The sequence below is a fragment of the Poecile atricapillus genome, chromosome 17, assembly GCF_030490865.1.
Source record: "Poecile atricapillus isolate bPoeAtr1 chromosome 17, bPoeAtr1.hap1, whole genome shotgun sequence".
NCBI classification, from domain to species: Eukaryota; Metazoa; Chordata; class Aves; order Passeriformes; family Paridae; genus Poecile; species Poecile atricapillus.
The window spans coordinates 444,117-715,216 of record NC_081265.1 but is presented as its reverse complement, the minus strand read 5'-3'; the positions used below and the strand labels follow the sequence as shown (position 1 = coordinate 715,216).

The 271,100-nt window shown below is 60.7% G+C and overlaps 12 protein-coding genes across 26 annotated transcripts; 8 read left to right on the top strand and 4 right to left on the bottom strand.

Moving 5' to 3' along the window:
• Positions 1–890: 890 nt before the first annotated feature.
• On the top strand, positions 891–5,491 carry CBX4 (chromobox 4). Its single transcript, XM_058852529.1, has 5 exons — positions 891–1,101; positions 1,197–1,240; positions 1,919–1,984; positions 2,664–2,730; positions 3,258–5,491. Exons 1-5 carry the CDS (start codon positions 1,033–1,035, stop codon positions 4,590–4,592), a joined length of 1,581 nt encoding a protein of 526 aa, XP_058708512.1. The 5' UTR covers positions 891–1,032; the 3' UTR covers positions 4,593–5,491.
• A 17,741-nt stretch (positions 5,492–23,232) lies between these two features.
• On the top strand, positions 23,233–27,417 carry CBX8 (chromobox 8). 2 transcript variants are annotated; one of them, XM_058852532.1, is made up of 5 exons: positions 23,233–23,385; positions 23,740–23,783; positions 23,958–24,023; positions 24,122–24,188; positions 24,352–27,417. In XM_058852532.1, exons 1-5 carry the CDS (start codon positions 23,317–23,319, stop codon positions 25,174–25,176), a joined length of 1,071 nt encoding a protein of 356 aa, XP_058708515.1. In that variant the 5' UTR covers positions 23,233–23,316; the 3' UTR covers positions 25,177–27,417. The 2 variants fall into 2 exon arrangements, with proteins under 2 accessions (XP_058708515.1, XP_058708513.1); XM_058852530.1 differs by having other exon boundaries at positions 24,098–24,188.
• A 4,491-nt stretch (positions 27,418–31,908) lies between these two features.
• CBX2 (chromobox 2) lies at positions 31,909–35,749 on the bottom strand. The gene is made up of 5 exons (XM_058852588.1): positions 35,678–35,749; positions 35,549–35,592; positions 34,974–35,039; positions 33,455–33,524; positions 31,909–33,231 (listed from the first exon to the last, which is right to left on the bottom strand). The coding sequence occupies exons 1-5, from the start codon at positions 35,747–35,749 to the stop codon at positions 31,909–31,911; spliced, it is 1,575 nt and encodes a 524-aa protein (XP_058708571.1).
• Positions 35,750–148,714: 112,965 nt separating this feature from the next.
• Positions 148,715–167,395, top strand: RBFOX3 (RNA binding fox-1 homolog 3). The gene is made up of 12 exons (XM_058852609.1): positions 148,715–148,793; positions 160,889–161,140; positions 161,695–161,832; positions 162,233–162,286; positions 162,790–162,882; positions 163,832–163,892; positions 164,141–164,194; positions 164,618–164,750; positions 165,191–165,230; positions 165,780–165,841; positions 166,099–166,177; positions 167,025–167,395. The coding sequence occupies exons 1-12, from the start codon at positions 148,722–148,724 to the stop codon at positions 167,067–167,069; spliced, it is 1,083 nt and encodes a 360-aa protein (XP_058708592.1). The 5' UTR covers positions 148,715–148,721; the 3' UTR covers positions 167,070–167,395.
• Positions 167,396–169,441: 2,046 nt separating this feature from the next.
• On the bottom strand, positions 169,442–174,510 carry ENGASE (endo-beta-N-acetylglucosaminidase). The gene is made up of 14 exons (XM_058852607.1): positions 174,345–174,510; positions 174,096–174,166; positions 173,787–173,988; positions 173,358–173,506; positions 173,112–173,269; positions 172,863–173,011; positions 172,566–172,731; positions 172,128–172,231; positions 171,798–171,906; positions 171,534–171,706; positions 171,162–171,316; positions 170,961–171,063; positions 170,768–170,882; positions 169,442–170,657 (listed from the first exon to the last, which is right to left on the bottom strand). The coding sequence occupies exons 1-14, from the start codon at positions 174,449–174,451 to the stop codon at positions 170,253–170,255; spliced, it is 2,166 nt and encodes a 721-aa protein (XP_058708590.1). The 5' UTR covers positions 174,452–174,510; the 3' UTR covers positions 169,442–170,252.
• Positions 174,511–175,791: 1,281 nt separating this feature from the next.
• Positions 175,792–181,141, bottom strand: C1QTNF1 (C1q and TNF related 1). 4 transcript variants are annotated; one of them, XM_058852610.1, is made up of 5 exons: positions 180,485–181,133; positions 178,070–178,205; positions 177,672–177,822; positions 177,413–177,555; positions 175,792–177,100 (listed from the first exon to the last, which is right to left on the bottom strand). In XM_058852610.1, exons 3-5 carry the CDS (start codon positions 177,806–177,808, stop codon positions 176,550–176,552), a joined length of 831 nt encoding a protein of 276 aa, XP_058708593.1. In that variant the 5' UTR covers positions 177,809–177,822; positions 178,070–178,205; positions 180,485–181,133; the 3' UTR covers positions 175,792–176,549. The 4 variants fall into 4 exon arrangements, with proteins under 4 accessions (XP_058708593.1, XP_058708595.1, XP_058708594.1 ...); XM_058852612.1 differs by lacking the exon at positions 178,070–178,205 and having other exon boundaries at positions 177,672–177,842; positions 180,485–181,141; XM_058852611.1 differs by lacking the exon at positions 178,070–178,205 and having other exon boundaries at positions 180,485–181,126.
• Positions 181,142–181,271: 130 nt separating this feature from the next.
• CANT1 (calcium activated nucleotidase 1) lies at positions 181,272–185,265 on the top strand. Its single transcript, XM_058852608.1, has 4 exons — positions 181,272–181,335; positions 182,826–183,465; positions 183,705–183,908; positions 184,337–185,265. The coding sequence occupies exons 2-4, from the start codon at positions 182,847–182,849 to the stop codon at positions 184,705–184,707; spliced, it is 1,194 nt and encodes a 397-aa protein (XP_058708591.1). The 5' UTR covers positions 181,272–181,335; positions 182,826–182,846; the 3' UTR covers positions 184,708–185,265.
• Positions 185,266–188,177: 2,912 nt separating this feature from the next.
• TIMP2 (TIMP metallopeptidase inhibitor 2) lies at positions 188,178–196,580 on the top strand. Its single transcript, XM_058852606.1, has 5 exons — positions 188,178–188,523; positions 193,937–194,037; positions 194,120–194,228; positions 194,566–194,690; positions 195,057–196,580. Exons 1-5 carry the CDS (start codon positions 188,397–188,399, stop codon positions 195,255–195,257), a joined length of 663 nt encoding a protein of 220 aa, XP_058708589.1. The 5' UTR covers positions 188,178–188,396; the 3' UTR covers positions 195,258–196,580.
• A 553-nt stretch (positions 196,581–197,133) lies between these two features.
• Positions 197,134–207,211, top strand: USP36 (ubiquitin specific peptidase 36). Of its 2 annotated transcripts, none has more exons than XM_058852605.1 (20): positions 197,134–197,251; positions 197,657–197,945; positions 198,015–198,239; positions 198,931–199,041; positions 199,297–199,399; positions 199,998–200,065; positions 200,447–200,517; positions 200,872–200,954; positions 201,275–201,395; positions 201,666–201,806; positions 202,117–202,217; positions 202,451–202,583; positions 202,784–203,434; positions 204,029–204,132; positions 204,700–205,206; positions 205,335–205,477; positions 205,837–206,001; positions 206,274–206,389; positions 206,469–206,601; positions 206,686–207,211. In XM_058852605.1, exons 1-20 carry the CDS (start codon positions 197,249–197,251, stop codon positions 206,688–206,690), a joined length of 3,273 nt encoding a protein of 1,090 aa, XP_058708588.1. In that variant the 5' UTR covers positions 197,134–197,248; the 3' UTR covers positions 206,691–207,211. The 2 variants fall into 2 exon arrangements, with proteins under 2 accessions (XP_058708588.1, XP_058708586.1); XM_058852603.1 differs by having other exon boundaries at positions 198,015–198,332.
• A 174-nt stretch (positions 207,212–207,385) lies between these two features.
• CYTH1 (cytohesin 1) lies at positions 207,386–223,033 on the top strand. Of its 9 annotated transcripts, none has more exons than XM_058852250.1 (13): positions 207,386–207,490; positions 215,792–215,874; positions 216,585–216,649; positions 217,314–217,380; positions 217,507–217,625; positions 217,909–217,989; positions 218,076–218,188; positions 218,259–218,407; positions 218,503–218,615; positions 220,939–221,017; positions 221,116–221,187; positions 221,519–221,673; positions 221,895–223,033. In XM_058852250.1, exons 1-13 carry the CDS (start codon positions 207,463–207,465, stop codon positions 221,971–221,973), a joined length of 1,203 nt encoding a protein of 400 aa, XP_058708233.1. In that variant the 5' UTR covers positions 207,386–207,462; the 3' UTR covers positions 221,974–223,033. The 9 variants fall into 9 exon arrangements, with proteins under 9 accessions (XP_058708233.1, XP_058708237.1, XP_058708236.1 ...); XM_058852254.1 differs by lacking the exon at positions 207,386–207,490 and adding an exon at positions 207,677–207,680 and having other exon boundaries at positions 221,895–223,032; XM_058852253.1 differs by lacking the exon at positions 207,386–207,490 and adding an exon at positions 208,748–209,032 and having other exon boundaries at positions 221,895–223,032.
• Positions 223,034–223,502: 469 nt separating this feature from the next.
• Positions 223,503–255,720, top strand: DNAH17 (dynein axonemal heavy chain 17). The gene is made up of 80 exons (XM_058852279.1): positions 223,503–223,924; positions 224,624–224,817; positions 225,094–225,286; positions 225,378–225,477; positions 225,555–225,640; positions 225,778–225,903; positions 226,112–226,267; positions 226,344–226,427; positions 226,779–226,946; positions 227,202–227,318; positions 227,436–227,704; positions 227,819–228,014; positions 228,112–228,258; positions 228,471–228,579; positions 228,727–228,830; positions 228,934–229,074; positions 229,200–229,343; positions 229,507–229,689; positions 229,764–230,021; positions 230,129–230,298; positions 230,533–230,755; positions 230,839–230,955; positions 231,074–231,160; positions 231,334–231,486; positions 231,865–232,113; positions 232,349–232,471; positions 232,670–233,017; positions 233,097–233,188; positions 233,326–233,452; positions 233,646–233,798; positions 234,178–234,303; positions 234,423–234,530; positions 234,641–234,772; positions 235,066–235,226; positions 235,314–235,470; positions 235,727–235,831; positions 236,276–236,433; positions 236,946–237,084; positions 237,600–237,827; positions 237,959–238,096; positions 238,620–238,752; positions 238,936–239,063; positions 239,151–239,299; positions 239,572–239,854; positions 239,944–240,117; positions 240,710–240,917; positions 240,997–241,162; positions 241,246–241,348; positions 241,502–241,649; positions 241,765–241,856; positions 242,028–242,189; positions 242,272–242,436; positions 242,582–242,773; positions 243,201–243,467; positions 243,956–244,117; positions 244,603–244,836; positions 245,029–245,193; positions 245,288–245,383; positions 245,479–245,696; positions 245,924–246,131; positions 246,305–246,420; positions 246,682–246,874; positions 246,964–247,199; positions 247,494–247,610; positions 248,114–248,318; positions 248,625–248,789; positions 248,926–249,066; positions 249,200–249,370; positions 249,538–249,660; positions 249,791–249,984; positions 250,094–250,242; positions 250,368–250,495; positions 250,710–250,937; positions 251,458–251,649; positions 252,214–252,393; positions 252,707–252,889; positions 253,543–253,725; positions 253,894–254,037; positions 254,497–254,722; positions 255,473–255,720. Exons 1-80 carry the CDS (start codon positions 223,580–223,582, stop codon positions 255,718–255,720), a joined length of 13,389 nt encoding a protein of 4,462 aa, XP_058708262.1. The 5' UTR covers positions 223,503–223,579.
• On the bottom strand, positions 255,261–270,745 carry PGS1 (phosphatidylglycerophosphate synthase 1). Of its 2 annotated transcripts, none has more exons than XM_058852281.1 (10): positions 270,512–270,744; positions 266,791–266,980; positions 266,343–266,420; positions 265,380–265,479; positions 264,565–264,754; positions 264,077–264,255; positions 262,652–263,185; positions 259,226–259,374; positions 257,075–257,217; positions 255,261–255,654 (listed from the first exon to the last, which is right to left on the bottom strand). In XM_058852281.1, the coding sequence occupies exons 1-9, from the start codon at positions 270,670–270,672 to the stop codon at positions 257,098–257,100; spliced, it is 1,701 nt and encodes a 566-aa protein (XP_058708264.1). In that variant the 5' UTR covers positions 270,673–270,744; the 3' UTR covers positions 255,261–255,654; positions 257,075–257,097. The 2 variants fall into 2 exon arrangements, with proteins under 2 accessions (XP_058708264.1, XP_058708265.1); XM_058852282.1 differs by having other exon boundaries at positions 255,602–255,721; positions 270,512–270,745.
• Between the last annotated feature and the right edge of the window lie 355 nt (positions 270,746–271,100).

Sequence of the window (271,100 nt, the reverse complement as noted above, 5' to 3'; positions counted from 1 at the left end):
TCCTCCGGGCCGGGAACGCACCCGGGCACCTGCGAGGGCCGAGCCCAGGAGCCGCGCCCCCGGGAGGGGCCGAGGGCTCCTCTCGCCTCCCGGGTCTCACCCCACGCGTGCCCGCGGCCCCGCCGTCCTGCCCCGGGCTGCGGTGCCCGGGCGGGAGGCCCGGAGCTGCCGGCTCGGAGCTGCCGGCCCGCTCGGGGCTCACAACGGGACGGTGCCCGGCCCCGCTCCACCTGTCCGGGGGAAGGAGCCTCCCGCTCCGGCACCGCCACGTTTCCCGGAGCGGCTCGGGGAGCGGCCGGGTGGTCCCGCCGGCAGCCGCGGACACGCGTGTGCTTCAGGCTGCTCCCGGTGACCCGCTCCACAGGGACGGAGTGTGCGGAGCCGCCCGCACCGGGCTCCCCGAGCGCGGCTTCCGGCACCGGGCGGGGAAAGCGCCGCCACCTGCCCCGGGCCGGGCCCGCTGCCGCCGCCGCTGGCTGGCCCCGGGCCGGGCGCCCCACGGCCGCAGGGACCCGCCGGGCAGCGGGGCCTGGGCTTCCCAGGCAGGATCGGGCCGTGCCGGGGATGGGCACCGCCGCCCCCCGGGCCCGGGGCACAGCGCGACGTGGCGCGGAGCCCTCCCGAGCGCTCGTCCTCCCGCGCATCCTCCCGGACCCCCCGGCCGCTCGGCGTCCCCTCGGGGCGCGCACCTGCCCCGCGGGCCGTGCCGCCCCCCGCCAGCCCCGCGGGGCCGTGCTGAGTCACGCGTGGGGCGGGAGCCGAGCTGCCCGCGCCCCCCTCCCCGCGCCGCCGTGCCCGGCCCCCGCCCGCCCCCTCCCCGCCTCGCTCCCCGGCAGGGCTGCGCCAATCCCCCGGCCCCGCCGCTGACGGGCAGCCGGGCCCGGGAGGCGCCGCCTCCCTGACGTCTCGCTCCGGGATTTGCACGGTTGCGGTGCCGCCGCTCAGTGTCTGTCGGGCCGGCGGCGGGAGCTGCCGGAGCCCGAGCCCAGCTCGGCTGCAGCGCGGCCCGGCCCGGCCCCTCCCGGCTGCGGGATGGAGCTGCCGGCGGTGGGCGAGCACGTCTTCGCCGTGGAGAGCATCGAGAAGAAGCGGATCCGAAAGGTGCGGGGGGCGGCGGCGGGGGGCGGCGGGGGCCGGGGGGCGCCGGGGGTGGCGGTTCCCGCTGACGCCGTGTCTTTGCCTCCCGCGCCGCTCAGGGCAGAGTCGAGTACCTGGTGAAATGGAGGGGATGGTCGCCCAAGTGAGTACCGGCACCGGGCGGGGATGGGGCCGGGGATGGCGCTCTGGGAAGGGCCCCGGCCGGGGCGGCGAGCGGGCGGCGAGAGGCGGCGGCGGGGCCCGGCGGTGACGGCGGCGGGAGCCGAGCAGGCGGCGGCTGATGTGCACCAGAAAATGGCTCCTTCCCCCTTTCCCTCCTCGGGAGTCGGGCTCCATATTGCAGAACCGAGCGGGGAGGGGGGGGCAGGAAGGGGGGAAAAAGGGGAATAACCGCAAAAATCGTCCGCGTCGCCCCGCAGCCCCGAGAGCCGCTGCCGAGACGGGGGCAGCACCGGCACCGGAGCGAGCGCGGCTGCTGCGGAGTGTCCGGGGTTTGCATGACAGTGCGGGCGGGGGGGCGCGGGGGGGTCCGGGACGCGGCGGCCGGGTCCCTCCTCCGCCCCGCGGCCGCTTTCCTGGGTCCGGGAAAGGGGATTTGGAAAATTTCATCATGACATGCCTGGAATTCCTCCGGAATAATAACTGCGCTAAATAAACAGTACCGTCCCCGCGGCCCCCCCCTGCCGCCCATCCCCCTCCCCGGGACCCCAGCCCCACACCGTGCTCCCATCGGGCCCGGTGCCGCGGGGCGGCTCTGCCCGGGACCCCGGCCCCGCCGGCAGGGCCCCGCGGTGACGGCCGCTCTCCTCCCCTCTCCAAGATATAACACGTGGGAGCCGGAGGAGAACATCCTGGACCCCCGGCTGCTCATCGCCTTCCAGAACAGGTGAGCGGCGAAGGTTGGGGATGCGGGAGGGGCGGCGGGACCCCCGCTCCGCACCGATCCCGCAATTGCAGATGCGTCACGGAGCCGGGGGCCGCGGCGGGGGCGGGGGCGGCTGCGGACCGGCCCGGGGGGCGCGGCCCCGGCGGGGCGGGCGCTGCGGGGCCACCGGGCGACCCCTCCGGGTCAAGGTCCCCCACGCCGCGCTCCCCCCGCGCCGTGCCCCCCCCACGCCGCGCCTGGAGCTCCTTCTTCCCGGGATTCGATGCCGCGAGTCGAGGAGGCGGCGCTGCTGCTGCTGCTGCTGCGCTTGGACGGGCTTCGGCTTTTTTTTTTTTTTTAACCTTTTTTTTTTTTTAAAGCCTTTTTTTTTTTTTTTTCTCTTTCCGCGCATTTATTTCCTGGAGTGTTTTGGCGCAAACTGTGAACTTCAGCCCCTCTCCGCAGCGGGGAGGCAACAGCGGGGAAGGCGCCTGCTGCTTCCACAGGATGCCCGTGCCCCCGGCCCGCTGCTACCTGCGGGGCTCCCGCCCGCAGCTCCGCACCTGCGGGCCCCGGTCCCCTCCCGCTGCCCCTCCCCGCGCCCGTGGAGGGTCGCTGCCACCGCGGGAGCCGCCGTGCGTGGGGGTCTCGGGGGTCCGAGCGGCGCCCCCGGGCTCACGGTGACACTGTGTTCCCGCAGGGAGCGGCAGGAGCAGCTGATGGGATACCGCAAGCGGGGGCCCAAGCCAAAGCCGCTGGTCGTGCAGGTAACCGCGGGCGCCCGGCCCCACACCCCCGCGCTCTCTGCCGCGGGCCGTCCCCGGGGAGCTGCTTGCAGCGGGTTTCATCATGCCGAGGAGCCTGCGCGCAGCCCGGGCGCCTCGCAAAGCCCCGGGGACCCCCAGCGCTGAGCTCAGCGGGTGCCCCGGCCCCCCTTCCCCTCCCTCCGCCCCGGGCCGTGCGGCAGAGCCGCCGTGCCCGTGCCCGGCTGGCATTAGCAGGCTGCTCGCGGGCTCGGCAGCGGCGGTCCCGCTCGGCCCCCGTTCCCAGACAGCTGATTGAAGGGGGCTTTTCTTCTTTTCATTGCTTCATTAATCTGGAGCAATGCACAGCCTCTAAGTTGGAGTGGGCTGGGGCCGCCTGCTCGAGGACGCGGTGCCCCAGGATGCAGCAGCATCCTGTAAGGAGAGCTGCCGGAGGGGCGGGGGTTCCGCCGGAGCCTCGGCACCTGCCGGAGCTCCGGCACCGGCTCCTCCGGCCCCGCCTGACCGCAGCTTCTGGTTCTGCCTTGCAGCTTCCCTCCTTCGCCCGCCGCTCCAACATCCTCACGGGGCTGCAGGACCCGGCCGTGGACACCAGGCCCAAGCTGGACCTCGGCTCCTCTGGCAAGAGCCAGCAGCACCAGTATGAACTCAACAGCAAGAAGCACCACCAGTACCAGCCCAACGGCAAGGAGAGCAGCATGAAGCACCAGTCGCACAGCAAAGGGAAATATTACTACCAGCTGAACAGCAAGAAGCACCACCACTACCAGCCGGACCCCAAGATGTACGAGCCCCATTACCAGCCCAGCAGCAAAGAGCCGCAGGGCCAGGCCTGCTTGGACAATAACAAGACCCCCCTGGTCGCCCACCCAGACAAGTGGGCTCACGGCCCGGCCAAAAACTTGCTGGGCCCAGTCAAGAACCTCACAGCAGAGAGCAAAAATGGAGCTGAGAAAAACCTGTCCAGTGGTACCGGGCCGCCCCCCCGGGACAGGGTGACCAGCAATGGCCTTGGGGGAAAGATGAAGATCGTCAAGAACAAAAACAAGAACGGGCGCATTGTGATTGTGATGAGCAAGTACATGGAGAACGGCATGCAGGCGGTGAAGATCAAGTCTGGGGAGCCTCCCCGGAAGCGGGCTGCGGAGGAGAGGACTCCTAAGAAGGGTGGGGAGGAGAAGGTGGAGGCTTGGAGGAAGCCAGGGGAGGAGAGGGTGGTGGGCAGCAATGCCCCGAGTAAAGCAGAGGGCGAGAGCCGGCAGCCCCCTGCGGAGCTGGAGGAAGGACCCCAAAAGACTCCCTTGGCCAAGGAGCTGCCCCTTCCTCCAGCGGAGCAGCCCTTGCAGCTCACTACCAAGCCGGACCTCGTGCCCTGGTCGCTGAGTCCCGTGTGCGAGCACAGCCCTTCCTCCATGGGACTGAACCTGTCCAGCGCCGGCTCTCGCAAGCGCTGCCTGTCGGAGCCGCAGGCGGAGCGGGAGCCGGGCAAGAAGCGCCTGACCTCCCGCAGCATCAGTGCCCCCACCTGCCTCAGCCCCCCGGGCCCCGAGCGGCCGGAGCCGCCCGCACAGCCGGAGGTCATCCTGCTGGACTCGGACCTGGACGAGCCCATAGACTTGCGCTGCGTGAAGCCGCGGCCGGAGGGTGAGCTGGCCCTGGCGCAGGTGAAGCCGGAGCTGCCGCCACCTCCACCGGCCGAGAAAGCGGCCCCGGAGCCTCCGCAGCCCCAGCAGGCCGCAGAGGAGGAGGAAGAGGAGGAGGCTGAGTCCCTGCAGGAATTCAAGCCCTTCTTTGGGAATATAATTATCACAGATGTGACCGCAAACTGCCTGACTGTGACCTTCAAGGAGTACGTGACGGTGTGAGGGGGCACGGCAGCCGCTCCCCGTGGGAGCTGCCCGCCCGTCCCGGGGCCGCCGGCCCCACCGCCTCCCTCCACGGTACCGCTGGCCCTTCCCCGGAGCCCACGAGCCCCTGCGGCGGCCGAACCGGCTCCACCGAGGGGACGCCGGGCCAGGGCCAGGGCCAGGCACGGTGGCCATCCCTGCCACGTGGGGTGACCTCGCCGCTGCTCCCGCCCCGCGGCTGGGGGCTGCTCCAGGACCTGCAGGCAATGGGACACGCAAGGATGGGACCCGCCAGTTACTCAGAGTTATAGTATTATATTTTAACAGTGCTAACTTGTCAAGTGATTCTTGCTCCCGTTTGTACGTGGTGTTATTGAAATGTATTGTTTGAGCTGAAAGCTGGTCGCTCCCTGGCCACGCTAATATATTTATTTGTAGGTATTTATATAATGAAATATAAAGCCTAGATTTATGGAGTCCCTAGATCACCTTATAAACTATATCAAACGACTATTTTCTGTTCTCCTTTTTAACCATTGAGCATTTGTTAGTCTTGGTCCCTTGCCCTCCCCACGACCCGCAGGACCATCCCGTATATATTTTTTGATACTGTACACATGTGGTGTTTCTATGTGCAAAAAAAAAAAAATCGTTATCTAAAGCTAAACGAGCTATTATAGAAATTGCTGCTATTAGAAATGTCTAAACTATAAGCTTCCAATTATTAATTGCTTGAATGTAAATATTAAATGGAGATGTTGAAAGTGCATTTGATGTTCTGCAGCTAGTGTAGATCGGAGTGCAAAGCCCAGCTGCTGCGAGCTGCCAGCGGCGCATCCTGGTCTGAGGGCTGTGTCACAGGGGAAGAAATGTATCATGCAATCATGGCAAAGGACTATAAACCTTTACAAAAACTACCGGCATTTGGAGTGCGTTTGTTCCGGATGGCAGGTGGCTGTGTGGGCAGGCTGCAGCTGGGCTGTCCCACAGCCCCTACCTGCGGGTTAATACATTTCCTCCGAGGTGCAGAGTTTTGAATGTAATTCAGTTTTCACCCCGAGAGTGTTGTGCCCATGGTGCTGAGGGTGGGCAGCGAGGCCGCAGGGCCGGCCTCCTCACAAGGGGACTGTGCTGGGAACCTGAGAGCGCTGTGCAAGCACAGGCTGGGAGGGTGGCACAGTGATGGGTGATGGTGGCTGTCCCAGCAGTCTCATCCCAGTGTTGGGAGGGTCACAGGAAGATAATAAGTCGAATGTCTCCAGAAAGGAAGATGGTCCAAATTCCACCAAGAAATCTGCAGCTATCTCTGAACAAGATTAATAATTGCTGGAGTCTACTGGAAATGCAGTACAGGACTAATTCTTTGCAAGAGGGCTTACAGCATGGTGGCCAAGACACGGTGCTCAGTCTCTGTCCCCCACAGTGACCCCCTGGCACTCCCCAGACAGAGCTGAGGGCCTGGCCAGTACCACCCTCCAAACCTGGTGCTGGCAAAACTGCCTCTGCTGCCAGCCTGTCTCCCCTTGGGCTTTTGGTCAAAGTCGATGTCTCCTGCAGCAAAGATCTTGGTTGAAATATTATTGATGGCACGTTGATGTGTGTGGACCAGAGCCATGAGCTTGTGAGAAGCAAACTGAGTTGGTTTGGGTAAGGTGGACCCTGCAGTGAGAGCTGAGCCATGGGGTGAGGGGCACCCGGTGTCCTGCTGTCCCCACAGCACAAATAACCCCTCCCCGTCTCGTGTTGTCCACTCCTGGGCCACCCAGGTGTGGTTTCATTTACAGAAATTCCAAACCCATCTTGGTAATTGTTCTTTGATAAAGCTGAGGCTCGTGTGGTGTCTGTGGGAAGGTTGGACAGCACCCAGCCAGGTGTGGGGCACAGCAGGAACCCCTGCGTGTTCAACCCAGGTCTTGCTACAGCAGCTATGCCAGAGCTGGAGCACTTTTCCAATGCAGTTTGGGTTACATTGGCAGGAAAGTAAGCACTGGGTGTGTGGGGGCCATTTCCCAGCTGGAACAGGGGCTTGTGCCCCCCTGGGACGATGGCCTGTGGAAAATTGCAGAAATGGGTTTTGCTGTGGTGGGGATGGCTGCAGGGAGGCGGCTCCATGGGCAGGGGCAGTGCTGACAGCTCGGTTCTGCCCCTGTTTTGGTTGATGTTCCAAAGCCAGAGGACACTTGGGCCACCTTCAGTGCCGGGGTGTTCACCTGCCTGCCCGAGGCCCCAAAGCTGGTGGTTTGTAGCACCCAAGGTATTTCCACCCAAGTGGAAATGGTGAACTCCGATTAAAATCAACATTTGCCTGGTAGCTGTGCGGAATGTTAAGAGGGTTTTAATCAACGCTTCGCTCACCAGAGCTCTGTGGGTGACGTGCTGAGGGTGCTGGAGAAGCGGTGTCGGGGTGGGTGCTGGTGAACCCCATTCTGCAGCAGGGGGTGCCCAGGGATGGGTTGGTGGGAAGTGTTTCCCTGCCATCCCAGGCTCCACTATCAGAACACGCAATCAGAAATGATGCATTTCCCTTGATTAATTAAGCTAATGGTTATCTGAAAACAAAAATGGCATGGAAGAGGAGACGCATGCTCAGAATGCAAAATGTGATTTATGAAAGGGGAAATGCGGCTCAGCAGACAGCCACGGGAGCCAGCGCAGGAGCGGGGCCGGGCCACGGCTCCGGGGCAGGGCGGCTGCCAGGGCACAACTCGCTCTTTGGCCAGACAAAGGTGGGTGAAGCCAAGGGGGTTTCTCACAAATAGCAGGTTGTGCCTTTGAACGTGGGCTCGCAGGCTCCGGGCCAGAGCCTGGGCATCGCTGCCACCGCGAGCCGGCTGGGCAGCTCCCTTCCCTGGGCTGGAGGTGTGCGAGGCTCCGGGCAATTAATAACTGCTGCAGGTTTGCAGTTAGCTCATTAGCATTTCTGAAAATGGAGGGTGTTGTGCTGCCAGTTTTGAAGGAAACACTGTCCCTCTGAGCGTGTGTTTGGGAGTTCCCTCCCTGCAGCCACCACCCCCGGGGCTGCAGAAGCCCCTGAAGCACCGTCTGTGCCGGCAGCGGCCGTGGCTGCTTTGAGGCACCATTTCCCGGAAACCACACGGCCAGATATTTCTTACTTTAATAGTTTGATCATGTTTATCACAACTCCAGCAGCTTCCTGTGCTGTGAAAGGTGTGATAAGTAGTTACTGGTTTAAAAGCTGCGCCCTTCCCTTGCTGGGCTGGTTGGCTGGAAGAGATGAAGTGTTTGAATATGAATTACTTATTCCTGCCACTCTCTTTCCCTAGTAAATGCATCAAACCTAAATGCCTGTTACTGAGCAAATTAATGTGGAGTCCACGGTGAGTTCCAGTGGCTCTCAGAGTGATCCAGGGCGAGATGGAGCGTCACCACGCTCCATTAGGGACACTGGTGCGTGCTGCATTTAATGTATTTCCCAGGAATGTGTTAACCTCCGCTTGGTTTGGATTTATTCCAGACAAACATTTGCTGATGTAAAAGGAGAATTTGTGTTCGTCTTTGAGCCCTTCTGAAAGGGCCTGGTGGATCCCTGGCCTTGCTGAGAGGAGGGGCTGCAGCTCTGTGCTGATCCCTCGCTCCCCGTGGTGGTACCAGTGTCAGCAGCCGGGATCAGCTCCATCACCAGCAGCTGCCGTGGCCCTGTGCGGTTTCAGGAGGTGTCAGTGAGATCCCTGCTCCACAGAAAGTGATGGAAACACCATCCCCAGGCAACGACCGTGGCACAGCAGTGATGTGGGCCCCAGGGCTGGGTGGAAGGGCTCCCTCCGTGCCGTGAGGATGCTGTAATGCAGAAGGATGTTCAATAAGCACAAAACATAGAGCTGATGTGTTTTAATCAGAGTAAGAAACAGTCTTGTGGGACCTGGGAGGTCCAGTCTGAGAATGGGTCCAGACATCGGGTCCAGACTGGGAAGGGGAGAGGAGCTTCTCCCCGAGAAGGGCAGAAGGTGGAGCTGGGTGTGTGCAGTGAGAAGTGGAAGGTTTCCCTGGCAGTTGGGGCACTCAGTGCTTTTGCTCATACATGAATGGGGGCAGCTCCTCCAGGCACCCATTGTGTGCATTTTGTGAGATTTTTTCCTTTATTTTCCCATTCTTCTCTTGTTTTCTCTGCGGTGTCAGGAGGTGACGTTGTGACTTCGCTGAGTGTGGTGATCTCGGCAGCCCCTGGAGAAGTCAGCAACAAGGTAAAGCATTCTTGGCCACATTTTGGGAGGGAAGGCCACTGCTTGGGTTATGTTTTTCTAGGCCTGTCCCCTTGAGCACAGCCATACACGTCTCAGCTGCTATAAACCATTTCACCTAAAGCTGGACCTGTGGGGCTGATCCAGCAGCCACTGAGGGGCTTTACTGGGCTCTGGTGGGGTTGGTGTCTCTCTGTGTGGGAGGTGCAGCCCTCTCACTGAACTGGGACAACTGGCAAGGGGATGGCAAGGAGATGGAGAGGGGAAGGACAGGGGGCTTCCCCACTTGAGCCCCAGCCCTGAACACCCTCATCTCCCCCATCCCACAGGGCTGCCTCTGGTTGGAGCAGTCAGAAAAGCCTGGTGGTAGGAAATCCTCAGTCTCTCCACAGATAAGATCATTTGGACTTGGACCAGATTCATGTGAGATCTGTCAGAGACAGCCACAAGGACACAGCTCTGTTTACGTTTACAGCAGAAGAGGAAGGCAGCTGCACAGGGCCAGCACATCCCAGACCATCTCCAGGTGCTTCCAGAGCCTTGTGGAGTGGCTCGTGACGATCCCCTGCGCCTGGGAAAGCTCCTGCCTGCACCCTGAGCTGGGGAGGATCCCATGACAGGCAATTGAAGCATCTCACACAATCAGGATGTGGCCGGGGCAGCAGTGTCTGACCCTGCCATGGTCTGTGGCATGGCCCAGCCTCAGGCAGCAGCAAGGGAGAGCTGTGGTGTGACAGTGTCGAGTGTCATTGGATGGAGACGAGGGCTGGGTTCCCAGGGCTCCCTGCTCCTCTCCCGAGCAGGGACCCCTCGGTTACTGCACCGAGTGACAGGAGAGGGGGACAGGAGGGGGGACTTGAGAGAGGGGCTGAGGTGGCTGTGGTCAGGTGTGTGCAGCCTGCCAGGGAAGGGAAAGAGGCTGCTGGAGGGCTGGAATTGAGATGGGGAAGGGAAGAGGGCCGGGTGGTGCAGCTGCTCCTGGAGCCATCCCTGGATCTGTGCCAGCGTGAGGAGTCTCCAGGAGACTGAAGGGGTGTCACTGCACCACAGACCTTTGGGTGCAAACGGGAGAGAAATGAGGGTCCCTGTAATGACTCTGGCAGGGCTGAGGGTGGCCGGGGTCTCCTCCCTGCGGGCTGGGAGCCGCTGGTGCCTCCCGTAGCAGGGCGAGCTCCCCGGCTCACCCGAGAGCCATTTGCCAGCACCTCCTGGGTCGTTTCTCAGAGGAGCCGTCAGTTCAGCTGACACCTTGATGTAGTTTAAAGCAAACTGCACACATGAAGATTTATTTTTATCGAAGGAGCAGGCATATAAAACATGCTGTGACACAGCAGGAAGCACCCTGGATCCCGGAGCTGGGTCTGGGGCACGCCGGGCTGGGCCGTCCCTGGGCGACCCTGCTGGCAGCGGGCCCTGGGCTTCCAGCGTGGGGAGAGAAGGAAATTTGATCACCGACTGCCTCTGGGATTTCCAAACCCTCCAGGGTCCCCAAACCCTGCAGGAGCCCTGTCAAACACCAGCACCCTTGCACAAGAACTGGTGCTGGCACCAGGTGAGGGGACAGGAGCTGCCCCAGCCAAGTCACCCAGGCTGAGCTTGCCAGTGCTGCAGGCTCTGTCCTGAGGAGCGGGGCATGGCCACACGCCCGTTTTCCAGGGACTCTGTGCACTGCCATGGCCTGAATGTGGACACAGCTTCCCTAGCACAGAAATGCTTCAGTCAGAAGGTGTCAGGTGGAGGTGGGAAAGGGGATTACCTAAACCTTTCAGAGGTGTTGCTGTTGTGCTGTAGCAGCCAGGGCAAACACTTGGATATTATTAGAAAATGCATGAACAGAAGGCTGGGCAGAGGGTCTGAGCTGACGGAAGCTTCAATAAACATGTATTTAATTTTGATATGAAGAGTATGCTGAGCAAAGAATTCTGGTTGGGAATTTTTCGTGTTCTGGTTTGACAATTGGGAAGCCAGCCCCTGGGTGCTTCGTCTTTGTCCTCGGCAGGGATGAGTCTGGGATGTACAGGACAAGGGCTGGTGGTGTTTGGTCGTGGCTGTGAAATGAGCCACGGAGGGAATAACCTGTCCCGGGAAAGGGCCCGGGGATTCCGGGTTTGTCCCCATTCCCTGATGCCCAGCAGGGGAAGGTGTCACGTCGTTTCATGGAACACAAGAAGAGGAAAATCAGGATGACTCAAATGTCACACGTTATCCCTCGGCTTCAGCAGTCCAGGGGCAGCTCCCAGAGCCCAGAGCAGCAATTCGGGGCTCAGCGTTTCCCTCCCGCCCGCCCGGTGCCGCCGGTGGCGGGGGGAGAGCGCTCAGCCCGGGGGCGGCCGGCGGTACCGGGCCGCTCCTGGGGGAGCTCCGGCTCTCTCCTCCGGGACATCGCCACGCCAGCCCCGGGGCGGGACCCGGCCGCAGCCGCTGGAGACAGCGAGGAAGCGGCGGGGGGCGGCGAGCGGGGCTGCGGCAGCGGCGAGGGCTAAAATGGCCACGGCGGGCTGCGGGCGTGGGCTGAGCCGTGCGGGAATGGCTCGTCCCTGGAAAACGCTGGGAAACGGGAGGCAAACCGCACCGGGGAACGCGGGGAGAGCCAGAGGAGAGCCAGCCCTCGGCCCCCGAGCTGGGGAGAGCGCTCCCGACCCCCTGAAAATGCCCTTTGTGATAGACTGGGCACGGTCTCTCAGAGGATGAGGGTTAGGGGAGGTCCGCCTCTGAATTTCTGGGTCCCTGACCTGGTGCCGCCCCATCTCCTGCACCCCGAGAGCGGATGTCCCTTCCCACTGCCGCTGCCGCTGAGGGGAACGGGCTCCTCAAGTTCGGGGAGCTGCTTGGGAAGAAATACTTTATATTTTGTCTGAAAGAAAAAAACAATGGAGCGTCAGGTTCTTATTAATACCGAACACAAGGTTAGGGGAGGGGAAGTTTGTTCGGTATCAAAGAGCCACCGACACATTTCAAAACACAAAATAAATGGTAATATTCGCATACGCTTGGAAACGTTAATTTTCACGCGTTAGTATTTCCACACGGCTGGAAAATGAAGGCTGGAGCGTTGTCCCCGCTGCAGCCACCCATCCGCTGTGCGGTGCGAGCCAGGCTGGCATTTTAGCATCAGGAATGTGCACTGGATCCAGCCGTGACACTGTCCTTCCTCCGCCTGTGTTCTTTTGGCACATGAAGCCACCAGCAGCACACAAACCAGGGAATCATGGTGGCTTGTGCAGAGAAGAGCCTGCGGTGGTCAGACATCAGCGGCTGCCTGCTGGAACGATGCCTTATCTCGAGTTTAAGGGCTCAACCTGACCCTGAGCCATTTTTAACCCGACGTAGGAAGAGCCCTCCCTGGGTGTCTCTCTCTGCTTTGAAAAATCTTTCACTGGCTCCACGGTAGTCGATTTCCTGATGTTTTTCCTTTTTGTAGCTCCGCCACCTGAAGCAGACCCACTTTCTCAGGGTTTGATGCTCTGCTGCTTGAAGACGCTTCAGCTCTCCGGACTTAGAAATAACTCCTAGAGCAGAGCCCCAACAAGAAGCCGTCTAATCTAATATATTCCATTTCCATATTTTGTGCTGCAAGCAGCAATTTGTGGTTCAGCAGCAGCGGCTGAGCAGGGACGAGCATTATCACAGGAATTCCTTCCATCTCATGCCTGAGTATGTGACAAATAAGTCTCGGTCGTGGCATTGTCTCTCTGCTCTCGGGCTGTCAAATTTAACTTGGCTTTCTTTCCTCCTGCCTTTGCCCCGTGCGTCTCCCCCCTCGCCGCCCACGGTCCCCGTGACTGAGAGCGGCCGCCGGTGCCACGTCCCGAGTGCCGGGAGATCGGGACGCAGATTTGGGGGGCGGCACGGGGGCCGTGAACAGCAGCACCCCCGTGGCCGTGGGCTACGAGCGGCCAGCCGGGGGCTCAGCACAGCCCGCTGGAGTTCCACGGGACGGGGAACCCGCGTGGGGGTGCCTGGGGCCGCGTCCTGCGAGGGGCTCAGCCACAGAAGGGGCTGCGATGAGCCGGGGGTTGGTGCAGAGAACAGCCCGGGAGCCGCTCGGAGCGGGGCTGAGGGGCTCGGCCGTCCCTGGGGGTCCCGGGACCCTCCCCCGCCGGGGCAGGATGAGCTCTCGGAGGGCTCCCGAGGTGTCTCCTGATCCCGGGGAGGAGCCATGGCAGGAGGAGCCGAGGAGCCAAAGCTGAACCTGCCCGGGGGATGGGGGCCCCCTCCAGCACCCGGTTTGCGGTCAGGGATGGCTCTGTCCTCGTACGCGTTCAGCACCGCCCGAGGAGCCGAACAGCAAACCCCGCTCAAAACGCGTACCGAGCTCTCTCGGTGCCAGCCGGGCTGTGTCACTCGGCGGGCGGGGGACAGGGACGGGAGCAGGGACAGGGACAGGGTTCCCCGTGTGTGCAGGGGACCAAAGGCAGAGTGGGGCGGCGGTACTGCTCGGTGTGTGGCACTGGCGAGCCCGCTTGCGCGTGGAACAGCCGCCGGCAGCTGAGAAGAGACATTGAAATATTGGAGAGGAGTCGGGGAGAGACGGAGGGATGGCGGGGGGCGCGGGGAGCCCCAGAGCGAGCCGCGGGGGTGCCCGGCCTCCCGAAGGGAAGGTTAAGGACATCGTGATCAGCCCGTAAAGTTCTCCCAGGGAAGAAATTGAGGGGCTCGGCTGAGCTTTAATCCAGTAAATGCAGACATGGCAGGATCCAGCGGCTGAGTCCGCACCAGCAGGAGCTGGAGCTGGAATGCGGTGCCATTTTCACCGCGTCAGAAAAAAAACATCCAGGTGGGAGGGCAGAACCCGGTTTGCCTGGCATGGCTGGGAGAGAATTCCTAGATCCAGCCTTAGGTTGCTGCGGCAAAAGTCGAACAGAGAGGGGGTGATCCAGAGCCTGTGGGATAGGGGCGGCCAGTGGGGGGCTATAGTGGCCCCCCCGGTCTTAAGCCCCGATATTTATGCACCTCATGATCCGCCGTGCCCTGCCGGGTTTGTGCCTTTATCAGTGGCTTTTACAAGCTGAATGATCCCTTCTCCAGGGCGCTGCTCGCACATCATCGCACACGGGCACCTCGGGGGCGGGGGGGAGAGACGGCTGCGGCGCGGGGCTCCCCGTTACCGGGTGCTCCCACGAGCGGCCGCGGAGCTGCGATCCCGAGTGTCTGACGGCAGCCGCGGGGAAGCGAAGCCGAGCGGGGACCCCCACCCCGCCTGGGGCCCCGCAGCGCTGTTTGATGCTGGACTGCGCAGAGGGGTCAGCGGGTACAAGGGAGAAGGAGATGGGGAAACAGAGAAGGAGGATAGGTAGGGAGGAGGAGGGAGATTCTCCCGGGAGAAGCTGGAACGGAGCAGGGCAGAGACCCGGGATCCGCCCCGAGTCGGCGCAGCACCGGGGGCTTTGCAAGCCCCGGCGTCGAGGGGAGCCGCAGAGAGAAACCGGGGTGCTGGAAGGGGCCACCCGAGTGGCTGCTGGCGGCGTCCGCCGGCGCTCAGCGCCGGAGGCAGAATGAGGGCCCCTGCCAGCCCCCAAACACAAGGCGAGAGAGAGATCCCGGGGACACAAGCCGGCTGCGTCCCGCCGCGGGAGGAAGCGTCCCGCGGTCCCGACAGGGGCAGGAGGAAAACGAAACCGGGCCGAGGAAGCGGGGGAGAGCGGCAGCCCGGCGCGACTGGGGCAGGGTGCGGCCCCACCAGGCAGGGGATGCCCGGACCGGTTCGGCCCAGCCCGGGCGGGGCTTCCATCCGCATTGCCGCAGTGACGGGCGGCGGAGCGCGGCCGGGCCGGCGGGCTTGGCGCGGCGCTGCATTGCAGCACTGCAGGAGCCCCCTCCTTCCCCGCTCCCTTCTCCGCCCTCCGCCGCCGCTCGGCTCCGGAGGCCCAGCCCGGGCACGGACCGGCCCCGCCGCGCTCCGCTCCCACTCGCACGGGGCAGCCGCGGCGCCGGGGTCTCCCGCGTAGTTCCACATCCGACCGCCTCCCCCGGCCCGGGAGTGCAGCCGTGGGAGAGGGACGCGCACCCACCGTGCGCGGGGTTCTGTGCTTGGTGGCAACCCGGCGCTCATCAGCCCCCCTCGGGCGGAGGGACCGGCCGCCCCCGTCGGGGCATTCGCTGTCCTGCCCGCCCGTCCCCGCACCTTCAGTTCGTCCCGGCCGCCTCCCTCCGTTCCCCTGCCGCCCTCCCCGGCGGTCTGGCCGTGCCGTCAGCCTCGACGGGGCGCCCGGCCTCGCGTGGGCCAACCGCTGTCCCCACGGGTTTCCCGCAAGGGCGCTCGGGTTGGTCCCGCGGGAAGCCGGTACCGAGACCGGGCAGTGCTGAAAGGTTCTGTGCCGGGCGGCACGGCCCCGCCACGGACCCTCCCCGACGGGACTGTCCCCCCGGCCGTCAGGGCACTTGCGCTGCCCACGGGGTGTGCAGAAGGCGGTGAGCAGCCCCGCGTCTCCGCTCCATCGGGAAGGGAAGCCGGGGACCGCGCACCGGCATCCTCCTCTCGGGACAGCGGCACGGGACTCGGTGCCAGCCCGGCGTGACAGGGTCCTGCAGGGACTCGGGCAGTCACGACCCTCGGGTGCTGCGTGCGCGGGGCTCCAAGGGGAGCGAGGCGATCCCGGTGGGAAGGTGCCGGCGGTGGCCGCGCGTCCCGGGACCAGCCCCGCTGCCAGGTGCGGCGCGGCGGGGGCGGGAGGGAACGGGGACACGGGTCGCGGGGGGCATCCGCCCCGGCACAACGGGGGCCCGTTCCCAAGGCTCCCGCTCTGTCTCTGCTTTGGGAAAACGCCAGCACGGTAACAAAATGGCGGGGAAAGGGTGGGATTGTCACGGCGAGCCCTGCGGCGTAGCCCGGCCACCCCCGGCCCCGCCCGCCCGGGCTCGGGGCGCCCGTCCCGGCGGAGGACAGCGGGCCGGGGGGTTCCCTGGGCTGTGCCGCCGCCCGGTCCCGCCGCCCGGCTGAGCTCTGGTGGAGAAGCAGCTGCAGAAAATGGCTGCTCGGCGGAGCCCGCTGAATCCTGCCATGGGGGGGGGGGGGACGGCGGGGAAGCGGTGCAGCACTCCCCATCGCCCCCGGCCCCCCCGGGGAGCCCCGGGACAGGCGATGCGGGGAACGGTGGGAGGTTCCGCAGGGCGGCGGGACCGGAGCACAGCCCGCGGTGCCCGGTGTGTGGCCTCACCTGCGGCGCAGGGGGGGCTCGGGGAAGCCCGCCCCGATCGCGCCCGGCCCGTAGCGCCGTGCACGTGCCCGCAGCCCCCGCCCGGTGCCCGCCGAGGCACCGGCGACTCCGAACCCAGGGGGGCGCGGCGGAGGGGCAGCCGGCCATCCCCCGCAGCCCGACTCGCCAGAGGAGCACCAGCCTCTCAGCCGCTCCCGCAGCGCCCGGCTTTGCTTTCGGTTTAAAATAAAATGAAAATGAAATAAAAATAAAATAGAGAAAAATAATCGGGCCGTGGGCAGGCGTCACCGTGCGGCCATGACTCGGCCACGCACCGGCTCCGCGGCGAAGCCGCAACGAAAACTCGACCCCGTGTCGCCGCACCGTGTCGCCGCCCCCCGCCCGTCACGGCGGCGGGCACCGGAGCTCGCCCGCAGGGCAGGAGCGGACACGCGTGGGTGCGCGGCTGTCGCCTGCGCTGCCGGAGGCTCCCGCCCCGCCGCTGGTTTTCACGGGTGTCTGTGGGGTGAGGGGTTGTCCCGATAACGGGGCTGCGGGGGCCGAGATGGGGCGGTCCTTTCCCCACCGGAGAGCGGGAGAACCTTCCCCCGCGGCCGGTCCGCTCCGTGGCGCTGGGCACGGGAAGGCTTTGCCGCTTTGCCGCTTTGCCGTGGGTGCGCGAATCACGGGCGGCGCCCGCGTGCGCGGAATCCGCCAACTGCGCGGCGCACGGTGCGAGGGGCGCCGCTGCCTCTGTGAACACCTCGCCCGGCGCTGCCCCTCCGGCCGCCCTCCTCCGCAAAGCGCCCCGGTCTTCGTGCCTCAGATCGGGGTCACCCCGGTCCGCGCAGCGCCGCGCCCGCCCGGTCCCCCCCTTGCCCAAGCAAGGTCCCGCTCCGCGGAGCGACGGGACCGCCCCGTCCCGCCGGCTCTCGGCCCGCGGTCCCGCCGGCTTCTCCGCCGCAAGCGGGGCAGGCACGGTCGGCTTTGCGGAGACAGCGGACCGGTGGGCTGCCGAGTGCCGTGGGCTCCCGAGTGCCGTCGGTGTCCACGGGGAAGACCCGCGGCGAGATGGCGAGTCGGGAGCCGCGGGACGGGAAGGGGCAGAGAAGCAGCAGCGGGGTGGGGGGCGCACGGTAGGTGGGGTCCCATCGGGAGTGTCCCGGGGGTGTCCCCGCTCGGTGCCCGCGGGGGTCCCGGCCGGGCCCGGGGGGGGGCGCGGGGCCGCTCCCCCCGCGCGAGCCGTTGCTGCGATACGGGCGGGCCAATCAGCGCTCACCAGCTCACCCGGGCCCCGGCACCGCTTCCTTATATGGTGCGCGCCGTCCGCGGGGCGCCGCGCGCATCACCATATAAGGGCATGAACCTAAATACAGCGCCTACCTTGGCCCGGGGGGCGGGGCCTGGGGGCGGGGCCTCCCCGGGGGCGGGGCCGGGCCGCGCCCCCCGCCCCACCGGGCCCGGGCCCGCCGCTGCCGCCGGACCCCGCCCGCCCCGGGGAAGCCGCCACCGGTCATTAAGCGGAATGCAAATGAGCAGCGCTTCACCTCTAATTGCTTTTGTTAAAAGCGGAGTCGCGGGACTGCGGGTGGCGACGGTGGGAACGGGCGGGGACGGGCAGGGCGGGAGCCGGGACAGAGCTGGACTGGGTGAAAGACGGGAGAGCGGCAGCCCCGGGCGGCTCGATTCGCGTTTCGTGTCATTTGTCACATCCCAGCTCAGTTCCCCCCGCGGCGGGGCCGTGGCCACCGGGGCCGCCGGGCTGCGCTCTGTCCCGCCCTGGCGGGGCCCTCCCGTGGCCGCTGCCCACTCGTGACAGTCCCTCGGCCGCTGCCGGGACAGACTTGTCCTTCTGCTGTCCTTGCGCGGTCAGCAGCCGGCGGGACGGGGACGCGCCGACTGGATGGGGTGCAGGAACACCCCGGGAACATTCCCATTTCCTCGCCCCACGCCGCATTCGAGCCGGTTCCTCCCTCTCCCCATCCGCAAACAGTTCGTGTTTATGTTCCTACAAATAATGAGCAAATTCAGAGCCCCCGGGAACAAAAGATCTTTTGTGCGGAGCGCTCGGAGCCTGAAGCAGGCGATAAACGACCCCCCCCGTCCCCCGCCCCCGGGAGCGGCACTTTCCCTGCCCGGGCGGTTCGAGGCGACCCGCGGAAGTGCCGCGCCGGGGGTGACGAGAGGCTCCCGGGATGTGGCGGCCCGCCCGGAGAACGGAGAGCGGGCGCTTTGCCGTCGGGGCGCTCCGTGGGCGCTCCCCGCAGGGAACCGCGCGGGGATTCCGCCCTTCGGTCTCGCCGGAGCGGGGGCTCAGGGCACGCCGCCCACAAGAACCGATGGCTGCAGGACACGCGTGGGCCTCTCCCGCGGGAGACTCCCCAGCGTTCGTGGGTCTGTGCTCCGGGAAAGAACGGCGGCTTCTCTCCACCGAGGGGACCGCAGAGGGAAAAAGCCCCGCGCTTCGCCCCGGAGCTTGGCACAGCTCCCGGGGGCTCCTGCGGGCCCTCCGCCCGGCGGAACCGGCGGTGCGGGGGGGCTGCGCGGGGCCGAGGGGGCGGCAGTGCCCCCCTGGGGTGGCGGGAGCGCCGCCGGTTGCGCAGAGGCCGCAGCCGCCATTTCCAGGAGGACGGTGCCACCTATGGAAAGCACCTGGAATTCACCGGGCCGGCGGGGACGCACCGGGAAGTGCAGCGTTTCCGTGAGGCACCGTCGGGACGAGGCCGGGCTGCGCCCGCCGCTTCCCGGGCGGGGCCGTGGAGCATCAGGAGGGTTTGGCCGCCGCTGTCCTCGGTACCGACTGCCCCGGGGGGGATGCGCGGCTCGGTCCCGGGGCGGCGGCCACACCCGACCGGGACGGGCGCTGAGCTGCACCTCACCGGGGCTGTCGTTTCGCTGACTAGCCAAAGCCTCAGTAACCGGGCAATAACGATCGAAGGGGCGGAGAGAAGTTCCTCTGCCCAGGTGCTCGGTAGAGTCCCCGAAGATGGGTTCCTCTCGCTCCCTCTGTGCCCGTCCACACCGAGATCCCTCCGCGGCTCCGCCAGCCCCCTTCGGTCCCCGGAGAAACGGCAGCAACCTTACCCGGTGCCCTCCCAGGCGTCGGCCGGACCTGAGCCGTGTCCACGGGGGCACGGTGCCTCCCATTTCCACGTCGCCTCCGGAGCCGCCGGGGAAGCCCTGCCCCGTCATGAATTCGATGTCAAACACCTCGACATGAAAACTTACTCTCACGGGAATTTCTGGGGTCTTGTGAACCGTCGGCGTCGCCGCTGCATGGGCACACCCGAGATCTCCCCGCACCGGACCGGATACCCCCGCGTCACCCTGCAGCAGCCCCGGCGGCACTGTGCGGTACCGGTGCCGCAGGTCGGAGCCGGTCGCTGTCGCCCCAGTTGTCCCCGAGCTGCTCGGAAACGAAACGGCAGCGTCTCGGGGGCCGGGCTGTGCCCCCAGGCTGGGACAGAAGTGTGAGCCGGCGGTGTCGAGGGGTCCCGGGTCCTCGCCCCGCCGGCGGCACAGCCCGGTACGGGTCCGCGGGGCAGTGAAATGCCGATGCTGCTCCCGGCTCCATTCAGCTACCGGGGGAAAGAAGAGTTTTCCTGCACGGCTCGGGAGCGGAACCGAACCGGGAGAAACCCGCAGCCGAATCGGGCGGCTGGGCTGACCGGGAATCCGGGGTTGAGCTCCCTGAGAGTTCAGGGAAGTGTCCACGCAAGCAGCGAGCTCGCGTGGAAAGCGGCTCCGGGGCATGCTCTGCCCTGTGCGCCGGTACCCGGGCTGCAGGATGCCTCTCCGGGGACCCCAGGGCCAGCCAGGTCGGGAGCGGGCAAGCTTTTTCTGCCGAGGGCCACTTGCTCTGCTCCTACTCCCCTCCGCAGTCCCAGAGTGGGGGTCGTGCTCGGATAGTCCAGGAAATGGGGACTGGACTGGCGCTGGGGCGCGACCGTGGTATAAAGGGGTCTCTGAGGGGCTCCAGCATCCTCGGCCACCCGGGGAACCGCGCCGGCTCGGGCTGGGAGCTGTGGTGGATCCTGTCGTCCTCGACGCGGGTGGCCGTGGGACGCAGCGGCTTCTGAAGCACGGCCACCGGAGCCCCGGGAGTGACGGGGAACCGTCCCGCTGCGATGCGGGGATCGATGGCGCCGGCGGTTGGGTTGGAGCCAGGTCCGCCCCGCCGCCCCGTTCTCCCGGCTCAGCCGCGCTCGGACACGCGCGCTCTCCCCGCCGCCGCCACGCGTGACCCTGCGAGGGGCTCCAGCCCCTTGGTTTCGTTGCAAAACTCGATGCCGTGGTAGCCCCCGCACAGCGAGAACCGAGGGGAGGGCCGGGAACTCTGCTCCCCAGCAGCCCTGGGAGCCCCGAAGAGCTCATCGCACAAGTGCGGGCTGGAGGAGCGGAGACCCCGCAGCCGAGAGGATGGTTTGGGGTCAAATGGGCGGAAACGGCGTTCGCCGCGGCAGCACACGCTCTTGCCGGTGCGGAGATGTCCTCTTGTCGGGTCCGAGTCCCGGGACCCCAGAACCGGGTCCCGGGCCGGTGTGGGTGACGGGAGGCACAGGGATGAGCGGCCCCGCCCGGCCAAGAGCCCGTGGGGCGCCCAGGAAGTTCCTGCCGTTGACCCTGGGAGCGTGGAAAGCTGCTGGTGCCCGCTCAGCTCCTGCTCCCGGTGGATTGGTTGTGTGGGAGGGGCCCCGCGGTGCCACCGGCTCCAGGCGCGGAGGTCTCCGATCACCCTTCGGCAGCGGTAAGAACTGCCCCGGTACGCTCCTGCCCGCCGCTGCCTCGTCCCGCACGGCTGGAGCAGCTCTGTCCCACTTCTCCTTCCTTCCCCAGGAGCGGCCGCAGCCGCGGTCCCGGCTCACCCACGCGCGGGGGCTTCGGGCGGTTCCCCGAGGCGGCGGTGGCTCCGTGCTGCTTTCCCCGCTCCGTTCTCGTTTTCATCTCGCCTTCTCCCTGCCCCCCCTGCACCTCAACCGGGGCGCAGCTCCGGCCCCGCGAGGGTTCCGCGTGGGTTCCGGGGGGAGGCTGAAGCTGTTTCTCCGTTGATGTCCTCGTGGGAAGCAGGCGGAACCTCAGCTTCTCCCCTCTGTACCCCTACGCGTGGCGGCGGGGCAAAGGCAGCTGCTCAGTCGGGAGCTACGCGGCCCCTCAGGGCTCCCTTGTGGCGCCGGTACCGGGCGGCACGGCCTCGGAACCGCGGTTCCAATGCGCACTGAGGACACCGACAGCCAAAGTGCCGGGCAGACGCCAACTTGCTCGGGGCTGCGGCAGCCCCACGGCCAGGGGAGTGGGAGCCGCTGTGCCAGCACCCGTCGTGCCAGGGGGACACGATCAGGATCCGAGCCAGAGCCTCGCGCTCCGCGCCGGGTCTGTCTTTACGAAGCACTTTCCCAGGAGCGGGGTCCAGTGAGCCGCGTCCACGCCAATTCACGAGTCGCCCCGCGACCGGCCTTAATTAAAAACGATTAATTCGACATTAACGAAAAACTTCCCGGGACGCAGCTCGCCGGGGGCCGGGAGACCGCGAAGGTTGCGCTTCCTCCCGGCACGGCCCCGCCACGCAGAACTCGCGTGTCGCCGCGGCTCCCGTGGCCGCGGGGTCTCAAGCGTGGTGTGGGAGTACACGGGAGCCGCGGAGTGGGAATCTTCCGCCTCCTCCCGGGAGAACGGTTTCACTTCAGCCGGGGGCGGTGGGAGGAGGCATCTGCCCACGGAGAGCCGACACACGACCCCCGAGTCCCGCGTGGAGCCGTGGGGGTCCAGCTGTCGGCGCTCCCCGCGGGGTCCCGAAGCCCCACCCGTGTCTGCCGTTGAAGGTCCCGGTCCGCCCGGGTGACGCGGCGGCAGCCCGGATCCCCGGGAAACAACGCTCCTCGGGATGGGAAGAACGCCGGTGCCCTCCGGTCCCGGGGAAAGAGAAGAGCCTCGTAGCCCCAGCCCCGGGCCGACGCGGCTGTGGTCTCATTCCCCGGGGACACTCCCGCCGTGGGCTTCCCACGCGTGAACGTGGCGGCCGCCGAGCCCCGCTGCTCGTCGGCTTCGAGCTCCTTAGCGGAGAGGAGAGCGAGGTGGGGACAGGAGGGAAAGATCCACGAGAGGCTTCGTCTGGTCTGGTCCGTCGTGAAAGGGGCCGCAGGAGCCCACTCAGCATCGCACTGCGGTGCTGCGCTTCCCACTCTCGGGGAGTGCCCACGGACACGGGAACCGCTTCCCTCCGCGGGACCGGGCTGAAGGGCTGCCCGGTCCTCCCGGAGCCTCCCACTGACGGGGCGGTTGGGTCCCTGCCCACTTGCGAGAACCGGTCGCGTGGGACCTTCTGTCTCCAGAGGCTGCACCGGTTTCCCGCGACTCGCGCGAGTCTCGTTCTTCCGTGGCCGCCTCGGGGAGAAGGTGATGTGTCCCGACGCCGTGCCGCGGGGCGAGAGGCAGACCTGGAATGGGGAGCCGGTGGGTACCGGCTGGCAGCCTCCCCGGTACCGGCTGTCAGCCTCCCCGGTACCGGCTGGCAGCCCCCCCGGTACCGGCTGGCAGCCCCCCCGGTACTGGCTGGCAGCCCCCCCGGTACCGGCTGGCAGCCTCGCAATGCAACCGCGTTCCTAGGTCAGTTTGCTGACAGATAATGCGGGAGATGGACCAAATCCCGCCTTGGGCCGCCCCGCTGCCCCCGGGTCACCTCTCCTCCCCCCAGCACCGGGGCCACCGGTACAGCCAAACCGGCGGTCGCGGTGCCCCGTTCTGCCGCTCGTGTCCGCGTCGCCGGGGAGGATTCGCGTTTCCCTCAGCGGCGGCGGCGCCGAGCGGCACGCGCGACCGCGTCTGTCCGTGGACGGCTCCGCGGCACCGCGGGCTCCGCCGCTACCGAGACGGGCGGTCCGTGCGGGAGATCTCCCACCCCTGACTCCGCTCTCTTTGTCCGAGCACCGGTAGGCGGCCCGGCCCTCGGAGCCCCCCATTCCGCACGGTGCGGGTGCCGCGGAGCCACCCGGCCCGTCCGCGGGGCCGCGGAGCCCCAGCCGCCCCTCGCCGGTGCCGCGGGTCCCCTTTGTGCCCCGCGCCCCCTCCCGCGCTCCCGGGGCCGTCCCCGCGAGCGGGGCGTGTCCCGGTGGGCGTGTCCCGGTGGGCGTGTCCCGGGTGGGCGTGTCCCGGGTGGGCGGGGCAGTGGGCGCGCCCCGAGGCCCCGCCCCGGCCCATCGGGACGCGGCGCGCGCAGGGGGGCGGCGCGCGCAGGGGGGCGGGGCACGCAGGGGGGCGGGGCTCGGCGGGGCCAATGGGACGCGGGCGGAATGTTCCACCCGGCTCCGGCGCGGCGCGCGCGGGGGGGGGGCCGCGGTGACGTCAGCGGGCGGAGTATTATGGTCTGGGCTGCGCCGGGGCCGCCCCTGCGCTGCGAGCGGCCGCGTAAACATGGAGCTCTCGGCCGTCGGGGAGCGCGTCTTCGCGGCCGAGGCCCTGCTCAAGCGCCGCATCCGCAAAGTAGGTGCCCCCCGCCGCCGCCCCGCCGCGCCCCCGGCACCCCGCAGCCCGGCCGCGGCCCGCTGGGGGCGGCTCTGCCTCCCCCCGCCGCGGGGCGGGCTCCGCTCCGCCGCTCCCGCCCTCCGCGCCCCGCGCCCGGGGGGGGGGCGGCGTTAAACCCGCGCCCGGGGGGGTGTGTGCGGTAAATCCGCGTTATTTTCCATTGTTGCATCCCCCCCGCTGCCCCCCCGGGCCGTGTTCCGCTCCCTGCTCGGGGCGTTGCGGGGGGACCTTTGTTGCGGGGCGCTTGGTTCGTCGCGGTTCGTCGCGGTTTTCGCTCCACGCATATTTATTTTCCTCGCTTCCCATCCGCAGGGCCGCATGGAATATCTGGTCAAATGGAAGGGCTGGTCGCAGAAGTAAGTCGCCCGTGGGGCTGCGGGGGGCTGCAGCGGGGGCCGGGGGGATGCTGGCTGCACACGCTGCTCCCCCTTTGTGCCTTCTCCTTTATGCCCCTGGTTTTTATTTTATTTATCTTATTCCCTCTCCCGGCTTCTTATTCTGTTCCCTCTCTCCGTCCCGCCTCCCCCCAGGTACAGCACTTGGGAACCCGAGGAGAACATCCTGGATGCCCGGCTGCTCGCAGCCTTCGAGGAGAGGTACAAGGCCTTTACTAGCTGTAGCAGTTGCACTTGTAAATATGTTGCTGTCTTGTAGCTATGCTGAATTGAAGCTTTGGTTCTTTTAACACCTCTAGGGAGCGAGAAATGGAGCTTTACGGGCCCAAAAAGCGAGGCCCCAAGCCCAAAACCTTCCTGCTAAAGGTAAGGAGGCCGGAGCCCGCGCGCGAGGGCTGCGTGCTGGAGCAGGGGTCTCTCTCTGGCCCCCTCGGAGGATGCTCCCCTCAGAGGTGGCCTCTCGTAAGTTGCAATTACACAGCCGGATGGCAGGATAATAAAGTCACTGGGTGATTTATCTTCTTTGCAGGCCCAGGCAAAAGCCAAAGCCAAAACCTATGAATTCCGCAGTGACTCTTCCCGGGGGATCCGGGTGCCGTATCCTGGCAGGTCCCCCCAGGAGCTGGGCTCCACGTCCCGGGCTAGGGAAGGACTGAGAAACATAGCCCTGGCCCCCCAGGGCAGCTCCAGCAGCAGCACCCCCAAGGCTGACGGCATCCGGGACCGGGTGATCCGCGTGGAAGAGAAGCCCGGAGAGACCCCCAAAAAGAGGGGCCCGAAGCCCAGGAAGGAGCTTTACAAGGACCTTGCGGAGACTCTGGATGCCTCCAAGAGGAAACTGGGGGACCCGGGGGACAAGGTGGGGGACTACCTGAAGGCCAGGAAGATGGAGGAGGCGGCGGCGGGGGCAGCCAAGTTTGGCTCGGGACACAGCGTGATCCAGCTGGCCCGGCGGCAGGAGCCCGACCTGCCCGGCGCCCTGCCCGGCCCCAACCGCGCCGAGCCGGGGGCCGACGCCTTCCCCCCGCGCCTGGCCAAGCACCGTGCGGACTTTCTGGACCCCAAGGGGCAGGGGGGGCTGGACCCCGGCGGGCCCAAGCTCCTGCACGGCGCCGTGAGCCCGGGGGCCGTGGGCAGCCTGTACCGCGACGGCGTGGGGGGCCCGGCGGGGAGACCCTCCCTCATTGCCAGGATCCCCGTCTCCAGGATCCTGGGGGACCCCGAGGAGGAGTCCTGGAGCCCCTCTCTCAACAACCTGGAGAAGGTGGTGGTAACTGATGTGACCTCTAACTTTTTGACCGTCACCATCAAGGAGAGCAGCACGGACCAAGGATTCTTTAAGGAGAAGCGATGAGTTTGGTGGAGGTGGTGCTGGGGTTTTTCTTCAGTCAGATCCAAACAAAAGCTTGGTAGAGCTTGGTGGGCCTCTCTTTTTTTCTTTTTTTTTAATTTTATTTTTTTATGCTTTTTTTTTTTGTTTTTTTTAAGCTTTTAAATTTTTTTTCTTTTGTTTTTGGTCCTGGAGAGAATTTAGAAACTGTCCTAAATTCATTAACTCATTCTTTTGTTTTGTTTTTTTTTTCACGTCTTACGTTTCGTTGGAAAGATTATCTCTAGAGTTATATTTTCTATTAGATGTAAATATGTTATTTAAGAAAAAATGCTTATATATATATCTATATATATATTTCAACTCTGAGTTGTTTTATTTAAATGGAGACAACAGTGACTGCTCAGTTGCTCCTAGAAAGGACAATAAAACTGAGAACTAACGAGTTCACGCATCTGCCGCAGGAGCCGGTGTACATAACGGTGTTCATAGCTAAGTATGTGCTGGGTTTTTTTAACTATTATTTTTCATATGATGCTATGGATGGTGGAGAGGGACGTGTTGCTCCCTCGGAGGGCGAAGTGCCCGGATTTCTTGATTGTGATTTAAGGTGTTGCTTGTACAATCAAGTGTGCTGTGTCCAGAACTGTTGCCCTTGACAGTTGACGTGAGCACTTGAATTCACAGTGTTGTTGGGGATGGGGTGTTTCCAGTCTAACAAAAAAAGTCATGTTGCAACAAAGTCGGGGCGGGAAAAAGCAGAAATCCATAAAAAGGCTAAAAGTGTTGGAGTATTAACTTGAATTCCCTTTTCTTGCGGAGGAGAGGAGTTTGTGTGTGTAAGGTTCCTGAGGGGTGATACTGAAATGCACTTTAATAGAGTTGTCGTAGCAGTTGTGGGAGATGGGACTGAGCTGAGTATATCTGTTTTCATTTTGTCTGGTCGCTTGATTCTGTTCCCCCACCCACCAAAAACAAAAAAACCCCAACAAAACCCCCTCTGTTTACATTCCTGAAATGCCAGAGAGGTTGGGGAGGGAGCATCTCACTGCCCATATTTAGTTACTTTATTCTGCTACAGAAGGTGGGTTATTATTATTTTTATTCCCAATCACAGTTTACTTCAGACTGTTGGAAGACTCCCGATAAAGTGTTTTGTAATATCCACATCCCTGACAAATCCCAGGGTCACCTTTATGCATTCAGAGACAATAAATATTTCCCTTTCCTTACGCTGGTTAAACAATAGCCAAGAGGCAAAATATTCCTGTGCGGAGCAGCGCCGCCGCCTCGGGTGGATTTTGTGCTGGATTTGCCTGTGCGATTCCTCCCAGGGCTGGGATCCGGAGCTGAGATTCCTCCCTGGCAGGGGTAGGGAGGGTCTCGGGGCTCTGGACGAGGTGCAGCGGGTTCCCAGGGTCTGGGGGTGCCCCCGCCCGCCAGGGAGGGCCCCGGGCCCGGCTGTGGCTCGGCTGAGGTGGAGCAGGTGCCCCTGTCCTCACGCCTTGCTCTGCCCATCGGGCACATGGCAAGCACAAGCCCGGCAGTGCCTGAGGGCTGGGACTGAGCCAGAGCCCCCTCAAGATCCCTGAGATCCTCAAGGCCCCTGAGAGCTGCCAGGGGCTGAGGGAAGGGGCTGGGCAAGGGGCATCTCTGCTTTGGCATCCTCACCTTGCCCGGTTCCCTTCCCCATCCTCCTTTTGGGACCTGTGAGGTGCCTGGCAGGATGCTGGATAGGCTGTGCAAAGGGAGCCATCGTGTCTGACAGTTCCCAGTTCGTTTTGGTTTTGTTTTTAGGACATATTTTGTATAATTGAGATTTTTAACTTGGTTTGTACGAAGAGCTGGTGTGTCGGTTCCGGTGCTGACGCGGGGACCGGGAGTTGTTGGAGGATGAGGAGGGGGTTGAGCTGTTTGTGCTCCTGTAGCCACCGAGGCCGGAGGATCCTTCCCTTTGCAAAGAGCCCGGAGCCGCTCCCGCCCCGCTGGGGCTTCGCTCGGGCCCCGTGTCCGTGTGTCCGACACGCACCTGGAGCAAACCGTACCTGTGGGTGTATCTGTGTGTCTGTACATAGCCACGTGTACCCTGCGTGTGTGTGTGTGTGCGGGCGTGTGCGTGTGAATTATTTAAATCTAAGACTTGTACAGAAGCGATTTGGCTAAATCTCAGTCTCAGAAGTGAAGCTTAACTACGTGTCTTCTGCCAGCCGTGAATGTCCATATGAGACCTGCTTTTTATGTCAGTTTAAATATATACTTTGTAAATAGAAACGTGTCTGGCTTCCCTTTGTGGCCCTGGGGTGCCGGGAGCACCGGGGGCTGTGCGGGGTGGGTGGTCCTGCCGCCCCTTCCCCCGCCAGCCGCGGCCGTGCGGGGCTGGGGCCGGGTCCCGACGGGCCCGGGGGAAGGCGGAGGCTCCCCGGCCGCAGATGCCGCCGGTCTGGGCGTCCCCCCGGGGGTCCCGCGGTGCCCTGAGGGGGCGGTGGCGGCCGCCGTGAGCGGCTCCGCTCCGGGGATCGGCGCTTCCCCCGGTACCGGGCCGGGCCCGGCGCTCCGCCCTTCCGACGGGGCGGCTCGGGGCGCGGCGGCCCCCGCCGGTCCAGCGCGGCCTTTGTGTGCAGGCGGCCGGGCGGGGCTGGGGGGCTCCACGGGTTTTTTTTAAGCCGTGTCCTCATTAACCTCCTTTTTCTGCTCGGGCGGGTGGGGCGCGGACCCCGCGCCGCGGGAGCTGCCAGCGCCGGGAGGAGCGGCGGGAGCGGCCGCACAAAGGCTCCTTTCTCCGCCGGCCCGGCGGGGGGGCCCCGTTCACACGGGGGCTGGGGCCGGCCCGGGGGCGCTCGGCTGCCGGGGCTCGACGGCAGCACCGACGGCAGCGCCCGGGGCCGCCTCCCGCAGCTCCCGCGGCCCCGCAGCGCCTCCGCAGGACCGGGACCGGCCCGGGGCCGCCGGTGCGGGCAGAGACACCTGAGCTCCGGCCGCCGTGCACCGGCAGCTCCAGCCCCGGCGGAGCACGGAGGGGACCCTCGGGGGAAAGCGCCGGGGGTCTCCCCGCTCCGCTGCCCCGGCTCCGCTTCCCCGGCTCCGCTTCCAGCCTCGCACATCCCGGGACCCCCCGCGGCCCCCGCCCGGAACACGGAGAGCGGGGCGGCGGCTCCGGGCGGTGCCGGGGGCAGGGAGGGGGGACCGGAGCTCTCCCGGAGCAGTGACCACATGAGGCTGAAAAGTTTAAAAAAATATTTATTGATATGCTAAAAAAAGAAGAGTGGAAAAGTCGTACAAAACCCCCTACCCGACGTAGCCGTCTCCTAGTGTTTTCCTGCAAATAAATTAAAAGCAGCCTAGAGCTGGGGGGCTACACTAGCGTGAGTGTCCAGGAACACAGGAAAACTGCACAAGGAACGCGAGCGAGGGGCCGGGAGGGACCGGGGTGCTGGTGGGGAGCTGCTCCTGCTCCCATAGCACTCGTGCTTTCCCAGGGCAATAACATCCCCGACTTTTGTTCTCAGAAAATAAAAGCAAACAAACAGCTGCAGTTTAAAGCAATTATAAGTGTCATACAGGAGCGATTTGGCTCTCTCTTTAATTAAAACGTACAAATCAGAGCAGTGACTGGCACAAGCTACAAGAACAATTGTTTGTTTTCACCTGTCTCAAATTTCTGTCAGCAAAACCTTTCTCCTGGCGCTGGAGCCCTGCACACGCAGCTCAGAATCTCAACAAAAACCAAACCCCTAAACTAATCTCCATCCCTCCGTGTACTCCTGGGCTTTTTTGGTACAAAATATATATATAAAAATAGACTCACTTTCTCGGGATGATGGCTGAATCGGCCACCTCTTCCAGTCCAATGGAAAACAACAAGGATGCTTAACCAGATTATGCCTGGGGAAAATATCCATTCACTATACAAATACCGCAGGACTTTCCACATCGGAAACCCCTTAGAAAATGACGAGTGACAAACCTTTAATTGCCTGTCTGACGCCCGGCTGAACATGCCAACCCATAGCAGCAAACTCAAAAAAAAAAATAAAAATAAAAGGTTGAATCCTAATGGCACATAACCAGGGTCTGCACCAACCAGGGGTCTTCCAACCCCTGTCCAAAAAAGATTCCAGTAAATTCCTCACAGGATGTGTCTTTGGGAGGCAAACCCCAGTGGGAACCGTGCACTCAACCCCACCCAGCACTGCTGGGAGAGCCAAGATCCCAGAATGTCAAATGAGAAAGGGGCTGGGGAAGAAATGTAGGGTGAGATGGCCAGACAAAAAACCCTGGATTATCATTTTCACCATCGTCAGACCTTTGGAATTGAACCAGCTGGTGAGCAAAAGGCACAATAGCAAGTGGTGAGAGTCCTGTGCTGCCAGAGGGGACATGCCTGGGAAGGGAGGGTGATGGAGGGACTGCCTGGGATACCTGTCCCCTTTGCCCAAGCAGGAGACAGGAGCCAGGCCCCGCATGGAGAAACCCGTGGGAGCTGAGAGAGCGGCTCTGGAGGGAGCAGCTTCACCTGCTGCCACAGCTCATCTCCTGCCCTGCCCTGTGGGCCTGGCCCCTCCTCGGAGCCTCTTCAGAAAGAAGATTGGAGAAACCAACCCACACATCCTATCGCTGCAGAGCATCCCTGCCAGGCCAGCTTCCCCTCTGGGGACATTGCTCAGCAGGGCTCTGCTGCGTGTCCCACTGGGACCAGGACACCTCTCCCCATCGGTGTCCCCAAGACCCTGTGACCACCCTGCTTTGCATAGGCACAAACCTGTCGTGGGACCGGTGCCACAGACAAGGCTGAGATAAGGACGGTCCGAAAGGCACATGGTTGATCAGTTTGGATTTGCAAAGGCCAAACAGCAAACATTTGGTGTGTGGGTGAGAGCCTCACCCCCGTGCTCCCAGATTCCTTATTCTTCCCCCAAAGCCCTCGCACCCCCAGCACAGGAGCACAACACAGACCGTGCCTGGGGCACTGCTGCCTGCTGACACAGGCCAGGGCTTCCTTGGAGCTCGTTTGGCAAAGTTACAGTAGAAGGTAAAACCGCACAGGCCGTGGCATTTTGGCATCACCTGAGAATGACCCCGCTGGCAGCAGCCGTGACCGTGGGGGGCTGCTGCATCAGGGGGTCCCAAATTCCTGTACCCCCAGTTTGGTCCATGCATCCACACTCCTGTGAATGAAGAGGCTGTGAGTGGCCCTGCCTGGGGCCAAGGGAAATGCGTTCCCTGCTGCCAGGTCAGTCACCTGGTGACCCCAAAGCTGTGACCGGCCGGTCAGCTGGAGGGACATCTGACCCACACAGGGCAGGAGGCGGCCGCCGGCTGTTCATCACCTCCAACACAAGCACTCAGCGTCAACAGAACTAAAATGACCTCAAACGCTACTAAACTCTGCCTGAACTGCTGCTAATTTTGGCTTGTAGGAGAAATCTGCAGTAGGGAAAACACTGCAGTGGAAAAGCCATTATTGGGTGCAATTAGAAGCCAAAAGGAGCACCCCAGCTGCTGGGACGGCCAGGGAAAGGTGAGCGGCTGCTCAGGTGCTCTGGTTCCTTGGGGAACAGCAGCTTGAGGAACCCACTGGCCTTAGCCCTTCTCCCTCTCCACTTCTTTCCTTTCCCACCACTCCTGACCACCTGTGCAGGTGGCCTTGGCCAGCCTCTGAGCATTCTGGAGAGAACCATGAGTCTAACCCAGGGAGCAGCAGTCCTGGCAGTCCCAGCACCAACCTACCTGCTGCTGGAAGGGTTCCCATGTTCTGCAAGGCTTAAAAAATATTCCCCAGCTCGGTCTCTATGGGTGCCTGGAACCTGCTGAGCAGGAGGTGGAGGTGCTGGCAATGCCAGGATGAGGCAGAGGAGTGGTGTGGGGGCTCCCTGGGCTGCCCAGAAATTCACGTTCCTCTGGAAGTCAAGTCACTGCAGAGAAGCTGGTGGATCTTGCTGGCTCTCAAGGCAGGACTTTCCTCCAGCAGAAAGGAGACACCCTCCAAAAAAAGCACCTCTGCCACCTGTTCTGTTGGTGGCACCCAGGACTTAACCTGTCATAGACTGGGGTTATTTCCCTCCCTCATGAAAGAAAAAAAAAATTCCTTAAGAAAAAATGTAAACAATATTTCCCTATCAGCTGGAAACCCCAACAGAAACGTTGTGGGTTTCCCATCATTGGAAATGACCTCGCCCAGGGGGGTGGCTGGGCTGAGCATACCCTGAAAAACCCCCAAAAACAACTGCACCCCCACAGCCTCGAGGGCTGGGAGCAGCAGCTGCCTCATTTGGATTGACTTGCAGTTCCCCATGGCTCATAGACAGATCCACAGGAAGCCCAGAAGAGAATCTCCCAGTCCTCTCCCAGGTGTGAGACTGTCCCCTGGCAGCTCCACATCTCCCCATGGCCAGTGAGCTGCAGACCGTGGCATCTCAGAGCAAACAGAGCTGCGGGCAGTGAAGCCTGGCTCCAAACTGGCCAGCCTGACACCCCCGGCAGCACCGGTGCCCCCGTGCCCCGAGAACGGCATCGACCACCCCCACATGGGGCACGGCTCCACAAGAGGATGGAGAGAAGCCCTGGAGGAAATCCAGGAGCCGCTGGCAGTTTGGAGCGGGTTTCACTGCGCTATTTGTCCAGCCTTTCCACACACGAGTTCCAGCAGGTCTCACGAGGGCTCCACGTTCACTTGAAGACAAAAAAACCCGATGGAAGAACTGGGCAAAGGTGAGGGTGAGGCTGGAGGACCCTCTCCCTCCTCTCACGCTCCTGGGCTCAGTATTGCCGCAGGTTGAAAAACCCGACGCTGGTGGGGGACTCCTTGACCGTCACTGTGATCAGGTTAGCGGTGACATCGGTGACAAAGACGTGCTCAATCAGGCTGCGGGTGGGTTTCCAGTCCTGGCTGGTCTGGATGGACACAGACATGTTCTGAGCCGCACCCGGGAGGGAAGCTGAATCCCGGTCCGAATCCGAGCTGGTGTCGTCGCCCGTGCTCGCTTCGGACAGGGCGGAGGCTTTGCGGCTCTCTGCGTGTCCCTCTTGAGCGCCAGCTGAGCCACCTTTGGCCGAGTCCCTGTCACCTGCCCGGTGTGTCTGCTTCTTGCTCTTGCCACCGTCCCCCCCTGGGAGCGTGGCAGCGTTCAGCCCGGGCCCTGCGGCACCGCCCTTGGCACCGGCGCTGGCCGTGCCGCCGGCGGGGCCCTTGGCCAGGGAACCGCAGAGGTGCCGGGGGACGCTGCTCCCGCTGGCCGTGCTCGGCCCGTTTTTGACACTCTGCAGGTTCAGAGCCTGCAGGTTCAGCTCCTGGCTGGAGGCTGGCTGGATGCCGGCCCCAGACGAGCTCGACGGCGTCTTGCTGCCGTTGGGCAGCATCTGGCCTCCGGCAGCAAACCCCGATTTCTGGTCCCCTCCGGCGCTGCTGCCGGAAGCCTTTGCAGTTTTGGGTCCCTGCACGTTCAGCCCCAGCTCCCCAGAGCCCTTCTGGCTCCTCATTTTCAAGTCCAGCCCCAAGCTGCCCTTACTGGCCGCCTGTGCCTTCAGTGCCAGCCTGCCCAGGGCCGAGCTCTCGGCCGCACTCTGGCTTTGGGACATCCTGTTCATGTAGTGCACGATGGAGCTCTGCCAGCTGATGGCCTGGCTGGGGCTCGCCGAGCCGCTCTTCATCATGTTGGGCAGGTTTTCCACTGCCGACGCCCCTGAGCTGAGCCCAGCCAAGGTGCCCGGGGGATCCTTCAGCATAGCCATGCCCGAGCCCTGCGTGCTGTGCTGGGGCTGCAGCTTCCCCAGCAGCTTGGCACTGCCCCCCACCTCCTTCCGGGATGTTTTCAGCACCTTCGTCAGGTTCACGGTCCTTCGAGCCGCTTTCTGCTCCGGGGGAAGAGGTTTCCGCCCACGCTTCTTCCTGGAAGCGTCTTTCATGTCGGGCTTGGCCACCAGGATCTGAGCTTTCTTCTGCGGCACCGGGTGCGTCTCTCTGCTGCGGGGACCTCTCTTCGCTTCCAGATCACTTTCATCCTCTTCCTCAGAGGAGGAGGAAGAGGAGGATGTGGAGGAAGAGGAGCTACTTGACTTAGTTTTCGCAGGCATCTCTGGTTCCTGCAAAGCAGCAGAGACAGCGAGAGTTAACGGCAGTGACCGAGGAACGCTCATGGGCATTACAAACCCTGCAGGGTGGCCTGGCCAGGGCCCTCAGGCTCTCTCTCCGTGTAGCTGATCCTCAGGGATCCATCAGCTGATGGGATGAGTTGTGTGCTCGGGGCCACCCCCAGCCCCGGAGCCCCCCAGAGCTGTCACAGCTCCCAGCACTGCTGGGACTCACCACGTTCTTCCTGGGCCTGCCCCGGGGCCTCTTGCCCCTCTTCCGATTCTGCACTTCTTTTTCTTGTTCCCTGGAGAAAACAAGGGTTCAGGACAATGTTTAAAGGGAAATAAAAAACACTTGGGGGAACTGAGGCAGCCAGGTAGTGACAGGAGAGCATCTCTGTGTGCATCAGCAACATCCCTGCAGCTTCCAGCAGTCAGTGATGGACCACACCGTGTTACCCATCCTAAACCTGTGCCTTTTCCAATTCTTGGTGAGATTTGCCATTTTTCTGGCACAAGGGGATCAGGCAAAGGGAAGGATCTGCCCCCAGCCCTGCTAAGCCTTGCTTTGGTTATGCCCCAGCTGTGCTGAGCTTCCACGCTGAGTGGGAAAAGCAAACGCATTCCCTGGGAGCTCAGTGAGTCCCCTCCTCTGCTGGACTCCTTCCAGCTCTCCTGCACTCCTGGTCCAGCCATGGTGGCCCAGGCTGGAGTTCAGGGATGTCTCAGGTCACTGTACGTGTTTCCTGGGATGGTGTTTAGATGGAACACAGCTGATTAAACACCATCCTGCCTGCACTCAACACCAGATCTTATTCTTGAGAAAAATGGATCCAGAAACCACTTATAATTGTATCCTATCATAAACTTTAATGCTTTTCTTATTATGAAGTCAAAATACTTGGCAGCACAATGTCTGCCACAGCCAGCTGGCCATCCCTGTGCTCCGTGAGTGATTCCTGTGTGCAGTGGCTGTGGAACAATTGCTGTTCTCAGCCCAGCTCCGGGCAGGAGCCATGGACCTGACAGAGGACAGAGACCATTTTGTTCTGCCATCCAGGTTGTTCAGCCTGAAGAAGGCTCTAGGGAGACTTCAGAGCATCTTCCAGGACTTAAAGAGGCTCTGAGAGGGACTTTGGACAAGAGCCTGGAGCAACAGGACACAGGAAATGGCTTCCAACTGCCTGAGGGCAAGGTTAGATGGGGTATTAAGAAGAAAATCTTCCCTGTGAGGGTGGTGAGGCCCTGGCACAGGCTGGACAGGACTTGCAGCAACCTGGGATAGTGGAAATGATGGGGTGGATCGGGAAGAGCATTAAGATCCCTCCTGATCCAAACCATTCTCTACGATTCTCTCCCAGATATTATTTCCCTCACCCTCCCAGAGCTTCACCCTCCACAAGTTTGCTTTAATGCCCCCCAAGCCCAGGCACCATCTCCCTCCAGGGCTCTGTGGCCAAGCACAGCCGAGGTCCCTGAGCCCTGGAGGGGGAGCGGGAGCCCCAGGTCTGTGCCGGGCGTTCCCCGGGGGCTCCCGGAGCGCCGCTGGCCCGTAAAGCCTCGCGTTGGGCTGGCCAGGGCAGAGCAGCTCCAGGTACACCTGGACCGTGACTCCGGGGACAAACAAAAGGGCCCGGCCACAAAGGGCCCCGCCGGCTCCAGGCTGTCGTTTCCAACAACTTCCACCACGCGAGCAGCCAATTAGAAGTTAATTGACTTTACAGTTTGCTTAGAAATATTTAGAGTTTGCTCACTTCTTTTGGAAGGCCAGGAGCAGCCGGGGGTCCAGGATGTTCTCCTCAGGCTCCCAGCTGTTGTGCCTGCAACAGAGGACGCGGAGCGGGTGAGAGCAGGGCTCGGGCTCCCCGCGCCGCTCCGGCCCCGGGGGCTTCACCCGAGCGCAGCCGGGCCTGGCACGGAGCGGGGCATGCCCGGACCGGGGGCCGGCGCAGCCGGGGGGCGGGCAGGGGAGAGGGGCCGGGGGAGGGAGATCGGGAAGGGGGCGGCCGCGCCGCCGCGGGGCGAGGCGAGCCCCGCGCATCCCGGGGGAGCTCCGGTTTCAGCAGAGCGGGCGCGGGGCCGGCACAGCCGGGGGGGAGCGGCGGCTCCAGGGGGGGTTGGACCGAGCCGGGGAGGGGGAGCGGAGCCCCACGCGGTGGCGGGGAGGGCCCGACCGCGGCCGCGCTTATTTGTAAACAAAAGGAGCGGCACGACCCAAACAAAAGCGGCCGGGCGGGCGGTACCCGCGCCCCGCTCCGCACCGCTCCGCACCGCATGGTTCCGCGATCCGCACCGCGCCCCGCACCGCCCCGCACCGCGCCCCGCTCACTTGGAGGACCAGCCTCGCCACTTGACCAGGTACTCCAGCTTGCCCTGCGGAGAGAGACGGGGAGAGGCGCGTTAGCGGCGGCCGGGGGCGCGGAGGGGCGCGGAGGGGCGCGGGGCCGGCGGGTCCCACCTTGCGGAGCCGCTTGCTGAGGATGCACTCGGCGGCGAAGACCTGCTCTCCCACGCTGCTCAGCTCCTCCATGGCCCCGGCCCCGCGCACACCCCCGCGCACTCACACACAAGGGGAGCCCCCGGGCGCGCCCCCGACGGCGGCCGCGCGCGCTCCGACCCCCCCAGATCCACGCGCGCCCCCCGGCACAATACGGCGGAGGGGCGGGAGGGGGTCCCCAAATTCCCCGCCGGCCAATGGGGAGCAGGGGGCGGGGCGATCCGGCGTGGGGGGTGGGGGGAGGCATTGTCTGTGTGCGACCCCTCCTCTTCCTCCCGCGCGGGGGCGGCCGCTGCCCGGCCGGAGCGGGGACAATGGGGTGGCCCGGCCCGGGGCTTTGTTTCCCCGGGCAGCGCAGGGGGCTTCCCCGGCCGGCCCCGCGGGGGATCCCCCCCGCTCCGACCCCGCGAGGGTTTCCTGCTGCGAGGACCCGGGCTCCGAGTCCCCCGCCCGGGGTCCCTCCTGGGGACAAAGCGCCCTGGGGCTGGGGCAGCCAGCTCCGGTCCCCGCCGGGCCGGAACAGGCGGCAGCAGCACCGGCACGTTTTAATTCTAAAATGGTTGATTATGAGAGAATAAAAGATTTCCCGGGGGGGTGGGCCGTTTGCGACCCTCGCGCGGTGCCGGCTCGCAGCTCGGTCCCTCCCGAGCGGCGCTGCCGGGGGTGCGGCGGCACCGCGCGCACCGTGCGGGGCTGCGCGAGGAGCTGCTGCACGGCGGTTGTGCGCTGTGGGCGTGGAAGGATGAAATATGGTGCTTTACAGGCATGGAAGAAGATGAGTCAGCACCTCAGGGAGTTCTCCTCGGCGGGCCCGGAGCCCGCTGTTAACCGTGCGGGAGCCGCAGGGATATGAATTGCCGTCGCCCCGGCGCCTGGGTGCCCGCGGCGCGCAGGGACTGAGCGGGGGCCGGAGGGGCCATGGGGTGTCCTGCGTGGGGCCTCGCCCGCACCCCGGGCGCTGCCGTCTCCGGTAAGCGATGCCGGGTTTAGCGATGCCGGGTTTAGCGATGCCGGGTTTAGCCATGCCGGGTTTAGCGATGCCGGGTTTGGGAAAGCCTTTGGAGCGGCAGCGGGCGCGCTGGGCTGTCCCCGCTGCGGGGGCAATGTCACCACGGGGGACCCTCTGGATGCGGGAATGAGGAACTGGGCGCTTCCTCAGGGAGCGGGACTGACTCGGGCGCTGCGGGATGTGGACGTGCCGGGGGTGCTGGGTCCATGCCAGGGGCTTGTCCTGGGTCGGGCGCTGTCACCTTTCATTGTTTTCTTTGGCAATTACCGTGGCCGTTCGCTGACGAGAAGAGCTGTAGGAGCATTTTTTTAGCCGAAGGTGACACAGAATTGTAACACAGCGCCGCACTTTTTGTTTGAGTTCATTTACCTTCTGCCAGCTCGGCTCTTTGTGTGCGACACCTCTTAGATTTTAGCAAAACCCCTGTGTGACCTCCCATCGCTGTGTGCTGAGCCGTGCACACATCCCGGCATCCCGGCGGTGTGGCTGCAGCCCAAGGGATGAGGATCCAATGGTGGGGCTCTCCTGGCTGCAGGGATTCGGCTCTGAGAACGAGCCCTGATTTGGGTGATGCTGGGTGAGCTCCCCAGCTCAGCGCTGCTGTTCCTGTGCTCCCCACGAGGACGCAGGGCTGGGTCGCTGTTCCCGGGGCCGGGAAGGGAGGGCCATGTGAGTGGAGAGGCTTCATCTGCTCTCTGCTGAGCTGGAGAGGGGCTGGGGGTCAGAACTGGGAGCAGCCCTTGACACTCGTGTCTCTTTTGAGACCACAGCATTTGTGGGGCTGTGCCATCAGCATTGTCCCTGGTCCCTTGTGAGGGCTCTGAATGACCCCTAATGCCGCTCAGCCCCCATTCCACATGTCCTGTTCCCACTGAGCGTGAAAAGGACTGTGCTGCTCCCTGGGCTGGAAATCTCCTTTTTCCTCCCAGGGATTTACTAAACTGATCCTGGGCGGTCCCTGGGCTGCCGTGGGCTCCAAGCTTTTTACCCCTGGCAGAGTGGGGTATCCCCAGGGCTTCTGGGGTGTCCTGTTCCCGCTTGGTCAGCCAGAGGAGACCATCCCAGCCCTGGAGCTTCCCTGGGCATTGCTGGTCAGAGCTGCCACAGGACAGGGGCTGCTGGCTGGGGTAGGACAAGATGTCCCCTTGCTGCTGCAAAGCTGTGGCCCCGCCTGTGACTGCCTTTTTTTATTAATTTATTAATTTATTAATTTATTAATTTATTAATTTATTAATTTATTAATTTAGTTATATATTTATATATTTGTCTATTTATCCAATTAATTTATTAATTTATTAATTTATTAATTTATTAATTTATTAATTCAGTGCTTCCCATCCCCAACAGGGACTTCACCTTTCTGGAGAAACTCAGGAGCATGCACTGAATAACTTGGCCCCACACTCCCACCAGGCAAAGTGACCGGGCCAGTTGGTGGGGGCCAATAAATTCACCAATCACCGTGAAAACCATCAGCATCTTAAGACTGAGAGTCAGACCCCTGAACTAATTGATGGAACATGATTTTGTAGCTTTCCCCAAGTCTACCAGAATCCCAGGAATGCTGTGTGTCCTGTGTTATATCTCGAGCAGGGGCTAGAGGCATAACACAGCCTGAAGGCAGCCTCAAGTGAGGGTTTGGTGTCGAGGGAAGGGGAACTGAGTCCCCCTTGCCTGTTAAGGGGAAAAGGGCTGTGCTGCTCCCTGGGCTGTAAATCTGTGTTCTGCACCCAGGGCTTTACTGGGAACTAGTTCAGGTCCCCCTGAGCTGCTGGGGCTCTGTGCTTTCTGCCCATCCTGTCAGGCTGAGCGAGGGCCGTGGTCTGGGGGCTGCGGAGCACGGAGCCCTGGCCCGGTATGTGCAGGGTGGGGGCCAAGGCTGTGGGTGCTCCCCTGGCCTCTGTTTTGGCCCTGGAGCCCCCAAAGCAGGTGCACTGCAGGGGTGCCCCGGCGGTGATGGGGGTGCCCGAGGGGCGCGGGATGTCCCCGACTGGAGAGGGCGAGGTGGGGCCAGCCCAGGAGCAGCCGGGCCATGGTGGCCATGATTGTTGTGGGCAGATCTGGCTGCTTTTTCCCAAGGCAGCAGCCAATGGAAGCACAGAGATCCGCATCTCATTTGGCTCCCGCGGCCGGGCCCGGGGCTCGGCAGCTCCCGGGATGGGGCGGCCGGGGAGCCGCGTCCTGTCGGGGTCCTGCGGGCCCGGGCGGCGCTCAGGGGGACACGAGCCACCCCCAGAGCAGGCATTTGGGGAGGCAGCAGTGTCCCCGCACACCGTGTGCCATAAATAAATACGTGTCCTTGGATGTTTGTTGTTATGTTCCCATCCCGGAGTGGTTGGGACCCCTGGGCAGCGAGCAGCTTCCCAGCGCAGGAAAAAGAAAAGGAAGCAAATGGTGTGGAAATGCATGGCAAATTGGGATGCAATACACAGCGGGGCTCTCCCTGCTGCCTGACCCCCAGCCCGGGGAGGGGGGCGGTGGGGAATGAATTACGTGGGGATGGCAGGGCGGGAGGAGACGCGGGGATCAGGCAGCGGCTGTGTCCGGGCGAGGCCAGGCTGGGCTTTGGCCTTTGTCATCGGGGAATATTTGGCGAAAATGTCCCACACTGCCAACGAGGCGTGAGGAGCCACGGGAAGGGCTGGGAAAGGCTCAAAGGACACGAAAAATTCGACGGTTTTGGGTTTTCCTTGTGAGAGGCAGGGTTAGAGATGGCTCCCGGGGAGCAGGAGCGGGTTTAGGTTCTGTGTGTCTGAGGGGGTAAAACTCACACCCACAGCGGGGAGGATCCGTCTCATCTGTTCTGTCCTGGGAACAGCCCGGGACACGGAGTCGGTGCAGGAGAGCACCTGGGATTTCGGTGTGGGTATCCCTTGGAGCATCCCTTGGAGCATCCCTGCGCCTTGTGGAGCCGCAGTGGGTGCGGGAGCGCCCCGGGCCCGGCGGCAGCCGCGGGTGGTTCCGGGCTCTGTCCCCCAGCACCGAGGGGCAGATCCCTCCCCGGGGAGCACCGGGGCACTGCTGGGCTGGGCGGGCTCCGCGGATTCGGGGAGATGCTCCGGGCCGGGGCTTTACCGGGAGCCGCTTCCCCCACCCGCGCCGGGAGCTGAGCGCGGCTCGGGAGCCCTCGGCTGCCGGCTGCCGGTACTGCACCGGGACACGGGAACACCGGGATATGGGGACACCGGGAACACCGGGAACACCGGGACATGGGGACACCGGGAACACCGGGACACGGGAACACCGGGACATGGGGACACCGGGAACACCGGGAACAAGGGGACATGGGGACACCGGGACATGGGGACACCGGGAACACCGGGCACGGGAACACCGGGATATGGGGACACCGGGAACACCGGGACACGGGAACACCGGGAACACCGGGACACGGGAACACCGGGAACACCGGGACATGGGGACACCGGGACACGGGAACACCGGGACACGGGAACACCGGGACACGGGAACACCGGGATATTGGGACACCGGAACACTGGGACACCGCCACACCAGGGCACCGGCACATTGTGGGACACCGGCAGGGCAGGAGGCAGTGGCAGATGGGTACGGGGGGATGGAGGAACAGGATCAGGTCTTGGGCCAGAGAGGGGGATCCCCCTGCTCCCGTGTGCTCAGGGCTCGGAGGCTGATCCGTGCTGGGAACGCGGCTGCACCACGGACCGTGTTCAGTGCACCACATTCAGCCGTCCCGAGTGGAAACAACCACACCGAGGTGTGTCTCATGGCAAACCCCGTGACTGAGGGGCAGTGGAAACCTTCCTGCAGGGATATGTCAGGGTTCAGCCTTTCTCCAGGATGGTCCCTTCCTCACCAGGGATTTTTCTGGCAGAGCTCTGTCTCACCCAAATGCTGCTGGTTGAGTCAGGAAGTCAATTCCTGCTCCCAGCTGAGGAAAAAACAGCTCTCGGGTGAGGGTTTGTGTCAGGAGGTTGGTCACTATAAACTCCATGTTCCCTGTGTGGGTCTGGGAACCAGACTGGGACCAGCCCTATGGGCACTGAGGCTTCTCAGTACTTAAAGGCTTAAAAAAAAAGAGAGAGTGACGTTTTAAATGGGCAGAGGGTGATAGTACTGGGTAGTGGTTTTAAACTTCAGAGAAGAGAGATTTAGGTTTAACATTAGGAGGAGATTCTTCCCTGGCACAGGTGCCCAGAGCAGCTGGGGCTGCCTCTGGATCCCTGGCAGTGCCCAAGGCCAGGCTGGACAGGGCTTGGCACAGCCTGGGACAGTGGAAGGTGTCCCTGCCATGGCAGGGGTGGCACTGGATGGGATTTAAGGTCCCTTCCAACCTAAGCCATTCCATGGGTTTGTGATCCTGCTCTGTACCTGCTGGGCACCCTGAGGAGGGTCAGGACCTGGTACCAGAGTGTTCTGAGCTCTGCAGGCTCTGCCAGGATCTCCAGGATACCAATTTCCCAACAGAGCTGGCTGCCCCTGCCTGTAGAATGTGCAAAGCTGTGCTGATCTGCACGGGAAGGCCCAAGGTCACCAGCAGGAGAACTGGGAAGGTTTCTGCGCACCCTTATCATTAATATCAATTTCAGTGGTGTGCACAGCCCTGGCTCCCCTTTCAGAGCCTCCCTGCTGCTGCTGCCGCCCTGACCCCCACCCCAGCACAGTTTCAAGCCAAACATTTTCTTCCTGTTTTTCTGAGGGTGCGGCTCTTGTTTCATCTCGTTGGGTGAAGCCGATGCAGTGAGCGAGTCTCTATGGCAACAGATGTTTATCGAGCCCCTGAGATGAGGCACAGGGTTGGGGAAAGGCACCACAGCATCTGGAGGTGCTGGAAGGGCTGGAATGGGGGCTGCTGGAATGGAGGTGTCTTGCTCCCTGTCCCCTAAGGTTGAAGGACCCTGGGGTGCTTCCTGCAGAGGGAGGTTTGGATTTGTACGGGGGCTTTTCCCTGAGCCCTGCTGTGGAGAGGTCCTGGGAACCTGGCCCAGCTGGCCCAGGCTCTGCCAGCCCCTGGCTCAGCAATCTCAGGGCTGTTTGCTGTGGCACTGGCCCTGGCACTGCCACGTTCCCTGTCTCTCCAAAACACATCAATGCCCCTTCCAGAGCTCGCAGAGCTGCAGCTGGGGCAGCTCTCAGCAGTTCTGCCGTGGAGCAGGGCAGCCAGGCCCATCCTGGCTGCAGGTTTGCTGCTCAGGGGTGCACAGGTGGCATTTCCCAGTTTTGTCCAGAGCCACAAAGCACAAAGACAAGCAGGATGGTGCTGAGGGCACCTAGGGCTCTTGGGGCCAGAGCTGGAAGTGCTGATTGATTTTGGGATGCTTTCGGGCTGGGGGTGCCATGTCCAGCCCTACACTGTGGCCAGCAGGGACCAAGGGGGCCCCTCTGTCCCCTCGGCAGGTCCAGGCTGAGCGTGCCCACCCTGGGTGGGACCTGGCACCTTTCACAGGAGGCTCCCAGCTCGCTCAGAACAAAGTTTTAATTGGGTTAGATACTCGGTACGGATCTGCTGTCTCTGCTCCAAACCCACCATGGAGCTGTTCTGCCTCCTGCATTTGGGGTGATGCAGACATGGGGTGACTGTGTCAGGCTGGACATCAGTGCCACCTTCCACAGCAGTGGAGCTGGTGTCACCCCACAGTTTGGGAGAGGCATCTCCCCCAGGGACTCAGTCATGTTGGAGGAGCGTGGGTCAGTAATTTAGAGAGGTTTTGGGAATTTTGTCCAATTCCCTGAGCCTGGGACTGATTGTCTTTGTGACCCACGTCCTTCCCCATCTTGCCATGTGTTCTGGTAGAGCTGCCTGGAGCTTGGGGGCTGCCAGGACAGGACAGCACGGCGCTGCTGGTGCTCATTTCAGGTGTCTGCAGCCTGTAGGTATCGGCTGGAGGTGCATTGTGCTGGAAGTGCCAGGGAATTGGATCAGGAGCTGCTTGTTCTGGTGGTTCTCTGGACAAATTTGCACTGTGAGGGCAAGTGACAAACTCTGTTCTCGCATGTGCAGAGCCTCGATCAGGGAAGGGTTCACCCTTTGTGCTTGCTCACGCCATGGTCCAGACCTGGCTGCACACAGAGGACAGAGGGGACAGGTCAGGGGGCAGTGTCAGGGTCCAAGAGAATTCCCCACCCCTTCTTCTCAGCTCAGCCCATGCCCTGGGTGGTGCCGATGCTGAGCCGGGGCAGGAAGAACACGGAGTCCTGGCTGAGGTGTGGAGCCCCTGCTGTGTCCCGCGGGGAGCGGCCTCGGGGGCCTCCTCAGACAGAGGAAACGCGGGGAGACCGGGCCCGAACGGGCAGGATTCCTTCTGGGGGTCCTTGGGGGGGGTTACCTGGCGGGGGTTAGAAAACTCCTCCACAGCATCCCAGAACGAGAGCGAGTCCCAGCATCAGCGGCAGCTTCCCGGCGGGGTGCGGAGAAGGACCCGAACCTGCGGTGCCGAGAGCGGGGTGAGCGCCAGCCCTGCCCGGGGGACGGCACCGTCACCTCCCGGCCCCCGTTCTGCTCCCCCCGGGCCGCGGTGACCTCGGCCCGGTTCCGAGCGGGGGGGGCACGGCCCGGGGCCCGGAGCCGGTGGAGACAGCGGCCACCAGGGGTCGCTGTTCCCGCGGGAATCCCGGCGGAGCGCGCGGCCGATCCCGGAGCGATCCCGGGAATATCCCGGTGTGATCCCGGGAATATCCCTGTGTGATCCCGGGAATATCCCGGTGTGATCCCGGGAATATCCCGGTGTGATCCCGGAGCGATCCCGGGAATATCCCGGTGTGATCCCGGGAATATCCCGGTGTGATCCCGGAGCGATCCCGGGAATATCCCGGTGCGATCCCGGGAATATCCCGGTGTGATCCCGGGAATATCCCGGTGTGATCCCGGTGCGATCCCGGGAATATCCCGGTGCCCATCAGCTCTCCCGGTGCCATCCCGGTGAGCTCCCAGTGCGCTCCCGAGGCCGTTCCCGGTGCCCGCTGCCACCTCTGGTGTCTGTTGCTGTTCCTGGTGCCCGCTGTCACCGCCGGTGCCTGCTGCCCCTCCCGCTGCCCCCCATGGCTCCCGCCGCTCACCGTTGCCCTCGTTGCCCTCGTTGCCCTCGTTGCCCTCGTTGCCCTCGTTGCCCTCGTTGTCCGTGGATTCACGCAGCATGGGCTTGGTGACCTCCAGAGAGCCGTCGTGAGGCTCGGGGGTGATGCCCAGCAGCTCGCAGAGGAGGGCGTAGACGTTGACGCTATCAAAGGGCTCCACCACCAGCCCCTTCTTGAAGGAGGGTCCCACGGCACGGAAGATGGTTTTCATGCTCATGGCCTGGTTGTCGAAGCCGTGTTCCCCTTTATTGAACTGGACCTTGTACCTCTGGAGGGGAGAGCAGGAAGGTGAGCAGCCCGACCCCTCTGCCCCCGCACGCCCCACCTCGGGTGCCACGTTCTGCAGCTGCGGGGTTTGATGGTCTGGTTGGTTCCTCTCAGTTTTGGGGGTTGATCTGTTGGTGTTAAACACTGCAGAAGCTGGGGGTGCCTCCAGACACCGCTCTCAGGTAATTGCATCCTGCAAGTTCCCTCCCTAAACGCTGGCATGTCCAAGTTTTGTTGTACTGAGGAGCTTCCAGTGGGAAGCTGCCTGCTGGGCCTTCCCTTAAATCAGGCTAGGAGAGGATCCTACAATGGATATTCTGCATTTATGCAACTCCTGCTCCAGGGTTTCTGGATACTTGCTCTCCACAGCAGAGAAGGTCTTTACACCAAGAGCTGGAGTTGATATCTGTATGTATGGAGAGCAGTTAGCACAAAGGCCCAAAGCTGGGCGGGTGCTGGGGTGCTGGGAGAGGGACAGGAGAGAGAGGCACATCCCAAAGGACAGCAGGACATGCCTGAGTGTGCACCTTACCCCATGGATCACATAGCCTGGATCGCTGTACAACAGGAGAGGGGTGATCCGGGAATGGTTGGCGTAGTGGAATCTCTTTGGAAACTCTTCCTTCTTGTAAACGTGCAGTTTTGGGTGGGCATTTTTCAGGACTGAGTACACGTGCTCCATTTTCCCTTCTTTTGGCACCAGGAGTCCATTTGGTCCATAATCTAAGAGTTCAAAGTCGAGGTCTTTGAATGAGAAGTTGCTGAAGGTCCGGATGTGAATCTCGTTGTTTTTTATGACGGTCTCCATGCCGTGGTCAGATGTGATGATGAGGTTGAGGCTGGATTCCAGGCCGCTCTCCTGGATACGCTGCCTCAAGTACCCGATGGTTCTGTCCACCTGCTTGATCATGTTTTTCCTCTGTGTGGATTCAGGGCCAAACTTGTGTCCAGTGGAGTCTGGCTCCCCAAAGTAGAGCGTGATGAAGTCGAGGTTCTCCACTGTGAACCATTCCATGACGGTGTTGATGCTCTTCTTCCAGTTGGCTTCGTTGCTGTAGTTGAACAACGCGGGTTCCACCAACTTCTTGTACACTTCTTCCTTTTGGTATTTCGCTTTGGTTCCGGGGAAGTGGACAGAGCCTGTCTTCAAACCCTGCGAGTGGAGGCATTCCATAAACTCACCTGAACTCTCTCGGCAGCATCCTTCCATCTGTCAGTGCAGCCACCTCCTAACACGATTAGTTCATTCAGTCCCCGATGTCTACCTCTGCCGCTAATGAGGTTTTCTTGCTCATTGCCAATTAGAAGTGATTAATTGAAAGCACTGCCCTTGCACCCGGTTCCTCAGTGGGTTTTAACACCGGTTAAAACTTCGGAACCAGTGGCCCACTTGCACCTTGTGTGGACCCTCTGGCTCTGCACCATCAAGACATTAAGGTGTTTTTCACTGACGCCACAGGAGCCAATTTAGCCGGTAAATGTGGGCAAAGGTCTTGGGCCGGGTTTCATGCCCTGTCTCAAAGCCACATTCACAGAGTGCTGGGCTTGCTGCAGTTCCCAGGGGAGAGGGGAGTGGCCCCCAACGCTGCCCCCCAACTGCCCTGGCTGTGCCTCGGGGTGTGTGGAGCTCCCAGGCTCAGGATGCTCCCCAAGGAACTGGCTGAGGCTTCTTTAAACAGGAACAGGATAACCTGCTTTATTAATGTCTTAATAAAGCTGAAATGCATCTATTATTTTTTGCTATTTTTAGTAGAATGATCATAATTATTCCTGCCAGTGTCTGGGGGTTTCAGTTTTTTGCTGGTCTAATTAGCCTGACGTTCCTGGGGAGGCTGGGAACTCAGGGCCACAGGGAATGGTGGCTTGCCTGTAGCTTTTCCTGGAGGATGGCAGGTTGGACGGGTCTGTGCAGGGTCTGTGCGTGCGAGGAGGTGCCGCACTTGCCTGTCTCTGGGCAGTGATCCAGATGGGGAGGCTGCCGTTGTCCCACCAGCTGCTTATGCCTTGTGTGGTGTAGTAGGGCAGTCTGACCCCTGTTTTGGTGTCGAACCACATGTTATGGATCACCCCGTGGTTCTCCAGGTACCGCCCTGTGGGAGAGATGAGGGGAGGGGGTGAGCCCGGCCGTGCTGGGGGGTCTCACTCCCACACTGGGTGTAGGGCTGGCTTTGGGCAGAGGGGACCTTTGGCCTCCCCTTCCTCTTTTCCCCTTCCTACCCTTGCCCTCTGCCAAGCGGGGTCCCGGGGCAGGGAGGGAGGTGCTGGGGGAGAGCTGCTTCCCTCCTGGGTTAGTTCATGTCTGGTGGGTCTCACCTGGACCCTGCACCACCTGCAGCTGTTGCTGCCCTCTGGGCACGGGCAGGTTCCCTGTGTTCAGCTAATCCCGTGGTGTTTCACTGCTGTTGCTCGCAGCCCGTGATGTCAGTGAGCAGAAGTTTCCATTAGGAGGGAGAGATGCACTTTGACTCTTACATTTGGTGCTATTTTTATTATTCTGGTCCCGAAGACTGCGCAGTCCCTTCTGTATGATATCCCCATCCTCCCTCGTATTGACGCTGCCTCCCTGCTTTTGCCCATCAGCAGATTTCATTAGCATGCTCCACTCTTTTATGCCAAGGTTATTAATTAAAATCTTAAATAAGATTGGCTCCAAAATCGATTCTTCAGGAATTCCCCTGGTGCCCTCCTTCCAGCTTGACAATCTCCTCTCAGCATCCACTCTGTCCTCTTCCCGTAGCCTCTCACTTCCCCACATTACAGATTTTGTACTAATCTTCATCTTCTCCATCTTAACTAATGATTTCCCATGTGGCACTGTATCAAATGCACTACTGAAGTCCAGAAGGATTAAATTTAGAGCATCTCCCTTGTTTAAAAAATAATTTATCTTATCAAAGGAGGCTATCGAGTTGGTCTGGTGCTATTTACCTTTGATAAATACAGGTTGAGTTCACAGAATCCCAGAATGGTTTGACTTGGGAGAGACCTTAAAAACCGTCCTGTTCCACCTCTGCCATGGGCAGGGACACCTCCCACCGGACCAGGCTGACTCCAAGCCCCGTCCAACCTGGCCTTGGACATTTCCAGGGATGGGGCAATCCGGGAAATCTGTGCCTCACCACCCTCACAGGGAAGAATTTCTTTGCATCTAGTTTGAATCTACCATTTCTGCATCTCTTGCCCCATGTGCTCTGAAGCTCCGTGTGCTGCTGGGTCTGGGTGCCTCCTCTGGGCGCCTCCTGACCTCGTGTGTGACCACAAGCCTTGACTTTGCCGTTGCCCAGCCCCCGTGCGGCACTCACCGGTCAGCAGTGTGAAGTGGCAGGGGCTGGTGAGGGTGACGAAGGCTGGGGTCATGTACTTGGCCTTCACCCCGTCCGCAGCCATCGCGTCCAGGTTGGGGGTGTCCACGTCCTGGTCGTAGTCCCAGCGAAAGCCGTCGAAGGACACCAGGAGGAGTTTGCTGCGGTTGGGCACCTGCTGCAGGGGGATGCATCTTCCCAAGGACAGCCCAGCAAAGAGGAGCCCCAGTGCCAGGAGCATCTTTGTGCCTGGATCAGGAATAGCCCAGGTGTCCGGAGAGCTCGCATTAATACGTGCAGCACAGGACTAAGTTCGGTCCTTATCTAATCTTGCAGTTGCTGATCGGGTGTGTGGCTTCAGCCAGTCTTTGCTATCAGAACCAAATTGTCTTGTTTGTCTTTCTGTGGTACATTATCTTAAAGCTCCTCCTGGGTCAAACACCAAATCTGGCTGTTCCCTCAGCTGTGGTGGTGCAGTTTTGGTGAGTGTGAACAGGGAGCTTGGTGTGGTGGGAGGCTGGGAGCTGCCTCCACAGCTCCTGTCCCTCTCAGCCCATCCTGGTGTCCTTTCCTCACTCCTGGCTCTCGGTGCCCTGCTCTGTGCTCAGCAGTTCAGCCTCAGAAGGCAACTCACGCCCCAGGACTGCTTCTCCACCCTCCCATGGAGGCTCAGAGGCTTGGGAAGGAGTTTGGATTTACCCAAGGTTTTCCAGTGTGGCTTTGCTGAGCTGCTCACTGGAGAGGGAGGCTCTTCCTTGGATCCTGACCATGCTCCAACCCCCCAAGATGCTCCTGAGGGTGAGCCCAGCTCTGAAGCCCCCATGTCCCATCAGCCCAGCTCCCACTGCTCTCTGCTGCTCACCATGGGTGACCCTCGTCCACCCATGCACTGCTGAGCTTCGCTGTATCAGCACCCCATCCTATCAATATCTGCTGCTTTATGGCTTCTCTGGGGTTTAATCATTGCTGACGACTCATTTCTCAGGAAAAACTGAGTTTAAGGCTTTTGTAGTTATGTAACAGAGGTTGCCTTGGTTCCCTGGGCTCTGAACTCACAACCTCTATGTCTTTGCTGATCTCCCTCTGCTCAGGTTGCAGATTTATTCCTTGGTGCTTTGCTTCCCAGTTTCCTGCCACCCTCTCCTCACCAAGCAGAGCTGTCTCCACCTGGTTTTCCCAGCCATGTCCGGGGTCATTCCTTGATGTTTCTCCCCAAGACTGAGCTAGGCAGATGAGTCTTAGGCACATGGGTTTATTCTTCCTGGATAGAATGACAGCCTCTCTGTAGTTCTGACCATTCCCATCTGGGCTGATTTGTCAGGGGGGTGTTGGTCTCTCCCAGCATGGGCATTTCCCCAGTGTGACATGGGATAACCTTGCAAGGACACTGCGAGAGGTCCAAGTGATCCCACCAGGGATCCTCAGGGCTGGCACCAGCTGGGAGTGCTGCCTTAGGCATTTTCAGGCAGTGGAAATGCTGTGGTGGATCCCTCCCTGAGCCCCCATCCCTGCAGCCCAAGCCCCGAGCCAGCTCTCTGCTAACGGAGGGCACGGAGCGGGTGCTGGACTAACGGCACCCCAGCACTTCTGTCTGCACCCAGTGCTCCACTCCCTCAGCTCAGTGTGCCTCTGCCATCCCAGCACCTTCCCTGCCATCCCAGCACCTTCCCTTCCATCCCAGCACCTTCCCTTCCATCCCAGCACCTTCCCTGCTGGCCCAGCACCTTCCCTGCTGGCCCAGCACCTTCCCTGCCATCCCAGCACCTTCCCTGTCATCCCAGCACCTTCCCTGCCATCCCAGCACCTTCCCTTCCATCCCAGCACCTTCCCTGCCATCCCAGCACCTTCCCTTCCATCCCAGCACCTTCCCTGCTGGCCCAGCACCTTCCCTTCCATCCCAGCACCTTCCCTTCCATCCCAACACCTTCCCTTCCATCCCAGCACCTTCCCTGCCAGCCCAGCACCACCTCTCCCAGCCCAGCACCCCCTCTGCCGGCCCAGCACCTTCCCTTCCATCCCAGCACCTTCCCTTCCATCCCAGCACCTTCCCTGCCATCCCAGCACCTTCCCTTCCATCCCAGCACCTTCCCTGCCATCCCAGCACCTTCCCTTCCATCCCAGCACCTTCCCTGCCATCCCAGCACCTTCCCTGCCATCCCAGCACCTTCCCTTCCATCCCAGCACCTTCCCTGCCATCCCAGCACCTTCCCTGCCATCCCAACACCTTCCCTTCCATCCCAGCACCTTCCCTGCCATCCCAGCACCTTCCCTTCCATCCCAGCACCTTCCCTGCCATCCCAGCACCTTCCCTGCCATCCCAGCACCTTCCCTTCCATCCCAGCACCTTCCCTTCCATCCCAGCACCTTCCCTTCCATCCCAGCACCTTCCCTGCTAGCCCAGCACCTTCCCTGCCATCCCAGCACCTTCCCTGCTGGTCCAGCACCTTCCCTTCCATCCCAGCATCTTCCCTTCCATCCCAGCACCTTCCCTGCCATCCCAGCACCTTCCCTGCCAGCCCAGGACCTTCCCTTCCATCCCAGCACCTTCCCTTCCATCCCAGCATCTTCCCTTCCATCCCAGCACCTTCCCTGCCATCCCAGCACCTTCCCTGCCAGCCCAGGACCTTCCCTGCCGGCCCAGCACCTTCCCTTTCATCCCAGCACCTTCCCTTCCATCCCAGCACCTTCCCTGCTGGCCCAGCACCTTCCCTTCCATCCCAGCACCTTCCCTTCTATCCCAGCACCTTCCCTTCCATCCCAGCACCTTCCCTTCCATCCCAGCACCTTCCCTGCCATCCCAGCACCCCCTTTCCCATCCCAGCACCTTCCCTTCCATCCCAGCACCTTCCCTTTCATCCCAGCACCTTCCCTTCCATCCCAGCACCTTCCCTGCCATCCCAGCACCTTCCCTTCCATCCCAGCACCTTCCCTTCCATCCCAGCACCTTCCCTTCCATCCCAGCACCTTCCCTTCCATCCCAGCACCTTCCCTGCCAGCCCAGCACCTTCCCTTCCATCCCAGCACCTTCCCTGCCAGCCCAGGACCTTCCCTGCCAGCCCAGCACCCCCTTTCCCATCCCAGCACCTTCCCTTCCATCCCAGCACCTTCCCTGCCAGCCCAGCACCTTCCCTGCCAGCCCAGGACCTTCCCTGCCAGCCCAGCACCCCCTTTCCCATCCCAGCACCCCCTCTGCCAGCCCAGCACCCCCTCTGCCAGCCCAGAACCCCCTCTGCCAGCCCAGCACCCCCTCTCCCAGCCCAGCACTGATGTTTACTCAAGGAACTATTTTTTATCTATTCCTTATATGCTGCCCTGGGTTCGATGTTTTCCTTCAGTGAGGACAGAGCCTCCTGGCAGCACCGAGGGTTTAAAGGGCTCATGATAAAGATGTTATCGCCTACCAAGCTCAGGGAAAGTCCTAAATATTCAGTGTGCTGTTCTGAGGTGGGTCACCAAGTGCCTGTGCCTCTGCTAACAGAGCGGGGAAGGTCCTGATAACGTATCGTGTTCATCGGCTCCTCCGGGAGCCAAGAGACCAGCCAGGAGGAAGCACTGCGCTAATCTCCGAGGAATATTTGATGTCAGGAGTGTTTCAAGGCACATTTTGATATCGGTATCTGAGGAGCATGAGGCACAGATAAAGAACACCACCTTTGGCCACGCTGCCTGGGGACACTGCAAGCTCCAGCTATAAAAGGGCTGATTTTGCACTAACAACGCCCCAGGGGCTGGTTTTGTGTGGGGATGTGCCCAAAGGGCCGTGGCTGCTCTGGACCCACCATGTCCGTGCTCAGCATCCTCTGGAACAGCAGCTCCGTGCTGGCAGCACCAATCCTGCATCCTTGGAAACACTCCTGAGAACGGGGAAGGAGCTCCAAGGGCTGCACAAGCTGTCAGCCCTGTCCCTGCAAAGGCCGGCGGGGCTGACACTGTCCATCCTGCACTTGTGCATCAATTAGCTCTGTGGAGACCGATGAAGGGGCTAAAAACAGAGAACACGAGCCCAGAGAAGCCTCCTGCCAGTGGAACTGTCCTGCCTGGTGTCCCAGCCCGTTTCCAGCCCTTGGGAGAGTGATGTGCTCAGCTCCCCGTGGGCAGCCCTGCAGCTCCCTGTGGCAGTGCTGGGACAGGCTGAGCACCGAGGGCAGCCTGAGCTCAGCAGCGTTACCAAAACCTCTGTGCCAGCACCGTGTGGGCTCTGGGGGGACCGAAGGGGAGCCCGTGGGGCTGCTGGGGATGGGAGGCACCGAGCAGCTCTCACGGGCTCTTGTGCGGAACCGGGAGCAGCCCCGGACTTGGCCCGAGCCCTGAGGCAGATGGAGGAGGAAGGGGCTCCAGCCAAGCTGCTTGGAAGGGCTGGAAAAGAGGAAGGAGGTGGGAAAAGAAGCTTTGAGTGCTGCAGGGGGCTCTTCGGGCGGGACCTGGCTGCCGGTAGCAGCAGGCAGGAGTTTGAGGCTTGCCCCGAGCAGCTGCTGCCTTGGTGCCTGCGGGAGCCCATGCGGGAGCCGTGGGGTCCTGGCAGGTCTGTCCTCGGGGCTGGACTCACTGTCCAGCGTGGGGGAGACTGGAGAGACCCCCGAAATGGCCCCTGTCCCCCAGCCCCTGCAGGGAAGGCTCGGGAGCAGGGAGGGTCTCCTCTCCAAGGCAGCGTTGTCAGAGCCCCAGAGGCTGTGCCCATTTGCTGTCTGCGTTCCCCAGCGCTAAATTTGCTCATGGGTTGAAAATCAAGCCTCTCTGTTGAGGAAGCCGTGCGGGGACTCAGCCGGGTGGCTCCAGGCTCGGGGGACACCGGGGCACCGCTCAAGGCTGGGGCTGGCCAAGCCCTGACTCGGCAGCAGCTCTGCTGCCCCGGCTGCTGCAGCCCCTCCTCGGGAGCTCCAGGCTCCAGGCTGAGCCAGCTCCTCACAGGTGGGGTCCTTGGGGAGGGATCTGGCCGGCACCCAAGGAGAGGAGAGAGACAAAAGGATGAGAGCAGGGAGGAAAACTCTGTCTCTTGCTCTCTGCGGCCAAGTGATGTCCTTGGATGGTGATGAGGGAGTCTGGTCCCATTCCCTGGTCTCTGCTATTGAATACTTGTGGTGATTCCCAGGGTTCAGCCTGAGGCTCCTCAGCAGCCTGGGCTCCTCTTTCTGCTCCTTGGTGAGGTCTGAGCCCTGTGGAGCAGGGCAGGGCCAGCCTTGTGGCTGCAGCCTGGCTCTGCTCTCCACCTGGGACAGCTTGGTTAATCCTGGCATCGACCGCTCCATCTGGGCCTGCGGCTCTTCCTCAGCTTTCTTAGCTAATGGCTGTGTCTGCCCCTCATTGATCCTCAGCTGCAGAGCTCATTGATTAAGTACATTTCTTATTACACTTAATGGTATTTTACTCCTCTCTGTGCTTCCCTCGTGCCAGCTGCTCACCCTGTGCCTGCCGGGAGGAGAATTCCTCTGCCCACAGAAACCCTCCTCCGTGCCCTGCTCTCCTGCCCTTTCTCCTGCTCTCCCTGCCTGTCCCTTCCCCCTGGGCCGGGGCAGTGTCTCTGCTGCTCTCTGCCTGTTCTTTGCTCCCATGCAGGGCTGGTTTTCCCCCGTGTGGTTCCTGCAAGCGGCACAGCCCTGCCAGGGTGAGAGGCGCTGCCCAAGGCTCCGCGTTCTCCCCTCGGCGACACCTCCATGCTCACCACGTGCTCCTCGCTCCCTGCCTCACCTCCTTTCAACTCTGTTGCATGCATCATTCAAAAGCCATAACATTATTTGGCATAAAATATTTACTTAACTGAGCTTTTTGCAAATATTCCCCTCCATTATTTTCCCTCCTTTTGGGAGCAGACACTGCTTCTCCTGTGTTCTCAAATGGCTTCTCTTAAATAATACAGCAAGAACATATGAACACCAGTAGCCTTTTTCTTTCTCCTGAAACACCCATGAATGTAACAGCGTCACCAATCCATTACAGCCCCGGCAGAACTCAGGAACACCCGGCAGCACCGGCCCTGCCTGCGGAATCACCTCACTGCTGGGCGTGGGATGGGCAGGGAAGGTGCTCCGGGAGAGAGCAGAAATGCAGGAGAAGGTCTGACATGATGCAGAGTATTAATATTAATTTAAAATGTTCCTTTTGGAAGGGACAGCTGAAGCGTGGCAGAGAGTGCAGGAATGAGCACCGAGTCTGCTCCCTACTGGGACAAATGCTTGAAAGAAAATTCCCTCCAGCAGGGAGCTGGCTGGTTCTGGGGAGGGCAGCCTGGGACACGGGGTGCCAAGAGACGCGTCCTCCTGTGGGCAGCACGGTGGGCACGTCCTAAAGAAGGGGATGTGGAACTTTAGGAGCCCCCTGGAGCCATCCCATCTGGAGAGGCTCAGCGGGTCCCTGCTGTGCTGGGCAAAGGCTTGTGGTGCTTGGGCTTTTGCTTCTGTCTTTGTCTGACAGCGGGGAGTGGTTTTGAGCTGAAAGAGAGCAGGTTTGGGTTAGGTGTTAGACTAAACATCCCTGTGAGGGGAGTGAGGCTCCGGGGGGGGCAAGAGCTGGGAAGCAGGGATGGAGCTGGGAGGGAGCTGGGAGCTGTGACCTGCAGGGATGGAGCTGTGACCTGCAGGATGGAGCTGTGACCTGCAGGGATGGAGCTGTGACCTGCAGGGATGGAGCTGTGACCTGCAGGGATGGAGCTGTGACCTGCAGGATGGAGCTGTGACCTGCAGGATGGAGCTGTGACCTGCAGGATGGAGCTGTGACCTGCAGGATGGAGCTGTGACCCGAAGGATGGAGCTGGGAGCTGTGACCTGCAGGATGGAGCTGTGACCCGAAGGATGGAGCTGGGAGCTGTGACCTGCAGCCAGGGCCAGCCTGAGGCTGGGCTGGCCGTGGTCACCCCGGCTCGGGACCTGCCTCTGTGGCACCGAGCAGCGTTTAAGCGTTCCGTGTTCCAGCCGAGCGAGCGGCCCCTTTCCCCGTGGTGCCGGCAAATCCCCGTTCCTGCCGAGCCGTTAATTGATTTCCCTTCCCGCGGCTGCCACTCGCTGCCCGCTGTCCCTGCCCGCGCTCCCGTCAGCGCCTGCGACAGCCAGATCCTGAAATTATTGATAAACACTCATCGGGGCTGGAGCCTGGGAAATTGCCAGCAACCCCAGCGGGTTTCTCTCTTGCCAGCATCATTTTTCTTGATGACAGCATGTTCCGAACTTTGGCAGGGAGGGGACAGGGCTTCCTGGTAACTTTTTTTTTTTTTTAGTTTAATGCATTGGTAGTTTTAAAAGATCCCTGCAAAGAGCAGAGTGGAAAGCCTGGGGAGCAAATGCCTGTGATTATCTCTGTCCTCCACCCAGCCCCACAGAGAGCTGCACCGTGCTCGATCCTGCTCAGAGCTCTGCTCTCACAGGTCAGCCCTGCTCCTCCATCCCACTCAGTGCCTCTCCGGGATCAGGAACTCTTGATTCCAGCCTCAAGGATCCCTGTTTCCTCCTCAAGTGCTCTGCTCCTGCAGGCTGTTACCCTGTGCCATGGCATCTGCATGGGCAAGGACATCAGGCTGGCCGCCTGGCCACCCAGGTGTGCAGAGGCAGGACAGTCCTCATCACCACGGAGCCTGACTGCTCTGCCAGGGGGCAAAACCCTCCTGTCCCAGCTCCCTGAGCCGGCCCGATCCCGCCCAGCCCCTCGGGATTGTGCCGGGGTGCTGCTGGTGCTCTGTCCCAGCTCAGGGGTGTGTGGCACCTCTCGCTGCGGCTCCTTCTGGAGCTCGGAGCGTTTTTCTCTCTGCGAGCTCTGCTAATTAGTGGGAGGTTGTGGATCAGGAACAGAGGGAAGTGTCCTTCTGTGGTTCTGGCACTAGAAATAATTGATCCATTTTTCACCTATGACCAATCTAGTTCTGTCCACATCTTGATTTTTCTCTTGATATCTTGGGGATGCTGTTGTGGCCGTTGGATTCACAGCCGCGTCCAGAGCTCCGCAGGAACCGCCTGGATTTTCTCCTCTCTTGCTAACCGGTTTCTTTTTAGTTTGTGCTTCAGCTCCTCCGGGGAGGAGCTGATTTTATCCAAGCTGTGTTTGCCAAGCTCCGTGCCAGTATTGCCCAGCCCCTGTGTCCCTGCGGGGCCGTGGCTGCAGCACTCGGGCTGGAGCTGCTGATGTGCTGAGTGTTCCAGCACAGCCCCCGGGTGAGAGCCAGCTGTGCTGGGCACTGGGGAGCGCAGGGTCTGTCCAGCACAGGCAGGAGGGGAGGGGACCTCGGGGGGTGGCCGGGGGTCCCCGCTGTGCCCCCAGCGCCGCCCCGGGGCCGTGCTTTCCGCTGGGAAAGTGAAGATGTTCACGGCAAACTGAAAGGTGTGATTTATCAGTGCTGGTCCCCAGAGGCTCAAGGCCTGTCAGGCACCAAAAAATCCCATCCATCACAGTGGGGGAGTGAGCTGCCTCTTTCTGTTTTATTTTTTTTTTGTGTGTGTGTGTGTGTGTTTTTTGGCCATTTTACTTCTCTCTGAGAGCTGGAGCTGTGAGGGGGAGCAGTGTGAAAGGCAGCCCTGGGCCCGGGGAGCTGAAGGGATGGATGGTGCTGCTCTCCTTCCCTTCTCCTCTCCCCTCTGCTGTGCTTTTCAGGGGCTGCAGCCTGTGTGAGGTCTCCAGACTGCACAAAGAAGGGGCTCAGCCGTCCCCCCCAGCTTGTCCCCGTGTCCCCCGTTTGTCCCTGTCCGCCTGTACACGTGTGTGCACATCTGTGTGCACATCTGATTGTTTGCTTCTTTATAACGTTTGCTTTTCCCAATGTTTATGGGCCATGGGATTGGAAGCGAAGCATCTACTTAATTGCTGTCAGGCAAGGAGACGGGTTATAAAGTTGCCAAGGGAAAAAATAGCTCACTCTGGGGTAGATGCAGGGGAGCAGGGCTGATGAGAAGAGGAGGGGGCGGAAGGCTGGGGGTGGGAAGAGATGAGGAGAGAGAAAGAACAGGAGGGGATCAGCAGGCAGGGAGGGAGCTGGCTCAGGAAAGGAGCTGCTGGGGAGGCAGGAGACAGGATAGACAGAGGTGTGCTGGGCCAGAGTCAGCTCCCCTTGGGGAGTCTTCTGTGTCCCCCAGGATGGTGGCATTTGCCTTCTCGTGTCATGAGTGTGGCCCCTGGAGCGCTTTAGAGGGAAGACAGGAAGAAGGAAACCCTCCCTGTCCTCCCCATCCTCCCCACTGCCGGAGCCTCCTGCCTGCTCCAGTTCCAGGTTCTTTGCTTGCAGCCCTCTTCATCTGCATCCCTTTCTTGTTTGCTTCATTATCTCCCAGTCTAACCCTGCACCATGTCATCCTCATTGCACGGCTCCTCCCTCTCCCTGGTTGCCACATTACTCCAGCAAGGACTCCCTTTCCCATCTTTGAGTCTCAGCGCCGCACATAAAAGCGCTCTGATGGCCATGGCGTGATAGCAAAGACAGAACTTAATTTCACAGCATTTTCATATAATACTCCATAAAACTGAACAAATTTGCTGGAGTCCAAATCCATCTCATTATGCAGAGTCATTGGAAGGGAGCTTTTCCATTTGGGGCCTCAGCGCTCCGTGAGGGGATGGTACAGAGGAAGGGGAAAATAATTAATTAGGTGCTGCTCTGGATCAAAGATCCTGCATCGCAAGGCACATTAAATTAACGCCTGGCTCATGAATAAAAGCTGCACAGAGCCCAGTTTGCCTGGCCCCACACAGAAAATCTTCAGTGAAGCTGAAGGTGTGTGTGGGGAGATCTTTGGCCTGAGGCTGTGCTCCAGGAGGAGGAGATGGATCACGGAGTGCTCCCCTGGGAAGGGCAGCAGGAAGCCTTGAGGAAGTGGGGCTTTATTCCTTGGCATTCCCCAGTGTCCCAGTGTGGGAAGGAGCTCTGGGTGGAGCTGCCCCGATGGATGGAGGTGCTGCTTCCCACGGCAGGACAGCGCAGGGCAGCTGGATTCAACCTGCAGCAGCCGGGGGAGAGGAGCTCGCTCGCTTCACTTCACACTGTTAATTAATCTCCGAGCCAATGAGGATGCTCTCATCTGGTCTTTACTTAATCCATAACCCAGAAATCCTCAAATTATGTCATTTGTTCAATACAGATGAAATTAATTACTCTGGGAAGTCGGCAACAAGTTGCATTTCTGATGTTCCTTATCGCGTAATCAGATCCGCAGCGAGCTCGGTGCAGCCGCAGTGGCAGCGCTGGGATCTCCTGCAGCTGCCAGGAGACACTGAGCAGCTTCAGCTGGAAAGCTGTCACCAGGGGCCCTGGGCTGGCTCCTCCCGGGGGCTGGGGAGGCTCTGGGATCGCTGGGGATGCAGGGCCTGGGCACTGATGGAGGAGCCAAGGAGCCTCCACCCCCACCTGAGCCCCCTGCTCCTTCCCTGTTTGGTGCCTCTCACTGGGCTCTCAGACACAGCTTGCAGGGCTTCCTGGGGCACCCTGTAGCCCTCCCAGAGCTCTGTTCGCTTCCCTGGGGCTCTGCTGCCTGCAGGATGTGTCCCCACACCCCATGACTTGGAGGCAGCGAGGGGAAGTTCCTCATCAGGATGGGTCAGAAGAGCTGGGCACAGAGCTACAGCGATTTACTCATTCATGGGGTTGTGGTGGCGATGTGCTGCTTGGGGCTCAGCACAGCCAGGGATCTCGTGGAGAGCACTAAAGGTGGCTCCCAAAGCTGTTAGAGCCACCCTCACAGTCCAGGGGTGCTCCCTCCCCTCTGCTGTGCCCATGGCCAGTGGCTCTGAGCATCCCAGAGCAGCTCCAGGTCCCAGGCAGGACCAGGCTCGGGCAGCAGGATGAGGCTCTGGGCTGGGCTGCCTGCTCGGGGGGACCCCTCAGCCCCTCTCCCTGCTCAGCTGGGGGGCTGTGGGGGTCCCTGACCCTTTCCTGGGGGGAAAGCTTTACTGTAAGTGGTTGAGGCAGGTACCAGCTCACACACAGCTAACACAGAGAGAGCGGTTGTAACAAAAAAATCCATAGTGGTTGTTTGCTGGAATGGATGTAATGAATTGAAAAATATGACAAGCTGATCAAGGCAGCTTTTGGGAGGTGTCAGGGCCCTCAGCCCAGCTCTGCAGCTCACCTGGGTCACCCAACACAGCAGAATCCTTTCAGAGGAGAGAAAAACGTAGTTCCTCTCTGTCCTATCAATTTAAATAAATTACCTATTACATTAGCTGCACTTAAAACAAAACAAGAAATCAATCCCCTGCCTGGGCTGCTCTAAAATCCGTGGTTTGCACCATGGAACCTGTAATTGTCAGAGGTCCCCATGCCAGGGGAGGCTGGTGGTGAGGGGCTGTGTGTGGGGGCACGGGCCGGGATCTCCCCACGCGTTCCTGGGGGTTGGCAGCTCCGAGCAGCCCAGCCCCAGGGCAGGTGCGTGGTTCGATGCTGGATCCCAGCACCCCCAGCTCGCTGCTCTGAGTGGGTGAGCAGAGCCAGAGCCCTGCCCAGAGTGGGATGCAGGCAGGGTGGGGACGAGCCGCAGGGAGGGATGCAGGAAGCAGCAGGAGGCAGAGATGCAGGCGGGGATGCAGGGATGGATGTGGGAAGCAGGAAGGTGGGCAGGGACCCCTGTGGGGAGCTGGGCAGGGCGGGATCCCAGAAGGCAGGGCAGATTTCAGGAGCAGCCTTTCAGACATGGCTGTTCCTTTTGTTTTTATCCTGCTGGAACTGCTGCCTTGTGCAAAGCTGCTCGAGCTCCTCAGATAAATTAGCATCCAGGGGATTGTTTTCCTCTACATTTTGTGCAGTTGCATAAGAGGGAGGAACAGAGGAGCCCAAGGAGCAGATTGCTTTGTAGAAGGATGAAAGAGCCGCAGCCGGAGCTGCTGCCCCTCTGCTGCCAGAGCCCCGTGCCCCAGCTGGGGGAGGCTCCAGTGCAGGACTGGGTGGAGCTGGGTGTCCAGCGTGGGCAGGACAGGGAGACTGGGGGCTCTTCCCAGGACATCTCCCAGCTGTTCCCAGCTGTTCCCAGCTGTTCCCAGCTGTCCCAGTCCGCAGCGTGGCCGTGCCCAGCAGCAGCAGCAGTGCCTGCAGACAGCCCAGCCCTGGCCCTTCTGCCCAGAGCAGACACGCTGGTGTAGGAGCTCTGGGGGCTGAGGAGGAGGAGGAGGAGGAGGAGGAGGAGGAGGAGGAAGAAGAAGGTGTCAGTATCCACCCAGCTGCCTCCCCCTGACCCAACCCCACTGATTGTCCCAGTCCCAGCGCCAGGAGATGTGTGAGGTGTTCAATGTCCCTCAGCCCCTCCAGTGGAGGCCTGAGGCTTTGGTCCCCACACTCCCCCAGCCGGGGGGAGCTGGAGGGGTCTGAGGGTGCCAGGGATGTGCTGCTGCTCCCCAGAGGCTTCTGCACTGCACAGGGATCTCCTCGGGACTCTGCAGGCACAAAACTTGACTTTGTTACAGTGACACTGAGTCTCCCCGGGCTGGGAGAGGCTCTTTAGCTACATTAACAACCTGAGACACGGTGGGAAAGATGAAATAACTCAGTCTCCTCCCCACCACTCACTCGAGACTCTGACAGAATTGCCACAATTAGGAAAATTCACCTCGAAACTTCATCTGTAAAGGACCAAACCATGAGGAAATGTGTGGCCCAGAGGGAAGCAGAGGAAGAATTTTAGCTGCCTCTCATCTTTCATCATTTGCCTTCTCCGGCTCCTATCTTGGCAGCCCCAGTATTTTGCTTTGTCTCCTTCAGGTGACTAATCATTAGACTAATTAGTTGCTAATCAATGTTTAATTAAAATGTAGCTGTTAATTGCTGGCTGTGGTACCGCAGGTTGACTATGAAGCGTTATGGAAATATTTCTAAGGGCAGAGGGAGGGTCCCCAGTGGGGGCTCAGGGGTGTTGCGGGGTCCCCTCCCCTGGGAGTGACACACCCAGAGCCAGTTCCATCACTGGGACCAGCTCGTGCTGTGGGTGGCTCCGGAGCACCCCAGGCACTCGCCCATGTGGCAGCTGGGGATGGAGGCAGCTCTGGGCAGGGTGGGATGCAGAGGACACCGCTGGGATGGAACGGGAAGTGGCCAAGGCAGGATCCCAGTGCCCTGCCCAGGGCTGTGAGCCCCTCGCTTTGGGAGCTGGGTGAGCCTCTGGGAAAATCCCAGAGCAGGGGTGCTGCTCCTGCTCTCCCTGCTCCCATAAACCCCTGTGAGAGCTGAGGCCGGGAGGGCTGGAGGCAGAGGCTCCATTCCGTGCCAGAGCCAGCAGGTTCTCCGTGCCCAGCCCTTGGGCAGCACACTGAACATTCCATCAGTGGAGGGATGTAGGTCACCCAGCTGTGCTGCCTCCAGGTACCGCCTGCTCCCAGCCCTCGCTGGGGAGCCTGTGCCTGCTCATCAGCTCTGCAGCTCTTCCCTGTGCCTGCCCAGCCCAGGCTGCTCACGGCTCTGGGGGCTTTGTGCCAGCTGGGGAGGGGTTGGGGGTACCGTGTCTTGGTCCAGGGCTCTGAACCCCTCACAGCTCCGTAGGGTGGGCACTGAGGGAGGGGCAGGGGCTCCCAGGACAGCCGTGCACGAGCTGTGTCCCCTCCCTGGTGCTGAGGCGTGGGGACAGGCGCTTTGTGGGCGCTGTGTTTGTGCCAGTGCCACCATTTACATTCTCCCTGCTTCTTACATCCCTCATTTCACTTCACTCGTCATTTTATGGCTCGTTTTAGTGTCTCGAGAGCAGACCCACAGGATAACAAGGTCTGGTGCTGCAGAGGGTCCTGCGGCAGACACGGTGTCTCCATCCAGCTGGAGACACTGGAGCACAGCGAATGTGTCTCTGTCTGGGTCGGGCACTGGTGTCTCTGTCACCTGGGGAGGAGCAGGGATGTGTTTTTTGGGGAAAAAAAAAAATCTTTTCTTTCCCCCCTGCCAGTTAGAGGAAGATGCTGACAGCGGCCCAGGGGTTGGGTGGTTTGGGTGGTGACAATGCAAGGAACAAGCTATGTTTAGAAATAATTGCTTTGTCTTTCACAGAGGTATTAGTGCCTCCATGCTGGCAGCTACAGGAATTAGCTGCAAGTTTTGGGGACACAAATACAGAAGCAAAATTATCGCTACTTACCCTCCCTTCTGTGTGTGTGGGGGGAAGGAGATGTTACCAGCACGGAGAGAGGGAGACAGTGAAGCCGAGGGGCTGGAGCTGGGGGTCTCCAGCACAAGGCTGGCACGTCCCTGGGGGAGCCCAGCCCTGGTGGCTCTTGCTGCACCAGAGAGGTGCCGGTTTTATGCCAAGGATGTGTGGCCACCCCTGGGACAGTCACAGGGGACCTGCCAGCACTGGGGAATGGCACATCCTGCAGCTGGTGGGGGAGAGAGCTCAGTGCCGGGCTCCTCCTGCAGTGCAGAAGGTGCTCAGGGCCGATCCAGCACAGCCGGGGTGAGGTTCCCTGGGGGAGATTCCTGGCTGCTGGTGTGCCCAGCCCAGCCCCGTTCGGATGGAGGAGCACAGGGGCTGTGCCGGGTCACCAGCCGAGAGCCCCGCGGGATGTGCGCGCTCAGCTCCGCGTGGGAGCTCCGCTGGATGGTGATGGAGGATCCCCCCTCAGAGGAGCCAGCAGAGCCCCTCGGGAGGCTGCTCTCCCTGCATGGCAGAGCTGCTGCTCCGTCGGGAGCGCCCGAGGATGCGGCTCCGCTCTCCCGCTGTTTGTTTCTCCCTGGCTCCCGCTGGCAGCGTCCTACCCCGGCCCTGCCTGTCCCTCGGCGGCACGGCTGCCTCCGAAAAGGAAAGCTGAATGTTCGGGAGGAACAGATCTCTGACGAAACAGGGCCATTCATGCTTTCAGATATTAAATTCCGTGCAGAATATTAAATAATTTCTTCTTCAATGATCCCAGTAAATTTAATTAGCTCTTGTTCCCCCGATAGAGTTGTCGCTGCCATCGTGATGTGTGCTGGAGTGAAGGGAGATTCCGCTGCCTTCCTGGGCCTTTCCAGTTCTGTCCCCAGCATCACCTCCCTGCTCCTCCTTTGGGCCGAGATCCCGTGGGGAGGAGGGAGCGGGGTGTGGCAGCCTCTTCCTCTCTGGTCTGCTCGGAGCTGCTCTGCCCGGAGGGAGCAGGGGCTGGGAAGGAACCCAGGGATAAATCAGTGGTGTTTTGGGTGATTTCTGTAGCTGTTTGAGAGCTGGGTCCAAGAGGGAAGATGAGAATCACACAAGTAGTTGATTTTCAGGAGACATGTTTGCTGTGGTGATTTTGGTGTTGCTGGAGATTGGGGGTTTTTGTGTGTGTGTGATGTCTGGTTTGTTTTTGCAAGTTTTAGAGCATCAGAGCAAAGAGGGGGAAAAAAAAATCTCTTTGCGAAGGAAGCAGCTAATAGTGGGTTATAAATGTGTCCCTGGCATGGTTCATTAGCTGCCATGACATATTGAGGGCTGGGAGCGGTGTGATACCAGCAAATCAATTCCAAATTTCATCTGAGGAGGAATGTGGGGAGGCCAGATCATGCAACATGTTACCAAACATTCCTTCCCAGCCAGAACGGAGCTGCTCCTCTCTCCGGGTGCTGCTCCTGCTGGGCCGCGGCACAGAATGCAAAATAAATAAATAACCAAGGATCTAATTTACCGATGATTAATTTGCATAATTAGTGCTGTGTCAAATCACTTCACCGAGGTGCAAGGCACACTCTGCTGAGGTGTTTGCATGGACATCTTCGCAGGTTTCCCCAAGCTCACCTTATTTCCCATTTGTCGGTCTCCCGAGGATGGCGCGTTGGTGTTGATGGGATTTCACAGGGTCGAAGGGGATGTGAGAGCTGGGAGCCTGCAGGGCCAAACCCCTGCCAGGCTTCTCATGGCCCATCGTGGTGCTGGAGCAGTGCCCTGCGCTGGAAATCTGTGTGGCAGCGGGCGGCCGCAGTCCTGGAGCCAGGGATGAGCTCAGCCCGAGTGACGGCTGAATCCCGACCCTCCCGTGCCCACCTGCTGCTCCCCTGCTGCCCCAGGGATGCTGTGGGAAGGGGCTGGGGGCAGGGAGCCCGGGGATGAGGCTGTGGATGGGGATCAGTGCAGCCGTGGGGCCCCAGGCAGTGCCGGGGAGGGGACAGCGGTGTCCGAGAGCTCGGCAGCACCCGCTGCCGTGTGTCCCTCGCTGTTCCAAGGGCTTTGCCTCTTTGCAGGGTGATTTCTGTCCCGAGCTCCAGCAGGGCAATCCCAGCAGCGGGACCAGGGGCGCTTCCCCATCCTCCTCCTGCTCTGAGCAGGCACCTGGGCTCCGAGCACAGGGCTGGCTTTGGGCTCGTTCCCTCCCTGGAGCAGGGAATGCCGGCAGGTGAAGTGTCCATCGATGCCATAAATACCTGGAATGCTCCAAAGCACGCGGCGCTGCGGGCAGCCCCGGTCACATCCCTGCTCCCTGTAATGGATATCAGATTGTTCTCCCAATCTTGGCATTGTTTCAATAATTGACTGATGCAGCGCAATGTTCACTGATTTAATAAGTTTGTTAGTGTAATAGAGGCTCAGGATTTCGCTGTTAATGTGCAGTGACAATTGCATTGTAGATTTGCTCATTATGTTACATAACTTAGCTATAAAATCTATCGGAAATTATATTTAAAAAAGCATTATTGCAGAACCCATCAGCCTGGCTCTCCCTGCTCCTCCCACAGTTCTTTGCAGTCTGAGCGTGTCTGTTCTGTGCCTCGCTGGGACTGCACGTTCCGCTTTGGGTTTTTTGGGTCAGGGCATCTGACACAAACCAAAAAAACAACCCCGGGTCTTGCCGTGTCATCCCCCCTTCTCCACTGCGGTGCAGGTGCCCGGTGTTTTGGCAGCTCTCCGGGGAGAGCTCCAGCTGGCACTGTGCCCCTCCGGTGGGACAGGCGCTGGCAGGTGAAGCTCTGGCAGGTCCAGGGTCTGGGGTCAGAGCTGAACACGCTGCAAACCTCCCCTCTCTGGGCAGAGTGCTGAGGAGGGGGCTGGACATCCTTTGGGCACCTCAGAGCTGAGGGTCCCTGAGAGCCATGGGGGAGGATGTGGGGCTGTTGCTCATTGTCTGGTGTCTCTCCCTGGTACTGAGTGCCTCTGTTGCCTTGTGGAGGAGATTCCAGGGCTGGCTGCCCTGACTGGGGCACGATGCTGGGACTGAGGGGATCCCTGGGGCTGTGGGGCTCCACATTCCAGCAGCTGTGTTCAGGAGAAAGCCCAGATGGAGCCACAGTGGGCCTTGTCATCTCTGTACTCCAGCCGCAGCTCTGAGGAAAACCTCGTCTTCCTTAAAGAAAAAAAATCCCAGCAGCAGTAATTTAAACAACTCTGGCTGCCTCCAAATGGAGGCTCTGATGGCAAATAGGCTGTGAAATCGGCTGAGAGAAAAGGAAAAACATATTTTTCCCAGAGTAATACTTGTTCCCGTGGTTCACAAACAGCCTTGCAGGGGTTTCTTGCCTTGTGCTGTTTCTAGCGGCTGCTCTTCCCTCCGCTGCCGCTCCGTGCATCCTCAGCCATTATCCCCCGCCTGCTCCTCCTCCTCCTCCTCCCCCACGGCCGGGGATCCTACACTCGCCCTGCTGGAGATCCCCGGGCAGGTTTCTGCGGTGGGTTCCTCCCTGCTGGTTCCCCGCCGGGGTGTCCCGGTGCCGGGGCTCGGGTCTGTGCCGGGGGTCCTTAGCAATGCCGGCATCCTCATCCTCATCCTCATCCTCATCCTCATCCTCATCCTCATCCTCATCCTCATCCTCATCCCGATCCCCATCCCCATCCCCATCCCCATCCCCATCCTCATCCCCATCCCCATCCTCATCCTCATCCTCATCCCGATCCCCATCCCCATCCCATCCCGATCCCGATCCCGATCCCGATCCCGATCCCGATCCCGATCCCGATCCCGATCCCGATCCCGATCCCGCAGCGCCTCCGCTCCGCGCCCCTCCCGCTCTCGGGGCTCCCAGGCCGGAGCCAGTTCTCGTTTCCAGGAGCGGATGGCAGCCGGGGCCCGAGGTTTGGGATACAGGGAAGATTTTGCAGAGCTGCTCTCTCCCGCATTGCCAGCTCCTCGTTCTCCAAATCTGCTGCCTAAAGCATCTTCAGCCTCGGAGAAGCGTGAGGCAGCGGCACAGCGGGGCAGAGCCGAGCGGGCCCTGCCGGCTTTGTCGGCAGAACAAGGCTGCTGCGCTCGGCTCCGGGGGCTAAAAATACACCCGTGGATCGTACAAAATAGATGTGGGGATGGGTGAGGTGCAGTCCGTGCCTTCATGGTCCTCACTCGCCTGGTGGCTCCTCACAACCCTGATGGTTTTGTCCAGGGTGGGAAGGGAGCTGTGTGAGGGGAGGGGGAGCAGCGCCTGCTTTGGGAGGCTGCGGGTGGGCTCTGCAGGAGCCTGAGAAAGTCTCAGAGATGACCCCGTGCTAAAGTCACAGGAGAAAACTTCCTGCTCAAGCAGGCTGTAGATGTTCCAGATACTTCTCAGGAAATAGAGCCTGGGGAGCTTCACCACAGCCTTAACGGTTGGGAACCACAAATAAATGGTTTGAGGCAGGAAAAGGTGCTGAGCCCCATCCAGGGACGCCGGCAGGGGCAGGTCACTGTCACTGCACTGTGACATCCCCTAGGCCGGCGGGATTCGGGGGCTTGGCTGCCCACTCTGAGGGAGCCGCTGCTGCTCACGGCTCTCTCCGAGGTGGAACCTCCCGGCAGCGAGCCCAGGAAAGGGCAGAGCAGGAGCGCTGACAGCCGGGCTGTGCTTAGTCCGATAGCGCAGGTCTGCGCCGCTCCGCTGGCTCCCCAGGGGAGGAGATGAGCAGCCGGAGAACGAGAGAGCCGTGAATGCCAGAGGTCTGCTCTTGCATAACACCCCAGGAAGCTTCCAGCTGCGATGGGAATGCCCGGATCACTGCCCAGAGATCCTTAAATGTGATGGAAAGGGAAGAAAGGGTAAGGGGCTGAGACACGCACGGAGCTTTAGTGAGTCTGGGGGATGCTACCAGCCCACATCCTGTGGGCTCCCGGCGCTGCCTTGCGTTTCCCAGGATTTGCAGCGAGGATTGGAAATCCCCTTCCCCTTCCCCGCTGCCGTCCTGCCAGGGGCTGTCGTGAGCCCGGGCATCCCACTGAGTGCCCGGGTATCCCACCCAGCGTCCAGGCGGATGCACAGCCATGGAATCAGTGTCCCTGATCCGCGGTGTCCAGGGGTCTTTGCTCCTCACCACCCGCGGGGCCGCAGCGCCCGGTGCTGCTGGGGGCCGGGAGGGATCGGGAGGAAGCCCCGGGGCAATCCGCTCCGTTCCGGGGCCGCTGCTGGAGGCTCGTTTTGGGGGGAGAAGCAGCCAAACCCCGGCTCTTTTCGTGGCGCGGCGGCGGGAGTGTGTGCGGAGCGGCCGGCGGGCACGGTCCGGGGCCGGGAACAGAGGGTCCCGACCCCCCCATCACGCTCGGGTGTCCCCGCAGAGGGAGGGGACCCCGGGCGGGGGGCGGCAGCCGCGGGGCGGGGCCGGGGGCGGACGCGCGCGCTCGGTGGCTCCGGTGGCGCGGGCGCAGCCGCGTGCGAGGCGGCCCGGTGAGCGCAGCCCGGAGAGCCCGAGCGGGCCCGGAGAGCCCGAGCCGGCCCGGTGAGCGCAGCCCGGAGAGCCCGAACCGGCCCGGTGAGCGCAGCCCGGAGAGCCCGAGCGGGCCCGGTGAGCCCGAGCCGGCCCGGTGAGCGCAGCCCGGAGAGCCCGAACCGGCCCGGTGAGCGCAGCCCGGAGAGCCCGAGCCAGCCCGGAGAGCCCGAGCCGCCGCCGGGGTGTCCCGGTCGCCGCTGCTCGGGAGATGCCGCTCGGCGGGCGGGGACCCGCGGCCGCCCTGCGCCGCCGCGGCGGGGACGTCTGAGCGCGTGAGTTCCCGGGGGCGGCGGCACCGTGACACCCCCGCCCGGCGGCACCGGGGAGGGGAGCGGGGGAGGCGAAGTTCCGCCGGGGCGGCTCTGGGGAGGGAGGGAGGGATGGAGGGAGGGAGGGAGGGAGGGATGCCCACCGGGAGCAGCCCCGCGGCGGCGCTGCCGGAGCGCATCCCGGGGGAAGGCTGGCGGCTCCGGGCGGAGCGGGGGAGGCCGGGGGAGGGAAGCAGCGTCCACCCCGGCACCGGGCGGGCCCCGCCGCGCTCCGGGATCGGGTTCCGTGGCGGCGGTGCCGGAGCCCCTGAGGGTTCGTGGCTAAGCCGGATCGGTCAAGGGGCAAAGCGCGATGTGCGAGGGGCCCTTTAAGTTTGTGTTAAGGATTCGAATGCCCCTTAGTTAGGGGTAGCTGCTAACGGCAGCCTGGAATTGTCATCACAGCCTCCAGGTCAAGGTAATTTGTAGGAAAAAGTTGGTTGAGGGGGAGTCAGGCTAAAGGAGGAGAAAGAGAGGGTCTCGCTTGGGCTGGGTGAGCTGTGGGGCAGAGTCAGGATAGCGAGGCAGCTTCCCTGGGCTTTTCTTCTCCTGAATTCCTGCTTGTCTCCAGGAATTTCATTGCAAGACAGGCTCCCTGTGCAGGTATGTGCGCCGGGAGGGGCGGGTGGGTGCCGAAGGCCTTTCGGGGCTCACCTGGGTAATGTGTGTGCTGTGTGGAAATGCCCAGTGCCATTATCCATGTGGAAATGCCCAGTGCCATTCTCCAGCCGTTTTCCTGGTCCCCAGAGCTGTGCGTGCCAGGAGCTGCGCCGCGCTCAGCACTCGCAGCATCGCTTGCAGCGTCACCCCCGAAGGCGCCAGGGCAGATCTGAAGGGAAGAGCCGCGGTGTGGGGTCGGGGCAGGGCTGTGTGGGGCAGGCCCTGCTCGGGCAGTGTGTGCCCGGAGCTGGGGGCACAGCCCCAGCCGCTCGGGGGGAGCAGCCTGGCAAGGCGTTGGCAGCGCTCGCGTGTGCAGGCGGAGGGATGGGGGGAGCAGGGATTTCTCGGCTTCTCACTCCAGTGAGCGTGACATTAACAATCCCAGCTATTTTCGGCTGCTTTTAGTGAAGGTTTGGCATTCATTTGGTGCCTCCAGAGATGCCTGGCACTGGGGCAGGGTGGCTCTGGCTGCTGCGTTGTGTCCTGGGGGGCACAGCCCACGGCGGGCACAGATCACCATTGGGGAGTGCCTTGTTCTTTTTCCCTTCTGGAGTGCCCGGCATTCTCTGGGATGTCCAGGCCTTGAGGTTCAGCTCTCTGTGGTCTGGGGGTGCATCAGGCTGCCCGGTGCTGTTTGCAGCCTGGTCATACCCAGAGCCGGAGGCCTGGCCGTGCTGGGTACAGTGCAGAGATGAAGGCACTCTGCTTCCCAAACAGCTTCCTGTTTTCAGGCTAAAATGGTTGAGGCATGATAAAGCCTCACAAAGCAAGAAATTAAGGCTGTTTTTCTGGATAACAGATGGAGAAAGAGCCTGGAGTTGGTAATTTTCAGGGAGGGCTGATTGCAGTGGCTGGGGCTGGCAGGGCTGCCTGGACCTGGCTGTTGGTCGTAGCTCATTCCTGGCTCCAGGGAGAGGTGCTGAGGCTCTGTTTGTTGTTTCACAGAAAATACTGAAGAATTTTTATTTTCCCCCGCTCCTTTGGAGCGATCTCTGTGATTGTTTGGCACCGCAGAGAGCCCTGGCACAGGGCACACAGCCGGGTGGCCGCAGCAGCTTGTGAGCCTCTGCCAGTTGCTTTTGGGGACAGAGGGGCTGGGAAGCCCCAGCCTGGCAGTGGCAGCTCTTGCTCTTCCCTGATGGTTCGGGCACCGTGTGGGGACAGGCAGGACTGAGGTGCTGAAGGAGCCGTCGCTGACAGACCCCGTTTGGTGCGAGGCTGCGACTCTCATGGGCACCCTGTGCTTGGTGACAGGGCTGTGGCAGTGCCTCTCCTGTCCTTTCCTGCTGCTTCTGGACACCAGGGGAGGTTTTAGGGTATCAAGCCCTGCTCTCTGTGATGTCCCCTTTGGAAAACCACCTCTTCCAGCCTTCCTCCCCCAGACTCGGCCGGTGATGCACTCTCTGCACTCAGCAGCCCCTCTGACAAGGACTGGGATTTTTCTCTTTCCCAGTTTCGCTGTTTCCCCATCTCCCGTCACTAGAACATGTCGTCCTGAATTAGCAGGATGACATCCCAGGCCCTGGGATGGCTGGGCAGCCTGTGCTGCTGGCAGAGCCCGTCCCTCCATGCAGCTGCTGCTGCTTTGCCACCCTGCCCTGCACAGCAGGATTCCTCTTTGCCACCCAGGATGGGACAGCTGAGCTCTTTTGCCACCGTGGCTGAGGGGAACCTCCCCAGCTGGAGGGGAGTGTGTTAGTGGGGCTTGAGCCAGCTGGCTTTGGGCACTGGGGGGGTGAGGGTCCCCTCAGTGCCCTCTCCAGAGCTTGGGCCAAATTGCTCCTTCGGTGTGCAAGGGTTTTCATCTGTGCATTTCTTGAATTAGTTTGTCGGCACAGCTCTCAGCTGCTCAGCTGACGGTGGATAAATCCCTCTGAAGGTTATTGAGATAATAAAAGGCATGAGGGAAGTTCCGTAATTTATTTGAGTTCTCTTTTAATTTACAGCCTTACGGGGTGAGAGCTCAGTGGATAATGAGTCCTTATGGCAGATCTGCTCCTTTCCGAGGGCCGTGGCAGAGAAAGGGGAGCTGGGGGGGAGCTGTGAGGCAGGGGAAGGTGAAGGGGGCTGTGCTGGAGGTGCTGCAGTCGTGGAGCTGCAGCTGAGGCTGTGCAGTGCTGGGAGCCTGGAGCCGAGAGCTCTCCCATCGGGATGCTCCATCCCTGCCTGGGCTGGGGTGCTCGGTGACAGCAGCTTCCCCTCCCTCCCTCCCTCCCTCCCTCCCTCCCTCCCTCCCTCCCTCCCTCCCTCCCTCCCTCCCTCCCTCCCTCCCTCCCTCCCTCCCTCCCTCCCTCCCTCCCTCCCTCCCTCCCTCCCTCCCTCCCTCCCTCCCTCCCTCCCTCCCTCCCTCCCTCCCTCCCTCCCTCCCTCCCTCCCTCCCTCCCTCCCTCCCTCCCTCCCTCCCTCCCTCCCCTCACTGCACAGGCAGCGGCTGCTGCTGGTGCTGTTCCAGCGCTTTCTGCTGGGATTGTTTGAGGTATTTTGGGATGTATGTTCCTGCAAATTAATTGACAGGCTGGGATACCAGATGAGGAAGCAAAATCGTCTTCTCTGTCATTTTGTTAGTTACTGGGATCACAGTTGTTTTGAGCCTCTAACAAACCAGTCTGAAGGCAGCTCTCCCCTTGGCTCGTACGCAGATGCTCCGGGCATCCTCGTCCCTTCCCTGCCAGGCAAGGCTGAATTTCTGATGGGTACAAACACGCACAGGATCCCTCTCCTGTTCCATTACCCACTGTGGATGTGTCCCCTGGGAGGCTCAGGGGCTGAGAGGACGGGTCCTGGGTGGGAGGAAGGGGATCCAGAGGGTTTCCTTGATGGGAAAAGCTGGTTTCTCCCAGGGTTTTGCTGCTGGTTTTCCCAAAGGTGGAAGGAAGTGCATGCTCCCGTGGGCCCTGCCAGATGGCCTGCATTTCCCCTCTAGGATGCTTCTCTGCCTAGGGGGAACAAAAAAATTAAAAAGGCTGTTTTGGACTCTGGGCTGGTGCTGCTGTGGGGGTTGTGAGATGCTGGGACAGGGATGAGGATGAGGATGGGGATTTCCAAGCCCCAGCAGGTTCCCTGCTCTCCTGCCTGTGCCCCCCTGGTGCTCAGCACTGCCCAGGCAGGTGGGGGTAAAATGGGATTTACATCTATTAGAGGACCTGGACTAGTGGATTTTGAATGGAGCCACTGCTGCTCCCTCTGGGCAGTCTGATGGATTTGGGGGTTCCTGAAAGTGGGAATCTGGGCATTGTAGCCTGCCAGAGCTGTCAGAGGGACCTGTGAGTGTGTCCAGAGAAACAGGGCGATTGAAGCTGAGGAAGTCACTGCAGCTGGAATTTATGGAAGTGATAAAACAACTTTTGACAACAGGCTCAGCTCCCGGCAGCTCCTCTGCAGCAAGAGAGAATATTTTCCTCCTGTTGGATCAATAAACAATTAATTCTAAAGCAGGAGCTGGAGCAAAAGGGAGAGTTTTCCAGGCTTCTAAACTCTTAATCAAGCTCTGGGTGAAACACAGATGTGAGAATCTGAGACCTGCTGATAAAATCTTGACCTTGATAACGGGTTCCTCAGTTCCTGGGCCATGGATGATACTTCATTGGCTGAATAAATCTTGTAAATATAGAACTTGTTCCCCAATATTTATGTTTCCCACGTGTTTAATGTAGCTTTGCTTAATAATCTGCTTCAAAATGCTGGCTTTCCCCCCACATTTTAATTGGATTCTAATTTTCATTCAGAATCAGCTTAAATTAAATGAGTTTAAAAATATAGTAAATAATACTTATAATTCACTTACTCTTACCATAAGCTGTGAAAATAAAGACTCAAATAACCCGTTAAAGCTGCTCATGGTGCAGCCCTCTCCTTAGCAGCAATCCCGGCATCCTTTGGCTCCGTGTGATGCTTTGGGGATCTGTGCCCAGCCGGGCTCGGGGAGCTCTCGGTGCCTGACTGGGGGGCAGGAGGGGAGAGCTGGGGGTGATGGCTCTGCTGTCCTGGGTCTGTGGGTTTGGGAGGTCCCCGGTCACTGCAGATCAACCTTTGGCTCTGGCAGGTCCTCCAGCAGCCTTTGCTGCCCTGGCTGATGGAAATGGGGGTTTTACTGGAACTTCCCCAAATGGTTCTGGGGTCCAGGCACCGCTGGGTGTGCGCTCCAGCACAGGCTGCTCGTGGGCTGGCAGGGTCTGCTCACTCCCCAGGGCTTACCGGGGTTGTCCCAGAGTCTGTTCTGCAGGAAAAGGGGTTTGGGGACCTCTCAGAGCCTGTGCTTTGGGCAGTGCTGGCAGCTCTGTACCCTAGGGGTGCGATCTGCTGGTGATGGGCTCTGGTTTGGCCGCTTTCTGGCCCTGGGCTGGTGATCCTGGGGGTCAGGATCAGCTGCCCCGGTGGCCGAGTCCCTCTCTGGCAGGACCAGGGCCGCAGGGCTCCGTGTGCCCGTGTTTAGGGTGCAGGGCTGCTGGAGGATGCTGGAGAACATCCCCCTGTGCCGAGGGGGCCGTGGGCAGCCCAGGGCAGCTGCTGCAGCCCCCCAGATCAGGATCCAGCCCCAGGCGGGTGCATGGGATGCACTGGGGCTGTGCTGTGAGGGAGGCACTGCTGGGGCTCTCCCGCTGTCCCCTCCACAAGAGCAGGGCTGGGGGTGCAGCCCCGGGGCCCCCTGAGCCACGAGAGGGGAAAGGCTCTCAGCAGCAGATCCATTTGGAAGGTGCTTCACGGGCTATGCAAATCCCAGCGTGGAGAGAGGCCGAAATTGTTCTGTGCATAGCCAGGTTTTTTTAAATAAAGCTCTCTCCAGTATATTGCAGGAGTAATTAGGAATCCTGAGCTGGCTGGATCTCGATCTTTATAGCAACACAGCTGATAAAGCATGATTCAGGGACCTCGTTAGCTTTTTTTAAAGAAGTTTTTATTTAACTTCCGTGAAGTTGCCATGGTTACCCCTGTGCATGGCTTCCCTGCCTCTCCTGCCTTGAGTGCAGCTGCCAGTGTTGAGAATTAAACATCTACATTTGGAGCAGCCGTGGCTTCCCCCCACTGCCGTCCTGGGCTTTGGCCTTGTCCCTTTGCCCACCCTGGGAAAGGCTCCTGCTTGAGCTGTTTGATGTGCTGGGGCTCAGCCTGGCTTTTCCAAGAGCTTTTTTCTGGAGCAGGAGGGGAAGGGAGCCGCTCTGTTGGTGTCCCTGGTGACATGAAATGTGCCACAGCCTGGATGCTCCCTGTGGGACACAAAGCTGCTGTGGGAGCAGGGACCAGAGCCCTGGGTGCCAGCTCACCGTGGGCTGCCTGACAGGGCCTCGCTGTTCTGGAGCCACTGGAGGCAGGGGTTTGATGAGTCCCAGATGAGTGCCCCGATCAGGGAGGGCACAGATGTGGGCACAGGGTGGGGCACGAGGTGAGGCTGTTTCTGTGAGGATGGCTGTGATGTACGATACTGACAGAGCTGGTTTGTGGTTTCGTGCCTTGAGCCAGGCAAGCCCCAGGGCTGGGGAGCCAGGGAGGCAGCAGCAGTCCCCCCGCTCGGTTTGGGTGCTGGGGGATGCTGGAGCCTCCAGAAGGGACGGTGGCCAGTGGAGCAGTTGCTGGATGGCGAGGTGAAGCTGTGCTGTGTCCTGCCAGCTCAGGGCTGTGATCTCTGCGGGCAGGGGCAGAGGGATGGCAGTGCCTGCTGCTGCTGCTGCTGCTGCTGCTGCTGCGCCGCTTCCCGTCCCCGTGGCGCTGGCCAGGTAACGGGGACCTTGCGCTGGGCTGCCGGTGGTGGCCATCTGTCCGGGCAGGGCTGGACTCTGTCCTCATTCTGTCAAAGTTTTGTCAAGCTTCCCCCCTGCTCCTCTTGGCGTTTTCAGCAGTGGAGGGTGGGAGGGTGCGTGGGAAGTGAAGCCGCACCAGAAATAATCCTGCGCGTCCAGGGTGCGAGCGGCGCTGCGGGGAGGCTCTGCTCCCCCTGCCCGCCGGCTCCTCACCGGGGTCACAAAGTCCCCAGGCTGAGGGGAGCAGCTTTTATTTGTTTGGCCCCCCCGTCTTCTTCCTCCTCCCCTCCTTTATTTCTCTTTTCCCTTCTCCATTTTCCTTCCCGATGAAAGATTTTCTCGCAGTGTCAAGGCAATGTGACCTGGTTCCGTAATAAAGAGGAGGCTTATTAGAATTAAAGCCCAACAGTGTTAAAAAAGCAATCTTTGCAAGATTGAGGCCATGAGGGAATTGTAAATTCTCAGCAAAGACCTCATTTAAAGACTGGGATGAAAACACATGCGCATGCATGCACCGAGGCCTGGCACTGAGAGGGCACCTCTGGTTCAAGAAGAATTTTGGGGAGGATGAGGGATTGGAGCAGCGCTTGGGTCCTCACGGCTTTGCTCGGGATCCTCCTGCCGGCTGGGCACGTTGGTGGCTGTGCCGGCTCTGCGAATATCGCTCGAGTTTGGATTTGTTTTCCTCGTTCTCCGGGGATCCCCTCCCCGCTCAGCCCCTCCTGGCGCAGCCGCCCACCTGCCGCGGGGTGGGAGCGATGGCAGCCGGTGAGTCAGGCTGCCCGGGCTCCCCCGGCTCCGCGCAGCCCTCTTCTTCCAGCAGCTCGCTCAGAAATTCCCCTGGGCTGAGGTGGGTGTGCTGGGTCGGTGCTGCTGAGGAGAGCCGGGACGGGGTGTCCCTCCCCGGGGCGAGGCGCGCCGCCTTCACCGACCCCCTGCCCTGTGGCTGCTTTGGGTGCTGTGCGCCCAGGGTGCCCCTGGCCACGCAGGTGAGGGCTCCCAGGGGCTCCCGGCGCCCCCCAGGGCAGATGGTGCCATGGCTTTGGCCTCGTCCTGCCCAGGACACTTTTCCCTCCCGCCCGTCTCGTTGGACGGGAGCTCTCGGTGTCCGGGGAGCAGCCGGGTGCGCTGCGGTGCTGGGGAGAAGGGAGAAGGAGAAGGGCTGCAGTGGGCAGCAGGTGAAGAGACACCACTCCCCTCCCTCCCTCCTTCCTTCCTTCACTCCCTCCCTCCCTCCCTCTCCTGTTTTCCTCTCCAGGGCTGCAGGGAGCGAGCACAGAGTGGCAGAGCAGTCGGGAGGCCGGAGCCCCCGCTGTCGGAGCGGCAGTGGTCCCGCTGCTCCCCACGGTGGGCTGTTGTCATGATTTGCTGTTACGTGTGTAATTAGCGAGCTCCGAGCTCTGCACACACCCGCGGTGCAGCAGGAGCAGCAAAGGGAGGGCTGGCTCGTGTGTCCGTGTGTCCGGCAGCTCACGGCCTCAGGGACCCTCGCTGCCCGGCCCAGGGGAGGCCAGCCCGGCCTGTCCGGTGATGGCCAAGGTCAGGGGAGGCTCTCGGTCAAGTGGGGCTTGGACACGGCGGAGCCCGAGCCTGGTGCTCCAGGGCCAGAGCTGCCACCTGGCTCGTGTCCCGGGTCCCTGACAGCCTGGGCTGCGGTGCCCAGCGAGCCCTGCTGCTCAGACACCGCAGAACCGGCTGTGCCGGGGGACAAACGCGTGCCAATCTCACAAGGGATGGGACATCAAAGGGTGTTTTCCCCCAGGTCCCCCTCAGGTGTGGGGCACAGACAGGGCGGCTCCCTGGCTGGCTGTGCTGTGCTGTGTTGCCGGGGTGGATGGTGCTGGTTCAGCTGCAGCCTTTGTTGTCAGTCCTGCTCCAGGATATTTATAGCGAGCCGGAGCTGTGCCCAGCTCTGCGCTGCTCCTCCGCACCTTGCACAGGGCTCCTCAGGGGTTCCTGCCTGAGGGTTGGAGCAGGTCCCTGCCCTGCTGCCCGTGGCCTGGAGGAGCAGGGCTGGCACTGCCACCTCTCCCTAACGTGCCATTAATGTAATGTCTTGTCCAGGAGCCTTTCCTGCAGGATAAATGGCCTTTCCATCCGGAGCCTGTGTGAATTACGCTGACGTTTTGCTCCTGAGTAGATGTGTGTAGGGGAGCTGGCTGTTGGATTGGTGAGAGGCAAGAGAAGCAATCTCTGGGAGGCCATCAATTTGGATTAGGCTTTGTGGACTGGGATGGAGGGTAATCACCATCCTTCATTTCAGAGAGGTAAGAAACAAGTCAGCTTCTTTATGGATCATTATAGCTGCAGCAGGAATTGCTTCCACCTCGGCCATGGCACGGATCCCTGCCGGGCACAGGGGGTGGAGGAGGGTGTAAAGCCAAGGGAAGGAGCTGGCTGCGGCTTTGGGAGGATGAGCCAGGCTCCAGCCTCGCTGGGCGCTGCTGCCACGTTCCTTCCTGGCTGAGGTGGCCCTGCTAGGGGTGCTTCTCTCTGCCTCCCTCCCAGCCCCGCTCCCGCAGCTGGAGTCGCTTGAGGCGAGGCGAGTGCTGGGAGTCAGCGAGGGAGCAAACGCTCCCCAGGAAAGCGGGGATCTGTGGATCTGTCTGGGGTGGGATCACATCCATTCCCCCTGCAGAGCCTCTGGGCCCTCTGGGCTTGCACCAGGAGCCTCTGCCAGTGCGGACTCAGCTCCGTCCCCTGGCAGGACAGGGTGACCGGGGGGACCGGCCACTGCCCGGCTCCCTGGCACCGCATCCCCGGTGCCAGCCGGGAGTGCTGGCATGGCACAGTCCCAGCCGGTGCCCGGCTCTCTTGCTGCTGTGTCCCTCGGCCCAGGCTGCCGTGGCAGGAGGCTCAGCGCATTCCCGGCCTGCCGGCAGCAGCGCTCCCAGGCATCATCCTCCTCCTCCTCCTCCTCCTCCCGCCCCCGCGCACGCCCACGCGCAGCGATGGAAGGCACAGCCCGTAAACAGGGAGAGGAGGAGGAGGGATGGGATGGGATGGGATGGGATGGGATGGGATGGGATGGGATGGGATGGGATGGGATGGGATGGGATGGGATGGGAATGGGGCACTGGCCAAGGTGGGGGTGCGTGTGTGGAGCTGAACCAGCCCAGCCGAGCTGGTGGGGTCGGTGCTCTGGCAGCGGTGGGAGCTGCCCGGGGCCAGCAGGGAGGAGAGATCTGCTTTGGCCTCGCTGAGCGAAGGCCTCTCCTCCCTCCCTTTTGTTTGTACTTTTCTTTTCTTCTTTTTTTTTTTCTTTTTTTTTTCTTTTTTTTTTTTTTATATCTGAGTGCTTCATTTTCCAGAAGCTGTCATTTTACATAAACCTCTCAGCGAGGTACATCCATTCCCACTGCCAAAATCTCCATATCAAACACTTGTAACACGCTGCTGAACTGACAGCCCTGCCTGTACGCGCTCCGTGCCTTTACAAAGGGATGCTGCGTCGGGGAAGGATATAAATACACGCACTGGAATAACACGCAGCTTGTGCTGCCCAGTTCAAATTTATCTGGAGCCTCGGTGCAGGCCCTGCTGGCAGCACGGTGCTGGGGTGGGTGCAGGATGCCCTGGGCAGCTGCCCTGGGGCGTGATGTGCTGGGCTGTGGCTCAGGAGCCCCCTGGCAGCGATTGCTGCAGCCCCTGTGCGTGGGGAGCCTCGGCTGCTGCGGGGGCTCGGAGCCGAGTGCCGGCTGTGCCGGGGTTCTGCTGCCCAGGATGCTCAATCCCATCAGGCTGAGGTGCTGCTGGGCCCCAGGGGAGCCCACGGGCTGAAACTGTGCCTCAAACCCCGTTCCAATGGGAGCAGGGACAGAGCGTGTTAAGCAATCCAACTGCTTCCTTTTCAAGCGAAATTATCTTCTTCTGGATGAAGTTCAAATCCAACCCCAAATCCCTGTTTCTCTGCAAAGGAGAAGGAAGGAAATGCAAAACGTGCTCCCCACCCCCCAAGTCTATCAGTCTTGCAGCTGATGAGCAGAACCATTCCTGCTCGTCCTGGGATTCCCTCCCTCCTTGTTGCAAGGACGTCGCTGTCGTCGGCAATGGCGCCGTGGCCGCGTTTTGTGGCGCTGGCTGCGAGCCTCAGCTGCTCCCCAGGACGGGACCTGCTGCTCTGGGTGAATGCTGCAGCAGGTCCCAGGGCAGCCCTGGGAGCTCCTGTGGTCCCTTACCCCCAGCACCACTGTCCATGGGCACCTGGCCCATGTCCTGTCACTGGCAGGGCTGTACCTGTCACCTGTGGTGCTGCTCTTGGTGGTTCCTGCTGCTCTTCCAGGTGGGGACCTCGATGTGGGAAAGATGAGACTTATTTTTTTTAATGTAATGCCCTCAAAATGTTTTTTAATTGAGTTCATTTTGGCAAGTTTGATGAAAATTTTTTCAGCACCTCAACTGGGAGAGACAGGTCTGTGCTCAGCTCTTTTGCTTTCCACAGCAGGGAAGCTCCAGGACTTGAGATGTTTCTGGGCTGAGAGGTTTCACACTCGGGAATCCTCTGAGATCTCTGGCCCAGCTAAGGCGATGGTGGCGTGTATCTGGGGGGGTTTGTTGCTTGTGACCCCAAAGCTCCTGTCACCCCAGTCCTGCCTCTGGGGGCTGTGGTGATGCTCTGGGTCAGGTCTCTGGAGACCCCAGCCCGGCTGGAGCTGCCAGCAGAGGGTTTGCTGTGCCCCAGCTGGGGAGGGCACAGGGCTGTGGTGCAGTTGTGCTGCCCCAGCCGTGCGTGGGGAGGGCACAGCTGCAGCCAGACGTGTTCTGGTGCCCAGGCAAAGGGGTGGGTGGGTGGTGAGCTGCCTCTGCTCTGCCCTGTGCAGCCAGGATGAATCAGCCTTTCCCAAGGACCTGTGAGCAATCTGCCACCACTGTGGCCTTGGGTCCCCCGGGGAGCCACAGCCCTCCCTGGGCAGGGAGGCACGAGGTGAGGGCAGCGGCAGTGCCAGCTGCGATGGCATCTGCTGCTCCTGCTGGCAGAAGGCACAGACCTGGACGTTGTGTCCCCAAAGTGCTCTTAGCAGGAGGAGGGGCACCGTGCTGGTGATGCTCCTGGCACTGAAGAGCAGCTGCTGGGGACTGTACCATCCCCATGGGGCTGCTGCACCCTCGGGGACCCCACTGCAGGGCCAAGGGCTGGGGTTCCCTTTTCCCAGGCTGGAGGGACCTATCCCGGCTGGGCTCTGGCACACGGCTCAGCCCAGAGCCCCGTGGTTGCCCTGAGGGGAGGTGAAGGTCCCTCGTGGTGCTGGAGCCAGCCCCTGGCTCTGTCCCTGCCAGGACCTGCTCCTGGGTCCCTGCCAGGACCTGCTCCTGGGTCCCTGCCCGCTCTCCTGCTGCCAGTGGCAGCTGCTGCTGCTGAGCCCAGCCGGGAGCAGCCCCCGGTGCCAGCTGCCTCCGGGCCACCTTCCCTCTTCCCTGCTTCGTCCGGAGGCTTTTCCCTTCCTCCCACCTGTGTGTGCTCCTGCAGGATTCCAGCGTGGCACGGGGGCTTGGCTGCAGCGGGGCTGGGGCTCACTTGGGCTGTGAGCCACGGGGGGAAGTTGGGCTCTGCTGGCAAAGTTTCCTCCCGTTCCTCACGGGCGCAGGGATGTTTTGGTACGTGCTGATTAACTGCCTCCTCCCGATGTGCCATGGTGAGATAAAATATGAACAACCGCATTCTTTGACTTAAAATTTAATTAAAACTATATATCAAAAACGTGAGACCCCAGGCTTAATAAAACCTGATAAAATTATACTAATACACTTCAATTTCAATCCAAGGCTTCCTGATGGAAGAGCGTGAGAGGCTGAGCCTGTAACTAGATTAGAAACACCTCCTATGCAATATTTATGGTGCTGTCCTGCTTGAGATGCATGGCTGCCGAGGAAGGCTCTGACACGGTGATGAAGAGGAGTTGTCAGCCTGGCTTATGCGTAAATAGGAGAGAGGGCGAGATCGTACGGGCTGTTCCCGGTGGGGGAGAGTGACTTGGGCAGAGGATGAGCTCATGGAAGGAGGAGGAAAGGGAGGGAGGAGGGATGCTGCTCCCCACATGTGCCCTGGGGCTGATCCCTGTCTGTGGCACCAGCAGCCTGAGCTGGGGTGAATTGAGGGGTGGCCTCTGACAGCTGCCAGTGGCTGTGGCCACTTCACCTTCACAGGTGATGTATTGAGTGAGGAGTGGCAGCTCAGAGCCTTTGCCTGTCAGTTGGGGAACACAAGCTGGTTTGTTCTGTGTGTGCCAGCAGGAACGGTGGCCACCAAGCTGCTGAGGCCCATCCCGTGGCTGGGTGCCTCTGCTCCAGGCAAAAACCAGCAGGAGCACTCAGGTGCTCTCAAGCAGCTTCCCGCTGGCACAACACAGAGCATCGCTGCTGTTGGAGCCTTTCCATGCTGTGCCATATCCCCAGAATTTCACTTTTGGGTGGAAATGCCCTGGATTTGTGTCAGCAGAGGCGCTGTGACTGGGGGGTGTGATCTGGGGTCAGCAGCAGGGCTCGGTGTGGCACAGGCGGCCGTGGTGCCACCTCGGCTCAGACAGAATGTTAATGTGGAGCACAAATCCTGGTGGAGACAGGCGAGGTTGGAGCAGGGAGGAGAGCCCAGGGCTCCTTCCTGAGCACAGGGACAATGGGTGGTGATGTTGCAGTGCTGGGTGCCCGTGGGAGCGCCGGGGGCTGTGGAGCTCACTCTGCGCTGATGCAGCCACTGGGGCAGGGGCCTTGTTGTCACCTTCCGTGCCTTGGGTCCTGCCTGAGCCCCTCTCAGACCGGTTCCATCTCTGGTGAGGTCGGTGTGCAGCCTGGGCTTGGACAGGAGGCCGGGCATGGGGTGCCAGAGGCCTCTCTCGGGGCTGGGGGTGCCCTGCCCATCTCCTGCCCCGCTCTGCTCTCCCTTCCAGGTGAGCGGGCACACGTCCCCCGGAGCGCTGACGTGTGCTGGTGCTTCTCCAGGGCTGTGGCAGCAATTCCAGCAGCCAGTGGCCTGGCATGACCCCGGGAGCTGGAGGAAGGGGGGTGAGGTGGGCGCTCAGCTGGCAGGGAGCCCCTCCCCGGGCAGGAGGGGACCCGACAGCAGCAGCATCAGCTCTGCCAGCCACAGGCTCCCGGTCCCCTTACCCCCTCCCCAAATCCCTGGGGAACTGGAAGTAAGGGCAGAGCGAGAGGGGAAGGGCTGGGGTTCGTGTGCAGGTGCCCATCCCCACATCCCTCCTTGCCCAGGCTGTGCCCGGGTTCACCCCTCACGCTGCCCCTCTCCCAGCCCCGCGGGGCTGGCGCTGCTCCCTGCTCCGTGGAGCTGTATTTTCAGAGACTGTGGGGGATGTCGTGTGTGTAAAATTAGCGCTGCCTTGTTAGTGCTTCTCAGGCTAATTCGGAGTGAAATGCTTTAGCAGCGGTGGGCTGATTCTATCAGGAGAACAAGAACTAATTAAATTCACTCTGACCATCAAGCAGTAAATTATTTATACCCAGACAGATGCAATCTAATCTGTAGCGTCCAGCCCCACTGAACCTGCAGCCTCCTTGGTTCGGGGCGAGGAGCAGATTAGGCAACAGAGGGGGAGCTGGAAGGGGCAGAGCAAAGGTTGCCAGAAAAGGAAAACGATTTTTCCCTTCTGGTGCCAGTGCTGCAGGGGGACCCCTCCACTGGCACTGCAGCCCCTGGGCCTGCCTGGGCAGCTCTGGAGCCTTCGGGGCTGGGAGCTGGAAGAGACGGGGGCTCCTCCATCCCGGGGAGCCGGCACAGAGCCGCCCTCCCGCCTGGGCAGGCGCTTTACCAACATCAGCAGGGAGATGTGGGAGTTCTCCTCCTCCTCCTCCTCCCAGGAGGAAGGCCAGGCACAGTCAGAGGTCCTCACCTCTGATTTTGCACCACCGTGCTGTGGTCCCTGTGCTGCTGTGTGATCTCCATCAGCCCCTCCCTGTGCCTCCCCAGGCCCAGTGCTCCCAGCCTCAGCTCGGGGCAGGCAGGAGCCGTTATCATCTCTGCAGGGTTTATTTTTTGGTGATGTGACCCTGTGCCTGATGAGATCATTCCTGTCGCACAGTGGAACCGCAGCTTTCTCTGCCTACGAGCCGCAGTTCACTCTAATTGTGATTGAGCCGAGATCCCTTTTCTCTCCAAACCAAAGGGAAGAGTGAAAAATCATTTGCTGATCCTCTGGGGGTTGTTAAGGATTCTGGCAGCCTGGGAAAGAGCTCTGCTTGGGTCTGGGAAAATGGTATGGTAAAAATTATCTGGTTGTTACGTACGTTAGAGGGACAGAAAGAAGGAATTCCAGAGCAGCCAGAACAGAGAATCACGGGGATGGTCCTTGTCCCCTTGGGAACAGAGATTTCCATTCTCTCCTTGGGCAGCCATGGTGTTGGGAGGGCTGGTTTGACTGGGAAGAGCCTCTGGGAGCACGTCAGGGTCACTGGTGGGTGCCCCTGGGCCAGGCAGGGTGGCCAGTGCTGGGCTCGGCTGTTCTCCAGCTGCAGCTCCCCAGCTCTGCTGGGCTGCCCCACGGACAGGGGATGGATCCTCGGAGCAGGGTTCGGGCTCTTGCTGCATTTCACAGGGTGTTGGAGGCTAAATGGGCTGGAGCCAGTCTGGGCCCACGGGGCCGAGCTCCTCCGGGCTGCAGCGGAGCTGCTGCTGCTGCTGCCCCGCGGGAGGAGGCAGCACGGGCGGGCTGCGGGGATGCTCCGGGTGTGCACGGAGCACGCAGGCACTCGGAGCTGATCCCTGCCACAATGCAGCTCTTTTTGCACGGGGCTGGAGGTGCAGGCTCCGCCGGCAGCAGCGCTCAGCTCCGCTCCAGCTGCGCCGCGCTTTGGGGACGGCTCAGCCCAAGCCGTGGCTGCGTTTGCACCGGTGATTAATCTCTGTAGCAGGGGAGGGAACTCCTGGTATGAATCAGGCTCAGAACTCCCGGCACACATATTTCCAAAGCCCCGCTGAACTATTAATCCACCCGGCTCCCTGGGGTAGGGAGGATGGAGGGGGAAATGTCACCTTGTGGCAGGAGAGCTGTGATGGGCAGCCAAGCCAGCAGCTCGGTCTTGGAGATGGCTCCTGGTCTCCAGATCCCACCGATGGACCATGTGGCCTCGCGATTGATTTAAAAAGGAGAGGAAAAAAAAAAGAAAAAGGCAACTGCTTCACTTTGGCTTTGCTGCTGATGCTGAGAGGACAGATTTGCCTGCTGGCAGCTCTGCCATTAACTGGATGAGCTATTCAAGTGTGGGTTATGGATTTGGGATCAGCCTGACTGTGCTGGAGAAGGCACACAGTGCTGAGCCCAGATGGATGCCTGGCCCAGGACGGGGCCCAGGGGGAGCTGACATGCACTTTTCAGGAGCGGCAGGAGATGGGATGGAAGAGCCTTCCCTGGGAGCAGATAACCTTGGAAGGGTGAGAAGCTCTTCCAAACTCTGGCCAGGTCTCTCCTGGCTGCATGAGAGACATTCAAGGGTGGGAGAACACGAGCTGCAGCGCCCAGCAGCAGAAGGGCTGGAAGTGGAGCAAGGGAAGGGAGATGGGAATTGGGTAACAGGAGGCTCCTTCCACTGGGAGGAAAGGAGGAATTGGGAATATCCCAGCAGCTCTGGGAGAGGAGCCATGCTTTCAGAGGCTGGGAGCGACTTCCAGGCTGCAAATATCCCTTTCCAGCCCCAAAGCTGCTGCAAGAATCCTCCCTGCTCCTGCAGCAGTGTGAGAGTGAGCTGGACCCACGGGCTGCCAGCCAGGAGAGGGATTGGGATTTTGGGTTTGGCTCACGAGGATCACTTGGACATTGAACACCAGAAGCTGAAGCAGTCAGGAGTTGCTCCCAACTGCTTCATTTGGGCAGGATAGGAGTGTTCACAGCCTGGGATGCTCCCACAGTCCCAGCGCTGCCGTCTCCTTCCTCCTGGGTGGATCTGACCTGGCAGTGCCAGTGTAATGCAGGAAACACAAGCATTCTGATATTTTTTATTTTTATTTTCCATTTTTGCCACAGTTCCCCAGCCCCTCTGTCGCACTCCTTGTTAAGCTGTTAAATCACTCCATTTATTTAGCACGAGCATCGCTGAGAGCTCATTTTTATCTTGGTGAAAACCAGACTTGCTCATGGGCACATAATGAAATTGTATAAATATACCCTTAGCTGGGAATCTAATTTATTTTTCCTGTTCATTATGGGGTAGAAGGCCATTATGAGATGTAGAACTTTTTTTTTTTCCCAGTGCTGGAATTGAAGGGCTGGTGCGGGCACTTCTTATACTGATGATTTTGCCCTGATTCAATTTGAAGCTGGTTAGAGCTCAAATACTGAAGCCTAATTGACAGAGATCGGTGTGGGTTGCCATGCTAATGTCCCGGCTGTGGCTCTGTGGCAGCGCCGGAGCGAGGCCGGGTGGAGCTCCAGGATGGGCTCGGGAGTGGAGATTCCCCTGAGCTGGGATCGCGGGGAGCAGCGGTGGCCCGGCCCCAGGGCAGCAGGGAACGTCCCTTTGTCCATCGCTGGGATTGATTTCCGACAGTATTGATACTGCTATAAAGTCCTGTTTATGGAGCTATAATTAAGCGGGGCCATTTAGCCGGCAGTGTTAAGTGCTGAGCAGATTTATGGCACGGCTCAGCCTTCGGCAGGGTTATATTTCAGCACGAAGCACACCAGGTTTTTATGTGTTCTGCGATTGTGTTCGTGTGACAGTGATTAGTATAATGGGGGCTTCCGGGGTCGTGTTGCCAAGCTGAGGAAACAGCAATTATGGGCCACTGCAGTAGCAACTTAATTGCATTCATTTGCAAGCGGCACGGGCCGGGTGCAGGGGAGCAGCTGGTGGGGCGAGCCCTGGCACCCCACGGGCACAGCCCTGGCACCCCACGGGCACCCCACGGGCACCCCACGGCACTCCAGGCTGGATCTGCCGGGGCTCTGAGGGTCTCTCCCCGGGCAGAGCAGAGGGCAGCTCCTGTCCAGGCACTGGGACACGCTCAGCTGAACCAAAGCCCACGCTGTGGGTTCCTGGGGCAGTGGTTGGGCAGAGCCAGTGGGGATGTGCTTCAGCAGCATCACCGGGGCTGAGAGACCTCGCCGTGCTGCAGCCTCAGTCCATTGTCCGCTGGCCACGGGCGAGCAGCTCTGTGGCCACAGCTCCAGCACGCCGGGGGCTCCCGTGGCTTGTCCCCCGTCTGGGAGATGGGCAGGCCGAGCTCTGCAGCAGGGGGAGCAGGGGACAAAGCCACCCAAGGGCGAAAGGGCCAGCAGTGGATTTGCAGCGGTGCAATTAGAGCTCACCTTGATGTGCACTTGGCAGCCTTTCCTTTGAACTCTCTCCCCTGACAGCTTTCCTGAGATCTGGAGATTTACCAGCTCAGCCCTTCGCCATCCCGATAAGGCGCTGGGAGGTTCTGCAGAGCAGCTATGGATACCCGGGGAAGGCTGGCAGGGAGCTTCTCCTGAGCATCAGGAATTCCTGTGCCCTTCCTTGGGCAGGTCCCATCCTTCAGCAGGACTTGAGGAAGCCGGGGCTGGCACAGGCAGGGCCAGCACCCTGTGCAATTGTGCCACGAGCCCCCTGCAGTGGCTGGGGAGAGAGAGAGGCGGCTCGGTGGGAGACAGGCAGGGTCTGGATGTGTGTCCTGCTGCGGAACAGCGGGCCCTGGGCTGACCTGGAGGCAGTGGAGCATCATGTGGGGCTCTTGGATGCGCTACCACAAGTGCATCAAGGATCACAAGGTCTCTCCCAGGTGGAGCCAGGGCTTAGAGGGCATCTTCCTTGCTCTTGCCCTTGCTATGTGCACTTTCCCAATTCACTGCAGGAATTAGATGGGCTTTTGCCGACTAAGAGGTGTTAAACGGCTCTAAATACTCTTCACACTGCAATATCTCCACCACAGCATTTAATCGAGTGCCACAGGAATGCCTATAAATAAACGAAATGCGCCTGTGCCAGTTCCCTCCCACGGCATCTCGGAGCTCACAAGAAAGTCGGCAAGTGGCTTGTGCTTGGGCTGCAGCTCCTGCCCTCCCCTCCCTTTCCTGTCCTCCTGTCCCCCCTCTGCCCCTGCCCTTCATTCCCCGTTTCTACTCTTTTCTTTTTTCCCCTTTTCCCGGTCTGAGAGTGAGGGGATCCAGCCTGGGGATGTGGAAGCACTCGCCATCCCTCTGGAATGCAGCTGCAGGAGTGAGGACAGGAGGTCTGGAAGCAGCAGCCCAGCCCTGGGCTCAGGCTGGCCCCACACCCGTGGGCAGCCCGGCCTCAGCCAGCAGAGCCAGGAGCAAACACAGGGGTAGGGAGTGAGCAGCTGGAAGGGTACAGAGCGTTTCCAGGCTGTTTATGCTGCTCTTGCATCTGTACGTGAGTCCAGGCTCCTTTGTGATTGGAGATCTGCATGCACCAAACCTGATGGATTTCCCACCCTTAAATCTCCGGCATCTCGGCCCTGGAGCCCAAGCAGACAAAATGTGTGTGTGTGGCTCTAGCTGTTGCAAAAAGCACTTTATCTGTTGCTCTGGGGCTGCTGCTGCACGGCAGTGCCTCCTGAGAAACACTGCGAAATTCCTTCCACGTTCCCTTCCCAGAGCCTTTATTACAGAAAATAAACAATCCTAAGGAAAGGGAGGAGTGGGCAGAGGGCACTCCTGGCAGTTCTGGTGCTCCTTGGCTGTGCCAGGTGCTCCTGGGTGTCCCTGTGGCCACAGGGCAGGGGACAGAGCTGGCTGCGTGTGCAGGGCTGTTGGCACACATGAAACTGCTCTGTGTCCCCAGGCTGGCACTGGGGGGGCTGTGGGGTGCCTGGGGCACCCCTGTGCCAGCACCCTCTCTCCGAGGGAGCCCTGGGGCCTCGCTGAGGATCCTCAGCCAAACGAGATCCCTAAATAGGCTCCTCAGCCTGTCAGTTGACTGCCTCTTGAGTGCTGATGAGCCACTCTGGCGTTACTATTTAAAATCCAAATTGCTTTAATCAGCTCGCCTTTAGCCACGAGCAAGTCCAGGGGCTGAGAGCGCTCCTGCTCGCCTTCCACCTGCAGCCCCCGGTGCTGGCACGGCACGGGCACCCGGTGTCTGTCCGTGTGGGCACCCGGTGTCTGTCCGTGTGGGCACCCGGGGTCTGTCCGTGTGGGCACCCAGGGCCCGTGTGGGCACCCGGTGTCTGTCCGTGTGGGCACCCGGGGTCTGTCCGTGTGGGCACCCAGGGCCCGTGTGGGCACCCAGCTCTGACCCTGCGGGTGCCCGGGGGCCCTGTGGGCACCAGCATTGCTGTGGCTCTGCACTGGCACCCTGTGGCACAGCTGCTGGGACAGTGGGGAGACAGTGGTGGGGACCCTGCAGAGCTGAGCACGAATCCCCTGGGCACGGGGAGGACAAGGACTGTAATGGATGAGGAGAAGAGGAGCTGCTGTTCCCATGGGCTGACAGATGCCAGCGCTATAATGAGCTGGGAATTCCCGTGTCCTCTCCCTGCGCTCACCTTTAGCACCGTGAATTCTCTTCCAGGGTAAAAGCGGCTTCCTCCCTGGGTTTCAGTGCCCACCAGCCCTCTCCTGCCTCCCCGGCTCCTGCAAGCCCAGCCTCGGGGTGTTCCTCCATCCCGAGCAGGTGCAGGGCGGGGGCGCGGGCCGGAGCTCTCCTGGGGCTGCGCTCGCAGCCAGCCTCGCTGGGATGGTGGGAGATGCCGGATTAAAATAGCGCGGCGCTTCCCTGGCGAGGGAGCCTTGCGGCAAAGACACCCACGCGGCTGCGCCGAGGAGGATGAGGAGGAGGAGGAGGAGGAAGAGGAGGAGGATGCTGATCGGCGCCTGACACCGGCTGTGCCGGGCAGGGGCAGGAGATGCAAAGACCCAAATGTGTGGGTGCAGCGCTGCCGCTGAGGAACTCCCGGCCGGCATTGCCCCAGTGTGGTTCCCCTCACAGGTGTGTGGCACCGGGCATCCCCAGGATTTTCTGCCTTCCTCCTGTGCACGGGCAGGGAGCTCGGCCGGGCCGGAGGGAGCTGCAGAGGAGGGGCAGGGATGCCGGGGTGCTGAGCTCTGGCAGAGGGAAGTGAGCAGGAGCTGCCCCCCGGGGCTGGCGGGTTCTGCTGCGGCTCCTCCGCTGCTGCCAAGCCTGGCAGCGGGGCAGGCATTCACCAGGGGCCGGTGCTGGCACCCCGGCTGTGAGTGCCAGCTCTTGGGGACCGGCTGCCCCCGCCTCCTGTCCTGCCGTAACTTGGCTCCCCCGGGGCTCCACGTCTCACCTGCAGCCCCCTACCTGTGCCGAGTGAGCCCCGGTCCCCATCCCACTGGGTGCTCCACCTCCTGCCCCCCACCTGCCCCTGTGCTGGGTTTGGGGGCAGAGTGAGGTCTCCAGCCCTGGGAGCATCCCTCCCTTGGGGCATGGGGTCTCCCACACCCATCCTTGTGCCACGGCAGCCTGCCCACCTCTGGCATTCCCAGTGCTGGATGGCTGACATGCGGCAGCGGCCCCGGGGCTGTGTCGTCCCAGAATATTCCTGGATGAGCGGAAAACCTCATCCAGGGGATTGTTCAAGTCGCAGCAGCCTTCCTGGGGAGTGAGGACATGTTCGCATTTATTCAAGGACATCGCTTCTCAATTAAATCCCTGCATGGGCTAAACAAGCGGGCTGTTGAGATCAAAGGGTTTTTTCCCCACTCTTTTTTCCCCCCAAATCGTTCAAATGATGCAGTGGAGGGAGTGTGGTGTGTTTGCCTCCCAGACGCCTGGTGGGGAGGAGAAACTGCCATTAAATTCCCTCAAAGGTGTTTCCCTGTGCCAGTGTGGGACCGGGGGGTTTGGCAGTGGTAGCCATGGGCTGATGGCAGCGGGGGGCTGCAGTGGCTGTGGGATGTGGGGGGGATGTGGGGTGGGATGTGGGGGGGATGTGGGGTGGGATGTGGGGTGGGATGTAGGGGGGATGTGGGGGGGATGTGGGGTGGGATGTGGGGGGGATGTGGGGGGGATGTGGGGGGGATGTGGGGGGGATGTGGGGGGGATGTGGGGTGGGATGTGGGGTGGGATGTGGGGTGGGATGTGGGGGGGATGTGGGGTGGGATGTGGGGGGGATGTGGGGTGGGATGTGGGTGGGATGTGGGGTGGAATTGCCCACCGGGAGCTCTGTGGCCAGTCGCCAGTTTGCCGCAGCCTCGGTCCCGGGGGGCTGGGGGGCTGCAGCCGGGGGTCCCCCGCCCCACCTTGGGGATTGATGGTGTCGTTAAAGCGTCAGGCTGGCCCGGGGCCGGCCCCGCTGCCGGCTGCGATTTATGGTGGAATCTGCCTCGGTGAAGGTTTTATCACCGCTGTTAAAGAGCCGAGCGTGTGCCGGGGGCCGGGCGGGGAGGCTCCGCTCTGCCATCGTTCCTCGGTGGGGTCACTCCTGGCACCCTGGGATGGGGCAGCGGCACGGAGAGCGGTGGGATGCTGCAGTCCCTGTGGGACCGTGCTCGCTGGGATCCCTGCAGGGTCAGTCCTCCCGCAGCGGCACGTGGGACGCTGGACCAGGATTTTGGGCACAAAACCCTGGAGCCACCCGGGTCTGACCTCCTCCTGCTCCCTCTGCCATGGATCCGTCAGTTAGGAAATCGATCCCTTCGCCACCAGCCCGGTCTCCTTTTTCCTTTTAAATGGTGTCACTCTGCTATTTCCTGGCCTCTCTAATAGATTTTTATATAATCACTACAGTGCACTTTTAAAGAGCGATAGATCACGTTCATTGCTTTTCCCCGTGATTAATTTCCCATAATAGTCCTCTGTAACACCAAGGCAAAGAGAGGAGAGCAAAGAAAACCCCCACATTATCCACTTTGTGCTCTGAGTATAAATGAATTAGATTTAATTTTTGTTTAATTGTTTCCATAGCTCAGCCTCTGCTAACTTTGCAGGATAATTTATTTTGCAGTCTTGGGGAAAAGAAGGAAAGAAGGTCCCTGTGCCGCGCTTTGCCCGCAGCAGCCGTTAATTACAGCTGATTGCCTTCCCTGCCTGATGAAGCCGTGGATTGGAGGGTCCTGTCACACGCCAGGGCCATGGCTGGTGGGCAGAGAAGAGCCGAGCCGGCCATGTGGGATGTTCCCGTGTGTCTTCCCATGGCAGGAGTGTAATGTGTGAGCGGTGTGCTCCTCTCCCTGCAAGGGACCTGGGAATCCTATCCTGTGTCCTCTGCCTGGTGTCTGGGCAGCAGGGAAGGGATGCTCTGGGAATCGCTTCCCAGCATCCAGCATCCTCTGCTCTGCCAGCCCTCGGCCACCAAAACGGGATCCATCCTGCCCCAGCAGAGCGTGGGGAGAGCAGGGGATGGAGCCAGCGCGTCCTCCTCCCTCTCACCCATTAATCACCGACTGCGGGGGCACCGGGCCCTGCTTAGAATGCGCCGGCAGTGCCGAGGTGAGAGCAGGAGCTCCAGAGAGCCACGGCTAATCTGCTCCCTCGGAGACGGGCTACCTTCGGCCTGTTAATCAGTTGCAGTAATTACAATCCCAACTTTACATGTGGAATGTTAATTAAAGGACGGGACACGGGGATCTGCAGCTTGGCAGCGAGTGCTGTGCCTGTGCTGAGGGGTCTGGGGGTCATGGGGCAGCCCCCATCTCATCTGCTGCTCCTCTCCCTGCTCGTGGAGATGGGGCCAGGGCCTGGGGCCAGGCAGGCTGTGCTTGCTGGCACCTGGCACTGCCTCCGCTTTGCGGTTCTGTGGTGGCTGCTGCTTGCCTCTAAAATTGTTTTGCTGATGTGGATGGATGGATGGATGGATGGATGGATGGATGGATGGATGGATGGATGGATTTGTTGGGAAAGGAGATAATGCAGCTGGAGCTCCACTGCCCTCCCCACTTCCTGCCCTGGCTCTGATTTCCCAATAACATCCCTGGTGCCCCTGAGCCTCTTCTCTGGGCTGAGCACCTGCCTCCATCCCACTGTCTCTGTCCTGTGCTCCAGCCTCCGAGCATCACTCTGGACTTCTGCAAGATTCCCTCCTGTATATTAGTCCCACCTGCACTGGGGAGCCCAAGGCTGGATACGGGATCCAGACATGGCCTTGTGGGGGTGATGACAGGGCTGGCTGGGGTTCCTTGGTCCCAGAAGTGCGTTCTTGGCTGTCCCATGGGCAGCTCAGCTCTAGGAATGGAGCTCGGCAGTTTTCTTCCTGAATTTCACGAGGTCCCCCTGAGCAGCAGCTCAGCTCCCTGTCGTACCCATCCTCCTCACTGGGGAGGAGACCCTCGCAGGTCCTGCTCTGGCTCGTGCCCTCGCAGGGTGCTGGTGAGTGCCAGGAGCTGCCTGGGGGCTGTGTGGGTCCTGCAGAGCCCCAGTTCCTGCTGGGTCCCTGCCTGGTCCCTGTTCTGTCCCTGCCTGTGCCGTGAGGCTCTGAGCAGCACCTGTGACCGACCCTGAGCCGCCCTTGTCCCCTCCCTGTCCCCAGGACGGGGGCAGTGCTGCCAGCCCCTCCAGCTGCTGCAGAGGGTCCTTGGGAGGGCTGAGAGCCTGGCTGAGCCCCCAGGGAGCTGGAGGTGGTGGCTGCTCCTCACCCATCCTTGATGTGTATTTTGGTGCAGGTGTTTTTTGGAGGAGGGATGTCGGGGAGGACCCGGCAGCCGGTGGAGGTGGGGACCAGCCCCGGCACGGCCGGGGGAGTCATTAAAACCCCGGTCAGCAGCAGGGAGCGGCGCTGAGCAATCTGCTGGGGCGTCAGTGCTCTGGATTATTGCTGTGAGCAGCTGAAGGAGAGCAGAGAAGAGGCGTGAGCTGAGAGGAATGACAAAGAGGGGAAGGAGAGGAAGAGGCCCTGGAGGAGGAGGAGCAGAGGGAGGCTGGATCAGTGCCGCAGGGTGCTCCAGCAGTGATGCTCTGCTGTCCCAGGAGCTGTCTGGTCCCTGCTCCCTGGGCAGGGTGGGGTGTCCCGATGTGTGGTGGCTTTGGCCTCTCCCTGCCATGCCACGGCACAGTGCTGTGCCAGCCCTTGCTGTGGGAGCTGGGCAGGCTGTGCAGGAGAGAGCAGAGCAGGGGCCTGCCTTGCTGCTGGAAAGGACAGAGCTCCTCTCCCTTGTCCATGAATCCTCTGTGCATTCTGGCCCTGCCCACGCTCTGCCAGGACCCATCACAGCAGGTCCCCCCTCGCTGTGTGCTGTGCTGCCATGGACAGCCCTGCTCTGAGTGCCAGAGGTGATGCTGCTCCATCGGGCTCCATCTGCCTGCTCTGCTCGCCCAAGACAGCCCAGGCACACTTGGGAGCTCTGTACCATGGAAGGACAGAAGCACCACATTTGTCCTTCTAATTCATCCAACCTCCTTTGCATCGCTCCAGGGAGCTGCTCTCCTGGAGAGAGCCCAGTCTGGATCCACTGCTGTCCCCTTAAACTGGGTGAATCTGCTGCTGCCTCTGGCTGACCCCCCAGGCCCTTTCCTTCCTCTTGGAGCTCTTTGGATCTGCTCTGTGGTCTTTCTCTCTCTCCCTCGCTCCTCAGGTACTGTTCACAGCCACATTTTGGTGACAGGAGGTGGCTCCTGGAGGCCAGAGTGCAGGTCCCAGAGCTGCCAACACAGATCCCACTTTGGGATCTTCATCCATCTTTCTGTGCTAGAAAGTGCTGGCATTTCTCCATGCAGCAGCTTCCTCCTGGCAAAGCCCCAGCTGGATCACCGTGAGAGGCACGCTGAGGCTCTCTGCATGTTTCCCCCGTGCGCTCCCTGACTGGTGGCAGGGTCTCTCCTGCAGGAGGTGACAGCTCCTGTCCCCTCCCCTGGTCCCCATGCCCGTGGGGACAGGCTGCTGGGGGATCCTGCAGGTGCACCTCCTGCTGCTGGGGCTGGAGCTGGGAGCCTGCAGCAGCTCAGGAGGGGCGAGCCAGCGATGTGCCCAGCTCTGGCACATGGGACTGGCACACGGGACTGGCACAGGGGACTGGCACAGGGGACTGTGCTGCCCTCCCCGGGTGCTTGGGGCTCTCACAGAGCTGAGCTGGGGCCAAGGAGTGCCCGGTGTGGGAGCCCAAGGCTGCGGTGTTGCACAGCAGGGCACAGCCCCACGTTCTGGGCAGCCCCTTCCTGCAGCAGCACCAGATGCTTTCCCTGCAGTTTGAGTTTTCCCATCTCATTCATTTTAAAGATTAATTAAAGTGTTTCCCCTCCCTCTCTCCCAGCCAACCTCCCTCCTTCTCTTTTCCCTGCTCCATACAGCTGCACATGGATTTTAGGGTCATGCTTGTTTACATCAGTTATATTTACATTAATGGGTGTTTGTTTTAGGAAAAACAGCAGAAATCCCATAAAAACAAATGTTCTTTGTGTCCCACAACTGGTCCTGCAGCCCCACTGGGCTGGGGACTCCCATGGCAGCCCATCTTGCACCAGTGGGTCTGCATGGACAGCCCTGCCACAGGCTGCACCTTCTGGGGGCTGCTGTGGAGTGACCTCCAGTGCTCACGAGGTGACTGGGGGGGTTTTCACATGCCCCTGGGTCCCATGCCAGGTGGTGGCAGCCAGGTCAGCTGCACGTGTTTGCCAGGGATAATCCCCCATCCTGGTGTAGGGATGCTGCTAAAGCGCCTTTGATGGGGCAGGCAGTGGGTTTGTCCTTTCATCAGGAGCTTGGAGGAGGGAGAGTGTTAAGAAGAAGAAAGAGAAAGGGGAGGAGGAATGATAATTATTTTTTCCAATGGCTCTGAGCTGCTGGATGCCTTTAAAGTTGCCTTTGTGTTCCCGTGGGTCAGGCCGGGCAGAGCCTGGCCCGGAGCTGCGTGGCGCGGCCGCCTTTGTCGGTGGGGCCGCGGTCTCGGTTATTAACAGGGATATGGAGACCCAGAACTTCAGATCTTCCATGCAGCTGGTGGGAGGAATGTGCAGGGCTGCCTTATCACGCTCATTTAACTGGTTAATACATCTTCAGAGCAAATAATGCGGGCTGGGGGTGAACTGCTTAACCAACCTCATTACTATTGTGCATTTAGCAGCTTGGAGAAAGATAATACCTTTCAGGTTTGACCCAATTTTAGTTTTTGTTGTCATAACCATGGAAAATCGACCTTCAGAGACCCTCAGCAGTGAGCCTGAATAGGAAGTGATTTACAGCAAAAGTGCCGTGTGGAATGCTTAATGCACTTGTGCAGGAAAACAGACTGCGACCAGCTGCTGGCATCCCTTCGCCACAGCGAGGGCTGCCCCGGCTGCTGGCACCCCTGTCCCTGCAGCAGGGGCTGCGGGCACTGCCCTGGCTGTGGGCACACCCTCCCTGCAGGATCAGGCCTGTGCTGGCACAGCCGTCCTGGGGCTGCGCTCGGCTGCGCCGTGTTTCCCTCACCGCGGTGCCAGTGCTCCTCGGGGCAGCCACAGGGGGCTGGCCTGGGCACCTGCTTCCCTGGGCACCTCCTTCCCTGGGCACCTCCTTCCCTGGGCACCTCCTTCCCTGGGCACCTGCTTCCCTGGGCACCTCCTTCCCTGGGCACCTCCTTCCCTGGGCACCTGCTTCCCTGGGCACCTCCTTCCCTGGGCACCTCCTTCCCTGGGCATCTCCTTCCCTGGGCACCTGCTTCCCTGGGCACCTCCTTCCCGGGGCACCTCCTTCCCTGGGCACCTCCTTCCCTGGGCACCTCCTTCCCTGGGCACCTCCTTCCCTGGGCACCTGCTTCCCTGGGCACCTCCTTCCCTGGGCACCTCCTTCCCTGGGCATTTCCTTCCCTGGGCACCTCCTTCCCTGGGCACCGCTGCAGCCAGGGCTGGAGCTGCTCACTGCAGTGACCCTGTGGTTAATGTGCCCCCCATGGTCAGTGTGCTCCCCATGGTCAGTGTGCCCCCCATGGTCAGTGTGCCCCCCATGGTCAGTGTGCTCCCCATGGTCAGTGTGCCCCCCGTGGTCAGTACAGGACCCCATGGTCAGTACAGGACCCCATGGTCAGTGTGCCCCCCATGGTCAGTGTGCCCCCCGTGGTCAGTACAGGACCCCATGGTCAGTGTGCACCCCATGGTCAGTGTGCCCCCCGTGGTCAGTACAGGACCCCATGGTCAGTGTGCTCCCCATGGTCAGTGTGCCCCCCGTGGTCAGTACAGGACCCCATGGTCAGTGTGCCCCCCATGGTCAGTGTGCCCCCCATGGTCAGTGTGCACCCCACAATCCCCGTGCATCCCTGAGCACCCCTTGGCCTGGGTGTGTTCAGCCTGGCCAGGCGTGCCAGGGTCCGGCCATGGCACTTTGATCTTGGCCAGACTCTCCCAGCACTGCCAGCCTGGGGCTTTGCTGCTGGTGCCCTTCGGCACCTGGCTTGTGCCGCAAGATCAGTGACAGCCCTGATGCCCTGGTGACAGCGCTGACGCCACAGTGACAGCCCTGCCGCCCTGGTGACAGCCCTGCCGCCCTGGTGACAGCCCTGCCGCCCTGGTGACAGCCCTGCCGCCGCGCCGGCAGCGTTCCCACGGGTGAGATGTCACCCGCACCCAGCGGGGGTGGTTCCCATCGCTTTGGTTTTGTCTGTGGCAGGCACAGACTTTCCCAGCTCCAGCACTGGGGGTGCGTGGGACCTTCCCCTTGCTCGCATGGGGAGGTGGCAAGCCTTCCTCCCCTTTCGCTGAGGCAGCTGCAAGTGTGGCTCTGCCACCCCAGCCTGTCTGTGTGGTGCTGCTGTGGCGTGTGGGTGGTGCCTGTGGCACGGGATTACAGCTGACAGCAGTGCCCGGGGCTGGGGGAGAGCTGGGAGCAGCTGGTGCCCACGGGGAGTGGGTGATGCCCATGGGGAGTGGGTGATGCCCACGGGGAGTGGGTGATGCTCACGGGGAGTGGGTGATGCCCATGGGGAGTGGGTGATGCCCATGGGGAGTGGATGATGCCCACGGGGAGTGGGTGATGCCCACGGGGAGTGCATGATGCCCACGGGGAGTGGGTGATGCCCATGGGGAGTGGATGATGCCTGTGGCTTTCAGGCCCCCCCAGCACAGCCCTGGGGCCCGAGGAGCACTGGGAGCATTGGTGCCCAGGGGCTGCAGGTTCCCCAGCACCAAGGGGCTCTGCTCACACCCACGGCAGCCGTGGGAGGAGCGGGGCCCGTCCAGCCGGGGGTCAGTGGGGCTGACGAGGGCAGGCAATGGTAGATCACTGTAATTCTGCTGTTTAGCAGCTGAAGGTGAAGCTGCTCCCTCAGCAAAGGAGTTGAAACTCTTTAGCTTTCCTCAGTGTCACCTCCATGGCCATGGATACCTCCAGGTGTGACGTAAGTGAGACCCGAGGAAAAAAACATCTCCTGTTTAGCATCAAAATCCCATTACTGAGCGCCGTGTTCTGCTGCACAGATATCAGCTGTGGCGCAGATAAGTGGGAAATAGCTCCTGGTCGGGCTGGAGCAGGAGCTGTATCTTGGGCTGCACAGGTGCCGAGTGCTGCTTCAGCGAGTTTGCTGCTGAAAGAAAATTCCTCTCCGCACTCCTCCGCAATCCAGGGAGAAGCACTGCGGGCAGCTGCCTCCCCAGCTCCTGCTGCCCCCCAGCCCTGCCTGCCGAGGGACAAGCCTGTGGCACCTCACTGCACGGTGGGGCCGACAGGAAGCACCGGGCTGGGACCGGGGCCAGCGTCCGGGGGCAGGGAGGCAGCGGCACAGGCTCGGCCTCCTGCAAATGAGCCGGTACAGCCTTGGTCCTGCCCCTGCAGCAGCCGCCAGGCTGGCCCAGGGATTGCGGATGCTGTGGGCAGCTGCATCATCTTTCCATCTCCTCCCTGAGGTGCTGCTGGCTTTGATAAAACCTCTCAGCCTTGCAGGGGTTGGCTTGTTGATCTAATCGCTGTGGTTTAGTGTGCAGTAAAAGCCCGGTGGCTCCTGGGGGAGATGTCCCGTAGGGATCTGCAATTCACTTTCCCATCCCTCCTGGGGCAGGAACACTTTCCCGGTGGCGGGGTGCTGCAGGGATGCTGCCGATGCTGAGGGATGCTGCTGCTGGGTGAGGGATGCTGCTGGGCCCCCAACACCAGTGGGGAACATGCCAGCCCTCATCCTGCACTCACATGGGTTTGCTTTTGAAAATAGATGGTGCAGAAAAAATCCTGCTGTGTTCAGTTTGTTTCAGCCATGCAATTGGGTTTTCCCAGTGTTTGTCTTATCCTGCACTTGCTGCACAAGGTTGGAGGGGTTCAGCCTGGGGCAAAGCCCACAGTGTGAGTCCCCTCGGAGCCCCCAGCTCCACCGTGGCTGCTGGTCACACACAAACCACAGCAGGGAGGGAGCAGGGACTGGTGGCAGAGCCTGTGGAAGGGGACAGCCACAGGGTGTTCAGGGGACACCAAGGGGGTTTAGGGGACCGGCAGTGACAGACCAGCATTAAAGAGGCTGGGATGGAAGGGCTGGGGAGCGACACTGCTGAGCTCTAGCTGTGCCTGCTGATCAGGAGCAGAGCCTAATGAGCTGGACTAATGAAGCAGGAGGGGAATTCCAGCAAGTCTGGGGAGTGCCTGCATGGGATGTTGACTGTATCTCCATGGGCTCCCTGCGGTCTGTCCCCACATCAGTGGCGGTGCCCGTCGCAGGGATGGTGCCCACTCCCTCAGCCTGCTTGGTGTGCTGGGTGGCTGCAGGTGCCTGTCCCAGAGTGGGTGCCTCCAGTCTGCTCCTGGGGCCAGCATCCAAGCTCCTCTGTAGGCTGCCTCTTGGATTTTTACTGGCTCCCCACTGCTGGGAAGCCCATCCCTGTCTGGGTGCTGCAGCGCTGGGGTTAATGGAATGTGCTGGGATGGTGTTTGGGAGACACTGGTGGCTTCACACAGCCCTGGCCAGCAGCCTGCCCCAGGGATTGCTGCAGAGCCAGTCTGTGGGGCCTGGCTCCCTTCCCACCTCCCTCTTGGCCCTGGCTGGTTCAGCATCAGGAGGGGATTCGCAGCCACTCCACGGCGGGCAAGTCTTGTCTTCCTCTTCTCCTTGGTTTTTAATGAGCCAACCTTGGAGGACCTTGAGCACCACTCCTGCAGCTCTGCTGTGACTTATCTCCCAGCTTCTGCCCCTGTTCTGCCGAGGGGATAAATCTCAGCTCCCAGTGTGGAGCCGGTGCTCTGAGCCCATCCCATCACACGGTGCAGGCGTCGTAACTCATGGCACGAGGGGGCTGCCTGGCCCAGGTGCCAGGGGGATGTCACTGCTCTGTGCTTGATGGATGGGCTGCCCGGGGGAACAGGGAAAAAGTCCCATTACAATGGAGGACAAGCTGTTAAATTATCTCTTGCTCAGCCTGGGTCAGGAAAAATCAAACGTGGAGCTGCCGGTGGCCTCCAGAGAACCTTTGGGGAAACAGGTGGGCTGGGGATTTTTTTCCTTTAGGAAGAAGTCTTTGCCTTTCTTTGTCTCCATCCCATGCACTCATCTGAGGCCAGGGCTGGTGCTCTCAGGGAGGCAGGACCAGCCTCAGCATTTTCTGTCAGTGCAGAGACTGGCACATGTCCCACTGGGCACCATCAGCTGGGGACCCACTGTGCGCCCCGTGCAGCCAAATCCTGTTCCCTGGGCCGAACGCCTTTCCCTCTCCTCAGGGGCTTTACCATGGGGCAGGGTCCTGCCTCTGCACATGTCAGGGGCTGCTCCAGAGCTGCTCCCCAGCCCTGAGATGATTGTGCTGTTAAAGGAGTGGGCCAAGCGCGTGTGAGCCCCCAGAGCCGCGGCGTTCCGAGGCACCGAGCTCTGCCACGTCCTCCTCCGTTATTAGCGGCGGTGCCTACACAGGGACGGGACTGGAGCCTCTCCCTCTCTCTTTCAGGCTGAGAAACTGCTGCTCTGAGACCCCGACAGCTCTTCCTGACAGCTCGGAGGGGGGAACACGAGTGTGAGCTCCCACCTGCCACCACACCTGAGGCACCTGCTCTTGGTCTTCAGGTATGTTGTTTCCACCTAGCAGTCCTGGTAGGGGAGGGCATGGAGATCTTTTTTTTGGTTGAGGATGAAGATGCTGCTTCCCATGGCCGTGCCTGGGGCAGCAGCTCACAGTCAGCCCACCGGGGGCTGGTACCAGCACTGGGTACAGACCCTGCGTGTCCAGACTCTTGTGTGATGAGCTGGCAAAGGGGGATGTTGTTGGGACAAGCCGTGTCTGCTCTGATCCTCGCGGGATAAGGCGTGGGGGGGTCTGGCCCTACCCTTTGATCAGTCCCAGCCATCCCTGCTGGCTGCAGGAGTGTGGAGGTCCTGGAGCAGGCGGGACCTTGTGCTGCCCCTGCCTGGGAAGGGGCTGTGTGCCCATGATGCACACACAGCCCTGCACGTCCAGGACCCGGCTGCTGGCACCGAGCGTGCTGCACACTCCCCTCGGGGCTGCGTGCGGCTCCGCGTGCTCTGGGCTGAACCCATCACCGTCACTTCACGTTACATGGACTGGAACCCCCCTCCTGCTGACACCAGTCTGCACTGGGAGCTCGCAGCAGCTTGAGGAGGAGTTAAAATTTAAAACTCTTGAAGGCAGTGGGACTCTCTCCTCCAGACGAGGCGTTTCCCTGTTTGTTCCCAGCACTGTGAGCACCCACAGGTTCAGCAGGTGCTTAGAGAGTCATGGCCACACTGCAGCAGCCATGGTGAGCAGGGCTCTGCTTGGGGATGTTCTGCCACAGAATTTGTCTTCCAGTGCCCTCTCCACCAACTGCTGTGCTGGGGAGACCCCAGAGCTGGGATTACTCCTGTCCCAGCTGGCAGCAGCCAAGGGGAGTGCCCATGGGGCCGGGCAGCACCGGTGGGCTCTGCAGGGCTCCTGTCTGGGGGCTGCGTGTACCCCCCTGCAGCGCTGACTCCTCCCAGCCCCAAGTGCCTGCCTGGGAATTGTGAAATGGGAGCGAGAGCTGGAGGCTTCTCGTCCCTTGCTGGGGTACAGGTCGTCCAGAATGTGGGATTAGAGCGGCCGTGCAGATGGATTCCCCAGCTGCATTAATCAGTTCAGAGGCAGCAAAGGCAGCTGAGCTCTGTGCATCACCTTGAAGCTCTTTTTTGTCTTTAGAAAACTTTGGGTGGATGTTATTGCTCATGAAAGCAAGGGGCTGATCATGCTGGGAAGGAGCAGGCGTAGTGTGGGCTGGCACTATTATGCAAGCTTCCCACATGCCGCTCTGCCAGTGCACTCCGTTCCAGAACAACAGCACGCGTCCTCGTGCCAGCCCCGAGCCACCCCCGGGTCTGCCGGAGCACCGCGGTCCCACCGTGCCCACGTCGCCCTCGCCACGGGCCCTGCCTGTGCCCGCTCCTGCCCCATCACCCGCTCTGCCCGAGGCAGCAGCCCCAGGGCCGGCCGGTGCTGGGGTGAGGGGCTGCGTGCTCCGGTGTGGATCCAGCTGCCGTGAGCTCCTGGCCAAAGTGGGAGCGCTGGGAGTTTCTCCCAGGACGCTGTGCTGCACTGGGACACGTCTGGCTCTGGGGCTGGGACTCTCAGGGGATGGCAGACAGGCAGACAGCCCAGCCATAGCAGTCGTGCCCCAGCTTCGGGAGGGCTGTGCCTCGTCTGCGGGGCCGGTGCAGCCGCTGCTGCCAGCACCTGCTCTGGGCAGCAGGGCAGAAATGGGCTCACTGGAGCCTCTTCCCCATCCAGCTTTCCTCCCTGCTGCTTTCCTCCTCCTCTCCTGGAGTCTGGCTGGGCCCTGTGTGAGGCTCGGGGCTGTGTGTGGGTGCTGGTGCCGAGCTTGGGGCTCACTGGGCTGGTGGGGAGCAGCCTGGAGCCAATGCAGAGCCCCTGCGGTGACTCTCCCCATCATCCCCAGGCCTGCTGGAGCCCCCCCCGGGAGGAGAGTGCTCCTTCAAGGAAGACTTGGAGATGAGCAATGGAAAACATCTGACAGGGGAGCCCTTGAGGCGCTTTTGTTCCAGCGAGTGGGAGTGTGAGATCCGCTCAGACATGAAAGGCTGTGCAGCTCCGTCCCCAAAGTCACGGCGAAGGGGAGGACGGGGGGTGTGCGGCTGCACCGGGAGGTCATCCCAGGAACGACTGGCACCGGGATCCCCGCTCCCTCCCTCCCTCCCCTTCCAGCAACTAAATTAGGTCACACTTGAAAGTCAGTTTCTTGGCTGTGGATTTAATTTAGCTTTTCCAGGCTAGTTATCATATAATAAATTCCAGGAGATTTATAGAAAACATGCCCAGGGAGGCTTAGCCAGTGTGTAACAAGATTTGTGCCTCTTTCCCGCTGTTGAGCAGCTCTGGCGAGCGCAGTGCTGCCAGCAGATGTGCAGGCAGGGCTGGCAGCCCCGAGGGAGCTCCCAGGGAGTCAGGACAGCCCCAGAAGTGGGGGGAACACACCACCCCACAGCTCTCTGGGGCACGGGAGGGTCCCAAATGCTGCTGTCCTCTGCCCTGGCTCCCCAGCAGCCACAGATGACCCGGAGCAGGCGCATTCCTGTGGCTGTTCATCTCTTGTCTCCTCGGCCTGGCTCAGCTGGGCACTGCCGAGCCCGGGCCCAGCCCAGCGGTGCCGGTTCGTGCCCAGAGGCGATTGGGGTGTCCCAGGGCCTTTCTGCTCCGGGGGGAGCGGTGTGTGGGACATCCCTGCTGGGGGTACCCTGTGCCTGCCCTGGCTCCCGGGGCACAGGGACCATTGGACAGAGCCCAAATCGGCATCTCTTGGCTCTCCCCGCTGCAGGGGGGGTTTCCACCAGGCTGGGAAAGGCTGAGCAGGGAAAGGCGCTGGAGTCCAGAGGGATTTCTGGCGGTGGCAGCACACGGCAGCGCAGTGCTGGGAGCACGGAGGGCACTGCCAGCGCTCCCGCTCCGCTCCCTGCTAACGCCGCACAATTAGTGTCTTATTAGTCACTCTGTGTGTTAAGGCATTAGAAACAATTAAGGGTGAGAAGAGTTTCCAGATGTAGCGGCAGGCGCGGGAGCTGGGAGCTGGCAGCTCCGCTGGCTGCTCCCATATGGATGGGATCTTGCACGGGGAACTCGCTGCAGGGCCGTGGGGCCATCCCGGGCCTTTGGGATGCAGGGAACTCGTGCTGGGCAGCCCTGGGGGCACTGCCCACCTCTGCTGGGGTCACGCAGAGCTGGGATGGAGCCACAGGGGGCTGGTGGATGTCGGAAGGAGCTGCTGGGATGCCCATGGATGCGGGGCAGAGCCGGGAGTGCTCCCCAGGGCTGGGTTTGCTCAAATCAAACATTTATTTGCTGTTGCAGCTGGGTGTGAGTGAGTCCCTCCATGCACCCAGGCGCTGCTGGCAGCCCCACGCTGTCCTGGCGAGGAGCCGGGCTGGGGAAGCGCCTGGCTGTGAGCAGCAGCTCAGGAGCATCTGGGACACGGCATGTGGGGGACAACTGCCTCGACAGAGACAGCGCCGTGTTGTGACACTTCTGGGTGCGGGAGAAGTAGCACAAGCAGTGACGAATGTGACTTCAGAGCCCAAATGCAAGTGACTTCAGCTCCCCAGAAATAGTCCCTGAGCAGTGCAGGGGGAAGGGACCTGGAGCTGCAGTTCCTGGGGATGTTGGGGTGCTCCTGTGACTTTTTCCCCACCTGCAAGGTGAGCTGCACTCCCACCATTGCCCCCAGCCATGGTACTGGAGAGAGAGGCCACCAGCCAGGGCTCACGGAGGTGACGGTGGCTCTGGCCAGCACTGGCAGTCCCTCTCCAGCACGAAACATCTCACCCTGTGAGGAACACTCTGAGAAGGTTCCCTGTCAACTCTTGGAGGCCTTGGGTGCCCTCGTGGTGTGGAGAGTGTGGGGGTCACCAGTGGACACTGATGCTGTGGTTCCCCCCAGCTGCAGCCAGGCTGAATGAGCACCGAGGGATGCTGGCGTGCAGCAGGGCAGTGGAGAGGGGCGCAGTGGCCTTGAGTGCATTGAAATCATTTCTCTGCTGCTGTCCCCAGGGCGAGGAGCAGTGCGTGGACAGATGGTGTTTGTGAGTGACCTTGTAGCTCTGAGCGGTTCCCTCGGCTGCTGAGTAACGCCGGGAGCCGCGGGAAGCGGCAGCGCTGCCCCCGGCTGCTCACAGCGGCGGGAGCCTGTCCCGGAGCCAGGGCTGGGAGGGATGTGGGGTGAACCAGGGATTGGAGCCAGCCCTAACGTGATGGCTGCAGGGAATTTCAACGTGCACTGTGATCCCGGCTCCCCTTGGCTGTGGGAAGAGTGTGGTGCAGGCAGTGAGGCTGTTCTGGGCTCCCAGCAGCTCCTCCAGCCTGGCTCTTCACCTCGGCAGTGGGATCATCTCTGTGCTCCCTGTGCTCCTCCTTGGGAAGGGCCTGAGCTTTCTCCAGGAGCGGAGGCAGCGGTGCCTGCGGCAGGGCCACCCTGGGGAGCCCATCTTGTGCCCAGCAGGCCAACAGCTAGAAAGGCTTTTGCCATGTGAAGTTTCTTTCAGAGCTGCGATCCAGGACTGTGGTCCTGAGGGAACAGATCCAAGGGAAGGGAAAATTGCACTGCAAGGTGCAGCTTTGCTGTCGAAGAGTCACCCTGGGCAGGCTCAGCTCCTCTGGCACCCTTGCAGCCTCCTACGAACTCCGTGCGGGCTGCAGCACAGAGAGGTGTCCTAAATTGGGGAAGGAACAAGGAGCTCTTGGCACTCGCCTGGAGCATCATTTGCATTCCGGCGCAGCTCCCGGCTGCGAGGGAGGCGGGGGCCCGGCAGCCGCGGGGCGAGGAGCGGGGCCGCTCGCCAGCTCCGGCTGTCGGAGCATCCCGTGGGACCGCTGCGGAGGGGGCTGTGACTCCGGGATCACCGTGCACCAGGTTTCTTCTTTTCCTTCTTCTCGGAGTGAACTTTGCGTCCAAGTTCTCTGACCAAGATTTGTGCCTTAGTTTCTTCCCCCTGGCTGTGGGGCCGGTGCCCTGTGATGTGATCTGTGCCGAGCCACGGCGGAGCTGGCTGTGTTCCCATCTGCTCTGTGCTCTCCGGGGATGGAGAAGGTGCACGGGCTGTGAGGAGCAGCCGGGGCCGGGCAGTGCCCGCAGATGGCTTCGGTCGGTCCGTGGCAGTGTCCCTTGGGGCGGGATGCTGGCCCCTGGCCCGGGGCTCACAGATCCACCCGGGGTGTGACAAGGGCAGGGCGAGCAGCGGGGCCTGCGGGGCTCTCGTGCCTCGGGGCGCAGGACCCCAAACTCTTCGGGAGTCCCTGGAGGGCGTGATCTGGGGGCGAAGGGCTCCCTCTGAGTCCGGCGTGTCCGGGAGAGGGTGGGATGAGCCCCGGGGGCTCTGCCCCGTGTGCCGCTGCTCGGCTGCCGCGCAGCATCTGAGCAGCTCCGCTCACTTAGCATGCAGCAAGTGTTGTACTCGGAGAAATTTAGACGTAATTTTTTTGTGCTTGCATGTAAATGTGGGTAGGTGCTGTCCTGATTGATGGCAATTAGCATTTTCTAACGGTAACAGATGTTCGGATTGCCAGGAGGCTGGTACCTAACGCCCACACTGCCATCTGTTCTGCTGGGCACTGCCTGGGGAAGCGGCACCAGCGCTGCGGACCTGCGGGGCCGTGCTGGGGTGTGTTTAACAGCAGTGTGCAGGGGGGGTTTATTGTGGGTTTTTTTCTGGGGGAAAATAATAATAATAAAGACGTTTTCAGGTTTATAAATAGTACACTGTTTATTATGGGATGGAGACTTTCCATCTGATCGGCAGCCTGGATTGCTGCACAGTTAGTGAAACAGTCTGGACAGCGCGGGGAGCAGGATTCCAGGGGATGCAGTGGGAAGGGGTCTGGGGGTGACCAGTGGGTGTGCATGGGCAAACCCCCCATCCTCTGCCAGCTCTCCGTGGTGTGTGGTTGCTGCTTGTGGGCACAGGGGCTGCTCTGTGTGGGCATCTCTTGTCAGCTCTGGGTTGGAAGCGGTGAAACATCTGTGTGGTGTTTGAAGGGGATTGAAGGTGTGTCTTAGGAAGAGACCCAGAGTCTTGAGCCCAGTCCCACTGTCCTGGTGGACCCACCGCAGCCCCTTTCCTCACCCAGTGCCTGTCCTTCCTCCTGCTTCCCTTTATCTGCCTTTTACACACATTTTTCTTGTGCCAACCTTGTATGACCAGCTCCTCCCAGTGCCCCTTCCCTATGTATTTATAGAGAAGCTTTGATTTGGCTCAGACCAGCTCCTCTGTCCTGTTCCTCCTGTGTGCTCCTGGAGCAGCTCCCTGCTCCCCCAGCCTGACCCTCCCAGACAGGGTCATCCCATGGCATGGATCCAGCGCCAGCCAAGCTGGCACAGCCGCCCTCCCGCAGCGCCAGGCAGCCCGGGAGCACGCTCACACTCACACTTACATGCTCACACTCACACTCACACGCTCACCATCACATGCTCACACTCACTCTCCTCCCAGATGCTGGAGCCGGTGACTCAGAGTCAGCCCGTGGCTGAGTAATGCGCTGAGATGTGTTTCCATGTGGTTCCCAGGTTGGAGCACATGCTTCCATGTTCAGTGCTTTGGTTTTGTGCTGCTCTTCTGCACAACGCTCCTGCCTCACCTCCTGGCTCCTGCCAGCCCCCTCTGGGCTGAGCCCCTCCTCCTGCCCCTGCCATCCAGCAATTCACATTCCCAACTTATTGTGGCGTGAGCTGCATTAGGTACAGGCAGATCGTACCAAGATTCCCACCTTGGTTTTCACTGAGCTCCTGTTCTGCATGATGAGGAGGGCTCAGGGATCTTTCCCTGCCCTGACTGCTCTCATCTCCATGCTGTGCTTTCCAGCGCTGTGGCCCAGTGCAGCTTGGCACGATGTGCTGGGCCAGTCCTGGGGGGTTTCTGGGATGGAGGACATGCTGACCCTGGTACAAGACCCGCTGGGGGCATGGGACCCTCCACATTGGAGGAGCTTTCAGGCAGATTTGTGATGAGCCAAAGTCTCACACTCGTGTGAGAGGATCAGCCCTTGCTGCAGTGCTGGCCCCAAGGCAGCTGGTGATGCCTGGGAGATGTGTGCGGGCCTTGGATGGGGCTGGGGATGGGGCTGGGGATGGGGCTGGGGATGGGCTGAGGGGCTCCAGTGCAGACAGGCTTCTTGCCCACACTTCTTTGTTTTGTGCTGGAAAACAAGTCTGCTTCGTCTTTGTTTCTTCCCCTCGCTTTTCAAATTCATCTGGGAAAACTTCCCTGGGTGCCCGCAGAGGTGTCACCAGCCCGACAGCTTGTGCTGCTCTAATAAAATGGCTCCGTAGCAGAGGGTTTGATCTATTTTTAAAGCGAGCTCCGTGCTGTCTCCTCCCGCCCTCCCACTGGCAGCAAAACAGAGCCCGAAGGCTCCTGGGAGCCCAGGCTGTGGCACAGCCCTGCCAACAGCAGTGCCCGGCCTGCCTGTGCCCATCCCTGCTCTGCGTGCCCGGAAAACACTCCGGGGAGCGGGACAGGGCTCCCTCCGCTGCTGTGCCAGGGAGAGGAGCTCTCTGCGTGGTTTTTATTCCTCCAAGCGGTGATTGTGCCGTATAAATTAACATACGGAAACTTCGCTCCACTTGGAAGTTTGGTATTTTCTGCTTGTTTGATGCCCCGTTTATTAAAACTCAATTTCTACGAATAACATCCTTTAAATAGAATTCGTCTTCCAGCGATGAGTCATGGCAGAGCAGCAGCTCCTCGCAGGAGAAGGCAGCACGAGGGCAGGTCTGGCATTTGCAGCCTCGGGAATCCCCAGATCAGTGCCCGGGGCTTTGCTGCCCATCCTGCTGCCCCCGCCTGCTCCAGCTGCCGCCGGTGCCGCGGGCTCGGGCCGGGGATGGGATCCCCGGTGCGTTCTGGGGTGTCCCTGGAGCCTGGTGTGGCAGGAGGGACCGTGCTGCCCCATTACTGTCACCGTGCCGCTGTCCCCTGCCTGTGCTGTCCCCTGGCACTGGCGGTGACACGCTGGGGATGAGGTGAGCTCCAGGAGGCTGCAGGGATGAGGATGTGATGGATCAGTGGCCGGGCTGGCTGTGCCAAGCCTTGCCGGGCAGTGGCCAGGGGAGTCCAGCAGAGGAATGTGGGGCAGGGCAAGGTCTGCCCACGTGTGTGCCCATTCTGCTGGCACCAGCTCTGCCTGTGCTGGTTCCCTTGGTGGAATTTCTTACAGAGGTGTCAGGGCAGGGATAGGTGTGGGAGTTGTGTCGGGGAGAGGAGGTGGATTTTAGGTGTTCACAAGACGGGGGATCAGATGGAGTCTGGCTGGCAGCAGGATGGGGCTGAGGGGCTCCTCTCCAGAGCTGTTTCACCAGCACATCTGCACAGGGCAGGTTTCCCCCAAGGGAGGAAGAGGAGGGCACAAGCCAATCTCCCAGCCCAGCCAGAGTCAGGCTGGGGCAGCTCCAAGTGGTCCTGAGCTCCTGCAAAAATGAGTTTTCTCCGTGCTCTTGCCTCCTCCCTGGGACGCCGCTCGCTCCGGTTCAAGGGTTCCTGCCAGGATTATTATTCTTTCAGGTCTGACATCTGTTAAGGTGACAGCAGCCAGGGAGAGCTGGGACTGGAACAAATTTCTCATAGAAAGTAGCTAAGCTGATGAAACCATTAGGGTGCCTGCATCCGGCACTCCATCACGGTGACACACGGGGACAGGGACAGGTGCTGCCGTGGGCTGAGCTTTCCCCAGGAGGGCAGGGCCAGCCCTCTGTCCCTGCCTGGGACATGCTCAGCTCTGTTCCCTCTCCCGTCCCACATCCTACATTTGAGCATTTCTCCATGTCCCTGCCAGGCTCCTGCAGCAGAGCCACAGGGGGAGCGAGCTGGGGCTGGGGCAGATGGGGTGACCAGGGGAGAGAAAACAGCGCTGGATTCCCAGAGCGTTACCCTGCTGTGGAGCATCCAGGGCTTCCAGGCAGAGCTGGGATTAGCCCAGCAAGGCCAGGGGCTGTTTGCCACCAAGGTCAGGATGGATCACCATCCAATGGTTCAAACCAAACCAAACCAATGGTTCTTGGGCATAGCATCTGCCAGGCTAAACATGGTGAGACTCTGTTTGCTGGCCCTGGCCTGTGTCCAGCCAGACTCCCTGGGCTTTAAATCATTCCAGTGCCTTTTCCTGCAGAGGTGCTGCTCCAGGGACCATGAAGAGCCAAGAGAACTTCAGAAAAGGCAGCTAATCTCCAGACCATGCCTCAGAAATGGTTTTAATCCCTTTTCCACCCCCACAGCCTCCTTCACTCTCAGCTAGAAGTGGTCACCCCTGTTAAGTGCTCGCTCCTGGGCTGACTACTGAGCTGCTGGAGGAGGCGCTGGGATGTGGAAGGAAAACCCTTTTTCCTGGAGGCGTTGAGCTATTCCTTACCGTGACCTAGATGTCAGTTTAATGCTCCAACAAGTCCCAAGACTCACATATGAAGTTGCCCAGGGGAAGAGGATATTTCAGGAACACAGAAGCTGCTCAGCAGTGGTAAAGTGCACGAGCTTTCCCTGGCAGGAGCCGTGCTGAGGCTCCGTCTGCTCGTGCCCGCCGTGCCAGCCATGGAGCGGTGCCCCCTCTCCTCGGGGGGCGAGCACGGTGCCCGGGCACTGGGAGGCTCGGTGGTGCTCTGGCACACGATGGCAGCGCCGTGCAGAGCCTGTGGTGCTCCGGGGCCAGAACGGGAACGGGAGCTGCTGCTGCTGCTGCTGCTGCTGCTGCTGCTGCTGCTGCTGCTGCTGCCTGCCCAGCGTGCCCAGAGCAGGAGCAGCCCCAGCTCCATCCCAGGGATGGAGCAGGGATGGAGCTGGGCTGCCAGAAGGAACACGGCACAGGTGGAGGATGTCCAGTGCCGTGCTGGGTAAATCTGGCTTTGCACACTCATCCGTCACTGTCTCCTTGCCCAAGGTGGTTGTGTTCCCCCTTTCTCCCTCGCTGCCCTTGCTCCTCTGTGCCTGCTGGATTTGGGTGCATTCCTGGGGCTCTGCCAGGGGGGTCCTGCTGTGTCCCCCCTCTCCCTGCTCCTGCCACCACAGCCTTTGTGGCACAATCACAAAGTTGATGCTTCCATCTTGCGTTCCCCCGCACCTGCGAGTTCCCCTGTGGATGATTTAGAGCTGAAAGCCTGGGCTCTGGCACTGGGAGAGGGTTCCCGAGATAAAATAATCTCTGCCAGCAGCTGAAGTGACAGAAGCCCCATTAACAGCAGCATATGCCTGGGAACACCCGTGCTGCGCGGGAGGACGGTGCGGAGTGGGGGAGCACGGGAGCAGCAGCCCGCAGGAAGGGGGGATGTGGGAGCTGGTAATTACTCTGCTGCCATTGGGATGCGCCTTGCTAATTTACAGCCTTCGTGGAGTCAGGATGTGATTCTTCCTCCTGAGCCTGGGCAGGGCTGTCCCCTGGTGCAGGCAGCCGTAATTATCCACGTTTAACTGAGGGCTTCTAAAATGTATTTGTCTTGCAGCATGTGGGTGTAATTGCTGTGAATTATATGCGAATGCAGTTGTGGCTGGAGCAGGACCTCGTCTGACGGGGAGCACAGGGAGCTGGGGCTCCCCGGGCTGCACCCCGGCCCTCCGGGACGCTGCTGCCACTTGGAGCTGGGGAGGATTTGGGGGGTTCTGGGCATCCCCACAGCCCCGGCACAGACCTGCCCTCCCTTGCTCTCCCGACTGGAAGTTTGTGCTGACTGGATGGATGTGCTGCCGGTGGGAACCAGGCTGTGAGTATTCCCTGCTGCTTTAGCCCCTCTGCCGGGGCCAGGGCTGCCTGCGTTTGTCTGGTGTGGCAAGCGTGTGTTTGTGGCCAGCAGCGCTGCCTGCTCAGTGCTGGGCTGTTGCCCAGGGCTCTCTGAGGAGGGGTCTGCCCTGGGACCCTGTGGCTCTGACCCAAGCCCAGGTGGTCTCCACACTGGCAGCCCCATGGCTGGGGGGCTCGGGCAGGGTGGGGAGCAGAGCCCAGGCGCTGCTCGGGGACCTTTTGTGGCCACCAGGTGCCTCTGGGTTTGGGGTGCTCCATGGGACTCTGGGGCTCCCCAGTTCTGGTTGTGCCCCCCTCCTGGAGGCAAGCTCCCAGGTGGATTTTAGGGCACTTGATCTTTGCTCTCTGAGGGGCAGTGACAGAGCCTGGAGTGGTGGTGACAAACACGTGGCTCGGACCTGCTGAGCCTGGAGGAAGCAGCGCTGGGGTGACAACAGTGTCAGCTGTCCCCGTGGCCCAGGCACAGCTTGCTGGCTGTCACAGGGGTTTGGGGACCATCCTGTTTGGAGGGGAGCTGGCAGGAGGGGCGTGGGGCAGCTCTCCATGGCTGTGACCCCCCAGCCCCGGGGCAGGATGCTGAATGTCCCCATTCTCCGGGAGGCTGCTGGTGGCTGTAGCCCTGTTATGGCTGGGGTAAAAGGGCACCCATGGGCAGTGAAGGGCAAACATGTGCTGGCACCACTCCTGGGCATGTGCTGGAAAACCCTGGTGGCACGGGAACTGTGCAGGAAAGAGCTACAGAAATGGTTCATGGGCTGGAAAAGCTGCTCTGCTGTGGGAGACAGAGCCTAAGTAGGTTGAACTTTTCATCCAAGAGAAGTTTAAGGGGTGGCTTCGTGATGTGGGCTGTTTTAGCTTGTGATCAAGAGATGTCTGTGGGTACAGAGCGCTCTAATTTAGCCGAGAAAAGACATAAGATCCAGGCTCTGCAAGCTCCAGTAAGACAAATGCTGACTGGAAACGAAGTGCGTATTTTTATCAGGGAAGGTAATTAACCACTGGAACGGCTTCAGCCCGTGGGGGTTTCTCTGTTGCTCACTATGTGTGGATCAAACACCGATATCTGTCTGGGAGGAAAGCTGTCAATGGGGTGAGCACAGGACTGGACTCGCCAGGTCTAAGGGCCCTTCTGGCCATGGGCTGTATCATTCAGTGTTGGTCCTTGAGGGTGCTTTGAAATCTGGGTTGTATGAGAGACATGAGCACTAAAGCACTTGAAATGGGAATTCTCCTTCTGTGGAGAAAGGGTCTTGTTTTCTCCTGGGATTTTTAGAAGGATGCAGGGCGATAAAGTTGCCCTCAAGTCAGGCACCTGCCCTCCCCCCTCAGTTCTGTCCCTGTCCCTGTTCAGTATCTGCAGAAAACCAAAGAAAACTTTCTCTTCTTAACTGTGAAAGTGCCACAGTCCCAAGGCAGGCCTGTTTGGGGATTCCCAGGCTGCTTTTTGTGCCCATGCTGTAATGCCTCTGGCCGCTCAGCGTTACCCACCCACACCGTGGGACAGGGCAGCAGAAACTTTCCCAGAGTTGAGGCAAGCCCCGCTCCTCCTGTGCTGGAGTGTGTGTCTGTGCAGGGGGAGTGAAGGGAGATGGGGCTGTCTGTGGCAGCATCAGCCTGTGCAGCTCCTGACCCCGAGCTGGGTCACCGAGGGCAGCTCTGGGTGCTCTGGGCAGGGCTCTGGCCCTGGGCACGGGCAGCCCGGTGCCAGAGCGGGTTGGGCACGGGCTCAGCGTGCGCTGGAGGCTTCCCAGCCCCGTCCATCTGCTCCTCTGCGGCAGAGGGAGCTTTGCTGGCCGTGCCTGCTCGGGAACCTTCCGCCCGCTCCCTGGGGCTGGGGCCGTGGGCAGGAGCTGCCAGGGCTGCAGCTGGCGCCCGGCGTGGTGCCGGGGGCTGCCCGGGGCAGGAGCATCCTCTCCTGCAGACCTGGGCTGCAAATAGCCACTGAGTCACACTCTGGAACGGGACCATCTTCCCAGGGACTGTAGTTTTCCAAATAATTCTGAATGTTTCCTCTGCTCAGAGGCTGAATCCTGTCGGTGCAGGGCACAGGACGGGATGCTGGCTGCGATTTCTGTCACTCCTGTCCCGTGTGGCTCCTCTCCCTGCTCCCAGGGCTCACCCAGCACTTGTGGGCTCTGCTCCAGGGCTCAGGCACCACGAGTTGTGCTGTTCTTGGCGTTTCTGAGCCTGGAGAAGTGCTGTGAAGGCAGAGCTGGTCCCTGCCACGGAGCAGCTCTGTCTCGTGGGGTTTGAGGAGTGTGGGCAGGGCTGGCAGGGCAGCTCGGTGCCCGGCTTGTGAGGTGTTACCCCATCTGTGCCACTGCCCGTCCCCTTCATCCTGGATCCAGCTGCTGCTGGGACTGGGGGCACTGGCCTTCCTGGCTGGGGGAAAGGGGAGGAAGCGGGGGACGTGGCATGGGAAGGGTTAATGCGGAAAGATTTTTACCCCGTGGCGTAAACAGCACCGAATGCATGTTTGCCTTCATTTGCATATTGAAACATATCCTAAAGGCCCCTCGTTTGGAAAGTTCTGTTTTTTACTCCATCTTCCTATAGAAGGGAGGAAATTATTCATAATTAAAAAGTAATAATAATGCGGAATGAAGGAACCCAGCTGTATAATACCCAGCACAAAAGGGGGAGCGTGGGGAATCTATTTTTAATGGTTTCCACAGCAACTGCGATTTTGTTTACAGTGATTTTCCTCCTGTGCTGTGAGGCTGTTCCCAATTTACATTTTTAAGGAGCTCTTGCATGGGAGGCCCATCACTGGAGGGTGCTCTGGCGCTCGGGGAGGGTGCTGAGAAGAGAGGCTGTGGCTGGAAGAGGCTGCTCACGGCCTGGGAGCCACAGGCAGGACACCAGAGCCAGCCCCGGCTGCCAATGGAGCCACGAAGGGCTGCAGAGCCCAGCTGGGGACAGCCAGAGCTGCCTCTGGGGGTGGATGGTGACCCCACGGCTGCTCCTGGGCACCCCTGGGCACGACCGCCAGCGTGGCCCCCGTGGGAAGGCTGTGCTGGTGGCAGAGGGGCTGGGAGGGGACGCCCAGGCTGTGGCACCCAGCTGTGGCACCCAGCTGTGGCACCCAGCTGTGGCAGGCCAGGGGCTCCCCCGTGCCTGCCCAGCCCCTCTGGTCACTCAGAACCAGCTGGGGTTGGCTCTCCTGCCGCACAGGGATTTGGGGACAGTGTTCCCTGGCCATGGAGGAGCCCCGTGCTGGGCTGGGGGTGCAGCTGGAGTTTCCTGTGGGCTGTGGGCTCTGGAGCGAGCCCAGGCATCGCTGCTGTGAGTGATGGAGCTCAGGGGAGGCTGACACTGAAGAGCTTTCTGGCAGGCACCGGCACAAGATGCAGGAGCTGGAAATTGAACCTCGCCTGAGAGGTGCTGGTTTTTAATGAGGGCTAATGGAGCAATGGAGCAATTTGCTGGGAGCTCCTTGCATTTCCTGGCCTGTCCTGGGGCTCCCAAAAGCAGACATGGAGGTCAGTGCAAGTGTTGCAGTTGCTGCAGGAACAGCCCAGCACCCCGGGATGGAGAACCGAGGGGGTTGTCCCTGACTCTTCCTGGAGTCTGTGGAGGATGCTCTTCCTCTGGGAGGATGAAGAGGCTCTCCTGATAAAGGCGCTCCTGATCTATTTTTATTTTTTTCACTTCCCTCCTCTTTTTCCTGTGGGAGTGGATGTGAGGGTTCTCCCATTGTGCCCATTCCCGGGGATGTCCCCAGGGATTGTGGCCCAGCCAGGCTGCAGGGCAGTGCACCAGCCCTGGGGACCCCGGGCAAGGACAGCCTTTGGCTCTGCTCTCAGGCTGGGCTGGCAGTGTCCTGGTGTCCCTGGGGACAGAGGTGTCACACTGGGCTGGCAGTGTCCTGGTGTCCCCTGGGGACAGAGGTGTCACACTGGGCTGGCAGTGTCCTGGTGTCCCCTGGGGACAGAGGTGTCACACTGGGCTGGCAGTGTCCTGGTGTCCCTGGGGACAGAGGTGTCACACCGGGCTGGCAGTGTCCTGGTGTCCCTGGGGACAGAGGTGTCACACTGGGCTGGCAGTGTCCTGGTGTCCCTGGGGGCAGAGGTCTCAGGCTGGGCTGGCAGTGTCCTGGTGTCCCCTGGGGACAGAGGTGTCACACTGGGCTGGCAGTGTCCTGGTGTCCCTGGGGACAGAGGTGTCACACTGGGCTGGCAGTGTCCTGGTGTCCCCTGGGGACAGAGCTCTGCCCCTGCCCTGGTTCCCCCGGGCCCTGGGTGCAGTTTGCTTTGGTTACAGCTCTCAGCTGTAGAACAGGGCTGGCTCTTGGTAGCGGGGGCTGAGCTGTTGAGTCTGGGCTTGAGCACCCAAAGGAGAGCGAACCTGGGGCCGATGGTGTTTTAGGGCTCCCCAGGAGTGATCCCAGCCAGGCTGCTCAGGGGGTACCGACCCCTTCCATCTGCGCCATGGGAAGCTGCTGCCTGGAGATCAGCTCCTTTCATGAACCAATAAAAGAAGGTTTTCATCACCTGTTCCAGCTAATTTTCTGTGGTTTGTAATGGCTTTGGGAAGCAGGTAATTGCAGCGATTGCATTCCATGTGTAGCATTAAAGGGAATTGAGGGGACTGTTTGTTAATTAGCTGTACTTGTGTGGAACCTGAAACATATTAACCTTCACAGAATCCCAAACTATTAGGGATGAAGAAGGGATTTAATGATGGGAGAAGCAGAAAAACAAAAAGCAATTAGGGCTCTTTTTCCCAGCATTGCAGGCGTGTTGGAGGGGGAGGACTGGCAGAGCCCAGCAGGCTCAGAGTCAGGGGGAGGCGGGAGGGACCCTCAGGAGCTGGGATGGGATGAGCAGGGCCAGGAGCTGCGTGCAGCAGCGAGAGGATGAGCAGGGAGAGGGACACCCATTGAACCTCCTGATGCCGCTGATCGCCCCCGTTTTCATCTTTTTGTCATCTGAGCTGGCACTCGAGCGCTCGGGGCTGCAGTTGGGATCAGCCCTGTGCTGCAGCTGAGGTTCAGCACCCTGGGTGCTGCAGAGGGGCTCCAGCCCCTGGAGGCTGAGCTTGGAGGCAGAGGATGCTGCTCCCGGCCTGGGCAGCAGGGAGAGCTGGTTCTGGAGCTGCTGGAAAGTATAAATAGTGTTTCCGTGGCAACCGTTCAACATAAACTCTGTCTTCCCTGACTGTGGAGCCCTGGCTGCTCCCCCCCGTGGCAAAACCCTTCAGGTGTTGGTTATTGTCACTCCTCGGTGCAGGAGCTGGTGGCACCGTGTGCCAGGGCAGGGCTGGAAGGGCCGTGTTGGCTCCTCGTGCCCGGGAAGCTGGGCTGGAGGTTCAGAGCCTGGGCACTCCAGGGGTGTTTAACCTGTCCCTGCTCCGGCTGCACGGGGATGGAACAGGTTTCTTGCCCACTCCCACTGCCCAGTGGGTGCTGCTGCCTCAGTGTCCTATGGCCCTTGAGGGATGAGAAGCCTGGAAGAACTTGGGGAGCCCCAGTGCTACACTTCTGGCTGGTATCCTCTAATGCCACCTCCTCCAGTCAGCCCCTGCTGATCCCTCTCCCTGGGACACCCTGGATTTCCTGGTCCTGGGATTCCTCTCCCTGGGACACCCTGGATTTCCTGGTCCTGGGATTCCTCTCCCTGGGACACCCTGGATTTCCTGGTCCTGGGATTCCTCTCCCTGGGACACCCTGGATTTCCTGGTCCTGGGATTCCTTTCCCTGGGACACCCTGGATTTGCCCATCTGTGGGCAGTAGTAGCACATGCTGTGACCAACATGACACCTCCTGCCCAAAACTGTCAAAGCCTGTCTTGGGCACACGGAGCCCTGGAGACAGCCCCAGTTTCCTGCTGGGAGCCCTGGTGCCTTTCCCAGTGATCGTTAATACCCATCAGCACCAAGCAAACAAACTCCCTGCTCCATTTATTCTACCCAGCTCCCGATTTAATTAGGTTTTCCAGTTTTCTGCTTGTCCTGGGCCGATCACTCCTTAAAACAGTGGAGAATTAATTTGCACCTGCTGTCAGAAAACGTCTCTCCCCAGTTAGAAAAATAATTAAGCCATCATCACACATCGGGGGTAATGAATCACTGCGCTCAGTTCCCTTCACAGGTCGTTTGTTTCCTTCCACACTGGCAAAGAAGGTGCAAACTAAATGTGAGCAGCTGCCAAGTTATCCCCTTCCCTTACTGTCCAGTTCCATTTGAGCTCCGTGGATCTTGGGCCGTGGCCTTTTGGAAAGGTCCTGGGCAGGGGGGTGAGTGGGTTCCCTGCAGCCCCAGGGATGAGAAAAGCCAGGTTTGCTCCTTCACACGGCCTGGGGGCTGTGTCAGCTGGCGTGGCCGGGGAAGGCGTTGGAAGGGAAAAGGATGATGAGGCAGGGGCTGGGCAAGTGTCACCCCCAGCCCATGGGTCCCTGTGGTCCCCGTGTGGGGTCAGCACTGGGGAGCTCAGGTTTGATAAATGTGTTTTACTGGTTGAGTCTGGACATGCCATAACACCAGGGAGGGGTTGATCCAGCATGGAACCACCTTGTGTTTGTGTGATGTGACAAAATCAATGGCTCGGGTGGAAATGTGCCCCCAGGTTTGGGCTTGGGAAGAATTTGCCTCTGGATCAGCTTGGCTGATCCTTTCACCCAGAAAGGCTTGGTCCTTTCACCCAGAGCAGGTGGGTTCTGCTCACCATGATCAAATGGGGATGTCAGTGACTCCAAGAACCTCTGTCCCTGTGTCCCCTCCTGGGCCATGCTGCACTTGGGCCATTTCCCATTCAGTTCCTGGCAGGGGCTCATGTGCCAGGTGTGTGGGGCTGCTGCGGTCGGATGCTTCTGCTCATCCTCTACAGCTTGAGAGAGGCAACGAGGAGACACCACATGCTTGGAGAGATCCCAGATCTCTGCAGATGTCTGGAGCAGTGGCCAGGCTGCATTTGCCTCCTCTCTTTGACAGACATGGGTTTATTTTCCTTGGGGGTTCCCGTGGGCACCGGGAATGTCTGAGCCAGGAGCCGCTGGGCACGGGAGGCCGCCTCGCCTTGGGTAAGGCAGAGATTTCAGAGGATGCAGCACAGACGGCACCTTTCCTCCTGTCCCCCTTTCCCAGAGCCAGGCTGGCGCTTCCCCCTCTCTGCAGTGAATGGATCTGTCACTTCACATATGGGAAGCATTTGTGGGAGCGAGAGTGGTGCAGGTGGGAAGGGGCAGGGTGAGCCCCACGCACGCCTGGGGATGGCTCCTGCTGCCCTTTCCCTGCGGCTGTGGGGAGGAATCGCCCCGGGGACAGCGTGGGGTGAACGTGCCTGTGAGCAGGGCCAGCAGATTCCACCCTGGAAAGCGATGGCCCATCTGCTCTGCCATCAGTCTCCCTCCGGAGTGCCGGGGCTACTCGAGGAGCTTTCCTAAGGGGAGATGAGGCTGGTGCAGCCCTGCACTGGTGCAGCCCTGCGCAGGTGCAGCCCTGCACTGGTGCAGCCCTGTGCTGGTGCAGCCCTGTGCTGGTGCAGCCCTGCACTGGTGCTGCCCTGCGTTGGTGCAGCCCTGTGCTGGTGCAGCCCTGTGCTGGTGCAGCCCTGCGTTGGTGCAGCCCTGCACCGGTGCAGCCCTGTGCTGGTGCAGCCCTGCACTGGTGCAGCCCTGCGTTGGTGCAGCCCTGCGTTGGTGCAGCCCTGTGCTGGTGCAGCCCTGCACTGGTGCAGCCCTGCGCTGGTGCAGCCCTGCGCTGGTGGAGCCCTGCGTTGGTGCAGCCCTGCACTGGTGCAGCCCTGTGCTGGTGCCGGGTGCCAGTGGCTCACAGCACCGGGAGCTCCTGTCCTCGATGGGGTGAGCGGGGCTGAAACTCTCACCTCTGCCCGGCTCACACCTGCTCCCATGATCGTCCGGTGCCCACTTCAGTGCCAGCTGATTAAATTAAAGTCCTAGGGAGTTTGAATAATTTTCCCTGTGAAATGTGGCAGATGGCCTCCATTAGGCGTCTGCTCCCAGCATCTGCCAGGATGTGATCAACCCCTCTTTGGAAAAGGCACAAAAGGGATTGGAAGTGGAGAGACCTGGGAATGGGAGCCCATCCCTTCATCTGTGAGGAGAGAATCAAATACTCCTGTGGAAGCAGTCGGTGTTGAGGAGGAGCAGCATCCACACGTTCCTGCAGCCCCTGTGCCCTGAGCTCACCCTGGGGCAAACCTGGCTGACGTTGGCCTGGCCCGGGCAGGCTCACAGGGCTCTGCCCCTCCTCAGCCGGGCAGTGGGAGCAGTTCTGGGAGCATTCCAGCCTTGGTGATCCCGGGATGTTGGTGCTGTTCCAGGCTGGGCTCTGGAGGCCGTGCTCGGCCGTGCTGGCGTGTCCTGGCTGCCGTGTCCAGCGGGGCTGTCCCTGCCCCGGAGCGCTCGGGCTGGGCTGCGAGGGGGTGATGTGTGCCCGTGTGGGGCTGTGGGGACCCCGGGGTGTGACCCCTGGGTGTGACCCCTGGGTGTGACCTGGGTGTGACCCTGTGTGTGACCCCGGGTGTGACCCCAGGTGTGACCCAGGTGTGACCCCGGGTGTGACCCCAGGTGTGACCCAGGTGTGACCCCGGGTGTGACCCCTGTGTGTGACCCAGGTGTGACCCCAGGTGTGACCCCTGTGTGTGACCCAGGTGTGACCCCAGGTGTGACCCCAGGTGTGACCCCTGTGTGTGACCCCAGGTGTGACCCCTGTGTGTGACCCCAGGTGTGACCCCAGGTGTGACCCAGGTGTGTGACCCAGGTGTGACCCAGGTGTGACCCAGGTGTGTGACCCAGGTGTGACCCCAGGTGTGACCCCTGTGTGTGACCCCAGGTGTGACCCCTGTGTGTGACCCAGGTGTGACCCCTGGGTGTGACCCCTGTGTGTGACCCTGTGTGTGACCCCAGGTGTGACCCCTGTGTGTGACCCCAGGTGTGACCCCAGGTGTGACCCAGGTGTGTGACCCCAGGTGTGACCCAGGTGTGTGACCCCAGGTGTGACCCTGTGTGTGACCCCAGGTGTGACCCTGTGTGTGACCCAGGTGTGACCCAGGTGTGACCCCAGGTGTGACCCCAGGTGTGACCCAGGTGTGACCCCAGGTGTGACTCCTGTGTGTGACCCCAGGTGTGACCCTGTGTGTGACCCAGGTGTGACCCCAGGTGTGACCCCAGGTGTGACCCCAGGTGTGACCCTGTGTGTGACCCCAGGTGTGACCCAGGTGTGACCCTGTGTGTGACCCAGGTGTGACCCTGTGTGTGACCCCAGGTGTGACCCTGTGTGTGACCCAGGTGTGACCCCAGGTGTGACCCAGGTGTGACCCAGGTGTGACCCCAGGTGTGACCCCAGGTGTGACCCCGTGTGTGACCCCTGTGTGTGACACAGGTGTGACCCCAGGTGTGACCCAGGTGTGACCCTGTGTGTGACCCTGTGTGTGACCCCAGGTGTGACCCCTGTGTGTGACCCCTGTGTGTGACCCAGGTGTGACCTGGGTGTGACGCCAGGTGTGACCCCGGGTGTGACCCCAGGTGTGACCCCAGGTGTGACCCCAGGTGTGACCCCAGGTGTGACGCAGGTGTGACCCCGGGTGTGACCCCAGGTGTGACCCTGTGTGTGACCCCTGTGTGTGACCCCGGGTGTGACCCCAGGTGTGACCCTGTGTGTGACCCCTGTGTGTGACCCCTGTGTGTGACCCCAGGTGTGACCCAGGTGTGACCCCAGGTGTGATGCAGGTGTGACCCCTGTGTGTGACCCAGGTGTGACCCAGGTGTGACCCTGTGTGTGACCCCAGGTGTGACCCAGGTGTGACCCCTGCGTGTGACCCCAGGTGTGACCCAGGTGTGACCCAGGTGTGACCGCAGGTGTGACCCCAGGTGTGACCCAGGTGTGACCCAGGTGTGACCCCAGGTGTGACCCCAGGTGTGACCCCAGGTGTGACCCCAGGTGTGACCCCAGGTGTGACTCCCGTGGGCTGGGGCACAGGGGGCCCCTCCGGGAGCCGCTGGCAGGGGGGCAGAGGAGGCTGCTCTGGGGATTCACCAGCTGCAGGCAGGCAGGGGCACTGCTCCCCCCGAGATCGATGTGGATGAAGCTTTCCCTCCAGAACAGCTTCATAAAGCAGAAAAGGCTTTTCCTCAAGCTGCACTGGAGCCGCTGCAGGCCAGCTCTGGCGTGCAGCCAGCGATGTGCTGGGAGGATCCCACCGTCCCCCCCCTGCAGGCTGGGCGAGCTCCCCGGCCCTGCAGCGGGGACCAAGCTCAGCTCCAGCTCGAGTGCAGCAGCAGGTACCAGAAAGGCTCCATTCCCTGCCCCAGAGGCTGCAGTGGGATGGGATCCTGTGTTTGGGAACAGGAGCACGGTGAGGAGTTCCCTGTGTTTGGGAACTGAAACGCGGTGAGGAGGAGGAGGTGCTGTTGGCTGTGAGCTGGCAGATAATCCAGGGGAGAGCCGTGGGTGGGTGTGCCGAGCACCCACGGAGGGATGGGGAGCTGAGAGGATCCCTGGAGCCGTGTCCTGCTGCAGAGGGGAGCTCAGAGCTGTCTGTGCTTCTGCTGTGGGCCCCCCCTGCATCCCCCCGTGCTGGTATGAGTGCCCTGCTAACAGAGGTGTTCTCCTTGCTCACTTAGCTGTTGTTGTGTTCTTGTAATTAAATTAGCATCTTTTAATACATTTTGTCCTGCCATCACAGCTTAATGTCTCTGCAGCTGCAGGAAGCCCAGAGCAGCTCCAGGGCCTGGGGAGGGATGCACAGCTCAGCTGGGGGTGCTGGGATGAGCCAACCGTTCTGGGGTTCCTGGGTCACATCTGTCATCTCCTGCAGTTTCCTGGGGCCTGTCAGGAGTGGAGGCACAGGGAGATCCATTCTCAACAGGTCCTGCTATCGCTGGAAGCAGGGGAAGGGGATGGAGGTGTCCCTGGAGGGGACTGGGCAGCCTGCAGACCGTCAGGACCTGCCCATCTTCTGCCAGGCGTGCTGCCCACCACGGTGCTCAGGCAGGCTCATGCATCTCCTGCCCTTCCTCATCCTCCAGAGACCATGTCCTGGTGCTCAGCACTGCCAGGGCCAGGCAGGCCCCTGCACCCTGTGACAGGTTCACCAGCTCCGATGTTCTCACACAAGTCACCTCTCTTTGCGTGTGACAGCTGAGTGACAGCTGTCAGCGGGGAACGGGGGGCCCTGGCAGGGCCAGGCTTCACCTGCTGGGGTTCCCTCAGTGAGCTGCAGCCCTGCCCTGGGACCACCCTGGCGAGCTGGGGGGCACAGGCAGCCCTGGGGAGCTGGGTGGAGATGGCTCATCTGGAGAGGCCACGGCTGCTTTTGTCTGGAGTTTCCTCCTCGGGAAGGTGCCGGGGGGGCTCCCCGGGCTCATCACTCGGTGCTGCCGCTGTCCGGGCACGGTGGCTGCGACTGTCCCCACGCTCCAGGCTTTGGTGCGCTGCTGGAGGCGCTGCGGCAGAGCTCCGGCGGGGCTGGGATGGTCCCAGCAGCAGCAGCCCAGCGAGGAGAGGAGCTGGCCCGTCCCCGGCTGTGCCGCAGGGAGGGGCTGCCGCTGTCCCCGTGTCCTGCTGTTTGCTGCAGTTGTCTCCCGGCTCGGTCGGGGGGGCTGCGAGAGGCCCCCGCGGTCACCCCGCCTCGCTGAAGTGCGGCAGAACACCTCAATTGTCAGTCGGGGCTTGTCAGCTGCATCGCAGGAGCGGCGGATAAAGTGTTCCAGCGAAGAAGATAATTGAAAATCAAAAAAGACTTTGTTAATTTGATTAGGCAGAGCCATAGTTGAATTGTTCTTCATCAAAAGAGATTTAATTTTGACATGCAATTAAATCCTTGTGCTGTGCCGGTGCCCGGCGCGTTCCCGGCGATGCAGTGGCCGGGCAGGGGGTCTGCAGGACAGGACGGGGCTGAGCCGGGGGCAGCAGGACAGGGACGGAGGGAGGGTGGGTGCCTGACAGGCGTGACGGGAGAAGGGTCTGGTGTGGCCAAAGCTGAGCATTTAGCGCTGACTCGGACTTGTCATTTAACTGCTTTAACTAATTGCATTAGCGCAGAGCCAGCTCTGTGCCCGCTCCCACCCTGCGCTGTCCCTTGCCCTGCCAGGGCTCATCCCCCAGTGCTGGGATGGAATCCCACCCACCCATGCAGGGCTCTGTGGGTGGGAGAGGGCTCTTTGCTGGCCCTGGGTCTGGTGCAGCAGCAGAAGATCGGCAGGATCGGCACCTCCGGCCGGGCAGGAGCTCCCTCCCAGGGGCAGCGCTGGCCCCGGGGTCCCCGAGAGCTCCAGCCCCTTCTGGCAGCGGCCCCCCGAGCCAGTAGGGCAGAGGATTTTCGGTGTTGCAGGCTGAGGTGCCCTAATCCATCCCCATTGCTCTGGCAGGGACGGTGGCCAGCTGGAAATCCCAGTCGGGGTTGTGGATTTAGATCTGCTAGTGAGAGCTGGAGCTCAGTGGGATGCGACGGGGCTTTAAAACCTGGGAAAAAATGTCGGAGTGGCTCCTCGGGCAGGAGCAGAGAAAGGCCTTGCTGTGAGGAAGAGCTTGAGGAGGTGGTGGGAGGTCTGTGAGCTGCAGCCACGGCACCGTGCCCGTTCTCCCCCGCAGCCGGAGCCCGCTGGAGGTGGCGGCGTGGGCGCGGGGTCCGGGACTCAGCGATGCTGCTGCTCACTGGGACTGGCCCCGAGGCCCTTCTGCCTTTGTAGTGCTGCCGGCAGGGCTGGTCCCGGCTCTGCTCAGGGCTGGTTTGACACGGGGCACCCGAGCCGAGCCCCCTCCTTCCCCTCCCTGCCTTCCCATCAGCCGCGCAGGGCGATGCCAGGCTCGGGGCTGCCCTTGGCAGGGAAGGTCTGTGAAATCTTGGTGCTGGCAAATCCACGAGCTGCCCCCAGACCCTGCCTGTGCCCCCCCTGGGCTCAGCACCGTCAGCGAGCCTGGGAGCTCTTGGCACCAGGGGCTTTAGGCTGCGCTGATCTAATGCTGCTTAGACTGGATGGAGCCACATGGAGATTTTCTATTACAGCCTCGCTCTTCCACTTGCCCGGCTCAGAGGCGTCAGACTTGACAGTGCAGGAGGGTTTTTAGTCCCTGTGCTAATGGGGTGTCGGAGGTGCCTGGCACAAGCACTGCACTGGTGCCCTGGGCTGGCAGTGGCTCTGTGCTGGTCACTCCTGGCCAGTGAAGGTCTCGGGCCCTGGGGGACTGTCAAAGCTGTGCAGCCCTTGCCCTTCCCTTGAGCACATGGGCCAGGAATGAGGCACAGTGCTGGTGTAAATCAGGTTCCCTGCTCCGGGGCATGAGGAGCTGCCCATGGCTGCTCTCCTCTCCACCTGTTGCCATCCCTTTTGCCTTGGTCTTGGGTCTCCATCCCAGCTCCTGCATCGCCTGGCTCCCTCAGCCTGCTGGAGCTCCTGCTACACGTGCCCATATTTCCCACTGTTTTCCATTTGACTCCTTGCAGTTAACCATGGACCAAGCACTTCTGCCTGTGGTCATCTGGCTCTCCTACTCGCCCTGCTTGGGAGAAGGAGTTTTCCTTTGTATTCCTCCATCCCATGCTCCGATGGCAGCAGGAGAACGGGGGCCCGCGGGTGTCAGCGTGGGAGGGCTGAGCCCTCCTCCAGCAGCTCCAGGGTGCTCAGGACAGAGTGAGAGCTGGGGGGTCTCTGGGGACTCCTCTGGTGCCTTCTGGTGGGGCCGGGCACTTGGCCAGTGTGCCTTCGGGCATCCGAGGCTGCAGGATGTTTCCAGCGGGGGGTTGTGTGCCCAGCCCGTCTCCCGAGGGCTGAGCAAGGGAATCGGGTATTGATCTGCCTCATCCCTCTCACCTGGGTGACTTGGGCAGTGGCAGATGTGACACTCGACCCTCCCGCGCTGCCCGGCTGCTCCAGGCGCAACTGACAGATCTCGGGCTTTTCTAATTGCCTTTGAAAGTGTGAAGCGAGAGCCAGAGGCACCACACGAGGGCCAGAACCCCCCAGTGCCTGCAGCAGCCGGGGAGCCTGTGCCTGCTGGAGCTGCTGGGAGGATCAGAGCGATGGGGGATGTGTGAGCAGGGCAGCCCCAAGGAGAGCCAGAGGCTGGGAACAGCAGCGAGCTCTGGCACAGGGAGTGTGCACTGGGTGTGCCGTGCTGCAAACAGCAGCTTGTGCACAAACAGGGCTCGGGTGGGATGGGAGGGATGGCAGCACAACTCTGTGCTGTGTCTGTGTGGACTTTGATCTCTGCCCCTGTGGGTGGTGGTCCCCACGTCCTCATCCTCACGAGGTCCCCATTCAGCAAGGGGCAGGTCACAGAGCTGGGTGATGGGCTGTGGCTGTGGCTGTGGCCTCACCTTTGCCCTGAGCTGTGGGGTCCCTCGGTGGCTGCAGCATCAGCTTGGGTGGACGCTGGTTCCCTCAGCATCTGCACAGAAAGGTGAAGGGGAGTGGGGTGGGCATCCCTCATGCCAGCTCTGGGCAGGGACAGGAGCCCTGCACTGTGCTTACCACTTCCATCTTGGCTTGTTGCCTTATTTGTTCTCCTCTAATTGAGCAAATGCGCTGTCGGCAGCGCGGCTCAGCCAGCATCGACTTGATTAGGGGAAGGCATCGATACCACACTGCACGGCAGGAGCTCGGGCTGACACTGCCAGACTAGCCGAGCCTTAAAGTTGCACTTTATTCATGATGTTTTGATTTCTCTTGCTCTGGGGACTCTGACTTTGATAGATTATGATGCGGTACCAGAACAATCTGATCCACTGGAGCAACTTCCTTCCAGAATAGGCATTCGCCACCAGAGCCCAGCATTTTCTTGATTTTTTAGAGAGAAAAATGATGGCATAAAGAAATCTTGAGCCTTGCACAGTTCAGTCATCCAGAATTAGCAACTAGAAGGTTGGTTTTCGTGTTGATGGGGGCTGTTGGAGGCAGTTTATGCCGAGCTGATTCCTGGGTGCGTTCTGCTGCTGCGGCAGCGCTGGCAGGAGCTGTTTGCACTCCACAAGTTGGAGTTTCTGCTTGCTGCTTCCCAAACCCTTCTGTTCCAAGTGAGCACCCACTCCAGCGCTGTGTTGTGCTGCTGTTCCATCCTGGGGTCCTTTGTGCCCCCCTGCTCTCCCTGTCCTCCTGCTGCCTGGGAATTCTGCAGGGAGAAGTGCAGGTGTAGACCCCTCGCTGGTCCCCAGTGCCAGGGCTCCAGAGGATCTGGTTCCTGAGAACACGTTATCCAACGTGCCCGTGGTACACACCACAGGATGTGTTTCACATTTCTCGTCTGTGACCGTGCCAGGGCTCTGGGCACTCATCAGCTCAGCACTGGGTATAACCCCCGAAGGACCGGGGCTGTCTCACTGCCCTGTCTGGGACTTCTCCAGGTGCTTTGCAGCTTCAGCCTTTTCATGGCTTTTCCATGAACTCTGTGGGGAGAGGGAGAAGTGCTGGACGCTGTGTGTGGCTGCCAGGGTGGGCAGGGGCTCAGTGAGGGGACCAGGGACACCCACGGCCTCCAGCCCTGCTGCGGCTGCTTAGGGCCATGGGAGCTGTGAACCCTCCTGAGCATCAGGGTTGTAGAACACTTTTTTTCCCCCCAGTGTGTCAAAACAGCATTTTTCCTCTGCCTTGTTCTGGGAAACGTTTGAACTGTTTTTGCTAAAACTTCCCTCAGAATTTCAGCCTGAGGCAGATGCTCAATATGGGAAACATCAGAGTGCAAAGCCTTGTGCTGCAGGAAGACAGAGGTGAGGGATAATGGGGCTCTGGCTGGACCCACGGTGTTTACAGAGAGCTCGGGGAGTCCCTCAGGAGAGCCAGCACTGCTTGCATATTAAACCAGGAACAGCAATTACCAACAGAAAGGGGCATTTTTACAACACTTTTATTGGAGTCTTAATGAACAAATAAAGAAGTGGAGAAATCTGCACATGCATTTGTGAGACAAAACTGACTGAATCGAGATGGAGCAGCAAGAAGTGTTGGCTGCTCTCCTTTCTGCTGGGTGGGGAGAACAAAACTGCAAAGAAGGGAAAGGAGAGGGACAGGAGAGTGGGGAGAATGCTGAAGTACGTGATCCAGGAACAGGGGTGCCCTGCCTCAGCAGAGCTGTCTGTCGTCCTCCCTCTGCACTGCACTGAGGGAATTTGCAGGGATTTCAGAATGCATATTGGGAATGAATTGGAAGCTGGAGAATGGTAGAAAAGCGTGGATTTGGCCTCAGAATTGGCACAGGCAGGAGGTGCTGCGCTGCCAGCATTTGGGCACCAAGCACTGGCTTTGTGTCACATGGAGCCCCAGGATCCCCCGTGCAGAGCTTGGGGGTGCTGGGGGGACAGGTGGAGTCTGGAAAGGCAGTGGGATGTCCCCAGATACTCTGAGCTAAGATACACGGGTGTTAGGAGCAGCCTGTGCAGGGCCCAGGGAGGCGAGGCGCATCGCGGGGACAGCGCGGCGGTGCCGGAGAGACGCTGCCAGCACCGTGTGCATGGAGCTGCCGGGCTCCCCTCCCTCCCTGCTCCTGCTCTGTCCAGGCAGGGGACAGCCACAGAGCTTTGGAAAGTGCTCCAGAGCCTTTCAGGGCTGTTATGTGCCGCTGGTCCCCTGTTCTCCCCTCCGAGATTCCCGGGGCACGGCAGACCCTCTCTTCCTTGTCGGCACAAGTGGCTCCAGTGGGGCTCCTGCCAAACACTTCCCGGGATGATTTATGATGCTCCTTCAGCTCACTTCGAACTCTGGCTTCTCCTTCTCTTCAGTAGAATTTAACTTGTTTGCCTGGAATATTAATAATTAAACATCAAGGAGTTGCATCCCAAGCAGCCTCCTCAGAAGCGTGTTTGTGATTGTTTTTAAGTGCCCAGCGCCGAGTTGGGGCGGCTCTTTGATGGGATTTTGCTGCTTTCAAACCGCTGACACCAGTAACCCCATAAATTAGCAGCTGATGGAGGGAAATCTCCTGGCTGCAGCTGTGGGTTTTTATGGTTTGATTTGTTAATAGGAGTTTTGGGTCAGGGCCAGAATTCCTTACCCAGCTCAGGGCAGGGTTTGCCCCACAGTGCGGGGCTGCTAGGGATGCAATTCCCAAGCTGGCACGGCCTCGGGGAGCTGCTGCTGTCGGTGCCAGGAGTGCAGGGTCCGTGTGCCCCCCGTGCCCGTGGGGCTGTGCCCGGGCTGAGGGGAGCAGACGGGCTGGGAGGTGGGACAAGGCTCCTGTGGAGCACGGCTGGGGCATCCCCCAGGGGTGGGGTGTCTGGTGCAGCTGCAGGTACAGCCTGTGAGTGCTGTTTGCTGTGCTGGAGTTTGCCTGTGATGATCGCAGCTGGAAAAGGGGATTCTGCCTTCTTTCCCTTCCCTCACACGCTTCTGGTGAGAGGGCAGGGTGTCCTTATCCCTCTCACTGCCCTCAGAGCAGCGAAACGCTGCCAGCAGGGAGCACACAGGCTGGCACCCACAGCCCTGCCCCTCCTGCCAGGACACACAGCATGGACAGCCCGGCACGGAGGGGTTACCTGCTCTGCAGGTGTGTGCCTGTGCTCCCTCCCTGTGGCAAAAGCAGCTGCTACCCAGGGACTCGTCTTTTCTAACACCAAACGTGTTTCTAGAGCGTGGCTGAGGCAGGAGCCTTCCTCCCTGTGTCCTGGCTGGGCTCCTGCAGTGCTGGGATGTGGAGCTCGTGCCCGGTGTGTGCCGGTGTCCCGAGAGCCCCAGGCCCCTCTGGGGTCCCTGTCCTGCTCCATCCCCGGGGCCAGGGCTCTGTACCCACCCATCACGCCCCCACCCCTTGCCGTGGAGCTGAAGCCTCATTTATTCCAAAGGGAAAAGAATTCACATCTCACCGACCAACAGGAACCCAAATACAAATAAATTTCTCTCAAAGTGCAGTCGTTGGAGAAAACTAAAGGCCGTTAGTCAGGCTGACATCAGAGGAGCCGCATTCCCTCTGACAACCTGCACAGCCTTATGTTTTATTCACCAGGCCTGAAAAATACCTTCCCGAAGAGGGGGCCCATAAATAAACCAGCGTGATGAATATTACACAGGATAAAAACTGATAAAGCTGGGCTCCAACCAGGAGCTGCACGATGAGGTTAAAAAAGCACAGGGGTTCATTACATCTGATCCAGCGTGACGGGGGGTGTTGGGATGGGAAGGGGAAGCATTTGTGGGGATGCTTCTGTGTCCTGGGAGAGAAGGGAGTTGGAATAGGCCGAGCCAGCCTGCTCCTGGCCACCAGGAGAGGCAGCACAGGCAGGCTGGGAGCATTGCAGGGTTGGGGTTATCTCAGCAGCACCTACAAACCTTCGAAAAGTTCCTCTGCTCTTCCTTGGAAACACCAGGCTGGACCCCGTGGGGAGCAGAGCAGCCCCCTGCCCTGCTCCTCCCCACTGTGCAGGAGGCAGGAACCTTGAAATACGAGCACTTAGCTTTTTATTACCCCATTTAATTGCTGCCTGACAGCCTAATCCAGCATTAAAAACACCAGAGCTCAGGGGAATTCACCATTGTTATTCAACATGTATCTCTCTCTGTGCTCAGAGGTCCCATCTGCTGCCTCCTTCCACCCACTTGCTCCTGGGACATGCTGGGCAATCCTTGGTCCTGCTGGTAGGGATTTCTTCCCGGTGGAAGTGCTGGGTGACAGGAATGGGATCAAGAAGGGGAGCAAGGAAGGAGCTGCTGCTGGCAGAGGCCCGTGGGCAGCAGGGAGAAAAGGCTGGGGCTGTTGGAGAGAACCTGGGCCAGTGTCAGGGAGCCGGGGTGCTCACAGGCAGTGCAGCTGAGATGGGAACAGCCATGGCTCTCCCCGGCTCTGCAGATGTGAAAAACAGTTCGGGGAATCACTTTTCCTTCCTGCCAGCCCTTAACCCAAACTTCCCCACAGCAGCGGCCCAGGGGCCGATCACCACAGCTTTGGAGAGGCCAGTGAGTTATAGTAATGGACACTCTGCAAACTGTCTGTGCTGCCCATAAATCCATACCCTCCTGGAAGTGCAGATGGTCCATAATCGTCCATCATCCCCAGTGAGCGTGGCCGTGCCAGGGTGGGTTTCTCCTCAGAGCTGTTTCTGCAAGCTCAATGCAGCTGCAGCGTGAGCAGCACCCCGGGTTAGGGGAGAGCAAACTGGGGGTGTCCCTCAGGCTGGGGCTGCTGCAGGCACTGAGGGGAGGGTGGCAGGAGCCGGGGTGAGCTCTGCTTGCTCTGGGTCTCTCCTGTTCCATGGGGTGATTCGGCCCCGTGCCAGCAGTCCTGGAGGTGGATGGGAGAGAGGAGGGAGCTCAGAGGGGCTCAGAGCTGCTTTGGTGCTGCTTTGGAGCTGAGCACGAGCAGCCGGCCCGGCCGAGAGCCCGAACTGACCAGAACCCCTGGCACAGCCCCCAAGGGCCTCCGCTGACATTTTTGTGTCTTGCTTGTGACACCAGGGCCCAACGAGGCTGGCACGTGGCAGGCAGCTGGCAGAGGCACTGGGCAAGCTGTAATTGGGTTGGAGCTCTTGCTGCCAGTGTGGGGGGGTCTCTTTCCTTGAGTAATGACCTGGAATTCGATCACGCGGCTTTTATTAGATTGTGAGACTGGGAGTGTAACTGTGCAGGATCAAAGGGAAGCCGGCACTGCCGCGAACCAGGACCTGCAGGGCTGAGGGAGAGGAGCCACCCTGGGAGATGAAAATGCTCCCAGCAGGCTGCTGAGGAACTCCAGCTCCTAATGATGGAGCCACTGTCGTGCAGCCCTGATGCCTCAGTGGCTGCTGAAGGACAGCAGGCTCCTCTGCTGAGCTGTCACCAGCCTCCGGGGCCACTGTGCCCTGTGCCATCAGCCAGGACCTCGGTGCCAGGGCTTGGACCCGCAGGAGCTCAGTCAGAGGGAAGAGGGAAGGTGCTGGACACAGCCGGTCCAGCAGGTCCTGGGGGCTGTGGGGTCCCAGCAGGGCTGGTGCTGGCAGCAGAACGAGGCGCTCACGCTGGGGCTGCCGAGGGCAGCGCTGGGAGCGGGCAGGGAAAGCGATTGCGGCAGTGATTAATGGCACACAGGCAGAGCTGGCGGCTCCCACCGTGGCAGCTGGATCCTCCACTCCCCACAGGCTGCTCCGGCCTCCCTGGCTCCAGGGCCGTGCCTCTCCAGGGCTCAGGATGCCGGCTGGGCTGTGGAGCTGTGCCGCTGCTCCAGCCCTGGCCCCGTGGCCAGCGGCTCTCCGGCCACCCCTGCAGAGGGGAGGGCGCGTTCAGACATCCTGCCAGCATCGCTGGCTTTATTAAGCTAATAAAGCAACGTTAGGTACCCTCACAGCAGAGCCCCCTGAGGTCTCCTGACGTGCAGAGAGGAGCCGGGGGATGCCGGAGCCTCGGCGCCGATGATTGCTCTGTCACGCTAATAGATGGAGAGGAGCAGGGAGCGCTGCGCCAGGCTGCTGCGGCACCGGGGCTTCAGCTGCCTCTTCTCTGAGCCCTCTCTGCCGTGCCCCTGGCCGGCCTGGGGGCTTCTCCTGCGCTCTCCTGGGGGCTTCTGGCCCCCAAGGGGCTGCACGATCAGGGGATACTGGTGGCATCTCCCTCAACCACCCCTGGTGCCAGTGGCTGCCCAGTGCTGTGGTCGAGCAGGGACAGAGTTAACTCACCCTCTGCCTGGGCTCCACTCCATTCCCGGCCCTGGGGAGCTGCTGCTTTGCAAAACCAAGCAGGTTTTAAAAACCTGGCCACAGGTTGGGAGAGAAACACCTGATCCTGAGTATCTCATGCTCCCCCAGGGTTTGTGAGGGGCCCAGGGCATGCCGGGGTCACCCTGGGATGGCGATGGCTCGCAGCCCACCCGGTGCTGCTGTGTGTTCTCGTGGGTGCTGGTGGCAGGCAGTGCTCTGGCAGCATGCAAAGCAGGCCCTGTGTAATAGATAATAATTAATAGACTGCTCTGGTGGCAAGCTAGGTAAGTAGATAAATAATTTTAATTATCCTTGGGGAGGCTGTAAAATTCACACACAGCCCTTTATTAAACTCTCTGTTTACAACAGTCATTTATATCGTGTGTCATTTTGCATAAAACCCCCTTGGGGCCCAATAACACCGTGTGGCACCATCCCCGGCACGGCGGCTCCTCAGGAGCCTCCAGTGGGATTGCAGGGAGCAGGGACCTGGGGACAGGGACACCCCAGCCAGGGGGCAGCTCCAGGTCTCCCAGGACCCCTTGATGAGCTCACCTGAAGCTGAGAATCCAAGGCTGCACCCCAGCCCTGCCGAGTTCTGCTCTCCTGGGGATCCCTGACCCCAGACCCCAGCTCTTTCCCAGCAGAGTTGATGGTTTTGTGCTGATGGCAGGATATTTTTTTCCTCGTTTTTTGCGCATGTCTCTCAAAAGAACCATAAATTCCAAGCTGTGAAATCCCGCTGCGTCAGCAGTCTGCAAAACGAAGTGATATTAAACGTGACAAAAGTCTCTCTAATTCACCCTGGCCAGCTCCTGCTTCGCTCCCCGAAGCTGTAATTGAGAAGTGGAAGAATGGAGATTGCCGTTGTCCCTGCCTGGGATCCACTGAGCCATCCAGGCCTGCGAATCTTATTAATTAGGGATTATTAATTAGGGATTATTTACAAATAACTCTGCTCTGGCTGTGCCTCACACGCTGCCCTGTGCCCAGGTGTGTTCTCCCTCCTGTCACAGGCACATTCACCGTGCTCCCCGAGCCCCTCCGCTCCACAGCATCCACTCACTGCTGCAGCTCCCGAAGGGCTCCAGGGATGGCTTTGCTGGGGCAGGGGGATGCAGGGGTGAGCTGTTCCCCCCACTGTGACCCACGATGTGACCCCCACGTGCCCCTCACTGTGGAGCAGCACCGCTGCTCGCTTGCCGCAGTCACCTCACCTGCAGAGCACCACGCTCCACGTGCTGATCCTGTTCCCAGTGGCAGGTCCTGGCTGAGTGAGGAGGGAGGCTGTGCTGGCTGGGCTGTCACCAGCCCCAGGAAGCTGCTGGGGACCTCTCCCTCACTGCAGCAGGTGCTGCCACCCCAGTGCTGCCCATGCTCACCCCGCTGCAGGCACGATGAGGGATGGAACTCTGCGGGAGGTTGTTAAATAATTGTAGAATTTCATATCCCCACAATGGGGCTGGCATTTGTGTCGTTAATTTTAAACCACTATCTGTTCTCTCTTAAGTCAGACTGATTTTCAACAAGCTGAATAACTCTTTCTCCCTAACTATGGGCTCGTGTTTGGTTGTTTCTTTCCCCGTGTGGTTTTTGTTCCAGTCCTGGGAGGTCAGTGCGATGGCAGGACCGAGCGCTGTGCCGTGCCGGTGTTACCTGTGCAGGTGATCCCGGTGTATCCCCACAGCTCTCACTGTCGCTCCTCTGCAGGACACAGAGGCCTGTGCTGCCCATGGACAAGGTGCAGGGAGTGGTTTGGGGTGTGGGGACCTGGAGCAGGGGTTGTTTGGGGTCTTAGAGCAGGAAGGAGCGTTCCCCCACCATGCTGGGCCAGGGCTATCAGTTGTTTTTAGCAATCGATGGTATTGATGCTAGCTGAGGAGGCCACTGGAGGGCTGTTCTTCCAAATCATTACATTTAGAGCTGAACTATCCCCTTTTCATATAAATCCTGACAAATAAAGATAAAGCAGGACCTTTCCCGTGGAGCTGCAGCCCAGAGTCAGGATTGGCACTGTTTGGGGCACCCACACTCGGGATGAGCAGGGCCTGGAGCAGACGTGCAGAGACAGGAAAGCTGCTCCAGAAAGACTCACTTTTGGGTCCCCTTCTGCTGCATCTCTCAGTTGGACAGGAGACCTCCCAGGGGTCTCTCTGTGCTTGATACCCAGAGGGCACAGGGCACACTTTGGGGATAGACTCTGAATGTGAGCATCCTGATGGCATCAGCGGGAACAGGAGCACCCCAAGGTGTCCGGGGAGCAGGACATGCCTGTTTCCCTGGGCTGATATCCCCACTCTTCCTGGGGTGCACGTGGTGTCCTTTGGAGCTGGCACACAGAGCTGAGGGCAGCAGCACAGCACAGGGGCTGCAGCCAGGCTCACTGGAGAGGGGGCTCTTTCCATTTATTTTTGTTGGCTTTCGTTTCAAGATGAAATTAAGCAACATAAAGAAAACCCCAGCCTTTTTCCACAGCACTGCATCAGTACATCCCTCAAGGGGAAAGCACTCACACAGAGGTTTTCCTGCACTTTGCTTGTCCTCGTGTCTCCGCTCAGTGCATTCAGAATGCTCACCCCTGGCCAATTCCCCATGCTCTGGCTTTGGTGCTTTGGGGTTTGTTTCTTTCTTTGCTATTGTTTCCAATCAATTTCACTGTAGGTTTGTGGTTGGAATAAAAGCCTCCCCTGCTCTCCACTCGCCTGGCCACGTTTTGTGTCTCTGTCCCTGCTGATGCCACCCCGGGGTGAGCAGGGTGGGTGGCTGCTCCTCATCCATGGCTCAGCTACCTCTGCTTCAGGGCTCACTCCGTGCCCAGGTGTCCACAGCCAAGGATGCCCCCACACCCAGGATCTTCTCTCAGCCTTGTCCTGCTCAGCTGCTCCATGTTCCTGCAGGCTCCTCCAGCCGCTCTGGTCCCCCTGTCCCTGCTGCTTTCATCCCAGGCATTCTCCCAGCTCCACATGCCGGTGTCATCCCAGAGTGGATCCGTCTCCTTGTGCCGTGTCCCAGCAGGTTCTCAGGGAGAGGCTGAGCCACAGGTTAATTTACAGCGTGTGGGGAGCACGGAGGGGAAGAGCGTCTGCCCGCTAAATAAGTCATGAAGCCAGATCCCAACAGCACAATTAGAATCCTCTGTTAATGATTATTTATGGGGCTGGGAATGCTTATTTAACCTGACTATATTAAATATTAAACCAAATTATAATATTTATACCGGTATTTACAACACAAGGAGGCGGCGGGTGGCTGGGGCAGCGGCAGGTGAGTGAGTGAGGTGTGTCCAGTGCCAAAGGGGTTGTGGGCAGCACTCAGGGCTCGTGGGGAGCAGAGGAGCACTCATGGCTCTGTCCCTTACCCCAGCCATAACCTTTAGTGTAAGTGGCAGGAATGCTGCTGGAGGAAAGGAAGGGAGGGATAGGTGGGTGGGAGATGGTGTCTTCTGAGGAAGAGAAATATCAGTCACCAAGTGGGACAGTAGAAGCCAAAGGAACCCCTGAGCTGGGGTGGGGTCAGAGGGATGTGCTGTACCCAGAGCGGTGCTTTGCTGCTTTTTTAGCCTTGGAGTTGAGGTGAGAGCTGGGCTCTCGCTGTCACCACTGGGGCTCCCAGCTGCCTGGTGGCTGCCTCATGCTGGGCTGCAGCTGCTCGTGGCAGAGCCACAGCTCCGGTGCCACCAGCCCCCGAAGCTGCAGGAGTTCAGTGCAGATCCCTCTGCGCTCCTGAGCTCTGTGATTGCCGGCTCTGCAGCCCGTTGCAGATAAAATGATGATTAAGGGGTCCCACCCTATAAGCAGACAACCATGTTGACCTTATTTAGGCTCCTAATCAATTTGCCCCTGGTGTGATTAATTGAGATGCTTGCCATTGATTTTCTGTGAGACAGGAGTGGCTGAGGTGGGATTCAGCGGGATGCCTGCAGGGAGATCTCTGCAGTGGCTGTGCAAGGCTGAGCCGTGGAGTTCTCAGCCAGGCAGGATTATCCCAGCTCTCCTCGGCCGTGGCTCCCAGGGCAGCTCCTGGGATCTCCCTGGGAGCCCTCCTGCGTCCCACAAACGGTGCCATGGGACCTGGGAAGGATGATGTGCTCTTCTGAGTGAGCCAATAGCTTGGGAAAGAGTCCCCACAGCCCATGCCACTGCCAACCCCTCTGCAAGGGGTGGTGTGACCCCTCCCCGAGGTGTGACCCCTCCCCGAGTGTCACTGATGGGGTGTTCTGGGATCACCAAACACCACGAACCCCATGTGAGCTGCTGGAGTGGGAAAGGCCCTGACCAGAGCCAGCAGCTGGGGATGAAGGGCCTACAGCACGGATGATTGGAAAGGATTTTCTAGCTAAATTGCTGAGCAGATGGATTTACCCTGGACTGGTCCTTGTGGACTCTGGAACATTTTCTTTTCTGTCACAGTTCCTTTTTATGACCTGCCATTTGCTCCGGCAAGCGAGAAGTGAGCCCTTGGCACGCGGCTCCTGCTCGGGCTGCGGCTCTGCAGCCACGGCTCCTCTTCAGGAAACTGCTGGGGCCTGCCAGGACCCCCCTGCCCGCTCTGGCTCCCCGGGCAGGTGGGGCTGATGGGGCCGGAGGGGTGGGCAGGGCAGCAGCGGCTGAGGCAGAGGAGCTGGCGGCTGGTGACACAGGGGGATGCTGTGCCAGATACGGCCGCGCGTTTCTAACGAACGACAGATGATTACAGCGACCACCTGCAGCGGGGGCACATCCAGCAGGGCTCCAGATGGGAGTCTGTGGCACAGGAGAAGAGTGAAGCCACATCCCGGCCTGGGCCATCCCTCTGTGGCGGGCAGAGGGACAGTGGTGACCCCGGGGGGGATCTGGGTTTTCCTCTTGCTCTGCCATCACTGCTTCCACGCAGTGATTCCCTCACCAACGCTTCCACACGGTGATTCCACCAGCTCTTTTGGCTTCTACTGTCCCAGCTGATGACTGATAGTTCTCTTTCTTAGAAGAAGGGGAAGGACAACACAATCTTCTACCCAAAGCCATTCCCCTTCCTCCAGCAGCACTCCTGCCATTTACATTAAAGGCTATAATGGGTTGGAGTAAATGGAGCAGGTTTGCAATTAGTTTTCCAAGTACTTATCTCATTAAAGTAAATGAATTATTGATTTAGTGACACTCATGCTTTTAGTGAGCGGCACAGTACCATCCCTGCTCCGCTGCTGGCTCCCTGCAGCCGGCCCTTGCACGCCTGCTCCCGTGAGCACACGTGTGGCTGTGTGGGCAGAGTGACCGCTCTGCTCCTCCCTGGCATCGCAGCCAACACGGGCAGCGCTGGGCGTGAGAGTCCTGTCTGTGGGCAGGAGAACGAGAGTCCTGTCTGTGGGCAGGAGAATGAGAGCCAGTCCATGGGCAGGAGAATGAGAACCTGTCCATGGGCAGGAGAACGAGAGCCAGTCCATGGGCAGGAGAACGAGAGTTGTGCCCATGGGCAGGAGAATGAGAGTTGTGCCCATGGGCAGGAGAATGAGAGTTGTGTCCATGGGCAGGAGAACGAGAGTCTGTCCATGGGCAGGAGAATGAGAGTTGTGTCCATGGGCAGGAGAACGAGAGTTGTGTCCATGGGCAGGAGAATGAGAGCCAGTCCATGGGCAGGAGAACGAGAGTTGTGTCCATGGGCAGGAGAATGAGAGCCAGTCCATGGGCAGGAGAATGAGAGTTGTGTCCATGGGCAGGAGAATGAGAGTTGTGTCCATGGGCAGGAGAATGAGAACCTGTCCATGGGCAGGAGCACAAGAGCTGTGTCCGTGGGCTTTGTGAGGGACCCTGTTGAGGTGTGGGTGGGAGCAGAGCCCGCAGGGAGGGCTGGGCTGGGGACCTGCTGGCTGACATGGCAGCTGTGCCAGGACACCTCCTGCCCATCAGTGCTGTGCAGAGGATGATGAGGGAGGGAGGAAGGCAGCTCAGCCCTGCCACTGGAGCTTGGCTTGCTCTGGGTGTGTCGGTGCCTCTCCATGGGGCTGCGTGTGGCTCCTCTGGCGCTTGCAAGGGCAGAGAACAGGCTGTGGGGGGCTCGGGGCTGGCAGTGTCTGGCAGAGTGTGGATGCAGGAGGATGAAGCACTGACGGGCTGTGCTGGAGCCAAATGCTCGTGGCTGAACCTGCCACCCCCAGCTAGCTGCTGATTCAGCGCTTTTGCTCTGCTCTGTCCAGAGATTTAATCTCTCCTGAAAGATAAAATACTCCATTAATGGAAACCTGCGGCTCGGAGCTGCCCCTCGGCTCTGGCCAGCAGGAAGGGCTGCACTGTGGTGCTGAGGCTGCTGCAGACGCGTTCCCGTGTTCCTGCTGCGTGCACCGTGCATGAGGGGCTGTGGGAGGGATGCCGGTGGGATGCCAGGAGCGCCAGGCTCCTGTGGTGGTGCCTGCTGTGCCAGGCAGGTGCCATGAATGATCTGGGCACTGGCAGCACTCTGCTCTCCTCGCCGGCAGGAGGGAGCTGGTGATGCCGCAGGAGCCGCAGTCCCCGGCGGGGAGGAGGTGCCAGTGACCAGCAGAAGTTGCAGGAAGGATTTCAGCTGGGAGGTTCACAGCTCGGGAGGCGTTTGGTGACCAGAGATGTTGGCACGGGCTGTGCCAAGCGTGGCAGTGCCACACTCTCACCTCTGCCCCCCGAGGGACCTGCCGGGCCCCACAGCCAAGCAAAACAAATCCCAAAGTGGGGCAGCACCATGAGCTGTCCCCAGGGTGGGACTGCTCTTCCCAGACCTCAGCTGCTGGCTGGAGGACTCTCCTGAGCAGCCCCAGAGCTGAGCTGCTGATGGTCCCACCAGGGCTCCTCTGGGTGCTGCCCAGCTCATATCCCCGCTCCTGCCTGGGGATGTGGAGCAGCCCTGGCTTGCCCCGGGCAGGGCAGGATAGTGGGGAAACACCTCCTGAGAGCTGCTGTGCAGGAGGAGCCTCTGCCCCTGCCCCTGCCCCTCCTGTCCCTGACTCCAGCGCTGCTGGGAACGGGATGTTTTATATTCCTTAGCTGGGGAAAAAAAAAAATCCCTTCTCATTTAATTAAAAATGTTGACATTGTGCCTGGCCATCCCACCCGCCGGAGAGGTGGTTATAAATTAAACATTAAACCTTTAATGGCCCATAAAGAAATATTCGCTGCTGTTCTGTATATGGGGATATAAATAGAGAGGGCTGTGGGGGGAGGGGTGGGACATTATTGTTCCTCAGCCAGATAATCTTTGCTAATGAATTTAATTAAAAGCAAAATTAATTTAGGATTTTTGGTGGAGGGAATGGGGGTTAAAATGTACTTTGAGAAACTACCAAGAAGTTTCCCAGCGGATCAGAGCCAGACCTGCCTCAGGTTGCAGTGCGGGGATAGGGGGTGATGAGGGGCAGCTGAGTGACACAGGCTGCATTTCTTGTGCAGACCCCCTGATTCTCATTCTCTTTTAGCTGGGATCCTGTTCTGGCAGCGGGTCCCTTCGAGGCTTTGCGAGGTTCCAGGCAGAATCAGTTAGCCCAGACCTCTGCCAGAAAAGCAGAGACTGGATCAAGATCCCCCCCCAGATGCTGCCTGGAGCTGCTCCTGCCTCCCATCAACGCTTGGCTGGGGGTTTCCCTCTCCCACATTTGTCCCACACGTGGACAGGGAGGCTCTGGCTGAGCATCCCGCTCCCTGTGCTGCTGGGAGCACCAGAGGGTCTGGAGCTGGGCTTGGCGATTCCCTGTCGGTGCCAGCGAGCGTGGCATCCCAGCTGAGGCACGTCCTGGCTGCGGGGCCCCGCGATGCTGTGGGGAGCTTCTCAGAAGGCGCCTTTCTTGGGAAATGTGTTTGGGAAATGCGGCGTTACCCATCGCTGAGCCTCCCCCAGGAGCGTGCAGTGTCAATTATTCATTGCAGAGCAGGCAGGCTGGGCTCCCAGCACTCCCAGCACTCCCAGCACTCCCAGCCCCGCTGCTGGAGTGCTCTGGGCCTGCCGTGCCATCTCCTGATCCCAGCCGGGATCCTGGTGGGCGCTGGAAGAGCTCAGGAGTGGTGGCTGGGGCAGGAGGGTCTGCAGGCCTGCAGCTGCAGGGCTGGCATCACGCTGCTGGGAACCAGGGAGTTCCCAAACATCTTTTTTAGGACACCCACCTCCCACAGCTGGGTCTGCCCTGGCCCGGGGTGAGGGGAGACCCCCAGCCTGGTGAATGCATCGTGCTGGGTGAGAGTGTTTGGAGGGTTTTTATCATAAGAGTGCTAATGGAAGTCAGCACCAGCCTAATGAGCTGTACTCCTCCATGAATCTGATTCATTGAGGCAGGAATTACCATAATTGATTATCCTGCTGCGCGGCTGAGAACCGTGTTTGCTAACACGAGTGCCTGGGATCAGTCTCTGCTTCCTGAGCCGCCACCGGAGGGGTCTCTGGACCGGCCAGGGCCGTGTGCTCACCAGGAGCAGCTCACGGGGTCCCTGCACCCACCCTCGGGACCCTCACCCTGGGGTGCTGCCCCTGCAGTGGGGGCTGAGCAGCAGTGCTTGGGAGCAGAGCAGTTGGGCAGGTGGGACTCAGCACTTGTGGGACTCCAAAGCAGAGCACACACAGCTCCCCCTCATTCTTTAACCACTCCTGGGATGTACCAGCCATTCTCATTATTTCCGAGGGTCTAACATGATTGATGAATGTTTGCGTTGGCCATGCTGCAAAAGCCAATTAGTTGAAGTGCAGCTTTCAGGAAGTTTTCTTTGAAATTTGGCTTTATTTCCAAGAAGTGCCCCGAGCCAGGACAGCAGCGGAGCCGTGTGCCGCAGGGATTGCTCCTCACAGGAGCGTGTGCCGTGCTGCTGTGGGCAGAAGGTTTGGGGGACACCAACCCAGATGTGCAGCCAGCGCTCTGGTGCCAGCTGTGCCCCCTCCCACCCTGTGGGGTGTGTGGGGCTGTGCTGGGAGGGTTCTGGGGCAGCCAAGGAAGGGGCCCATGGTCTGTGGGAGCTGGGTTGGCTTTGAGGTGCACTGCTGGAGCTGAAGGGGGGTGGTTCCTGTGCCCGTCACCCTGGGCATGGTGCTGGTGGGTGCTGATGCTGAGGTGCAGGTGCTGAGCCCCTGGCCTGGCCACCAGCTCCTGACCAGCACAGGCTGCCAGGGAATAACACTCACGTCCATGCTCATACCCCAACGCTGCGCAGTCGATGAGCAGACAGCATTGACTGTAACAGGTTAGTGATGATGATCATCGATTTTAATTCTTCCTCCTCTTCCCTGTCTTTTCTAGAGAGCCCAGTGCAAGCGCCGCGGGAGGAGCTGGGCTGAATCAAAGGTACGGAGGTTGGGATGCCAGCAGCTGCTCCCGGGGTCCCTCCTGCACGCTGACCCTGCATGTGTGGGGCTGGCAATGGGTGCTTGGTGCGGGGCTGGCCGGGGCAGGGCAGCACCCTCAGGCTCAGGGATCAGGCAGGGGCCGGTGGGCACGGAGCCGTGCTCGGGGGAGGGATGGGAGGAAGGCTGCCCACGACCCCCGGCTCCCCCCAGCACTGAGCCCCACACAGGTGTGATGTGAGTCCTGCATGAGGAGAGCTGAGACTGACGTGCCTGTGAGTGTCCGTGTGTGCTGCCTTGCTGTCTGTCCGTACTCTGTGCGGCTCCCAGGAGCCATCCCTGGAGGAGCCAGGGACCCTGTCCTTACTGAGGGAAAAGAGCAGCCCACAGCCCCATGCTGACCCTGGCCTGGCCACCACAGCAGATGTTTGTCCCCAGGGTTCTGGGAGGTGTCACAACAGCTCACGGTGTCCCCAGGCTGAGGCAGGTCATGGCTGATTGTATGTGGAAGGTGACCAGGGCAGATGCCCTCTGCCAGCCTGGTGCCTGCTGGTCAGGTGTGGATGGCTCCTTCCTGCCCTGCCCTCCCCTGGATGTCACAGCACTAGGGACATCCCATCACGGAGGGGACACCGCATGCCCCAAGGTCCATCCCACTGAGTACAGTGCTCCCCCCCCAAAGCCAGGGAAGCAGAGGAGGAAAGAAGTCCGAGGGGCTGGAGAGGATGAGTCTGGTGCATTCATTGCTCTGGGCCCTGGCATGGGCTGGGGGTGCCAGTGGGACCAGGGGGTGACGGGGACCAAGGCAGTGGCACCTTACTACAGGAGCTGCCAACATGCAGAACAATGAAGAGGTGTCTGGCAGGGAAACACTCCCATCCTTGGATGGAGGTGACCTGCTGGGAGGGGACTGTCTGGAAGGGTCCTGAGATCCCATGGGAAATGTGGAGAAAGAGCTACGAGAAAGGAGCAGAAAGGCTGGGAGGGAGCAGGGCCAGGATGAGTGGGACAAGGGCTGGGGTGTGAGCGTGGGGGACACGTGGTGGTCAGCTCACAGAGGGTCAGCTCACAGAGGGTCAGCTCACTGCTGGTCAGCTCACTGCTGGTCATCTCACTGCTGGTCAGCTCACAGAGGGTCAGTTCACTGCTGGTCAGCTCACAGAGGGTCAGTTCACTGTTGGTCAGCTCACTGCTGGTCAGCTCACAGCTGGTCAGCTCACAGAGGGTCAGCTCACTGCTGGTCAGCTCACAGAGGGTCAGTTCACTGCTGGTCAGCTCACAGAGGGTCAGTTCACTGTTGGTCAGCTCACTGCTGGTCAGCTCACAGCTGGTCAGCTCACAGAGGGTCAGCTCACTGCTGGTCAGCTCACAGAGGGTCAGTTCACTGTTGGTCAGCTCACTGCTGGTCAGCTCACTGCTGGTCAGCTCACAGAGGGTCAGCTCACTGCTGGTCAGCTCACAGAGGGTCAGTTCACTGCTGGTCAGCTCACTGTTGGTCAGCTCACAGCTGGGCTGATGTGCTGGTCAGCTGCAGAGCTGGGGGCTGCAGGGCCGGGCTGCCCCCACCTCTGCCACCCTTGTGTTTACTGATGCCTTGGTGGTTCCCTTCCTGTGCTGGGGAGGGGGTTTTTCTCCCTCCCTGCTGTGTGTGGGGTCGGAGGCTGCGGGGGCTGCTGGAACGTGCTGGGCTGTGACCCCTGGCTGTGTCTGGAGAGGTGTGTCCACAGCAGAGGGGAGGGCAGCGGGGTGGGTGTCCTGCAGCTCAGCTGTCCCATGCCTGCTCTGGGTGACAGTTTTGGGACAGGAACAGGGGCTCTGGGCTCTGTTTGTGCGGGTCTGAGGGGCTGCAGTGGGAGAGGGTGGAATGGTGCTGGGAGAGAGCTGGGGAGGTGCTCCTGCTGCTGGCCCTACCCTGGCTCCACTTCTGCCCCTGCCCAGTGACCCCCCAGGTTTTGTCTGCTGGTGATGGAGGGGTTTCATTCTGCTGCACTGGGCCCCTCTGTCTGTCCCATACAGCAGGACTGGGGGGTCTGGCAGGCTGGGGGGGACCCCAAGTCGTAGCTGGGGCTGCATTTACAGGGCACAGAGAGAGAGGAAAGGGTTTGGATCACTGAGATATAAGAGGGAACAGGGAGCCCCCCGCCCCAGCTGCCTGCAGTGGTGCCTCTGCTGCTTTATCACCCTCTCCTGGTGCTGAATTATTGAGAGTGTTGCTCTCGTTTATTGCCGTACTGGAGGAGAGCTGCCTCCAGCCTGGTGCTGTTCTGAATATGATTATGGGGCTGTAGATGTCAGAACCAGCTGGGCCCCGGAGACCAATCTGCTGCCCCCCTCACTCTCCTGCTTCCCTTATCCTTATTTATTCCCTCGCTACCGCGCTTGGTTCAGTGCTTATGGTCCCCTCGCTCCTTCCACTGCGCCGTCCCTCCGGAGGCCAGAGATTTAATGCCCGAGGAGCAGCACTGCCTGGCTGCCAAGCCCTCACTGTGTGCCAGGGCCGGCTGGGCTTGTGTGCAGCACCCCCTGAGTTATCCCCAGGCCCACACCGTGGCCAGCTCTGCGCTGTGTCCCCTGTCCGGTCCTGCCCCGGGGGTCTGCTGGGGCTCAGGGGAAGAGCGGCTGCCCCGGCGTTGATTGGCATTTCTGGGTGCCCTGTCGTGCAGTCCATGGTGGCCACATCCCGGGCTCCAAGGACTGTGCCCGTGGCTCCCCGTGGCACACAGGGGCCGGGGGCTGCTGGCTCTGTCCCCTCGAGTGGCTGCTCCAAGGAAGGGGGGGACTCTGTGCCTCCCAGGACAGCTCATCCCAGCAGGATCACGGCTGAGCATCCCTGCCGGCCAGGACCAGCGCTGGGAGCAGCGGGTTATGGAATCCCATGGACCGCTGGCACCTCGCAGGTTAACTGTGAGCGGCGGATTCCCTTATTGACAGGGTAGCTTGAAAAATGCTGAGGCAGGACATCGTCTGCTCGGAGTGTCAGCGGGAGCCCACACTGCCGCTGCCGTGTGCCCCGCGCCCAGCCCGCTCCCCTCTCCCCAGCACCCGCTCACCCCCGGGCTCGGCGTTCCGCACACGCTCGCCCTTCCCTTTGGTCCTCCAAGGCACTGGAGAGGATATCGTTTGTTCTTCGTTTCCCGGGGTGGATGAGGCGCTGCCCAGCGGGGCGGCCGCAGGCTGGAGGCCGGCTCTGAGCCGCGGCTGCGGGAGCAGGGGGATCGGAGGGAGCCCGACAGGAGGAGCGGTGGCCGGGAGCAGCCCATCGCCCTCCCCCCGAGCCCCGCAGAGCGCCCCAGCCCCCGCCGTTGACACCATGATGTATTTTTGGGTAGGTACCGCTGCCAGGGGTGGGCGCTTCCCTCCCTGTGTGCCGAGGTTTCGCTCAGGATTGGGGCGGTTTTCCCCCGCTGCCGCTGCCTGGCTGTGCCCCCGTCCGGGGACAGCTTCCCCTGTGGTCACTGCCCAGGGCTGGCAGGCAGGACATGGGCTGGACACAGCCCCGGCCTTGGCAAGGACCAGGGCGGCGGGCAGGGGTCCCTGCTGGGGGCACCCCCAGCTGCCCTCTTGCCCCTGCTCCTGCCCTGTCCGAGCTGCCTGTCCTGCCCAGCAGCAAACCCTTGCCCCAGCTGTACTTTGGTGGTCACCGTGGGCTCAGGGCTGGCCTGGGAGGGGGCACGGGTCTGTGGTGACAGTGGGACATCCAGGTGACGGCTCTGTGCGGAACAGCAGCCCCCTCTCACGGTGCCCACCCAGGATCTTGACAGGTGCTTGTGGGGCAGTCCCCACATTCTATCCCAGGCCTGAAATTCCTGAGGCTACTGATGGGAACCTTCCATGGGGACCCTGAGATCCCCTTCTGGTCTCCAAAGTTCCTCCACAGCAGTCTCTGCTCGGGGGTTTGGAGGCTTGGGGGGGATGCACAATTCCCCTGCCGAGCCCAGAGCGAGGGGCATGGCTGGGGAGTGGGCTGGGCACGGGGGGCTCAGCTCTCCCTGCACTAGGGGAGCACCCAGACCGTGGCTGGAGGGGGCACAGGCTGAGACCTCGAGGGCTTTGTGCAGGGATGGAGAGGGGATGTGACAGGGTCTGTCCCGGCCCTTGGCCTGGGGCTGGGACACTGAATGTGTCTGTGAGCCCCACTCTGGGGGCGGCTGGGACAGCGAGCAGAGGGCAAGGAACTGGGGCCAGCAGTCCCCCATGGAGCTACACTCCCTCCCCAGGGCTGCAACATGGGTTGTATCAGGCTCTACACCATCCGAGAGTCTTCCCGTGGCATCCCAGCCCACCAGCTGGGGCTGAAAACCAGTGGCACCAGCTCCTTCCCCCTGCTCCCTCTCGCTCCCTCAGAGATGGTGAGGGGCTGGGGGCTGCAGCAGCCTGCTGAGGTTTGCATGCTCCGGGGAGTTGTGCTCACTTGGATTTGGGAGCAGGGAACAGCGTGGGCAGGGGCAGGCAAAGGGGGATGTGGGGAAGGGAGCTTATGGGGAGGAGGAAGAGGATAATGCGGATTCATTGTTTCTCAGGGAGGCAGCTTTCAGGTGTAAGGTGCTTTGTCATGAGGGATGTCGGTGCTGCCACGGCTCCAGAGCCTGTCAGGGCTGGCAGAGCCTCCTGCCTCCGTGCTAATTCTCCCCAGGGACTTAACGATCCAGCACAGCTGCGAGAGCAAAGCGGAGCTGTGTGGCTTTGCAGAGCTCGGCCGGTGCCCGCTGCCATGGGAGCTCCAGGCGCTCCAGGGTCTCTGCCCCCTGTCCCATGGGGACAGGGCCAGCAGCCGGGACAGCCGCTCCCGGCAGCGCAGGGTGGCATCCCCAGCTCTGCTGGGAAGGGCAGGGCGAGGGCTGTGCTCCCGGCAGAGCAGCCAGCGTCATTTCTTGGCATCGTGGGCGTCTCTCCGTCGTGGCGTGGGAGGAAGCAGAGGGTCTGGTGTCCCTGCATGATGGGAGCGCTGTGGTGGCTCGGTCATCAACACCTCAACGAGCTGACATGCCAAAGCAAATGAACAGTAATGCCAGAGAAATTAAGAGTGTGTGGGGCAAGGGGAAGAAGGGGTCTGTAAATACCATGATTTATAAACTGTGCCCCAGGTCACAGTGCCTGTTTAACACTAACATCCTCTCTGTGCATTTAAAAAATCTTATTATGAGGATGGAGTGTCTGCTTCTGGAGTACCTCCAGCCTGTTCCCCCTCACCTGTCTGCTGCTCAGGTGGGTCCCAGCCCAGTGCTGGTGCCCACACCGGCAGTGCCCCCTTGCTGGGGGTGGCTTGGACCCCTCCTGTTGTGTCCCATGTGCAGGCACCCTGGGGGCTGCTGCTAAAGCCCCCCAGCAGCCTGTGAGGCACAGTGGCACAGCTGCCAGTTCAGAGGGCACTTTTCCTTGGGAACTTTCGTCAGGCAGTGGAGCTGGTCCCAGGGAAGAGGGGGACCCTGGGAATGCGGCATTTCAGGTTCCTGCTCTGCAGTTGCTCCTTCCTTGCATCATCCTCCACCAGTCCTGCATCACCCTCCACCATTCCTTCCTCCCTCTCAGTCTGTGCTGGGCCTGCTGGTGCTGCTGGCCCTGCCTCGGTGCAGGCTCTGGCCCCAGCGCTGGTGGCCTGGTCCTGGCCCTGGTGGTCCTGGAAGTGTCCTACAGCCGTTTCCCTGCTGTGGCCCTGGCACTGCCCACCCGGCCCGTGAGCTCAAGGTGCTCAGCAGCAGCTGCTCTGCCACGGTGCTGTTGCTGCAGGTTAATTCTCATTAACTCCAGGGAGCCTAATTGCCATTTCATGTAAATATTTTGTCAAGAGAGGGCTTCAGGAGGGGCTGCAGGGGCAGGGGCGAGGAGCCAGGCATGGTGACAGGCTCTGGCTCATGCTGCCCAGCCAGGGGTGTGAGCTGTGTCCCCTGGAGCTGCCGTGTCTCCTGCAGGGAGCACGGATGGCACTGGCTGCTGGAGGTCCCTGTGTACTGATTGTTGGTGCTGGATGATGGGGGACACGGGACAGCTGCAAGCAGGTGCTGTTATGTGGAGAGCACCAGGGCTTCTGTCCCTGCCCGTGTGGCTCGAGGCCAGAGGAGGACGGGTGACACAAGAGGCCAAGGAACATCCCCAGGTGTCAGCCCAGCCGCTCTCCTGTTCTGCACAGTGCTGGCAGCTCTAGCCAGAGGCTGACAGATCCCCAGGCCCCATCTGCTCCCCTCACAGTGGGTCAGGAATATCTCAATGAGGTGTTTTTTTCCCTGGATCCCATTAAACTTCCATGTGCTTTCCCTCCATTCCTGCTCCTACTGCCACAGCTGCTGTCTCGGGTACTGGCTGTGGTTTGGTCACAGTCCCCTCCTCACCTGGTGAGGTCATACCTGGGTGCTCCATCTTTGGGAATTCAGAGCAGGCAGTGTCTCCAGAGACCTCTGAGAGCTGCTGGAGGAGGAAGGAGCAGGGAAAGATGGAGAGGTTTAACAGGGTGCCAAGGAGGCTCATCAGTCCCTTCTCACTGTCCTGCTCTGTGCCCCAAGTTGGGGCCATCCCTGTGGCCAGGGTACTGGGGACATGGGACCTTCCTTGGTGCACAGTCATTTCTTGCCATGAGATGTTCCTTGTCACACAGCAGCTCAGATCTGTCAATGCCTTCATCTAATTGCTTGATGTCTTTGAATAACTACTAATGAGCTTTTAATTAATGAATGCCACGGCTTGGGGGCATTTTGGAGTGGGTGGGAGGAGAGGATTCGTTTGGTCCTGCTGTCCCTGGGTGCTGGTGGGCTGCCAGCACTGCACTCACAGGATGACCCCAGGGAGGCTGAAGCACCTGATCTCACCAGTCCTGCCTCCCTCATGGCAGAGGCCGTGTCTTGCCTGATCTGCAGCCCCCCTTGGCAGCTCTCACGAGTGTCAGCATCCGGCTTTGCCCTTGAGAGAGTGCTGCAGGGATCCCAGGGCCCTGTTAAACACCGGACACACAGTCCCTGGGACACCCCATGGCTGTGCACTGTGCCCCCACAGCAGCTCCATGGGCACTGCATCATCCCTCTCTGCTGGGATGGGGGTCCCAGGAAGGGATTTCCCATTTCATCCTGTGGGTCAGAGTCTGGCCATGGAGCTGGGGTGACTCTGGGCTGGCAGCAGCTCTGACGGGTGCTCAGGGCCCTTGGCAGGGATGTGCCGCAGCCATGCTGCGCTGCCAGCCCGTGTGACACCACCTGCTCGGCAGGGCTGGGGACACGGGGCTCCAGGCAGACCTCTGCTCCTCGTTCCTCATGGATAAAGTTTCCAGATGGTGGAGTGTCCCTTGGAGAAGGCCTGAGCTTTTCTGGCATTTCCCAAGGAGAGGACAGCACCACGCTGGCTGCCTTGGGCACCTCCCAACAGCTCTCGACTGTGCAGCAGGTACATCCCGGTGCCTGGAGCAGCCAGATGTGCTGTGCTGTCCCTGGCAAGTTCCCTGGAGCAGCCAGATGTGCTGCACTGTCGCTGGCAAGTTCCCTCAGTGGTTTGGGGGTGCATGCCCACCAGTGCTCCCAGTGCAGGCTCGGTCCCTTGGCTCCAGCGCCAGCCAAGGCTGCTCCAGTCCTGATGCCATGTTGTTCTCCCTCTTCCAGAAAACAAAACCAAAGAGGCCTGAAGGGTTCATTTAAAATAAATAAAAAACTGGGAATTGTGCTGATTTGAAGGAAAGGCAGCCCCATCCTGAGCGGGGGAGCGCAGAGCCAGCCCAGCCCCGAAGGGCAGAGAGAGATGTGCTGAGAACTGCAGCCCTGTGCAACTTCAGCCTTTGATCGTATATCTCACACGTGCCCTTTGCTTTCCCTCTGCTGATATTTATTAGGTTTAATTTTACTGGGACACGGCTGTAAGTGAGACAGATGGAATGGGGTCTGTGCGCCTGGTGAACACATCTTAATTAAACAGATAAATAAACTTTCATTCCAGGAGGCTTCAGTTTCGGAGGTGCTCCTCCAGGGCTGCGGCTCTGCGGGGCTGGGCACGGCCCTGGTGCCACCACCGGTGCTGTTGGCTGGGACTGTGGCACCGTGTCGCTGGGAGCAGCAGGGGGAGGGCAAACAGCCACTGGTGGCCAGCAAGGTGTTCCCCGCTGGAGCTGAGTGGGGGCTCGGTGTCGCCCTGCCTGGCCAGTGTTCCCCGAGCTCCCCGCTGCAGAGGGGCAGCTCTGCAGCCAGCCACGCGCTGGTGATGGCAGGAGAAGGGAGAGAGGAGGCTCCAGCTCTCCTCAGCTCCCAGAGCTGTGCCCATTTCGCTGCTGGCTCGGGGCAGTGCCAGCGCTTGTGGAGCTGCCACCGGCCAGGAATGCCTTTGAGTCACCGTGGCCGGAGCCGGCGCGGGGGAGGATGGGCACATTACCTCATCCTGGAGCCAGTTCCTGCCTCACGTGGGCTGCTTAGCTGGGCACCGCAAGGCCAGTGTGCCAGGCAGTGCCCTGCCGTTGTCACCTCCAGGAGCTGCAGTGGAGCCAGAGCAGCCCAGGGCCTGTTGGCTTGCACAAGGTGTTCCCCTCGCCCTGCACCAGGGGCTGTGTGGAGGTTCCTGGGGGAGCCCCTCTCCCCTGAACTGCACGAAGGGCTGTGGGAGGATGAAATTGTGCCTTTCAGGGCTGTCCTACGTCCTTCCCCAGGTGCTGGAGAGCACAGGAGGGATAGCACCAGGGGCATGGGGCTCCCTGGGAAGGGAGGCTGGAGACCAGCATGAGTGTGGGGTCTGAGCACCACGCTGTGCCGAAGGGGCCACTGCGTCTGTCTTGGTCCTTGGAGCTGGAGGGGCAGCGGCTGTGGTGGGGCACCCACAGGGAGCAGTGCCTGGGGATGCTGTTGGCAGCAGATGTCACTGCTGGACCTTTTGGGTGCCTGGCACCACGAGGTGGTGGTGGTGACAAAGCCTCCCCCAGGCCTGGCATCCCCTTCCTAATGTGGCTCCTTGAAGTCTCTTTGGAGTGTAGGACTCGGGACCCCCGGGAGGGGCTGGCACCCCCTTGGCCCCACACATCACTTTCCAGAGCTTCCAGAGCTGTTTGCAGCAGGTTTTCCCCGTGGCTCTGGGCCAGCCCCGCCACACACTGCTGCTCTGGAGTGTCTGCAGCAGAAGTGCTAACTGCTGCGAGTGTACCAGGACACTGCAGCATGTCACTCTGCCTGGGGATACTGTGGAAAATCCCAGCTCCAAAGGGCTGGTCGTGTGCTGGAGGCTCCGGCAGAGACGGAACATCAGCAGCTGCTGGCACGGCCCTGCCTTTGTGCATCGCGTTTGGCCAAGATGGAAACTGAGCCGAGCCCAGGTTTCGTTTCCTACATGCCCCAGCACAATGCCATCCTGGCAGCCTCGGCAGTGCCACGGCTCCGGGGCTGGGCACGGTGCTGCGCCGAGATGTGGGGCAGCAGGGACGAGCCGCTGGCGGTGCCGCGGGCCCTGGAGGGCGGAGGTGGCCGGTGGGACGGGGACCCGAGCGAACACGGGCGTGCGCCCACGCCGGCTGTCCCTGGCGGGCACCGGCACGTAGGCTATTGCCATGGCAGCTGTGACAGCGGCGAGTGTGGTGTGGATGCGTCAGGGCTGCTGGCAGCACCGCAGGCCCCTTGGAAACCCCAAAACCCCTCTCGAGCTCTGCCAGCCAGCGGGTGGTTCTTGGGGCAGAGGGTCCCCATCGCTCTGGGGAGCGCAGGGAAGCCGGTGCCACTGGGCAGGGCCCCTCATGTCCCCCGAGGTGCGGGGGTCCCCGCAGCTCTCCGTGCCCGTGGGACTGGCAGGCGGGCAGGGTCGGGCGGTGGTGCCCGGGCCGTGCGGGCAGGGCCGGCCCGGCAGGGACCGCAGCGGGGCCCGGTGGCTCCGGGCGGGCGGAGCCGGGGCACGGCGGCTCGCAGCGGGAGCGTGGCGGAGCGCACGTGTGCGGCGGAGTGTGCATGGGGGAGTCCCGGGCGGCCCCTCCGCGGCTCGGCTTCCGCGGCACCCGCGCTGCACCAGCCCGACCCCCGGTAAGACCCTTCCTCCCCGGGGAGCCAGCGCCGGGGAGGGAGACGGCTCTGCCCGCCCGGCCCCATCCTGCCCGGCTGCTTCCCCAGCGTGTGGCCGGGGTGGCGAGGGCGGCGGGGAAGCCATCTGCAAAGCGGCGGCGGTGGAGGGGTTAAGTGCGGGATCAGCTGTTCTCATGTCATTACGGATTCTCTTCATTTTATACAGAGCTCTGTTTGATGTCTGAATGCACAGGGGACTCCCCCTCCTCCTCCAACTCCCACCCCTTTTATTTCGCTCCCGAGCCCTCTCTCCTTCCTCCTCCCCTTCCTTTCTCTCCCGCTCCGCTCTGGCTCACGCACACCCTTTGCAGACCGTGCGCTCAGTGCCAGTGGCTAATGGCCCCGAAGTGAAGAGCCAAGCGCTGCTCCGGCGGCGGCGCGGCCGGCCTGCCGCAGATGAACCCTCCTAACTAGCGCCGAGGGGTCGGGAGGGCCGGCGAGGAGGGGAGAGCCCGAGGGGCCAGCCGGGAAGACGAGGATAGCGGTGGATAGCAGTGTGCGGAAGAGGACGGACCCGCGAACAGCTCCACGGCTACCTGTCGACACATGCTGTGCTCCATGGCTAACTCGGGCTGCCTCCTTGTCTCCAACTCAGGCATGCTTCCTCACTCTCTCCCCTGTCCTCCAGCCTTCCTCTACCTCCAACAGGTAAGCCACCCTCTCCGGGGGATTTTTTTGCTTTCCGGTTCACACGTGTTTCTGGCTGGTTCCCTCTCGGCAGAGGGTAAGAGCCTGACAGCTTCCTGCCGGCCTCCAGCCCCGCGGCAGCCGGAGCTGTGCCCGGCTCGGGTCCCCGGCCGCAGCTTTCGGGGTCTCTCTGCTTTCCCCCGGTGGTGGCGGGAGCACGGCCAGGGCAGAGGCGCGGGCAGTGCGGCAGGCAGAGCCGCCGGCACGGCTCCAGCGCTTCCCCGCCTCGGTGCTGCTGCCGCTTGGCGATGATGGATGCTCGGATGAAGGAACGAGGCTCCTGCGTGGCCTGAGCAGCCTCCAGAGAGAAGGGAAGGTGATGAGCTCGTGCGTGCGCTCTCAGGGCGCGTGTCCAGAGCCGGGCCGTGCGGTCAGGTGTGCGTGGGTTTGTCCCGCTGTCACAGGAAGGTGCTGCAGAGGGACTGGGGGACGTGGCCCCAGGCGGGTGCCAAGCTTGAGCAGCTCGGACGGAGGGTGCTGAGGCCGTCAGTTTGGTCCTTCACCTGGGCCGAGGTTTTGCTGTCCCACTGGGCCGCCCTGATTCCTGTGCCGGACCCTGAGCGCCGAGTTTCCGGGCCCATCATCCCAGGGGAAGCGCAGCTTGGGAGAGGCAGCATCTTCTTCAAATGCCTCTGTGCTGCATCGGAAATCCTGTCTCCCAGCCAGGCAAACCACTCCATTTGTGCTTTCAGGAGTTTAAAAATTCATGGCATCCTCCCCGCGCTTGGCGTGGCCGGCGCGGTTCACCCGGCGGCGAGGACAGGCCCACAGGTGCCAACCCTCCCGTGTGAAAGGCTGAGGAGCGTTTGCTCCCTCGGGAGGTCCGTGGCCGTGTCCGAGCGGGGTCGTGGCCGGTGCTGGTGGGGATGGCGAGGCCCAGGTGACCCTCCCGCAGCGGCGGGGGGCTGGGGGAGCCGGTGCCGGTTACACAATCGTGGGCACGGGGCGCGGGGGCTGCGGCAGGGCTGCCGAGGCGGGCGCGTGATTTATTGCACCCTCCTGCGGGCAGAGCCCAGGGACGGCCAGGGCTGCGCTGGATTTCCTCCTGCCCTCCCAAAGCTGCTCTGAGGTCCCTGTGGCTGCTGCACATGTGACACGGAGCCTGTCCCTGAACCCCCGCCCGTCCAGGAGATGGTTTCTGTCCCTATGAAGGGAGCACATGGATGCTTTGGTCTGGCAGCCAGTGCAGGGCCCAGAGGCTCTCTTGCAGCATGGGAGATGTCCCTCTCCAGCTGGGATCCCCCTGTCCCTGGCCACATGAGGGGCCCAGCTGTGCCGCTCTCTTGCCCTGCGGAGCGATCTGGTGTGGATTGGCCTGGGTCTGGCAGCCACAGGGGTGACAGCGTGGCCAGACCGGTGCTCCCAGTGCCCGCAGGGCTGGGCAGAGCAGAGCTGCAGGTCCCTGGGAAGCAGCAACTTTCCTGGGTGTGCAGCTCTGCACCTGGCAACTCCCAGTTCCCCCATCACCCTGCCTGGTTTGATTTGACCGTTGTGTTCCGCATCTCTTCCTCCCTGCTCTCCCAGAAGCCTCCTGCTCCTTGGCAGCAACTCTGGACTTGCAAGCCAGGAGGAGGGTTTTATTTCAGGATTTGGAGTTGGATTTTCACCCGGCTGATGAGCACGATGGAGGTGAAAATCTCCATCCTCTTCCTGGGCTTTATCCTGTGCTGAGGTTCTGCACCCAGCACTTGGAGACGGGTGTTCCCCATGCACGTCACAACAGAGCACCAGGGATGTCACTGGTAGCCATCACATGGGGCAGGGGCACGCACTGCTGATGGGCCCCTCAGTGGGTGTGCCTGGCACCTGCTTTAGCTCTGAATTTGCTCTGGATTTTAGATGTGTCCACCTGTGCCACCTGCACCTCAGGAGCACACGGGGAGCCATGCTGCTTCTGCCTGTGGGCACGAGCCCACCCCAGAGCTGGCTGTGGGCAGCTGGCCTGGCTCACCTCTGTGTGGCAGGGACACCTGAGAGGGTTCAGCTGACTCTCCCTGAGTTGGTTGCACCATGGAGTCTGGGGTTTTGAGCCCCTGGGTTACAGGTCCCTGTCCAAATCCTTAATGGGTTTGTGAGGAGGTGTTCCATGATAGTGGCTGAGCCAGTGACCAGGACTGAGTCTGCTGGGCTGGCCAGAGCTGGGGCCTGCCAGGGTCTGCACGCAGTACCTGCCCTCATCCCCTCCAGACAGTGCTGTTCCTACCAGGAGCCTGGGGCTGGACTGCTTCCCGAGGATGCTGCTGATGTTTCATAGCTCCCAGCCCCAGCATTTTCAGCTGTGTTGGGATTTGAGGGAATGATCAAGTAATGAAGCTCTCAGCAAAAGTCTGGTTCTTCCAGCACCAGGGAGGGCTCAGCAGTGCCAGTGGCTCTTCCAGGTGCTGTGGGTGCCTCTCAGCTCCCTCTGCTCCACTCCCGCCCTGTGGCCACCCTGGCCCAGCCGCAGGAGCCGTGGTCTGTGGCATTCTGGGTTGTGCAGCCACAGTGTCCAGAACTGCCCCTGGCACTGCTGTGCTCCAAGGGCAGGATTTGTGGAGGGCAGGGGCCACAGGAGGGTGGGTGCATGTCTGCAGCAGAGCAGCCTGGGCCGGGGGGAACCGCATCCTTCTGCACAGGGACATTTGGCTCTTGCTCAGTGAGGGTCTGCATGTGGAAGGACACTTTGGTGGCTTCGTTTTGTTAACAGAGGAATAGGTCACTGCTTGGAACACGTCTCTGCTGTTGGGAGTGGGCAGGTGATGGCTGCAGGACAAGGCTCGCTGCTGACCCAGAGCAGACCTGGGCTCTGAGGCTCAGCATCAGTGCCCTACCCCAGCAGGGCCCGGGTGCAGCCCCAGCCCCGTGCGGGTCTGAGCCCAGCACAGGGCAATGTACAGGTGTGCTGGAGCCCACTGCAGCTCTGCCCCCGAGATGCTCCTCGCCGGGAACATCCCCGGTGCTCACAGTCACACCATGGCACAGGAGACTTGGCTGAGCAGCGCCTGGCCCGCCGGGAAACAGCCTCTGCAAATCCTGCTTGGAAAATTCCTTTCCAAAAGGGCTGCTGCCAAGTTTAGCATGTTATATTTTTAGGGAGCAGGTCTATTCCGAGCGGTGTTGTCGCGTGTTGCAGCAGCGGGTTCGTTTCAAACCGGGTTTCTCCCCCTGCTCGTGCGTCGCACGGATGCGAGATCTGGCACGGCAGCTCCCGGCTCCGGCCGTGCTGTGGCAGCTGCCCCGCTCCGTGAGGACAGGCCTTAAAGCCCCCAAAAACATGTTTTCTGGTTCGGGTTCTTTTACATTGAAAACACTGACATTAATTTTAGCTTTGCAAAGCTGCTTTTCCCACAATAGCTGTGATTTTGGCCCACACTGCCTGGCAATGCTCTTTTTATAGGTATATTCCTATTTTTATGCTATAGTGATGGGTGAATGAGTAGATTAAATTAGATTTAGTATCTGTCATTCTTTAAAGCATCACATGCAGCTGGGGGGGAGGGTGTAACAAAGAAAGGCTAATTAGGAGAGCGGGTGCAGGCCACCTCCACCAGCTCCACCACCCCTGGTCCTGGGGCTGCCCCCACTCCAGGACCAGCATCCAGATAGGAAAATGCTTTTGGAACATGGTTTTCCTGTGCAGCCCCCAGGCCAGGCCAGCTCCAGGGTCTGCAGCCAGGGCTGGGCGGGGTGCTGGGCACTGCAGCTGGGCACCCCAGGCACCTCCAGGAGCTTCAGGGTCACTTGCTGCAGGGATGGGGGCTCCTGTGTGGGGACACTGTGTCTGCAATAGTGGGATTCCAGGGAGGAACCAGGGGCACTGTAGCTCCTCCAGGAAGGGCATTAGTCACACTGGTGCAGCTGGTTTTTGTAGGCAGCTGTGGGGCTGGGTGCTGGGAAGGTGTGGGGAGCTGTGCCAGTGTTGGGAAGGGTGCCTGGGCACAGGAGAACTAAATGTCCATTGGAGGATCTGGATGTTCCAGTGCTGGTGTGAGCCTAGCAGCGTGTGGGCAGGGGCTGTGTGGTCCTGGCCATGCTGTGGCTACTGGCCCAGTGACACGCTGGTGCCATGGAGCTGCGGGCTGGGAGCTGCAGGATTCACCCTGCACTGCCCACAGACAAACCCAGCAGTGCTTTAACCTGCACCACCTCCCTTGGCATTCCAGGGGCCAGGAGGGAGCAGGGGTGTCCCCTCACTCCATGGAGCATCCCAGCAGCTGAAGAGTTCGTGGTGGCCACCACAGCTCTGTGGGCACTGCCTGCCAGGGGCTGGGGGCAGTTCCCAAGTTCCATACGAGCCCTGCTGTGCCCGGCCAGGATCCACACCCGGCTCCTCACCACAGCCTTCAAACAGCTCCTGTGGAAAATCAAAACTGGGGAGAGAAGAGTGGGAGCAGGCGACAGTGGCAGCTTATTTGTGATCTGCATTGTGTGGGGAGCCCTTAATTAGAGGTAATTAGACTAATTAACTTGCAAATGAGAAACTCGTCTTTTTCTCCTTTTCTTTTACAAGAAAAAATAGAAAAGACGAACAACAAGATAAATACTGAGGCTAATTACGTTGTACCTGCCGCAGACCCCTCCAGCTCATGGGATGCCTCTCTCCGCACCAGCCTGGCGCTGTGTGCCACCCCTGTCCGGGTGTCCTGCGGTGGCTGTCCCCACTCAGGGCTGGTCAAATGTGACCAGGTGTGTGTCCCCATGTCCCCAGGGTCCCTGGTAGCCAGGCCCTGGCAGTGCCCAGTGCCACACAGGGCATGGCTCCAGCATCACAGCCGGCACACTCCCTGCCAAAGCCATGCCATCCCACCCCAGGAGCGGAGCAGGGACCTCCCCTCTGTGACACCACCCGGTGCCCGGCTGTTTGCCAGCTCTTCCCTCGTGGTATCTCTGGTTTCCCCTCACTCTGTGCCGCACACCCTGGGGGCTTTGTTAGCACAACCCGGTTCAAATGTCTGATTAGTCTTTAGGAGATCGAGGGGTCAATTTTCCACAGCTCCTTCCTCTCCATTTAACTAATTTAACTGCACGATTGTTACAAATTTCATTTTATTATAGTGCTGCTTCTCAGTCCAATTGAATTACCAAAATCTCATTTTCTCAGAAGTGCTGAATATGTAATTAGAGGAAAAATTATGCTCCTGGCTGCCTATTAGAGAGGGCTGTGTGCAAGCACTGTCCGGGCACACACATGGGCCCGTGGTGCCACGAGTGCCCACACCGCCTGGGCGAGCAAGTGCCACATGCAGCTGTGCCAGAGCCCCAGCATGGTGACAGTGCTGTGACAGTGACAGGGTCTGGGGGTGGGCTCTGCAGCTGCAGGACCAGGGTTCAGCTGGGCTCCTGGAGCCCTGTGAGCTGCAAGGCCAGATGTGGGGATGGCAGTGGAGCTGGTGTGGGCTTGTGGGACGTGGCCACTGATCCCACTGCTCACGGTGTCTGGAGCTGTGTGCGTGCAGCTGGGCTCTGGCAGCTCCATGTGAGGATTCCAGAGCCCATTTGCCCCCAGGCCCAGCAGACTGGTCACCACTGAGCCATGGATCTATGGGCATCTGCATGTGACACTCGGGTGCCTGCAGAGCTCAGGAGGATGCTGATGAGGACTCAGGTTGTCTCCAGCCCGTCCCTGGGCTCTGCAGCCTGGCTTGTACCTTGTGTTCCACCCGTCACAACCTTTTGGTGGCCACCGGGGACCAAACACTGCTGGGAATCGCAGCCAACTCTGCCAACAGCAGGTGTGACTCGCTCCGGTGTGCCTGGAGGCAGAGCTGTGCCGGGGTGCCACCGAGGGCTCCTACAGGTGTGCCCTGCCCCGGGCGAGCCCAGGCTCCCCTGGCGATGTCGGGCTGTGTTCGGGGGGAGCCAGAGGGCCGTGCATCCCGGAGCTCTGTTCCTCCCGCCGCCCTGCCTGCTCCTGCCGTGTCCCCGGCGGTGACACGGCCGCCAGTCCCTCCCGGTGCAGTGGCACCGGGACACGGCGAGCCGGGAGCTGCCGGCCGAGCAGGCGGGGGTGGCCGGGAGCCCCCCCAAGCACCCCCGTCTCGCCTTGGTTACACAACATTATCATTTCATAATACTCTGAAATATACATGAAGTTGGCTGAATGCAGATGAAATTGCACCATTTACTTCATGAATATTTCATGAAGCCTCCGCTCCGAAGTTTCCAGCTGGCAGAGCCAGGAGCCGGGGCCGGACCGTGGCCCCTTCTGCCCCGTGCCGAGGTGACAGGGACGCGCGTGCTGGTGTGTGCCGGGGCCAGCGTCTTGTCCCATCCCCGCTCCTGGAAGTCATGTGGCTGCCAGCGCTCCAGCAGTGCTCCCCAGGCTGCCATGGGCAGCAGCAGCAGCAGCAGCAGCAGCAGCAGCAGCAGCAGCAGCGTCCCTGGCTCTGTTCGCTGCAGCCCGCGGGGGCCGAGGGCAGGAGCAGCGTAGGGGGATGCAGAGTGCCGGGACGGTGTGTGGCAGCCCAGAAAAACGGTGTTTCCCATGCCAACAGGCTGCTCTGCTTTCCCCCGCTGCTCTTCCTCCCCCTCAGGTCCTTCCTGCTCACTGGAGCACTCCTTGCCCACCGCAGCATCCCCGGCAGATGCCATTACCAACCTCTCACCCCTCCCTGCGCTTCGGTGATGAAGACATTCAGTGCAGCAGCTGCTGCCTCTGGTCCCTGCCGCGCCTCACTCCTTCCCTGCTTCCTCCAGAGGGCCCATCCCCATCGTGTCCCCCGGCTCTCTGTGGGATCACCGTGTCCCCACTTTGGGGGTGAGCCACCCAGCAGCACCTCCTGACATCCCCCCGGTGGGCAGAGCTCATCGCTCCTGGGGCACCCTGACCCCACTGCCCCGCGGCCAGGAGCTCTGCGGCCGGTGCTGCACAGAGCCGGGCACTGCTTTGTATGGATGGCACAGCTTTTGGGGTAATGAAATATTTACAGGTCAGTGGTTTTGTGAGAAATGACAGGGATCAGTCAATTCCTTTTCAGGGAGTAATTTTCTTCCCCTTCGTGGCCTCTGTTCCGTGTTGACAGTCATTAGCACGAGCGAGCGGCCGGGTGGGAGGGGGAACGCTGCATCTGTCACGCAGATGAGTCGTGCTGGGCACGGTGATGCCTGCGAGGGCCCAGGACGCCTGGGGGCTACCTTGGGCCATGCCAGGACCTTTCTGTCTCCACTGGGGCATTTCTTGAATGTGTCTCTGCCGCTCAGCACAGTGCCACCCCGTGCTGCTCCAGGGCAGCGGGCATCAGGGCAGATGGTCCCGCTCGCTCCAGTTTCCTGCTGGTGGGCACTGCGGGTCCCGCACAGGAGACGTTTGGAATTGCTGAGCGCCCTGCCCTGTGCTCAGCAGTGACCTCAGGCTCCCTCTCGATGTGGCAAGGGTGTGCCCTGGCATTGGCAGGCAGGAGCCATTCCAGGTCACAGCAAAGTGTTTCTGCCAGCCCTGCCCTGCCTGCGGGGTATGCTTCCTGCTCCCAGTTTGCAGGAGCACCTGGGGGGCTCTGCGGATGCTGTGGTGCCGTGGGCCCCTCTTTCCCCCCACAGCAGGTGTCTGGTTCCCAGTGGGAGGAGCAGGACAGGCACAGGCAGTGGGGACCGCTGTCAGGGTGGGGAGATGTGTAGTGACAGGACTGTCTTCCCTCTCCAATTGCTCTGGCACTCCCCATGTGCCTCCCCCAAGCTGTTCATGTGCGGTGACCTCATGGTGCCATGAGCAGGCAGGGTCAGCTGCGACTGGGCAGTGCCGTGCCATGAACAGGCAGTGCCATGGTGTGACCAGGCAGTGCCATGGTGTGACCAGGCAGTGCCATGCTGTGACCAGGCAGTGCCATGCCATGAACAGGCAGTGCCATGCTGTGACCAGGCAGTGCCGTGCCATGAACAGGCAGTGCCATGGTGTGACCAGGCAGTGCCATGGTGTGACCAGGCAGTGCCATGCCATGAACAGGCAGTGCCATGCCATGAACAGGCAGTGCCAGTGTTGTGACCAGGCAGTGCCATGCCGTGACCAGGCAGTGCCATGCCATGAACAGACAGTGCCATGCCGTGACCAGGCAGTGCCATGCCGTGACCAGGCAGTGCCATGCTGTGACCAGGCAGTGCCAGTGTTGTGACCAGGCAGTGCCATGCTGTGAACAGACAGTGCCGTGCCATGAACAGACAGTGCCTTGGTGTGACCAGGCAGTGCCATGCCGTGACCAGGCAGTGCCATGCCGTGACCAGGCAGTGCCATGCTGTGAACAGACAGTGCCATGCCGTGACCAAGCAGTGCCATGCTGTGAACAGACAGTGCCATGCCGTGATCAAGCAGTGCCAGTGTTGTGCTGTGCCACCCTTGCACCATCAGCACCGTGTGGTGCAGGTAGAGCACAGCTGCGGGCAGAGTTGCCCTGGGCTGGGGATGGAACAGGGGTCAGGCCAAGGCAGCAGGATGGCCACAAGGCTTGGAGGAAACTGGCACGTCCGTGGTGGCTGCGGTGGCAGCAGAGGATGGGTGCTGGTGACAGCCCCGAGCCCCAGGCACTCCTGCGTGCCACCGTCACGCTGTGCTGGCACACCGAGGTTTGGTGGCCCATTGCAAGCGCTCGTGGCTGGCAGCTGCCTCATCCTTCCTGCAGGGCTCTGCACTCGGCTGATTGCTCTGACCTGTCCTCTGCATCCGGGGGCTCCTGGCACGTTGTTTTCTTAAAAAGGAGCAAATGTGGGAAACGGCGTCGTCAGCCCCGAGCTGACAGGCACAATCACCAAAATGCGGTGTCGGCAGGAACTGGCCCCACGCGCTAAATGACTTGAAAGGAAATGGCCTGGATTGTGCTGAGGAGGCAGAGTGTGGGGGGAGAAAGCAAGTGGAGCAAACAAAAAAACTTCATTAATTAAAGAAACTCGTTAATGAGGGACATTTAATCAGCTAAAGATGATACCTACCCCTTGCCTGCTGCGGCAGGCACTGCGCAGGGCTGGTGGTGCGAGACGGAGCTGTGGGCAGGGCGCAGGACACTGGGCAGGGGACACCTGGCAGGGGACGCTGGGCAGGGGACACTGGGCAGAGAACACTGGCCAGGGGACACTGGGCAGGGGACACCATATGGGGGATGCTGCACAGGGGAAACCAGGCAGGGCAATTTGGGCAGCCTGTGCCAGCCTCTCCGCTGCCATCCCTGGGGCAGTGCTGTTTCGGCACAGGGTCGTGCCACAGTCCTGCTGGTACCTGCCCAGGCAGGTGGGCAGCAGAGCTGCCGGTGTCCTGCTCGTGCCCCCTGTGCTGCCAGCTTTGCTCCAGGCTCAGGCACTGAACTGACCTGTCTCATCGTAAACGAGGCCAAGGGCTGTTAGGATCAGAATTTATTTTACAGCAAGTGTTGAAAGCACCGTGTGGGAGCATCCCCACGCCCCAGGAGGATGGGTGCTGGCAGAGCAAGGGATGTCTGTCAGAGCCCCTGTCCCCCAAAGGCCAGCACTGTGCCACAGGCTCCCTGCATGGCCAGACACCCCAAGCTGGGAGCACCCAGGGTGTTTCTCGTGGGCTGCAGGGATGGGTCCCCAGGGACCCCCTGGGTGCTCAGTGCAGGGGAACACCCAGAAGGGGCTCCAGCCACTTCCAGGGAGGAACAGAGGGACCCTCACTGCTTGGGGCTGCCTGGGGATGGGGCTGTTCCAGTGGTGTGGAACAGGGTAGAGTGATGTCAACGGGCACCACACAGCCAAACCTGTCAGCATCCCCTTCCCCGTGGGACCCTGGCCCACAGCAGCCCCACTCGAGCAGCTCTGTCCCCAGAGGGGGTGGCCAGGCACGGGGAGCGGACAGGAGGTGCTGGAAGCCGTGGGTCTGTGTCTCTGCAGCACCTGCAGCTCCAGCGCCATGAGCAGCAACCAGGGGAACTTAATGGTCCCTGAACGGAATAATACCCGGCCTGACAGGCACTGCGACAGCCCTAATTAACAACTGATACAAACGTGGCTGTTGGGACAGCCCTGGGAGGACCCAAGACCTGGGCAGGTGGGGACAGTCCCTGCATTCCGTCTGCCCGCTGACGTCCTGGTCCCTGCGTGTTGGTGGCTGATGCTGGCTGCAGGGACAGCAGGGATGTCGCTGTCCAGTGCGGGGCAGGCAGGGAGGGACGGGCACGGGGCGCCAGGGATCAGGCAGGGAGGGATGCAGGCAGGCAGGGTGGGAGAGTGGCCACGGTGGCTGTCGGTGTCTGTCTGCTCCCTGGAGAGGAGTTGGGCGCCGAGAGCCGGGCGGGCGCAGGATGGAGCCCTCTGGCCCAGGTGGAATTGGCCGCTGCGGAGCGGGCAGAGCGTTGTGGGCAGCTCCCGGGGCAGGGCCGTCGATGGGCTCGGCTCCTGCAGCGAGCCAGCCCCGGCCCGCACGGGCAGGTGCGTGGGGCTGGCGCTGCCGCTGCTGCCGATGACTTGCAGATCCGCAGCGGGGCGATCCCGCTGCCTTTCCGCGTGTCCCCGCTGCGGCTCTGCTGCCACCCTCACAGGCGCGACAGCCCCGGGCTGGGGATGGCGGCTGCCGCCCCCACTCTCCCTCCCCGGCATAAATCGGCGACACACGCAATTAATGCGCTTGTCTCTGCGGGCTGAGCCACGGATGGATTTCACGGGCCGGAGGCTGCTGCTGTAAAGCATCCAGGGGGCTGCGGGCGCTGCTCTGCGCGGCCCCGGGACAGCTCTGGGGGGCAGCTGCAGCGCAGATGAGCGAGCGGGACCGTGGGGGTGTGCTGGGCTCGGAAGATGGACAGGAGGCGGGTGGGTGTGCAGACCAGGCGCAGCCTGCGAGCCCCACACTGCGCTCCCAGCCCCACACGAACCCCAGCAGCCCTTGGCCCTTGGCGTGGGTGCAGCTCACCCCGTTTGACCAAGGCAGCCAAGGCAGCTGCGTTAGAGCAAAGGGCCTAATCAAATATTTAGCAGTTAATTGATCCCTGTCTGATGTTTGCCAAGGGGCCATCAGCATCCCTCCCTGATGCCCCTCCCTGCCCAGCCAGTGCCGCTGCTGTGCAGCTCCCAATGTGATGCTGCTGGCCGGGCTCTGCTTTACCCTGTGCTGGGCTCCAAAATGGGGCTTGACCAGCTCTCCCTTCCCAAGGAGAGGCATGTGCCATCTTCAGGAGTTAAACCCTACGTGGAGGCCTCCGTCCTCCTACCCCATCCCAGCACAGAAGGCAGGCAGGGCATAGGAGCAGGAGAGGATGGGGCTCAGCTGCTGGCAACGTGACCCCAAAGCCACCAGAGCACAGAGACTGCCCAGGGTTTGAGAGAGATACCAAAGGCTGGGGTGTAGTGGGGTGGGTGGGGCTGGGGCTGGCTGTGGAGATCAGAACCCCATCCTGGGGCAAGTGGCAGCCCAGATGTGCCAGCAGCTAAGGGGGACGGTGCCGCTCTCTCGGCAGGGTAACCAGGACGCCACGGCTCCGCCGGACGCGATGGCTCAGCCCTACCCCCCAGCCCAGTACCCCCCGCCCCCCCAGAACGGGATCCCCGCAGAGTACGCGCCGCCGCACCCCCACCCCACGCAGGACTACTCGGGGCAGAGCACGGTACCGGAGCACGCCATGACCCTCTACACACCAGCACAGAGCCACTCGGAGCAGCCAGGCACCGACGCCAGCACACAGTCCATAGCAGGGACACAGACGGTACCGGTAAGGCAGTGCCTCGGGGGTGTGCTGGGCTCGGGACAGTGCCACAGGCACTGGGGATGTGCTGGGACAGCCCTGCTGTGGGGATCCGGGGCAGTGCCAGAGCTGCCAGGAGGGTCCCAGGGCAGTGGTGCTGCCTGGCCAAAGTCCCACAGGGTGCCAGGCTGGGTGTTCCTACCATCTCCCTCCCTCACAGCCCCATCATTTCTCATCACTCGTAATCCACTTGCCTGGCTCTGCTCTCCAGGATCGTGGCCATTACAGGGCTGGAGTGCAGCACCAGGAAGGTGCTGAGCTCAGCACTTTGCAGTCCTTCCACATGGTCCTGAGAGCAGTGTCTGGACCCCCACCCCGAGCATCCCCACAGCCCCACCATCACCCCCTGGCTCAGCAGGAGGGAGGGACATCCATGGGGTACTGCCCAGAACCTGGGGACCACAGGGTCCAGGGTGTCCCTGGGGGCAGGCAGGGCCAGGCGCAGGGCAGGGTGACGTTCCCCCCGCTGGGGACACGGGGCTGGCACGGCCAGGGGCTGATGGCAGCGGTGCCTCCCACAGCAGACAGACGAGGCGGCACAGACAGACAGCCAGCAGCTACACTCCTCAGACAACACAGACAAGCAGCAGCCCAAGAGGTTACACGTCTCCAACATTCCCTTTCGATTCCGGGACCCCGACCTGCGGCAGATGTTTGGGGTGAGTACAGCTCCATCCAGCGATCCCTGCTCAGTGCTGCCCCTTGGCACCATGGGGACCTCAGCACTGTCACCTCCCAAGGGCCTATCCTGCCCAACCCCTGTGTGTGGAGTGGGGAGTGACACAGAGCCCTTGTCCCCCTCCACTGTCCCCTTCCCAGCCCTCATTAGGACTCAGAGCGATGCCAGCTAATGAAATTTTGGATGACACTCCCCAAGTCCTGTCAGAGTGGGAGCCATGGGAGGCACAAGGGCTTTCCCCTGCATGTCCCTGGGGGACCCCAGTGTGGTCCCCAAGGCAGCCCTCTGCCCATCCCTGGCACAGAGCCCTGTGCCAGCAGCTCTGGGTGCAGGGCCAGAGGCTCTGCAGGCACTCACCCCTCTGTTCTCTCCACTTGCAGCAATTCGGGAAAATTCTGGACGTGGAGATCATTTTCAACGAGCGGGGCTCCAAGGTGGGTGATGCCCATGGCCAGCACCATTCAGCCAGTCCCGGGGAGGGTGCCAGTGGAGCCAGGTTGCCCAGCAGTGCTGTAACCTGCTCTCCCCTCCTCTCCTGTCCCATGGGACCCTGGCATGCGGTGCCCCATCGGGGCAGCCCCAGCACCAACTGGGGAGGTCGCGCGAGCCCCTGCACCAAGCCCCGGAGGGAGGAGAGGGCTGGCTCTGTCCCACCACGGGCAGCTCGTGTCCCTCTGTGTCTGGATGTCTCTGTTGTATCTTCCCCGCTTTCTGTGCCCCTCTCCCAGACTCTTCTCCCAGCTTGTGGGCGATTCTGGGGCCTCAGCCGGGATTCCCGGCCCCTGCGGGACCCCAGTCTGGGCTCTTCATCTCTGCACTGTGGCAGCCTCACCTCCTGCGCCAGCTCTCCTGATTCACCCCCTCTCTCTCTCTGTCCCCACACCCTCTCTCTGTCTCTCTCTGTCTCTTTCTTTCTCCTTTTCTCCTCTGCTCACAGGGTTTTGGGTTTGTAACTTTTGAAACTAGCACAGATGCCGACCGGGCACGGGAGAAGCTGAATGGCACCATCGTAGAGGGCCGGAAGATTGAGGTGCTCAGATAAGTGTGCTAGTGCCGTGCCATGCCTGCGTGTGCGTGTCCCCTGCCCGGGCTGCGGGACGCTCGGGGCAGCTCCGGCTGCCCTCGGTAGCTGTGCCCAGCGCGTGCATGTGTCCCTGAATGTGGCACGGGAGCATGTGTGTCGGCTGCCGGGAAGGTCATCGCTTGGCACAAGGAGTGTCTGGCCCAGAGGAACCTCCCGGGTGCACAGAGAGCTGGGGTGCCAGCTGGGGCTGCCTTCTGCCTGGTACAGACAAGTCTGGCAGACCCCTGTGCCCACAGCAGCCGCCCCAGGCTCTGCAGGGAGCTTTGGGGCTCTGCCCCGCATGCCCTGCCCCCTGCTCTGTGCTGGGAGGGAGCATCCACCGCTGCTCCACACCTGCAGCTCCACACCTGCAGTGCCACAGCTGCCCAGCCCCAGAGGCTTTGAATTCTCCAGGCTTAGCACAGGGATCAGGCTCTGCCCATTTGCCAGCAGCTCCTCGCTGGTGGCTGGCGAGTGGTGGGAAGCAGGGTGGCACGTGCGGAGGGAGTGGGACAAAATGTCCCCAGCAGTGCTGATGGCAGAGAGGGAGCCTGGCAGGGCACAGCAAATGCCCCATGGACAAGGGAAACATCACCCAACAAAATCAGGCAGGAGCTGACGGGCAGCATGTCGGGGCTCAGCCTGAGCATGGCACCGCAGCTCTCGGGGCACCAGCCAGCAGCCCGAGCCACGCTCACAGCTGGAGGAGCATGGAGGCCTGGGCTGGCCAGAGGCACGGGCAGGTCTGTGTACAGCGGGGTGCTGCAGGCAGAGACTGGTCTCGTGTCTCTGGTGCAGCCGGCATCCTTTGCTCCGGCATCCGAAGCAGCAGCGGCAGCAGCACAGCGGGCCCTGGACCACAGCCTCAGCAGCTCCACGACCCTCAGGCACTGAGCCCCCGTCCCTCTCTCTCCAGGTGAACAACGCCACAGCCCGTGTCATGACCAACAAGAAGGTGGCCAACCCCTACACCAACGGTAAGGGCCAGTGTCCAGAGAGGGGGGCTGCGGCAGGCAGGGGCACCTCCAGGCCCCGGCACTGGCTGGCTGCCGTGAAGCTCTGGCAGTGAATGCCCTCCACACCTGCAGGCAAATGGGGGAGCAACTGCTCGTGCCCAGTGCAGGAGCGCAGCCCCCCGTGCCCTCCTCCTGCCTGAGGATGGGGCTGTTACCCCTCAGAGCACCATGAAGAGTGCCCTGTCCTCACCAGCTTTCCCTGCCCACAGGCTGGAAGCTGAACCCAGTGGTGGGAGCAGTCTACGGCCCTGAATTCTACGCAGGTAACGTCGGGCTGCCCCCAAATGTCAGCTTTGCACTGTGTCTGCCGTTGCTCTGTGCAGTGAGGAGCCCTGGCCCCTCTCTCTGTCCTTCACACCTGCCTGGACAGTTCCCCCCTATCCCATCCCATCCCATCCCATCCCATCCCATCCCATCCCATCCCATCCCATCCCATCCCATCCCATCCCATCCCATCCCATCCCATCCCATCCCATCCCATCCTATCCCATCCCATCCCATCCCATCCCATCCCATCCTATCCCATCCCATCCCATCCCATCCTATCCTATCCCCTTGCCCAGCATCCCCGCAGGGCCATGTCCCTACCAGGCTGAGGGTACAGGGGTGGGCTCTGCCACAGACGCTCTGTGGGGGCTGTGTGCACCTGCTGTGGAAAGCCCACAGGTGTCCCCTGCCCCCTGCAGTAACGGGGTTCCCGTACCCCGCCACGGGAACGGCCGTGGCCTACCGAGGGGCACACCTACGGGGCCGAGGACGCGCCGTCTACAACACCTTCCGAGCCGCGCCGCCGCCACCACCCATCCCCGCCTACGGCGCGTGAGTACCGGGGGGCTGCTGCACCTGCCTGGCCAGTGTCCCAGCCCCAGGCTGTCCTGCTGCCCTCAGGGTGACCCTCACACTCACCAGCCTCCTGTACACCAAGGCACAGGACGTTATTCCAGCCAGGGTGGCTGGTTTAATGGAAACTGGCTCCCAGCACATGCAGCTGTGATGGCTTTGGTCACAGACACAGCCGTGGCCATCTGTGGCTGCTTGGCCGCTCCCAGCAGAGATCCTGCCCTGGGATCCTCCTCTGGCATGTCCTACCCTTGGCAGTGCCCTCTGCGTGTCCCCAAGTCCCAGCCCAGCTGTGCCTTTGGGGCCTGGACAGCCAGTCCTTGCCAGCCAGCTGTGGGGCAGTTCAGCTCCCCCCATTCACCCCACTCCCCTCATCCAGGGGCGCTTGCCGGGCTCTGATGCCTCCGCCTCATTTCCAGGGTCGTCTACCAGGACGGGTTCTACGGAGCTGAGATCTATGTAAGTGACACCGTGCCCAGGGCTGGGCTGTGACGGGGACCCCATGCCAGCACAGGGGACAAGTGGTGTCACACGGGTGGGCTCTGCACCCCTGGCCCCTTCCCCTGGGCGGCAGCAAGAGCAAGAGTACAGCTTCTCCAGAGCAGCCTGGGTGGCACAGACCACACAGCATCCTGTGCCCAGTCCTGTGGCCCTGCCAGCCCCCTTGCAGGGCTGGTACCACGGGGGATTTACGGCCTCAGTTCCTTACACCCACGTTTAACCTCCATGTCTGAGGAGCCAGCGGTGATATTTCAGGCAGGCACTGAAGGATTTATCTAACGTGACACCTCATTAAAGCGAGCGGGGAGGTGACAGTCTCTTCTCTGGAAATTTAATTTTTTAAGGTTAATGTTTGTGAAAGCCCCTGGGGAATGGTAATGAGGCTGATGCGTGCCCAGTGACACTGGCCCCAGCTCCCCGTGGGCCCCACACTACTCTGTGCAGTGCCATGGGGCACCCAGCCCCCCGAAGTGGGTGCTGCCCCTGACCAGTCTCTCCTCCCTGCAGGGGGGCTACGCTGCCTACAGGTACGCCCAGCCCGCGGCAGCAGCGGCCGCGTACAGTGACAGGTAAGCACCGGGTGTCACTCCTGGGGGAGCCCCGTGTCACCCCCTGACACCCCCAGCTCCTGAGTGCTGCGGGACAGGACAGGCATGGGGAGTCAGGCGAGCAGGGACCCCTTGCTCCCCTCAGGGCCAGGCTGGAAAGGGGGAGCGGGGAGATGCCGGGGGGCTCCCAGGTGCAGCTGGGAGGGAGGGAGGGAGGGCTCTGGGGGGAGGCAGGAGCCCAGCTGCTGTCACTAACACCCACCGCTGTTTGCTCCTAGCTATGGCAGAGTGTACGCAGCGGCAGACCCCTACCACCACACCATCGGCCCCGCCGCCACCTACAGCATTGGCACCATGGTAAGAGCAGCCCCTCGGCCTTCCTCAGCTTCCCGGGGGGCTGCAGACAGCCCAGGGGAGGGGTCTGGCACGGCGGCCACAGGGCCTGTGGGGCGCAGAGCGGGTGTGGGGGCCGTGGGAGGGGAGTGGGAACGGCGCAGCCCCTGCCTGGCTCTGTCTGCAGGAGAGGAAACCCCCACCCTGCACCCCTGCCCCACCTTCCCCTCACACCCTGCACAGTCCAGCCCATGCACGCCACTTCTCAGGGGCCTGGCTGCCCCGCTGCCGGCTGCCTGGTCACCTTCCAGGACCCCCTCTGCCATCCCAGTGCAGGACAGTGTCCCCAGGGCCCCGTGTGCGGCTGCACCTGGGGGGCACTGCAGCCCCTCGCACGCCACAGCTCTTGGCCAGCTCTGACAGCATCAAAGATGAAAAATTACACTCACGGCTGGGATCACAAAGCCAACCTGCCTTTTTCTGCCTTTTTTTTACTCCTTTGGCACCCCCAGCACTGGGCAGCTGCTAGCGAGGGGCCACGGGCACAACATCCATGGGGTTTTCAGCTCAGTGCCACAGCAGGGACGGGGCAGCTCCTCGGCAGGCACGGCACAGCAGGGCCACATTGGAGGCGTTTGGCAGCCCCTGCCCTTGGGGCAGTGCCCATGGCCACCACAGAGCCCGGGCAGCACCCTGGCCCTGCCTGCCCCTCACATCCCAAGGACAACAGCGATTTGGTGTCATTTGAAAGAGGAGGAAAAAAAAAAAAAAGAAAGGAAAAAAAAAAAAAGAAGAAAAGAAAAAAGGGAAGATCTAGGCTTTGGCTATCTCTGAATACTGATTGGCTTTTTTTTCATCTTTGATGTTGCAGGCTAGTCTATACCGAGGAGGGTACAGCCGCTTCACTCCCTACTAGCAAGACAGACCCAGCCCCCCCACCACTGCCCCCGATGCTCACTAGCACCAAACCAAAGCAGGCAGACAGAGCCGAGGCCGAGCCTGCGGAGGACCCGCGGGTGCTGCCCGGGTGGCTGGGGCTGGCGCCGGGCTCTGTGGGGCCACAGCTCCCCACACCCATAGGGTTACCTCAGCCGCTCCGTCCTGCCGCCCGCCCGCCTCTCCTGCACCATCCGCCCGCCCCGGGGACCGCGGGCTGTGGGGGCAGCTCTCAGCCCCAGCAGCGCCCCGTTCCCACTGCCGGGGTCTGGGGTCCCCCCCTGCCCTGCCCTGGCCGGGCTGCAGAGAGCTCTTCCCCCGCAGGCAGGCGGGGGTGCTCAGCCTGCAGGGATGCTCACTCCACAGGCGCTGGGGCTCGGGGAGGCAGCAGCCCCTCGAGCAGCCCCTCTGCCCCCATAGGAGAGAGAGGAGCCAGCTGGGGTTGCTGCCAGCTGTGGGGACTGACGAGGCTGGGCTGGATTCAGGGTCCTGGGGCAGCCCACCAGGCAGGAGCGCTTCTCCACCTGACTGCGCTGCTCTGCAGAGTGTGACAGGCTGGGATGGCTGCAGAGCTGAGTGTGATGGGCTGGGATGGCTGCAGAGCTGAGTGTGATGGGCTGGGATGGCTGTGGAGCTCAGTGTGATGGATTGGGATGGCTGTGGAGCTCAGTGTGATGGGCTGGGATGGCTGTGGAGCTCAGTGTGATGGGCTGGGATGGCTGTGGAGCTCAGTGTGATGGGCTGGGATGGCTGTGGAGCTCAGTGTGATGGGCTGGGATGGCTGTGGAGCTCAGTGTGATGGGCTGGGATGGCTGTGGAGCTCAGTGTGATGGGCTGGGATGTCTGTGGAGCTCAGTGTGATGGGCTGGGATGTCTGTGGAGCTCAGTGTGACGGGCTGGGATGTCTGTGGAGCTCAGTGTGATGGGCTGGGATGGCTGTGGAGCTCAGTGTGACAGGCTGGGATGGCTGTGGAGCTCAGTGTGACGGGCTGGGATGGCTGTGGAGCTCAGTGTGATGGGCTGGGATGGCTGGTGGGCTTGGTGGGCCAGGATGCTGCCTGCATGCCCCTGGCCAGCAGCTCGACCTGAGTGCTCCAGTGAAAGACCTGCTTCTCTTGTTTCTGTTGTAGTGAACCCGTGGCTGTTTCCTTCTGGGACCAGGAAGGGCAAAAATATCCACACACACACAAAAAAAAAAAGAACCCCAAAATATAAAAACTAAAAGCAAATCAACAAAAAAGAAAAAAAGAAAAAAAGAAAAAAACCCAAACAAACAAAAAACCAAACAAAAAAAAAAAGAGAAACAAAGCCAAGCGGCGGCAGCCAAGTGAGTCCCAACTGTCCTCACACACCGAGTGAGCGAGTCCCAGAGGAGCCGCGGCAAGCACCGGCGGTCGGACGCGCCGGAGGGACCCCCAGCGCCCCGGCCCCACAGCCCAGCAGGGAGGGAGCCGGCGCAGGCAGGCGTGAGGGTCCGGGGGGTCCAGGGGGCCCTCGCCCACCCAGCTGCAGGGCCTGGGCACCTCGTCTTCCTTTCCCTGGTGCAGCAGCGCTGGGGGTGCCGGCAGAGCGCTGCGCCCTGCCCGGCTCGTGGGGCCGGGTGATGGGGTGGGGACCCGGCTCGGTGCCAGCCGAGCCCCGGCGCTGGTGGCCATCAGCGTGTCGAGTGTGCGAGGCCTCAGCTCCAGCGCGGAACTGGGGCGGCGGCGTGGCTGCGGTGCTGAGGTATTGCAGGGGACGACCCTCTGCCTTTTAAAGGGAACTTTTGTTAAGAGGAGCTTGCAACTCGCTTGTGACCCCTTCTCCTTCTTCCTCCCTCCTTCCCTGACACCCGCGCTCCCACCCTGCCTGGAGCAGCCCTGACCAAAGCTGGGCCAGGCGCTGCCCCAGTCCCACTGCCGCTCGCTCTGCGGCACGGGACACGCTCATGGCCACCCGTCCCTGCCTGAGGCAGCGGGATGTCCCCAGCCCTGGGTGCGGGGTCTCGGCCACTGCATCACCCACAAGGGACCCACCCAAGCCACAAGGCCGGCCTGCAGCCGCAGGCACGCTGGGCACGGTGCCCAGTGGCACGGGGCACTGCGGAGCCCATCCCGGGGTGCAGCGCCGTCCCGCGCCCTTATGGCTCTACCACTCCTCAAACCTCACTTTATAGTCTGCAGACGCCCCCGACGCCCCAGCGATGAGCTCCCCCTTTTCTATTCCCAGTGTACATAGCCCCGGCCCCCCTGTACAAAGCTCCGTCCATCGCTGTACTGGCTTCTCCCTTACAGCACCCCTGCGCCGCCCCGGCGTGCGGGCTGGCACCGGCCCATCCTGTATGCTTAAAAGTGTGACCATTCTAATAAACAGTATTATTATTATTATTATTATTATTACAAGGATTATTATTATTATTATTATTATTATTATTATTATTATTATTGAAATTATTAATAAAGATTTCTTTCTTCAACCAGGGCGACTCAGGTTTTGACTGGTTGCACTGCAGGGGGTGCGGGGCTGTGTCTGCTGGCTGGATCTGGCTGGGCAGGGGCCACAGCCTGTGGGCAAGTGGGGAGCCCTTGGGGCTCCCAGCCTTGCCATGGTGAGGGAGCAGGGTGCTGCATTAAGAATCCTCTTCTGGCTGGGCTAAGCCCTTCATTCTTCAAGCCATCAGGTAAAACAATCCTGAGTGTGTTCCCTGCCTCAGGAGCAGCAGCTCCACTGCTGGCATTGGTGTCCCTGGTGGAGCCAGCATTGTTTGGGGACAGGGCTTGGGACCCCACTGCAGGAGCACTTGCCTGCTCCTGCCTGCTAATTGCTTGCTCACCAGACTGTGAGAAAATAATTGCTGCTATAAATTTTCTCTCCCTCACAAGATGCTCAGGGGAGGCAGCGCAGGCTGGTGGCACTGGGCTGGGTCCACGTTAATGAGCACAGCAGTCACCCATGCTGGGTGACTGCTGGTCACACACACTGGGGGTCCCTGCCAGCCACTTGCAGGGTTCTGGTCAGCACCTAGTGGGTGCCCACAGTGAGGGCTGAGCACAACCACAGGGGTGGGAGAGCAAAGGGACTCACCAGCCCAAGGGGATGAAATGCAGCCAGCCTCCCTCTGTGTCCCCCGCCCACAGCCCAGCCGCCACATGGAGGAGACAGCCCGGGCTGCACCACAGTTGCTTTAATGCCCATCTGAGCTGGTGCCGCTGCCTGGCGCGGAATAGACCAGCACGAGGCGGCCCCAGCGCTCGGGGTCCACAGGCAGCTCGTCCCGCAGTACCGGTTCCACCAGCAGCTCCAGCCGGCAGGACTGGCCGGGCGCTGGCCGCGGCACCGACAGCCCCACGGCACGGAACAGGCAGCCCTGTGCCAGCCCCAGCACCTGCGGCGCCGTCTGGCCCAGGCGGCACCGGGCGCCCTGGCTCAGGACACGGAACCATCTGGCACGGCCAGGCGGGAAGGACCAGCGCAGGGTGAGGCTGAGCGAGAGCTGCTCGGGCTCGGGGCCCTCCTGCCACCAGAGCTGCGAGGCCGTCACGCCGTGCACCTGCGGGGGGGAGGCCGCCACGCTGGCCGTGTCCAGCACCTGCAAGGGAACCACGGCACTGGCAGGGGCAGGGCAGGCAGCCACCCACCCTCCCAGAGCAAGGGTAGCACCGGGGCAGGTGTCTCCACCAAGCAGTGGCAGGCACTCACCCGGACCTCCCCGAGGAGGCAGGTGAAGGATGTCTCCTGCGGGCTGGGCTGCTGGCGGGACACAATCACAGAGAGGTCTCGTAGGCTGCAGTCCTGCAGCTCCAGCTCATAGCACCTGAGAGAGAAGAGGCAGAGCAGGAATGGTACCAGGGAGCCCTGGCCTGTGGACACAGGATGCAGGCTGAGCACTCACCGGCTGGTCCAGCCATGGGAACCACGGTGGCAAGCGGCGAGCAGCTTGGCGAGGCTGGGCGGCGGTGCCGGCAGGAACCGGGGGTGGTACCGGCCGTTGGGCTCTGCCAGAGGGAGCCAGGTCAGGGGGTGAGGGACTGAGCTGGTCCCATGCCCCACAGCAGGTGCTCACTGCAGACAGCATGGGGGGACAGGTCCTCACCAGGCAGGGAGGTGGGGTTTCCCTCCAAGCAGATCCCTGAGTCCCAGGTGGTGACCTCCAGTGCCACTGTGATGTCATCGGGCTGTGGCCCCTCCAGCTTGTAGAGCAGAGTCAGGAAGAGCTTGGGGGGGGCCGGTATCTGCAAAGAGAAGAGGCTGATGACCCCAAATCCACCCAAAGAGAGACAGAGACAGAGAGAGAGAGACAAAGAGAAGGTGCATTGTGTTAGGTGTGCTGGGCAGTGTGGGCAGAGCCTGGGCACACTCGCCACAAGGCCCCAAGGCCACACAGCTCGGGCCATGCAGGCCACGTCATGCTGACATGCTGCCAGCCCAGGGCTGAGGAGGGGTAAAGGGCTTTGCCCCAACTCACCGGACAGCCACGCGCTCCTCGCCAGGGGGAATGGTCCCCTGCAGCTGCAGGGAGCTGCCCCCACACCAGGCATCCTGCAGGCAGCAGCTGGTACTCAGCGTGCCCTGCTGCTCCGGGTACAGTGGCTGGATGTCCTGCGCGCTCAGGTCGTACCAGGGCCCAGACTCTTCATCCTACAGCACAGGGAGAGCTGAGCTGGGGGAGCCGAGAGCAGAGACCCCCCTGCCCAGTCTGACTAGAGCAGAGCTGTCACCCTGCACCCACCTTCCCATCCAGGAATGTGCTGGTGCCCATGCCCAGGCTGAAGGAGGTGGTGAGGGGCAGTGTACAAACGCTGTGTGTGGGCAGGTACTCAGCCAGCAAGCCCCAGAACCTGGAGGCAAAGGTGGGTGTCAGGGCAGAGACCCCTGTTTTGATCACTGCCCTGCACGGCCTCAGGTATTGCCTCAGCTGGGGCAGAATGGGGCCATCTGGCTCCTTGCCAGCAGCCACAGTGTTCTGACAGCTACAGGGACCCTGTCCTGCCACCCCACAGCCTTCCTGAGCCAGGGCACTCCTAGCCCCGTTCCACCCGCCCTGCTGAGCTGCCCTCACCTGTTCTCGTTCTGCAGGAAGTTCTCCTTCCCCAGGTGCTCATAGACCCAGCCGGGAGCGAAGATGGCTGCAGAGAGGCCGTACTGGCGGATCAGGCGCAGGGACTGCAGAAATGAGTGGTGAGCAGCATGGGCCAGGCCAGGTACTCACCGTGTCCCGTCCTGTCCCCACTCCCCTCAAGTTCTACTGGCCCCACAGTGGAGCAGGACACCACAGGGCTGTGCTGCAGCATCTCCCTCTCCGGGGATGGCAGCACTGGCATCCTCCAACTCCCTCTTCACGCATGGCCAACACTCTGGGATCCCTCCCTCCTCACCAGTTCATCCCCAGGTTAGCAGCCCAACACAGCCCAGCCCAGCAGAGCCAGCAGTGGGAACTCAGAGCCCTGAGCAGGGGGAGGTCCAGGGTCACACTCTGGCCTGGTCCTGTCACACCCACCTTGTCAGTGTCGAAGCCACCGCCAATCACATCCCCACGGGCAAAGACATCAACACCGACATAGATGTCATCTTGGCGTGGGCCAGCCAGCCTCTGCGTGCGCTCCAGCTGCTCCTCCTTCCAGTTGTAGTTGGTGAACAGCCCATCACATGCATCAAAGAATATCCTGGGGACAATTTCAGAGTGGTAGGGCAGATGCTACGGTCACACAGAGCCGTGCAGGTTGTGCCTGACCACTGCCATGCTGGGTTTGGGGTGGGCTCACGCCCCCTGCCCAGGGACAGTTTTGCCCCTCACCTATTCTGATCATTCAGCTCGTTCTGCCACTTCAGTGTGCCATCCTTCAGGACGCTGTCATACCAGATCACCAGTCCTCCCGGCACGGCGCTGTGCACCCGTGCCGTCAGGTCGCGCAGGAAGAAGGGCAGGTTCCCCACCGCTGCCGCCTGCCAGGAGAGAGCGGACACAGGTGGGTGAGGATGGGGGAGCTGCTCCCCAGGGGAGCTGCACAAAGGCAGGGTGGCGAGCAGGGCCAGCAGGACTCACGCTCAGCGTGTTCTCTATGTTGACCAGCCAGCCGTCGAAGCGGAAGTGCTGGGCAATGCGGGCCAGCTGCTCGGCCACGGCGCCGTACGCCTCCTCCCCGCCGGCCAGGAACGCCTCACACAGCTTCTCCCCGTCTGTCCACTCCGTGATGAATGTGCCTGCGAGGCAGCGAGGGCAGCGTCAGCCGCACGTCCTGGTGAATCCACCTGACTGCTGGGGCTGCCCCAGGCCCAGCCCTGCCTGTACCCAGCACGGGGACGCTGTTCCGGTGCGCTGCGTTGGTCCAGACCACGGGCGGGATGGTGACGGTGTGGTGGCTGAAGTACACGAAGATGTCGATGTAGCGCCAGTGGTAGAAGACATAGGGGTTGCGTGTGGCTGAGCCCTGGATGAACCTGCAGAGGGAAAAGGGTTGGGCAGTGCAGGAATGACGCTGACAGATGCTGTGGGGCTGGGTAGGAGCCTGACTCACAGCTGGGAGCTGGGCAGAGCTGTGGCACTGAGCCACCTCTGAACATCCCAGCCCGAGCAAGGCTCCCCAAGCACCAGTGCCAAGCACCCCATCCCTGCTCACCTGCGGCTGAGCCAGCAGGAGACATGTCAGACACAAACATCGGTGCCTTGGGGTCTGAGACGTCGAGCTCCACTGTTACCTCCCTTGCACCCAGCACGTACCTGTCCTCCAAGTACCCGCCGCGCATGTCGTGGCACACCAGTGTCCGGGGCCTCCTGCTGGACAGTGGGGGCTGCCGCTTGGCCAGAGGCACGGCCGACACATTGAACTCATCGTTGCTGTTGGGCTGCCAGGACAGCAGCTCCTCCAGGCCGGACAAGAAGAAGCTGATGGGCTCCGTCGTCTTCGTGTCAAAGTACCTTGCTGGGAAGGATGAGGAGACAGGAGAGGGCCAGCAGTGAGCGCTGCCCGTGCTGGAGCCCATCCCGGGGGGCCCAGGGGTGCGGCGGGTCCCTCTCACGGTGCCTCACCTGGCAGGGGCTGCGGGCGCTCGCTGATGGTGTCGTGCAGGACGGTGGTTCCCTGGATGTCCGGCTGCAAGCTGCCCCGGGAGGTGGGTGAGGGCCGGGCCGGGCCAGCACCGCGGCCAGCGCCGGCCGGGCCCCGCCAGCCCCGGCACCGGTCCCCGCCACGGTCCCGGTCCCGGCCCCCATCCCCGTCCCGGTCCCGGTCCCGGTCCCGGACACGATCGCGGCCTCGGCCCCAGCCCCGCCATCCACCTCCGCCGCCGCCGCGCGGCTCGCTCCGCCTCAGCCGGCTCCTCGGCCCCGGGCTCGGCTCCCGTCCTCCTCCCGCGCCGCGCCGGGCCCTCCGCCGCCTCCGCCATGGCTCCGCCGCCGCCGCCGCCGCCGCCGCTCTGCCGCCACCGCCGCCACCGCCACCGGGCCCGGCTCTCCCGGGGGCGCGGCCCCGAGCTCCGCCCGGCCGGGCCCGCTCCGCCCCCGGCCCGCCCTCGCCGTGCCCCTGCGGGGAACCGTGTGTCCTGCCATGGACCGTGTGTCCTGCCATGGACCGTGTGTCCTGTGATGGACCGTGTGTCCTGTGATGGACCGTGTGTCCTGTGATGGACAGTGTGTCCTGCGATGGACAGTGTGTCCTGTGATGGACCGTGTGTCCTGCCATGGACCGTGTGTCCTGTGATGGACCGTGTGTCCTGCCATGGACCGTGTGTCCTGCCATGGACCGTGTGTCCTGCCGTGGACTGTGTGTCCTGTGATGGACCGTGTGTCCTGCCATGGACCGTGTGTCCTGCGGTGGACCGTGTGTCCTGCCATGGACCGTGTGTCCTGTGATGGACTGTGTGTCCTGTGATGGACCGTGTGTCCTGCCATGGACCGTGTGCCCTGCCATGGACCGTGTGTCCTGCCATGGACCGTGTGTCCTGCGATGGACCGTGTGTCCTGCCATGGACCGTGTGTCCTGCGATGGACAGTGTGTCCTGCGGTGGACCGTGTGTCCTGCGATGGACCGTGTGTCCTGCCATGGACCGTGTGTCCTGCGATGGACAGTGTGTCCCAGGACGGGAATGTGTGTGCTGGGATGCAGGCTGTGTGTGCAGTCTGGGATGGAGTCCCCAGGGGCCAGGGCGGCCAAGGAGCTTTGCCCGTGCCTTGGGACTGACCCTGGGCTGATGCCCCCACCCCACGGGCACAGCAGTGAGCGGCCTGACCTGCCTCACTTGGCCCCCACCATCCACCCGCTCCCCACATGTGGGGCCAGGGCTCTATTTAGGGTCATCCTGAGTCCCCCCAGCCCGTTCCCCTCCCTCCTGTGCTTGGGGTGCTGGTTTCCAGCCCTGCTCAGCCCAGCCATGGACCCCCCCAACCAGACGCTGATACCCAGCCTCATCTCAGACCTATCTCCTCTCCGCAGATGTGCTGGATAACCTGGACTGCTGACAACCCTGCCACCCTTCCCAGCCTGTCCTGTTCCAGGCTGACAGTTCTGTCACCGCACTGCTCCCGGCCCGTGGGGCACAGCTGGCCCAGACAGTGCCTGGTACAGGTCTCTCAGCTCTCCAGGAACAGTTTGCTCTTCCCTCTCCAGCCCCAGCTCAGCAGCATTATGCCAGCCCTCGGGGAGCCCCTGCACCCCCAGAGCAGAACCCTGCCCCAAGTCCCTCAGAGCCTCCCCACACACAAAGCAAGAGGACACCGAGGGTGTGAGCAAGGCTGGAAATGTGAGGTGTTTAATGTGGCATGAGCTGAATGAGAGGTCAGCATGCTGGCCCATGCTACGGCTGCATCTACACAAACATGAAGCCTGGCCAGCACATAACCTGACGGAAGAGGAAGTGGCTGAGGCCAAAGGCCCCCCCCGCCCAGGGCTGCTGGTGGGGAGGGAGCCCTTCCTGAGCAGAGGCTGCGGCGAGCAGTGACGGAATCTGCAGAGGGAACTGATGCAATTCCCTCCCCACAGGGGTACCCAGCCCCGCACTGCAACACCTGCACCGTGGAAGGAAAGAGGGTCCTTAGTGGTTTATGCCTTTCCAGATGGTGCTGAGCACCTTCTGCCCGTTCCAGCCGGGGAGCACGGGCTGGCACAAGGAGGAACACGGTGCAAGTGTCTGTGCTGCCTCGCACCAGGGCACGGGCAGCCACACTGCTCCGCTGCGGCCAGCTCAGGCTGTGCCTGGCAAACCCAGCTCTGGTGTGGGAGAGGGGGTGAGCTCCCTGCCCACCCCAAGTGAGCAGCTGCTTCCTGGTCACTAATGTGGCAGGGGATTAAAATTGCTCCAACTCTTCCAGTTGTGTCTAGCTAGCCTTGAGGCGCTGGAGTGAGGGAATTCACACACTGGTGCAGCTGCTGGGGGTAGTTGCACTAGGGTGACTAACAGCATAATGGGGGTGGCACTCCTGGGATGAGAGGGACAGGGGCCCCTTGGCCACCTGGCCTGGCACAGGAGGAGTGGAGGGGCCTGGTGCTCAGGGGTCCCCACTGTACTTGATGAGGTGGCCGCTGAAAGTGATGTAAGTGTCGTACTCATCGCTGAAGATGGCGTTCTCACGCTCACCCTTGTAGAGCCGCACCCAGACCTCATCCTGCTCCTTCAGCTCCAGCATGACGCTCTGGCTCTGCATGATGCTGCGGTCGCTCACCTGGGCGTAGAGGATCACCACCTCCGCCCCGTTGCGCATGATGTGCAGGTACGTCTCCTTCTGGTTCCAGGTGTGCACATTGAGGCTGAAGTAGTAGATCCCGGGGATGTAGCAGTAAAACTTGCCCGTGAACATGTTGAAGTGGTCGTAGAGGTTGACAAACTCCGTGTCGAAGATGAGGGTCTGGTAGTAGTCGTTACTGTGCAGGGGTTTCTTGCGGCCCACAGAGAAGGCGGCGTAGTGGCTCTTGCAGCGCTCCCCGGGGGCGCCCATGCTGCCCTTCTGTCCCTTGGGCCCTGCGTGGCCCCTGCTGCCGGCCACCCCCGTCTTGCCAAACTTGCCCTGCATGCCACGCTCACCACGGTCCCCCTTCTCTCCTGGGCAGAGCAGGAGGGACAGTTGGGCTGTCAGACAGGGGCCAGAGCTGAACCCAGCACCCCGAAATCCCCTTCCCAGAGATGGATAGAGGGAGCAGGAAGCCACCAGTCCTGCCCCTGCCCCTCCCCAGGCTCTGATGCTGCTGCCCAGAAGCCACCGGAGCAGGGGCTGCTCACAGCCCAGTGTGGCTCCTGCCCTCTGTCTGTGCAGGGCACAGGACCACTGGCACCACCAAGAGCTGGAACCGAGAGCCCAGCTCAGCGCTGGACCTGGGGCAATGCTGACAGCATTGGGGTCCTGCCAGCCCTCACCTTTCAGGATGGTCATGTTGATCTGAGGCATGGGCTGGTACTGGGGGTAGAAGCGCTTTTCGGGTGGGGGGCAGCAGCGGACACAGCGGGGCTGTGGGGGCAGCCCCTCCTGGGTGTCCTCAGCCTTCTGCTCCTGTGTGGCCCTGGCAAGGCAGAAAGCAAAGCGCAACAGGGAGCTACGGGGGGGCGGGGGCCCTCTGCGGTGCCAGGGCTGCCCTGGCCCCCACTGCAGAGCACCCAAGCCCTGGGGTCCCCTCACCTGGCAGCTTGGTGCTGGGATGGGGCCTCATCGGGGTCTGTCCACCATCGCTGGCCAGGGATGGAGCTGGTCTGGCTCCCCACAGGGCAGGGCAGCAGGAAGATCAGCAGGACACCATGCACCCACAGCCCCTCCATGCCTTGGTAGTGCCCTGTGAGGTGCCAGGGACAGCTGAGGAGGACAGGAATGAGGAGACTCCCAGCCCAACCATGCCCCGAGCTGGGACAGGACCTGTGCTCTGCACAGCCCCCAGGTTCTGGCTGAGCTGTGGAACAGCGTCACCCCAGTGAGCACCAGGGGACACCCACATTGGGGCAGTATGGGGCTCTGGGCTCACCAGCATGAGGGCTGGACCCTTGCAGCCCCCGAGCCCTGGCACATACAGCAGATGTGATTACCTCAGGAGCTGAGAGTGGAGCAGAGCAGCAGCCTCTGACCAGACCAAGTCCTGCACCAAGTGCTGCTGCTCCTGCTCAGCCTGGCTTCAGCTGCCTCCCATGGACACCCAAGAGCAGCAATTTAGTATGTCAGCTCCTGAAAAATTACAGACAGCTCCAGGTGCCACGGAGCAAATGTCAGGGTGCAGCACTGCCTGTGTGTGGGACCCCAGCTGGGCCCAGGGACGGCATCTGCCCCCCACTGCTGCGAGGGGCTCGTGTGCCCTGGGGCTGCCAGCCCAAGGGTTTGCAAGGGGACAAGACCCACTCCTCCAGAAAGAGGGATGTGGGCTGGCAGCCCTATCTGGGAGCTGGCTGCCACAGGGAGAGCCCACACCCTGTATGGGGCCAAAACTAATATTTGCAGTGGTGGTGGCACTGTGGCCCAGCCCGGGCGCTTCGCGACCCCTCCCTCTATTATCAAAACCGTATCTGCTGGAGACGTGGGGCCGGGCACGTCACCCTTTGGCCCCGAGGCTCCAGGACAGCCTTGGCCAAACAGGGGTGTAGCACTGCCCAGCGCTGGGCATCCCGTGGCAGCAGGGTCCGAGCCGGGATGGGGATGGCTGCTACCCAGGCTCCTCTCTCAGCCAGGTGCCTCCCTGGGGTGGGATACGGGTGCGGCCCTTGCCGCTGTCCCCTCCCTGGGCACCGCCCGGCTGCGCTCAAGGGCTCGCCGGGACCCCGGGGCACCCCAGGAGCAAAGGGCGCTCTCAGCCCTGTCCCGTGTGCTGCGGCTGAGCCAGGCCATGGCACATCTGGGGACAGAATCTTGTTTTGGTGAGCACCGGGGTCTCCATCAGTGATCGGTGGCTGTTACCATTGTCCCCACGTGTGGGGTCCAAGGGACCACGCGTGCTCCCACAGCGGCTGCGGAGGGCGTTTGAGGCCGGGGGTGGATGCCTGGATTATGAGTCACTGGAGCTGGGAAGGGGCGGAGGGATTGTGAAAGGCTCCAAAGGGCTTTTCCTGCTGCTCAAACCCTCTGCCAAGGGCCTGGCCCCTTCATACACTTCCCGGTGCCTCTGTCTCTCGGTCTGTCACCCCGTTGTCTCAGTGCTGCCAGGTGTGGAGGGAGGCAGGGGAGAAGCGGATCCATGGATAGAAGCGTGGAGGGGGCCAGCCAGGGGCTTGTGAGCAGAAATCACCCAGGGGAGCCTTGGCCCTGGCTCTGCTCACCCTGCCTGGCCTCCAGCTGCGCCAGACACGCAGCACTGAACATGGCATGGAGCATGCCGGGGGTTTGGGAAGCCTGTGGCTTTCCCTCGGCTCTGGGACCACCACACCAGGCACTCCTCTGGCATCTGGAGCAGGCTTGGCCCTAGGGAAAACGCAGTGCCACAGGGAATCGCTCCACGAGGAGAAACCCTTCACCAGGAAGTTCCCATGGTGGAAGGCAGTGCTTCCCAGGCTGTCGGGAACAGAGACGAGTGTGTGGTGCATGCAGCAGCACTCGGGGCTCGCTGGGCCCCCAGCGTGCCCTCCCTGCACCCTGCAGGTGTGCTGGGCAGGAGGTGCCCACCTGTGCCCAGGCACACACAGCCCTGCCGAGGGACGCGGCTTTTCCCATCAGCCTTGGCTGCGCTCCAGGAGCAGCCAGAGATTTAAACTCAGCGGCAGCAGAAGCCTTGGGACTGCAAGTCAAAACATCCCAAAATACATTCCAGATGGAGATGAAGACTAGGATGAAAAGGAACAAACCCTAGGGGAGGGATGAGGGGCTCAGGGCAGTGTGGAGGCAGCAGACTTGCACTCCCAGCTCACCCTCTCCTTTTAGGGCGATGGATACAAACTTCCCTGCACCACAGCAGCCAGAACCACTGTGCCCCTGGGGTTGTGCTGGTGGGCCAGGTCCCCCGTGTTCTGCTACAGACACTGGAACGGTTGCAGAGTGCTTTTTTTCCCCCTGGAGCAGGGCAGACCCGGCAGGCAGCAGGGTGGGGGCTGCACGGGACAGATGTGGGGAAGGAGCATGGGGTAGTTGCAGCTCTCCAGCTTCTGTAGCACCAGCAAGATGTGCCGGGGACCTCAACAGCCACTGTGACCCGCAAAGAGATGCCAAAGGTGGCCCAGCCTGGGCTTGATGTGTTCGTGGCAACGGGATTTTTGGGAACGCATCTGGGGCAGGGCTGGGGAGGGATCTGTGTTCTCCCAGAGCTGCGGTGGGTCGGGCTGTGCCGTGGGCTCCGCACCGCTCCTTCGCAGGCAGCCCAAGGGCCTCGCTCGGCTGGGGGGGCACAGGGCCCGACCCGCCCCGCTGGGCGAGTGCCAGGACAGCCGGGCGAGCGCTGGCCGAGGCGGAGCCCGCAGATGGAGCACGGCGCGCTGCAGCTCCGGGAGGGAGCGGCAGGACTCCCAGAGCTGCCCCCCACCTACCTCTGGGGCACGGCTTCTCCCTCGCGGCGCTGCCTTTGCTGCCCTAGAGCATCGCCCGGGCCAGCGCAGAGCCTGCCCGCGGCCGATCGCTGCCTCCCGCTCCGGAGCTGCCTCTCCTCGCTCGGCCCGGGCGGAAATACACTTTTTGGAAGCGCAGGAGGCAACGAGGCGCGGGCCGAGGCTCGCAGCCCTCCCCCGCCAGATGTGCGCCCGCGGCTGCCTTAACCATGTGTGCTCCCGGGACCGGCCGCCTCGGCCACTGGCACCGGGAGCGGAGCGGAGGCGGCCCGTGCCTGCGGCTCCCCCGAGCTGCTGCGGGGCCCCGGAGGGTGCAGCTGCCCCGGTGCAGGACCCTGCCCCGTGCCGGCAGGACAGTTCCCAGCCCCGAGGGCACCAGGGCCAGCACAGCCCCACCGGGCTCCAGCCCTTGACAGCCGGACACGCACACGGGTCGCCAGGCGCGGGGCTGGGTCTACCCCGCTCCCCCAGCCCGAGTGGCGGCGGGACATAGGGGGCAACCGGGACAACGACAGAATGTGTTGCGAGCTGGAGCAGGGCAGCACTGGGGTCATGCCCGCCGGGCAGCCGGGCTGTGCCCACCCCGCAGAGCCGGCTCGGCCCCCGCACTGTCCCCGCCGCTGGGCTCCGGCCGCCCGTGCGCGGCGCCCGGCTCCGGTGGGCCCCGCTCAGCGCGGACCACAGCCCCCGGCAGCCCCCTCGGCGCAGGGGCGGGACGGGGCGGGTGCGGTGACACGCGGGTTCTCCTGGGAGTTGTAGTTTCTGCGCCAGACGGGGCGGTCTGGCCGCTGCCAGGCGCGGCGGCGGCTGCGCGCGGGGGAGGCGGCGCCGCGGTGAGCGGGGACACGGGCGGGGGGCGCCGGGCCGGGCCGGCGGGCGGGGGTCCCCACCGGACGGGGGCACCGCGGACCTCGAGCACCCTGCCCGGCGGCAGCGGTGGGGTCCTGGGGGCTGTGCCCCGCGCGGAGGTTCCCGGGGGCGCGGGGAACCTGAGGGCCCCGCTCAGACCGGGCGGTGCCCCGGTTGCCCATCAGCTCGGGCGGGGAAGGGGCGCGGGGGTCCCCAAGGGCGCGCCCGGCGGAGGCGGAGAGTCCCCGTGTCCTTAGAGGGGAGTCCCGCGTCCATGTCCGGGGGTGTTGGGGGGTCCCCGTGTCCATGCCCAGGGATGCCCGTGACCGTGCCCCGACGTTTTGAGGGTTCCCCGTGGCCGTGCTCAGAGCGGGCTACAAACGCGCTGGGGGTCAGTGCAGCGAGAGGAGCCCGGGGGCTCTGCCGAGGCCCACGCTCCGGGATCCCGGCAGGACAGGAGCGCTCCCGTGCCCCCGAGCCGCGGGCTCCGTGCCTGTGCCGCACCGGAGCTCCCCTGGCCGGGGCCGGCCCTCCGCGCTCAATGCCGCCTCTGTTTGCCACTCTGAAAGGCACATTGAGACCCTGCGGGATGGGCCCTGCCATGGCAGCTGGGGATCTTTGCCCCGGGATGGGGGTCTCTGCCCCCCCAAGCTGCATGGCACGGGGTGAGCACGGGTCCGGTGGTGGCTGCTCCGGGCCCGGAGTGCCCGTGTGCGGGAGCCTGGGGTGCTGCCACGTCCCCTGTGCTGCACGGAGGGAGGTGGCACCGAGGGGCCACCGCGGGTGGGCACGGCCCAGGGTGGGCTCACGATGCTCAGGTGTGGAGGACACGATGTGAGCCTGGGTGGGGATGAGGGGGTCCCGTGTCTGTGAGGCTGGGCAGATCGGGGTGTGTGTCCCTTGGGCACTGCGCTTCCTGCTCAGGTGTTGGCATCCTGCTGGGGCGGAGCTGCCACGTGTCTCCCAGTGTCCCTGTGTGGCCTGGGGACAAGCTCACGGCTCATCAGTGGGGTCGGTTCTCAGGGCCATGGGAGTTGAGCCGGACTGCCCAGCCACTCTGGAGGCAGCAAGGGTCATCCTTGCCATCCGAGGGGAACCTGCTTCCTCCCAGGACTCTCTGGGGACGCACCCCAGGACACTGTGACACCGGGCTCGCCTTGAGCCAGGTGCCTCAGCTCGCTGCCTGAGCTGCAGTGACCATGGGACAGGTAGAGGTGCCGGGCAGGTCGTGCAATTCGGCCAACACACCGGGGCTCCTGGTCAGGGGGCGCAGAGGGAGCCAGGTGAGAGGGGCTGAGGGTGGTTTCAGCAGCAAACAGCCCCAGGGCATGGTGGCTCTTACCTGCATGAGGCGGGAGCACCTTTTGCTGCAGGAGAGGGGATGGGGCCCCTCGTGGCTGTGTTCTGCTGTCCCCCGAGCTCAGCCAGCACCAAATCCAGCTCTTTGACCTTCTCCCTCACCTCTTCCCACCAGGTTCTCCTCGCCCCCTCTCTGATGCCAGTCCCGCCCTGCCATGAGTCTATGAGCCCCCTCCGGATCAGCGTGGGTGGTCTGCCCGTCCTCGCGTCCATGACCAAGGGTGCTGACCCCCGCTTCCGACTGCGCTGGAGGGCCATCGTGCTGTCCTCAGCCTGCGTGGGGCTCGTGCTGTTGCTCTTCTGCCTGCACCGTTCCTCCCCAGCACGGCATGGCCCCCCCAGCCCTCGCACCTGGCAGCTCGGCCTGCAGGCAGGAGACCGCTACAATGACACCTACCCGCTGTCCCCACCGCAGAGAAACCCCGAGGGCGTGCGCTACCGCATCGGCGTCATTGCGGACCTGGACACACAGTCCCGGGGCTCCCAGGAGCACACCTGGTTCAGTTACCTGAAGAAGGGCTACCTGGTACTGTCAGACAGCGGGGACAGAGTGACGGTGGAGTGGGACAAGGATGAGAGCATGCTGCAGTCCCACCTGGCTGAGAAGGGCCGGGGCATGGAGCTCTCCGAGCTGGTGGTTTTCAACGGGAAGCTGTACGCGGTGGACGACCGGACGGGGGTGGTCTACCAGATCGAGGGCAACAAGGTGGTGCCCTGGGTGATCCTCCCAGATGGGGACGGCACTGTGGGGAAAGGTGAGCTCCCATCCTGCCCTGAGAAACCCTAGGCTCTTTTCAGCTTGCTGGGGTGGGGTGCACCTTTTCTGTGACCTCTGAGCCTGGCCAAGACGGGGCAATTCCTGCCAAGAGACCAGCTGACTGCATTGGGGACACTGCCCAGCAGCAGGCTCAGGGGTGTAGGGTTTGGGGTATGTGGGGCAGTCTGATGGCCACATGCTGACTGAGCCCCCCTCATGCTGTTCCTTCCACCGTAGGCTTCAAGGCGGAGTGGCTGGCAGTGAAGGATGAGCACCTGTATGTGGGAGGACTGGGCAAGGAGTGGACCACCACAACAGGGGAAGTGGTGAACGAGAACCCCCAGTGGGTGAAGGTCATTGGCTACAAGGGTGACGTGAGCCACGAGAACTGGGTGACAAACTACAATGCGCTGAGGGCTGCAGCAGGGATCCGGCCCCCAGGTATGGAGCACGGCAACCTCCTGCCACCCCATATCCCACATTCTTGATGGCTCCAGAGCCATGCAGTCACCCTCCCCAGGGATACTGGCACTGGGTGAGATTTAAAGGCTGCTGGAGGCCAGAAATTTCCCCTTGTCCTGGTCATTTGCCTCTGCTGCCTGTGCCAGGGGCAGCTGAAGGGTGGCTCAGCTGGCATTGGGCCTGGCAGCTGGGCCCCCAGGCAGAGTGGGGTGTGCTGGATGCCCCTGCCTGGCTCTGGGAGGAATTGGAGGGCGCTGGCAGGCAGTGAGGCAGGAGCAGGCAGAAAAGTTCATAGGGGATGACTCTTCAGGGCTGTGGGGTGTTTCGGAGGGGAAGGGGAAGGGTCCTGCCCCAGAGTGGCTGGTGCCCCTGTGGCCTGTGTGGTCACACTCCACTTCCTGCCGCAGGGTACCTGATCCACGAGTCAGCCTCCTGGAGTGACACGCTGCAGCGCTGGTTCTTCCTGCCGCGCCGCGCCAGCCACGAGCGCTACAGCGAGAAGGCAGACGAGCAGCGAGGCACCAACCTGCTGCTGAGCTCCACCCAGGACTTCGGGGATGTGACGGTGGGGCGTGTGGGTGAGGTGGTTCCCACCCACGGCTTCTCCTCCTTCAAGTTCATCCCGGACACAGACGACCAGATCATCGTGGCGCTAAAATCAGAAGAGGACAATGGCAAGATCTCCAGCTACATCATGGCCTTCACGCTGGACGGGCGCTTCCTCCTGCCCGAGACCAGGATTGGGAGTGTGAAGTACGAGGGCATTGAATTTATTTAACAGACATCTGGACCGAGTGGAGGCGTGTGGGCAGCCTAGGGATGTGGGCAGGCCCTGCTAGCCTGCTCCTAGCCCGGGGTCCATGGGGGGTGGCAGGCAGCGCTCCCAGCTCTGTCCCTGGCCCTGGGCTCTCCTGTAAAGTGTTGACTGAGCTGCAGCAGGTGTGGTGCAAGTGTTTCGGCAGTGGCACCTGGTGGCAAGGGACCGCCACCACAGGGTGTTCCCGGCCCTGGGACAGTGCCCAGGTCCTGGAATGCTGGCAGGCCCCACTGCAGCCCTTAGTGCCCAGCCCTGAATTGCGACAGAACTGTCTGCGGTGGGTCGGTGGCTCTGGTGACGTCCCCACTCTGGGTTTGTAGCTGAGCCCCAGCTCTACAGCTCTGCCCTGTGTGCCATGGGGCTCCCTGGGTGGAAGGGGATGTGCAGCCAGAGCAGGTCAGACTTGGGGGATTTCATCAGGCTTTTTCTTCAGAAGCTGATCTTCCTTCCCTTTTCCCATCAGCTGGGTGAGGTGATGGCTGGGGTGACGGGTTTTTTGTTTCAGAGAAAAGTCTCACACAGGAAGAGACAGTGTCTGTGTCCCTCTGCTCCTGTGACCACAGGGCATGCAGCAGTTCCCTCACCACTGTGGTTCCAGCACAGTGGCTGTGCCTGTGGGGCAGGGGGAGCAAGTGTGGGTGATGGGGCCACCAGCTGTGGCCAGGTGTAAAGTGAGCCCATCCCAGTGCCATTCCCAGGGCACATCCTCAGAGGTGTGTGTGTGCTGGCTGTGTGTCTTCTCCAAGCCCTGGCTGCACATGGCTCCGACCCCAGAAATGCCTCCAGCCCCAGAACTGTCAGCTCTGGGAAGAGCTGAGCCCTGGACAGGAACTGCTGGGAGCTGGCGGCAGTGCAGCCATGCTGTGCAAGGGCTGCTGTGCTCGGTGCAGGAGCAAAGCCAGGAGCTCCAGTTCTGCTTCCCAGAGCCAGCAGCAGCTGAGAAGCGTTCGCAGCAGCCCGGGGCTTTGGGCAGGGAGCCCTCCCCACACTCGCCAGCATGTTGTGAAATTGCAGCCACAGCCTGTGGCCCCCAGGAGGAACTTGTGTGGTTTCAGGAGCCACAAGTGTCAAAGGGACATCTGCTGGCCCCAGGGCTCTCCTGACCCCTCTGACCAAGGGGGCTGCGGCTCCTGACCTGCCCACACTGACGTGGCTCAGGCTTGCCCTGTCCCAGGTCATAGGGCAGCATATCCTCACGCCAGGATTTGGCTCTGTGGTGTCCCCAGTTTGGTCCCCTTTTACACTGCCCCTAAGGCAGGTCTGCCAGCAAGTAGGCCTTCAGAGAGCTGAAGCTTTGGGGGGGCCCTTGTGCGCCCTGTATCCCTCTGCCGTGCCCTGGCACTGCTCTGCCGTGGGGAGCAGCCATGCTGGGGAAGAAGAGAGCCTGTTGGTGCAGCAGTCAGGCTGTGGTTGGGTGGAAGGATCTGCAGAGTGGATGGGGCCCTCCCAAGAACCCAGCCAGGCTGCTCCCCCCATCCCTGTTTACACTGTCAGCACCTCTGTGAGCCATGCAGAGCGCAGACGAGGCCAGACATGTGTTTTCATTTAGCCCAGACAATGACTCGGCCAGTGCTGGGCTGCGAGCGGATGCGCTTGTCTCTAGACACGGACCTGTCCCCAGTGCCATGGACAGACCTGGCTTTGGCCCCTGCACGTGGCCTCGGGATCGTGCAGCACCCGGCCCAGGGCACCCAGGGTGCATTTGCAGCCCACACTGGGCGCCAGCTGGCCACAGTCCATGATGGCCACTCAACCATCACTTGCACTTTGCTTGGCAATCCCTCTGGCCTCATTCACCCTCCCGACCTCACTCACCCTCCCAGCCCGGCACTGGCAGCTCCACAGCACCTGCTGTGGCCCCGGGGCTGTCCCAGTGGCTGTCCCTGCTACCTGGTCCCTTCTCGTCCCCTGGGCCCCTGCCCTCAGCTCTGTGTTGCCCTCGGAGCAGCAGCACCAATGCCTCAGGCAGCCAGACCAGCTGAATTCTGCTGCTGCTGGAGTCTCTGCAGACCCACAGAGACCCATGAGCCCACAGAGGAGCTGGAGCGGGGCCCCATCCCCGGTGTCATCCAGCATCCCAGCGCTGTCGGTGCTGTCACCTCCCACGTGTTCCCTGCAGGCTCTGTCAGGGTTTGGGCCAGGTCCAGCTGCCCAGTTCTGCTGTTTCTTCTCATCCTGGAGACTGAGCACCTCTATTACTTGCCTCTACTGCGAGTATCCATGGCAGTGCTGCAGCAAGAGGCTGGCTCAGGAGCATATTTGGTGGCCGTGGTGGCTGTCCTGCCAACACGTGCCCATGTCAGCTGGCCCAGCTGTGCTCTGAAGCTGTGTCCCTGCCCACTGTGCTGGGACAAGGCACTGCTGCGAGGATGGAGCACTCTCAGCAGCCAGCCAGGCACAGAGTATGGGAACAGTGGCAGCAGCAGCATCCTGACACCTCCACAGTGACAACAATGTGTGGGTTTGGACTCGGATAATCTGGGTTTTCCATATTAGATGGTGTAGGTCAGTGTTTTGGATTTGTGCTGGGAACAGTGTTGATAACAGGGATGTTTTCATTACTGCTGAGCAGCATTTGCACAGCTTGAGGCCTATTCTGCTCTTCATCCCACCACTGAGAGGCTGGGGGGATACAAGGACTCGGGAGGGGACACGGAACAGCTGACCCAAGGGATATTCCACACCGTATGGAATCATACTTGGCATATAGAGCTTGGGGAAGAAGGAGGAAGGAGGGGACCGTTCAGAGTGATGGCGTTTGTCTTCTCAAGTCACCTTCACATGCTGGAGCCCAGCTGCCCTGGGGATGGCTGAGCACCTGCCTGCCACGGGGAGGGGTGAAAAAACTCCCTGCTTTGCTTTGCTTTGCTTGAGTGTGGCTTTTGCTTCACCTGTAAAACTGTCTTTATCTCAGCCAGCAGTTTTCTCACTTTCCCCTTCCCAGTTCTCTCACCACCCCGCTGAGAATGAACCGAAAGCATCCGGGGGCTGAGCTGCCCACCGGGGTTGCATCATGCATCCAGGATAGAGACAAGGTGGGTTTTTGGAGCTGTGCTCCAGGGCAGGAGCTGCTGCCTAGCGGGGAAGCCCGAGGCCTCGGGCAGGTCGTTGTGGCACGGGACCCGCAGTGGGAGCAGGAAGCAGGCAGGGAGCGCGGCTGTGGGACAAGCTGGCTTGGAGGGGCCGAAGGCGGGGAGGAATTCTGCTGCCTGTCCGGCCATCCACTGCTCTGCTCGGCGCGGGCGGGGGCAGCTGCGGAGCGGGGGTTTCGGGGGGGGGTCCGGGGCGGCGGTTCCAGGAGCGGTGGGGCCGGGGGGCGGCCGGGATGCGCCGGGGCGGGGGCGGCCGGTGCCCGCGGCGGGGGCCGCGCCGGGGCGGGGGCAGCGGTCGCGGCGGAGCCGCATCCCGCGGAGGGCGGGCGCAGCCGGGCTGGCCCCGCGCCACGCGGAGGAGGAGCAGCAGATCCCCGGAGCACGTTAAAGAGCGAGGCCGAGCGCGGCGGGGAGGAAGCGAACGGCTCCGTGAAGGCAACGGAGCGGCGGCCGCAGAGCGCCCGCCCCGGCCGGACCCAAGTTCCCGGCGGCGGCTCGGCCGGGCCCGGCGGTGGGTGCGGGATCGGGGCCGGGTGGCCGCGCCCGCAGCCCCGCACCATGCCCGCCGCGCTGCCCAGCCTGCTGGCCTGGCTGGCGGTGTTGCTGCTCGGCAGGGCCCGCCCGGCCGACGCCTGCAGCTGCTCGCCCATCCACCCTCAACAGGCCTTCTGCAACGCCGACGTAGGTGAGCGCCGCGGGGAACCCCGCCCCGAGCCCCCCGAGCCCCCGCCCGGCCCCGCCCGCGCCAACTTCCCGGCGGGGGAAGGAGCGGAAAGTTGGCGCGGGGCGGGCGGGGAGCGGGCAGAGCCCCCCGACCCCCGGCACCTGCCCGCAGCGCCGGCCCGGCCCGGGGGTGTGTCGGCGGGTGCAGATGCGCGGCCGGGCGCGGTCCCTCCGTCCGGGCTGTGCCCGTCCCACCCCGCACCTCCTCCCGCCGTCTCGGGGGGCTCCCGCGCCCAGCGGCGCTCCCGGGGGCGGCTCCGCCGGGGCCGGGTCCCCGCTGGCCGCCCCCCGGTAAATGACACGGGAGGGCCCGGCCTCCCCCGACTCCGATGACACCGCGGGGGTACGTGGCAGCGCGGGGCCGGGGCCCGGGGGCGTCCGGGACCCTCCAAGCGCCGCTACGGCACCGGCCCGGAGGAGCCCCCGCTCCCGGCAGCTGCCGCCACGGCTCGGTCACCCCTGTCTGCGCCTTATTTCCAGGCATTTCCTTTCCCCCGTCCCACTTTGTTCGGCTTGGATGCTGCTGAAAGGGAGGGCTTGGCAGCGCCGGGATCTGGATTCCTCTTTCTATGAATAATGCCCTTATTAAATTTTAACATATGAACCGAACAGGCCGGCCCCAGTTCCCGGCGCTTTCCTTCGCGGGCCCGTTCCCAGGCTCAGCTGGAGAGGTAACATTCCCAAACACTGAGGCAGCCCAACCTCTGGATGGCCCTGCCCTGTCCCTTGCTCCAGATGCAGGATGTTCCTCACAGGCGTCCCTTCCAGACCCCACTCCCAGCGTCTTTCCGCCGTGAGGGCAACTCCCACAGCACTTGGCTGCTGCCTGGAGTGCCCAACCTCACCACGAGGCGTGCTGGGGACAGGGAGGTTTTAAGACAAAATGGAGCACTGGATTTTTGGAGCTGCTGCTGGAGTTGGTGTCCCTGGCCCACAGGATGCCCCGTGCCTGCTCGGGCAGCGCGGCTGTGGCTTCGCATCACGCTCCTGTCAGGATCAGCTTTCGGGGCACTCGTGACTCACCACCCATCGTGGGGTGCCGGCTCAGCCCTGACTCAGCTGCTGAGTCACTGTCTGTCCTGGCGGCCCTGGCTGTCGGCACCGTCCCCTGGGCGGGCACTGCCTGGCGGAGCTTTGGTCTCGGGCTGCCCCACTGCCCTCAGCAGGTGCCCGTCCTGCAGGCACCACAGCCTGTCCTGCCGGGGCAGCGCTGGCACCTTCTGGCTCCCAGCCCAAGCCGCCTGTGCAGCTCGTCTGTATCAAACGTGCCTCGTGTGGGCCTAAGGGAAAACAGCGCTCGGCTTGGGGGCAGAGCGGGTCTCAGCCTGGGATGATCCTGTGTTCCCTGGCCTTTTGCTGCTTCTTATCTTCCCCCTGGATGCTCTCTGGAGTCAGGATGCTCCTCAGCCAGTTCCATCCCCGCAGGTGTTGTGTGGAGCCCAGGGAGAACTCGGGCTCCCGGTGCTGCTGGGACCTTGCCCCGCTGCTGTGGCTGGAGGGACCTTTGTCCAGGGGTCCTGGCCCTGGGATCTCCTCTCCATAGCATGGGCCATATCCCCATGGCCCCTCTGGACTTGCACCTGCCCCTGCACTTGCTCTGCTGTGCAGGGACTGCCACAGCCGAGGCTGCACTTCCAGGTGGTGCAAGGGCAGGCAGATGCAACTCTGCATGGGGTGGAGGGTGCCTGAGGGGCTGGGGCCGTAGAAGGGTTGTGTCACTGGGGCTGATAACTTAGAGCCTGCCAGCCTGCATTTGCATGTCCTGGCTCTCGAGATGAGCAGGGGTTTTCTGCAGAGACCAAGGGCTTGGGGCTGCCCCATCCGCCATCCCTCACTGGGGCTGTGCCCAGGCAGTGGGGCCTGGGCTGCTGTGCTGCAGGAGATGCTCAGCTGCCCAGCAGTGCCACAGCCAGACCAGGGGCCACAGCAGGAAACCCAGCTTGTGCTCCATCACCTCGGGAGCAGCGTGGGGACGTGGGGTGTGAGGGGGTGATGCTGAGCCCTTCTAGGCAAAGCCATGGCTTTGGCCCTGCGAGGCAGCAGTTGATGGGGCAGGGGAGAGCAGGGGCTCGGTGTTGCTGGGGCGGGGGCAGCAGGGATGCAGCCCCTGACAGCACAGCACTGATCCCAGTCGTCCCAGCGCTCGGCTCCTCGGGACGGGCACGGGGGGTCTGGGGACTGCCAGCAGCCAGCAGGGACCGGGCAGAGGAGGGGATTTGCGGTGGGAGCCCTCCGTGCGGGGGTGCAGTTGCCTGCAAACCCCGCCGAGGCTGGCGGGACCGGTGCCCCCCGGTGCCCCCCGGTGCGGCTGGCGCGGAGGGGCCGTGGGCTGACGCGGGGGCTGCCGCTGATTGGGCTCCATCCTCTCCCGTCAGCGGCCGGGATGACGCACGCGGCCACGGCAGCGCTCAGCCCGTGGCTCCCGCTCCGGCCGGCGGGCGAGCGGGACCCGCCGCCTCTCGCCGCCCCACGGGCACTGCTGGGCACCCGGGAGCCTCCACGGCCTCCGCTTCCTCCCCGCTGCGGGGCTGCCCTGCTCAGCCCGGCTGCCTCCAGCCTCAGCATCCTCAAACCGCTGAGCCGGGGCGCGGCGCCTGTCGCTGCGGCCGCTGGCGTGCGGACAGGCACTGGGATGCCAGCAAGCACCTGGGAAGGGGTTGTTGTCCTTGCGCCGGGCAGGGCTGGGGTGCAGGAATCCCTCCCAGAGTGGTTAGCTGTCTCCCCAGCTCTGCCGGCCTCAAGCAGGGCGCAGTGACCGCGGGGCTGCCCTCACCAAGGGGTCAGGCGCCTGGGCTGGCAGTGCCAGGCAGGCAGCGGGCAGCGCTGGCACTGGCAGCCGGCCCCTCCGCGGCCAGCAGCCCTGGAGAAGGGAGCTTTGTTCCCTGGGCATCCAGCCCAGCAGTGGCCCCTGCTGTCCGTGGGCAGCTGCAGGGGGCTGTGGGCAGGGTGGCTTGGTGGGGTTTGGGGTGGGCTAGCAGAGGAAGGGGCAGCCATTCTGCAAGTCGTGGGACAGAAAGGGGGATCCCATGGCCAAGGGTCCTTGTGCTGCCCTTCTTCCCATGGGGCACAGGCGAGTGCAGTGGTGCCCTGAGGTGGGGTAGTCCCACATGGGGCCAGGGGGGACAAACCCCAACACTGGCAAGCCTGGAGAGACAACCTGGTGGTTTTGTGCCACTGGGTGACCCTGTGTGTCCCCAGCTTTGCTCCTGGAGCTGCACTGTGGCCCTGGTCCCTCCTGGCTGACCTGTGCCAGCACCCAGCCAGGGGGAGTGGGACGGGGTCCTGGATCCTAGTGTGGGACCCTTCCTCATGGCACTGTGGCACTATAGGACTGATGCTGGTGTCAGAGGGCACCTGCTTACCTTGCAGGGTCTCTCTGTCCCTGGAGGGTCCTCTCTATGGGGAGGCCACAGTGGCAGCCCTGGGGACCTGCACAGATGTCAGCAGTGGGATGTCCCACTCTGCCAGGGAACCCTCTCCTCCCACAGAGCGCCTTCTTGCTTGGCCTGCCTGGGGAAGGAGCATTTCCAGCATATCCCTGGTCCGACTTGGTAAGCCAGTGCCAACTCTGTGCTTTGCCTGCCATGTGCCTCAGGAGCCAGAGAACCTTGGCTCATCTTACAGAGGGTCTGGGCTCCCTGGCTGGTGGTTGCCCATGTTGGCAGCAAGAGTGGTGGGTGACAAAGCCAACGAGGGCATTGGTATTTGGGGAGGTCTGACTACTGGTTCTTGGGCACCCGGGGGTTTCCTCCATCCCTCGCCCAGCCTCCTTGTCCCAGGCTCTCCTCAGGGCTGCCCTGGTTCCTGGCGGGCGTGGAGCAGCTTGGCTGCGCTGCGGGGTCTTGGCGGGGAAAGCACAGCGCAGTCGTCCCCTCCACAAAGCCGCACTGTTCAGAACAAATCCACCCAGAATCGGGCTGCATTTTTGTCAAGTGATTCATCAGCACGTGAATGGAAAAGGCTGGAGCCCACTGAACCAGTAACCATTCCCCGCACGGGAGCCACAGGGCCAGCACTGGTTGCACCCAAGTTACACTGGTGGCACGCAGGGCTTGGCACATGGGAGATGTGGTGGCAGCAGGGGCAAGGGGTGGCCTGTGTCTGTGGTGGTCCCAGCACACTGCTGACAGAGGAACAGGCACTGTCCCCAGGCATGGTTGAGGTGCTGCCACTGTGCCTGGACAGCCCAGCCCTTCCCAAGGGATGGGAGCAATTGGGAAAGCCCCCAGTGCAGCCATTGCTTCTCCCAGCCCCGCACTGAAGAAGCGCTGCCAGTGACTGGGGATGGCCATTTTGGGAATCCTCTTCCCTGGTCCCTGCTCATGTTGGTGCTACTGTCACCTTTCCAGAGTAAACTCTGTTGGCACTTGCTGGCGCCCACATGGGACCGTGCCCCCCTGACCTTCAGCTTAAATAGCCTGTCTGCATGCCCCCACACCCCATGGTATTTATAGAGTGCGGTCAGATTCCCTCTCATGGCCATGCCAGGTGGGAGAAGCTCCTCTGTGCCAGGCAATGGTCAGCACAGAGGTCACCTCTGCATGTCCCTGGCTGCTCCCAGCCTGGCACCTTTCAGTGGGGACATGAGCCAGGATGAACTCTGTGAGAGTGCCCAGCACTCCATTCCCTGCCCACAGTGCTCAGGGGGGCTGGCAGGGCGCGGGGGAGCCCTGCAGGGTGGGGTGCTGCCCTTCCTGTTGGATGGGGAGATGCTCCTGGCAGAGCAGGGAGCCCTGTCAGCCACTGTCCTGCAGCCAGGCCCCCTCCTGTGTGCTGAGCAGGAGCTCTAGCTTTGGCACTGCCACTGTCCCCTCGACCATCAGCATCCCTGGTGCTGCCTGGGAGCTTCAGTCCCTGCACTGGTGGAGGGAGCTGGGCACAACTGGAGGCTGCAGGTCCTGGTGCAGGGACCCAGTCAACCTGCAGAGCATGAGGCAGCCCCATGTCCCAGCTGGTGAGGAAGGTTGAGCTGGCTACCCGCCCTGGCCTCCTGCAGGTCGCTGCCACGTGCAGAGCACTCACGTGCTGGCCTGCACACCCTGGGCTGCGGCAGCAGCGTGACCACAGGGACCCTGCCATAGCAGAGCTGTCCCCTGGCTCACAGCGCCACAGCCTCACCAGCCCTGGGGCCAGGTGATCCTGCTGTGAACTTTCTTTATCGCCTGCCTTGAGGGTGCTGCTGCAATGCTGCTGCTCACTGTCCTGCACGTGCCAGAGCCCCATCCCTTTGGGGACAGCGGGAAACAGCCGGCTCTGCAGCAGCCAGGCAGTGGGGTCTGCTGTGGGCAGTAGTCCCTGTGAAGGTTGGAGATCCTGTAAGATGCAGGGGCTGAGTGGGACTGGTCACCCTCACTTACCTTACCTCTCCATTCCAGTGATCCGAGCCAAGGCTGTCTCTGCAAAAGAGGTGGATTCGGGGAACGATATATATGGGAATCCAATCAAACGCATCCAGTATGAAATCAAGCAGATCAAGGTAATGGGGCACATCGGTTTAGGGGGCTGGAGGGGTGGAGTGGCCCCTTCACCAACCACTCACTGCTGCCTCTGCTCCCCAGATGTTCAAGGGCCCCGACCAGGACATAGAGTTCATCTACACGGCTCCATCCACTGCCGTGTGTGGCCGGCTGCTGGACACCGGCGGGAAGAAGGAGTATCTCATCGCAGGTGAGCACTGCAGGGACGGCTCTTGGGGGACACCGGGACACTGCTGGTCCAGATGCCTCATGTGCCCCACAAGGTGCCTGATGTGTGCCTGCTCACTGGGCACATTCTCCCCTTGCCCCTCCTGCTCCTGCCACCAGCCCTCAGGGAACAGCCTGGCTGTGTCCTGGCTGTGCTCAGCAGCCCCGAGCCATGGTGGGGACAGCTGGGGGACAAGCCTCTGCTCCCCAGAGGTCACCAGAGACAGTGCACAGTGAGGGGCCCCAGGTACCATGAGTCAACGCGGGGTCTCGAGGCCCTGGGGGGACCCCCTTGAATGGTCTGTCTGGCCTCTCCCCAGGAAAGTCAGAGGGCAATGGCAAGATGCACATCACGCTCTGTGACTTGGTGTCCACCTGGGACTCGCTGACCCCAACCCAGAAGAAGAGCCTAAACCAGCGGTACCAGATGGGCTGCGAGTGCAAGGTGAGCAACCAGGCTACCTCCCACATGCCTCATACCAGGGAGGGTCTGCAGCCCCCAGGCAGGGGTGGGCTCCACAATGATATGCTCTTCCCTGTCCTTCAGGGGTGACATTGTGCACAGCATGTGGCTGGGCAGACAGGAAGGGCAGCCCTGCCTCTGTCTTCCTCCGTCTGGGAACCAAGGCCAGCCCTGGGACTGGCAACCAGGGGTTCCCCAGTTCCCTGCACTGAGGTTGCATCACCAGCGTGCCCCTCAGGGCAGGGTGAGCCTGGCATCCCTGTCCAGAGCTGGGGGGTGGATGAAGCAGAGCGTGCTGCTTCCCCCTGGCCCCTCAGGTTGGTGGGTGACAGTCTCTGTTACACACAGATCTCGCGCTGCCTCTCCATCCCCTGTTTCGTGTCCTCCTCGGATGAGTGTCTCTGGACAGACTGGGCGATGGAGAAGAACAACGTGGATGGGCGGCAGGCGAAGCACTACGCCTGCATCAAGAGGAGCGACGGCTCATGCGCCTGGTACCGCGGCATGGCCCCCCCCAAGCAAGAGTTTCTCGACATCGAGGACCCCTAAGCCAAAAGAGCGCATTCCAGTAGCCAGTAGAAAAAACCTGCGAGATGTTAGACTGGTCCACGCTGATATCAAATCCTGGAGACAGCATGAAAATCCACTCGGCCGCAGGGGGCCCTGGTGGCTGCCACACGTGTGTGGGGGACAGGGACAGGGACCTGCTCTGTTGCGGGCTCCTGGCAGCCCACAGCTGTACTGGGCGTCCTTTGCTCGTGGCAGGGCTGAGCAGGGTGTGGGGACCTCCCTGCCAGGGTCACAATCCCCCAGCCATGCTTGGCTCTGGCAGCTGTGAAGGAAGCAAGCTCTTTGTGAGTGGTGGGAGCTGCCCTGGCTGCGTAGCAGGTCTACCAGTGCCCCGCTGCGGGAGCCTCCCCCACAGCTCCAGATACACAGCCCTCCCCACCGCAGCACCTGGCAACCTGCTGTACCCCTTCCCCCTCCACCTACCTCCCCTTTCAGGGTGCCAGAAGGGTACCCCTCTGGGCAGGGGCTCTGGGGGGCTTTTCCATGTGGCAGAACCCCCAGCAAGGGGCTCCAGGCCTTTCACAGGGCCAGACGACTCCTGCACAGGTGCCTTGTCCCAGAAAGCTGGAGGGGCATGTTAGCATATCTGGGGTCACCCCTGACATGCACCCGTGCACTGTTGCCCCTCTCTCCACATGGTCCTCTCTCCAGGGGTCTCCGTCCCCCTGCAACCACCTACAGATCCTTCTGCAGATGCCACCCTTGGACAGGCTTGACCCGGAACCCTTGGCAGGGCACCAGGGGCTGGAGCTGTGGCTGCATGGGCACAGGGTGTCCATCATCGTCTCGTGCAGAGCTGGGCCATGCCATGGCCCTCACCACCGCTGCAGCCAGGCAAGCTCCCTTCTCTGCAGTGCTGGGAGTGGAACCTGGAACTGGCAGCAGGGCAGCTGCAGGAAATCCTGTCCCCTCCGGTGACCCCCTCACACCCCTCGGCCCCAAGTTCTCTGAGCCATCCCCATGCCACAGCAATGCTGGTGTGCGCTGCGGGGCTGTCGCGGCACTGGCACGTGCACCCATGGCTTTGGGAGCGTGCCGGGAATGCTCCCTGCAGCCCTGTGCCAGTGGGGTTTTCATGCTGTGAGTCCCTGTGAGGTTTGAGATGTCGTACTGGACCAGTCTGGGCAATTTCAACATATTAAAGAGAAAAATTAAAAAGAAAGAAAAAGAAAAAAATACCCCCAACCTTTACTCAGTCCCGACCGCGCATCCCGCGCGCTCTGTATGGCTGTACCCATTGTGCTCCTGTCGCTGCTGCTCCTCTGTCTTTGACTTCAATATCGCCACTTGTTTTGCCGCCGGCTCTGTCGTCCCTGTGCCGTGATTTCCGTCTCCTCGTCCGGCGCTGGAGCCGCCCCGGTACCCGCAGAGGGCCCGTGCCGGGAGCTCCAGGGCAGGGGAAGAAGGGCGGGGAGCGCTGCTCCGGTTCGGCCCTGCGGCGGCTGGGCCGGGATCCCCCCGGCTCCGCCGCCCTCCTCAGCTGCGGAGAGGAGCGAACCCCGCGGGGCCGCCGGAGGGAAAGGAACGACACCGGGAGGGAAAAGCTGCTGCGGGCCCACCTTCGGATGCCGGCGGCAGCGCTGAGGGCGGGATCCGACGGCACCGGGAGCGGGACCGGGACGGGGCCATGACCGGAGAGGCCGGGTCGGGGCCGAGGCACCGCATCGTGGCCGGTCCCGAGTGGAAACGTCCCCTCGTGTGACCGTCCGCCGTGGGAGCGGCGCCACCGGCCGCCTCTGCCCCGGCAGCCGCGTCCTGCCCCCGTCCGGGAGCCGCAGCGGGCGGGCGGAGCTCGGCTCCCCGTTGGCTCCTCCGAACACGGGGCGGAGCGGACGCGGCCCTGGGCCGTGCCGAGCGAGCCACGGTGGCCGCGCAGAGGCGGAGCCGCCCCGCAGGGCCGGCGCGGAAGGGGTTTGTGCCGGCGGCGGGCGAGTGGCGGTGTGGCGACACGTGCGTGCGCTGGGACCCGGATGGTGAGCGCTGCCGGCACCGGGCGGGACGGGCCCGAGGCCGCCGGGACCTGCCCCCCGTCCCGCCGCGCTCCTCCGCCCTGCCGGCGGGGCCGCCCGTGGCGAGCGGAGCGCCGGGCCGGGCCGGGCCGGGCCGCATATGGCGGCGGCACTCGGGGGCGCGGGTGGCGGCGGGGCGGGCGCGGTGTCCGCGGCGGCCCCGGGAGCGCTGAGCGGGCCGTGGCGGCGGCCCCGGGAGCGCTGAGCGGGCCGTGGCGGCGGCCCCGGGAGCGCTGAGCGGGCCGTGGCGGCGGCCCCGGGAGCGCTGAGCGGGCCGTGGCGGCGGCCGGTCGCTCTGAGAACCGGAGCGCAGCGCGAGCGGCCGTGCCGGGCCGGTTCCCCAGCTCAGCCGGCCCTTTCCTCCCTCAGGCGCGGCCGCCGGGGCCGCCGGGCCGGCCGCCCACGGCGGTGATCGCGGAGAAGCTGCGGGAGGCGCTGGGGCCGGGGCGGCGGGAGGCGGCGGCGGAGCTGGGCCGGCCGCTGGCCGCCGCCGCCCGCTCCGTGCTGCAGCAGCGCATCGAGTTCCTGCCCGCCCGCCGCGGCCTGGCCGGGCAGCTGGAGCACCTGCGGGACAAGTACGAGCACATCGGGGCTGAGGCCCTCGGCCGCTCTCTGGGCATCGCCGGCAGCCTTCCGGAGCGGCCGCAGAACCCCCGGGGTGAGTGCGGAGGGTGAAGGGACCCCTCGGCCGTGCTCCTACCCCCGGCTGACTCTCTGCTGCCCGCAGGACACAGCCGTGCCCTGCCGAGCGCCGCGGGTGACGGCATCCCCGAGCCGCAGAAGGTGCTCTTCCCAGCCCAGAAGCTCTCCATGAAGTGGGAGCGGGTTCACCGTGTGGGCGCCGGGCTGAGTAACCTGGGGAACACCTGCTTCCTGAACTCGGCTCTGCAGTGCCTGACCTACACGCCGCCACTCACCAACTACCTGCTGTCCCGGGAGCACGGACGCACCTGTGAGTGGGGTCCCGGCTCGGGGACCGGGAGGGAGGAGCAGCCTCTGCCTGTCCTGCTCACAGTGCTGTGCTCGGCACCTCTGCCTGGCTCTGGTGAGGGAGTGCAGACATCAGGATGCACCTTCCTTGCCCTGCTCTTTTCTGCCTGTTTCTCTGTCAAGAGGCTGTTCCTGGGTCTTGCTGACTTTCCTGGCTGTAGCAATGTTCCCAAGCTTGGCATCTTTGTCTCTGGGAGCACTTTGTCTCTGCTGGGTGTAGCCAGGACTAAGATGGGCGCAATGGAGCCTGCTGGCTTCTTGGGGGGTCCTGAATGGCCCCTGTCTGTGGGACTGCAGAAGAGCAGTGTGGCAGCTCCGAGCTGTCACCACAGGGAGCACAGGGGCCTTGCAGCCCCATTCACAGGACTGCCCAGTGGAATCTGCCCCTCAGGGTGGACCTATGGGCTTGTCCAGTGAGTACCTGCGATCTGTTTTCTATCAGTGTGAATGCTGTCTCATCTGGGCAGCTGCTGTGGCTGCTCCTGTGATGGGCTGTGCTAGTTGGGATGGCATGAGCTCGTCCTCATGTCCTGGGGCATCGAGCTCATAGGGAAAACTGAGCATGGCTGAGCTGTATTAAACCAGAGATCCCCTGTTCTACCCCCATCTCTCCTGGGTTTGTTCCCAACGTTGTGTTGTCTCTCCTGCCACAGGTGCCCACGGAAGCTTCTGCATGATGTGCACTATGCAGAACCACACGATACAGGCTTTTGCCAACAGCGGCAATGCAATAAAGCCACTCTCCATCATCCGAGACCTCAAGAGTAAGGAGGGCTGCCCCCCATCCCCCATGACTAATCTGGGAGCAGAACTATTGGGATTGGGGCATGTTTGGGCAAACAGCTCCACTGAGATGACTCACGGAGCCTCGGAGTGCCTGGAGACTTCTTGGGCTGCCAGGGGCTTCCTCTGTGACATGAGTCTGATGTCTGGATTGGTTGAGGGGACTCAAACTCCCAGGGAAGGCAGGGAGGGATGGCATCTGTTGCAGCACGTGCTGAGTCCTGCCTCTCTTGCAGAGATTTCCCATAACTTGCGCTTCGGCAGGCAGGAGGATGCACACGAGTTCCTGCGTTACACCATCGATGCCATGCAGAAGGCCTGTCTGAATGGCTACACCAAGTATGTGGGGCCTGATGGCCCATCACTGCTCTTTGCTGTTCCCTTGCTGGTCCCCTGCACTCACGGGAGTGGACTGTGGAGTGAACATGTGCCCCAGGTCAGCCTTATTGTGGGGAGGTTCTGACTCCAGGGGCCTCGGGTGTGGGGTCCAGCTCTCTGCCCCTTGGGGACAGGGCTCTGTTGTTCACCTTCTGCTGACTCCTCCACCTCAGCATAGCTGAAGTCCTGCCCCCAAATCCGGAGGCTGCTACAGGTTGGGATCACATCCCAGTTGCTGAGGGATACAGGCCTACTTGCCAGCTCAGCCCCAGCCATATGGCTGTGGGAGGGTGGCTTCCCCCAGGCCCTCTGTCCTGGGAAGCACTGCTTCTGAGCTCCAGCCAGAAGCTTCTGCTTCTGGAGGAAGGTGTGTGTAGGAGCCTGGTGGCATCCCTCAGCTGTGACACAGGGAGAGCAGTCTGGCAGGGGCTGCGACTTCCCGCTGTCTCTGGGGCTCCACAGCCCGGCCACTGGCCAGAACGTAGAGGGGGGCTGTCATAAGGGGTCTGACAAGGGTGGCTGCTGCAGTGAGAGATCTGCTGCTGCTGTCTCTGTGTAGGTTGGATCGCCAGACCCAGGCCACAACTCTGGTTCACCAGATCTTCGGTGGTTACCTGCGGTCCCGTGGTGAGTACCAGCAGCCTGGGCCTGGGCCTGGGCACTAAAACCCTTTGGGAAAATGGCTTATCATGTTTAACTTATCCAGAGCTGTAGTCGGTCAGTCCTGCAGCACTTGTGGGTCATGACCCCTATTGTGGCAATGGGAAGAGCCATTGGCTGTGGGTCCCCAGCTTACTGCCATCAGCAGAAGGATCCATGTTCCCAGAGCTGCTTCCCCAGCACACAGGGGATGTGCCAGCCCTCCTCCCTGCAAGGCTGTCAATCCTGGTGCTGACATCCCAGGGCCCAGACATGGGTTGGGGGGACATTTCAGTTGTCTGTGCTGTGCTGGGGTGTGGCAGGTGCTGGTGTTGTGCCAGGGTGTGCTCACAGCTCTTCCTTTTGCAGTGAAATGTTTGGAGTGCAAGACTGTCTCGGATACCTACGACCCTTACTTGGATGTGACACTGGAGGTCGAGGTACTGCTGCAGGGTTGGGGGTCTCTGCTCTTGAGGGAGATGTTCGTACCCTGAGGCTCCTTAACCTGTAGACATGGTGCTGGCAGGAGAGAAGCAGCTCCTGCTGTTGTGCCTCCTTCCCTGTGTCACAGAGCAGTGCCTGTTGCCTGGATGTGAGCCATGCCTCCTCCATGAAGGCTTGGCAGTGTTGTGGGGCAGAGCAGCCACCACACCGTGCCAGGGGCAGGCTCCGGACTTTGGGGCAGCCTGTAGCCCTGGGCTGTGTGCTCTTTCCTGGGGCCAGCACCTCTGCAGGGAGTGGGGCTGTGGTGTGGACAGGCCCTTCATGCCCTGACCCCCACCCTGTCCTTGCAGCGAGCTGCAAACATCGTGCGTGCCTTGGAGCTGTTTGTGAAGCCAGAGCAGCTGGGTGGGGACAATGCCTACAGGTGCAGCATGTGAGTGTGGGGTGCTGGGGACATAACGGGGTCCACGGGTGTGCTGGTGGGAAAGCTGCCACAATATGGGAGGGCTTCTGTACCTGTTCCATGGCTAAACCATGAGGTACAGGGCCATGGAAGCCTGTGATGAAGCCTGCTGCTCCTCAGCTCCCTTGTCTCCAAAGGAGGACCTGTGGGCATGGCCATGGGGAGGCGTCTGGAGCAGTGCCTGCTGTCAGCAGCAGCGTTCCCATCGGGTTTGCCATTGCTGGGTGCCCAGGGCGGGCAGCCATCTGGATGTTGGAACAGCTTGAATAGCTTGAGCTTTTCCTGGGCAGGTGCAGGAAGAAAGTGTCAGCCAGCAAACGTTTCACCATCCACCGAGCCTCCAACGTTCTCACCATTTCACTGAAACGCTTTGGCAGCTGCAGCTCTTCAGGTGGAAGGAAAATCACCAAGGTGAGTGTGAGTGATCCACAGTCAGGGCTGTGTCCTGGCCCAAGGTCCTGCTCTCTGAGCAGGGCAGGAGGTGGTCCTGGTGCAGTGCTGCAGCCATTCCCCACTGCTCTCACTGGGGGAAGTTGGGCTCATCCTGGCATGTTCTCATCACAGTCTCTGCCTGGGAAGAGCCTGTCCCCTCCCTTGAGAGATGGGACTTGTAACACAGCAGAGCTGCTGTTGCTGTGGCAAGAAAGCCATGCCAGCTCCTGAGACATCTTCTTTTCACAGGACGTGGGATACCCTGAGTTCTTGGACATCCGCCCTTACATGTCTGAGCCCAAGGGCGATCCCATCACATATGGACTTTATGCAGTGCTGGTGCACTCTGGGTACAGCTGCAATGCAGGGCACTACTTCTGCTATGTGAAGGTGAGCCCAGGATGCTCCTTCAGGATCCTGTCTGGGCTGGGGCCTGGTGGGTGCTTGTGGGTCCCTTTAGGGTGCAGAAAGGAGGGTGTTTGGCAGGGTGGGTGGTGTAGAGCACCGGCCATGGGGCACAGACTGTGCTCTGCTGCAGGAAACACAAAGGTCTGCCCTGACAGAGATCCCTGGTCTGCCCTTGGGCCTTCTGTTGGTTTTGGGGAGAGGAATTCTAGTGACAGGTGCTGTTCCTGCTGCTCTGCAGGTCAGGAGGGTCCCTGGCCAGAGCCTGACCAGAGTCAATGTTCTCCTTCCACAGGCCAGCAATGGGCAGTGGTATCGAATGAACGATCATGAGGTCCATCCCAGCAACATCAAGGTGGTTCTCAACCAGCAGGCCTATGTGCTGTTCTACCTGAGGTAAGAGAACCTGTGTCTTCCTGTGTCTGAGGTAAGAGGTCTGTGCCTCCTGGCCCCCCTAGCCCTGCCCCAATGCCCCTGTGCGTGTGCTGGCTCAGGGTGGGGGGTGGCAGTCCAGCCCCTTGTCATGGTTTGCTGTAGCACCTCACCTCCTTGGAGCCTCTGGCTCCCTTCCTCGTGTCTGTCTGCTCACCCACACGGCCTGGCTGACTCTGGCACTTTGCCTTCCCCAGGTTGTGCAGCCCCAGGAGGAGCTCAGCAGGGCCCATGGCCGCAGCTGCCTCCAGCCCACACATCAGCAGTGAGTCCAAGCAAACGAAGAGGACAGAGATGAATGGGACCCTGTCTGTGCCATCCATGGGCCTGGTGAGTCTTGAAGGTTGGTGCTCTCAGGAGCACTGGGGCTGCAGCCATGCTGGGAGGTGGATGAGTGGGAGGATGCTGTGCAGGAGAGATCCTGATCCTGCTGAACCCAGGGATCCTGGCTGGACACGGCGAGGACAGTATCACTGTTTCTGTGGCTCCTTGACTCTCTTCACTGAACTCCTCTCTTTCTCCTTGTGTAGAAACAAGACAAGCTGCTGGGAAAGGGGCTGCCAGGCCCAGGTGATGTTGGAGTCCCTGTCGCCCGCAGCTCTCCTGGGATGGGGTCAAAACTGACAAATGGAATTGCTCTATCAAAGCTACCCTCTCAGACCCCATCATCCAAACTGCCCCACAAAGCCACCCACGAGGCCACACCACTGGGCTGTGACACAGTCCAGAGGCCCAAGAAGACACCTGGCATGCCCAGAGCAGGCTTCCATGTCACCAGCACCATGTCACCTGCCAAAGCAGGGCCGCCCCCACGGGACTCAGAGAGTGAGAAGACACCTACCTCATCCAAGCTGCCCAAGTCCAGTCACGAGCCCAGTGGCTGTGGGGCCATGGCCAGGACCCTGAAGAAGGATTCCCAGGGCAGCACAGTAGGGCAGCTGGCCAAGGAGACCCACAAAGCCAAGAGCAGTTCCAGCAGCTTCTGCACCCCTCAGGGAAGGGACTGTAGCACCCACCTCCCCGCTGGCCCTGGCAGCAAGCCTGCTGTCCCTAAAGACTCTGCCCCCAAAAGCTGTGGGACTGCTGCTGTGAAACCCTCCCCGCTGGGCAGTGCTGCGCTGGAGCGGGGCAGCGCCACGGCACCGCTGCTGGCCAAGAAGCCAATGCTCTCAGCCAAAAAGGTGAGCCTGAGCTTCTGCCCAGAGGCTCCAGTCGACATCTTGTGCCTTCTGAACTGATGTTGTGTAGGGCTACTGCCAGGTACCTGCTGAGCAGTGCTGTGTGGGGAGAATCCCCCAGCTCCTAACCCAGGGCTGTGGTGGCTGCTCTCCCCACTCTCTGGGTTAGGGTGTGGGACCAGGCCCTGCTGTTGTCCACATCCCTGAGTGATGCAGGGGATGGCTCCTGTCCTCTTGCCTGGGACAGAGGGGTGACTGCACCAGTCCCTGCAGTGGGGGTTTTGGCACCTTCTTGGGGTCACCTGTCCCCTGGGGCCAGTGGCAGGGGGTGATGCCACAGCAGGAGGGTGTGGGGGTGCCTCCTCCACAGGCAGTGAGCGGGCTCAGGAGGGTACACTGTGGTTCCAAGTCTTTGAATTTCTTTCCTTTTTTTTTCCTTTGTTCTTCCAACTGAATACACTTCTGATTCTCCCACCTCCCCTTCCCTGCCCCTGTCTGTGTCCGTTCTCCTCCCCTTTCTCTGGGCTCCCCTTTTTCTCTTGGCTCATGGAAACCTCAGTGTTTTATGTTTATGTTTATTTATGTCAATATCTGCAGGGCAAACCTTCTCAGAAGGTGAGTGTGAGTGCCCACCAAGCACAGTCCCAGCACTCAGCCACCACCCATCCTGACTGCACTCCTAGACCTCTGGGCAAGTCCAGGTAAGCAGTGCCATTGTTCCCAGGCTCTCACGTGGCAGGAAGGCCAGTGACAGCCTTGGGTACTCCATGGGATATGTGTGGCCTTGCAGCCAGCTTTTCAGTTCTTTGGGGCTGGCAGGGCTTGCTCCAGATCTGAGAAGGGCTGACTTCAGCACAGAGTGGGAGGGAGTTTTGCAGGCCCTGACCCCATACTAATGTACCATGGCATCAGGAGGCACTGGCCTGGTCTCCCTTGCTCTGGGTCTCCCTTGTAGCCTTCAGCACTAGCATGTGCTGCAGCAGCACCCACCCTTTCCTGGTCTGCTGTGGGACCTTGCAGGGCGACATCTGATTCCAATTTTGTGGAGAAGATGGCAGCAGTTGGGTGTTGAGCATCTGCACCTCAGGGGAGGGAGAAAGAGAGGGGCTTTCGGATCAGCCTCTTTTCCTGTCCTTCAGCTTGTCCTCATCTGCTCTTGAGCTTCCCAGTCCTGAAAAGTCTTTCTTCAGCTTGCCTGCTCAGCCCCCAGCCTCCTTGCTGACCCACAGTTCCTCTGCCCACACTTCACACCACCTTTTTTCTGGCAGCAGGGAGACGGGATCTGGCCAGGTAGAACCAGAGGGTTCCTTCAAAAAGAAGCGTCGGAAGAGGAAGCATCGCAGCACAGACAGAAGCCCTTGTGCTGTGGCTGTGAAGGACATGGATGAAGTCTCCAGTCCTCCCAAGAAGGAGAGAATTGTTTCTCCAGAGGGCTTCAAGGACAAAGACTCCAAGCCCCCCATAAAGGAGAGCACTGGCTCTCAGAAGGATTTAATTGATAAAGACTCCAAGCCCCCCAGGAAGAAAATTCTCTCTCAAGGGGACTTCATGTCTGTCGTGGGGAAGGAGGTGGCAGATAATGGTCTCAGTCATGGTCTGGTCTGTCAGGACATGAAGAGTGGGCCCAAGCAACATGTGCCAGAGCCCCATATTGACTTGGGCATGGAGCCAACCTTCCCCCTCAAGAGGAAGAAGAAGAAAAAGAAGAATAGGAGCAAAGACAAGCCTTTGAAGAAGACAGAAGAGTGCAGCTCTGGGACGCTGTCTTCAGACAGGTGAGGGACGAGGGGCATGTGAGAGCCTGAGGTCAGGCTCCCTGGGCTGTGGTCAGGGTCTTCCATCCTGGAAGTCACTCTCCCACTCTGGTCAGGCTGGAGTGAGCTGACCCCGCTGCCTTCCCCAGCTCCAGGACAACTGAGCCAGAGCCCTGTAAGACACATCAGAGCGTGGAGGCTGGAGAGCACAAGCACCGCAAACGCAAGTGGATGGAAAGCCTCAGCAGCCTGGCTGCCAGCGCTGGCCCAGCCACCACCACCAGCACCCCAGGTATGACCTTGTGCCCCATCTGCTGCCTGGCAGGGTCAAGCCAGCAGCTTGTCTGCCCTTGGAGCACTGCTGTGCCATCCCCAGTGCTTGCTGCTCCCACAGCTGCCTGGCAGTGCCTGTTGTCCTGCCCTCTGTTCCAGGCCTGCCTGCTGCTCCTGGGGGAGAGCTGGGAGCCCTTGGCCGTGCCCTGGAGGAGGAAGTGGGGACAGGCCTCTTGATTGACCCCCAGGACAGGCACTTGTGTGCCCAAACACCATCAGGACCTCATCTGTCCAAATGGTGTTTCCTGGGATGAGATCTGCTTTGGGGAGGGATGGGGTGTCTCCCCTGGCTCATCCTCACCCTGCCTCCTTCCACAGTGGCAGCACATCCCAGTGACAACCAGACTGGGGATGAGAGGCGTTCCCTGGCTGTCCTGAGCCCTGTGGCCAGCAACTGGGCTGGCACAGCCCCCGAGGGCCAGGAGTCCAGCGTGCTGGACAAACTGCTCCAGAATTCCTTGGACAAGGCTTATGGCAAACAAGGTAATCCTAGCTCACCTGGGTGGGCAAACAGCCATGCAGCCCCCCTGTCCTAAGCCCTGGATGGGGACAGAGCCCCCCCCAGCTCTGCCAGGGCCTGAGCTCCCCCCACCCCAGTGCAGGCAGGAGGGTGCACCTGGAGCCAGGCAGGTGCAGCTGGCCATGGGCCTGCTGGGGGTGGCACAGGCTGGGGAGCAGGAGGCTCCTTGGGCCCGGGCTGGGGCCTGCTGCAGTGGGGCACAGCCTGGTCCTTCTGCTGACTTCGCTGCTTGTAGTCTTGACCTGGCAGGGTGAGATCTCAGCTGTGAGCCAGGATGCCATTCGGGACACAGCACTGGCCCAAAGCAAGACCGTCATTGATGAGTGGGACCAGGAGTTTGACAAAGGAAAGGTTGGTGCTGGGCTGGGCCAGGTGGGAAGAAGATGGGGCCTCTACACTCTGACCTGAGTGCTCTCCTACCTCTGCACAGGTAAAGAAAATGAAGAAGATGAAGCAGGAGCGGAGGAGAGACTCAAATCCCTTCCAGAAGTTGCAGAACAAGCGCAACTTCTGGTTGATGTCACATCCTGCCAAGATGGCCAGCCTGGGCCACCGGCTCTCAGGTGAGCGAGCCAGGGGGCACAGCGAGCCTGGGGGGCTGGGGGGTGGCAGCCTGGTGGGAGCTGACACTGCTCTTTGCCTCACAGGTTGAGATCTGCATCCCTGACTGCTCAGGGAGCAGTCCCAGGTCAAGGACTGAGGGCAGCACTGTCCTGGGAGCTGTTGGTGGACCACGCTCAGAGGGGAGAGAATACAGCCGCAGCCCTGGGGTTGTGCCTTTTCCTTCGGGGAGCTGCTTTTCCAGCTGCAGAGGAGCCTGCCCACTCTGCCTTGCCTCCAGCCTGCCTCGGCCGGGCTCCTCATCAGCTTCTCCGTGCCTCTTCCCCTCCTTCCCCCAGCCCGCACCTGCGGCGGCTCCTGGCAAGTGCCTCAAGCCCGTTCCTGTTGCTCCGTGCTGCCGTGCCCCCCCCCCCGTCCCAGCGTTACCGACCCTCGCCCTCCCCTTCTCCTCTCACTTCATGGCCCCCATCCACGAGCTGCATTGAAAGCGGCCCCCGCCCGGCCCCGCGCTGGCGCGGGGGACACCGGGGGCATCCGTGCGGGACCGGAGCGCTGCCCCCGGGGCTACGGGCACTGAAGGATGGAATGGAATAAATCCCGGTCTTTATCTCTCGAGCGTGCTCGGCTGCGATCACGGGGGGCGAGCGGCGGGGGGACACCGGGACACGGGGGGGGGAACATCGGGACAGGGGGCGGGGACATCGGGACAGGGGGCGGGGACATCGGGACAGGGGGCGGGGACATCGGGACAGGGGGCGGGGACACCGGGACGGGGGGGCGGGGGGCGCGTGGCTCCGCCCCCGGGTCACGTGGTGCCGGCCGTGGCGCGCTCGTCACGCGGGCGGGGCCGGAGCGGCGGCGGGATGGAGGAGGAGGAGGGCGGCGGCTGCGGTCAGTGCGGGCTGGGGGTGGGCGGGGGGCTCTGGGGCACGCACCTGCCCGGGGACGAGGCGCCGGGGTAGTCCGTGATCCCCGGTGGGCGGCGGTGTCTGTCCCGGGCGGGGCGCGTTTGGGCCGGGCCGCTCCCAGGTGCGGCACCGGGGGCGGTGGCTCCGGGACGGGCGGGGATTTGGCGGCTGCGGGAGCTGCGCCCGCGAGTGACAGAGCGGCCGCGGCCCTGGCGCATCGTGCGGGCGGTGGCGGAGAGAGCTCCGGGAGAAGCTGGCACCTGGGCCGCCTCTCTGGGCCCGCGGAGCGCCGGCACCGCCGCGGGAGCTCGGTGGGCCGCTGCCCGCACGCCTCCGTCGGCCGCTCCTCTTCGCCTCGGTCCTCCCGCGGCACTGCCGAGCCCCAGAGCTCAGGGCAGGTTCGCCTTGGTGGCGCCTGCTGAATGTCACAACCACCCGGCGTGCGGGCCACGGTGGCTCAGGGGTTGCAAGGTCGCCCTTCTCATGCCCATACATTTTCCTCCCGTTTTCTTCTTCCCTCCGTGCCCGCAGAGCGTTCCCTCCCGGTGCTGAGGACCGGGACTGCACCGGGAGCCCCTGCCTGTGCCTGGTCTCCCCCAGGCAGGTTCTGGTGTGTCGGCAGGTGACTTTGCCTTGACAGGGACTTTGCTGAGGGGAGACTGGAGTCTGGGTGAGATCTGAGGCCATGGCCCCGGTGCTGGAGCCGTGCTGGTGACCATTCTTCCTGGGAGCAGCTGGTGCCAGCGTGGTGCCGCAGCCGGCAGTGCTGGTTCACGGGCCGGTTTCCTGCCCAGCTGTGCAGTGCAGCCGATTAGGAGCTGCTGTTCCACCCCAGAACTGTGCTTGGCTGCGAGGACTTCACTGTGTAAGATAAGGAAGGTGCCAGCGGCTGCGGCCTGGCTCGGCTGTTGTCAGATACAGCCCATTAGCAGGAGAGCGCTGTGGGGAGCGGTTCTGCGAGCAGCCTCTCACTGCTTCCCGGAATCACCTGGAAGACATCCCAGGTCATCTCTCAGCATTAGAAATGTCCCGCTCATGCTGCCGTGGGGGACGCAGGGACTGCGCAGCCGCCTTGTACCCGCGCCACTGTTCCTGTGCTGGGGCAGCACAACCCACAGCTGCCCTGAAGCCCTTAAGCTGAGTTGGTTTAGCCAAGGACATTCTGCCGAGGCTGTAGTGCGGTGGGAGCCGACAGGGAATCTCTTTCTGGTGGGATTGTGCTGACGCCAGTGTCTGCCCCACGGCTCACGGCCTCTCTTCAGCCGTCTGCCTCAGCAGAGAGCAAATCCCAGGGCGAGCAGCTGGCGGCACAGATGTGTGCTCCCCCTGCTCCTGCCAGGGCGTGGGGCTGCACTCCCACCCCCTTCCCAACATCTCCCCCTGGAAACAGCAGCAAGACTAACCCATCCCAGAGCAGAACTGACCGAGAGCGGTGGCGTGGCTCAAACGCCTCTGGACCGTGGGGAAGACGTGTCCTGGAGGGGAACCACCCTGGCTTCTCCTGCCTTGCCGAGCTGCAGCACCGGTGAGAGGATGCGGGGAGCACAGTCCTGTCCTGGCGCCGTCTCTGGAACTGGGCCCCATCACGGCTTAGGCCTGGCCCCAGGGAGAGGGGGATTGGGCAGTGCTGGTAATCCCACTGCACCCAAGGGATTACCGCTCACTCTGGCCTGGGGATTAAGAGATTTCTCTAAGCGGGGTTGATGCAGCCTCCAGCAAAGCAGCTTGTGCCTGGGGGGCCTCTCTGTCTGGGGCAGGACGGGTGTGGGATGGCAGGGTGGCTGTGCAAGGTGTGGGGGATCTACAGAGGAGAGGGTGGGCTGCCAGGTCTGCAGCAGGCTGGCTGAGGGGTTCCTCACGCAGACAGTTCCTGCCCTCCTTGCCACCAGCCTCCAAAGTCCTGTTTTGCCAGTGGGTGCTGGCAGCCCTTTGGCACAGCTTAGCTGTTTTGGAAGCATCCTGAGATCACGGCATGTCCCTGGCCACCAGGGAACACTGCTGGGAGAGTTGCTGCTGATGCCCCAGCCCCTTCCCTTGCACAGTGTGGGGTCAACCTGGGCAAGTTGCTAGGCTCAGCTTGGAGAGCAACTCTTCCACAGAGCTCAGGGATGGACTCCGAGGTCAGAGGCAGAGAGCGCAGGGGTGGCACCAGGCTTGGAGAGCAGAGCCAGGGGCTCCAGCAGAGGCAGTTGTACAGTTCCTCTCCTGAGGTATTTGGAGCAGAGAACAGTGAGCCCTGCTGCTGACACTTGCAATCCTGTCAGGGCTGTAGCTATGGTTTGTAAACACCCCACCTCACCTGGACAGGGTGCAAAGACCGAGCCAGGCATCCAGGTCACTGCGTGGGAGATGCCACCTGGCCCTGCCTCGTCCCAGTCACAGCGCACACGTGCCTGTGTCACACAGGGGTTTCTCCAGATGCCAGCCCGGTCCCAGGCAGGCGCTTGTACAGCACGTGCCCAGCTCAGCCTCCCCTGTGCCCCCTGCTCCCTTCGCCTGCCCTTTTGCCTCCTGGTGATGTGGCAACCACTGCTCTGGCCCTGGGAAAGGGGAAGCGGTGTTGAAAGCAGAAGGTCAGTCACATCAGCAGTGAGTGCCTGGCAGCCCTCGCAGCCCGGTCAGCTGCCCTTCTCCACTGTCTCCCCTCCTCTCTGCAGTCACACTGCTCCTGTGTGAGGATCAGGGACTGCTCCTGCCTGCCAGGGTGCCCTTCCCCACCACCCACCCTGTCTGGGCTTCTGCCTGCGCCGCTCAAGTTACTCCTGGCTCAGCGATCCCAGTGGATGCAGGGGCGGGTGAGCAGAGCTGTCGAGCTGCTCCTGCCCTGACAGGCCCTGGGGTTTGTTACTCACGGCCATGCCCTGTGCTCAAGATCGCTCCTGCTTTGAGGAAAGGAGCTGTCAGTCCGGTTTGGGTTTGCTCAGTGCCTGTGGGGTTGGAGGGTGGGAGGGTTGCGCATTTCCCCAGCTCCACAGTTCTCCCCCAGCCTGGGATCCCAGGGCACGAACCCCGGTTGCTGTTGCAGGAGCCCCCCACACACCAGGGCCAGAGCAGAGTGGGCAATGCCTCTGGGGCATGACCAGGGCTTGGTGTGTTGGTGCAGGTCTCAGGGTTGGCTGCGCCTGCCAGGCTGGGTCAGGGCTGGGATCAGGTCCTGCAGCCCAGGAGCGGGGGCCGTGGTGGCACCCCCACGCTGGCACTGCCGCGCTTCTCTGGGTGCACCTTCCTTCATGCGGCGCTCGTTGCTATGCGACCGCCGGCTCCTGATGCTTAATGCTCTAATACGGAGGGATAAAACCACTCTAAAAATACCCTGCTGCCGGCCCCCTGCGGGGGCAAGGGGGCTGCCGGGGGGCAGGCAGCCTGGGCAGGGGGGCTGCTGGGAAGTTCCGAAACTCCTCGTCCTCTAAGTGGCTTTGAGCCGCCCGCTGGGGCTCTGGTGGTGGCACGGGCTGGTGTGCCGGTACGGCGGGGATTGGCTGGGGCTGGCGCGTGGGCTCCTGCGGCTGGAGCTCCCCTCCCAGAGCTGCTCCAGCCAGAACCGGGAGTGCTCCGGCTCCCCTGCTTGCACCCTGCCCCACCGTGCTGGGGAGCTGCCCTAGGTGCTGGCTACCTGCCTAGTACTGGGGAGCCCACTGCTCAGCCACGCGCACCTATCTGGCCTCCGTCTGCTCCTGCCTGACCTCTGCCTGTCCCTGCCTCGCACTCCCGGAGCTGGTGGCATCCTGCGTGGGACCCCCGCGGCATGGGGACGGTCAGCGAGCTCTGCGCCTCCAGTTTCCAGGCATTCCTCTGCCCCTCGGTGGCTGCCAAGGCAGGTAGGCACTGCGTGCCCCCCTCCCCTCTGTGCCGTGGGGTTCCCATCCCCCAGCAGACACGGCGGTGCCCATGGCTGCAGCTCCATATGGCTCTGGCTCCATATGGCTCCTGCTGAAAGCAGTGCAGAGTGTCCTCGCCGTCTCACTTCCTCCTTCCTCTACCAGCCTTCCAAGCTCGGGCCTCTGCAAGCACCGAGCTCCTGCAGGATGGACAGGCACCGGGCCCCTCGCCTGGCATTGCTCTGTGGGTGTTTGGGAGGCAGTGGTGGTGGCTGGGAGGGTCACAGACAGCACAGCGTGGCCATGGCATGCCCTGCCCCAGCCCCAGAGGATGTGCGAGTGCTCAGTCGCCCTCATCACCAGTGCCTGTGGCTGCAGAGGGGAGGGTGGCACTCTCCAAAGGGAATTCTGTGTGGGAAAGCCCAGAGGTCACCTGTGTGACCTGCTGCTGGTTCTGCCCAGCTGTGGGACTGGGGGGGCTGTGCAGTGGGGCAGGGGCTTGCAGGACCTCCTTGGCCAGCCCTGTGGCTGAGCACCAGTGTGCTCTGCTCCTCTGAAGGCCTGGCACCATAAGCAGTGCTGAGAGCAGGTGAGGTGCCGGCCTGGCTGCATTCCTTGCACATGGACGTTGTCTGTAGACATGGCTGAGCTGGTCCTCACCCAGCCATGCTGCAGGCTGGGGGTCCGTGCATGGGAATGCTGGAGCCTTGAGCCATTGAGAGTGAGGTAGTGGCTGTGGAGGGGGTTCCTTGGTGGGCTCTGGGTCAGGGAAGCAGGGTTAATGGGGTGATGGGCAGGGCTGCACAAAAGCAGGAGAGTTTCCTGAGCACAGGGTCCAGCAGCCTAGGAGGGCCTGCCCTGGAGTTGTCTGTCCCCAAAGCCGCCTCCTGATGCACCTCAGCTGTTGGTGGGGAAGGATGGGGCTGACGCAACCCAGGGTGTGCACACAGCCATGGTGAAAACAGGATGTGGTATGAGGAGACAGGCAGGATGTTTCTGGGGGCCCCACGGGACCCCACCAAGTGACACTGTGGCTAGCAGCACCTGCTGCAGCACGCAGGGACCTGGGGCTCGTCCCCATGGTCTGCCTCACCCCTGGGCTGTTGCCCCCCGGTGTTGTACAGCATGGGCCAGCAGCAGGGCTGGCTGCTGCTGTAACTCAGGGGGCCAAAGGACACCCCAAGGCTTCTGAAGCCCACCCTCCCCTTACTCCACAGCTGGCATTCTGGGTGCTGTGTCTCCATCTCGTGCTGCTGAGCAGGATTTAGCTGAGTCAAGGCAGCCGAAGCTGATGCGGCCTCTCCAGGCAGCCGGCAGGGCCAGGGGCGTGCTGGGCTCGCTCCCACTGCAGGCACAGGGCTCCTGCACGGAGCAGTGGGGTCCCTACAGACACCCCGCAGCAAGGGGGCAAGGCAGCGGGGAACAGCATCCCGTGGGGACTGCCATGGCTCCTAGTCCTCCTGATTGCCCTTCTTGTCCCAGCCAGCTGTGGGAGATGCCATGGAGCCCGCGGAGGGCACCAGCGGTCCCCACGGCCAGCACAGCACCTGGACCTGCACTGGAGAGGTCTGGCAGAGACGGGGGAGCTGCAGGGCTGGGGGTCTGCTGGCGTGTGGGGGCCCAGCTGAGGGGAAGGGAGGGGACCCCGGTGCCGCACAGCGAGCTCAAGATGTGCCGGCTCGAGTGTCCTGGCAGGCCCCGAGGAAGGAAGGGCTGGGCCGGCCCAGGGCTGGCTGGGAGCGCAGCACATCGCGTCCACCGGCCCTGAGGCGAGGAGCAGGGCCCTGGCGCCCATTGCCAGCCAGCCGGGAGCACAGGAGTTAAGGTGCTGCGGCTCTGGCTCATGGCGGCAGGAACAGGGTGTTGCTGCTGCGGGCTCTTGGCGAGGCCGGGATGACGCCCGAGAGGCCCCGGAGCTCATTGGTACAGGCCCGTGAGTCACCGCGGAAGCTCCGAGGCCCAGGTGCCCGCACCCGGCGCGGCAGCAGCCCCGCAGAGCCCCTGGCAGCTCGGGCACGGCCGGCGGAAGGCCCTGGCACCATGGTGCTCAGGGCAGAGGGCAGCGGTGAGCCGGGCGGGGGCCGGGGAGGGCGGCGGTGGCTCCCAGCCCTGCTCCCCTCGGGCAGCGCTGGGTCGGGGGGCGAGGCCGGCGGGGCCCGGGGCGCAGGGCTGTGCTTGGGGCGAGGCGCGGAGGGGATGGGCTGCGCTCGCAGGCCCCGCCGAGCCCGGAGCCCGAGATAGACGGACAAATGCTGCTGGTGGCCCCTGCTGCCCCAGGATGGGTTCCTGCTGTGGGAACCCCCGGCTTCCTGTGCTGGTGGGGACGCCTGACCGTGCTGGGATCCTGCACTGTGGTGGGTCCCTGTGCGACTTCTGTGTCGGGCTGCAGCCACGGGAAGCGTCGGTCCCAGGCTCCGTCCCTCTGCCTGTGGCCAGGCTCTCTGGGGCTCTCCAGGGCAGTTGCTGTGCAGAGCCAGGGAAGGGTTAATGCCGCCTTCCTTCCCCAGAAAAGCTCCTGCGTCTGGGGTTTCTCTTCCTCTGGCTGCTGCTGACATGGCTGGGCTGCTTGTCACGAGTGCTCAGCCTCCACCGGGGAGGGACCTTCCGGGGCTCTGGAGCAGCCCTGCCGTCCCTGCTGCCTCATCCTGCACCACGCCTGTCCCGGGGCACCCCGGCTGGAACCCCGGCCCTCTCCCAGGTGGGCAGGAAGAGGCAGAGCTGAGGGCTTGGCTGTGGCCAGCTCCAGCCCTGCCATGAATTTGGCTTTCCCTGCGGCCGGGCCGGGGGATGTGGCGGCTGGACAAGAGGGTCCTGCAGCTGGGTGGGAGGGTCCTGTGGCACACGCAGCATCCCAGGGATTTGGGGGTTTCTGTGTCTGATGAGTGGGTGTGATGCAGCTCATCCCTCCCCCTGCGAGCCAGGGCTTGCGGGGCGTCCTGGGGACCTGGCAGTGGGGGGCTGGTGCCGGTGGGGATGGCGCTGGGGCATGTGGAAGGTGCTGGGATGCATCGACACAGCTCTGGTGCTGTAAGTGACTTTTAACCTGGTGCCATGAGCCAACTTGTCTGACTCAGGCTTCCTGACATGGGAGACTGAAAGTATTGGGAAGTGTCAGCGTTGTGTCTGAGGGATGATGTCGCAAGCTGAGGCGCCTCAGCCTTGGCAACAAGGGTTTGTGAAGGAGGAAGCTCATCAGACCCCAGAGCAGAGCTGGGGAGGTGCTGAGCTCAGAGATTCAGGGTGCAGGGTCACCGTCACCCAGGGAGCTCCTACTAAGGCAGCAGCAGTGCGGGGAGAATCAATGCACAGTTGAGGACAGGGCTGGCCTGAAGGCCCGTGGTGTCTTTGGGCACTGGCGTGGGGCAGTGGCTGCGCTGGGGACACTGGTGAGTCTGGGCTGGTGGCAGCGGTGGCTGTGCACATGGTGGCACACGGGACCTTAGCGGGGGTTGGGGCAGGGGAGGATGGTGACAGCCCTACAGATGCTTGTTCCCAGCACCCCAGGGTGTGAGACGGGGGTGACACAAGAGTTGAGCTGGCAGATCCTGCTGCCACCTCCCTTGGGGACGGCATTCTAGAGGGATGGTGTTTTGGTGTCCTTGCAGGTGACCTTGGTGCAACGCACAGAACCCGCTGGCAGAGGTGGGAGAGATGGGCATAGTAGGAGGGCTGGGTGCACTCTTGAAGGAGCAGGTGACCTTGGAGACTGAAGAGAACAGGAATGGGATACCTTGACACTGTGAATCAAGGAGGTCATGTGCCAAGGAGCACTAGGAATGCTCCTGGAGCAAGGGGACCATGTGGCAGCCCTGGGCTTGGGCATCAGAGATGGTGTTGGAAAGGGAGTATCTGGCTCCCCAGAGTGACAGGAAGGTGTAGATGTCATGGTGTGCAGGTGAGGTCTGTCTGGAGGGTGCACCAGCTCCAGGCTCTGCCCCAGAATAATGAATCCACTGTAAAGGGAGCTGCAGAGGTGGCCAGGAGCTGCTTTATGTTTGGGGCTGACCTGGTGCAGCAGAACAACCTGCAGGCCTGCAGGCAGGAGCCTGTGCTGCAGGGCACAGCAGAGCTGCCCAGCCTTGGGGAGCAGAATGGGCACCCACACCAGCCCGACTGGGGCAGAGCAGAGTGAAATGCGACTTGGAGGGGGCAGCAGGGCTGGGGCTGGCAGAAGCAGTGCTGGAGGTGATCCTGGGGCCTGTGTTGGTTCTCACTCTGCAGCTGCTACAGTCTGAAGGAGCAGATACCGTGGTCCTCAAATTCCTTTCATGCCATTGGTGCCACTTGGCCTCTGTGTGGGGCTGGGGACACTGTTTGCCAGCCCAGCTCCTCCTGCTGCCCAACACCTCCACGTCCTGCCTCCACCCAAGCCCACAGCTGCTGGCTGGGAGCAGAGGCTGTGCTAGGAGCCTGGCAGGCCTGGTTCCCAAGACCACACATGCTGACCTGATCACATCTTTGCTCAGTGCCCAGTGACCTGACCCCAGAGGAGTGCCAGGAGCTGGAGAACATCCGCCGCCGAAAGCAGGAGCTGCTGGCTGACATACAGGTGTGATGCCAAGGGGCCCACGCAATCCCCCCTGTCCTAGAGACAGAGGTCTGGGTGGCAGGGGACAGTGTCCCTGCCTGGATCACTGGCAAGGTCCCTATTCAGGATCCCTCATGCTGCTGCCCCACAGCTCTTCCTCCAAGGAGCTCTGGGGACAGGGAGAGGGTCCCAGCTGGGATGTGATCCCAGGTGGCAGCCAGCCATCCCTGCCCTGCCCAAGCAGCCATGCCTTTTCCTGTACCCTGCAGAGCTCCAGGCTGTGCAGCCTGTGCCAGCCCCTGCCTGGCACGGGCAGGGACCATGTCTCTGGGCCAGGCCACTGCCCTGGCAAATGCCTGTGAGGTCAGGGCTCATCTGGGACACTGTCAGTCGTGTCCCTGATTAAGGCAGCAGAGGCTAATTACTGCCATATGCTGGGCATGATCTGAAGGGATTAGGGGTAATTTTGTTAACCTCTGAATCTCTTCCTTCCTGCATGCTGGGAGCGTGGCAATGCTGCAGGGATTAGCAGCAGGGGGCAGCCAGCCCCACTGGCAGTGCCCTCAGAGCTGGTTCAGCCCCTGGGCAGCACCTGGGGCTGGGGGGAAGGAGGGAGGGAAGGAAGGAGGGGCTGTGGGGCCTCTTGGGGGAAGGGGGCTGTCTCCAGGGCTGGGGGCTGGAGGGTTTGTGGGGGAGGCACCTCCTTGTCTCAGTGCCCCCTCTCCCCACAGCGCCTGAAGGATGAGATAGCAGAAGTGACAAATGAGATCGAGAACCTGGGCTCCACAGAGGAGAGGTGAGTCCCCAGCACCTTGGAGCCCCCTTGGGCTCGCCTGCACTGTGCAGGAACCAAGGGCAGCTGAGCCCTGGCCCACAAGTGCTGGTGTGAGCAGCTTTCCCAGGCGCTCTGAGCTCCTGGGAGCGGGATCCCAGGCTGATCTGCTGCTCCCGGGTCTATTTTTCCAAGCCGCAGCCCCTCTGTCTGGCTGCAGCCACTGGCGGGCTTTGTTATTCTGAGCTGGTGCAGTCAGTGCCAGCCAGGATTAGGGGGGTCCCAGCAGCTGGTGGGAGCTGACTCCTAGCATCATTCCCAGTTAGCCACTGGGGCACGAAGGCTGTCCCCTTCTGCCAGCCCCACTGCTCTCAGCAGAGCCCTGCCACAGCCAGCTTGCCCAAGCCTCCCCATGGCTGGGTGACCTGACAGGTGCAGTGCCTGCACCCCCTCTGCTCAGGGTGACCCCAGGCTCTGCTTTGTTCCAGAGCCTGGTGGGCCAAGAGCAGCCCCAGGCCACGGCGTGGGGCAGACACAGAGCAGTGTGTTGGCTTTGCCCTGTGTGGGTCCAGCATGGGGGCCTGGGTCCCTCGGTCCAGGCTGACCCTCCCCACAGGGCACCGCCCCAGGGGCTGGGCAGAGGCAGTGGGGCCCTGCCAGGTGCTCAGAGCTGCTTCATGCCTTGCAGGAAAAACATGCAGAGGAACAAACAGGTGGCCATGGGCAGGAAGAAGTTCAACATGGATCCCAAGAAGGTACTGTGGGATGTACAGAGATGGTTACCTGCCTCTGGGGGTGTGCAGGGCTCTACCACCTCCCAGTCCAGGTTCCTGGGGCTGGGGCAGGGCCAGCACCCCAAACACCTCTCTTGCATCCCTCAGGGCATCCAGTTCCTGATTGAGAACGACCTGCTGAAGAACACGTGCGAGGACATCGCTCAGTTTCTGTACAAGGGAGAGGGGCTCAACAAGACAGCCATCGGCGACTACCTGGGCGAGAGGTGCACTGGGCCTGGGCTTTCTGGGGGTGTTCTGGGCTCCTGGCACCTGAGAGAGGGGACACTGCAGCTCTGAGCTCACAGAACAGCTCACTGGGGGTACCCGGGGTGCTGGGGGTATTCAGTTCATGACTGGCACTTGCAAGTGGCTGATTTGTGCAGGGCATACCTACAGCTTTCCCCCATGAAGGAGTAGAGTCTGGAGAAGGGCAGGGACAGTGGAGCAGCTCAGTAGTCACAGGATTGCTGATCACGCATCCCTCGTGCTCTGGCTTTGTTCCCATAGGGATGAGTTCAACATCCAAGTCCTGCATGCCTTTGTGGAGCTGCATGAATTCACCGACCTCAACCTTGTGCAGGCCCTGCGGTGAGCAAGGGGAGCCGAGCGTGTCCCACTGAGGGTGGTGGGGACCATGGAGCCCCCAGATCAGCGCCACAACTCACTCTCCACAGGCAGTTCCTGTGGAGCTTCCGGCTGCCAGGGGAGGCACAGAAGATTGACCGGATGATGGAGGCCTTTGCCCAGCGCTACTGCCAGTGCAACCCTGGTGTCTTCCAGTCCACAGGTGAGCGCCTGTCCCAGACGGCCTCCCTGGCATCCTGCCCCGCAGCTGACTTTCCCCTCTGCCCCTGCAGACACCTGCTACGTGCTGTCCTTTGCCATCATCATGCTGAACACGAGCCTGCACAATCCCAACGTGAAGGACAAGCCCACGGCAGAGCGATTCATCGCCATGAACCGTGGCATCAATGATGGGGGGGACCTGCCTGAGGAGCTGCTCCAGGTGAGGGCCAGGGCCAGACTGCAAAGCTGGCCCAGAGCAGAGCCCACCACAGGGCTCCAGGGCAAAGCAGAGCTGATTCCATGTTGTTGTACCAGAATCTGTATGAGAGCATCAAAAACGAGCCCTTTAAAATCCCTGAGGATGATGGCAATGACCTCACCCACACCTTCTTCAACCCTGACCGGGAGGGCTGGCTCCTGAAGCTCGGTGAGTACCAGCAGCAAGGGAGGGCAGGCTGTCACCAGGGTGCAGTGCCCCTGGACTTCCCATACTTCTCCTGCTGGCCTGGTTCTTCAGAGCATGAGGAGGCTGCAGAGACAGGCAAAGCCTTCACAGGAAAGGCATCTGTACATCCAGCCCTCCATCTTCCCTTGGCTGGGCAGCAGGCTCAGAGCTGACAAGGCCCTGCTGAGGGGGTGTTCTGGGGGATTCTGCCTCTAGGTTGGGCAAGCCCCTGGGGTGCAGAGCTGGTACCAGGGTCTGGTGTCAGAACACAGAGACCTTGAGGCCCTTCAGGTCACCGAGCCACAGCAGGATGTGTCGGAGCAGGCCCCGGGAGCAAGCGGCGAGCTGCCCCAGGCTGCGTGTGTCCCCCTTCATACACAGAGCAGCCCCTGCCTCACCTCCCCACAGCATTATCACCTCCGCATCCCGGCTCCACATGCAGGCAGCATGCATGGCATCCCTGCTGCACCGCCCGGCTCCACAGCCGGAGCCCTCCGCGCCCTGGCTCCTGTGGCTTCTCTTCTTGGCACCTCTGGGGAATCCTCTGCCCGGATTTAGCGAGGGGGAATGGGTGTGGGCAGGATCAGAGTCCAGTGGGGCGATTCCCCAGGGTTCTGGCTGAGGTCAGAACTCCTGATACATGGCCAACCCCTTGGGAGAGGAGAGCAAGAGCTGGCTGCACCCTGCCCTGGGGTGGGGGACACAGGACAGCCCCAGGCTCTCCATCCCTGATTGGAGAGGCCCTGTGCACCCAGGTTCAGGTTGGCACCACCAGTGGGGTGGTGGAGAGGCAGCAAAGTGGCCATGGAGCCCAGCTGTCTGGGGGGGCAGGGAAGGACCCTGCGGGTCAGCCATGGGGTGGAGGGAGCCAGGCCCTGTCCCCAGCAGCCAAGGAGCCCCATCCCACAGAGCCACAGTGAGCCAGGGCAGTCAAGCCCCCACGGCCCTGGCGCTGGCCCAACCCCTCACAGCTTCCCTGCTGCAGCCCAGCCCCACTGACCTGCAGGGCAAGGGGGGGCTTTGGGGTTCCTCTTTTTTTTTTTTTTCCCTTTTTTTTTTTTAATTTTCTTTTCTCCCTCATTTATATGTTTCCATGATTTTGGCTCTTCCTTTCCTTGCCCCCAACTCCAGGAGGTACGTACCCCTCTTCCCTGCTCTGCTCACACTGCTGGGGCTTCGTTTCCTTTGCATTTTTAATTGCTGGTGATGAGTCTCATTGCTGCTGCTGTTGCTGCTAACCCCACACGCCCGGGGACCTCGCCTGCTGCAGGACAGCCCCTCTCCACCTCCAGGCAGGGACGTGGGGTGCTGGCCCTGCCAATGCCACACGTTCCCCAAGGCTTGCGGCCTCCTCTGCCACCCCGGGGAGGACGGGGCCACAGTGGCACTTGCCACCCGCCCTGCCATGCACCACCATGTCCACAGACAGCCTGGCCAGTGGGGCTTTGCCTCCGGTGACACAAGGGATGGGGCAGGTTTGGGGTCTCCTCGGGAGGGGCCCCAGCCTGTGCACGAGTGGTCAGGGCATGGCTGGAGCTGGGTGGGAGCAGGAAGGATCTGTCTCCGCTGTGCCCTGTGCTGTGCTAAGGGCTCACAGCAGTCCCCATGAGGCACCAGCGCTGCTCCAATGCCTGCACCCCAGGGAGCAATGAGCTGGTCCTCAACTGCTCCGGGGCAGGGACAGGGGTGGGCTGCCAGCTGGCACAGGGCAGCAGGGGCCACAGGGCCTTCCTGGCAGGGGAAGGAGATGAGCAGGACTTGCAGTGTACACTGCGGCTCCTCGTGTCCACGCCGGATCCAGCCTGCGAGGGTGGGTGCTCATCCCGCATTCAGCACTGCTGCAGTGGCTGCGGTGGAGGGGAGCTGGGCCCGGGGGGCGCAGGGCCTGTGCCCAGGGACCAGCTTCTCCTGCTGTGCTGGCAGCTGTGGAGCTCGGCCACGGCCTTGGCTCCTGCCTTGCCGGGGGGCCAGCGCGACTGGGGCCATGGTCAGTGTGGACAGAAAGTCCCTGTGTCCTCCCAGGAGCTGCCTGGCCGCAGTTTCCTCCAGCTGTGCTGAATCTGTGTTTGGGTGGGAGCGGTCAGCGCTCCCAGCCCGGCAGTCCCGCGCTCGCCTCCATCCTCATCCGTGCGCTTCCTGCTCGGTGCGGTGTGCGCTGCCTGCTGCTGCTGCTGCCGCCGCTGCCTGGCTCTGCTTGGCTCTGTGTGTCCGCCCGGGCCCCGTCTGCTGCAGCCTCTGTGCCCAGCCGGCTGCCGCGTGCCCGGCCGTGCCCTGCAGGGCTGCGCCCGACTGTCCCTTCTGCTCCCAGGGGGCAGGGTGAAGACGTGGAAGCGGCGCTGGTTCATCCTGACTGACAACTGCCTTTACTACTTCGAGTACACAACGGTGAGTGGGCTCCATGCAGGGTGAGCTGAGCTGGGGCAGGGAAGGGACTGGACTGGGGCTGTCCGCCCCACAGCTAAACCTCTGCTTGGCTGCACCAGGATAAGGAGCCCCGTGGCATCATCCCCCTGGAGAACCTGAGCATCCGCGAGGTGGAGGACTCCAAGAAGCCTGTGAGTGCTGCGGCAGCGTCCTTTGGGGTTTGGGGCAGCTTTGGCTTGGGCAGGAAAAGCTGGGAGGTGTTGCAGCACCCTGAGATGTCCCCAGGAGAGGCAGGGGGCCCCAGAGCGGTCACTGCCTCCACTATCAAAGCAGCTGGGTGCAGACCTGGGGGTGCTCACCACAGGGGCACATGCAGGGCCAGGGGTGACAGTCACGGTGTGTCTGCCCTGCTCTGCCATGCTGGGGTGGCTCTGCCAGGGGTGTCTGGCTCTGCTCTTTCCCTCCCAGTCTGAGGTCCCCTTTGGAGGTAGGGGCTGCCTCTGAGCAGTCTCTCCCTCTCAGAACTGCTTTGAGCTCTACATTCCTGACAACAAGGACCAGGTGATCAAGGCCTGCAAGACAGAGGCAGATGGGCGTGTGGTGGAGGGGAACCACACCGTGTATCGCATCTCTGCCCCCACGCCTGAGGAGAAGGAGGAGTGGATCAAGTGCATCAAGTGAGTGCTTGGAGGAGCATGTGGTGGCATGGGGCTGGGCAGGGGCACAGCAGGAACCTGCCTGCTGTCCTCAAAGGGGACAGTGCTTCCCAGGGCATCCTGCAAGGATGGGGAAGAAAACTTGCCCAGGGATATAAAGGGACCTGCCCAAGGCCAGGCGAGGCAGGTTGCACCCATCACTGCAGCAGTTTGGCCTGACCCAGCCCTTGTTCTCCTGCCAGGGCAGCCATCAGCCGGGACCCCTTCTATGAGATGCTGGCTGCCAGGAAGAAGAAGGTCTCCTCCACCAAGAGGCACTAGCAGCCAGACTGGCCCTGCGAGGCCAGCGTGCCCCTGTAGCAGCTCATGTCCCTCCGTCATGGGGGCACGTGGGGCGGGGGCCACGCTGCAGGCTGGCCCAGGGCCCAGCTTCAGCTTAGCCATTTCTTTACTGTGGGGGGAGGGAAGGGGCATCTCAGTGACTCTGGCCCCCCATCACTGCCTCATCGCCAGACAGCGTCTTCACAGGCTCAAGCAGGAACACGGCACCCCGTGCACCCCTGTGAGCCCTGGCCTCAGCACCATGGGCACCCTCCCTGCCTCTGAGCCCCAGGAAGCCTGCAGCCATGTGTCACTGGGTCCCCCAGCACTCGTGTTGAGACGCTTTCGGGGTGTTCCATCAGGAGAGGGGCAGCTGTTGGTGAGCAGCTGGTGGTTTTGGGGTGCAGGTGTCAGCCCCAGCGGGGCCCTGCAGAGATACAGCTCCCGGCCCTCGTTGTAGCGGGCCTGGGTCTGTCCTAGGCGTGTCCACGCTGCTGCCTCGGACCCTCCCAGCCACACCTTGCACTGGAACGGTCCCCACAGCCACAGGAGGGACGAAGGGCAGGCACTGTTGACGAGCAGTGCTGCCACACAGGGCAGAGAAGTATCCTCACCTGGCTGTGGGAGTTGTGGCTTGGATGTGGCATTGCCCCAGCACATCCTTGTGTCATGTGCCACAGGGTGGGACACGCCCAGAGCTGGAGCCTGCCCTCGGGATGGCTGCTGGTGGGGATCTGGCTGGGTGGGGACTGTGGCCCCCACCTCTCTGCCTCACAATCGCCTGTGTCTTGTCCTGTCCCCATCCCCACGCACGGTCTGGAGGCGCCTGGATCAGTATTAGTCTATTTATCAGAGGTGTAAATACTCCTGTATAGTTTTCTCCTTGTAGATTATTTTGTATGTGGGTGGTTCAGTGCAGAGGCCTCACAGGAGTGGGGCGGGGGGGCAGGATTTTTTATTCTAAATTTTTTTTTTTTTTTTTTTTTAATTTGCCATGGCCTTGTAAACTAGTGCTGAAGATCAGCAACAAATAAATACTTGCACCACGCTTCTCTTGGCCTCCTGTGCTCCTCTGTGCAGCTTGGGGTGGGCAGGAGTCCCCTGCCACTGTCAGCCCTTGCCCTGTGCCCAGCCTTGGACTGGGCTTGTGCTCCTCCCAGTCCGAGTCTGGCCAGGGTGGGAAGAACCTTGCTGGGGGCTGGGGACGGTGTGGGGTGCGGAGGGGGAAGGGCAGCCCTGCGGTTGGGCTGGTGCCGGTGCCGTTGGGCTGTGCCAGGGCGGTTGGGGCCGGTTGAACTGCTGACAGCTGGGGTGCAGACAGTGCCTGGAGGCTGTTGGAGGGTTGAGGAGTGCGACAGAGAAGCAGCAGAGCCAGGTAAGTTTGGGGTGAGGCAGGGCAGCAATAGGGCCGGGTGGTGATGGGGCCAGTCAGGGATGGGGTAGGCTTGGGGCCGCTGGGACCAGGCGGGGATGGGACTGGCAGCTTCCCCTGAGACTGCTCGTGCAGAGGGTGGGATGGGCAGTGTCAGGAGGTCAGGGTGTGGGGTCTGCACAGCCCCTGGCTCAGCGGGGTTTTGCCCACTGGACCACCCCAGGTGCTGGCACAATGGCAGCTGCAGAGGATGAGCGGATGGATCTCCTCGAGAGCTTGGCCACGGCACTGCTGCGTGTGCGGCCGGACAAGTGGGGCAAGTTTGTGGCCAGTGAGGAGACTTCGGTCATGCTGGACAAGTTCTTCAAGCAGCCAGAAATGCTGGAGCTGGTGCTGGGGCTGAACCCTGCTGGGCAGCCCATGCCCACTACCTGCTTCCCACCTGCCCAAAAGGGCAAGGCACTCTACTGCGTGAAGAAGACGGGGCAGAACATCACTGGGGAGAACTGTCGGAGTGCTCTGCTGGTGGGAGACATCGGCCCCTCGCCCGTGGAGCAGCTCATCACCGTGCTGCTGGAGGTGGGTTGCCCGTGCAGGCACAGGCTTGGGGTGAACAGGGTGAGCTGAGCTCCCTGGGCACGCTGCTGCCCTGGCACCCTCGCTGTGGGCTGCTCTAGCCAAATTTCCAGGTGGGCTCCAAAATAAACTAAAATTCACAAAATAGAACTTGTCCCAGGCCCTTGCCCTGACCTTGCACTAGCTCCCATCCTGTGTTGAACAAGCCCCACAAGGATAAGAGCTGGGTGTAGGACACCAATCCTGTTTTCTTCTGTCCCCAGCTGGATCACTTCCTCCCAGTTTTGCAATTTTACAAACTCATAATAATGCCCACTTATCTCTACCCTGCAGCTGGGAAATGTCTATGTGGATTTCTCTTAAACTTACCATAAATATTCCTGCTGCCAAATGCTGCATCAGCTCCAGCAGCCTCTACTATTCCCCCTCTGCTGGGGGCTTTTGCTCATGTGCCAGCCCCTGACTCTGCTAGATTAATTTACTGTGCCCCTTCCAGCACTTCCCAGGCCATGAGAGCTGGAAATTCAGAGCAAAGGGCCTTTTGGTCACACTGAGGTAAATATCAGCAAAGCCCATCTGTGGCAAACAGAGCTGTGACTTCTGAGACTGTGCTTCAATGGCAGCGAGAGGGAGCACTGGGATCACCACTGCCCTGTGCACAGGAGGTCATGACCAAGTGCCTGACTTAGCCCTGTCTTGCAGGTTGTGTCCCCTCTGCTCCTGAGCCAGGGTGAGGGGTCGGGCTGGCCCAAGATTGTGGTGGAGGACATCATGCAACAGACTCACAAGCTGCAGAACAAGATGTTCCTGATGAGTGGGAAGATACAGGGAAAGCCGCTGCTCCCACTGCCTGAGCACCTGGTCAGCTGGGAAGACTCAGGCGCAGCCCTGGACTGGTGGGTGCTGCTGGCACCACCTGGTGCCAGAAAAGCCAGGCAGGGGCCGAGGGTAGCATAAATCTCTCAGGGAGGGACGGGAGCTGGGACACTGGCTCAGTCCCTGCACAGCCCTGGGCACAGCCATCCCCTGCAGCAATGTTTGAAGGGTTCACACCAGGCATCTGCACCAGCAGAGATGGCCACAAGCAGGCATGACAGGCTCCCCTAGGGCTACCTGGGGCTCCCCTGGGGCAGCTCAGGGCTCCCAGCAGGCATAACCCATCTGTCTTTCAGCCTGGTGGAGCCCATAGATGGTTCAGCGCTGCACTCCATTGAGACCGTCATCATCGAGTGGTTCCAGCAGGTTGAAGAGATCTTTAGCCAGGACCCAGGGCAGCAACTACTGGAGGGGCTGCACCCCCTCCCCAGGGTCGAGTTTGATTTCTGGCAGACCAGGATGACCAACCTGGAGTGCATCAATGAGCAGGTACCGTCTCAGCCATGATGGCCACATCTCCTCATGCTGAGCCCCCTGTGCTGAGCCCCCCATGCTGATCCTGACACCTCTTCCCTGCCAGCTGCTCTCACCCCAAGTGACAGTGCTGGCCAAGATGCTGGAGAAGGCTGACAGCTGCTACTGGCCATCCTTGCAGAACATGTTCAGGGCCGTCAGTGGTGGTGAGGTCCCATGACATGGTGGTGGCTGCCTCCTGCAAGGTGTCTTCACCTCAACACAGACTTTCTCCATCTCCTAGGTCTGGAGGAAGCCAATGATGTCAGCCTCCACCTGCAACCTCTGCAGACGCTGCTGGAGGAGATGGAGCAAGCAGATTACTCCCAGGTAAGTGATACATGGCAAAATAACCAGGCACAGCCTGGTGGCCTCATCTGGGCAGCAGCAGAGCCTCAGAGGCTCCAGGGGGGACACATCCCCTGGCTCTGCCTTGGCCCCACACTGAGGAGGCTCCGCTCCTGCAGCTGCGGCCCTTCGTGCCCAAGGTGCTCTGCACTGTCTGCCTGCTCCGGGTACACTGCGTGCACTACCACTCACCTGCCCACATAGCCCGTATCCTGCAGGAGATCTGCAACTTCTTCATCAGCCTGGTACGGCCCCAGGGCCAGCACTGACCCACCCCTGACATCTCCAGACGTGGAGAGTCCAGTCGTGGTGATGCACAGACAGCCTAGGGCTGGGGAGAGTCGGAGGACAGGCACAGGCTGCAGGCAACCACCAGCAAGTCTGTGGGGGTGAAGGGGGCAGGAGCAGCCTCCACATCCTCCTGACAATGGCCCCTGCCTGTGTCTGTCCCAGAGCTACAAATTCCTGAACCCGGAGGACATGCTGAAGGGGCTGCAAGGAGAACCCCAGGAGACCCTGGAGGCACTCAAACTAACCATCGCCAACACAGAGAAGTTCTTCCAGTCCTACAACACTTACTGCTCTGAACTAATGCCCACACTGTTCCCGGTGGGTGCAGGGATGGTGCAGGAACATCTGACCCCTGCACACCAGCACCAGACTGACAGCCTCTCTCCCCTCCCAGGAGCAGCCACAGCTCTGGGAGTTTCCCCCCCCACAGATCTTTGGGAGGATGGATGCCTTCTTGCAGAGGCTCAAGACCATCAAGGTGACAGCACAGCATTTTAGGGCACAGTGCCAGCCTCAGTCAGGCCTTCCCTGCCCTGGGCACCCTGCGGTGGGAGAGGCACAGGGTGGGTGCAGCCTGGGGTGGGCTGGGGCCGCTGGCACAGTGGGACATCACTGGGAGTTCAGTGTCACCATTCCCAGCTGTTTCCCCCCAGCCCTGAGCCCCCAAGGCAGGATGGGCACACCCCTAGGCAGGCTGGAGAGCAGTCCTGTGGGGATGCTCCTCAGGACTGCTGAGCTGGCAGCACACAGCCCTGCACTGGTGCTGCAGCTCCTGCACCTGCAGCCTGGGACAGGGGGAGCCAGGTAAAAGTGGGTTTATGCTTGCCAGGAGCTGTTCCAGGCAGCCATCGACTTTCTGAGGCTGGAGAAGACGGTGCTGGGAGGGGTGCGAGGAAACTTCCTTGTGACCTGGGTGCTGCGGATCTCTGAGGAGGTCTGTGAAGCCACCAAAGCTTTTGCTGAATGCAAATATGATCCCTTGGATCCCGATGAGGAGGTGAGCAGATGCTGGAGTGGAAATGTGATGGATGCTGGAATGGAGGTGTTATCATTGGCCAAGTGAAAAGACAAGAGTCTCCTGTGAGAACATGCTGCAGAGGGACACATGGGACTGTCCCACAGCAGCACAGGGCTGGCTCTGGAGGAGGTCATGGGGCTCTGGACCCTCTGGGTACAGCAAATCCTTCCTGAAGGATTTGGGAAGGAGGCACAGCGGCTGTGCCACTTGAAACCATTTTACTTTCAATGGCAGCAATGGGACAAAGACTTTGAAGAGTTCCAGAAGAAGGTTGAGGATGCAAACAAGCAGCTGGCTGCCATCTTCTGCCAGGGCTTTGATGACTGTAACCGCCTGACAGCTGCTGTGAAGGTACCTGTGCCCCAGCTCAGCAGCCTGGCATACAGCTCCCACAGGAGCTGGGGGGTCTCACCCGTCCTGGGACTGCTCCAGGGTGCAGGAACCAGTGCCTGCCTCTCTCTCCTGCAGCTGGTGCACATGTTTGCCTCCGTGCTGGAGCGACCCTTGATCAGGGCTGAGGCTTCCCCCTGCTACTTGGCCCTGCTGGGAATGTTCGAGGCTGAAGTGGAGAGCGTGAAGACACTGTATGACACCCGGTTCCTGTCCCCACCACCCCCCAGGGGGGGCCCAGCCATCCACAAGAACATGCCACCGGTGGCCGGGCAGCTGAAGTGGTCTCTGGAGCTGCAGCAGCGGCTGGAGGGGCCACACAAGGACTTGCTGGCCATCAACCACCCGTAGGTGCAGGTCCCCCGTCATCCCCCGGGGACACAGGGCAGCAGTGGGAGGATCCAGCCTGGCTGGGTCCCCTCCCATGTCCTGCTGCAGCTGCTTTATCGTGGCTCTGACAGTGCCATGGTGGGTGCTGAGGCTGAGCTGGTGTTCGGGAAGTACCAGGAAATGATGGGGATGCTGCAACGCCACAGCAAGAGCATCTACGAGGAATGGGCGAGCGGACCCGGCCAGGACTGCCACTTCAGCCTGGAGCAGCCCCTGCTCCAGAGGGACCCCGAGTCTCGCCTCCTCAGCGTCAACTTCAGCAGAAAGGTGGGTGCTGGCACGGGAAACACCAGCAACCCCTCAGAGGGTGACCCCAAGCTCTCGGGGCTGCTAACGAGCCCCTCCCGGCTGTGGTGTCGTGCAGCTCGCTGCCGTCCTGAGGGAGGTGAAGTACCTGCACATCCAGCAGCAGCCAGGCATCCCAAGCAATGCTGAGAGCCTCTTTGCCCAAAATGAGACTTTTCAAAAGATAGGAGACATCTTGGAGCTCATCGTGGGCTGGTACAATGAGGCAGGTTCTGAAGGGGAGGCAGCCCAGCTGCTTTTCCATGCTAAAAGGGACGAGGGCGGGGGTTTGGGTACATCACTGGTGCCTCAGGTCCCTGCCCATCCTGTGGCTGAGCCCAGCCGTGGCTGCTGCCGTCCACCTCCTGCCCCGCACCGCCGTGTTGGTGGGGTGGGGACCCCGCTCCTCGGTGCTCACCTGTGGGTGTGTTGGCTCAGGTGAGGCAGCAGCTGATGCCGGTGGAGCAGCCGCTGCTGGCAGGGGAGCTGGAGACCCTGGACGTCCGTCTGGCCACTGCTGAGAAGTCTCTGTTCTGGAGCAATGAAGGTACAAACCCCTACCTTGGCCCCACCTTTCCCAAGGCTGGGAATCCTCCTTGTGCATTTTGGGGGTCCCTGGTCCCCAGCACCAACTGACCTGCCACTGCCCTGGGGGTGTCTCCACAAGGTGCTCATGTGCCCATTTCCCTCCCAGGTGTCATGGAATACATCCAGGGGATGAGGGAGACCCTGCATGACCTGCAGAGACGGGTCCAGAGAGCAAAGCTGAACCTACAGAACATCACCAAGCTGATGGAGGTAGTGTTAGCTGGCACTTCACAAGCATCTTTGTGGGACACATCTAGCTGGGATTGTCCCTTCCCTGGCTCAGCAGAACAGCCCCATTCTCTCCTCCCTGCAGGACTGTTCAGCCACTCCCCTGTTTGGAAGAAAGGACAACAAGGAAACAGCGCTCCTGGACCTCGATGGGAAGGAACACACCTTAGCTCAGCGCCGCGCTGTCATCGAGAGTACAGGCGAGAAGATCCAGGGGATGGTGAAGGTGAGACATGGCCCTGGAGCATTGGATGGCTCACAGGGGCAGGGGGAAGGACTTGAAGCAATGTCAGGAGCCAGTGCCTGTGCTGGGTGTTCACTGACAAGCACTGGTTGGTTTTCTTGTGGCAGGAGAACGCAGATCTGTTTAAGGCTGACTTGTCCTCGCGGATCTGGCTGGCCTATGTGGGATTCTTAGACAAAATCGTGTTGGATGGGCTCTGCAACCTCGTTCACAAATCCCTGCAGCTGCTGCTCACCAACATGGCCCCTGATGTAGGTCCCGGTTTTCTGGCAGTGGGTGTCCCTGTGCTGGGCTCGGGGTGTCCCTCTGCTCCTGTCGGTTTGGTCAGTGGCCAAACGTGACTGTCCCCATGCTCCTGGCAGCTTGTGGGGCTGTGGGACACAAAACCCCACAGCAGGCACTGCCCTGTTGCAGGCCCAGGTGGCCCCGCTGTTCGAGGTGCGCATGGAGCTGTCCGAGGGCCGCGTGCAGTACCAGCCCTCACTGGAGGCGGGGGCCGGCGACAGCTTCTTGGTGCTGGTGGAGGGGCTGCTCGAGGACATGGAGAAGGTGGCAGCCTCCATGCCACGGCTGCTGGAGGGGGCGGTCAGTTACAAGGTGAGTTTGTCACAGGTGAAGGGTGAGGGTGGCCGGCGTCTCCAGGCAGTCCCGAGCCCTGCCTGTCCCTTCAGACTGCGCTGGAGGAGCAGGCGGATCTGGCGAGGATGCAGGAGAAGCTGATGTCGCTGGTGGTCAGCACCATGGCGGAAGGAGAAGAATTCAGTGGCAGCTTTGAGGAGCACTCCCAGCTGTGGCAGGAGAGCCCCGAGGAGTTCCTGCAGCGCTTCCTCACCATGGGCAGTGCCCCCGCAGAGAGGGAGGAGACAGAGCCATCACCAGAGAAGCCCTTGGCGCCTGGGATTCCACCCCTCCAGCTCTTTCAACAGGAGGTGTGGGATGGGTGCCTTGAGATGTGCTGGGAGCTCGGGGTGCCCTAGGGGACACTGTGTGCCCAGGGAGGTGCCAGCCACAAACCATGAGCCATTCTTGTCCCCAGATTGATGCACTGGAGGCACTGCATGAAGAGGTGCTGGAGTTTGAGGAAACCAAGGTGTTTGGGGGGTGGCTGAGGAGTGACTGCCGCCCCTTCAAGAAGGCGCTGCTGGCTGCCATCAAGGGCCAGAGCCTGGTGCTCAGGAAGTTCCTCGCCCAACACGTCACCAGCAGGTAAGGCCTGGCCAGCCCTGGCCTAGGGACAGGGTGCTCCAAGCGAAGCCCAGCTAAGCTGTGGCACAGGCACCACTGTGTGCCAGGGCAGGGCTGACTGGGGGACACAGCCCTGAAAGGGCAGGTTCCAGATGAAGGTTCCAGGCACCTTCAGGGGCGAGTTTCTGGGGTGTCATGCCCTGCAGAGTGAGCCTCAGCCCCAGGGACACCTGGTGAGCACCACTGTCCTCTCAGTCTTCAGGAGCTGCAGGATTTCATCAAAGAGTCCACTGCCGGCTTGAGTAAACCTCTGGAGGAGGGAGACTATGAAGGACTGGTGGCAATGATGGGGCACCTGGCGAAGGTCAGGGAGAGGCAGGAGGTGACTGATGCCATGTTTGAGCCCTTGAAGGAGACAGTTGCGCTGCTCAAGACTTATGGGGACAAGATGCCGGAGGAGGTCCACCTGCAGCTCAAGGTAGGCTGCTCAGGGTGTGGGGGGCTGGGCAGGGGCTTACTGGGGTCGGGCTGGAGACCCCACATGGTGTCTGTCCACTGCAGAAACTGCCTGAGCAGTGGGACAACAACAAGAGGCTGTGCCTGCGGGTGGCGGACAACGCGGCGCCCCTGCAAGCCGCCGAGGCCGCCATCCTCCGCCAGAAGTGCGAGGACTTCGAGGTGCCTGCCTGGGGGCTGTGGGCAGGGAGACAGCTCCTCAGCAGCTCTGGGAAGATTCTGCTGCTCTTCCCAACTGCCGGGTCCTGGCTGCCCCCACGAGCCCCATCCTCGCACACAGGTCCAGCAGCTCGCCTTCCGGGAGAGTTTCCAGGGAAAAGCCCCTTTCTCGTACACAGACCCAGACCCCTACAAGTCACTGAACAGGGTAAGGAAGGGGAGGACACCACGGCTGTCTCCTCTGGCACTGCCTGGCCACCCCTGACACTGCTTGCTGGGGAGGGGCAGCCACTCCAGGCTGACAGGGAGGGACAGAGCAGCTGCTGGAATAGAGACTGGCACACGGTCCCTGGCTGACACCTTTTCCTTTCCTCCATCCAGCAAGATAAGCACATCACGGCCTTGGAGAAGGAAATGGCAGCCCTGGCCACCTCAGCTGCACTGTTTGAGGTGTCAGTCCCAGAGTACAAACAGCTTAAAATGTGTCGCAAGGAGCTGCGCCTGCTGAAGGAGGTCTGGGACATGGTCACCCTGGTACGTGCTGTGGTCTGGGAGCCAGGGCACAGTGCCCAACGCTGCTTCCAGGCAAGGGCTGGACAGCAGGCTGCTCTTGGCTGGCATGGGCACCTGGCACAGGCACCTAGCCCAGGCACCTGGCACAGGCACCTGCTGCCAGCTGGGCATTGCCAGCCAAAGGTGCAGAGCTGCTGCAGCTTCTCAGAGAGCTCCTTGCCATCAGAGGGAGGATGAGACATGGGGTGGGTTGTTACGCTTGGAGCAGGTCTGCGTGGGTGTGCATGAGTGGGGGGCCCTGTGGGCACACAGGGTGTGTGGCACTGGGTGTGCTGCTCCTCTTCCCGGGCAGGAATGCTCCTGCTAATCACACGCTGTGAACCTGTATCCTGGGTCCAGGTGAACTTGAGCATCGCTGCCTGGAACACAACCAGGTGGGCAGAGCTTAACGTTGAGGATATGGATATTGAGTGCAAGAAATTCGCTAAAGACATCCGGACTTTGGATAAGGAGGTGAAGAGCTGGGACGCGTTCACAGGGCTGGACAGCAGCATGAAGAACATGATGACGTCCCTGCGAGCCGTGAGCGAGCTGCAGAACCCAGCCATCAGGGACCGGCACTGGCAGGAGCTTGTGCAGACAACCAAGGTGCTCCTGAGTCCTCCTGCCCATCCCTGGCCCGGGAGGCTCCAGGCCCTGGCCCAGGAGGCTCCCAAGACCCACACCCAGCAAGGGAAGGGTACCATTAGGTTTAAATCTGGCCACATGCAAATATTTGTGTAGGGTCTCTAAAAGTGGGTGTTAATGAGCTCGTTTGGGTGAGCTGCTGGGCTGCCTCTCTGTGGAGGGGAGCCCGTGGCCCAACCGTGGGGTTCTGCTCCAGGTGCAATTCACCATGTCTGAGAACACCACCCTCGCGGATCTGCTGCAGCTGAACCTACACAAGTTTGAGGAGGAGGTTCGCGGCATCGTGGACAAAGCGTCAAAGGAGGCTGGGATGGAGAAGGTAAACGGGGCTCAGCTCCTCCCCTGCTTTGCTGAGACCCCAGTGTGACTCCATGGCTGTCAAGGGCTTGGGGCTGCAGTCCACAGGCAGCACACAGAGCTGGTGAAGCCCATGCCTGGAGCAGGCGCTCCTCTGTCCTCCTGCTTCCCCACAGGGGCTGAGCCCAGCACCCAGCTCATCCTTGTGCCCCAACCACAGGTGCTGAATGCCCTGGACACTACTTGGGCAACAATGGAGTTTGAGTATGAGCCCCACAGCAGGACCCAGCTCCCACTGCTGAAGATGGATGAGCTGCTCATTGAGACGCTGGAGGACAACCAAATGCAGCTGCAGAACGTGTTGGCCTCCAAATACCGAGCCTTCTTCCTTCAGAGGGCACAGGACTGGCAGCATAAGCTGTCAACCACTGACACTGTCATCAACACCTGGTTTGAGGTGCAGAGGAAATGGAGTCACCTGGAAACAATCTTCATAGCATCTGAAGACACACGCAGTCAACTGCCAGAGGATTCGAAGAAATTTGATACCATTGACGAGGATTTCCGAGTGCGAAGCCCATTCCCCCTCTCATTTTCCCTGCAACTCTCTGCCAGTTTGGGTTGGCTGAAGTGTTTTTCCTCTTCAGGAACTAATGGCTGATGCAGTACAAACTCCCAACGTGATTGAATGCACTAACAAGCCCGGGCTGCACATCCGGCTGGAAGCGCTGCAGGACAGGTAAGGATCGAGCCATCCTGGTGAAGCATTTGGGAGGCCAAAGGAAGGGCTTCAAAAAGCATCAGCAAGACAAGGACTGAGCAAAAAGTAAAACCAGTGTATGGGGGCTAATGGCAGGTTCTTCTGTTTTCTGCCAGGCTGGCGGTCTGTGAGAAGGCCTTGGCTGAATACCTTGAGACCAAAAGACTGGCATTTCCCCGCTTCTATTTTGTCTCCTCTGCGGACCTGCTGGATATTTTATCAAAGGGGACCGAGCCCCTTGAGGTATAGACTGTGTGTGAGCATGTGGGTGAGTCCTGTGCCATTTCCATGCAGTTGTTTGAGCAGTTTTAGAATATTTTTCACTCTTATGGGCAGAACACCATCCCTGATCCCCCTTCCCGGGGGTAGATCCAGTTGCTGATCACACCTCCGCACGTGACGGGGGTCCTGACACTGGCTGTGCCTCTGCTCTCAGGTCTCCCGGCACCTGACAAAGCTGTATGACAGTTTGGCCAAGCTGGAGTTCCAGCTGGACTCAGACAAAAAGCCGCAGAAGGTGGCCCGCGGGATGTTCAGCCGGGACGGGGAGTACGTGCCCTTCGATGCAGACTGTGACCTGTCTGGCCAGGTCAGCTGAGCTTTGTGGAGACTCTGCAGGCTGAGGTGGGGGGCAGGTTGAGGATGGGGATGAGCCTTTTGCTGGTTGTGCTCTAACAGCCCGGCAGGAGTATAAATATGCAATTACAAAGATTTTTGGCCAAAAACCCCAGCAATGGCACCTGCGTTGTAGGTACAGAGCAGCACAGTCGTGTGAACCTGCTCAGCCACAGTCCCTCGAGGGTTGCAGGGTGGTTACCCCCGGCTGTTTGCCCTCAGACCACTCCTCCTCACATCCCATGGGCTGTGCCCTAGGGACCAGACTCTCTCCTACTGCGATGTGCAGGGAGAGGTTTGTGCAGCCTGAGTGGGCTGGGAGCTGCTCAGCTCTGCTGGATGTGACCCTGCAGGTCGAGGTCTGGCTGAACCGGCTGCTGGAGCGTATGCGCTCGACGCTGCGGAACCTCATCCCCCAGGCCCTGGGCACCTATGAGGATAAGCCACGGGAGCAGTGGGTGTTTGACTACCCAGCACAGGTGCGTGCACGGGGCCAGGCTGAGCCGGCTCTGAGAGGGACAGGAGCCAGAGAGCCCCAGGAGGCACAGCCACAGCGCGTTCCTCTTTATGGCCGTGTTGCCCCCGTGGTTTTCTGCAGGTCGCTCTCACGTGCACCCAGATTGCCTGGACCTCAGAGGTTGGTGTTGCCTTTTCGAGTCTGGAGAAAGGTTATGAGAATGCCCTGAAGGATTATAACAAAAAGCAGGTTGGCATCATCCACACCTGACCTGGAGCCTCTCTGCCAGGCCAGGGGTCATTAAGAAGTGGGCAAATGAGGGAATCATCTCTATGTCCATTATTTCTGTCCTTCCCCAGATTGCTCGGCTGAATGCCCTGATTTCCCTGCTCCTTGGGAACCTGAGTGCTGGAGACAGAATGAAGATCATGACAATCTGCACTATTGATGTCCATGCGAGGGATGTTGTGGCCAAAATGATCCAAACAAAGGTATTTGGTACCAGAGGGAATTTTTGCTGCACCGTCTCTCAGAACTTTGGAGCACAGGCTTCCTGTCATTCCATTACTTTTTGTCTGGGCACCTCTGTTGGTGGGTGTGCGCTGAGCTGGGCCGTGAGGAGGGACAGTCCTCACCCACCCCAGCATGGCCCTGGGACCCCTTTGCACGCTGTCCTTGTGCTGGGAGGTGGCAAACGGTCCCGAGGCAGCGTGTGTCACTGTCCCAGCGAGCCAGGGTGGGCAGTGCCAGTGCCCACTGCCCCCCACAGCCAGCTGCTCCACAGGTGGAGAACTCGCAGGCGTTTGCCTGGCAGTCGCAGCTCCGGCACCGCTGGGATGATGGGGAGAAGCACTGCTACGCCAACATCTGTGATGCTCAGCTCCTGTACGCCTACGAGTACCTGGGGAACACCCCCCGGCTGGTGATCACCCCCCTGACAGACAGGTGGGGTTTGGTCCCCACACCTCCCACTGCCCTGGCACCACGGCCATGCCATGGGCCCCGCTCAGCCCCAGTGTCCCCCCTCCACAGGTGCTACATCACCCTGACACAGTCCCTGCACCTCTACATGGGGGGGGCCCCCGCTGGCCCCGCAGGCACCGGCAAGACAGAGACCACCAAGGACCTGGGCCGGGCAGTGGGGATTATGGTCTACGTGTTCAACTGCTCCGAGCAGATGGACTACAGGGTAGGGCACGGGGCAACGGGATGGTGGCACCCAGGTGAGAACCATGGGGTGTCCAGGACAAAGGGACCCTGGTTTGGGGTCTATGGGAGCCCAGGGGAGCCTCGGCAGAGGGGCTTTATCACCGTGGGGAATTTCCTTAGGGAAGAGCACAATCCATAAGGTAGCAGCTCTCAGCACTCGAGTTTTGTCACCAAATCCCCCATGCTGTGAGGGGTCGCAGTGCCTGAGCCTGTCCTGCTGCTCTCTTTCTCTCCAGTCCTGTGGGAACATCTACAAAGGACTTGCCCAGACAGGCGCCTGGGGCTGCTTCGACGAGTTCAATCGCATTTTGGTGGAGGTGCTGTCTGTCATTGCGGTGCAGGTGCGCGCTGTCCCCACGGCCCAGTGGCACTGGGTGCCAAAGAGACTTCCCAGCTCATGTCCTGGATGCTGCCCCAGTTAGACCTGACTCACAGGAGTTTGCCACTGCTCTCTCCACTATATCCTGTTTGAACACAGGGTGTGGGGTGGAAGCACAGCAGTGCAGGGGATTTGGGCACAGTTAAACCTCACAGCCCAGCTGTGTCCCATCCTGGTGACCTGTCAGCCCCCAGCTCTGCCATCACCTGGGACAAGGAGTTGAGGTGATTAGGAAGGAGCTGGTTTAAGTCCAGCTCTCCTGCTGCTGTGGCTTCAGCTAGGTCTCAATATTATCCCTGGCACAGCCAACCCCTCAGGCTCACCTTGGGGAGCAGCTGGGGCCACACAGAGCACCAGGGCAGGGAGCTGGGAACTGCCAGCACCAACACCTCTGCTCACCTGGCAGGTAAAATGTATTCAAGATGCAATCCGTGCCAAGAAGAAAACATTCAACTTCCTTGGGGAGACCATCTCCCTGGTCCCATCGGTTGGGCTGTTCATCACCATGAACCCTGGCTACGCCGGGCGCACAGAGCTGCCTGAGAATCTGAAGGCTCTGTTCAGGTGGGTCGGTGTCACGGCAGCACTTCCCTCGGGGCTGGCACCCATGTGCCACATCCACAGTGTGACCTGAGCCAGGGGTGTTTGTGTGCACTGGTGGCCCTGCTATGAGGGAGCCCTCGGCACTGTGGGACAGCTCTGAGTCACCTGAGTGACACCTCTGTCACTCCCAGAGGTGGCCAGGCAGGGTGAGCTGGGCTGCTCAGCAAGATGAGAGGATGCTCGGGTGGGGAGTAGGACAAAAGGTGGTGAAGCACCACCTGAAGGGGAGGCACAGAGATGCTGTGGGACCCCTGTCCTTGGTGAAACTCGACCTGTGACTGCAGAAGGGCTGATGTGCCCCACTCTGGTGGGACATGAGCTCCGCTTGGAGGAGTCTGGGAAGGAGATCCCAGCAAGTGTAACTGCAGCAACTGACGGCTCATTACACTGGAAACTTGGGGGCAAACCTCAGGAGCTGGGGGAGGGTAAGGACATGGTAAGCAGCCCTGACAACTGCAGCTGCTCCTCTCTAGACCCTGCGCTATGGTGGTGCCCGATTTTGAACTGATCTGCGAAATCATGCTTGTGGCAGAGGGGTTTCTCGATGCCAGGCTCCTGGCAAGAAAGTTCATCACTCTCTACACGCTCTGCAAAGAGCTGTTGTCAAAACAGGTAATCAATGATACTACACAGTGCTGTCTGTGAGAGGAGAGTTCATTTGATCATCAAACCTGACACACTGTAGTGGGATTGCTGATGGTGACACACAGAGTGATGGTTCTGCACAGCTCAGGTCTGTGGCTGGACAAGATCCACTTCTACCTGGTGCATCATATGGCACCTTTCTGCCTTAAGGAAGGAATCAAGAAGCCCAAAAGAAGAACAGCATCAATTAGAATTAGAATTAGGCCAGTTAAGGTGAGAGCATTCAGATATTATTCATCTCAAGAGAGGTGATTTACAATATAAATGAGTCTCCAAGAAGGAAGACAGCTTCCCAGTTCCAAACCATCCCCATGACTGACTACAGGTTTCTCCTGTAAATAAGCTCAGTTTAGGTCCAGCCCACTGGGAGCCATGTGGATATCCTGGCTGGGGGCCAATGGACAGGGTGTTCCTCTGCTGTGCTGTTTGAAGCAGTTCTTCCTCACCAAAGTGAAACAGTGATTCTCTGCCTCCTGTCACAGGACCACTACGACTGGGGGCTGCGGGCCATCAAGTCCGTGCTGGTGGTGGCAGGCTCCTTGAAGAGGGGGGACCCCGGCTCTGCAGAGGACCAAGTTCTGATGAGAGCTTTACGAGACTTCAATATCCCCAAGATTGTGACAGATGACTTGCCTGTGTTCTTGGGGCTGATTGGAGACCTGTTTCCAGCACTGGATGTTCCCAGGAAGAGGGACCTCAACTTTGAGAAGGTGCAAGCCCAAGCATGGCACCATTGCCAGAGATGTCCCAGTCCTGGCAGGATCCAGAGGCTGAAGGTCTCTTCAGTGCTTCTGGGGTCTTTCCAAGGCTGCTGGTGGTCAGTGCCTGCTCTCCCTTCCAGGTCATCCGTGAATCTGTGCTGGAGCTGAAGCTGCAGGCAGAGGAGAATTTTGTGCTCAAGGTGGTACAGCTGGAGGAACTGCTACAAGTACGACACTCCGTCTTTGTCGTCGGCAACGCCGGCTGCGGCAAGTCCCAGGTAGCAGCCAAACCATCCTGGGGACATGGGGCCCCTCTGGCCTCGGCCAGGCTTATCCCATGGGCTCCCACAGCTTCTGGTGAGGGCTGTGCAGACCCCAGCTCTGCTGGAGCGGTGTTTGGGGGGAGGGCAGCAGTGCAGCCATGGCCATGCCAGGCCCTCAGGCACTGTGTGCCAGGCTGAGCCCAGGCAGCTGAGCAGCGGTGGGATGCACAGCTCTGCCCAAGACACCCAGGAGGGGAGCAGAGACAAAGAGAGCAGACAGGGCCGTGCTCTCACGATTGGTCCTGGGTGTGCTGAGGTGCCAGCAGGGTGACAGGACCGTGCTGGCTGGCAGAGCCTGGGCTTCCACGATGCCCTGCCCAGGAGCTGGCTCTGCAGAGGGAGGTCAGGGGCTTTCCCAGAAGCAGCCCAGGTGGGAGCAGGGCTCCGTGCCCCCCGCTCGCTGCAGGCAGAGGCTGCTGCAGGCTGTGGTTGCCCTGGTGGGATCAGCCCCTGTGGCTGCACCATCCTCTCTCCACAGGTGCTGAAGTCGCTCAATAAGACATACAAAAGGCTGAAGAGGAGGCCAGTCACTGTGGACCTCGACCCCAAGGCTGTGACCTGCGATGAGCTGTTTGGGATCATTCACCCAGCCACACGGGAATGGAAGGATGGTGAGACACCAGTGCTGTGAGCTCAGTTTATGTGCGATGCAAGGCGGAATGTCAGACTTTTCCTTGGGGCTCTTTCCTGGAGGGGGAGGGAGAAGGAATGTTTCATGGGAACACCAATTCCACATGTCCTCCAGCAAATGGCTGTGTGTGGGGAGGAACAAGCCGAGTCTCTCTGTGGGGCAGGTCTGTTCTCCACGGCAATGCGTGACCTGGCCAACATCACACATGATGGGCCCAAATGGATCATCCTTGATGGAGACATTGATCCAATGTGGATCGAGTCCTTGAACACAGTCATGGATGACAATAAGGTAGGTGCCATCACACCCCGGGGTGTCACCCTTGTTGTCTCGGGGGACCAGCTCCAGACATCCCCCACAATGAGCCACTTCCCCCAGGTTCTCACCTTGGCCAGCAACGAGCGCATCCCCCTCACTCCCACCATGCGGCTCATCTTCGAGATCAGCCACCTGCGGACAGCCACGCCGGCCACCGTGTCCCGGGCTGGAATCCTCTACATCAACCCTGCAGACCTGGGCTGGAACCCGTGAGCTGGGCAGGGAGAGGGACGGGACGGGACGGGACGGGACGGGACGGGACGGGACGGGACGGGACGGGACGGGACGGGACGGGACGGGATGGGATGGGATGGGATGGGATGGGATGGGATGGGATGGGATGGGATGGGATGGGATGGGATGGGATGGGATGCGATGGGATGGGATGCGATGGGATGCGATGGGATGCGATGGGATGCGATGGGATGCGATGGGATGCGATGGGATGCTTGCTGCAGCCCTGCTTGTCTCTCTCCCACAGCATTGTGGCCAGCTGGATTGAGACAAGGACAGTTAAGTCTGAGAAGGCTGCTCTGATGATCCTCTTTGACAAGTATCTGCCACCATGCCTGGAGAAGCTCAGGTCTGGGTTCAAGACAATCACTCCCGTTCCTGAGGTCACAGCCATACAGACAGTTCTGTCCCTGCTAGAATGTTTCCTGACACCGAAGAATATCCCAGCAGACTCACCCCGGGAGCTATATGAGCTCTTCTTCGTCTTCGCCTGTATCTGGGCCTTCGGTGGGGCCTTGTTCCAGGACCAGGTACAGCCATGGGACTGCCCAGCACCTGCCACCTCTCTCTGCATCCCATCATGTGCCTGGGGTCTGAGTGTCTCTGTTCTGTCCTCCAGCTGGTGGATCACCGCCAGCAGTTCAGCAAGTGGTGGCTGTCAGAATTTAAAGCCGTCAAGTTTCCTAATCAGGGGACAATTTTCGACTATTACATTCATCCAAAAACGAAGACATTCAATTCCTGGGATGAAAGAGTGCCAGAGTTCGAGCTCGACCCTGACATCCCCTTACAGGTATTTCCCACAGGTGCTGTGTTTATATGGTTGGTTTGACTATTGCTCTACAGTCTTCCCCTCAGCAGTGCATGGAGCATCATCAGGATTAGGACTGGTAGCACCCATTAAACCAAATGGCTTCCTATGGTTCTCTTTACCCCACAGAAGCCTCAAGCAAGGGCTGTAAGTTCCACGTCTCCTTTACCTTCAGATTAACCTGAAGTTAATCTGGCAGTTTCAGAGAGTCTGGTAAAATAGCTGTGACCATTGCCTGAGTGCAAAATGTCCTTTAGCACTCAATTTGTGTTTCCTACAGTGGCATCTTGGGGATTTATCTAAGCTGTCAGGGAAAAGGGCGAGGAGCCGTGGCTGTGGGGGTTTCAGGAACTGTCCATGTTTTTCTGTGTAATGACTTGGTTTTGGTCAGAAAGTGTTTAGAATAACAGAGCACGTGAGATGTTGCTGTAGGGAGGGACCGGGTTTGCAGGCAGAGAGCACCGTCTGTTGGAGCTGCCAGGAGCTGCCCCGACGTGCTGCCCACTGCTCCGACAGAGGATCCAGCCTCTGCCAGTGCCAGGGCCATGCAGGGACTGACTGTGCCTCTCCCCAGGCTGCCGTGGTGCACACCACAGAGACCATTCGCCTCCGCTACTTCATGGACCTGCTGATGGAGAAGCAGCGGCCGGTGATGCTGGTGGGGAATGCAGGGACAGGAAAGTCAGTCCTGATGTGGAACAAGCTGGAAGCACTCAGCACAGATGAATATCTGGTGCAGTCTGTGCCCCTCAACTTCTACACAACCTCGGCCATGCTACAAGGTAAGGCTCACAGCTGGCCCCGCACTGGGCTGTGCCACAGAGTGCTGCAGTGCTGACCCACCTACTCCTCTTGCTGCAGTCGTCCTTGAGAAACCCCTGGAGAAGAAATCAGGGAGAATTTTTGGCCCACCTGGCACCAGAAGGCTGATCTACTTCATCGATGACATGAACATGCCAGAGGTAGACAAGTATGGCACTGTGGCACCACACACGCTGATTCGGCAGCACCTGGACCATGGGCACTGGTGGGTGCTGGAGGGGCACGGCAGGATGAGGGGAACCTGTCCCCATCCCTGGGGAAAGTGTCACAGTGCTGGTCCCTGCACAGGTATGACAGGAACAAACTGACCCTGAAGGACATTCGCAACTGCCAGTACGTGGCCTGCATGAACCCGACCGCAGGGTCCTTCACCATCGACTCACGGCTGCAGGTGTGCAGGACCTGGGGGCTCTGCCTGGCACATTCACCCTCCAGGCACCAAAGCCCAGAGAGTGGAATGAGGCAGGGGACGCTGCAGTGCCAGCTGGCTACATCATCCCCTGTGGGGCAAAGTGCCCACGGCAATCTCTGCCCCTTTCTGCAGCGCCACTTCTGTGTCCTCGCCGTGTGCTTTCCCAGCCGCGAGGCTCTGCACACCGTCTACGGCACCATCCTGCAGCAGCACCTGGCCCGGCAGAGCATGCCACCACCTGTCCAGAAGATGCAGCCCCAGCTGGTAGCAGTAGCACTGGGTGAGCCTTTGCCATGCTGGGGTGGGACAAGCCCCCAGGGAATTCACCGCTAGGGAGCCAAGCTCAGGGGTCCCTGGGGACCTGGAGCCTGCTCACACTCCTGTCCTGCCAACAGCCCTGCACCAGAAGGTTGCCTCCAACTTTCTGCCAACAGCCATCAAGTTCCACTACGTCTTCAACCTGCGGGACCTCTCCAACATATTCCAGGTAGTGGAAGAGCTGTTTCTTCAAAAATATCCTTATTCCTCCCTTTCCTCATCCCACATCCTTGCAGCATATCATGTCCCTAAAAAGGGCCTTGGCCTCTTCCCAGAGCAAACCTTTGCAATCAGCTCTGAGAGGCACTAAAATAACCCTGAGGGCTGTGGGATTTGTCAGGGGCTGCTCTTCTCTACCCCCGAATGCCTGAAAACCCCTGTGGACATGATGCGTCTCTGGATTCACGAAGCAGAGAGGGTGTATGGGGACAAGCTTGTCGATGAAGAGGATCAGTACAGCTTCAAGAAGCTGCTGGCAGACATCTGCAAAGCCTCCTTTCCAGTAAGTTGTGCTGAAAAGCAGAATGCTGCAGCCCAGTGGTGCCCCCACAGCTGAGCCCCACGGCTGGAATTGCCTCTCCCAGGAGCTCAATGAAGAACTGGTGTTCGCCAAGCCCAACATCTACTGCCACTTTGCCCAGGGCATGGATGAGTCCAAGTACATGCCAGTGACAAGCTGGGCAGCTCTGAGTGACCTGCTCGGGGAAGCCCTGGAGAGCTACAATGAGGTGAATGCAGCGATGAATCTGGTGAGTGCCTGTGGCAGGCAGCTCCGCCCTGAAAAGATGAGACTGCGGCACTGCACTGCTTGGTCGGGTTGGTGCATTATGGGGCACTCACTGCTCTTTCTGCCCTGATCCAGAACACCAAACCTTCCCCTCCTGTTTTCTTCAGGTGCTCTTCGAAGACGCAGTGTCTCACATTTGCAGAATTAGCCGGATCTTGGAGTCTCCTCGGGGCAACGCGCTGCTGGTGGGGGTGGGAGGCAGTGGAAAGCAGAGCCTGGCACGGCTGGCAGCTCACATCAGCAACCTGAGCGTGTTCCAGATCACACTGAGAAAAGGCTACGGCATCCCAGACCTGAAGGTAGGAGCAACTTTGGAGCCTGGCTCGGTGCCACCTGCTTGGGGATGGGTCCTGCACCTGGAGTGGGCTCACGAGGCTCTGCTCTCCTTGTGACACTGCCTTTGCACACGAGGATCCGCTCACAGGTAACACCTGTGAGTCCTGCCCCAAGGGGCCACAGTGCTTCCCCAGCCAGGCATGGGCAGGAGCTACTGGTGACAGCAGGGGTGGTGGTGTGGGCAGCCCTGGTGCTGGAGCTGTGCCTGGGCAGAGCACCCAGCACCAGCTCCTTCCCAAAGGCTCCTTCCCAAAGGCTCCTTCCCAAAGGCTCCTTCCCAAAGGCTCCTTTCCAGCTCTCTGGGGCAGCCCAGCCCTGCTCCAAACCGGTCACTTTGGAGAACTCCTCACAGGGGTTGAACTGGGGGGTGACAGTTTCTCTCTGTCCCAGCTGGACCTCGCCTCCCAGTACATCAAAGCAGCTGTGAAGAACATCCCCGGCGTGTTCCTGATGACAGACTCCCAGGTGGCTGAAGAATCATTCCTGGTTGTGATCAATGATTTCTTGGCATCTGGGGAGGTGCCAGGCCTCTTTCAGGATAATGACCTGGAAACCATCATTGGGGCCATGAGGCCCCAAGTGAAGTCCCTTGGCATGGAGGATACAAAGGAAAACTGCTGGAAATTATTTATAGAAAAAGTCAGGCGCCAGTTAAAGGTGGGTGTTTCCTGGTTGGTTTGTCTGTGCCCCTGATTTGCCTCATCCTAAACCTCCTTGCAACAGGCACAGAACATGGAGGTTTCATCCCAGGATGGTGGGTTTAGGCAAAGGTGTTTTCAGAGACTGCCCAGCTGCCCCCAGCCCCAGAGGCACAGGGCAGAACAGCCCTGTATTGACCTCCCTGGGGGCAGAGAGGGTCAGTAGCTTCCATGGCCACACACCACGCTGGGCACTCCCAGGGACACCCACACGAGCTCACACCGTGCTCAGCTGCTGACTGCAGCCACTGAAGGGACCCGGTTCCAGCCCTGGTGAGAGGCACAGGGTGCACAACCACAGCCCACCTCGTGTGTACTGGGAGTTAATGGGAAGGCAGCGAATCTCAGGTCTGCAGCAGAATCCTTGCAGTCATGTGAGCCCCCAGAGACACTGCCCCTACCCTGACAGCGGGGACAGCCCGCTCAGCCACTGCTGCTGTGCCCCAGGTTGTCCTCTGCTTCTCCCCCGTGGGCTCAACCCTGCGTGTGCGGGCCAGGAGGTTCCCAGCTGTAGTCAACTGCACGGCCATCGACTGGTTCCACGAGTGGCCAGAGGATGCTCTGGTGTCTGTCAGCAGCAGGTTCCTGGAGGAAACACCAGACATCGAGGTGAGCTGGGACCCCAGTGCAGCTGCTGTCCTGGGGCACTGGGGATCCCGGGCTACACTGGACAATGAACTGCACCTCTCTGTGTCTAGTGTGCCCAGGGATGGGAGTCTGGCGTGACCCAGGGGGCTGGAAACAGTGAGCTGGGAATAGGTCTGGGATAAGTTTACAGCTGGTTCCAGCATCAGATCTTGCAGCCCTGCGCTGTGCTGGCAAACCCTCCCTTTCCATTCTGGCCTTACAACACCCCCACAGGCAATAGTCTGGGGACAGCAGCTCCTCCCCACATGGGGATGTCAGGGACAGAGCTGGGCATGGGAACCAGCAGCAGTGCCTTCACCACCAGCATCTCAGCCCTGCGCTGTGCTGCTGACAAAAAGGGTCACTTTGCTCTGGCCTCTGTGGCTGGACACAGAGCCAGCATTGCAGGAGGGCTCAGGGCAGCCTCTGCCCACTGCAGCAGCTCCCTGTCTGTGCTCTCTGTGCAGCCAGAGGTCAAGGCCTCCATCAGCCGCTTCATGTCCTTCGTGCACACAAGCTCAAAGGAGATGTCCAAGATCTACCTGGCCGTGGAGAGACGCTATAATTATACCACGCCAAAGACCTTCCTGGAGCAGATAAAGCTCTACCAAAACCTGCTGGCAGATAAAAGGAGCAAGCTCTCTGCCAGCATTGACAGGCTGGAGAAGGGGCTGATGAAGCTGCAGAGCACAGCGTCACAGGTGCCTGTCCATAACCTCTCTTGTGCATCGTGCCTGTACTAGGTCTGGCACAGGGGGAGAGAGCAGGCACGTCACTGCAGGATGGTCACAGTGTCTGTGAGGTCCCCAAGCCATACCAAGACACTGTTGCTCCACAAGGCAGGGCTTGGCAGGATCAGCCCTTTTATCTGCTCTTTGTCTTCCTTCGTTGAGGTGGACGACCTGAAAGCCATGCTGGCAATCCAGGAGGTAGAGCTGAAGCAGAAGAATGAGGACACAGACAAACTGATCCACGTGGTGGGTGTTGAGACTGAGAAGGTCAGCAAGGAGAAAGCCATTGCTGATGAGGAGGAGCTGAAGGTCGAGGCCATCAACAAGGTGCAACGTGTTGAGCTGGTGTCCAACATGGGATGGGGCAGTGTGAGCTCTGTGGTTACAGCTACTTACCCCATCCCATGTCCTCCCTCCCCAGATGGTGGCTGAGAAGCAACGAGCCTGTGCAAGTGACCTGGCAGAAGCAGAGGTGGTGCTCTCCGCCGCGCGCGAGGCCCTCGACACGCTCAACAAGGTGGGTGAGCTCTCAGTGGGAAGAAGCAGGTGCCCAGCTTGTGCTGGCAGCCCTGCGCTGGGGTGATGCTCAGTGGCCCTGTGCTCCCTCCCCAGTACAACCTGACAGAGCTGAAGTCCTTTGGGGCCCCACCACCAGAGGTAGTGAATGTGATGGCAGCTGTGTTGGTTCTGACGGCTGAAAACGGCAAGATTCCGAAGGACAGGAGCTGGACAGCAGGAAAAGTCAAGATAGGAAAAGCAGACACTTTCCTTGCAAGCTTAAAAAACTATGATGGAGAAAACATCCCTGAGCCCTGTCTCAAGGCATTTGAGTGAGTCCATGGCTGGTTTCTGCCCCTTCACAGCCCCTGCCACCAGCTGCCCTGAGCAGGGAGGCCAGGGGGGACCCAGAGCACAGCAGGGCTGGGGGACAGGAGTGCGATTCGAGTGTTGGCCCTTCTCTCCCACCCTGCCACACAGAGGCAGCCCAAGCCCTGGGAGGAGTGGGACAGGGCAGCTGCAGTGCAGTGCCACAGCACGGTGTGTCCTCCTGTTCCAGGCCCTACCGGAACGACCCCGGCTTTAATCCGGAGTTCATCAAGTCCAAGTCAACGGCTGCAGCAGGGCTGTGCTCCTGGTGCCTCAACATGGTCCGCTTCTACGAGGTGAACTGCACGGTGAAGCCCAAGAGACAGGCAGTGGCTGATGCCGATGCCGAGCTGGCAGAGGCACAGCAGAGGCTGAGTCGCATTAAGAGCAAAATTGTGGTAAGTGTGTGTCCCCACAGCCCGAGCCACAAGCCCCTCAGTCACCAAATGAGCAAACATGAACCCAGAGCCCAGCACAAGCAGTGTCCTGGGATGGAGATGCTGCAGAGCTCTAGGACCCTGGAGCCTCACATGTGGGCAGGGATTAACCCTGGGGCTGCTCTCTTCCAAAGGCCCTGAATGCAAATCTGGAGAATCTCACTGCTCAGTTTGAGAAAGCCACAGCAGAGAAGATCAAATGCCAGCAGGAGGCTGATGAAACCAACAAAGTCATCAACTTGGCAAACAGGTACCATGCAAACACTGGCTCTGAAGCATCAAGGCAGGTTGCTGCTCCCTGACACCAGGGCCATGGGAGCAGCAGAGCCCCCCACACCCTCCCCAAATTAAAAAACTCTGAGATTAATTGGGCCAGACATTCATGGGGGAAGGCAGCCACTGAGATGTTTGGTGACAACACCCCAGGACACCAGGGCTGAGTCCCCACCCACCCCCTGCCTGGGTCACAGCATCAGCACCACAGCAAACACCGTCCCCTCTAACCCCGTAGGCTCGTTGGGGGCCTGGCGTCCGAAAACGTCCGCTGGGCTGAGTCAGTGGAGCAGCTCAGAGAGCAGGAGAAGACGCTGTGTGGGGACGTGCTGCTGGTCTCCGCCTTCGTGTCCTACATCGGATACTTCACCAAGAAGTACAGGGCCGAGCTTATGGAGAAGCACTGGGTCCCCTTCCTCCACGGGCTGACGGTGAGAGGCCACAGGGTCCATCCCAGAGCACCTTCCCCAGCGGGGCTCCCACACCCCTGGGCCAGGCACCCAACAGCCCCTCCCTGCAGGTGCCCATCCCCATCACCCCAGAGCTGGACCCCCTCAGCCTCCTCACGGACTCTGCCGATGTGGCTGCCTGGAACAACCAGGGGCTGCCCAGCGACCGCACTTCCACCGAGAACGCTGCCATCCTCTGCAGCACCCAGCGGTGGCCGCTGCTCGTGGACGCCCAGCTGCAGGGCAGCAAGTGGATCAAGAACAAATACGGGGAGGACCTGCAGATTGTCCGCCTGGGCCAGAGAAGGTGGGCCAGGGGCTGTGGGGTGGGCACAGGCTCAGGCTGCACCAGCCCCCCTTTCCCTGCCACTGAAAGGAGCAGAGTCAGGGCAATCACATCCCCCATCAGATTCAGGGCACACAAGGGCAGCAGCCCTGAGGGTGTACCTGACACCTCCCAAAGCTCTGTGGAGGCCAGGACTGGCTGTTGGGGTCCCGATAGGGCACAGTGGGTGGAAAGCACTCTGTGAGCCTCCCACAGCAGCCCAAGCCCCCCACAGTGCACAGGCTTGCCATACACACCTCCTCTCTCCCCCCTCAGATACCTGGACATCATTGCCCAGGCGGTCTCTGAAGGACAGACACTGCTGATCGAGGACATCGGTGAGACGGTGGAGGCGGTGCTGGACCCGCTGCTGGGCAGGACTGCCAAGGGCAGGTCAGCACACCCAAATGCTGAGGGGGTTTCACCTGCCCCAAGCAGCCACTGCTGCCCCAAAATGCTGGTAGATGCACCTTCATTGTGGGCATCTTGGCAGCCTGATCCTTCTTTTGCTTTGGCCACATCCCCCGGTGCTCTCCAGTACATCCCATGGAGGACACCTAGTGAACGTGGCCTTTCCAGATGTTCTGGTCCTTGGCATACAGTTCATTTAGTGATTCAAGGACACGTTCCCTGGGACACCTGCCACATGGCATGATAAGCTGGAAGGGGAACTGCACCCCAGAGGCCATGGGGGGCTGTGGTAGGGCAGTCTCCAGCTCCTGTTCCTCCATCCTTGCCCTAACAAGTCTGGTTTGGTACTTCTTCCTTGTTGTGCCTTTTCCCAAACAAAGAAATTCATCCCAAGTGGCCAGGAACAGCACACAGGCTGAGGGCATCAGTCTGTCATGACTAACTGCCCGGAGTATGGGGACTGATTTGTTTAATTTACTGAACAGATACATTAGAATTGGAGATAAAGAAGTAGAGTATAACCAGCAGTTCCGCCTAATCCTGCATACCCGGTGTTTCAACCCGCACTACAAGCCAGAAGTGCAGGCTCAGTGCACTCTCATCAACTTCTTGGTGACACGGGAGGGCCTGGAGGACCAGCTGCTGGCTGCTGTGGTAGCCCGGGAGCGGCCAGACCTGGAGACCCTGAAGGTACGTGGGAGAAGCCGGGGCACTGTGGAGGTTTTGGGCAGGGAGCATGAGAGCTCCCCTCCGCGTGCCCTCTGCTGTTTGTCGAGAGCCAAGGAAGTCCTGACCAAGCCCTGCAGCTGCAGGTCCCCATTGCCCCCACAGGCAGCAGGGCCATCACTTCACCCTGCGGGTGATGGTGGGACCCAGCAGGGGCCAGATCCACCTTCCCCTCGCACCAGCACGTTGGTGGCCGTACAACAGAGTGACTGGTGCCAGCACTCTGCTGGGATCTCTTGAGCGACACATCCCTGGACGCTGCTGTTGCAGGCAAACCTGACCAAGAGCCAGAACGAGTTCAAGATCAAGCTGAAGGAGCTGGAGGACTCACTGCTCGCCCGGCTGTCGGCTGCTGGGGGGGATTTCCTGCGGGACACAGCACTGGTGGAGAACCTGGAGATAACGAAGCGCACAGCCAAGGAAATTGAGGAAAAAGTAAGTGTGCTCCCTGGAGCTGGTGCTGCAGGCAGAGGGACAGCCTGGATGGGCACCCAGCAGGAGGGTGGGCACTGCTTTGATGTGTGACGGGGTTCTGGTAACTCCCATCTCCCTCCCAACCCTGCACCTCCAGGTAAAAGAAGCTAAAGTCACCGAAGTACAAATAAACGTTGCGAGAGAGAACTACCGGCCAGCAGCAGAGCGCGCATCCCTGCTGTACTTCATCCTGAGCGACCTTTGCAAGATCAACCCCATCTACCAGTTCTCTCTCAAGGTAGATGGGAAGTGAGGAGGGACAGAGATGTCTGTGGGTGGGACAGGGTTGAGGGAGCACAGAGATTTCAGCTCTCATGCTGCTGACAAGACCCCAGCAGCCACAAGCTGATGCCTGCTGGGATCTTCCTCAGGCCTTCAACGGGGTCTTTGAGAAAGCCATCCAACGTGCGATCCCCAGCGACGACACCCGGCAAAGGGTGATCAACCTGACAGACCAGATCACCTACTCGGTCTATGTGTACACTGCACAGGGCCTCTTTGAGAGAGACAAACTCATCTTCCTGGCACAGGTTGCCTTCCAGGTAATCCCTGCAAATGTCTGGGGCTCCTGCTGTACAACAGGCATTCACGTGGCTTTAGACAGTTTGTTCTCTTACTCTGGTGCTGCTGTGGATGCTCAGAGCCTCTCGCCCCCCACATTGGGGCCATGGGCGTTGGGTGGCTATGATGCCACACTCCCAACTTTCAGGTCCTGGCCCTCAAGAAAGAAGTGAACCCAGCAGAGCTGGACTTTCTCCTGCGCTTCCCTTCCAAGACCGGTGTCACGTCCCCTGTGGACTTCCTGCAGCACCAGGGCTGGGGTGCTGTCAAGGTGGGTCTGTGCAGTCCCACTGTGCCAAGGCACTGCCAGCACAGCCCCTAGTGCAGGGTACAGGGTCACCTGCAGGGTGAGGATGAGCAGAGCCCAGGAGTGATTTAGTCCTTCTCTGCGGGACCCAAAGGCACTTTCAGAAATGGAAGAGTTCAGCAGCCTGGAGAATGACATCGAGAGCTCAGCAAAGCGATGGAAAAGGTTTGTGGAGATGGAGGCGCCGGAGAACGAGGTGTTCCCCATGGACTGGAAGAACAAGACAGCCCTACAGAAGCTGTGTGTGCTGCGGTGCCTGCGCCCTGACAGGATGACCTATGCCATCAGGTATCTGGTGCCCAGCACAGGGCTCTCCTGCAAGAGCCCTGGGGTGCCACCACTCCAGCTGCAACCAGTGACTGCTCCCATCTCACAAGATGGTTCTATTTTTCTGTAGGAAGTTTGTGGAAGAGAAGATGGGAAGCAAGTATGTGAAAGGAAGGAGCATTGATCTCTCTGAGGTGTATAAGGAGAGCAGCCCCTCCACGCCTCTGTTTTTCATCCTCTCCCCTGGTGTTGACCCACTGAAGGATGTGGAGGCACTGGGTGAGGCTCTGCCCACCCCAGACGGGCACCAGCCCTGCTGGCCATGAGCTGCTGTGGGGCCAAGCAGCCAGAAGTGCATGGCCCCAGCTCAGTACTGATACTGACAGCAGACATTCCCCTCCCAGGCACGAGGCTGGGTTTCACCATTGACAACGGGAAGATCCACAATGTGTCACTGGGACAAGGCCAGGAGGTTGTGGCAGAGCACGCCATGGAGGTGGCAGCTGCAGAGGGCCACTGGGTCATCCTGCAGGTGGGTGTGGGCAGTGGGCACCACAGGCTGCACAGCCCTGACGGCACCTGGGCACACCAGGCGTGGTCACCCCACTGGTGATGGCAGTGACACTGCCTGGCCTAGCTGGCTGTACCAGCCCCAGCTGGGTTGTACTGCACCTTCCCCCTGTGGAGCCACACTAGGAACTGGGGGGGAAGTGAGATTCACAAGGTCCAGAGAGTTTCTTTTGCAGAACATCCACCTAGTGGCCCGGTGGCTGGACACGCTGGAGAAGCTGGTGGAGCACCACAGCCTGGAGAGCCACGCCGAGTACCGGCTGTTCATGAGCGCCGAGCCAGCCCCCAGCCCCGAGGCACACATCATCCCACAGGGGCTGCTGGACAACTCCATCAAGATCACCAGCGAGCCGCCCACGGGCATGCGCGCCAACCTGCACGGAGCCCTCGACCTCTTCTCCCAGGTAGCCCCTGTGCCACTCCTGCCCTTCCACCGCTGCCTCCTCAGGGCCATTCTGGTCAGCAGGGATCACTCATCCCCTCCCTGGGCTCCACAGGCTGAGCTCCTCAGGGGTGTCACCGCTGCCAGGGACACTGCACCCGGAGCCAGCCCTTGCATCCTCCTGGAGTGCCCAGAGTCCCCTTCTGGCAGGGGTTTAGGGGTAACCTGAGCTGCCCGAGGGTTTCCAACACAAGGAAGTGCCAGGTCACCAGTGCCTTTCCTGAGGCTGAACATGGAGCTGCGCAGCTTTGCCATGAACAAGCTGCCTCAGCTGCCAGCAGGCCATTGGGGTGTGAACTCCTAATTCCTTCATAAACAGATGAGTGCAAAAATTACCAAGTAGCAAATCATTAAAATACAATTGTATGCTTTTTTTTTTCCTAATGAACACTTTTGGTTCTCTTTTGCCTATGGATGTTCTTCACTAGAGGGACATCTGATAGCAATATTCAGCTGCAAGCCACACTCACGTTCCTCTGCAGGAAACACTGGAGCAGTGCAGCAAAGAAACCGAGTTCAGGTGCATCCTTTTTGCACTTTGCTATTTCCACGCGGCGGTGGCCGAGCGGCGCAGGTTTGGCACGCAGGGCTGGAACAGGTCGTACCCCTTCAACAACGGCGACCTCACCGTCTCTGTTAACGTCCTGCACAACTACCTGGAGGCCAACACCAAGGTGAGGGATAACAAGGTGGCTGCTCCTCAGCACAGCACACACTGCAACAACTGGCCTTTCTTAGAACATTCATCAGTCTGCAGCACAAACACTCAGGAAGAAGCCCAGGGCCAGGAGCAGTTCCTCCCCTGCTCCCTGCATGCTCAGGCAGGGGAAGGGGATGAGGGCCTGACCAAGTTGGGTGGAAGAGGCACCAGGCACCTGGCCCATGTGCCTGCCCTGACCCGTGCCTTGGTGATTGGGTGGTTCCACCTAAAAAGCAAAGCCCACCCCAAGAATGCAGGTGCAGTGAGCAGGGCTGAAATCACACCTTTAGAACTGCCCTCACAGACGTGAACAGGGCTGGTTGGAAAAAAGATAGGATTCAAATCACAGATGGCCGTGTTCATACTGGGACAAGGAGAAATCTGTGGGTGATCAAGAGACACCCCTTTCCCCAAGCCCCTGTGGGTCCAGGGACTGTCGTCTCCCGGCACAGGTCAGTCCTGGAGCCATCACTCTGTGGTTGCATGGGGAACTCCTGGGCAGCAGCTCGGGAGCCCCAGCTGGAGCCTGTCCCCACAGGTACCGTGGGATGACCTCCGGTACCTCTTTGGTGAGATCATGTACGGGGGGCACATCACTGACGACTGGGACCGCCGGCTGTGCCGCACATACCTGAGCGAGTACGTCCAGCCCGAGATGCTGGATGGGGAGGTGTCCTTGGCTCCAGGGTTTATGATCCCTCCCCGCATGGATTACGAGGTAAGAACCATTGCAATTTGCTGTAGAAAACCCCTGCTCTGGATAAATGTGCAGGAGTCCACGTTCCCTCTCGCTCACCAAGGGGAATGTAGGGAGACAGTCAATCCCCTGGAAATGTGCAGAATTGCTGCAAAAGTAATTCCTGTGGTTGAGATGGAAAGGGAAAAACTTGGCTGAGACACAAGTTGAAGAAGAGCCTGGGCAGGTGCTGCAAAGGGCCCCGTGAGCGGGGACAGGTTTTCAAGGTTGCAGGGAACTTTGGGCTCCTTTGGCTGTGCTTGCAAGCTAACGGTGGCCCTGACCCTGCGCTCAGGCCTACCACCAGTACATCGATGACAACCTGCCAGGAGAGAGCCCCCACCTGTACGGCCTGCACCCCAATGCTGAGATGGGTTTCCTGACCGTCACCTCGGACAGGCTCTTCCGCACAGTGCTGGAACTGCAGCCCAAGGAATCCGAGGCTGCCGGAGGCTCGGGTACCTCCCGGGAGGAACAGGCAAGTCAAGTCCTGTCTCTTTATGGGAGAAATTAACTGATTTTTTTTTTAAGGTGGGGGAAGTAATTACAGTGGGAGAAAAGACCTTTTAAGGGTGACAACTGAGAGGCTAGCGAGGGGAGACAGATACAGGCCAGGAGGCAAGCGAGAGAGCAGGCTCCCAGCAGTAAGGAAGGGACAGCAGAGGGAGGCGATTCCAGCCCAGCCACGCCGTGGTCATCGGCCCAGGGACAGCAGCACACGCAGCACAGGCAGGAACCTCACGCCCTGATGGGGCCAAGATGCACCACTGGCAACATGTGGCTTACGTGGGGCTCCTCAGATGATGGAGCTAGCTGAGGAGCCTCCATTCTTGAGAGCAACTACTAAAAAAAGAGACTTAAAATAATTTGTTTTTTAGAAGTCTTCTTCCTGACTCCCTGAATTTTACACTTTAATTTCAGCCTCCGTGGCCTCAGGTCTCTTATCTTGGCTATCAAAAAACAACGATAGCTTTTTAAGAGCAGTTAGTAACAGAAAGGAGCATTAGTAACAGAGGAGGAGGTACAAAGAAACACCAGGGCAGAAAAAGAAAAAAATCTTACCTACTTCATTACATGGAACCTGCAGCATTTTTCTCTGGGCAAGAGCAGTTTATGGCATTCTCATTTCAGGTGAAGTCAGTCCTGGATGAAATCATTGGGCAGCTGCCGGACCCGTTCAACATGGAGGAGATGATGGCAAAGGCAAAGGAAAAAACCCCATACACTGTGGTAGCTCTCCAGGAATGTGAAAGGATGAACATCCTGACCAACGAGATCAGGCGCTCGCTGAAGGAGCTGGACCTGGGGCTGCAGGTACACAGCAGGCAGCTGCCTGGCTCATCTCTCAGTATTTCCAAAGCACTCTCTGCCTTTGCTGCAGCTCTCACCCACCAAGCTCTGCTCCCTGAGCCCACGCACACCCCTGGGGCTGTCCCACCATGGCTGCAGGTGACACTGCCTGGACTCTTCTCTTTTTCAAAGGGAGAGCTGACGATCACATCTGAGATGGAAGAGCTGGCAAATGCTCTCTTCTATGACAACGTTCCAGAATCATGGACACGTTATGCCTATCCCTCCCTCCTCAGCTTGGCAAACTGGTATGCAGACCTGCTCCTGCGGATCAGGGTGAGCAGAGTGTGTGTGACCGCCAGAGCTTGGGGTGCCCCAGGACTCCCCCCACCAGTGCACTGGTTTATTGGTAACTGGTTTATTTCTCAGCCTGAAGTACCTGAAAAGGGCTGTTACTCCAGGAATGGGAGCACAAGTCTGACCAGGGCTCCCATTAGAGACTATCACTGTAGCAAAAGAACATTATCTCCCCCCCCCCATTTCAACTCTGGGTGTCCCATAAAAAAAATAATAAAGTTGGCCTTGTTGAAAAATAACAGCAGTATTTTCTGCACTATGAATTCAGAGTTTTAGCTTCATTGCTGCAGGGGAATCTGCTGCTTATTCCTCCCACACCACCTCCAGCCAGTCCCCACTCTGCAAGATCAGCTGAAGCAAAGCATCAGCTCTGTCACCGTGGCCTGCAGCTCACAGCACATTCTCCACCCTAAAGGACTCTGCTGCTTTGTTTTCCAGGAACTGGAAGTCTGGTCAACAGATTTTGTGCTGCCTGCATCAGTGTGGCTGGCAGGATTCTTCAACCCCCAATCCTTCCTCACAGCCATCATGCAGTCCACAGCCAGGAAAAAGCAGTGGCCACTGGATAAGATGTGTCTGGCAGTGGATGTGACCAAGAAGATCCGTGAGGACATAACATTTCCCCCTAGAGAAGGCTCCTACGTGCATGGGCTGTTCATGGAAGGTAAGAACTGCATCTCTGAGATGTTTCAGATGTGGAACAGGCCCAGCTCAGCCCCTGTCCTTCATGCAGCCGAGCAGTGTCAGCACTTGCCGGCTGGTGGTGTTACTGTGTCACAGTGCCACCACCCCACGCTGGTGGCAGCTCAGAGCAGGGAGCCCTGGCTCCACCTGGCTTCACCTGGCTCCACCTGGCTCCAGCTCAGCCACCAGCTGAGGGCACCACTGCCCAGATCACACAGCCTTTCCAAACCAGAAATTTGTGTTTTAGCAATGCAGGCTCCAGCTCATGAACCCCAGGGCTCCTGGAGCTACAGGGCTCTAGTGAATACATTTGTCACATTGTTAGTTGATGCTCAAGTATGACAAATTTTGAAATTTAAATCCATGATAATTACTGCTAATGAGAGGGAAGAAGGCAGTTCAGCAGAGCAGCTGAGGGGTCCACTTGGACAAAAGCAGGGAGCACATGGGACAGCACGTGATAGATCCCACCACGGGCAGTTCACCTTAAACTCTGTGATTCCCATATAAAGCCATGCTGAAGGGAGGGGTGGGGACAGAATTTATTCAGACATCCCACACACAGTAAGGCAAATGCAGTCCTGGGTCACAGTGAGATGAGAACAGACCTAACCACCATTGAGCCGCTCTAGCCAGCCTTCCCCTTTGAGCTCACAGCCATCAGCAGTTCTGAAGCCCCCAGCGAGGAGCCCTGGCGCTGCCGGGGCCCTGACGCCCCGTGCCGTTGCAGGCGCGCGCTGGGACGTGGCCTCGGGGTCGATCGCGGACGCGCGGATGAAGGAGCTGACGCCTGAGATGCCGGTCATCCTGCTCAGAGCCGTCCCCGTGGACCGCATGGACACCATCAACGTCTACGAATGTCCCGTCTACAAGACACGGATGCGAGGGCCCACCTACGTCTGGACCTTCAACCTGAAGACGAAAGAAAAACCCGCCAAGTGGGTCCTGGCTGGTGTGGCTCTGCTCCTAGAGGCCTAGACTTTAACGACAATGGAAAACAGAAGTGCTTTTGCTTGTAAAAACCTCCAAGTTGTGTAATTCAGTCTATGTTTGATTGTAGCAGAACCATTTTAGCAAAGTATCAATAAAAGCGGTGCTGGAAGCGCTGCCATGTGGAGCCTGCTCTCGCAGCACACGGGGTTCTCAGGGCGGATACTGGTTTTCCACTGGTGGTTTCTGACGTGGCGCTGGTGGGGAGCCAGACCACCGTGGGAAGCCAGACAGAACAACTGCACACAAGTGCCTGACTCCTTTCTCTCTTCTGGCTCTCCATCTTCCCACAGCTCTTTGTGTGATGGCTCAGTGCAAACTGAGCAGAAACTCCTCCCGCTCCTGCACGGAGCACGTGTCTGGCGGGAGCAGACGGGAGAAGAGAGGTGCAGATTTGGTCCAGCTCACCCACACCCAACCTGCACAGCCCAGAGAAGCTCCATATTTCTCTACAGAGCAGCAATGATAATAATCAGTTACAACCATCAGCTTTTTTCAGGTGCCAGAAATCCTGCTTGTGGCACTACCAGATCAGAAACCCTTTCTCACATCCTACCCTGCACTCCCACACCTTTTTACCTGGCTTCCAAACAACTTCTTTGCAGGATGTTATGGTTCAAGCCTCCTACTTCCAGCAAGTAACATCCCACACCAGCACCAAAAGCCTTCTCCTGCCCTTCCACAACTCATGAAAGACACTTGTAACATATCTGAATGTGAAGGAGCTGGGCAAACCCTGCTGGGGGGAGGCCATAGCTAGGTAAGGAAAAGGGATATGGGCACACACAGCTTCCTGGGCACCCACAGCAGTGCCAGCTGCACAGACTGTGCACGCAACAGGAACAGTGATGTCCTGAAGCTCACAAGGGCTTCAGTTATGGAGTGGAACCACCAGGAACCCCAGGACACCACAAAACAGAAAAACAAAACCAACTGTTCCTGTTAACCAATACTACAAGGGCAAAGCAAAGCCCTGATTGGATGCAAAGAGAAAACATTTTAAGTATTCCAGCAATGCTTTCTATTGGCTGGTCAAGATAACACAAATACAGTCTGTCTCTGAGAAACTCTGAAAGGGACATTTCAGAAAAGGGTTTTACTTCCACACATGGAAAATACCACTGTATGGGCTCTCTGTCAGTGCCCCTTCCAGAAATTCTAGTAGACAAAACCCAGTCAGGACCCGAGCACTGATTCCCGTCCATGGCAGCCCCAGAGGAATCAAGATGTGCCTGGTTTTCCCCACATCACCTGCATGTCCATCATCTTTCTTTCATGACAGAGCACTGCAGCTATTCACTGCAGTCAGTGCAATAATTCCCCATAATGGCAGCAAACTCACCCAAAGCAGCAACTTTTCTTCTTTCAAAAGAAATTCTTGATCAGAGGTGTGACAAGCTTCACCCACAGTTTCACATAACGATTTGGCTGCTCAAACGTTGATGTTGAGACCACACCTGAGCAGAGGTAAAGCTGCTCTTGCTCCTGAACAGGGAAAGAAACATCATCTCAGTAAATCCGAAGTGTTAAATTACATAATGGTCTTTCAGAGAAGCAAATTCTCAGATAAAACTGACCAGGGATCTTGCCACAAGTATGCACCATTTCTCCTCAAGAATTTGCAATTTAAACTCTTACAAAGAACAAGGGTAGAGGGTTTTGCCTTTTTGTGCCCCACAGTTGCATGAGCTGAGCTTCGGTTTCAGAAAACTCCTCAAGGCCAGGCTGTAATTGCCAGAAAAGGAAACCTCACCCAGACCTCCTGGGACCGGCTCATGTGGCTCTTTCTAGACACAGCTCAGGCGCCGTGTTTGCAGATGAATGTGCAGTCGTGATCTCAGCTAAATTACCAGAAACACTCGGGCCCCCAGAGCTGCACCCAACTGCTGAGGGAGGAAATGAACCACTCACAGCACGTGAGAGCAGCACTTTGATCACAGGTAAGTGGGGTTTTTAGCACAAACAGTCAGGTTTCATGATCTGCAGGCAAACAAGGAGCAGAACAGCTCCTGGAAGTTTGTTCATCAGTTTTTTTATAACTGAAGCTGTCACAAACAGCAGAAAATACTCTGCACTACTTAAATTCAGGGTGGAAAAGGGAAGCAGGAACCCAGTACAGGAACGTAACACCAAAAAGATGAACCAAGACATTAATCTGCCAATTCACTCTAATTTGAGAGCCCTCAAATGCTCCAAGAGCTCTAGTCAGCCCTGCTGTGAGGATTCTGCTCCATGACCATCCAATATGGTGAGATCTGAGCACTAGAGGCAAGGCCAGTTCCCTGAATCAACCTCAGTTCATTCACAGAAGCACCCAAAGACACCCAGACCACTCATATTTCTTCCCAAATCTCAGCACACGCTTTCAAAATGGAACTGAACATTACATAGGCAAAGTGATTTCATGGCAGCATCCCAGGAATGGATTAAGCCTTCTAAAAAAGACCACAGAAAGTAAACACCCAGCCCATCTCAGAATCAGCTTCCAGCAATCGGGAATGGTTTAAAGCCCTTTGAATGAGATCACTGCAGCCCTGTGTAAGAAAATTCCTTTGTGTCACATTTCCATTGATTTTCCCCTTCCATTAGAAACAAGCAGAGGCAAGATATGAATTGAAATACTCAAGCAACTCTTCCAGTAATAGAATTGTTTTTGATTAGATACACTCTGACTCATCCCAGGGAAGAGCCCTGATGCAAGAGGGCAATTCCCATTGATCTTGCAGACAACTCTGCCAGCACCTGCCTCACACAGTGCATTTCTGAGGTCTCCAAGCCACATAGAGGCACCAAACTGATCTGCTTTGAAACAGAACACTGCAGGAGAAATGACTTGTGACAGTCAGTTCCAGCAGAAGATTCAGTCAAGACAGCTGGAGAACCAGGCAGGATTTGGAGCAGCAGCAGAACTGCTGAGCATTCCAAGCTGCCTGATTAAAACCAAAACAGCACCAAAAAACCCTGGGACACTGAATATCAAACCACTTTAAAATGTTTGTGTCAGGATTATATAATGTCGTATTATTATTCAAGATAATGATTTTGTCATAGAACTTCATGGGCTTCCCAGCCAGTCCAGAAACCCTCTCCCAGTCCAAGCTCAGATATTCCAGGGCTCATTACCCCTGAACCTGTCACACCCTGGGCAGTGCCCAAATGCTGGGGTAACGGCTCAGAGGTGCAGTGTGGCTGGTGAGCAGAGCAGGCAGCAGGTCCTCCAGCAGCTCTGTGCACATCCTGAGCACTCCCGGTACCCGAGGTCACTGGGGACACACATTCCTTCCCGTTATGGCCTCATTTCCCAGCACTGGGTACTTGCAGCAGGCAGCTCATCAATAGTCACTTCACTGACAGCTCCTCAGGACTCCCCATGCTCCAGCAGCTTTTGAGTTACGGTAGCTGCAGGTTTTTATTGCCACTGCATCATCAGCATTCTCTGTGTGACCCAGAAGGATGACAACATCCCCACTGCACCCCAGAATCTGCTGCTTACCTGATGGAGCTGCTGCTGCAAGGCTTTATTTTCTGTCACTATGGCAACCTGAGCTTCCAAGTCACGATGAACTGATCGATATCCAAAATTTGGAGAGCCAATCAGGGTCAGGCAGGGCAGGTCACTCCCTGCCAGGTACAACCAGAGGCCTGCAGGAAAAATGAGGAAGAGAGGCAGCATGACAGCCAAGGGAACGGCCAGGGTGGGCTCACATGATCCCTTCACTCCGAGTGAATTAAATGCTTTAAATGTGGATTACAGATTCTGTACAGGACCTCAAGAGCAGAGAGCAGCCCCCAGGGCCTGCAGGGCTGTGCTGATGTGTGTGACTCGTGGGGTGCCCTGGCACAGCCCAAATCAGTGTTCTGACTGGGAGTGCAGGAACACACTGCCCCAGAACAGCCCAGAGCAAGTGCAGTCACTGCATTAGAGGCTGCTTTGCACCACAGTGAATTCAGAAACACTGAGAGAAGACAAACAGGTTTTCAGTGAAGGAACCAGCCCCAAAGCCCCAGGCAGACAGGCTAGGTCTGTCCAGCCTGTCCCAGGGCCAGGGACTAACCCCCATCCCAGGACCATGACATGAAAAGGCATCTCCCAGCTCAGGCAGGTGAATTCACATACCACTGTGAAGAGACACAGAAGATAAATGCAAATTATTTCACTCCAGTTCCAGAGGAGGCACCAGGGATGAGATCAGACTCTTGCCAGGGCACCTGGCCCCCGCTGCCACTCACCAGCACAGCTCCCACAGCTCTGCCAGCACAGAGAGCAGGCGGGACAGAGCCCAGGACAGGTTTTCAAGGGAAAAATGGAAACATCACATTATTCTCAAGCACACCACTGCAGCAGGACAAGAAGGAACAGCCACAGGAGAGTCAGGACTGCTGCCAAGGAGAGGCTGTGTGGCCACTCTGCACAAATGGAGCCAGAAAGCCTTTGCTCTCCTCAGCAGAGCCCTGAGTGAGTCCTCAGTAGAGGCTTATCCCCATGGCTGGTCACACACAGACTGCAACAAAGAACCCGTAGCATAAAAACCACCTCAGCCTTAAAATAGCAGCAGGTTTCCCAACTCAGCCCCAGAGCAGTTCCAAGAATGCCTTGAGTAAGATGCTGCCGATTCACTGCCAGTTCCTGTAACCTCCTCCCCGCCCCCACAGCACACTCACAGAGCTGGCACTGCCCTAATGCACCTCCACCCCCCATGGCGGGGCTGGGCAGCCCACCACAGGAGCCACAGGAAAGAATCCACATGGCACAGAGTTTTGTCACTTTCTGCCACCACACAGGACCCTGCCAGGGGCTGTCTAGTGCCTGACCAGCCAAAGGCTGGACCTCTGCCCAAGCAGCAGCCATGAGGAACAGATTCCTTGCCTTCCCAAGTGTCCTGTGGCAGTCCCACAGCCTTTACAGGTCTCTGGTTTCATGGCCATCTGGCAGGATCTGCTCAAACAGTGACTCACCTTCCAGCAAGGGGAAGCGCAGCTTCCCAGCGCCAGTCAATAGCAGTAACAGAGGCCTGCAGGAAAAATGAGAAAACCCTGCCACCAGAACTTGCTTGGAAGGGACCCTGATCCCAAGGGATGTACCCGTGTCACCCCCAACACCACACCCAGGACAGTGGCAGGTAGGCTCTGGGATGCCACATTGCTGGCAGTCCATCTGTGCAGCACTCTGCTACATCTGCATGGTGCTGAATGCACCCAGGAGAGACACCCCTGGGAACACCACCTGACACTGTGCATGCAGATACAAACATTTTAAGGGGAGTGGGAGGGGTATGCAGCACAGCCCCAGTGTTTGGGGTATGTCAGCAAGATCCCATGGGACACTAAAGGGGGTCTCATGTCTCAGCCCAGAGAGGAAGCAGCAACAGGCACTATTTGCTGCTGGGGATCTTATGTCCTCAGTCAGGAGCTAGGCTCCATGTGCTCCTTGTGCACATGCCCTTCACATCTCCAAGGCTTCCTCCCTTCCCTCTTGTGTCCTTGTCCTCTCTGCCGAACACGTGACTCCCACAGAAGGAAAGAGGTGAATCCAAGGTGTGTCCAGGGCAGAGCATGCCAGAGGAGGAGCTGCACACTGCTCTTCCCAGCACTCTGAAGGGGAATGGAAACAAGGCAGTAAATGTCTCCAACTGTCCCAGGCACAGGAGCTACTGAACTCCAAGCCCTGCATCCCTCTCCAAACAAACACCACACAGCAGAGAGCCCAAAGCACTGTTCCATGAGGCCTGGCTGGCCCAAACAGAACCAATGACCATCTGCACTTTGGCAGCTGGGAAAAGCAGCACTTATTTCTAGGCTCAGTTTATGCCAAACCACATTCCACTGGGAGTTTGCAGTGCTCAACAAAGGCAGAACCTGGGAACCACAGATCGCTCAAGCATGTGCATCCTGAAAGACACAGGACACCCCAGGCAGGCAGGCAAGGACCCGCCTCGTGCTGCCCCGTGTGAGATAAGGGTTTTCCCTGCACTCCTAACTGTGCTGGGGAGGGGGACCCTGAGATCTGCTTGTCCTTTCAACACAGAGGCAGCCAGTAGCACCCAGGGATTTTTTACAGTTGAGGCTGACACTGCAGCTTTCCCTCCCCGCCACCTCTGAGCCTCCCTCTGAGCACCCCTGAGAAGCAGAGAGATGGAGCCATTCCCACTAACAGCTCTCTTCGAAACAGGAACAGTCACAGCCCCGGTGCTCCAACCACAGCCCAAACACTCCAGCTGGAGCACTGTGCTGAGCCTGTGGGAGCTGGGCATAGTGTATCCAGCAGGAATCCAGGGTCTCCCAGAGAAGACCAGGAGGGCAGCATTCATTAACTCACTGCATGTTAGTCCATAGTCTTTCTTCAGCCCCCTGCCCTCTGGCTGCCCTGACTCCCATAAGCACACGCTGCCACTCCTCACACACTGTATCCCCTGTGAGCTGTCAAACAGGAGAAAATCCCCCAACACTCACAGTGTCCCCATACACATCTGCTGCTGGGAAGGCCCCGGGAGCAGCTCCCCTCGGGCACCTGCCCCAGATACTGCTGCAGGGTCCCCAGCGGAGTCAGCACTTCTGCCTGCTGAAACCAGCCCAAGGGATACAAGAAACTGCACCACGGCACTGACTGCATCATGAACACATCCAGATGCTTCCTTTCCTTCACATCACGTTTCTCATCCAGGCAGTGCCTCAGTGCCACCACAGGGACAGCTCTTACACCATCTCTGTGACTGTACTGGACTGGAAATCCAAGGGTAAGGTATCCCCCAAGTAATCCAAACCCTCCAGGTTTACACAAACAAGTTGTTTGAACCTTGGAGGAGTGTTCTGAAGGTTAAGCCCAGACTGGCACCCAGCCAGCCCATTACTCCTTTCGCAATCCAAATGCACAGCTCTCCCACAGCTCTGCACAAGACCCCTTGGGATAAGGGCATCTTACCTTTGGCATGGAACGTCCACCCAGCACGGGAGTACTCCTGTAGCTGCACCCTCTCCTGCTGCTGCAGGTAGCAGACCTCACTGTAAAACTGATGTTCAATGTAAACGTAGGCAGCAGGGATGGCACCTGCCACCCCTTTGGCACCAAAAAACCCATTGACCTCTGGTGAGGCCAGGAGGATCCGGTACTCAGCCCTTGTGCCCAGGATGAGGTCCATGTAGGCCTGTGTCAAGTTGAAGTAGCCAGTGGTGAGGTATATCCTGGCATCCCGCTCAGCCTCCGTCAGCAGTGTCTCTGTGACCATCTCATCTATTTGAATCCCAAAAGGTTTCATTTGGATTAAGGGATAGATCCAGGTGTCGGGTTCTGGTTTCAGGCTCCCAGATGCTTGAGAGCCTTGCTGGGATAGGAGGGAGCTGCCTGGCTGGCTGCTGTGGAAAGTCTTTGCATGAAGGAGCTCTTGCCGTGTCCGGGCAGAGTTGATGACCTCCATAACCCTCCGGTTGGCAATCTCACAGTAAGCCACTTTGTCCCCTAAAGGAAAAGTCAGAGAGAGCGTGTCTGAGGTCCACAGGCACAGAGCTACGTGTCATCTACTACACACCAGGAAAAACTACTGACAGGACATGGATACAGGAACAAATAGGAGCCAACACAGAGTGCACATGACTCTGTCTTAAGGCCTAAACCAGCTCTTTCAAGGTCAGCAGAGCTAAGTTACAGAAGAGAAACGTTCAGCAACTGGCAGTGGCCTGAAAAATCCCCTGAGAAAGGAAAGGACGAAGGCAAGGCTACACTGACAACCAAGAATGAGCTGAACACACAAATAAACTCCCACCCCCAGCCTGAACTCACATCACCCAGCAGTGCAAGGCCAGGACAAAAACTGATGACACAATCAGCCTGGCACATCACTGTTCTTCTCTGCCCAATTTTACGCTTGTTCCCAGTCTTCCTGAACTGATTCCCATTTGATTCCCAGAACAAACTCTACTACAAGAGATTAATTACCAACAATAGCGGCACAATCATAAACATGCACACCCAGAGCACCTGGAATTGCAGCTGCTAATGTCAGAAAAACTTCTCAAAGGATTGAAGTTCTTGTTTAAGGCCAAAAGCAGCACATTTATGAGGCATCACTGAGACGGTTGTAGAGTTACTTCCAGCCTCTGCAAGCCCTGCCAAATTAGCCTGTGACAGCCACTGTACTGGGAAAGCTCCAACAGACCCAGTCCTGAAACTCAAGGAATCTTGATTTTAATTCTGGATGGCACAAAACAGGACAGCCCACAGTCTGAACAATGGTCAGACACCCAGCAACACCCACATGGATGGAGTCTAAGTCATACTTAAATAAACCCTGGCTGTCACTCCTCTCCTCTGGGTTCCATCACCCAACCAGGTGAGACAACTCCCCCCTACCTTGGTATGGGTGTACCATTCCCTCCATCATCTGGACTGTGTCATCCTGCCGTAGCTGCAGGGACACATCTCCAATCGCGTCCACAAGCTCTGTGAAGAAGTCTGCGATCTCGGGAGAGTCCCGCAGCAAGACATAGCGGTCCTGACGATTGGTGAAGTACAGATCACTCAGGTTTGCGCTGAAGAGAAAGGGAAGAGACGGGTACAAGATTCTCAACCTTCCAGCCCAGGCTACAGGCCTCACTCTGGGATAGCTGCACTAAAGCACAAATTGGCCATTTCCTTCAGAATCTCAAAATATTTTTCCCTCTAAGAAAGACTTGCTTTCATGTGAGAATCTCATGTGTGGGAACTGTGGTTGCTCTCTCATCTCAGAAGAGCATTGATAGGATCACGATGGAGTCCAGATGTTCAGGCAGCTCTGGCAGCACAGACACCCTGCCCAAAGCCCAGCGAAACAAGCCAAGGCCAGACGCAGCAGGACTCACCCGCTCAGGATCACATTGTCATCAAAGAGATAGACCTTGATGTGCTGCAGCCCAATGGTCTCATTGAAACGCTCTGGAATCAGGAGCCGGAGAAGTCCACGCAGGTTTGGAGTGTGGAAGAGGGACACGCGGACTTGCTCGGGAAATCTCTGCAGCAATGGGATCAGCATTGTTCGAGAATTCTTCCTGCCTGGGAGGGAAAGGGAGCTTCAAACAAAGATCACAAAGACAGGACACATCATGACACAGCTCTTCAGCTGGTTACAGGGTGAGCACCCCTCCCATCCACTGGCACTTCACAGGTTTTCCTTTTTTCTTTGTTCTTTTTAAATCACTTTCATTTGTACTATGTCAATATTGAAACTGACATCCAGGACAGGTCTGACACTTCTTAGGCTTCTTAACCAAGCCTCAGCAGCACTGGTAACACATCTGCAAGAGTCACCGCAGGTGACCACAAGTTCCCAATTCAGCGTGCTGCTGCTTCCAACAATTCTCATTCCCCTTTCAAAATGAAAATGTAAGTGAGCATGATGGGTAAGGGCAAATGCACTAACAAATGAACCAAGCAAGATTACACAAATTGCACAGAATTGGCCCTTCTTCCTCCTACCACCTATTTTTGGAAGAAAAACTGCTCAGCTTGAAGACTTTCTGGGAATATGCAGTTCTGAAACATAAAAGACCAATCCTGTAAGGTGCATGCTTTAAGCAAGTAGGTCCAATTGGCCAAGATACCCACTCTGAAAAGAACTGTCTCTCTAGCCTAACAGTAAAATCAGTCTCTGACAAAAGCAATGAGTGGCAATTCCTACCCCGGGAGCCCCTGGTGTAGTCGAGGAGAATGGAAACTCTGAGGTCAGGTGAGCTTTTTGCTTGCAGTGATTTCTCCAGTGTTTCTTCTAAGCAATACACCTGCAGAGAGAGTTCTCTCCTCATTACAAAAGCAAATACACTTTCCAAGGAAAGTGCTCAGCAGCAGGAGACCATGGACCTGGTGTGAGTCCTCCCTCCTTGTGTCAAGCACAGACAGTTCAGACTTTGCATCTGTCAGCCTGGCAGCTTCCATCAGCCTAAAGCCACAGATCAAAGGCCCTCAGTTTTACATGTCCACATTCTTCAGGTCTCACAAAAGCAATTACTGTTAGCAGAAAAAGTCCCAGTATCATTTCCAAATCCCAGACTCGCATCACGAAAGACAACCGTTGGTAGGAATTCACTGCAGTTTTATTCTTTAACTGCAAGGTTGTTTGTCACATGCAAATTCAAATCCTGTGTGCAAGCCCAGACAAAGATGGGCACAAATCCTATGCAGGCTCCATCCACCTTTACCCTGCCAGGGCATTTGCTTCCTAACATCAGATCACGGCCAAGGCCAGGCTTCTTCTTAAAGCCCTTGGGCAAAAATACTTTTGTTTCCAGAGAAAAGAACAAAATAAGGCAAATACCATGAGGCAAAGCTGACCTCGATCTCTAATGCAGAAAAGCAATCCTCCATCTGTGTCCTGCACCTGGAGCACCAAACAACAGCGCTACACACCTAAGCTCAAATCTTGTTCAAGAAAAATGCCAGGGAAAAATAGATTTCCGTGACCTGAGTTTTACAAAGCCCCCCTGAGCACTCTGAACACCAGGCCAGTCCCTTCTGACAGGTCCAGGCTAGCTATCCCCTGAAGAAGTGCAGCAGTTCCCTGGCTCCATACCAGACCTAAACCAGAAGCGCTGCCTGCCTCCCTTCCACATCCCTTCCTGGCCTTCCCAAACCCTTCCACACTCACCAGCTCCTGCTCAAGGAGTCCTGTTCCCAGGTACAATGAGGCCATCACCACCCGCTGCTTGGCTGCTTTTATCTGCACCTGAGAGCAGCAAAACACAAGTTCAATTTCACACAGGGTGTCTGGTCCTGAGGAGCCATCAGCCCAGACCTGGCAGTGCTGCACTCCTCTGGGAGGAATCCTTCACCCACATCTCTGCTCTGGCTCCCTGGCCTTGAGAAGAGGAAAGGGTAAAATGGAGAATGGCGATGTAAAACATATGGAGCTCTGTGGAGCCACAGCAGCACCACCGCTGCATCTAAAACTCCAGGAAGAAACTAGTGCTTTCTGGGAAACTGAAGGCCACACTCCCTGCATCTAAACCTATTCATATGAGAACAGTTACCAGGCAGCAGCTGCAAAGCTGGGATTGTATCAAAAGCATTCCCACAACTTGCAGCCCACACCTTACCTTCAGGAGTTCATAGAATTCCGCCGGGGATGAAAGCACCTTGACGTGCGAGCTGGAGATCCCAAACTCTGGGACCAGATTCCTGATCCACTGGAACCTGTGTGCTCCTTCTGGACAGAGGGAACACGGTGGGGCAGTGATTACTGGAACAGGAGGGGTGAGTAGTGGGGCTAGAAGGAGCCATGATGATCTGTGCAAAGAAAGATGGAGAAATTCTTTATAGTGAAACCTTTGCTTCCCAGAAAGACTCCAAACAGGTCAAGGAAGAGCTGCAGCCAGGGCCAATACATGGCAGGGATCCACAATGGCAAGAATGCCCTTCCCTTTCCATAATCTGATGTGGATCACCAAAGCCAAATGTAGAAAGAGAAAAACACAGGGAAAATGTGGAAGAACAGATCTGAACATCACCAGCTCCTTCCCTGAGGTGGCATGGAGATGAGGGGAAACAACTCCATCAGGACAGCGTGGGAGGGCAAGGAGGCTGGGAGCTGCAGAAAATGAGTGTGGGCGCTCAGGTGTCTGGCAGTGCCGTGGTGGTACCACCTGTACCTGTAACCTGAATTATCTCCATCACACACACATCAGCTTGGCCATGGCCAACACTCCCTTCATGTCGAGTTTCCTCCTCAGCTGGGCTGAAGTTGTTCACCTTCCAGGTTTAAAGATCACACTGCTTTAAAGAGAAAAATGCCCCCATCCCTCAATCTTACCCAAAAATATATCTACAGCACACAAGGTGGCCAAGTAGAAGCCCCAGCAAAGACAGAGCAGTCACACCCCAAGAATGACCCACAAGAGGAGCGACTATGCCCAAGCAGGAATGCACCAAGAGCCACAAGAGGGATCCATCCCTCTCTAGCAATGGCACTGGCATTCCACAGAAGTACAAGAGAGGATCACAGATTCCCCTGCAAATCTCACAAAAGCTGTGAAGGAAACGTCACGAAACTCTTTCTTCAGAAAGAAATTTCAGAACAAATTTCATTTCTTTGAAGTCACTTTGGGAAGAAACTAGCTTACTGCCAGCAACACACAGCGGGTGACAGGAAGCAAGCAGCAACTTCTCCTCTCCGAGGTTTCACACATGCAAATTCATCCAGTCATAGAATATCCCCCAGCAGGAGTCTGTTCGCATGACAAAACCACATTTCAACACAATTAGCAGCAGCAGCTCCCATGAGATCCAGGAATCCATGAGCAAGGGACTGAACTGCATCCCTGAACCGGACAGGAACCTGACAGCAAACCCCGCTCATGGGAGCCGGGCTGCTTGGGATGGAACCACAGTGGCTGCTCTTACCCTGAGGACCACCAGGTCCTCGGGCCAGCAAGCAGCCACTGTCCTGTGGTCCATCCTGATGATTCCACCATCACCACACATCAAGAGGAAACTTAATCACAACCTTTACCAGAATTCGTTATGAGGAACTTTTGGCTGAGGAACCCTTTTACCACAATCCAGATCCCAAATGAACACAAATTCCAGGAAGATGATTTCACTCATCTGGTTCATGATACAACCCTGGATCTTCACAAGGTTTCCAAACATCCTTACAAGGAAACCAGTTCATAGTGGTGCTTCCTGGAAAATCCACGAATTTGTCACTGACTATTCATGAGCACCGAAATCTGATCAGTGAGTGCAGGAATTCCTGGGATGGCGGGTTTTAACAGATCATGTGGACTGGGCTCAGCCTGAATACCCAGAAATGACAGAGATCACCAGCACAGGCTGTTAAAAACAATTCAAATATCCCCTAAAGGGTGCAGAAAAAATTAAAGCAGAACAGAAACACAAGAAATACCACTTTTCAGGCACATTCTCGTAAGTCTCTACAGAACCTGAGCACATCTTTGCTCACCTCAAGCCTCATAGGCCACACAAGGAGAGCAGATTCCCACTGTTCCATGGCACATAGAGCTACAGGAATTCTCACTGGATCCAAAAACACAGGGTTTTAAAACCCACCGAATGCTCAACCCACAGAGCAGTGGCGTAGCTGGGCTCTAACCCAGCCCCGCAGGTCACAAACAACATCCTCTGGAATTATTCCCAGGGAGGAAGCAGTGGCAAATTTTATGTATTTTACAATAACAATCAACAGAGATGAATACTGTCCTCATTATCTCACTGGCCAACCCAATTACACTTCCAGAAGCCAGACCAGAGGCCAAGCAGACACTTTACAGAAACATGATTCCCAGAAGCCATTTCCTAGCAAGGACCGTTGGAATTGTGAGTCCACCTGCACCTGCCTCCCTGCTGCCTGTGGCCCTGCACCTGCCTGCCTGGAGCCAGGGGCAGCTCCAAAGGCTGCAGGCAGCGATGGGTTGAGCTTGGAGCATCTGGACTCTGACTGGAACATCTGGAGGAACATCAACCTGCAGCACCAGTACTATTTGGTTTGATTCAGATTAATTCTGTATAGGTCAATTTACCCCCACTAATTGCGTCCTCCAGATTTTTCACTCCTGAAATAAGTGTGCCAACATTGTTTGATCTTTCAGACCAATACTGAAATTTACACCTTATTCAGCACTGAGAACCTATGGCTTTTAGAATCATCAAATAAATCTGTAATTTGCTCCAGCCACAGAGCCATTGGCACAGCAACTGGCTCCCAGAGCAGCAGCTTCTACCCACCAGCGACTGACATCAGCTCAGTGACTACCTGAGTACAACCAATCCTTGCAACCACGCACACACAACTATCAGAAACCACATAACATTATGAAGAAATCATCAAAATTCCACACTGTGACAAACCAGGTTTCAGAGGAACAGAAAATGAACCAGAGGGGAGCCCTTTCCACGTACTTCACATCACTGAGTTAACCAGAAAGAGAAAACGGAATCAAAAGGAACCACCTTCTGAATAAAAAGTTGACCCTAAATAGAAACAACGGATTTTTTGGGTTGTGTTCTATTTTTTAAAGTGTAGGTTTGGTACAGAAACTCAGAATGGAGCTGAAACTCTTATTCACTCATAAACCTCATCCTCAGAGGCAGAGTGAAGTGAAACTGCGGGACACAGTGCTATCCTTTCACCCACACACCCATCACCACACGGGGGGATCTACACTGATGCTCTTTGAACTCGGTGACTGCTTTCCAGGGCTCAGCCTAATTTTTCTGCCCTAAAAACACCGGTGAGACCAAAAGAGAAGCGTGGAAAGAATTTCCTTGATGTGAACAAGATCACAGAGCAGAGTGATGATCCACCTCATCCAGGGCCAGGCACAGAGGGGTGACAGGCCCGTGTCCCCGGTGGCGGGCACAGAGGGGACCGGCTCCGGTGCCGGCCCCAGCTCGCCCCCCGGGACCGGCCGGGCTGGCTGCGCCGAGCTGCACCCATGACAGCCGAGGGGCGCCCGGCTCTGCGGAAAAAGAGATGTCGGCTGCCCGGTGAAAGCGTGTGGCAAGGAAACGGGAAAGGAAAGGAAATAAAGCTCAGCTGTTGTCCTGGGGGCGATCGGACAGTGGGGCGAGCTGAGGTGTTTGCGAGAGCAGAGCCCAGCCCGGCTCCGACACCGGCCCGGGGGCACCGGGCCGCCCCTTTACCCCCCCCGCAGCTTTCCCAAGGAGCTGGAACGGGCCGAAAAGGGGAAGAGGCGATCGGGGGGTGCCCCGGTAACACGACACCGACTGCGCGGGCGGCCGAGGGCTCCCGCTGCCTCCCAGCCCCGGGAGACCGGCGGGGTCCCGGCCGGTCCTTACCTGCGGGCGCGGCGGTCGCGACCGCGAGAGAGGCGATCGGAGAGGCGGCCGAGCAGCGCGGCCAGGCCGAGGCGGCCCCGCGGCAGCCAGGCCGAGAGCCGCCGCCACAGCGCCGCGCCGCCCGCCGCCATCGCCCGCGCCTTCCGCTTCCGCGCTGCCATGGCGACACCGCCTTCCGCTTCCGCTTCCTGCGCTGGCCGCGCCCTCCGCAGCCCCGCCCCGCCCGGGCCCACCCGCGGCTCCGGGAGCCCCGGCCCGGGCACACGGGGTGTCCGCCGGTGTCCGCCTGCCCGCGACCGCCGAGTCCGGGAAGGGCCCGGGAGGAGCTCAGGAAGGGCTCGTTGTCCGGCGGGCCCGGGCCGGGGCTCCCCCGGTCCCGCACACGTGGGACGGGCTCCCGCGGAGCCAGATCACCGGGCAGTGCCACCCCCGGTGTCTCTGCTCCCCTCGGGGCGAGCCCCAGCGCGGCCGAACGGCTCCGAGCGGACGCGCACGGCTCTTACCGCAGCGGAGCCCGCGTTTGCCGCCCCGCCGGGCGAAGCGGAGCCCGGGGGCCGCGGGTCCCCCGCCAGGTCCCGGTACGGGGAGC

Bases quoted from the DNA above. Each gene is read 5' to 3' on its own strand.
- DNAH17 (XM_058852279.1), top strand. From the start codon at position 223,580: ATGGCAGCTGCAGAGGATGAGCGGATGGATCTCCTCGAGAGCTTGGCC. The intron at 246,421-246,681 runs GTACCATGCAAA...CTAACCCCGTAG, and splicing joins GTCATCAACTTGGCAAACAG to GCTCGTTGGGGGCCTGGCGT. The intron at 249,067-249,199 runs GTAGATGGGAAG...GATCTTCCTCAG, and splicing joins TCTACCAGTTCTCTCTCAAG to GCCTTCAACGGGGTCTTTGA.
- USP36 (XM_058852603.1), top strand. The intron at 205,207-205,334 runs GTGAGGGACGAG...TGCCTTCCCCAG, and splicing joins GGGACGCTGTCTTCAGACAG to CTCCAGGACAACTGAGCCAG. The intron at 205,478-205,836 runs GTATGACCTTGT...CTCCTTCCACAG, and splicing joins CACCACCACCAGCACCCCAG to TGGCAGCACATCCCAGTGAC.
- CYTH1 (XM_058852245.1), top strand. From the start codon at position 213,813: ATGCCGCCTTCCTTCCCCAGAAAAGCTCCTGCGTCTGGGGTTTCTCTT. The intron at 218,408-218,502 runs GTGAGGGCCAGG...TTGTTGTACCAG, and splicing joins TGCCTGAGGAGCTGCTCCAG to AATCTGTATGAGAGCATCAA. The intron at 221,188-221,518 runs GTGAGTGCTGCG...TCTCCCTCTCAG, and splicing joins TGGAGGACTCCAAGAAGCCT to AACTGCTTTGAGCTCTACAT.
- ENGASE (XM_058852607.1), bottom strand. From the start codon at position 174,451: ATGGCGGAGGCGGCGGAGGGCCCGGCGCGGCGCGGGAGGAGGACGGGA. The intron at 172,732-172,862 runs GTGAGGGGCAAA...AATTGTCCCCAG, and splicing joins GAGCTGAATGATCAGAATAG to GATATTCTTTGATGCATGTG. The intron at 171,064-171,161 runs GTGAGGACCTGT...TCCCTCTGGCAG, and splicing joins AAACCCCACCTCCCTGCCTG to AGCCCAACGGCCGGTACCAC.
- TIMP2 (XM_058852606.1), top strand. From the start codon at position 188,397: ATGCCCGCCGCGCTGCCCAGCCTGCTGGCCTGGCTGGCGGTGTTGCTG. The intron at 194,229-194,565 runs GTGAGCACTGCA...GCCTCTCCCCAG, and splicing joins GAAGGAGTATCTCATCGCAG to GAAAGTCAGAGGGCAATGGC. The intron at 194,691-195,056 runs GTGAGCAACCAG...TGTTACACACAG, and splicing joins AGATGGGCTGCGAGTGCAAG to ATCTCGCGCTGCCTCTCCAT.
- CANT1 (XM_058852608.1), top strand. From the start codon at position 182,847: ATGCCAGTCCCGCCCTGCCATGAGTCTATGAGCCCCCTCCGGATCAGC. The intron at 183,466-183,704 runs GTGAGCTCCCAT...CTTCCACCGTAG, and splicing joins GGACGGCACTGTGGGGAAAG to GCTTCAAGGCGGAGTGGCTG. The intron at 183,909-184,336 runs GTATGGAGCACG...TTCCTGCCGCAG, and splicing joins AGCAGGGATCCGGCCCCCAG to GGTACCTGATCCACGAGTCA.
- RBFOX3 (XM_058852609.1), top strand. From the start codon at position 148,722: ATGGGGGAGTCCCGGGCGGCCCCTCCGCGGCTCGGCTTCCGCGGCACC. The intron at 148,794-160,888 runs GTAAGACCCTTC...CTCTCTCGGCAG, and splicing joins CTGCACCAGCCCGACCCCCG to GGTAACCAGGACGCCACGGC. The intron at 164,195-164,617 runs GTAACGTCGGGC...TGCCCCCTGCAG, and splicing joins CGGCCCTGAATTCTACGCAG to TAACGGGGTTCCCGTACCCC.
- CBX8 (XM_058852530.1), top strand. From the start codon at position 23,317: ATGGAGCTCTCGGCCGTCGGGGAGCGCGTCTTCGCGGCCGAGGCCCTG. The intron at 23,386-23,739 runs GTAGGTGCCCCC...TCCCATCCGCAG, and splicing joins TCAAGCGCCGCATCCGCAAA to GGCCGCATGGAATATCTGGT. The intron at 24,189-24,351 runs GTAAGGAGGCCG...TCTTCTTTGCAG, and splicing joins CCAAAACCTTCCTGCTAAAG to GCCCAGGCAAAAGCCAAAGC.
- CBX4 (XM_058852529.1), top strand. From the start codon at position 1,033: ATGGAGCTGCCGGCGGTGGGCGAGCACGTCTTCGCCGTGGAGAGCATC. The intron at 1,102-1,196 runs GTGCGGGGGGCG...CGCGCCGCTCAG, and splicing joins AGAAGAAGCGGATCCGAAAG to GGCAGAGTCGAGTACCTGGT. The intron at 1,985-2,663 runs GTGAGCGGCGAA...GTGTTCCCGCAG, and splicing joins CTCATCGCCTTCCAGAACAG to GGAGCGGCAGGAGCAGCTGA.
- C1QTNF1 (XM_058852612.1), bottom strand. From the start codon at position 177,808: ATGGAGGGGCTGTGGGTGCATGGTGTCCTGCTGATCTTCCTGCTGCCC. The intron at 177,556-177,671 runs GTGAGGGGACCC...CTGCCTTGCCAG, and splicing joins TCCCAGCACCAAGCTGCCAG to GGCCACACAGGAGCAGAAGG. The intron at 177,101-177,412 runs GTGAGGGCTGGC...TGCTCTGCCCAG, and splicing joins CAACATGACCATCCTGAAAG to GAGAGAAGGGGGACCGTGGT.
- CBX2 (XM_058852588.1), bottom strand. From the start codon at position 35,749: ATGGAGGAGCTGAGCAGCGTGGGAGAGCAGGTCTTCGCCGCCGAGTGC. The intron at 35,593-35,677 runs GTGGGACCCGCC...CTCTCTCCGCAG, and splicing joins TCAGCAAGCGGCTCCGCAAG to GGCAAGCTGGAGTACCTGGT. The intron at 33,232-33,454 runs GTGAGTCCCAGC...GCTGCTTTGCAG, and splicing joins GCAGGCCCAGGAAGAACGTG to GAACCAGAGATGCCTGCGAA.
- PGS1 (XM_058852282.1), bottom strand. From the start codon at position 270,672: ATGGCAGCGCGGAAGCGGAAGGCGCGGGCGATGGCGGCGGGCGGCGCG. The intron at 265,480-266,342 runs GTGAGTGTGGAA...CTCTCTCTGCAG, and splicing joins GACTCCTTGAGCAGGAGCTG to GTGTATTGCTTAGAAGAAAC. The intron at 257,218-259,225 runs GTAAGCAGCAGA...TTCCCTGTTCAG, and splicing joins TGCAGCAGCAGCTCCATCAG to GAGCAAGAGCAGCTTTACCT.